This window comes from Hoplias malabaricus, chromosome 16, assembly GCF_029633855.1.
Source record: "Hoplias malabaricus isolate fHopMal1 chromosome 16, fHopMal1.hap1, whole genome shotgun sequence".
Classification (NCBI taxonomy): Eukaryota; Metazoa; Chordata; class Actinopteri; order Characiformes; family Erythrinidae; genus Hoplias; species Hoplias malabaricus.
This window is the reverse complement of record NC_089815.1, coordinates 23,164,363-23,452,720: the sequence shown is the minus strand read 5'-3', so window position 1 is coordinate 23,452,720 and position 288,358 is coordinate 23,164,363. Positions and strand designations below refer to the sequence as shown.

At 39.8% G+C, this 288,358-nt stretch overlaps 12 protein-coding genes and 1 pseudogene across 19 annotated transcripts; 10 read left to right on the top strand and 3 right to left on the bottom strand.

The window, feature by feature from the left end:
* Positions 1-55,915: 55,915 nt before the first annotated feature.
* On the bottom strand, positions 55,916-164,272 carry ttll7 (tubulin tyrosine ligase-like family, member 7). Of its 7 annotated transcripts, none has more exons than XM_066647460.1 (22): positions 164,102-164,272; positions 153,719-154,041; positions 153,058-153,189; positions 150,744-150,865; positions 147,126-147,193; positions 146,830-146,988; positions 143,442-143,658; positions 143,126-143,290; positions 138,757-138,915; positions 124,639-124,733; positions 121,381-121,528; positions 119,855-119,928; positions 116,976-117,115; positions 114,080-114,162; positions 112,916-113,111; positions 108,306-108,626; positions 106,388-106,518; positions 103,688-103,768; positions 101,099-101,259; positions 98,477-98,653; positions 68,536-68,673; positions 55,916-56,022 (listed from the first exon to the last, which is right to left on the bottom strand). In XM_066647460.1, exons 2-21 carry the CDS (start codon positions 153,741-153,743, stop codon positions 68,538-68,540), a joined length of 2,790 nt encoding a protein of 929 aa, XP_066503557.1. In that variant the 5' UTR covers positions 153,744-154,041; positions 164,102-164,272; the 3' UTR covers positions 55,916-56,022; positions 68,536-68,537. The 7 variants fall into 7 exon arrangements, with proteins under 7 accessions (XP_066503557.1, XP_066503559.1, XP_066503563.1 ...); XM_066647462.1 differs by having other exon boundaries at positions 98,477-98,650; XM_066647466.1 differs by having other exon boundaries at positions 106,388-106,522; positions 108,412-108,626.
* Positions 164,273-165,703: 1,431 nt separating this feature from the next.
* prkacba (protein kinase, cAMP-dependent, catalytic, beta a) lies at positions 165,704-177,853 on the top strand. 2 transcript variants are annotated; one of them, XM_066647242.1, is made up of 10 exons: positions 165,704-166,309; positions 172,717-172,778; positions 172,867-172,995; positions 173,997-174,095; positions 174,218-174,300; positions 174,428-174,554; positions 174,806-174,901; positions 175,001-175,123; positions 175,275-175,439; positions 176,266-177,853. In XM_066647242.1, exons 1-10 carry the CDS (start codon positions 166,264-166,266, stop codon positions 176,389-176,391), a joined length of 1,056 nt encoding a protein of 351 aa, XP_066503339.1. In that variant the 5' UTR covers positions 165,704-166,263; the 3' UTR covers positions 176,392-177,853. The 2 variants fall into 2 exon arrangements, with proteins under 2 accessions (XP_066503339.1, XP_066503338.1); XM_066647241.1 differs by lacking the exon at positions 165,704-166,309 and adding an exon at positions 169,845-170,093.
* A 643-nt stretch (positions 177,854-178,496) lies between these two features.
* Positions 178,497-184,480, top strand: samd13 (sterile alpha motif domain containing 13). Its single transcript, XM_066648039.1, has 6 exons — positions 178,497-178,617; positions 179,497-179,604; positions 180,266-180,322; positions 181,148-181,190; positions 182,226-182,337; positions 183,124-184,480. Exons 3-6 carry the CDS (start codon positions 180,283-180,285, stop codon positions 183,265-183,267), a joined length of 339 nt encoding a protein of 112 aa, XP_066504136.1. The 5' UTR covers positions 178,497-178,617; positions 179,497-179,604; positions 180,266-180,282; the 3' UTR covers positions 183,268-184,480.
* A 1,561-nt stretch (positions 184,481-186,041) lies between these two features.
* Positions 186,042-190,600, bottom strand: uox (urate oxidase). Its single transcript, XM_066647708.1, has 8 exons — positions 190,505-190,600; positions 190,168-190,380; positions 189,211-189,327; positions 189,028-189,106; positions 187,304-187,490; positions 187,094-187,217; positions 186,624-186,707; positions 186,042-186,230 (listed from the first exon to the last, which is right to left on the bottom strand). Exons 1-8 carry the CDS (start codon positions 190,520-190,522, stop codon positions 186,156-186,158), a joined length of 897 nt encoding a protein of 298 aa, XP_066503805.1. The 5' UTR covers positions 190,523-190,600; the 3' UTR covers positions 186,042-186,155.
* Positions 187,706-197,013, top strand: dnase2b (deoxyribonuclease II beta). Its single transcript, XM_066647707.1, has 8 exons — positions 187,706-187,825; positions 189,054-189,167; positions 192,445-192,502; positions 192,614-192,782; positions 194,128-194,206; positions 194,964-195,125; positions 195,468-195,665; positions 196,228-197,013. The coding sequence occupies exons 2-8, from the start codon at positions 189,086-189,088 to the stop codon at positions 196,560-196,562; spliced, it is 1,083 nt and encodes a 360-aa protein (XP_066503804.1). The 5' UTR covers positions 187,706-187,825; positions 189,054-189,085; the 3' UTR covers positions 196,563-197,013.
* A 2,644-nt stretch (positions 197,014-199,657) lies between these two features.
* rpf1 (ribosome production factor 1 homolog) lies at positions 199,658-203,135 on the top strand. Its single transcript, XM_066648091.1, has 9 exons — positions 199,658-199,995; positions 200,991-201,047; positions 201,180-201,260; positions 201,345-201,440; positions 201,715-201,868; positions 202,045-202,127; positions 202,247-202,428; positions 202,649-202,775; positions 202,892-203,135. The coding sequence occupies exons 1-9, from the start codon at positions 199,753-199,755 to the stop codon at positions 202,931-202,933; spliced, it is 1,065 nt and encodes a 354-aa protein (XP_066504188.1). The 5' UTR covers positions 199,658-199,752; the 3' UTR covers positions 202,934-203,135.
* A 1,315-nt stretch (positions 203,136-204,450) lies between these two features.
* spata1 (spermatogenesis associated 1) lies at positions 204,451-209,604 on the top strand. The gene is made up of 14 exons (XM_066648252.1): positions 204,451-204,558; positions 204,978-205,138; positions 205,250-205,960; positions 206,054-206,160; positions 206,525-206,642; positions 206,765-206,818; positions 206,935-207,274; positions 207,557-207,683; positions 208,039-208,093; positions 208,440-208,548; positions 208,625-208,750; positions 208,981-209,159; positions 209,290-209,388; positions 209,476-209,604. The coding sequence occupies exons 3-14, from the start codon at positions 205,922-205,924 to the stop codon at positions 209,602-209,604; spliced, it is 1,482 nt and encodes a 493-aa protein (XP_066504349.1). The 5' UTR covers positions 204,451-204,558; positions 204,978-205,138; positions 205,250-205,921.
* Positions 209,605-209,729: 125 nt separating this feature from the next.
* Positions 209,730-213,313, bottom strand: ctbs (chitobiase, di-N-acetyl-). The gene is made up of 7 exons (XM_066648253.1): positions 213,107-213,313; positions 211,264-211,402; positions 210,954-211,162; positions 210,685-210,856; positions 210,286-210,383; positions 210,022-210,183; positions 209,730-209,927 (listed from the first exon to the last, which is right to left on the bottom strand). Exons 1-7 carry the CDS (start codon positions 213,224-213,226, stop codon positions 209,730-209,732), a joined length of 1,098 nt encoding a protein of 365 aa, XP_066504350.1. The 5' UTR covers positions 213,227-213,313.
* A 4,066-nt stretch (positions 213,314-217,379) lies between these two features.
* Positions 217,380-225,127, top strand: LOC136671896 (vitellogenin-like). Its single transcript, XM_066647773.1, has 27 exons — positions 217,380-217,419; positions 217,549-217,569; positions 217,681-217,832; positions 217,933-218,184; positions 218,274-218,435; positions 218,518-218,666; positions 218,751-218,901; positions 219,036-219,193; positions 219,272-219,437; positions 220,067-220,192; positions 220,499-220,717; positions 220,794-221,011; positions 221,100-221,203; positions 221,288-221,412; positions 221,507-221,608; positions 221,720-221,842; positions 221,957-222,140; positions 222,223-222,325; positions 222,411-222,596; positions 222,742-222,998; positions 223,108-223,376; positions 223,788-223,832; positions 223,924-223,989; positions 224,096-224,299; positions 224,437-224,588; positions 224,679-224,817; positions 224,911-225,127. Exons 1-27 carry the CDS (start codon positions 217,380-217,382, stop codon positions 224,992-224,994), a joined length of 3,957 nt encoding a protein of 1,318 aa, XP_066503870.1. The 3' UTR covers positions 224,995-225,127.
* Positions 225,128-231,937: 6,810 nt separating this feature from the next.
* Positions 231,938-239,072, top strand: LOC136671897 (vitellogenin-like). The gene is made up of 27 exons (XM_066647774.1): positions 231,938-231,986; positions 232,139-232,159; positions 232,235-232,386; positions 232,495-232,746; positions 232,835-232,996; positions 233,124-233,272; positions 233,364-233,514; positions 233,648-233,805; positions 233,884-234,049; positions 234,133-234,258; positions 234,362-234,580; positions 234,660-234,877; positions 234,956-235,053; positions 235,145-235,269; positions 235,361-235,462; positions 235,558-235,689; positions 235,784-235,964; positions 236,055-236,157; positions 236,257-236,442; positions 236,562-236,815; positions 236,903-237,291; positions 237,561-237,605; positions 237,780-237,830; positions 237,917-238,120; positions 238,240-238,391; positions 238,491-238,635; positions 238,724-239,072. Exons 1-27 carry the CDS (start codon positions 231,947-231,949, stop codon positions 238,973-238,975), a joined length of 4,233 nt encoding a protein of 1,410 aa, XP_066503871.1. The 5' UTR covers positions 231,938-231,946; the 3' UTR covers positions 238,976-239,072.
* An 8,087-nt stretch (positions 239,073-247,159) lies between these two features.
* LOC136671387 (vitellogenin-like) lies at positions 247,160-254,138 on the top strand. Its single transcript, XM_066647053.1, has 27 exons — positions 247,160-247,208; positions 247,325-247,345; positions 247,427-247,578; positions 247,688-247,939; positions 248,028-248,189; positions 248,327-248,475; positions 248,566-248,716; positions 248,850-249,007; positions 249,086-249,251; positions 249,335-249,460; positions 249,564-249,782; positions 249,862-250,079; positions 250,158-250,255; positions 250,347-250,471; positions 250,563-250,664; positions 250,760-250,891; positions 250,986-251,166; positions 251,257-251,359; positions 251,448-251,633; positions 251,753-252,006; positions 252,094-252,455; positions 252,725-252,769; positions 252,942-252,992; positions 253,079-253,282; positions 253,402-253,553; positions 253,653-253,797; positions 253,887-254,138. The coding sequence occupies exons 1-27, from the start codon at positions 247,169-247,171 to the stop codon at positions 254,136-254,138; spliced, it is 4,206 nt and encodes a 1,401-aa protein (XP_066503150.1). The 5' UTR covers positions 247,160-247,168.
* A 23,391-nt stretch (positions 254,139-277,529) lies between these two features.
* On the top strand, positions 277,530-284,521 carry LOC136671386 (vitellogenin-like). The gene is made up of 27 exons (XM_066647052.1): positions 277,530-277,578; positions 277,694-277,714; positions 277,794-277,945; positions 278,055-278,306; positions 278,395-278,556; positions 278,668-278,816; positions 278,907-279,057; positions 279,191-279,348; positions 279,425-279,590; positions 279,674-279,799; positions 279,902-280,120; positions 280,200-280,417; positions 280,496-280,593; positions 280,691-280,815; positions 280,907-281,008; positions 281,103-281,234; positions 281,329-281,509; positions 281,600-281,702; positions 281,791-281,976; positions 282,096-282,349; positions 282,437-282,825; positions 283,095-283,139; positions 283,325-283,375; positions 283,462-283,665; positions 283,785-283,936; positions 284,036-284,180; positions 284,270-284,521. Exons 1-27 carry the CDS (start codon positions 277,539-277,541, stop codon positions 284,519-284,521), a joined length of 4,233 nt encoding a protein of 1,410 aa, XP_066503149.1. The 5' UTR covers positions 277,530-277,538.
* Positions 284,522-285,925: 1,404 nt separating this feature from the next.
* On the top strand, positions 285,926-286,808 carry LOC136671385 (vitellogenin-like; annotated as a pseudogene).
* The last annotated feature ends 1,550 nt before the right edge of the window (positions 286,809-288,358 follow it).

Here is a 288,358-nt window from a genome sequence, read left to right as displayed (position 1 = left end):
GATCTTTCCTGCGGGGAACGTTTCAAGCCTCCTGCCCGAGTCTCTTAGTTTATTTGTTTTAATAATGCTGCCCCCTGTAAAAGGCAACCGGAATCAAAAAGGGGGGCTCGTGAAGGTGGAGGAGATTCTCCAGTGCCCTACACACTGCAAATGGTTAATAGATGGATATAATAAGGCCGACTTCTTTGAAGATACTACCAATGCGAACGACTCTAGGGAAAAGACCTCTGCTGCACAGGCACAAGTGATGTAATTCAATTGAAATACTTCGTCTGCTTCAGCCACTCCAAGCCACAGCAGACACGGCTAATTCGTCTTTGCTCGGGAGAAGCCTCTGTTTGACTGATTTCATTGATTTATAAAGGCATTTAAGAAAGTGCTCTAAGCGACCAAACGTATGTGGACACACCTTACAGCTACAGCAGGGTTGGACCTGTCTGACACTCTTCACACAGCTGGAACAGTCCACACACAGATGAGGTTTAGATCACCACGCCCAATGCCAACGTTTAATTAGAAGGCTATAACCTGCACCCAGGCACGGGAAATGGAGCTCTGGAACTCTTCTCTGGAGTGATGGATCTCCATTCATTAGCTTTAGAATGAGTTAGAGTGGTGTTTGTGATCTAACTACCCAATATCAGTAGCCATCAAATCCTCCCAGGGATGTTCCACCATCCAGTGTGAAGCTTTCTCAACAGTGTAGAGGCAGTTTCTGCAGCAATAAAGGTGACAGACTTGACAAACTGTATTATATATGGAATAGTTTTATTTTTTATTTATGAGCATTATTGCATTATTATCAACATGGGTTGTATTAATTCTTTCAAAAGATATAACATGTCACATATATTCCATATATATATAGTATTTTAGATTGAAATACAGTAATAAATAACTACAAATAATCAAAACAAATCGTGATGCCATCATTAAACTGACACCTAGTGGCCTGGATGTACCAAAGACTTTGTGGAAGACCCTCTCTATGCAGCATATGCAATTTAATTCAGTCACAATAATTATAGACAAATTTAATAATAATTTTATTCATATTGTTTGCTAGTATTTGGAAGTAAAATATGTTAATGCTCTGCTATGTTCTAAAAATATCTGTGTAATATTGATGAATAGAGCTGCTGGCCGACTCTTTAGAAATGGCCAGTGGTGCTGCAGGGTAAATAATGAAAAGAAATGCATGGCTGAACACTGTAAATTAGTGTGATAATAAATAAATAAATAAATACATACATACTATACATTATGACATCATTATTGTATGTGGGTGACATGGTAAGGAAACCGCAAAAGCGTTTAATCTCTGCAGGATATGTTTGTATTTGTGTGTGTGTGTGTGTGTGTCTGTGTGTGTGTGTGTGTGTGTGTGTGTGTGTGTGAGAGAGAGAGAGAGCGGTGGAAAGAGATGAGAAAAAGACGCCTCTACATTGTTCATCATGTCAGTGTTTACTGGAGCCATTTTCCCCACATGTTCGGTGGGGGAGAGGTAGAAAACCCACATAATTAATTTGTTTACACTCCCACTCAGAATGGCATGATCCCGGTAACATTATGTGCTTTTGTCCAGGGAATGCTGTGGCATTATAAAAACGTCACATGTATATGTTTGTGGCTGTCTGCCTCCGACTCTGATGTTGGGTCCCTGATGGCCCAACCCCACACACACACACACACAAACTCATACCCACACACACACGCACTCGCACACATACACGAGCAGCCTTTTTCTGCATGGGATCCATATCAAAAAGCATCCTCCGAGAGCCGGGGTCCTTTTTATTTTATTTTCAGGCCCTGGGAAGCGATGGCAGCGGAGGTTTTGGTGAGATCTGCTGACAGCTAGTCCCCCACATGAGAGCGTTTACTGCAGGGAGCTATGGAGAGCTATGGAGAATCAGCTCCATGCCAAGAGACAGCACCGGGCCCAGGATGCACTTACTTTGGTCGTTATGCCAATCCGCCCAGGGACATCTCCATCACAAAGCATGGGCTGGGTATAGAAGCTGTTTGGCTGCTGATAGAGGCCCATATGATGTTAGTTGACACAAACCAGTCTCCTTTTGCCAAGAAGGAATGTCCAACCCTTTATTCACGTCTGGTTTCTGTGTCTCCTCTGAGTGTGGTTTTTGAATTTGGGGGCACCACACCTATCGCTGAACTACCTTTTTTACTGAGTGTTAACATTCAGAAAAGCACAGTCATCAAACAGGCTTTAAGTGAAAGCCATACTATTTCATTTTAATTAAATAAATGTGGAAATACAACCTCGTGTCTATAAATATGAAACTTACAGGGCTTTTTTGGCTTTTAATGGGCTTTTTTTTTCATTTATATCATTTTGAAGCATTTTTATTGTTCCATTAATTGTGAAGTGTTATTTCTGGATTCTACCTCTAGATGAACTTTGGTAGGGGGCTGTTGTGAGGGGCGCTGCACATGGTGAAGGGCTCTGCTGCGGTGTTTGTTTTGTCTCCACAGTGACCCGTCCACAGTGGAAGGAAGACCAATGCTGTAAGAAAAATGCAAGTGCACACTAACGTATTCTCCAGTTCGAGCGAGGCTCAAAGAAACTGTCATCAGGGGGCGGGAACACTAGCTCATTAATTTGCATACTGTCATTGTACTTTGGTACAAACACGTCATCCACGCCTACGGCAGAGCTGAAACTGAAGGGGCGCTGCAGAGGTGAAACTGACCAAAATAAACAAGGTTTTGACAGTTTGTAAATGCAGTTTTAGATTTTTAAGGAAGACGAGTCAGTTTTATTATTACAGCAGAACACAATCAGTTAATGAGGAAAAGGGACAGAGGGTGAAATTACTCAGGAACAAAGAGATAAAACTGCAGGTTTAATGTTTAAATTCTGAGGAAAAATCAAAAGTGACAGAGGTGGAGGAACTGTCTGTTTGTGATAGTTCTTAATTGTTTTCTGATAATGACCACAGCATTAACTATACTGAGATGTCACAGAAGATGGGCAATTGAAATGCACAACACTGCAAACAAGTGACCTTCATTAAGCTCTTGAAAGGGCCTAAGTGAGTGAGAACCAGATAACCAGGCAATATTTAATCTTGGTGAATGGTGATGGTGGGTACTGCTACACTCATGACACACGAAAAAATAACCCCACACCATGCACACAAAGACAACACCCCCCCTCCCCCCAAAATACAGAAGTAAATCCTCCAAGCAACAATCCTGAGAAGCCACACAGCTTGCTGGGAACTGCCCTCATAAGCACTGGCTGGTCCAGGCCCCTCCCTAGTCTGGGTCCACCGCCATATTACTCTTATTTTCAATTTGTAAGTGTTTAAAAAAGTTTTATCAACTTAATTCAAAACATAGCCCTTTTGAAACTTGCCTAACCTAATTTCATATTTGCCACAGCGTGTCAAAAAAGTTTTTAGGAGTCTGTGTCACCACTGATGAAGATAGAAGCTAGGTCCTGAAGAAATGTGATTATATGAACATTTTTCGGTGGTGCATCTTTCAGTTGATTGTGGTAATCCCTGCAATCAGCACGAGGTCTTTGCTGGACATCCGAACCCACAAGACAATAGATAATCAGTCAAGTTTTAGGCAAGTTAATCTCAGCACTATGATTAGGGCAGTTAATAATCAGCTGAATATTCCTGCATCAGTTGCTAAGATCAGTCCGGCGAGCGGTCAGCTGGCGGGAGGGAATTCCATTTCTCTGGGCCGGGAGTGTGTGTTGATTTGTCGTCGGCGTTCCTGAGCGAGTCTTCCTCCTTGGGGCTGATGGGAAATGATGTGTTCTCTGTGGGGGACGGAAGCTCCTCCCGGCCGAGCGCCATCCATCACCAGCGTGACTCTGAACGTTAACTTTTTTATCAATCGCTCTGTCTCCAGCATGTCTGCTGTCCACAGTCTTCCAGCTGCCCTTTTTATTTAGCGGCTCTTAGCCCAACCTCACTGCGGTAATGGAGAAGCAGTGAGCAGAGCTAAAAAAGAGTGAGAGAGAGCGAGAGAGAAAGAGAGAGAGAGAGAAATATTAATGCAACCACAGGAGATGAAAGTGGTAATTTGTCATATATCTGTGATGTATAATCATTAGATTCTAGAGGCCACTCCTTCACTTTTGGCCGCACTGGGCTTTAATCCTCATGAAAGATGTTTTTGTAGTTGTTTGTCTGTCTTGTGCCACTGCCATCTTTGACTCAAACACTGAGCACTTCCTTTGAATATCATGATGTTTTATAAGTCATTAATAAACTGTTACACGTGTTACACATGATGCCAGGAGTTAGGAACCCCCCCCCCCCCATGCCCCCACCTCTAATATTGTAACCAAATAATAACTAATTTTGATTATAATTCCAAGGACATCAAACCGGACTAAAACTGGTTTTACTGATATAATAATTGTTACTTCATTAATGAAGGTGTCTAATTTAATAATAATAATACTAATAATAGTACAGCTTTAATACAATTTGATTACCTTTCTTGTGTGTTTTGTTCAAGTCGACCCCTCCAAAACAAAGCAGTACTTTAATAAAAGTCCCCCTAGATCAGAACATCTCTCAAATTTGATAATTCAAAATATTTGTGATAAAATAAATGACATAAAAACATTTATTTTAAACACTCCAATGACTTTAACAAGAAAACAATTATGAAATGATTCATAGTCAGAGGTGCTCAAAGCAAAACTTCAGTCAGCTCAGCTTCAACATTATTGTACTGTTTTACAGCACAGTACAGTATATTAGAGTACAGTAGATTAGCGTACAGTAGATTAGAGTACAGTAGATTACACTATATTAGAGTACAATATATTACAGTATATTAGAGTACAGTCTATTACAGTACAGTAGATTGCAGTCTATTACAGTACAGTATATTAGTGTACAGTAGATTACAGTCTATTACAGTACAGTAGATTAGAGTACAGTAGATTACAGTATATTAGAGTACAGTAGAGTGCAATTGCTCAGAATAGAACACATAACTGTGCAAGATGCAGTGTGAATGTACATTCAAAGGAACTACAGATGTCTTAGGTGAATATTTACCATATATTTTTATATATTTTATTACCATATATATTTACCAACATAACATTTATTCCAACTTTATGTGCATCTTAACCTAACCCAGTCTTATCCTCACCTTTAAAAATATCTAATCCACAAAATAAATATAAAAAAATAAGGGGTCGGTGGCTGTACGGAGTCAATGTAACTTAAGAAACATAATTTCAATGAATAAATGTGTCCCTCTCTCACCAAAGGTGCTGAAGACTAAGTGCCACATCAGTGAAAGTTAAAGCCCTTTGTTTCTGGAAGTGCAGTTCAATGAGCCCAGCCTACAATCATAGAGAAAAAAGAATGAATCCAATAAAAATCTTACCAGACATGCCCATCCTTCTGCAGCTGACACTGAAAACTAAGAAGAAGACCAGGTAGATGCCCAGAGTTTTGTTGTTATTGCATGAAGCATAGACCGACCATATTCTTGTTGATTCCAGGAGGGTTTTTTCCTGCTTGTTTTCCACTCCATGTAAAACTAGCAGACGACATGTTTAAATCAACTCTGGTCCATCTGCTGCTTTTTGGACTTCTCGTCCTTTCTCGTTAGCGACCTTGTTTCATTAGGGTGGTTTTTTTTTATTAGGCGCAGGGTCTTCATGGCTTGGCTGCTTGTGCACCACCTGTCCCCTCTCTGTCTCCCTTAAAAATGAAGGAATTTGAATGTGAAAGCAGCCTTAGGGCCATCAGCAACAGGATTAATATTTATGTATCAGCCCCCTGGGTGCCATAACAGCTAATACATTTGCCATTTATCACGTCCTTTGGGGAACGTTCTGTTTGGGCCTTAATTACAGAGCATTACAACTGCGCTTATTGTCAACTCGCACACGCAGTGAAGGATTCTGAAAGTTTTGGGGGGTTCTTTAGGGACATTATTGCTTCTGTTCAATACAAAGACATTTATAAATAAATAATATGACTATATCCTTCTGTCTCTCTCTCTTTCTCTCTCTCTCTCTCTCATATATATATATATATAAGATATATGTAACATTGTTTTGTAAATATGGAATCTATGTTTTCAATAATTTCAAAGCTTTTAATAATAGAATTATCATTAATAATTTTATGGCATATTACTCTTATTACATTGTTGCGTCAAAAACAAAAATTGTCATTGATAAAATCTGAAAATATTACCTGTCAAAATGTCATGAAAACAAACCAACAGAAATGATCCAGCTACATATCTAGTTAATATATATTAAATATTTATAATATATACAATGTTTAATATTAATAACTGCTAAGATAAAAGAGACATGTCTGTATAGTTAACAATTATGATATACAAGCTTTCCATCTTCAGCTTCATACATATATTTTATCACTTTTGTATTAAACCTTTTATTTTCCCTTTTTTAACTTCACAGGGACAGAAAAATACCTAATGTAAGTTAATAATACTATATATAAATATATTGTACAAACTAATGAGTGACAGGGTTTTCCACGATCTGTGGATATTTGTGAAGCCTGATCTCAGTTCACACTCTCGTTGGCTCTCCACTGTGTGTGAGCAACAGTCTAAAACATGCAGTGTCATCCTCTCTGGCAACCGGCAACGCTAGTGTTAGTGGAGAGCACCACAAAGGAAACAATGGAAATTGCCTTCAGTAATCATGGAGAGAAAATGGAAAGAAACCTGAAATAGGCGTGAAATAAGAAGCTTATTGACATATTGAAAACATGTGCAAAATTTAATAAAGGAAATAGACAGCAAGCCGTGTTCTGAAGCCAAACCCAAACCCAATAAATCTGTGATAATGACTTAATAATCAGGTATTTTTTTCATTCATTTATAGTTTTCTGGGCCTTTGGCAAAAGAAGACGAGCCACTGGCAAATCTTGGCCTTCAGCTTGTTTTGGCTTGAATTAATAAAAACATATTTAAAGGCAAAAAAAAAAAAAAATCTAATAAATAAATTGTCAAGGCATTTGCACATTATTTAGTGGATCTGGATCCTACCAACCCACCAAATGTAAAATAGGGAACATGGTATAAAATGAACCATTCTCATTTTGTGCTACTTCTGACACAGAGTACAGAGACTTTAGAATTGTCCCAGCTTCTATAAGAGCACTAAGGTCCTGCCCCAGATGGGATTCGAACCCCAGTCTACCGTATGGAAGGTACACATTATCATCATGTCAGTGGTTGAAAGGCGTATGTAGGTGTTGTGCATATGAATGAACACCTGCAGTAAAGTGTTACCATCTATTTTCTTTTTCTTCTTTTTTTCCCCCATATACTGTAAATGCCTTCATAGATTAAAGCTTGTGAGTAATGACACACCCCGAGCAGTATAAGCCCCCCAGCTCCTTCCATTCTTGGGATTTCTTTCAAAATAAACACTAGTTAACATTTAAACAGAGCTTGAGGACCACATTAGGACACTGGCCAACTGGACCAACAGCCCGGACACAATGGGGTTACTGTCTGCAGCTAACGCTAACAACACAGCCTCCGAAACAAATCTGTCCACATCTTTGAACATAATTACCCAGAGTTCAGCATTCCTGCAGGCTGCAACAGAAAAGAGAAATATGAGAGAGAGGCAGAGAGAGAGAGAGCGAGAGAGAGAGAGTGCAAGTTCTTCATAAAGCTAGATAAATGCATGTATCTGGCAGATGCAGCGCTGAATCCTGTTACAGTGTGTTATAAAGTTTACACACTTCATTTACTACTCCACTTTTTGTTTTGAACTGTGAACAATGGTTCTCCAAAATACTGTTAACCTTTATTTCCTGTGTGTAAAGAGCTTTGAGCAGCTACATGTACGAAAAGTGCTCTATAAATACTGTTTTTTATTATATTATTTATTATATACAGTTATAAACTGACTGAACGATTTCTCAAAACTAGATTTCAGGGATTCTGTTAAAATGCGACCCCCCCACCACCCCAGACTGTAAAAGCTCTGACAGTAATAATGCATGTGCTCCACTATAAACTGTGTGTGTGTGTGTGTGTGTGTGTGTATGTGTGTGTGTGTGTGTGTGTATACAAGTTTTCACTTACAATATGGCCACCAAAATGTTTTTACGCAACCACACTGTGGGAATTTGTCTTCCTTGTGGGCAGTACAAGCTTGTAGAAGACATGTAAGGTTAGGGTTAGGCATGCAGAATTTACGGTTAAGTTTAGGGTAATTCTCCATGAAATGAATATAATTCAGTGTCCTCACAATGCATGGAACCAAACTCTTTATGAGTGTGTGTGTTTTCCTGGACGTGGACTTGTTTTCCTTGGCATGGTCACTCTTTCTGCTGTATCCTGAAGAGGTCTGCAGTTAATCTGAGAGCTCTGAGTGGATATACAGACGCTCATCAGACGGGAGGGAGGTGTAAAACACGAGGTGAAGGCAGGGTCATTAAGAGCAGTGATCAAACATGTCGGACATGACCCCGTCTTCCCACCCAGCATCCCACACCCCCCACACACTCACCCATCCCCCTCCTAGCTCAGCAATATGGGCACTTTCACTAGACCATTTAAACAATGCAGTGTCACTGCTGGGCTGAGAAAAGTCCGTCAACCAAAAATATGCAGCCTATAGTGTCCTGTGTCCACTGCTGAAGGACTAGAGGATGACCAACACACACTGTGAAGCAACAGGTACTGTCTCTGACTATACATCTACAAGGTGGACCAGCGTGGTAGGTGTTTCTAACAGAGTTGATAATGCGTGGACCCTGTTTAAAACTCCAACAGCACTGCTGTGTCTGATCCACTCACAAAAGCTCAAGACACACTAATGCTACTTCCATTTATCTCGTAATGGAAAGATATCACACCGAAGCTGACCATGTTTCAGTTCAATGTTCATAAAAAAGCCTACGCCCTATAGGTTTTTATTGTTAGTTTGTTCCTGGTTAGCACTGTTAGCAATACCAGATGATAAAAACACATTTTATGATATTTTAGGCATCCAAACATCACAGAAACACATCCACATGCAGCAGATGGACAGTACTGTGTGTGCGACTGATTTAATGAGACATACTTCGATAGAAACGCTAATAAGTGTGTGACACCACTGCTTATACACATTGTGGATGTGAGGGGTCATTCATGTTGAAGTCAGAGTTCAAATGGAATGCAGCATAACACACCATCATAAGTCAATGTCACTGCACCGCTGAGAATGATCCACCAGGCAAATCATAGCTGCTCAGTGGTGGTCCTATAGTGGTCCTAACTAGCATGAAAAGGGGCTAGCAAAGTGTGTAGAGCTTCAGATGAATTACTGCCTGTAATTGCAGACCTACAGAGTGCTCCTGTACAGTCAGTGGAGCTGATCAAACGGGCAATGAGTGCAGAAACAAGGAGGTCAGTTTGTTGTTGGTCTGACCTGTGTATATCATCTGAATATTTTAACAGAGTAAATATAACCTGACTTGCGCTGGACTACTTCTTTTTTTCATGCTTTGGAAATGGGTTGTATTGACTGATTGTCCTAATGATGCTCCTCCGGGAGACTCAAGCACAGTTAAAAGGTGGACACTTTTACAACCGGCTCCATGTGTTTTTCCTTTCTTTCTTTTTTTTTTTTTAGGTTCATTAAAATAACACAGGGCCTTGCTTGAGCTGGAGAACAAGAGGAAACCGTAATTTGTCAAAGTTTTAGCTCCTCTGTGTCATTAATTTCCATACAGTCCAACACTCCCTAATGATTTATGTGCGCCTCAAAAAAGGCGCACCCGAGGTTATAAATGATTGCATCCTTCGGGAAGAATGAGCAAAATGCTTTGAATAAAAGCTGATATTATCACCCAGAAGATAAGCAGGCAGGGGCTGAGGAATTGAAGATGATACACAAATGCCATGTGCGGGCTGACGCTGCCAAAATGTGTGGACGAGATGCTGATTGGACGCAGAAAAACAAAACATCTGGCGTCTATTAAATCTAAGTAGGGTTTGATTGTTTTAAATCTCGGCTACGGTATGCATAATGCTAAGCAGAAACACGCGTGCATAATGTAGTGCAGATAGAAACAAGTCCAGACTTAAAAAATACAAAAAAAAAAAAAAAAAAAAAAAAATTAATACATCTCTGGTTTCTGCGGATGAAACCATGGCAGCGCTGGATTCTCTGCTTCATTAATCGCAAAACTGCTCCGATTAACTCTCGGCGTCCAGTGGAGATTGCGAAGCTGAAATCTTAGCCGTGGCATCCATGGGCTCCATATTTGACCGTGTTCCCAATCTCTCAGTGTACCATCCGAGAGCCTGTCTGCTGTTCTTCTTCATCTGTTCTGTGTGAAGACACTGAGGCGAGTGTGAAATATCACACACTCCTGAACACACTCAGGAACTCAAGTATGATGCGGCAGCTCCTTTCAGACACGGCTTTTCAAACAAGACACTTATAGCTATAGTCGGAGGATGGACAGATCAAAGCCGTCGCTGGAAAGGGATTTTCAGGGCCATTTTTATTTCTCTGCTTTTCTGCCAGTGCATTACTCGCTGTACAACGATTTCATCTCGGCTGAAAATGGCACACTTCGTTATTACTATTATTATTTCATACTCCTATCATTTAGCAGTGGTTATTAAGGCCTACAGCAGCCTGGCTAACAAGCTTTACGTTCTGTCCACCACAGCAAGCGTCCAGTCCCAGAGACTCGCTTTCAAACTGTCAGCACGAGGCATAGATAATGAAGTGCTCTGTACTCTGTGGTAGCTGGGTGATGTAATTTTTCGGAGCTGGATCTATGGTGTCTTTATGTCTTTTATGGGGCTAATTCACTCACTCTTTCTGAAAGTTTATGTTTCAGGGTTTATTTCTCGGGTAGACCATTAATCTCAGTCTAAATCGTGGGTTCCACAAACATTGTATCTTTTGGAGGCCAAAGTCCAATATTTGTGGTGGATCAAGGGCCAAAAAAGTAAGGTAGGCAGTTACAAATCAATTTTTTACTTTTTTTTTTTTGTGTTACTAAAATGCTAGAAAAATGGAAAAATAAGAACGTAAGTGGTCATATATCATAAAAAATCATTGCTCTCTCAGTGGGTGGGGTTTGGGTTATTTTCTGGCAGGCCATAACCTGCTCATGTACCAGTCTTTAGGCAGCCCTGGTCTAAACTTCAGAGTTTTTGGCTGCTAACCTGCTTGGGTCAAATCCCTTCATGCAATCAGTGAGGCAGAAGTTGATGTGGACAAAACTGTGAATCATTTTTCATTGCTTTCTCACTAAATGCATTCAGTGATCACATTTCCCATAATCCATGAACTCTTTTCTCATTCCTGCTCCACCACCTGCAAAACACTATCTGCAGCTCATTTAAAAAAAATATGAACACACTGTTCTCAATTCTGTTTAAAACACATTCAGAGTAAAACGATGGTGAACATGGTGCAATTCAGAAGAAATCGTATCAAAATACATAGAAATATAAATAAAAAAAGAGACTATTGATAACAAAATGAAATAACAATCATTCCAAACACAGCTGACTGTAATTTCAGCAGGAAGCTCACCAAGGTGTCCATTTTTTAACAGAAAAAGGCAGTGGTTACAGGATAATATTTAAAAACATGACTCAAAAAAGACAAGTGAAAGAAGACTGGCAGGAAGAAAAATGAGATTGGGACCAAGCGTGCTGGTCTCTGACCACAAATAAAGACCACAATTACTGACTAGTTGTAAACCAATCTCATTCAAATGTGCACCCAAATCCACAGCGTTCACAGCTGCTTTTTTTTGGCTTCTATATTTTATTTTTTATAAGTAGATCACTTGGAGATATACGGAAACTGCCATATTTCTAAGTCACTGTTCAATAAATTCAATCATTCAAATTTAGATATAAAGCTTCATCATTAACCTATTGCTTCCTGTTGATTTGTAGGTCACTGTGATATGAGTGAAGGTGTCTGCTGTCTGAATGAGAGTTATAACCAGTCTAATGGTGGAGTGAGATTACTCTCAGCCATATGCTTAATGTTGCGGTGGTCTGGGTGAGTTTTGGAGGTGAGAAGCTGTTTGGCTGTGATGCATTTTTGCAGTGCATACTGTGTGAAGAGTTATATTCATGATAGTGATCAACAAAAACAACTGCAATTAGTTCTTATGGAGAAGTAGAGGTGTTGTGTTGTAATAAATGGTATCAGTATCAGGCTTATTGCAGCAGGAAAGTTTTGTCAGATATTTATACCACATTTGTATTGATAACAGTTGATAGTCAAGGTTTTATATTGGTTTTATACAGCAGAAAAAAAGCTGGTCCTGTCCTTTTTTTTTTTTTAAAGATATAGCGAATCATTTCAAACCCAAATGTCATTGTTGACTTTAGACTGGGGTTTTTAGTTTTTTCTCTGTTCAATATGATAACAGCCTCATCTTGAATGAGTGAATTTTACTGCTCTGCAGCACTTCCAAGTTGGCCACTAGGTGTGTGGACCCTATAAAGACTGTAATAGTTTCTAACTGCTAAAGGAGGACCACTTATGCTGCTGCTAATGAGAAAAACCTTTCTACAGGCGCAAAAGACAGACCTCAAGTGGAAAGTCAGGACTATTAGAACTGGCAGAATGCTAGATTTGTAGACAAAAAAACAACAACAAAAAACCCCCATCAGATATTACACAGAGATCATGCACACTTTCCACAAAGTGAGAAGAATGGCTTAGGCCATCTTTCCTGTCCATCTACAGTGGTGTTAGCCAACAGTGAGTGTCTGCCAGCTCACGTACACAGAATTGGGCAGTCAGCCCTCATTGCCCTGAGGCACTGCATGTGCAGTAGTTTGAAAAGATGAGGTGGAGCATCACCAGTCTTGGAGAAAGCACATGCTTACCTTCCAACTCCCAGACCGCTTGGTGCCATTCAACAGAGGTGATTCCGACAGCTGCTGGGACCTGGGCATGTTTATATGTAAGTTAGGTTTAGTTCTGAATTGTAATATCAGTATAAACTGGACTGTCGCTGTTTACATTTTCTACTCTGTGTTGTGTGAGTGGCTGTAAAGTTACAGTCCTGATAACTGGGTCGATCATTCATGCAGCAATAGACGGACAATGGTCGGTAACAGTCAGCCTACAAAATGTTTCTAAAATGCCTAATGGGTTTGGCTCCAAGGTACAGTGGATGTATTTATTACACTGGCAGTTCAGTGCAGCTATGTGTGTGCAAACCTGCTGGGCAGAGCATCAGCTGTTAATATAATGGGATTCCTGCACCTGTACGGCTAAACTTTGTAAATGTTCTCTTGCCTTAAATCATTTGTGAGGTCTCTCCAGCTCAATGAAGCACAGAAGCCTTCGGTAATATCAAGGCTGCTTTTCATAGCAACACACAAATGGGAAAAGTGAGCTTTGAGAGGTTTTCTCTCGAAGAAAAAGGTCACAGAATAATCTCTTCTTTCAGCACACCTCTGGGTTGAGCCACCTCTCTCGGGCCATGAGAATCCTCGCGCATGAAACTGAGTCAAATAAATTCTCCCGCCGCGTCCCCTGCATTGAAAGTTAATTAGGCTCACTGTCCTCTTTTCTGCTCCCAGAGTCGCTCCGATGACTCGTGATCCCCATCTGTTTTCATTCGGTGTCGGTGTCGAGCCCTGACACCCGGGCTAAACCTCAGGTGAAAAAGCGCGTATATTTGTTGTGGTGGCAAAGTTGAGGTGGACTGTGCGAGATCATCATAAAAAGCTATTCTGAATGTGCATTCCCAACACTTTTAATTTAGCAGCCTGTTTGTACATTGAGCCGTGTGTGGGGAAGAGCTATAGAATTTGCTCTTGGATCAATGACCCTACCACGGAAACAACCTTGCCCCCAACTATAGTACACCCATAGCGTCTGTGGGTTGTAGAGGCTGTATATTCATACGGTGTACGTTTGCAGGCAGGTCTGAAGGCATGACACTTGCCTCAAATTGCCAGCATCAGAAAGTTGTCACAAGGAAGATCTGGTATTTCTATGAGGACACGAAAAACTGACAGGAACTGTTCGACTTTTGCAGTGTACACAGAGAGCAGCTTCATAGTCAACATTAATAAACAGATGCTCTTTGGTCCTGTGGATCCTGTGGGAAAGCTCACCTCCCAGGCGGCAAGAAAAAAAAAAAAAAAAAAAAAAGGCTTGTTCTTTCTCCCAGTCATTTTCCTATTGCTGTGCTGCTCTGAATAGAAAGTGTGCTATGTCTACAACAAATGTGGCAAACACAAAAAGCGCACAAAAAAATGATGAAAGGAAGCAGTTTTATAAACAGATTCAGCAAGTTCATCATTTTTTAGACCAAAGTGTGGCTCCCGACAGCCGCCATCACTTAATCTATTTGGTACACACCACAGTGGGTGACATATTCACCCATTACACAGGCAGCTCTCCGAGTGGGAGTACGGGGGGTATAATGTAGTAGGCTTCCCTGTGAACTCTGCTAAATTTCGACCTTTCATCCCTGTTGGTGACATGTGATTAACTAGAACACAAGCTTTCTTCACAACCACAATCCCTAGTCAGCATGGGCAATACATTTTCTTTGTCTTGTTCTTCTTCTTCCCTCTGCAGCCTCTAGCACCCACAAACAGCCGAGCTGAGGTCAGATCAGACGTCTTAACAATGCTAACAGGCTCAGCTCGAGTCAAACAAGGTATACTGCTTTTGTTGTGGTATTCTGTGGGTTGTTGTCGATCATATAGGGGAAAAAATGTTTGATTATTTCATGCAATGCATTTCAGCTGCAATGAGAATAAAGTGCAATGTGGTTCAAAACTTTGTAGGGTCAGTTTTAGGGTTGATGGCAAATGGAATATTTCCGTAAGGTAACAACAGCTTGACTGGGCACTAAATAGTCCCCAATCATGGGAAACACTTATGCCACGCCTAGTTTGGATTACGTATGCTGTAGTGTGGTTACAGAGAAATGACCTTGAAAAAAATCAGACATAGAGAATGTCTCACCTGCTGTTGAGTCTAGGCTTTTATTATGTTCCTCTGTTAATGAATAATTATATTTTTGGGCGAAAGGCATTAATCCTCTTTTATCATCATCGAAAATACATTTAAATAACCAGCTTCAGTTATTACACACATTTCATGCAAAATTTTCCCAGAATACAGGGCTTAAGTGTAGTACATTGAGAAGCTTAATAGGCCCAGAATTGATCCTTGGGGAACACCAGTAAGGTTCTGCTGCTTTAGTTGAAGCAACTTGCGAGGCAGGATCTGAAGCATGAAAAACCCAGTTTCTGATCCCCGTGTCAGACAGTGTTGAAATCAGCATCTGATCCGTTTCACTGTATCAAACGCAGTTGACAGGTCAAGCGAAATGAGAAGCGGAGCCATGGTTTTTCTCTCTGAGACCCACTGGGGACCCTCTGTGAATTGAGCCGTCTTCTTATAATTGAAATTTGAGTAAGTAGCATCCACAAAAGTTTGGTTTCACAACCATAGCCCAGCCTCGAGAATAATCATCTCATTAGCAATCATCTCATTTGTTTTGGAAATTATTTGTAATTTTTGGGTTTTAGCTTCGTATTCATCTAGCATCAGTTCAGAGACACAAAGTGTCTATAAAATAAATAATGTGTAAAGTTATCTTTTAATTGCTTTTTTGTGGCATTCTACAGCTCCACAAAGCCTGAGAAAAGAGAAGGACCAAGGTCAAAAACAAATTAATTATATTCTCCAATCAAAGAGCAGGAAATGCTTTGTAAAAGCATATTTGAAATTGTTGTAGGCGTGAAGCTTCAGGAAGGCATCTTATCGGAAGAGCATAACTAACTGCTTAGGGATCGAAGTAAATATGAGCTTCTTTAAGGAACAAATGTGAGGGAAACACTTTCTTAAGTTCACCCTCCAGAAAAAAAACAACAACCAGCAATTGCAATGACAGAAGAAGCAGGTGTGAACTTATATTTTATTCATTCATTCATTCATTCATCTTCTTTAATCACTTCATCATGATAAAAGTTGTCAGAATCATTGGACACCAGTGAGGAACACACCTTGCACACTTCAGAATAGACAATCCGCCTAAAAACGTCTGTTAATTGACTGTGAGAGGAATACGGAGCACCCAGAGGAAACCCACGCAGACACAGAGAGAACACAGCAAAATCCTCAGACAGGGAACCAAGATAATGATTGAACCTGGAGTTATGTAGGAGCAGCAGTCCCCGCAGTGTCACTATGCCACTCATACAAATGTTAATTCAAGAAATGTTGGGACAGTAAAAACAGAAAAGAGTGATTAATAGATTGTTTTATTACAATATCTGATTTATTTTTGCTTATAACCTGTTTCTCTAGTCATTTTAAGTGGAAGTCAATGTAAACAAGAGCAAAGAGACACTGGTCAGACCTAGTTTTGCTGGACCACCATTAGCCATATGGCCATTGTCACAGAAGTGTTTCTGGTTTTTCAAAAACAGGAAAGCCCAAAATACATACCCTTGTCATTGGAAGGACTGGAGAAACTTTGGTGCCTCATATCAATGTCTTTGTTTGCCTGTGGTTTTTATTATGTGAGTGTGTTGTACAGAAAATATGGAGGGGTGGACTAATAAACGCAGAAATGAAAAAAATGAACACAAATTTATGTTCATAATATATAACACTGGCATCAGTGTTTTTCTTATTCATTTTATTTAAAAATAAATACTAGATCACCCACCACCAAAGAACAAAGAAGACCAAAAAAATTTGTTGATTTTAAGAATGTTACATTATTTTTACATTATTTACTCAATGTAACAGGCATGAGGTTTAATGAGGCTGTGCACAGCTTTATGAAGTTTTATAAACACACTAACACCACAAAATGTCTCCCCACCATTTCCCTTAACAATTTTTCAGGCAACAACACACGCTTACGCGAAATAAGACAAATTCAGCAGTCCTCCTCTGTCTGTGAGATATAATACATATGTAAATGTTGCCGACTTCCAAGCCATCCTGCTGAGCTTGTGAACTAACACAGAGCCAAACACAGCCCCAGAAACACACACAAATGAAGTGTGTTCATGTTTTATTCCCTATTATTTATTTATATGAAACTTTGTAAATTACCCCGTCCAGCTCCACTGAGCGATACGGCTGTGTGTGAGGCTCTGAGCTCTTTTTTGAGTTACTGAACCTCAACAGAACCACAGACAAAGCCACGGTTCATGCTGAAGAACCTACTGTTCTTTGGTTCCAGCTGGAAACAAATATTTTCTGGTTCACAAACCAGTTTTTTGTCAGTGGAAACGCACCGAATGGTTCCAAATTTAGTTCACAAACTGGATCCTTTTCCTTGCTGGTGGAAAAGCGCTATGTAAACTATGGCTGAACTAACAACAGGCGATGCAGTAGCGGTAGCGCCACCTTGTGAAATATGGCCGAACTAACAGCAGATTGTGAAATAATGTTCCTACTTGCCCATTCCTACTTCAACATTAGGAGTCAGTCACTCAGTCAGTAAGCGAAAACGCCTCTTCTAGACAAGCCCAGAAGGCGGTCTGGCAAAAAAAAAAAAATATTCTCAGTCCAAGATCAGTAACTTTTAGAATTTATAAAAGCACTGAGAAAAGAATACCACTGTGTTCCATCACCTTCCCTAAACAACACTTAATAAAAGTTTTAAAACTGAAGACAACATTGTTCCAGTTTTGAAGGTTTCTTGCCATTGTGCATTTCGTATGACTTCAGCTGCACTGCTGTCCTTTGTTTTTGTGTTTTGCTCCTTGAAATACAGAGATTTCCTCAGGGCAACCAAAGCTCAGAGAATCATTACCTATACAAGCACTGGTCAGCCTTAACATTACCACCAGCTCTTTTTCTACAATCACTGTCCTTGTAGAATTAGTTCATAAATTAATGTGTACATCCACAAAGGACAAACTAAAATGTATACACGTCATATAAACCCTGAGAATGATCTTTTAAGGAGTACCCACACTAGGCCCAGGAAACCTTTGACCCCCCAAAGTCCAGTTCGTTTGTGTGAGTGCTCTGAATCAAGCCCAGGCCCACCTCTTCAGTCTAATCTCCTCAGTCAGTTCAGTTGGACCCGGGCATTTAACGTGAATGTGATCTCAATGCTTTGAAACTCACTGGCGCTGTTTAAGTGCCTTTATACAAAATAAAAGCCATAGTCTGATGATGTAAACGTGCTTGGGTTTGGAACGTTGCGGGAGCCTGGGAGGGGGGGTCATCCATGACACTATGCACAGTAGAGAAAGAAAATCTAACCCCCGTAACCACTTACTCCACATAAACTGATGAGGTATGCAATGCTCCCTTTATTCCCTATATTTTATATCCCTATATTTAAGTTTCGATTTAACTTTGTACACAAAAGAGCATTGGTTTTTTGATGCGTTAGGTAGTGATTCTAGTCTAAAACTGTCTCTGCAACTCAGTGGGAATGTGGTGCTGGGCGCATTGAATGTAATAATACTCAATATTGTTCATTAGATCTTTGCACGGGCCCTTTTTTCACTCTTCTTCCAGAGTGGCATTGGTAGGATTTAGTTTGAAACAAAACTTCTCGACCATGTGTTTGGAATCAACACTGATATTTTTCTGTCCAAATTGTAGGGTACAGCAGTTTTAAATTCTGCTGAAAACTGCTGTCCATCTCCACATCTCCCATCAGCTTGTGTTTTCTCCTGACAACCCACTGGGTCCTGTATTTTTGCCTGATGCTACTCTGGAGAAGAACAGCCTTATTGATCTGTGGCTTCGGCTAAAATAAATATATAAATGGGGCGATGAGTGTGAGGAGAGAAAGAAAGAATGAGAGAGAAAGAGAGAGAGAGACAGAGAGAGAGAGAGAGAGAGAAAGAGAGAAAGAAAGAGAGAGAGAGAAAGAGAGAGAGATGCCTGGAGTCAGAAACTCCTGCCCTTGACAATAACGCAAAGAAGGAGAAGCAACAGAAGAGTGAGAACGAGAAGTAAGAAAGAGGGAGAAGGAGGAGAGAGAGAGAGAGAGAGAGAGAGAGAGAGAGAGAGAGAGAGAGAGAGAGAGAGAGAGGAGGGGAAGGGTTCTGCATTGTTGATCCAGAATGACAGTGATAGACAGCGGCTGAAGGGAAGCTGATAGCCGCTGCTTTAAAGGACGGACGTGACTGCTGCTGATCTCAGGTCAGTGGACTGTGACTGAGAGTCTGCTGAAGTAAAAAAAAAAAAAAAAAAAAGCAGCCTGAGTGGTCACACCATGCTGGACCGAGCTGAAACTTTTCTTTACACCAAGAGGAATGGGCCAACCTTGGCTGGACTCTTCCATTTACTTGCTGTGTTGGTCAGTGTAATGGGGAACTCCACTGCTGTATATGCAGAAATACATCAGTTATTTATTCTAGGTTTACTGAGCATATACACACACACTTATACACACGTGGCATAACAATCAGCCGTAAAATGAAGATCATCTCTGTTTTTTCACACTCATTGTCATTGTTCACTCATTGTTTTATAAGCTCCTCTGACCATTAACAGTACACTGTTGTTCTACAAATGCAGACTGTAGTCCATCTGTTGCTCTGCATACTTTTGTTTCACCCTGTTCTATAATGGTCAGGATCCCTACAGGACCACCACAGAGAAGGTATGATTTAGGTGGTGGATCATTCTCATTGACGTTCTAGTGGTGTGTTAGTGTGTGTTGTGCTGGTACGTGTGGATCAGGCACAGCAGTGCTCCTGGAGTTTTCAAACACCTCAGTATAGTCCGCCAACAAGCAACAACCTATGGGCGGTGTCCAGTGTCCACTTATTAAGGTTAGTGGCAAAATGGACAAGAGTGTGGAAACAATGAGGTGGTTTTAATGTTATGGCTGATGGTGTTATTATATATACATGCCATTATTTATTTATTTATTTTTCAATATGCAATATCTGTTACTTATTTTAGCTTGGAATATAAACATGAGGAAGCATCAGGAGAACATTTCACTTGACCATAGGGTATGTGGGAGTGGGGGGGTGATTCTGCATAGAGCTGGATCTCCCCCCACATCACTAGTGTTGTCTTTTTCACGGCTTTTCTTTCCGTTTGTTTATTTATGGTTTTTTTCTCTCGCTCACTCTCTCTCTCACTAACATTTAGCTTTTTTCCCCCGAGGCTAGCTGGGAAACTGAAATGTTCCAGTGTGTGTCTGCAGGTTGGGCACATAATGTTAAACAAATGCCATGCGGCTGTGTGAGCAGAAGCAGCGTGAGGAATACAGGTGTGTGCTGCACATCAGGCCCCAGTGACACGCTGTCAGCTCTCAGCTCAAATTACAAACACCTCGCCGTACGCCAGCAGAGATCCAGCGCTAGCCAGCCCTCAGCCGCTCACTCGCACCTCCAGCTGAGGGGTGCAACCCTCTATTACAGCCCTTCGCTGCCGTCACCTTCTCTCTCTTCAGTTACAGCGGCCTGCCGTATCATCTCTGCTAATGAGTGGCTTTATACAGGGGCCTGGCTTTACTGAGAGTTTCTCTGGTCGAAGGTGTTTGTGAACACCGCTCGTTCTCACTCTGTTGGGTAGAGCTTTGTCAAAACTGGAGCCAAGTGTCAGCCATAAAGTAAGCTCTCTCTACATGGTCAACCGAGAAGTCCATCAAGATGAAGTTTGGATGCCTCCATTCAAATGGTGCACATTGTCATTGTTTTTTATGTTTCATGTTGAAGAATTTCAAAGGTGGTGCTATTTTTCTGCAAATAGTAGATGTGCTGTGAGTGAGAAAAACAAAGTTTGTCTCCAGATGTTCTAATTGATCATATGAATCTGTTAAAGGGGACATTTCATATTATGAAAAACTCACTTTTTGCATGCGTTTGTATATCCAGTTGATTCTCTACTGCTCCTATAAACACTCCAAGTGCGAAAAAACTCATGCATCCATTTTCTGTGAGTCAGTTAAAAGATTTTGGTGTCAGGAATCACATGCTTCTAGCAGCCATTTGAATGGCTCCCTTGTTATGATGTCACAATAGGGGAATTTGCATAGAACCACCCTGGCACCAACCCTCATCTGCATAAACATGGGATGGGTGGGGCATAGCCAGCAACAGCTTATTTGCATAAATGTGACAGAGCCCTTAAACGGCTCATTCTGAAAGGGACTAAAACTGGCAAGAATAGAGGTGGTAAGATGTGAGAGTGATTTTGTACAAAGAACTTCATGAACATGTTTTGTGTGGCCCACAGGCCTATTCTAACTTGTTTAAAAAGAGGTATAATATGTCCCCTTTAATTCAACAGTACACAAGCACACTCAAATGGCGTATTTATTAACCACCATGCTGAAAAATCCAGCAAAAGACCAGTTTTAGCTGATAGCTGCTTTTAGATGTCTTAAGCTGGTCTTTGATGGTCAAGGTGGTTGAAAGGCTAGTCATTTAGGCAAAACGTACCCTATACTGGTAAACTAGCTGGTTAACCAGCTCTTGACCAGCATAGCGTATGTTGCATTTGATGTATGTTGGTCATGTTTGGTGGTGCTTGCCATGTTGCTGGTCATTCTGGTCAACTAGCCTGGCCATGGGAGTCAACCAGCATGGTCCAGCTTGGACATACTCTAGTCTAGTTTGGTCAGGTTGATCATGCTTTTAGTCCATCTAAACCATCAAATTTAAATAAAAACATACCCTAAGCTGATTAAGATTTAAGCTGGTCAACCAGCTAAACCAGCACGACTAGCTTGAGCTGGTCATGTTTTTTTTTTCAGCTGGGCAGTAAAACTAGGTGTTGGATGATAACCTGAGATAATACTGGACTGCAATTAGGAGAGGTCTGGAAAGGGTTAAATCAACACATTCCACCGAACATCATTGCTTAATTTAATAATATTATTTAATTTATGCTAATATAAGGGTAAGGACTGGTGCCCCCTTCAGGGTGTGATGCCCAATGATTCCAGGTAGTCTCTGGACCCACCGCGACCCTGAACTGGATAAGCGCTTACAGATAATGAATGAATGAATGAATAATATAAAGTTGTATTATAATTTTAATATATATATATATATATATATATATATATATATATATATATCCATCCATCCATTATCTGTAACCGCTTATCCAATTTAGGGTCGCGGGGGGTCCAGAGCCTACCTGGAATCATCGGGCGCAAGGCGGGAATACACCCTGGAGGGGACGCCAGTCCTTCACAGGGCAACACAGACACACACGGACACTTTTGAGTCGCCAATCCACCTGCAACGTGTGTTTTTGGACTGTGGGAGGAAACCGGAGCACCCGGAGGAAACCCACGCGGACACGGGGAGAACACACCAACTCCTCACAGACAGTCACCCGGAGCTGGAATCGAACCCACAACCTCCAGGCCCCTGGAGCTGTGTGACTGCGACACTACCTGCTGCACCACCGTGCCGCCATATATATATATATATATATATATATATATATATTATACTTTATTTATTTATTTATTATTTTTAGCAAATAAACTCTTACTGCTCAGATAACTGCTCAGGTGCCTAAAACCTTTGCAGTGTAGCATATCCAGTAGCAGAGTGGTTATCTATCCAGTGATGCAACCAGTACAAATCCAGTGAATTTATTGGCATCAATCTAGTTGTGCAGGTGTTACATTTCATTGCTGTTAAAATATAAAAATATATATTTTTTTAATTTCCATTTTTAATTTACTACATCAGTACAGTTATGTGATGAGTATAAGTCCAGTGATGAGATATCAGTCCAGTGATGTGATGAGTATAAGTCCAGTGATCAGTATCAGTCCAGTGATGTGATGAGTATCAGTCCAGTAATGAGATGAGTATAGGTCCAGTAATGTGATGAGTATCAGTCCAGTAATGAGATGAGTATAGGTCCAGTAATGTGATGAGTATCAGTCCAGTAATGAGATGAGTATAGGTCCAGTAATGTGATGAGTATCAGTCCAGTAATGAGATGAGTATAGGTCCAGTTGTGATGAGTATAAGTCCAGTGATGTGACCACTTCAACGTACACCACCCCTGTGACAACAGCACCTTTCGTTCTGGGAATATCAGCAGTGGTGCGGCAGGCAGCAGCAGCAGCATTTGGCTGAGTCTGATGACTGAACCAAATTAGAGGCGTCTATACGAGTTCTGCTGCTGGCAGGGAGGAGAACTAATGTATGCTGTGTTCTGAGTGTTATGACACCGGCTTGTTGTGGCTGCATTGAATCACTTGTGTTCTCCCCACGGCATTCTCTTTTGTTTGCATTCTACAGAGCTGTAGGTAAAGCTGTAGTAACAGTGACTGTGTAGTAGCTGTTCCCTACGTCTCATTCTGAGATTACCCAGCTTGGAAAAGAAAATAGCCAGCGCAAATTGGTTTATGACTAATGTCCTAAACCAAATAAATAACAATGAGCAGCGCCCAGGTCCGACACAAAGCTGGAATCACTACAACCTCCTGTGTGTCATTAAAATACTTTCCTTATCTGAGCTCCAGGTCTGTGACTCGGAGGACGCCTGTGTCTTTTGCTCATGATTTGGCCGAGGAATGGGACTTGTCCAAGCCGACAAATTGCCCAGCCCCACAAGCCATTCATTCCTGCCGTTCAGTGCGGCAAAGCAGCCATTAGTCACACTTGGCCCACGCTCATTCCTCTCATAATTCAATTACGTACAAGTTAGGGTCTTTTTCATCTGCCTAATCGGCTGACTGTACGAGCCAGTGCTGTTTGTCTGTTTTTTTTCATATATTGGTTTTGTATGAACTATGTTTTGAGAGCGAGGGCTGTGAGTGTAAAGGGTTATAGCGCTTGAGCAAAAACAGTTCTGGGATTCTTAACGAAACATCTCTGACATGTTTTGTCAAAATACCACAAGGATCAAACACCACAGTAGCATTCTCCCTCGCCTATTCCTTTAAAAGAGATTGAGCCACAGCTCAGGCCCGCGCGAGAGCCCAGCAGCGATGAGCATTTTAGCATTTAGTCATTTTCACTCAGTTGTCTTTCTTCTCTTTTCTAATTGTCTGTGTATTTATACATTGATCATATTTCTCCACACTCGCTTTGACCCCCCCCCCATGCATTTACATAAGATTCAACACAGAATCAGAAAATCACATACTGACATAGTGGTTTATTTCAAAGTTTGTGAATTGCTAGGTCGCCCAGATCGCCAAATTAATAGGCACACATACTAAAAAATCTTTTATTTTTCATACTGTGTAATTACAAAATATAGATGTAGCTAGAGATACGTGTAACAGCAGTGTACACAGCTGATATTGTGATATTAATGGTTGGGAATATCATGGCTGTGAAGCGTGAACGTCTATATTCCACTCATGAAGTGCAGCGGCGGCTAAATTAGGCCACGGCGGGCAGTGTGTATTTGATATAATAATATTCAAAGGAATTACCAACATGTGTAAAATAGCGGGACGGAGGGATCCTGATCTGAATTGTTATTCTTTCGTCTCATCTGCTGACTTGCCACAGACTAATTAATTCAAGAGTAGATGTCCCCAAAGGCTGCAATTAATGATAAACTTATTAGACATGATGGTGCCCAAGAGCTGTGGATTCCATCCTGATTCTGCCGCTCCTGGTGCTCTTCCTTACCCAGCTGTCAGCTCACATGTGTCAGAAAGTGGAGCACGCGAGTGTGTGTGCGGTGTGTGTGAGTGGTGTGTGAGTGGTGTGTGAGGGTGTGTGCGTGCGGCGTCCCTCCAGGGAGCGCCTCCCAACACTTGCTTATGATATTGGCTCCTTTTGATTATTTTGTCACCGGAAAGCCTTGACTGAAGCGAGTTACAGGCTACGCGCCAGTTTGGAGTCTTAATTCAATATAGGCCAAGTGAAAAAAATCTCCCTGAGAAAATGAGCTCGAAAGCACCCGCCGCTTTTAAAAATTCATGGGAGAAAAATATGGCGCCTCAAAAGTTTGCGTACTGCATGTTTATCTTGAGTAAAAAAGAATAGCTGTAATGTGAAGAGAGTTTATATGGCATTGGTTTCCTAGGCGAGTGCAAAGCGCTCTGCAAATGCCTTTCTCCCAATCAATGGAGGCAATGCTGGGCTCTTTTAGTATTTTTAAACTTGTCGTCTCTTGAGGTAAACCTACACCGAGGAAGCCTTCAGCTTTTTTCCCTTTTCCTGCTTCAAAACTCTTACCAGTTCTGGCTGGAACATTTCAGAAAACCTCGCGTGGAATTTTCCAAAGCTCTGAAAGGTCTGATCCTACAGAGCTGTTAATGGATTGCCACAAGACATATGACAGATCCGCACAGATCCGCATTGCTGCCAGCGAGCCAGGCGCACCAATGACTGCTGACTTCCTAACCTCCATTAGACGTCTTTAATGTGCTGCAGCATTAAGAGGAAACGTGGGCTCTTGGGAAAAGGGCCTTGCGTGTTACTTAAACGGCTCCGTCATATGTACAGTGCACAGAACACGTATTGTCTTTTCAAGTTTATTACAAATGGAGAGAGAAGTTTAAAGCCCCTGGTATGAGCTGCAAAACAGTGCTTCATCCTGTATTTATATATATTTATATATCTGAACATTTGAATGAACCAATAGAAATGCTCACCTCCACTGAATAATTAAGAGTTAAATATTTTTAATCGCACAGTGACCACATGAAATTTCTGTAATGACTATGTAGTAAATGTTAGCAACACATGGCACAGCAGTGTAATTACAGGACATGTGTGCACTGAGATGGTTTACAGTACGCTGTAAATAGCAGATAGCAGCAGTAGCTGATGTGTAACAACTTGGGGTATCAAAGTTAACTAAAAAACAGGTGCAGTGTCCCAGTACTGGCGCTGTAACAGGTTGTGTGCGTGTGTGTGACTCTGCTTGCACACACTGGAGAGCACTGGGTCCTGAGATGTTTTATTGTTCTTACACAATGAATATATAATGTATGTCAGTTGTAATAATTCCACTGAAAAATGATGTAACTTTGTTTGTTGTGTTCAATAGGAATTTGTAGTTTTATATTATTATTGTCTAATGAAATCAATTCCAGTGCAGTCTGGAAGCAAAAGACTTGTTCATGTGAGAGTGGGGGGGTCAAAAATATTGTCACACACACACATACACACACACACAGTAAATCTAAAGGAGAACAAAGGGAACAGTATTCCTAAGTGTCCTGTCTGAGTTGTATTTTAGGGGAACTGTTCCATGTATTGGTGATGTTCTGCTCCAGTAATAAATCCATTCTGATGAAGCTTGTTGTGTCTGCTCTTACGTCTTAAAAGAAATGCACTTTTAAACAGGAACATCTGGGCTTTAGAGTTAAATATGAGCAAATGAATCTTATGATTTAAAATGTGATTGATAGTGATGTACTGCACAAATGAAGGGGATTAATCGTGTTTAGTTCCTGTACGTGTGGAAAGTGCAGTCAATCCATATACACATTTGTATTTAATAAGCTGCACTACTGTAATCCAGATGTGAATCGACAGTAGTGACATTCTTACTACATGTATTGTAAATGTGTTACAACACAGACAATTCATATTAAGTGGTAGTGAACAACATGTTGCATTTATGCTGGGCGTATTACCTCTTCATTCTTCATTTTCTGCTTTTCCGTCCTGGGAGAAGGACAGTGTAATATTTAAACGAGTCACATTCCGAAAAGCTGTACATATATTTCTAAGAGTTTTGTTTTTAGAAAAGAATAACATTGGAATTCTAATGGAAACTACTATTACTTCTCTAGTTAAGGTGGAATTAGTCATATTATAACATATTCATATTTTTCTAGGTGTAAACCCCACCCTCAGTGATGTATATCTCCAAATATGTTTGGGATAGAAACCCATTAAACACTGGTGTTTTACTATTTGGTCTGTATTATTAAATACCTCCCTATGCATTGGTTTAATATGCTCTGATGCTGTGTGTGTGTGTGTGTGTGTGTGAGAGAGAGAGAGAGAGAGAGAGAGAGGTAAAGAATGAAAAAAAGATAAAAGTAGCTTTGATCAAGCACAGCCACCACCCCCTATCTATCCATTAGCTGCAAGTATCCTCACGAGAGAAGTAAAGGACGAACCGTCCCCCCAGACCCTCACCCTGAGAAGAAGAAGAAGAAGAAGAAGCGAAGAAGGGAGAGAGAGAGAGAGAGAGAGAGAGTGAGAGAGACCAAAGGCGGCCCAGTTGGTCAGCTTGTGAGGACCTGCCCCCACAGTTGAAAAGAGATGGGCGCCCGTGTTGAATCACAGCACTCTGACGATTTCAGCATCTACAGGAGCTTTCATGTTGTCCAGCATGTCCCCGGTCCTGATGCTGGAGGCCCCTCTCCTGCATATCATCACAGTCGCAACAAATTCTCATATTATTAGAGAAGGAAGGCGTGAAGTTGTGAAGGTTAATGTAGGTAGAATGCGATTAAATAAGGTGTGTATTTGGTCTGGGCGGCACGGTGGTGCAGCAGGTAGTGTCGCAGTCACACAGCTCCAGGGACCTCGAGGTTGTGGGTTCGATTCCCGCTCCGGGTGACTGTCTGTGAGGAGTTGGTATGTTCTCCCTGTGTCCGCGTGGGTTTCCTCCGGGTGCTCCTCCCACAGTCCAAAAACACACGTTGGTAGGTGGATTGGCGACTCAAAAGTGTCCGTAGGTGTGAGTGAATGTGTGTGTGTCTGTGTTGCCCTGTGAAGGACTGGGGCCCCCTCCAGGGTGTATTCCCGCCTTGCGCCCAATGATTCCAGGTAGGCTCTGGACCCACCGCAATCCTGAATTGGATAAGCGCTTACAGATAATGAATGAATGAATGAATTAATGTATTTGGTCTGTGCACAATATTTGTGATATTTACACAATGCAAAAGGCAGCTGGAGTTTACCATGGTGCACAGAAACATACACAGGGTCTAAACTGTCTGTTAGATAATATTGAAGAATTGGTGAGTGTAATGTTAGGTGTCTTATGGCATGTTTCCACTGCATGGTACCTACTCTGCTCGACTCTACTCTCTTTCTAGTCCCTGGTACCTTGAAGGTTTCCCACTACAATAACTCCCCACTGAATTGTAAGCAGGTAAAGTCACAAAACATACCTCACGAGAACCACAAGCTTTGGAAGCCACAACAGCAGCAGCAGTAACATTAATCGCTGTTTACTCATCATGTATTCACATGTTGTTGTTGTTGTGTTTTGGGACTGAACACAGCTCCATGCATGAGTTCAGACAGATCAGTAGAGTTTATTCATTCCTTGATGCACTGTCCCGCTCTCACTGGATTCCTTCATCAGACGCTGAACCAAGGAGAGTTTCAACCTCTTCAAAAGACCACAGCGTAACTTTACAAGCTGCCGTTCTCATTTCATTGTGACTGACAAGTCTCTCTGACCAATCAGTGCACGGTTTACATCACATGGTTTAGTCCCTAATCAGTTTGTTTGGATCCATGAGCGAGCAGGAACTAAAAAAATACCCGGTTCCAGGTACCAGATCCACACAAAAAAAGCAGAGTAGAGCCGAGTGGAGTAGGCACGTTGCAGTGGAAAAGAGCCATTAGTGTTGTAGAGTAGTGTGGTTACCCGAGTCGGGAGTCAAACCCCTGTCCAGAAATGCGTTAAGGACAACAATGACTTACTTTACCTTCAACTAATCCATGAATGAAACGTTCCTGAAGCTGACATGGATGTTTTAAAGGAGGGACAATGAAACCGGAGCCTGTTAAATGTAGCTAACGCTCACTGGCATACTACACAGTCACAGTGACTCACGTGGAGAGATGAGAATGCAGAGGACACATTTCACTCTGTGTTTCATGCTGAAGGAATTAGCGAATCCATCTTATTTGGCTGGTTAGTTTAGTGAGCGCCAGGCGATGCTCTGAGAGTATGTCAGCAGTGGGACGCTGGACAGTGTGAGTGAGACAGCGCCGTGTGTGTGTATCTGTGTTCATGGGTGTATTGACAGGGGGTTGGGGAGGGGGGGTTCTCAGCTGGCCCGGCTCCAGCCCTGGGCCTATCTGCACACTTCAGCAGCCTGAGCCCAGCTGTGGAGCCCGGCTCTAATGTGGAGTCATTAGTGCTGCCATTGTCTGCCTGGAGTCACTTCTCAAATTAGAGCAACAACAACGCCACACGCTGGAGTTTTATTTCTTGCCCTCCCTCCCCTTCCCCCCTTTGTGGATGTTGACTCAATTATTCCGTAGGCCGTTGTTCCGAGCCTTTCGGCTTGATGGAACATGTGGTGGACACGCTGGGCTGGCCAGGACATGATGAAAGGCTGTCTGTGAAAAACAAAACAAGAACCAAACAAGCGAGGAATAAAGAAAGGAGGGGATCGTTGTTGTTTGGTTATGAAGTTGAGATTGTGATGTGGTGGTCGTGTGTTGAGGATCATTTGCCACGTGTGCGGTTGCGATGTGGTTGTGTGCTGTTGCTCGCGGCAACACCGTCTCCCCCACTACCTCCACCAAGGTTCAGATGGACGTTCAGTCTTGGGCCTCATTTACGTCCGAAAGAGCGATTCCTGCAATCAGGAGGCAACTTCCAGCCGCGTACGGATGCCACACAGTCCTTCCCCGTCCAAATGAAGACGGCGCCTGCTGGAGAAAATCCTGACTTGTCAGTGTAATTTCCATCCCATGGGCTTTGTGTCTTTTTCCTGTGCTTCTTTTTTTATTTTTTAATCTTGTCAAATCACTGTTGCTCGCCCTCAATTCACCAAGGTCCACTTCTTTTATTTTTTCCCCGACGTCTCGTCCTCGTCAGCTCCGATGCTGAGACAGCCCCCCCACCCCCCACCCGACCCCCCGTAACAAAACATTATTCAAATGTTCCGTCTTATTAATTTTAAGTGATTTGAAATTCATCAGAGGCCTCGTTTTTTCTTTGTTTTCTCTTCTCGCTCTCTGCCTTCTCTCGGCGTCCAAATAACGCTTTGACACCAGCAAACAGCGCAAGAGAGCGCTGTCAAAACAAGCAAAGTAGCAAGATCAGCACAAGCAGGAGAACTTAAAATACGCTCCCAGCAATTCAGCTGCTTTAAAACTCAGCATAAATGATGGCTCTGGATATCCACGCAAGGACACACACACACTCACACACTCACTTTCACACCTACATTAATGACGTGTGGCTCATTCTCCAGGGCCTGCTGATGATATGACTCTTCCACACCGACACTGTGCAGAAGAATTAATAAAAGATGCAGACGCCTCAAATCTGTCATTGTTTTTAAAGAGTCATCAACTCTTATTTGGGCCCAAATACATCATAAATATTCATTTAATTATAGACTTTGATTTTGAACGACAGAATAAAAGTCAGTGATGAACCCATCTGATGAACGTTACTTTAGTGTTTCCTCTTAGTCTATGTCTAGAACATCGCTGTTGCCACAAAATGGTTTTAAATTTGTCTTTTTACAGGATTTCAATGTTTCTGTCGCTCGGGGACAATGTGCTGGAATCTCATGATGAATAGCGCAACAAAAAGAGTCCAAGAGGACTCCCCGGGAACTCCCACTGAAAGTTATAACCAGTTTTCTCTCAGCTGTAGAGTTACTGTTTCAGAGAAATAAGGACTTTCTCCCATGGGAAGTAACAATGAGAACATTTATAACTGGTTATAACATATTACAGCATGATATATGTGGATTGTAACATGTTAACATTTGCGTAAAAGCATAAAAATAAAAATTCTAAAGCCTGCTCACTGGTGTCACTTGAAAATGTTAAACCTTACCGTCTCTAACCACCTCCACTCTTCCTGCCACTGTTTAATTTGGGGGTCAACTTTTACTGCCATTTTATTTATTTATACTATTATTTTCAGTTACTGTTTAATTCATTTATTATCTTTTATTTGTGCCATTCAACTCACCCATTCTATCATTTTAATTTGTTTAAATTATTTTTTTACACTTATGTACTTAATTATTTTTTTTTTCATGTTTGTTCTGTATCTTGTTTCATAATGTAAGAGCTGCTTAATTTCCCATTCTATATTTGATGTATTTGATTGTCTATACTGTAAATGAGTATAAATATTGAATATAACAAAACACAAACCATGAAATACCACAATAAATAAAAAGATTTAACATTTGCAGATGCCAAATTTACACCCAGTTAAATCCAAAGTTGTATTCTTATATTCTCAAATTAAGGTGCTATTACTGATGATATAGATGCATTACAAATGAGTATTAAATGTGTTATAGGCACAGAACATTCACAGAATTCCATTCCTGACATGGATGTCATGAGGCCGTGCTTCTGCGTTCCTCCTTCAGTTAATGGCAGTGTGTAAATTGTTGGCAGGTGTAAGAGGGAGGAGACGTTTGCCCGCGAGCATCGCCGGCCTAAAAACCATGCCACCGCGCTCTAAAGACACAATAATCATGGGATTTGATTGCCTGTCCCTCAACCTCAATAATTGATGACTCCAATATTTACTCCATTACCTGTGTGTTGTAAACATTCATTACAGCGCTCGCGTCGGAGAGAGGTGAGCGGCGGCGAGTGGGGAGGACCCCCGGCCTGGAGGGAGCACCTGTCAGTTTGACTAATGACACAAATGAAAAAATATCTCATAATTACTTTAGAAAAAGGTACAGTTTCTCTGTCCTCCCCCCACCCCCCCTCCCCTTATCTGAGCAATATGCATTTTAAAAGTTTCTCTGGCTTTATTACATTTGGCCCTTTCCAGGGCCCCTGTGCATCCAGGCTTTACAGTCGGAGCAAGTTCTCGAATTTCAAATCAGATTTCTACTCACTACACGGCAGGCCAAAGTAATCCGATTTTCAACCTTATTGTATTTCTATTGACATTACCATTGTTGTTATTTGTAACGTGTAAATATTAGCAGAAGAAGACGCTCGGCCTCGCTCAGGCTTTTCCAGGAAAGGGGGGTGGGTGCTTGGTTTATTTATTTATTTCGGCAGGTTTCACAGATTCCTTTCTCCAATGATTGCAATCTAATGTATTCCATTATCAAGAGGTGCCGGCTGAGTACAAAACATATGATTAATTTGGTTTGGTTTCCAAAGTGGAGCGGCGAGCAGCGAGCTGGGGTCTTAATCAAATCTGCATGCGCTCTTCAGGCTTATCTGCCCTACTGAGTCGTTTCAGGTTCAAAGAAATGGCAGAAAAACAATGCAAGGGCGCTTCTGTAAGTCCACTTATAAACATTTGGACAAAATGATCAGGAAAACATTAGCTAGAGAAACTGTGTATTCCCAACAGTAACGGCTCTGTCTTCCAGTCAAAACAACCATAAACACATAAGAAAATTATTACGATTTTTTTTCATAAATCATAATTCTCTAAAAATTAGCCCCAAAACCCTTGCACTACACCTTTCAGATTGTTCTGTGTTCCTTAAATAATTTGCAATTCGCTGTTTTCTGTCTGTGATGTTATTTTAATGAGTGCATATGGATTCAACCATGATGCTGCATTTAGGGAAAGCTGAATTTTCTGAGTTGTTGGCATGTCAATAATAAAACATCATGGAGCCATAACAACACAGAGAAGGGAACCTGCAATGAGCAGACATCAATGGGTACTTTTCAGACTTGCTTTCAGTATTTTAAGTCATTTCTGCCTGTCTTAAAGCTTGGTTGCATTTCACTGAACCTAGAGCACTGACTTTTACAGAAACAACACCTGTGGATAGGATCTGAGGCAAGAGTGGAGATCTGATTTCCTACTGTCTCTCAGATGTGAGAGAATGGAGAGTGCTGGTGGTTTGCCAGGTCTTGTCAGGTACTGGGCATTCAGCTCAAATCAGCCATCTGTAAAATCTCTAAGATACAGTAGGGATCAGATTTCAGTCATTCATTCATTGTCTGTAACCACTTATCCAGTGGGTCCGGAGCCCTCCTTGAGTTGCCAATCCATCTACCAATGTGCCTTTTTGGAGCACCAGGAGGAAACCCATGTGGACACGGGGAGAACACACCAAACTCCTCACAGACAGTCACCCGGAGCAGGACATGAACCCACAACCTCCAGGTTCCTGGAGCTGTGTGACTGCGACACTACCTGCTGCACCGCCGTGCCACCCCAGGGATCAGATTACACCGTGGGTATTTTGAAGAGGTTCAAACTCTCCTTAGATCAGAGCTGTTTTCAGCCCTAAAAAACACAACAACTCATGAATACACGGTGAATAAACAGTGATTATCATTACCACAGCCGTTGTTGTGGATTGCAAAGCCTGTAGTTTCCATTAGAGATGGTGCTTTTCAATGTCACCAACTACATTTTAGGGCGTGGAAGTAGAAAAGCTGCCAGGGATCAAGGACCAAAAAGCAGAGTACAGTCAAGTAGAGTAGGTACCATACAGTGGAAAAGCACCGGTGGTGTCAGATTTAATTTTATTGTGGAGCATTTTTGTTGATCCAATCTTTAAACTGTAAACAGCAGCTGATGGGACTGAATGATGGTAAATTCATTGCATTATTCCTTACATTCATCACTGTATAGTGCACAACTATAGGGTGGTATTTGTAAAGGTAGTGAACAATTTCCAATACTACATTACTATGAGTTTAGCTCATTACTGTGTGATCATGATAGAAAAGGCTTTGAGGACCCGTAAATATATCTTTCATAATGTGCTACTAACATTTGCACCCTATGATACGATATGATATGTTCTCACTGGTGGTCTTTGTTGCTGTAGGAGGAGGAGAAGGCTGGAGATGTTGGCTCTGGTGGTGAAACTCAGCATATAGACGTAGCTGAGAAGGACATGAGGGCGACAGCTCTGCGAAAGTGAAAGAGACGGAGGGGAAAACGGAGGCGTATCACTGTGCTGAGACACAATGGTGATATTAGGAGTGAGAATGGAGTCCCAAAGGAGGTCGAGGAGGGGAGCTGAAGGCATAATGCATTCTACAGGCGTGAAAAAAAAAGAGAGAAAGAAAGTTTCAGGGATTTTTTTTTTCAAATAAAAAGAGTGCATCTGTTCCCCTGCTCTAGTTGGAAAGCATTCCAGATGATTAGTGCAATCAAATCCCGTCCTCAGACGCGGCTTTCCCTCATTGCTTTTGCGCGAGGAATAATATAGGATATTTGTGTTTTATAGAAGGAGACCGTTTATCACGTCCATTTTTCATGCTGTCAAGTTAATTACCAGAGAGAGGAATACGATTACACACACACACACTCTCTCTCTCTCTCTCTCTCTCTCATACACACACACACACACACACACATGCACACTTTCTCACACAGACAAGAGGAGCACTCACACACACACAAACGCACACACACACACACACACAAAAGCCCACCCCTGTGGACACCCAAACTAAATTGTTAGCCCTGGAGCAGAAATCTTGGCACTGTTTAGTTGTGGAGAAGCGACTGCAACTCTGTACGTCCCGCAAGGAATAACAATTGCAAGGTCAGACATCTTTTCTTTTTCTATGTTTCATATTTCATACACACTTCTCGCCTCCAGAGAGAGAGAGAAACAAAACAATGTGACATGGTTTTACCTTCTCTCCTTTTCCTTTCGCACTTGTTCATTCCATTTGGGCTCCAGCAAGTGCACGGGCGCCAAAACTGCTCTTTTACCTACAGCTAAAGAAGATGGTGCCCTCATTTGTTTATGTTGTTTTGTGATGTAGGGGAAAGGCTTGGGGGAGGTGGAATGAAGCCCAAGCTGGTGGTGAATATTATAGAATGAGTGACAGAGAGAGTGACAGAGAGAGAGAGAGAGAGAGAGAGAAACACTATGGGGACCCTGACAGAAATCATTCAATTTTAAGCTAAAGACATGGTAAAGTTAGGGTCAAGTTAGGATTTGGCAAAATACAACAATTGCCCCATCAAACCCCATGAGGACTTTGTAGTTAGAACAAGTAAGGGCTAGGGTTAGTATGAGGGTGAGGGTGAGGATGGGGTTAAGGTAAGGGTTATGGAAATAGTAGTTAGGCTTAAAGATAGGGTATGTCTCTAGAAAATTACTTTAAGTCTTTTGTACATTAATGACTTAAAGTATCACTAGGTAAGATTTGGTATTTTACCTCCTTGGCTCCCCCTACATTAATTCACTTTTACAGCACTTCCCTGGTTTCCTACCCTCTTCCAAATGTTAGATAAAGCAGTTACTGAAGTGCTGAGCCCAGTGCAGCATCAACAGGGGCCCTATTCTCCTTATTACAGGTCATTGGAGCATTACAATGACTTTGAAACTGTAATTTTAAGGTCAAATAGTGTACCTTTAAATTAATGTAAGGAATAAGTTTTTAAGGTTAGAATTGGATTTAACCATAAAAAACCTTAGATTACTATTGGTCTGTTCACAGTTGCAGTATAGCTGTATGTAGGCCGTATGTTAGCAGCGGTATTTAGCAGAATGTTAGTTTATTGTAAGCAGTTTGTAGCAGTATGTTAACCATAGGCTATGTAGCAGTATGCTAATGGGGTATAAGCAGTTTGTAGCAGAATGTTAATTGTATGTAGTGCTGTGTAGCAGTATGTATGTAGCTGGACAGCACCATGAAATAAATGGGCCGCTCTGGACCAGCTGCACATGAGCTCAAGGTCACCATGCTCTGTTCCAAGTGTGGGCTAGAGAGGTCTATCACTATTGTATATGTTGAGCATGAAGCTTTCTTATGAAGTGGACAGATTCTATAAATATCAGACTTCAGAAGAAATGTTGATGAGGAGGTAAGCTTTTGGTCATGTAGCGAATGCAACAGGACGTGAACGTGAGCCTTCTTCCGTTCCTTTCTCTCTCTTCCTCCTCATCACAGCAGGTGAGCCTCCTGTCTGCTCCCTGCGTTTGATGTGAAGTAGAGCAAAGAGTTAGAGGAGGAGGAGGAGGAGGAGGAGAAAAGAGGAATTAACAAAGCCTTTCCAGATCTTTCTGCAGTTGTTCTGCCATGTCACAAATCTTCCCTATCATCAAGCACATTAGCTAACATCACACAGTTCCTGCTATGGAGCGTGAGTGAGAAAAAAGGCCATCTTATAAAGCAGGCAACCCTGACGAAATGCTGAGACGAAATTGTGCTTTTTCTGCCATCTCGGTCACTGACGTATGCAGAGTTTGCTGCTGTTTGAAGTGCTTCTTGTCATATCAGGAATGTATGGAATAATATCGAGACAGCACTCATAGACACAGTTACAACACTGCAAGCAGCACGAGCAGAAAGTCAGACAGATAGGAGGTGGGCGCATTAGAAAGAAATCAACATTGGACTAAACATTTAACCAGTGCTGAGCTACAGGGTTCTGCGATATGCCAATATTTTAAAGTATTGTGATTAATTCTACCTCAGTTTGCTATTGTAGACTACTGAATACATCTGGACCAGTATAGTCGTATCTTACGATACCATTAGAAATACCCAACTTCAGCAATAATAATAATAAAATAAGAAAAAAATAAGATCATTTTCTAATTTATTAGTAGCTCAATTCAGGTTCCCAACACTGGATTGGCTGGCACCTGTTAAGGGAGACTATATGTAAACACTTTATATATATATATTCTTCAAATAATTAAGAAAAAACTGAATTACAAATAGTTAAAATAGTAAAATAAAAACAGAGAATAATAAATAACAACAATAACAACAAAAAAGTAAATATTATATTAAGGGCATGAATAGTTTAGCTTCTGCCTACTTGTCTAAAATTTAAAAGTGTGCTAGCCAATGACAGGTGCAGATAAGACTGCTGTCTCAACAAAACCTCTCGTTTCCATTTTTTTCACCATATTATTATTTCTTCTCATTATGTATTTCTATTTTTATATATTCATTTATTTTGGATGACTGTTTTGGGCCCTTGTTTATGCATTCAGCCTTTTCCAACTGATTAAGCTTCAAGAAAAAAGCTAATATCAGGTGTTTACCATATGTTGTTTTATTTTTGATAATCTTTATTCAGCTATATTAAGAAATAATAATAATAATTCACAGAATATTACCATATTAAAAATAATACTAATTGTGAAGCATTATTTTTGGATTTTCTTAAGTGGCTTTATAGCTTATGATATCAAGCTTTCATTTAGACATTATCAAACTGAATGGGTTTCTCTAATAGAAAAAAAAAGAAATGATAATTTTAAAGGGATTAGTTGCTTGGCCTTATGCCTTTCATACTGAAATATATCAGTAACTGGCTCACTGAGCTAAAGCTGTATTAGCACGATGCCCATTCTGCTTCTCTGAATTAGCTCTATTCCGGCTCTGGTGTGGGCGGGGCTGGGATCACGTGACTTAACCGTTGAAAAGGCAGCTCATGGATGCTGTTGTGATAGCAGTGTTGTGGCAGGAGTTGAGAGACTTCACCAGCGCGGAAAGGCCTCTTGTGTTCGGATCTCAGTGACCGTATTTGCTATGTTGCTGCTTTTCTTCATCACCTCAAGGACAGTAAGTTTATAAGGTCTGGGAAAAGTGTGTGTGTGGGTGTTTGAAAAGTCTCTGTTCTTCAGACTGAAGTGGGTGGACTGTGACTCAGCTGATGGTCCGTCTACCTTTTGAATTCAGGTTTAATCAACGTTCACTTGACAGTTTCAATATGTATGAAGGAAATTAAAGGATAATTGGCACTACCATTAAAAAAAATCTGTTGACTCTAAAGCTGCTGTAAAGTCTTTCTGTATTGAAATATCAGCCCACGTTTAGTCAAATTAAATATATTCTGATATGAATTACATGAATAATATTAATTTTTAAATGCCTGGAATTGCTTCAATTAGTCTTTTTAATGACAGCGAGTGCTGTGCAAAAGGTCACAGAAAACATGTAATTTCTGATTAAAATGTGCATTTTTTTCAGTAACATATATATATTTTAAAAAGACCCAGTGTCTTCATTTAATATGACATTTTTTTAGAATTTGGAATGTCCACGTTTTTCTAATAATCATTTAATTTTTAATCCAATTAATCAATTTCAACTTTTTTAAAATTACTTTCCAAACTTTCATGATTCAGGCTTTTCAAGCACCAAGTAATGCCAAACACACACAGCCTTAATTCACACATATTTTACAACCTGATTAGTCCCAGGATCCAATGTTTACAAAATATACAGCAGCTTTCCTAACTTTAACCTTAGCCCTAAACCCTTGAGTTATTTATTTATTTTTTAAGCCATGCTTGTGTCTAAAGTTTCCTCACAACAGTTTACAGCACTGTTTCTGTTCTAGTACATAACAGACAACTACTGTGGATTTAGTGACAGCACCACCAAAGGACATAAGATCAGTTGGTGACTGTAAAATATGAATCATAATAAATCATAATGTAGAAATGATAGTGTCTGGGCTTGTATATGAATTTATGGAGATCTTGTAGACACCTTGATTGATTTGCACATTTTCATTTCTCAGTAACAGCTTGTCAGCTACACATTCAGACCCCCAGACTTGAGTATTTTTCTCATTGTGGAGAACAGACAAACACCTGTGGATTTGTTTTTGGAAGCATGAGTCAGACATGACAAATTTGTAGTCATAAACTGATCATTTGTAAATGTTGTGTTTGGCATTGTCTTTATTCGTAATGATATTTTAAATCTATTAAACTTGAAATATTCTTTTATATAAGGAAAACTTTGACATTTTGTAGTCAGTGCAGACATGTGTACCAATTATATTTGTTGGTCATAGTATGAAACAGCATATAAAAAAAAAAGTAGCTCATGATTCATAAATAATTCAAGAGGTCCATGGTTTGTGACAACAGTGGCCTTCACTCACATTAATTAAGCGCCTATTGAATCAAGGTTCTTTCTGTGGTGGGTGACATTTGCCAAAACCTACAGCAGGACAAAATGACTCTGTCGTTCTTGCGCACGGCATTAAATATCGTCAGATACACCTTCAATTACCTTTGTTATTAGACATTTCTGAATAGTAAATGTTGACAGAATGAGCTCAAATATCTTCCACTGCCATGTCTCTAACAAGATACAAACCTGCAGAGAAACCTCTTCTGAAAATGGCTAAAGGTACCTTTACTTTGGCCCATTTGCAAATCACAGTTGAGTCATTCAAAATATTTTTCTTAGGACAAACTTCATTAGCCTCAGACTGAGTTAAAGCCGCTGTGAGACTGCTGATACATGCCACAGCTGCCCAAGGCCGAGCTAAGAGTTTACTAGCTCCAAGCATAGTAAACATGCATATGGAATTGCTACAACGTTGCCAAACTTAGAACTAGCCTTGCCAAATTCAATGCTTTCTGACGGGAGTTTAAGGCCCCTATAGTGCAGAATAAAGTAAACATTTAATTCCACTGTCAGAGATTTTTAAAATAATGGGTCCATGTGATCTTCAGCGGCAAATAAATAGGTTCTTTAGTTATGGTTTCTTGATGGTAACTGATACTTGTTTTAATTACAAATTTTATGGTCAACCAGGATGTCAGGAGTCCCATTTTTCTATATGTAAATCTTTTTTTTCTGAACTAGTGTTTTGAAAAGTCACCTGTTGCCCTTTTCCTACGCATTAACTTACATCAGCTTTCCTCAGAAATATCTCCTAATAAAGAGCTATTCAACTTTCTACCAACACCAAATTAGGAACCTGACCGTCATGGTGAAGCTACAGGTCTCAGTAGCCACAGGTCTCAGTAGAAAGCTGAGCTAAGAAGGCCTTGCACGAGGTGGCATCGCTCTGACGGTCAGCTGGACGCGCTATTAACACATCGTGATCTCTTTCACACCAGCCTGTGACAAACTTCCTGCACTTTGGTTTTAAAGTGAGGAAATGGTGTGTGACAGACGGCGACGCAGAGGCCAGGGCGCTATAATTATCTGGACCAAGCTCTGGGATTGTGGTGACACACACAGCTACACACTGGAGTAGCAATATCAATCATAGCAAAGCTGCTATGTGTCACCTAACGGCACACGGAGTGGGGCTTCCAGGCCACGGCAGCATCATGCTAAGGCTTTCCTCCTGTCAAATACACTGCCTGCTTAATTCATGCTTAGTCAACTTCACTCCATGTCACCACAGTAAGGTTAGCCCATGCTAACAACATCTACAGCTGGCGCTAAGAGGTTAACAACATTAACAACGTGCTAGCGCCCTTATAGGCTGCTGCTGATAAGGCTAATGCAGTTGATTGAAACGTCCTGTCATAATTGAATCTGCTATTCATGTTCTTATTACGTCTCTGGCAATTTAACCTTGATAGCCTTAAAGACATGTTCTCTTAATTATCCTCAGCTCCAGTCGCTCCACACAGCGCTGGAAGTCTTTTAATATGCGGAGGGGCTCCTCTGCCATTTCCATTGACCTACATAAATACACCTGCCACAGAAGTATGACGAGGGGGAAAAGGGAGAGAAAAGTTCAGAGCGTGTGCATATCAATGAGGAGTGGAATTATGTATTATTAACACATGATGCATGGCTTTGCCACAGCAACACGGTTTTTTGACAATGTCAGTCTGACACTGTCAATCTCGGCCCTTCCTCGGAGAATCAATTAGGAGATAAACAGCACCATGTCTTTGGCTACGGGAGTCGGCACAAACCCTCCCTTGAATTTCCTGGGGCAAGGTAAATTGACAATAGAGCGCTGTCCATTAGGGATGGAAGGAAGGAAAATGGTGTGTGTGTGTGTGTGTGTATATATGCTGTCCAGTACCTGCAGCAGCTCAAAGAGTCCATCAACAGTGGACTACGGAGGCATGATAATTTTAGTAATGGGATGCTGCGGTGTTCCACTGCTTCAGTATGAATTGCCTGGCCTCTACTGACCCCGGTGCGTTTACGTGTGTAATACAAATCTGTCAAAATGGAAACATAATCATTATCTAAAGGTTGTTATGCATATATACTGATATGTGTGTATGTATGTTAGCATTCATCCATAACATTCAAGCCATCTCCTTGGTTTTACAACCATTTTCCATTTTATCAGCTCCACTGACTGATGCAGGTGCACATTTATAGTTCTGGAGTCCACCTTGTAGAGCCGGGTCAGGTCATCTGTTGCAGCACTGATTGTGTTAGTCATCTTCTTGTCCTTCATTAGTGCCCACAGGACAACACCTACAAGAAGATGTGGATATAGCTGGATATTTTTGGTTCGCAGGCGAGGAGTGGCACACGGGTTTAAAAATTCTAGCAGCACTGCTGTGTCTGATCCACATTATTTTTTAACCATATTCATTATAATACATTTTTCAAATACTGTCCAAAATATTAAATATAAAGACAGACATGGAGATACAAGGTTTTGTACTAAATGCTATGATATGCATGTTATGTTTTCTCATTGAGTATGTTCTTTATATACTATTTATACGTAGTATTTTTATATAGTGGTGCTACCCATCCAAAGAAAAATTAAAATTCATGATGCGTATTGTGTATCTTGAAAATGTCATGAAGCCCACCTCGAATATCCAGCACAGTACCAGGTAAGGATTTCTATATTTGCCAAGGTATATGTATCGTTCCACTCTGCAGCAGTGCCAATGATCCGTCTTTTCTCTCAGTCCCTTGTTCATAACAGGCAGTCTTCCTGCGTTATCTTTAATGAGAGAGTTAATGTTGGAGACCTGGTGCTTTTCACTGGATCACTTCACTCTCCGTCCAGCCTTGGTTTTAATAGACAAAAAGAAAGGAAAAAAGTGACTTTTAATGAGCACTGAGCTATTATTTTCCCTTGTTATCTTGTAATTAGCATACATTAATTTGCAGAAGCACATATTCCGATATATATGTGTATATTTGATCGCAGCTTTTAAACAGTTCGCTATCAAACACAGGCGGCAAAGACACTTGAGGGAAAAAGACAGATGAGAAACAAATCCACTTCCATAGGAGAAACTCCTCATTTACAATGGTAATAAGAGACATCAGAAAGAAAGAGTTATCTGTAATGAAATGAGTGGCACTATAGATAAATAACCACAGTCCACCCAAAGACAAGAGGTACCAAGAGGTCTGGAGTATAATGACATGAAGCGGTGTACAGCAGCTATCTTCATCAGCGCAGGCACAGGTGCTTCACCTCAATTACAAAGTCTTAACAAACTTGGCCCTAATGGGCCGCTAAAGAGTTTACTGTTGCGCTGATGTCAAATGTTCCTCGGAGAGTCGGAGCGGAGAAAATACACGCCTCCATTAGCAATTCTAACTCTTTCAAAGTTAAATTCAGAGACAAAGTATTAACACAGTTGCTTAATACCATTATCCAAATCCCCACTTTAACCTTCAAAAGTCCAGATTATCACTTTCATTTAGCTATTTTTCAACAGCCAAACCAACTCTACTGCCATTCAGTCCCTCCACAGAAGTGTTGAGTGGAATAATGGTATATGGAATTCCAGGACAGTGCTATTCACAGGACATACAATAAACATTTACAAAAATCTGTAAAAAAAAAAAATACTATACAAACTCTACATCAAAAACCTATAAAACCCTCTAAAATCACTAACTAAATACCTATAAAAACACTATATAAATTTGTAAAATCTATACAAAAACCTGTACAAACATTATATAAAAGCATATAAAAACACTATTAAAACACTAAACAAAACCTAATACACTATACAAAATCTAAGCCACTTCTAAATATAAATTTATATAACACTGTAGAAAAACCACTATAAACACTGATATTATACAAATAATTATTCAATATCAGAAAAACACCATGTAAAATGTATACACCACTATACAAATCTATACAAACACTATTCAAAATATATATAAAGTTAACTGAAAAATATATCAAAACACTACGCAATTCAAATAAAATCCTAAACAAACAGTATTAAAATCTCTATACAAACACTAAACTAATAACTCCACAAACACTGTATGAAACCTATACAAATCTACATCACAACGCCCACACAAATCCTCTTCTTCCAGTGTCAGAAAATACAAAACCTGCCAAAAATGTTCCTTTCAGCAACATGAGGCTAAACACATAACTATATCTTTCAATAATCTAGATTTTTAACAGTCTTCATGAGATTATTTAAATATATTACTACAGGATTATACCGTGGTCTTCACATTTCATGGCAGTAACTGCAGCTTTTAAAGGGTTACGCATGCACTGAATGTAACTGAAAGTAAGGAATAGATGTGCTCGGTGTCAGATGGAAGTCGCCATGTTGGATTTGGTTTTTTCGCTTAAGGACGACTGCTTTCTTCCTCCGTATGATGTGAAATAAATACTGACCGCCTGCATTTGGAAACCGCAGAGAGTGAAGTGTACAGACGGAAGGTTGTGAGCCCAACAATGACGTCAGATACCCTTTCCCACCTTGTCTGTTTCTGTAAAGGAAAGCCGGGCGCTCATTGTGGAGACCGGTGGGACCTGTTCGAACACTTTAGCAACAGCTGTCACATGGTGAAGCGCTAGTTTTGGGTGCAGGGGCTTGAATGTCTGGCAGTGTAGGGGCTATTCTGGTGGAGATTTGATGGGTGGTCACACGGCAGGACCCAAGTTGGTCTTGACACCCAGGAGCTTTATTGTGCTCTTCTGGCCCCCTGCTCATCTCCTTTATCCCCCTGAATGCAGATTCCCTAGGCAGCCGCGCTGGGCGAGCGGCTCTCGGCGCGGTGCGGGAGGCGGGCATTGTGGCGTTGTCACCCGCGGACGGCCGCTCTCAGCATGGTCAGCGCTCAGCAATGACAGGGGAATCAGACCCCATGAAGAGGGATTACTCCCCGAGGTATTGTCCGTGCCACAATGCTAGAGTTGGGCGCCTGCTATCTCCTCAAAGCCTGCACGTTTCATTCCAATTCCCCCTGACAGCGACGCCTGGACCTGTCTTATTGTTTTCCGCTCGGCTAGAAAACAGGGCCCCAGCTGAGACTGCTATTAAAGCTGTGTATGCACACGGGAAGCGTCCTCCGGCGCTCTTTTCTACCCTCGTTACCTCCTGCCTGCTCCACTACCGGTGCTGAGGTTTGCCTGAATGTTACTGTGTCATTTAGCTCCTGTGCTCTGGCCATACAATGATCTCACAAGTAGCACTGACATTTAATGGAATATACACATCATTACATTCGGTCTTACACTTTTCGTGTGCACTCTTAGCAAAACAAATTACTTTTATGACATTGGGCAGATGCTCTTAACCAGAGCCACTTACAGATGTTTTGGTACCCATGCAACACAGAAAGTCTGTTGTACAGTTGAGAGTCTTGCCCGAGGACTCTTATTGGTATAATGTGGCTGTCCAGTCTGATCTGGGATTCAAACACTGCATGGAGCGCAGCTGTTACCCACTACCCTACACCAGCTGCTATGGGTTCTATAGAGCAGACACTAAAATGGTTTACTTAAGAGAGTGGTCCAGTACAGAACCAGTGTTCATTTTGTTAACAAAAACGGTGATGAAATATGTTCGTTGGCGCCTTATTTTTATCAACAAACCTAGATGAGAGGAAAATAAAAATATTCATTTGAAATAATTTGCACTATTCGTCAACAAATAAAAACTAAATGAAGATGTGAAAAATGACCCATTATTTTTGATTTGGAAGCAACAGAATATGCAAGGAAATAAAAACATTGTCTATTTGCTGTTGTCAGGGAAACGAGCGCAACCAATCCGACCAATCCGGAGTCAACCCCCAATGAATCGATTCTTCATGCAACTGGGAGGCAAAATGTTAATGGTAAATACAATCCAAGAAGTATTTGAGAGGAAAAAAAGCCATATTCTTTCATAATTTATGATTTGGAGTTTTTAGCTGTAATAATTTTTAGATATTGGAAAATTAGTAATAAATAGTAAAACATTTACAAAATGCATGTCTAATTATTATTATTATTATTATTATTATTATTATTATATAAAGGAATCAAACTAAAAACTAAAAGTAAATTTAAAATGAACAAAAATTAAACGATTAAAAAAAGACTACATTTAATACACATTTTAGCCAATAGACTAAGATTAAATCTATATTTAAGAAAACTGCAAAAACCATGCAGAGGTAATTAGTAGCTAGTTATATTAGATGGATTAACATTGTACATATTTTATCATTAATAGAATTTTTTAAATGCTAATTTTAGATATTTTAAAGACACAGGACAAAAATGTGTGGGGCAGCTGCACATGAGCTTACATTCTCTTTGCTAAGTGACAAGACCATACCTGATCTCACTGCTGTTCCATCAAATCCTCACAGAAATGTTCCCAGAAGAGTAAGAACTGATACTGAGAAGTGTGGCATGAGTAAGTGAGATCTTGCTGAAACTTGGCAGACAGTGTACATATGTCCATATTTATAAATGTACGTGGTCTTAGCCAGCCTCAGGAACCCCTAGGTGGTCCATATTGTCGATCTATCTCTCTAAACACTCAGAAGGGAACTGAACATTTTTCTATGACTTCACTCTAAAGACCATTTCTACAGTCTGTTAAACTCGTCAGGTAGAAAACTGCAGTAAATGTAGAAAACTTTTAAGTGTTTTCCCAGACAATGTGTTGATTTATTTTCACTCAGAAAATCAACTAAACTAGCCATGAACACACGGCTTTTTTTTTAAATCTTTTATTAACCCACTCAACCTAGAAGAAGCATTTGTCAGATTCTCTGCACATTTTCATCTGCCCTACATCACTACATCCCTCCCATTGCACACTGCAGCAGTAATGTTATGACTTCTCGGTAAAATAAAAGCCTTTCAGGACAATATTTATCATATCAGATGATGGACAGCAGCGAGGTTAGCCATGTTTAGCTGAAATCCTCGTTCAGGTTCAGAGGAAGAGGTTCGTCTGCAGAGAGACGCACTTCTAATTCAGTAATTACACCAGCTCCGCCAAAGTCCACCCAGTCCTGATGAGAGAGTAAACAGTGACTTCACCGAGAAGAGAACACATCTGTTTCATTGTGGACTGAGACGTGGCTTGTTTCATTTCCAATAAATCATGTTTGTCCAGCCATTTTTCCAGGGTTTGCAGCCAAAAGATGATCAAAAGAAATGTACATATATTTAATCCAGGGTATTTTTAATCGGCTGTGTTTGGTCAGGTTGGTCTTTTCCCTGCAGCTCTCACATTTCAGGGCATTCATTAATCAATATTTGGCTGAAAATGCAGCAGAAATGGTTACATTATAAAGCACTTAAAGAAAAAATGTTATTTATTTTATTCATTTTATTTTATTAATGTTGCCTGTGGGTTAGGTATGGTATCAGACACCACGGAGGCCAATGTGGACTGGGGTTAAGAGGTTAGTTGAGTGAAAGGAAGGTGAAGGGACCTTGGAGAGGATGGTTCTGTGACACCAGACCTCACTGTTGTGTCATAAGTGTAATTCAGTAAAACACAGGCGAAATGTGGTGTGTACCTGATGACCTGTGAAGAGTGTGCGAGGTCATGGGTGTTTAAGGATATCAGGATATGGCTGAAGGAAGTGGGAGGGGCAGGATATTAGTTTTTTTATTTTTTATTCTCATTTCTAAAGTTTGTCGCCAGTTAGGTTTTTTTAAGCAGCAAAATTTCAGACCATTCGTAAATCCATATTTGCTTTAATCTGTAGCAGAAATGTTTACATTATTATGTGTTTATGAAAAAAAAATACATGATATAATCAGTGAAATTTGATAATTACATTTTTTTTAATGTAGAAATGTAGAACTCAAAGTTCCTGATGTAGAAATTTTAGGTGTTTTTTTTTTGGACATTTTATTAAGTATTTGAAGCACTTTTATATATTTTTTATATATAGAAGGTTTAAAAAAACAGGTTTTTATTTGTTTGTTTATTTAATTTTTCCATATGACACTAAATTCAGTGGCAATTTTTTGCTGTACATCTTTTACAATTTGTTTTGGTGAAGAATGCTTTTAATTATTTCATTATTTAATTACATGAAATTATTTTTTTAATTGGTAGCAATATAATGATTATTTAAAGTATATTTTTTATATTTATTATTTTCCTTTTTTTATATTTATATTTATTTTTTTTAAATTGTTTGTGATTATTCAAAATAATTCCTGGATTCAACATCAAATAGGAAAATAAAATACTGAAATTCGAAACGGAAATTAAAAATGATAAATGTTGGCGTTAGTTAAGAGTTCTGTTCCTCAGAGCTGTGTTTTTCAGATCTCTAATGATGTGAGATGCGATGAAGTGGAGTGGAGAATGTTTGATGATGAAAGAGGATGAAGGTGCTGGGAGTCTCCTCCTCTTCCTCAGAGCTCAGCTCACTTTACTGCCACCTTTTATTACAAACAGCTCTGTAATTCCAACACAACAGCCACACCTTCTCCAGCTCCTACGTCTCCTAACGTGCTGCTGCAGAGCCAGGCCAGCTCTCCTCAGAAGCTCTGACATCACACAACACAGCAGGAATATGAACAGATGACAATAACCTGTGAAAAATGAGGCGGCCCAAGATTCAATATGAGAGACGGAAACCCCAAATATATATTCCCTATATATCTGTCAGTATGCATTGTTTAATGTATTTTTTATGTTTGTTATTTGCGGTTTGTTGTTTTACGATTATGAGCTAAACATTCAGCTCTGAGCCTCGAAAACAACCATCTCGCAATCTGAGCTTTAGTTTTCCTTTGTTCTGATGAGCACAAATCAAGCGTTTCTCCGGGTGGGCAGGGTACGACACACCACAAACACTTTCGTTTATTATTTTTATTTTGGAAAATGAGCTGCAACAAACGAATGCTTTGGAAATGCTGCTACAACACCCACCCAAAGTACTGGATGTATCCATTTAATTACTGTGATAAAACCTCCAATTAATACTCATTTAAATAGGTGAGTAATTTTCCATTTCAAAATTGGAAATGCTAATTCTGCCAATTATTTTACAGTACTGGACATATGCCAGAGAGCACAGGTTTATTTATTTCATTTCCAGACAAAGTGGATTTTAAGCACAGACTGTTTTCAATGTCAGAAAAAAAGGTAATAAAACAACAAAAAAAACAAAAAACATTTTTTTGTTTAATATTTAATGTCTCTACATTTTGCCTTAGTTTCCACTCAGAACAGTTGCTTTCAAAATTCCTAAAATATTTATAGGGATATTTTTCAGTGCTCAAGGTTCATTTTCTGCCTCTCTCACTCCAATTAATCTCAGTCCCAATCCCAAATGAAGACACAAGTACATAATTCCATATTTGGGGTCTGTAGAAATATTCTTTTGTATCTATTTCTTTTTCTGAGTAAGAGCTTCTTGTCAGATCCACAGAGTTGAGCTGCTTTTTTTTTTTTACAGTGACTGTTGAAAGATGATTAGAAATATCTGTGATATTAGATCCACTGGGGTTCAGTTCCTCACTCGGGCAACCACTGTACTCAAGGATCCCTCGTGCTACTTTCACAGCCATCTGTAAAATGATTATCCTGGAAGTCACTGGATAAGAGTGTCTTACAAATAGTTTTGAAAAAAAAAAACGGAACACATGACAAAATGCAGACAGCGGTGGACATAGCGGGCAGTTGTGTGGGTGTAATTTAATTCCTATCAGAGATCCATTCTCAGCACACACTTTCTGTAAGACTCTTCCTGATAGAAAACTCTGTTCTGTTCAGAGGTGTGAGTTTGGGAGAGGTATCGCGGCACTGCCTACGTGAGACAGTTTTTTGGCTAGAGGATATCTCTCTCTCGCTCTCTCTCTCTCTAATGACAAGCTGCTGGTGAGATGTGATGAGACAGCGTGAGACCACTCAGTGGAGATGGATGTGAGATATTAAGCTGGTGTCCCTGCTGCTCCTGGCTCACCTTCCTTCATCTTTGTGTTTCGGGTTCCAGCGTGCAGAGCTCATGCTAAAACAGCTCCACACTTCAGCTGAGAGTAACTGGCTTCTGCCTTTATCCTGCACTGCTGGACACTGCCTTTCCCCATTAGACAACGTCCATTTGTAGAGCTTTAAAGCTGCAAAACTGACCCTTCTTCCTAAAACACTTTCTGACCACTGCTGCTTTACAATCACTTTACACACAAAACTGCAAAGTGGATTTGGCTCTTAAGGGTACACTGTGTGTCCAAAAGGAAAAGAAAAAAATTAAAAATCATGGGTTCACGCTTGCAGTAATTCTTCTGAAATCATGGAGAGGTTTGTCCTCCAGGGCTACATTAATTTTTACAGGATTTGATTGCACTCAGCCATGAGAAGATTTCTGCGTGAAGCCTGAGGCAAGGTGGCAGGATACTTGCGCAGAGCAGCTTGTACTGGGGTTTGAAGAAACTCATGGGTAGAAAAGACGGGTAAAAACAGGCAGTGGCTCAAACTTGGCTTATTCAAATCAACAACTGAAAAACAAGGAAATGTGGAAAATACAAAGCTAAGAGTTTGGTTTAACTGCAGAGACTCTGCCAAAACTACAGGAACTGAGTAAGTGAATGAGATAAACATCAGGGGCATGAGGGGATGAGTGGGTGGAGCCAGGGATAAGTCAATTAATTAGTACAATGTGTACAAATTAGAGACTGTTACTCATAGATGTACACCTGAGTATTTGATACATACTAAGAGTAAAAAATAGCCATTAATCTGCCCATAAATTTAACAGTAAGCATAACCCTAGACCTACATATCTCACCAAATGATCCCCAGTATTCCTAAACTGTGCACAAATGAGAAGGGTACATCTGGAATTTGAAAAAGCAGCTTCCAAACTTACCAAAAACTAACAAAGCTCAACATAACTCTAACTGTAGCTCTTCTTCAGGTATATCACAGACAGTTTGCGTGGATGTAGTAAAACAGCGCCACCAGTGGAAGGAATCATAAAATAGCTATGAAACATACCAAATTATAAAAGAGTTACGAGTACCAGGGCTGCTCCTTTTCATTGTGTATGTACCCATTTTTGGAGCTCTTGTTGGTAACATCCAACTTCAGAATCTATGTCTGAAAGAGAGCATTGTGTGATGTGTCGGCCATTTTGTAGTGCTCAAATTCTCAATGACATATAAATGTATATAAATATAAAGCACAGAAATATGTCGTTTAGAAACAATGTTACAAACTGCATTGCCCAATATATCCCAGAATTCAGTGCAGCTGGTGAATTACCAAGATTTGTTTATGTGACAGAAAGAACACCCGGCACATTTTTATGAAGTACCTGTGTTTAATGTAGTGTCAGTCGTTCCAGTCATAAATAATTGACTCTCAGTTTCGAAGGGTTAAAGCTGAACCAACTACCACTTCCTGCAAAGCTGTGTGTGTACAGCAGGCCTCTCCGTCAGGGCACTGCTTTTTCATTATATTCCTCATAAAATTCTATTAATCGTGAGCCATTTTGGCCTCGAATAAGTTTATAGACACATAAAGTTTAGTGGGACTGCAGCCAAGTACAAACTATGAATTGAGGGTCAATTTGGAAACGGTCAGCTTTAAAACCAGCTGTCATCAGATCATTAAAGTAGCTTTATGTGACTCGACCTATACAATGTGTTGGCCATTTTGATATTGAGGCAAAACAAGACAGGGACCTCTAGCCTGAATTTGTTTCTCGCTTAGCTGGACATAACATCTGAGACAGTTATTGGTAGCTAAACATGTCTGCTAGCTTATACTGATGTATTAAAATGTCATCATTTTCTGACCTCGCCGCTGCTGTTTGGACTGCATCTCCGGCAGTGGTTTATTATATCTTTCACCCTTCATTTGCATTTCTGTGACTGGAGGCTAAACAGGATATGACTAAGCCTGTGTTGTTTAGCTGCAGCGAGGATCAGTTGTACATGTCAGAAAAATTGTTCTTCAGTTGCTTCCACAGCTGCTGGGCATCAGTGTGGAACAGAGAGCAGAAAGCAGGTGGCAGACAATTAGAGAGTGTGTGGTAAGGTGGAGATAATGAAGACGTACAGGGGAATGAAGGACTAATGCTATCTCCTCTGTTGTGGCCTTTAATGGGAGATTCCACCTGCACTTTCTGGGGGAATGTAGTGGGCTGCTATTTCTCTGAAATGACTGACAATAATACAACAGCCCCCCCACAGTTCCCCTTTCACCAATTCAGTCTTGAGGAAAAGCAAGCCTGCTACTCAAAGCCAGATACCAGTGGACCTAATGTCCAAGGGTACAGGACTCAATGTCCAGGGCCAAAGAGGGGAATGCTGACACATCAGCTGACAAATGGATTTGGACTAAAGTCGTTGTACATTGATTTACATTAAGAAATAATTATACATAGATTAGCCATAACATTAAAACCTTGTTTAAAAACGTATTGGCCATTTTTTTATCAGCTCAGCTGATCACTTAGGTGCATCGTGTATTTCTACAATTACAGCCCGTCATCCCACTATTGCTCTGCATACTGTTTATCATGGTTTTCAGTGGTCAGGATGCCTAAAACACCCCCGCAGTGTAGTTCATCCTCAGTACTGCAGAGACACTGTTGTGGTGGTGGTGTGCTAGTGTGTGTTTGACCATTACGAGTGGATCAGACACAGCAGTGCTACTGGAGTTTTGAAACACTCAATTGTATCCACACCTGACCCTTGAAGAACACTGCACTGTAACGGATGAACTAGTCTGTAAACGTAGAACTACAAATCGCACCCATATGGTCAGTGGAAAGGGTAGAGAGTGTAGAAACAAGGAGGTCATTTCAATGCTTCAACTGCTCTGTGTGTTTTTCCTATTCTGGTGATACAAGGTTTTTAAATAAACAATAAACAGCGCTAATTAATATTTAGTAATTAATAACAAGGTGGACAATCAACCCAGTTGTACATCAGGACTAGCCTCACTGACACTGTCACATGACTCCACTGCTGCAGCAGTTAAGGTGGAATGGTGAAACTGAATAAGTGACTGGTGAATGGGCTGCTAATGTAGTCTAAGGTTCACGGAACTATGGAAGGTTTGAAGGGTAAAGAAGGAAAAAATGCTTCAACAGCATTTAAAAAAACGGCCCATTAATTAAATTAGTGGTGTTAATGAAATTAGTGGAGTTAATAATATATTACGTTACCTCATTAATAACATGTTCATTCTCACACCATTAGTTTTAGGTTATTATCATTTGTTAAGTGGTGTGTGTGATAGTTCTGCAGTCTTTGTGAGGTTGTGGACCATAACTCCAACACCCAGAGGCAGTAGAGGAACTTAATCTAGCTCCAAATGCTACCGTGCTAGCAAAACAGTCATTAAAAAATCTGGAAAATAACCTCCTTAAAACCAGTTTAAATGCATTCAGATAATTCGGCAGTAGTTAACCCAGAAGAGCTCTAAAACAGATGTTGCATGAAATGCCACATCGAGGATCCGTGATCTGTTTTTAAGTGTTTTTTCTTTTTTTTCTCTCTCTCTCTCATCCCCCCTCGAAGGTTCCTTTAGCTTTAGCTGCGGCCTCTTCTCCTGGAGAAGCATCACGGCCAATTTAGAGCCAAAGCTCCGTGTTTTTCCTCCTAATTGCGATGACATAGCTTTAGAGCCCCTTTTATCACGAGGGGAAAAAACAATAAGCAGCAGATCCGGCGCTGTCGGAGCTGAGGAGCCTCCTTCGCCTCTGTCAGCTTCATCACAGCTTCTCCAGCCGCACTGTGGGACACAGAACATAGGGCCATGCCATGAGACGCCCCGGGTTAAATGAGCAGCGTTGTTGACTTTTCTGTTTAAAAATGAGGTAACACACTGGGGTCCAAACTACAAAAATAAATAAATATATATATATATATATATATATATATAACTTTCCTCGCCTTGTGGGTGGGCTTCAGACGCACATAGAGACCCTGAACTGGATCAGAGGTTACAGGTAATGAATGAATGAATGTTATCTTGTATTTTACATATTAAAACTGCAGTGGCAAAACTTTGCAGAGGCCACGTTATTTCTCAGTAGTGTTCAACTCTTCAAGTAGACAGTAATAAAGCGTGTTCTCTGTACACTGTCACTGGGGGCGGACCCTCAAAGATACATCTTTGGTGTCTTTAGCTGGAGAACAGAACTGTACTGTATTCGCAGGAATGTTAATTAATGATTTGCATTGACTCCTCGTTCACGCTCTTGACTCCAGGCTTTTCTGTTTAAAAAATAAGTTCATGAAAAAACAAAAATGTGCACCGGTCCCCTGGGAAAGAAAAGGGAAAACTTCTTTAACTCATGAGTCGTGCTCGGGTCAGTGTTTACTGAAACATCAACACTGATGAAAACTTTGTTTCTTTTTTTAATTATTAATTTATTTATATTTTACATATTTATGTTTTTTTAGGTAATAAATATTAATATATTATAAACCTAATATTAGGTAGTAAATATTAACACAAATGACATAGGAAGTCATGTATAATATAATTTACTTTGGACAAATAAATGTACAGAAATGTTTTGGGGTCATATATTAATAATAATTAATCATTAAAAAAACAAACAAAAAAAAACATAACATAAAAATGTATATTTCTTAAAACTTCTAATCAAGTGAAAATAAAAAAATACGTTCCAAAACTGTGCTTTTAAAATGACGTCACAAAATATTTCACACGGTGGTGAATGTTCCTGTACAGTGCCAAATGTCGTGGCAGTACACAGGTCGTTTATGGGCTGTCACACGCTACATGAAGACAACCACGACTGGGTGTACCCAAACTTTTGCCCCCCACTGAACCCCACCTCCGTTCTGTCTGGGCAGCTGAGGGCCTGCGGCTGCGAGGCCATGGGTCAGCAGTGTGCATGCGCTCGCTCTCCTGTGTGTGCTCTGCTCCCCCTGGTCGTTTAAAGTAAACTGAGAAGAGGCCCCTGAGGTGATTAGTTCATTAGCGCAGGAGCCGCCGTCGCAGCCTGCTGGAGACTCGTGAGAGAGGCACACGCGCGAGAGGTTAACATGAAAGAGGCGCACAAGAGAGACGCACGCGAGACAGCCACAAGCTAGAAAGGCACAGGCGAGAGAGGCAAGCGTGCTCCTTCTCCTGCTCAAAGCTGATTGGATGATCGCTCAACCTCTGCTTTTTGTTGTGGCTGCTTGTTTGTGTGTGTTTATCAAAGACTGGAGAGGAACAACAACAGCAACAACATCAACAAAACAAAACCAGCAACAAATCACTGAGGGTCAAAGAGAAAAGAGGGTGGCGTTAAGCAAGCTCCACCAGCTCCAGCAACTCCTTCTCCAGAGCTCATTATTTATGCTTTGATTAAAATCTGGAGAGGCTCAACTTCACCCAGCTGCAGACCCGGCCTGGAGATTGGACTTTGCTGAGTGATGGTCGAATTCACAGAGTGTAAGGGCGTGTGTGTGTGTGTGTTGGGGGGGGGCTAGTAACATCTGTAATCCAGAAGGAACAAAGTAAAGCATCACACACATCACAGGTAGCACCACATGAACACTCATCCTACAGCAAAGTACAGCCTCCTACTGAAGGCATACTGTAGTCCTATTACAATACTACAAAAAGAAATCCACCTTAAAACATGCTGGCCTATGTAACATTTAGGAAAACCATATTAGGATAAAGTATGGGCACTACAAGGGTCATAAAAATCCAATTAAAGACAAAAACCCTGTCGGTCAGTAGTCGTGTCTATAGTAAAGTCTCATCCCAAAAATATAAGCAATATTTCTCAAAGCAAAAATCCTCCCCGGCGCCCTGTCATTCCGGCTATTTTCTGTTTCTGATGAAGGTCTGAGTGGGCCGCAGTGCCTCGGCTTATTCTTTGAATGTTTGCACTTTCCCAAGTGTTAATAAAGGCTTTTTATATTTCCATAAATCACAAGGTTGGACGCACGGATCACATTAATAACTCCTCAAGAGGAACCCTCTCCGTTCATTTAGACTTTTTAGTTGGACACAGTCAGCACTGAGTGTGAGACACACTTAAAAAAGTTTGGATCTAACTTAAGGCCCCTCTCAGAGCTCATTAACCCTTCAGAGGTGTTTGGGTGTGCGGGCCCCAAACATCAAAAGAGAAAAAAAAACCCTCATCTGATCAAACTTTTTTCAAGATTGATCTTAGTGTAATCACAGAAATACAGCTAGGTTTTGAACTGCACTGATGCTGTAGTGTTGTAATAAACGCTGAATGTGTATGAAAGTGAACGAGGGTTGAACTAACGTTCAAGAAGCATAAAATGACAGAGACAAAGGAAGAGGGCTTATGCACGTACAGAGAAAGGAGATACATGTGATCACACGTGGAGCACATGGTGAGACAAGAACAAGACAATGTACAAGACCAGGACAGAGAGACTCAAACTCTGCTGATTTATTTACTTTTTATTAATGAGTAACCTTCCTTTTCCACATAAACAGCAAAATGTATTCAAACTCCAGAAACACAGCCTGAATCTGAGGGTGGGAACTACAACAGACCAAACTGGTTTTGAATGAGCTCAAAGTGCTGGTTATTTCTGGACTAGTACCTGAATTCCATCTAATCCTACTCTAATAGCCGTGCTTCTATCTGACTTCACTTGAACTTTATGTACATCAGTATGTTCTAGAGCCTGGTTTCTCAACCACTGGACCGTGAGCAAAGCGCTGGCCCCTCTGGTGGTCCTTGGGCCAACACTGAGGAGCAGCAAGCGGTCCATACTGAGATGATTAACTTTGTAATAAACTTTCTCGAATAAAGAATAGACTTAATAAGAATGTAATATGCTTTCAGAGGTTCAGCAGCGGTAACGCAGGCGCTGCCCCAGCTCTGCACAGAGCAGTGTGGTCAATTTGCAGCTTAAACTCTCCTAAAAAGCACATGCTTTATTTTCCTGTGGGCCTTCGTGGGGTCTAGTGATAAATACGAGGGCCCCGAGGTGGATGGGGCTGACGACTCCTGTACTGGAGGAGAGTGGGAGTCGTTCTTTATTGTTATAAAGCACCTCTCTGTGCGAAATAGATAACGTTCTCTGGCTGTCAAAAGCGGAGACGCTATCGTCATAGCTCTGCTGGACATCACTTCCAAATGACCAGCGTATCAATCATGAGGAAGTCCCCTGACGGAGCACCACTGGACGGCCCTCCGTCTCGGCAGGACCGCACTAGATCTGCAATCATGTCTCGGGCCAAAGTCCATCTGTTCCCCATTAATGCGGTAATTCCAGCCTAGCTTGATTCCCCCTGTTTGGCTGATCTCCATCTCGCCCCGACTCCAAACCCAGCAGACCTCCACAGAGAGAGAGAGAGAGAGAGAGAGAGAGCAGAAAGAAAGAAACAGAGGATAGAGACATAAGGAAAATGAGTAGAAAGGAAGATTGAGAAACAGAGCGACAGAAATAGAATGAGCAGTAGGGAGAGAGAGTGAAAGAGACAGATTTAAGGGTAAGAGAGAGATGGAGAGACAGAAAATGACAGAGAGAGAGAGAGAGAGTGAACAACTACTGTCTGTGTATTTGCTGCCTCGCCATACTCGGTTCTGATTGGAGCTGGGGTCTTGACTAAGGCATCACTGTTGTCACGGCGATCATCGCCTGAGCGTACGGCGTGTCTTAAGCCTGTTCCCCATGTTTTTTAAGCTAATGATGGAATCAGCAGGCGCAATAAAAAACCATATTGCAGAGCTTCTGAATGTGACTCTAGGTGACTATGAGAGCGGCTGAAAGTTATTATGCTTTTGATCACCTGCAGTGAAGGGGGCACAGTGTGGATAGTTAAGACACAGCACGACACGCCGTGTTTGTTGTTATTATTTTCCTCATTTTTTTAAATCCCACCCCGACCTGATTTATGGCGTGATAAGGTGAACTTTTTTTCCCGTCGTTGTTGTTGTTGTGGAAGGATAATTTCAGCACAGTTCGCCGCTCTCGGACTGCAGACCAAGTCAGTCTCAAGGCCTGTTTCTTTATTGCTTCCTCTCGCTGCGGAGTTCATGAGTTGTGGCGGCTGCTTCTCGGCCAGCGGTGGGTCTCATATGTTTTCCACATTCTTTTTCGTTTCTTTTTTTTTCAAATGTGGTCTCTGCTCAAATGGAATTAAAGCGAGTTGCTCAAATCATCCTGTCATTGGTCTCGACAGGCCTGGCCTACGTAATGAAAAAATCATTCAAACATGGGCAGCAGCACCACACAACCATCATTACAGGTTAAGATATGTTGGGGATGTATATATAAATACGGACCGGGTAAAGTCTTTCCACTTTTTCCCTTAACGCAGGACTTACAGTTTTAACACTGAGAAGTTGATGTTTAGGGCGGCACAGTGGTGCAGTAGGTAGTGTCGCTGTCACACAGCTCCAGGGTCCTGGGTTTGTGGGTTTGAGTACCACTCCGGGTGACTGTCAATGAGGAGTTTGGTGTGTTCTCCCTGAGTCCAGTGTCAACTTTTAAAGTCATGGGCACCTTGTTTGTTATGAAAATTTATAGATGAACTAATAGACTCTCATATTTAAGTGTCATTAATATGTCTTTTAGCACTGTACATGCTACATTGCAGTCTCTGTGGGTTTCAGGATGTGTTTTCATCATATGTAACTTAAGACGTGTGTGAAATGGCACCCTACTCCCTATTCCATATGTTACGCAGCACACAGCGCACTATTATAGGGAACTGTATTCAAGAGGGTACTGAGTTGAGCCTTGTAGTGGTTACTGGTGGTATTACTCTATGAGGTGACCAAAAAATAAAAACTGTCCAATGGTATGTGACATTGTGAAGTCAGTTTCCTCATTGTGTGTACACTGCAGTGTGTCAAATATCTCCCAATTTACCCATTAAACAAGTCTCCTTAGATGTTACAGCAACAACTGCCCTCCCTGAGAAGTCTGGCAGGAGCCACCACTTTTTAAAAATATATATTTTTTTTACCCTATGGAATATTACCAAAGGAAACAAAGTTGCACATTGTTGTTGATGGCTGCACCTCGGTCGAGTACTGTGTACTAGAAGTATGTGTTATAAGTGAGACTCTCAGTTATACCTCTGCTATAACTGTTGAGTAACGTTTCCCTGGCTTCAGGATTTCCAAAATTCTGAAAACATGCGTTTGCCCTGAACCACAGCAGGAGGCCCATTGTTTCTCAGGTTCGTAGAGGAGGTCTGAAAACAGTTCCCATGGATTTCCCTGCTCTGCCTTCATCACCATGCCTTTCACACTCCTACACTGCTGTAGTAGGAATGAAATTACTGGAGCTGGCCATGTTTACTGTTTTGTCATTATTTCATCTGTTTCTTTTATTTCATCTGTTGGACATGGACCGTGACCACCTGACAGTCTGTCTGTATAATTGAAATGACCTTTTACAGGAGTTTTGGGATTGCCTGATTGCTATTCCCTCAGCAAATTCCACTCATGTCCCGATCTCCTCCGACATGACAGAACAGAGATTGACGGTGTTTTTAAGTTGTTAATTCCAGGAGACACTCAGCTTTTTTACTGTTTCCATTCCCTGACAGGATGCAGTCGAGGATGGTGTGGATGGCGGGTCCGTGGCCTGCATACAGACTGCGTAGAAACCTGAAGAATCAACTCAGCGTCTGTGTAATTAGACACAATACATCTGATGAGAAGATGCAGGGCTTTGATTGGCGCTCTGAGGAGAGGAGGAATGTGATATATCTGATCTAGCCGAGCTAATTAGGTTATTCTCTTCCTGTAATGGCCATTTTGATACAGGAGAACTGGCGTGTCCTCCACCTAAAATGTCAGGACGGAGGCAGAAGCCAAGCTTTTATTTGAATTAGTGTAACATTAGATGTTACACGCAAAACTAGACCTTCATTAGTGAGCCGACATGCAAATACTTTCAATTAGTCTCGAAAGGGAAGCTATACAAAGCCGGCGCGCAACTTTAACTCTTTCCCTGAAGCATGAAAAGGACTGTGATTATTTATTCATATCATTAATCACTTATAGGGTCCTGTGCAAAAGTTTGGACACCCTCCGGTCAAGTGGCATGTGTTGCCAGTGTTTTTGAAGAGAACAGAAGTGAACATATCCTCTCTGGAGAACACAAGTGAACTGAGATTCGTCAGCTGTTTACTCAGCTTTTTCTTCTTATTATTTTTTAAATTATTAATAATATTTAGCATTTCCAGTGTCTCACAAACATTATCATCATCAAATGTAATTTAACATGGCAAGACGACCCAAGCATATTATTACAGTCATTCAAAATATTTTGTTTAATATCAGCAGCTCACTTGTCAGCTTTGTGCTCTGTGTGTATTTAAATGTGTGGTATCTAGAGAACATCTTCGCTTATTTCCAACTGAATCAACAAAAAAAAAGTCATCTGGCTCCTAAACTTCCTCACGCGGTGGTATTTTCTGGTTGGTATGAATAAGACAGGTTTACTGTATATGGTTAATGACTGTAATTAGAGAGAGACTCATAACGAGGCTGCACTGACCACTGCTGTTTGCAGTGGGATTCTTTTGGTGGGCTGTTACAGTGAGTACGGCGCTGAAACGATGTCAGGGAAAAATCCTGTAAATAATGCTTGCTTGTTGTAAATTGCCGGTTTAAACAGTCGACGCAGCATCTGCTTCATTTGAACCGAACTGGAATGGAGCCGAGCTCGGCGGCGTTCTCACGATAATGATTGCACCGCTCCGACTGGCAACTGAAAACAACGAGTTTTCTGCAAGTCCAAACAGTCCAGAAATCCGCTGCTTCGTCATAATGAGGCTGAGCTGACCGCTAACGAGGCCCTGCCTTTCTCAGTCACTCATTGATCTTACATATGGAACAAGTTTTCACGCAGGACAAACAAACACACACACATGAACATGAACATGAACATGAGAAAAATATCCCCGAAGCATCCCACCCAGCTATCAGGCTGAGGATGGCATTATCAGGCAGAGGATAACTACAGCGCAGCAGCCGGCAGCGTCTAAACAAACTCGCAGCGAAAAGCCTGAAGTAATTAAGCATCGGCAAAACAACAGCGAATGTCAGCAGCAGAATGATTACCTTATTAAAGGCAGGGGATCAGACGTGGCTAATGGACAGTTGGCAAGGTTCAGGACCTCCCTTTAATGACCATTGCTGCTCTCTAACAGCATCCTGTTGATACCAATTAAAAGGCGCGAGAAGCAAAAACACCTGCTTTAATTTCACAAAATCAAGCTTCGCTGATCAGGCTGCACTTTGGCTTCATTGTTATCTCTGTTTAGTTTGTTTGTTTACACTGTTCAGTAGTTAGTTAGATACACGATTGTCCAAAAGTTTGATACCTTCTACTGTCTATAGAGCTCGCGGGATTGCCAAAGCAACAGGTAAAACAATGTATATTATATTTTAAAAATTCAGCAAACCCATGACAGCAGAAGACTCTAAAAACTCTAAAATGTTTGAATACAGTTTCTTTAACAGTGAAATATTGTAAATAATTATATATCAGCTAAAACACTAATATCTGTACTCAATAATAACATGATTCCAAAGTAAAATACATGTGCGCTGTGTTTATTACAGAAATAGTCAATAATATTATACAATACAACAACACATTCATTTTTACTTTTTTTATTTGTAATCAAAAACTAATTACTCGCGCGTGGCTGTGAAAAGCTGCTTTGTTGCGGTTCTTCAGAAGACATTTTCTTCAAACTATTGCTTCACGCTACAAAATCTTGCTCGTTCAAAATATCTGCACGCAGGCACAGAATTGTGGCAGTTTCTCAAAATAATTGTGGCTGCACAACAGATGCTTATTCACAGTATGGCTAAGTCTCAATCCTTTCTCGCATCACAGTATTTACATTCTAATTGGTTTCTTTCTTTTCAGTAATATGGGTGTTTTACAGTGTATATATATTTCACATTACTATATTGTAAACAAAGCTGTTATTGAATATAAAATGTATGGTACACAGCAGTATCATATCCACTGCCACGGTATGTTTACTGTGAAATTCTGGCAACAACAGCTGCCAGTATTTTACAGTAAACTTTACACGTATACACAATCAAATCCTCACAGCATTAAGCATTACTACAACATCTCCCCATTCTCAAAGCCTTCTCAAAAGAGCAGAAGTGGTTCCTGAAGCAAAGCGAGACAATCTATTCATTAATACTCTTGACTTCAGAAGAAATGCTGAGTGTTTACAAGCTCTGGCCATGAAGTGCCGTGAGTTAGTGGCTGTGTAGGTAAATAGAGCTATACATGATGAATTAGTGACTATGTTAAGTAAGTCATCCACAGTGCTGTAATGTGAAATGGTCTCTTCTAGAGACACTTGCCGGTGATGGGAACCAGACGTTCCCAAGTGTTTAATGCCTCCAGGAAAGGTATTGTATGAAAAGGTTAGGAACACATGGCCCGATGCCTGAGACGCTGTTTTACAGCAGTTCTGAGATTACGTTTCAGCCAAAAACATCATTTTTAAAATCCATTCATACTAGAGTGGTATGCAGGGTGTTGTAAGGTAACACAGTCCCTCAAGCAACAGGAGATCCAAAAATTACAACTTATATGTTGAAAAGGAGCAGGCGGGATATTTCTAACACTGGCGTGGTGTGATTTGTGATGATACAATCACTATGTGATCTCCCTTCCACGGGTGGCACTGTTTTACTACATCCTAGAAAACTCTCCCCTGGTTGGACGGTTAGGGTTAGAGTTAGGCAGGGTAAGGATATGGTTAGGGGTAGGGTTAGCCTTAGGATTAGGGGCAATTTAAGTATAAGATTTAGGGGTAAGGGTCGAGTAAGGGTTATTTTTTAGGGGCAGTGTTAAGGCTGATTTTTTTACTCTGGGTACGTGTCAGAAAATATCATATGCATCCGCAAAGGGTGAAGTATATTTTATAAACACTATACATACACTGAAAGTGGTTTTTTAGACACGTGTAATGTGCTTTTGGATGTCTTACCCTTTTTCCATTAATAATTATGCACCTTTGGCCATTTTATTTCAGCCTCCCTCGGCTAAAATGCCTACACCGATGTCATCTTTTTACTGGTTTACTCATTTACGTGCAAGAAGAGCAGCATCTGCATTGTTATCAAGATATTATCCATTTTATTACTCAGTATCCAATAGTAAAGAAAATCAGTGGCTGGTTCCTGACACAGAGTTAAAACTCCACCTGTCTGGGCTGATTATTCAGTTTTACTCTGCTCTGCCTCTCTCTGACTGAGTAATCTCCTGGAGCTCAGCTCGGGAAATGTCCCAATAAAGCACTCCTGCCTCATGCGTTTCCAGTGAGCAGAATGTCTTTAGTGGCGTGAGCGAAAGGCTACTGTTTTGGGCCGTAACCCTGGACAAGACACGGCTTTGTGCTGTGAGTAATGTGGGGGTGGGTTGGGGTTTGAATGCATCAGTGGCTTGGGGACTTGGGTAATATCTGAAATGAGGGAAGACGTGTCTGCTGAAGTTGAATCAAAATGAAGGTAAAGCTCCTGTTGCCTGACGCCGCTCTCTGGGGCAGTTTTTGTGCCCCCTGTTATTTGCGGCAAATGAGAAAGAGATGTAGTCGCTCCCCCACTGTGACTGAGTGGCTGCAGGGATGAGGAATAATCCCAGAGTCTCTCCGACAGGTCACATGATATCACTTAGCCAAAATACCCAAGCCGCCACAACACGCTACAATTCACTCAGCGTTTGTTGCCCCTTGTGAAATGGAGGCCATTTTGTGTGACGCTGTGGGGACCTTTCTGTCTGTGTTTGTTTGGACTGACTTTGTTTTTTTTTTGTTTTTTTTCAGATTTTTATCAATGCGTTCCTCTAATTCTCGTGTTGTTTCCATTTGCTGATTATGTGCGAGCGCTGAAAGCAGGACAGCACTGGTTTTTTTTCAGCTTGAAATTGAAAAAAGCTGTTGATGTTCAGTCTCTCATACCTCTGCGCTCGCTTTGTATGAAGAGCCACATTCGAGAGTAAATGAAGCAATCGAATCCTTCCCACCATCACTATCCCCATCCCCAGCACTCCACTCTACTGCTTTTACATCAGCTTTGCTATACACCACTGTTGAAAAGTTTGGGATCACTGTTTTACATTATGTCAGGCCAATTTAGTGGCAGTAGCAGGTAGAAAGAGATTTTATAAAGATGCTACCACTCTATAACTTCATAGCTTTCAACTCAGCAAAACAGCTGCACTGCACTTTCTTGTGTATTTCCTCTGTCTTTCATTCTGTCTGTCTGCCTCTATATCTACCCCCATATATCTTTTTATACATCTCCAGATGTTTTGAACATCTGGCTGCCTCAAAATTTCAAGTTAAACGAACGTCTAACACTAGCTTCGACCGAGCGAATGAGACACTCTTGTTCCGACGACTTACTATTAGATCATTTATGGCACACTTGTATTTACATATGAACTACAGTAATCCATCTGTAGTAGTGAATATATCATCAGTAGTTGGTTTATAAAAGTATTATTAATGTGTTATAACAGACAATGAGTATAAAGTGGGAGTTAATAACTCAGTTTTGAATCTAAATGGTTCCCCAGCACTGCTTTGCGCAGTTTCAGTGAATAATGCGCAGGACCAAGTCTCCTGAAGCTGTGCTTTATTTTCTCTCTTCCTCTCTCTCTCTCTCTTTTTATCTAGGCCCTTATGGAATTGTTATTAGTGGGGTGTCAGAGGTGGCTGGGGCTGGAGTGTGTGATTGGAGCACAAAGGTGTGTGACCCCTTTGGCGAGCTGGCTGTGCAGCATACTGAGTGTGTTTGTTCTGGGGGCTTGGGGCTGCGTTGCCTGACCCTCCGTGCACACCCTGAGGCCAAGAGGAACCCCCTCTCCTCCTCCCCTCCTCCCCAGACCCCAACCCCCTCCAACCCCTTGCTCCCCAACTCAAAGGTAGCTGATTCCTTCTCAATTCCCCCTTCCACTTCTCCTGGATCTTCTGCCTCTGATGGACTTCCAGAGCGGTTTTGCATCTCCGGACGTGAAGCTAGCCGCGCTGACACTTCTCATAAGACGAGAAAAGTAATGAAGAAGAGCGTCTCACTCCTGTGCGTGCGCCGGAGGAGTGTAACCCGATCGTCCAGAGGCTCCCTACACATGTATATGAAAGACAGAAAGGGGAGTCCCCCCACCCAACCCCACAGCCCCCCAGAGTCGGCCTCAAAGCTGACCGCTATTCCTACTTGGTATGTGCCAGGTTGTTTCCTCTTATAAGCACTACAAGGTCAGAGCAATTTCCCAAAGTCAGAGCCCAGGGTCGACAACACACTTCCCTCTCATATCATTTTCAGATGGCAAGAAAACAAGCCGTGGCTGTTTGGAAATTATTGGCGGAGGAGGACGGGGAGGTATTAGAATTTGTTTGCGGTCTGCAGATGGTTTTCTCAGAGTGTGGGGAATGCGAATGCTTCTGCACGAAGCTCTATAGTTGGCAGCTTATGGCTGAGATTGTAGTTCACAGTCTATGATTTGCCTTCATTTATTCCTGAGTCTGTATGGTTTTATGGCACAGTATTTTCAAAGGCGCTCATTCAGGAGGGTGCATCGGCTGTCCATAAAACTAACAGAAACGGCTTTATAGGTTGTGAACTGTGGGAAGCCCTCGGGGCTTTCAAGGCCTTCTGAAAGGCCTCAAGATTTCTGTGAAATAACATAGTTTTTGTTCAATTTATTTGTAGAGACATGAAGCTTGTTGTAGTTAAACTCAGCAAATACTGTGGTCACTTTATCACTTCATTCCTAAGGAAATTATCCAGTGAGAAATGTTACACGGGATTGTTTTTTTCTTTGTGGTATCTGGGCAGATACAGCCGAGCACACGCTCCCACTGGTGAGGCAGGAATTAGTATATTATCAAGGGGATTTTGAACCGAAGGCCTGTCTCGTTTAGACACGGTGGGACGTCGAGGGTATGCGTACATGGTCTCTAGTGTAGTTCAAGCATCTGCCACCCAGAGACCTTGTGGAATGCTCAGACCTAGTTTGCAATAATTTAGGGTGCTCATTGTTGGTTTCAGGGGCTTTTATTTTGCCACACGTCTGGTCTTCAGTCAGAAATACATGCATAAATTCATATAATGTGTCTTTTGCCAGATAAGAGTGCCCCACATTCTGGCTGTGAAAAGGTCCTCATTGGCTTTGTGTTTTGTGTCTTTGTTGCTGCACGTTGAAGCATTGTCCATTGAATTTATTCTACATTTCCTGGACAGTGCTCATGATGTTTCTTCAATGCTTATTTCCCTCTTATGCTCTCCTCTCGGTTCTCGCGCTTTAACAATGCCAAAAAATTCACTTTGGGTTTCACAATGTTTTTGATTCTGATTTTTAGTCTTATGGAGCACTAAGCCTAAGTATAGAAACCACTCAGTTCACCCAGTACAGACTAACTCTTTAGACGCCCTGATCTGATTCACAAGATGATTTTCTCAGGGAAAGTAAGTCAACAATGGTCTACAGGGGACAAACTTAAATATGACGATTACTAATACGAATGTTACCCCTGAATTTCTATGTGTTTCTCAAGTTTAAGTTCTCAATTAGCATAGTGCTAATTTTTACACCGAGTGGAAATGCCATCTGCAGGTACTAAGTTTACTTATTAATTTAATTATTTTTATACGTAGTGTAAATAGTGTTGTGTTTTTTTACACTTATTATATGGTGTAAGTAGCATCTGCCTTTAGAATAACAGAAGTGAATAAAACAGGAAATAAAATCTGACGACTGATATCGCCCAAAAATGAACCATAAATGCAGCTAGTTCTATCAAAACATTTAATCCACTGTAATAATACAGTGCTCAATTATTGTATTAACTACTCTACTTAAATAAAATAAACCTGTTTTGTTATTGGTTATTGGTTCACAATTTTCATTGGCTCATAGCCAAAAGATTTGTATAAATGAGGTCACACCTCATGCAAATGACATGCTAATGAGGCACTGTCTGGTGTTTGATTCCACGCACTGAAGCTGATTCATCAACTGCACTCAAATGTTTGCCAGCTTCCACGAAAGTTTTTTGAATCAGTAGATGAATCTTTTGTATATTAGATAGATAGATAGATAGATACATAGATAGATAGATAGATAGATAGATAGATAGATACTTTATTGATCCCCAGGGGAAATTCAAATCTGTACTTGTTTCTATGCAGCTTTGCTGAATAAAGCCAGTGCAGCTGTGTCCAGTGGTGTCCGAATTTCATCTAATTACTTACCAAGTGCACTTTCTATTAATCTGAAGAACTGTGACTAAGTAAGTGTCCTTATTGCCATGTTTTACAATGACATATTAGCATCATCTGCAGCTAATTGACTGTTTTCACTGGGACGGAATATATTTATTGGCAGCCATATTAGCTCCACAATTTAGGGCCGAGTCTGACCGCTGTGATTTATTAGCTGAAGGTGCTCATCCAAAGCTGCCATGAGCAATGTCAAGAGACTTCATTTGGAGGATTACCGTGCTAATAAGTAGTCTGATCCCTTAGTTCTTATCTCTCTTTTGGAATGCAAAGTCTAGTTGAGGCTTTGCACATATTTCTGCAGACCAGGATATAATTAACAGATTATGATAGAAGGAGGAAAAAAAATCCCCTCGGGTCAATCCAGCTCGGGCCCTCCAGCTTAGCAACCCTTAGGCATGCCAGCTTTGGGGTGAACTCAATAGGTTTATTGGAATTTGCAAGTAATTTGGGCTAAATCTTAAGGTGCCAAAACTGCCACTGGAGTGTGGGTTGTGGGTATGACATTGTGATGTCAGCATCACCGCTGGATTCTACTTCACATGACGTCAGCAATCTCCTGCGCTTCGTCGAGATAAAACTTCAGCAGACGCTCGTGTGACCCACGCATGCTTTCAAAGACAAGATGGAAACATCCTAAATGACTTTTAAATTATTACTTTAGCACCATTTGAAGGCTTCAGCAGAAAGTGTTTGCCATGCTCTGCAATTAGCCACGGCGAGTTTCCGAGGAGGTGCATGCATTTATGAGGCTTTGTAACACTCTATAAAATTAGACTGACAAAGCACTCCAGCCCTGGTGAGAAGCAGGATAGAGAGGTGACATGAGATGTGTATTAGTTTATGAAGCTCATACAATGCATTTACAATACACTATTATTACAATGTAATTACAGAAGGCTAATCACTAAATTATTTTGTACTGAATATTCAATTCAGTCAAGTTATTAGAAAGTACTGAAATGCAATTATGCATTTAGTTACATAGAGACTTTCTGAGGTCAAGGAATTAAAAAAAAAACAACAAACACAAACAGCAATGATAAGTTCTGTTTTGCAAACACTACAAATGTTAATGTAATTTAAGAAAAAACATATTCTCTGAATATGATTCAGTTATGACTGTACTTCCCTTTAACTCAGCGAAGAGGGAGGGATGTAATTATGTTTATAGATTGAAAGTTGTGAATCTGAGTGTTTCCTGTGCAAAAAGTGAGAAATATCTAAAGGAAATTACAAGCATACTTCATATTTATATTCTCAGCTTAAGGAATTCATGGTTTTAATCAAAGATCATTTTTAAAAAATGATAAGGTTAGATTTTAGAGGCCGAACCCACTGGAGAACCCCCCAAATAATGTTCTAAACATTTTGGGAAGTGAGACGTGCAAGTGTGAAGCACCTTTTAAAGAGACATATAACCAAGTGTTTTTTTTTTTTAATTTTCTAAAACTGTACGTCCACTCGGAGAGCCGTTCAGGAAACTGTTCTGAAGAGTGCAGTTACGCAGGCTGAGCTTAAAGATGAATAACTGAACCGCTGGGACTTCTGAAGAACCTCAGACAAAGTTGAGTTCTGGACATTGAGCGGCTTTGGTGTGTTTTTTCAGTGCTGTGTGTGTGTGTGTGTGTGCTGCGAGAGCTGGAATGTAGAGTTGCAGCGAGGTTGGAGGTTTTGTTGACAGGGAGATGGAGGTGGCAGATGGCTGTGAGACCAGCTCAAGGTCATCTGGACTCATCACTGTCTAAGAACTGGATTTGAAACCCAACACTCCTCCACTCTTCGCACCCATCTACCTCTCCCTCTCTCACTCTATTTTCACTCTCCCTCCCTCTCCTATCCTCTCTCTCTCTCATTCTGCAGTATTTTCCTTCACTCTGTCTCTATTTCCTCTCTGTTCTTTCTTTCTCATTCTCTTTAATGTTTCTCTTTTCTACTTTCATACTGTTTCTCTTTTACACTTCTTCTCCCTTACCTTTGCTCTCTCCATAACTTGTTCTTCTACTCTCCACCTCTCTATCCGTCTTCTCTCTCTCTCTCTCTTTATTCCACTCATTTTGTTGTTGACTGGTAATCTAGGTCAGATACAAGCAGCTGTATGGACCCCCAAGCCTCTCTTTAAAACTCTCTCTCTCTCTCTCTCTCTGAATATTGCGTTTAGCTGAAACGTGCTGGACGGCTGTAGAGGAATGTTTAAGACGGATTGTATTAACGACCTCTCAAATGCGTCTGCCGGGTTTAATAGTAAATCCCATTCATGCTAATGCACAACACTCATATCCATATTCATATACCCTCTATTGTGCTGTCTTACAGTCCTGAGAGAGAAACGACACAGATGGACAGACAGACACGCAGACAGAGATGAGAGAGTGGGAGAGAAGTGAGAAGGGAATAATAAAATGAGAGTGTTAGAGAAAGAGGGAGGGAGAGAGAGACAATGAGAGAGAGAGAGAGAGTGTGAAAGCAGGAGGAAGACTGCAAAATCATGGAAAGATAAAAGGTAGGAGGATAGAGAGAGAGAGAGAGAGAGAGAATAATCATCCTCATCATCATCCCCATCCTCACCTTCATTCACCTCCTTCTTTAAACACATCCTCATCCTCATCCTCGTGCTTGTCCTCATCCCCATCCTTATCTTCCTCAAATATATCTTCATTCTCATCTTCATCCACACACTCTCCACTGGGAAAATCTGAGAACAGACTGAGACCACCTGAGACCAGAGAAGGCACTCATCAAACAGCAGAATTCAAGCAAAACAATGTTATTGTTGTCATTACTAGTATAGTATATCAAGTAATAATAATAATATGAATAATAATAATGCAAACACAGAAAATAGCTTTTCTTAGCGTGTCTAATAAATGAAGAGTTGCTGGAGATAAACCTCACGGTTCAGTGCTGTATTTCTCTCTAAACACTCATTTTTCAAGTGCATTTTAAGGAATAATAAATTACAAATTGGGCTTATTCAATAATAAGGCACCATTTTTTAAAAACTATAAACATATGCAGTGATTATATTTAATACGCATAATTCCATTCATTTTAAATTGGGATTTTTAACAGCTCTCTGCATGCTTTTGTTTCTTGCTGTTGTTGATTATATTTTATTTGTTTTTTTCTTTGTTTGTTCCTTGTTCAATTCCTTGGCGACCCACTGTCCTCACTAAATCCTTATTAATGCTTTCCATATGCGTCATAAAAATCATAGGAACAGCAACATCAGCTTTGGTCAAGGATCCTGAGCGGTCAGCGATGCTATCTAACAGTTCCGAGTACAGAGTCGGGCATCAAAAAGAAAAAAAAAATGAATCTGAAAGAACTTAAAAAACATCTCTCAAATCTTCCATCTATAAACACAGTTTCAGAAAAGAAAGTATTTAAGCAAAAGCCACATTTATTGCCTCGTATAGAAATATGCGCCGCCGCAACAGAACGCATCTGGAAGCATTTAGCCGCACGCTTTCTTCTTCTGGTGTTGAACATGTTCTGTGAAAATTCAGAAAAAGTCCCTTTTCATGTGTTTTTTGGAAGCGCAGCTGGATTTAGAACACCACACTGGACAATAAAAGTGTGGATGGCTTTAATTTGTTATAATTTTAGAGCCCACAGGCCTTGTTTAATTCTGATTCACCAGAGTTTGGAATCTCATTGTTCTTATTCCCCGAAATTAAGACGTGCTGGATGCTCATATTCACACACAAACACACACACACACACACACATATATATGTATATATTTTTAATACATTGTAATTGTAACCTATTGATACTCAAAGTCCTGTGTGTGTTTATGAATGACATTGACGTTATGGAGCTAAATCTATTTATAAACGCCTGAAATCCATATTCAGGTATTTTCCTGTGAACAGTTACAACGGACTGATGCTGATAGGCCATGTCTGGTTTAGGGCAAACACATATTCAGCTTTTCTATTAATTCATATATGGAACAGTATAAATAATACATACTGAATTTACACTGCCTGATGACCTCATGATCGCATTTGGCTAAAGCACATAACCCTAAACCTAACCCTAAAATAACCCTGACCATAATCCTAATTTAATTTTACCTGAACTCATTTTGGGAGCTATTTATTAATACATAGGCCTTCTTTTATCCGGCCGCACTGGCAGCAGAGCCCAGCATAAAATCCCATTGTTCATAACCAACCAAATGAAAAAGCAGGAGGCGGTGGTTATTGATTTAATCTTTCAACACAATGATCTTTTGAGGAGCTTCAGAGTTCCAGCTCAGAGAAGTGACTTTCTGCGAGTTTGCCACAACTTCCAGCAGCAGCTATTAATACGTCTTCCTGGAAGGATGGCAGAAAGTTTTCAGACGAGTCATTGTTGTGGGCTGGAGCGGAGCTGGAGTCAGAGCAGAGCTGGGGCTGGGGCATGCCCTGGCAAAGACACCATTTTGTCTCCCTGTGTATTCAGGGACTTATTCTTGAAAGTAGAGTGACACCTAAAGGCTACAGCCTCTCTCTCCTCTCCACGCCGTGGACTCTACTCAGAGAGTTGGCTGAAGGACGAGCGGATTCACTGAGAAAGTGATGAGGTTTTGTTTTATTTATTTATTTTATTTTTTTTACTGTAGGTCTACTTGATAGTGCTGGTAAGGGGCATCAAATTCCCTCTTAATGACATGCCTCGGGCAGGCCTCGGGAAAGGCGGAACTTTCCTCTCCCGGCAGCTCCTCCTGATTGGCCGCTGGGAATGAGGACTGTGTGTGGATTTCCTCTGGACCCAGCCTCGCTCCTGTCGCCATCGTGGCCAGCATTCGCCATCATAAGGAGAAACATAATGCAGTGTTTCAGTCAGAAAGCCAGTGGCCCGCGGGAGGTTAACATTCCAGGTTAAAGGGAGTTGAAAGGACGGTGTATTAACCGGGCCGTTTGTGTCACTGCTCTTTCTGTGGTGAAAGTGTCTGAAGGGCGGCTCATATTCAGGTATTACGCCTGAGGCAGTGGTAACCTATTGATACTGGGGGTCATGTCAGAGTGGAAAGGGCAGGTATTGACATAAACTGAGCTATGTTCCCCTAATATATCTGGACCATAGCCATAATATTGGAGGTGGTGTGAAAGTGTGAAAGGTGGAGTACAATGTGCTGATGTTCAGCATCTGCATCTGTAACATGGCTGTATTTAAGTGTCTGAAGGGCACAGTGTGTGTGTATATATATATATATATATATATATATATATATATATATATATAATTTATTTATTACATTTTTACAGGAAATAAAAACTCTACTATACCACATGTTAAAATTATAGAACAATAGAAATGCTATCATTTAAAACGACTTTCACAATAATCAAGGTCCATTGACTTCCACAGTTAAGAATGCTTTTGCTATGTCCTGTAAAATTACAGTAGAGTACAAAGATACAGATGAATTATTTTTGTGGCATCTGTTGTAGTAATGTCTAAAGGCTGAAGAGTGAATTACATTACATTCAGGTATTTAACCTTTAAGAGCTGTAACCTATTGATACTGGAGGTCATTTGAGTGTGTAAGTGACAGGTACTGATATATATTGAGCTATTATTCCCCTTTTATATATGGAACATTTGTAATAATCTTGGAGGCAGTATGAGTGTGTGAAAGGTGTGTATAACGTGGTTTTTAAATCCTAGTGTATTATATTTGTGTCACAGTAGAAATCCTTCTCCTTTCGTGCAATAATCATCATAAAAGCAGAAAAAAATCCCCATTTTAACTTTTGTATCTGGTCAATATTCAAGGTCTAAAGGATCCATTATATTGAGATCAATAGAGCATCCCCTTTAAAATATCATCCCCTTTCAAATCATCAAATCATCCCCCTCTCAAACTAAACACTTCTATCTATTCTCTTAAAAAAATCATGGGAAATGGTGCAATAGAAATTGTTCAGAAGAAAGTTCCATTTACTTTAGGTTTAAGGTTTGCAGTGATATTCCTACATGAGTACATTACTATATATATAAATATATAAATAACTGAATTTCTGAAGTCCATTTATCTCCAAATTGTTGCTCCTGGAATTATAATCTTTTTTTTTTTTATAATTATACTTTTTGAATACAAAACAATATTCAATACAAAGACTTAAGAATGGAGCAAAAGAAATTAATTAAAATAAGCTAAAATCCTCAAATTATTTAGAAAAAAAACATTTTATATTAACTTCCATTGTTACTTCTTTTTTGTTTGTTTGGTCTTTTGTTGTTGTTGTTGTTATTGTTGTTTTCTTATTCTGTAAAGAAATACCATATTAAAAAATACCATGCTGGAGATATGAGGGTTTGCCATGAACCTGTGTAACCTGACTGCTCACACTGGGGCCAGATGAGTGTGTAAAAGGTGGTGTACTGTGTGGAGTCTGTTGTCTGTAACATGGCTTGTCCGTGTAACACAGGCATTGTTCATGTCTTTTCCCTTTACCAGTTGCAGTGTGTTGATTTTTCGAGGTCATGTGAGCATCTAAAGGACAGTACGTTTTGAGCTGTTTTCTCTTTCACGTGACCTCAACATGTTTATATTCACGGCCATATTTCCCTCGTTTCCAATTAATTAGAGGGGATATAAAGAAATTAGTTTCATTTTTATATGCAATGGTAAACATCAATGTAAGGATTTTATGTAATGATTCTATTACAGTCATTTTTTCCCCAAGCACTTCTAATTGAACCGTTTGAGATTAAATTTACACACAATGTAAAATGCATTTTCGACTGAAATTATAATACAAAAAATAAAAATATGTATTTTATATTTATGATCATTTATATTAATTTCTGGGGGCAATGATGCTGTGTAAACCTTCTGATGTGGCTTTAAAGTGTGTAAAGACTATAACAGTGATCTATTTTAGTATCTATTTTGTCTGTTGAATGGATTTTATTGTCACTACAGAGCTGCTGGTATTTTCCTCTTTAATATTTGAATACTGATACTGAATGAAGTGGAGGATATGTGACCTTAAATGACATAATATTCATGGCTTGGAAAGTGTAACAGAAGTGTTTATATTGCGGTATATGGATATATTTTTCACAGTAAAAACGTTGGTTTTCCCCCTTTATTTTTCCTAAACTGGTCCTGGACGTGTGGTGTGTGGCTAAAAGACTGCTCCCTACACTGAGGCTGCTTCCTCCTGCCCAGTGAACTCTGCAGTGTAAACTGTGCTGCTGTTCTGTTTTAAACGTGGTGTAATATCTCTGATCTCTGTGTTTTTCGCTCTTTAACCGGTGTAGTAGGACTATTTTTGGGCTGGTGTAGAAGTGCTGCTCCTCCCGTTGCCAGGCAGAGGCTGTTTGATGTGAGTGCGCGCAGACGCACGTGCAGACGCATGCGCAGAGTTCTGAGGCCTCATGCCGGGATTCGCTGTAGCAAAGTTACACCGAACTGTCATCAAGTGTTAATCAGCAGGATTACAGCAACACAACGAAGGGTTCCTGGCTATTAGAGCGTGGTGAAAAAGGTAAACACTGAGAGGACACTCACCAGCCGCCTCTTTCTGACCACCTCGGCTTTCCCTTTGTGTTTTTTAAGCTCGTTTCATCACTTTCAAATCTGCTTCTCTGACACAGAGGCTCCAACAACTGCAGGGCACTCTGAGAAGCTGAGACTGAAAGAGTGAGAGAGAAATGGACCAAAACTGGGAGAGAAACAGAGAAATACAGACAGAAAAACTGAAAGAATTATATTAAAAATGAAAGTCAAAGAGCGAGAAACTGAGAAACAAACAGAAACACAGAGAGAAACGTGGGAAAATCAGAGAAACTGAGGAACAGAGAGAGAAACTGAGTGAGATTGTCTCCACCGTTGACATGGCTCAGGCCTCCACAGAGAAATAGTTACTGTTCCACTCCAGAAACCCACGGTCCGACTGGTACATGCTCCTCCACTGCCCTCAGCATAAAGAGCAATGACACCTTCATGCCCAGCACCATTGGACAAACAAACAAACCACAAACAAAAGGAAGAATTATTTAAGGAATGGATGGGTGCAGACATTTGCATAAAACCATTGTCAACATAATAATACTATTGTAATATTCCCCACTGGGATTGAGACTCTTTTAAAGAAGTCATAGTTCTCTTTCAATGAACTCTGCTCATAGAGCTGGCCTTGTCCACGTCGAGTCAATGGAAAAGGCGATGTTGAATAATTAATCAACCGTGTGAACAACTCGGCAACTGCCAAAAACTTAACCTCTCAGAAGTTTGGGAAATTTCACAGTTGTCCATGAGAAATTCCACTTTGCTGAACTTGGTGCGGGACATTGTGAATATCTGAGCGTAAATCTCCAAGACTGAGGATGTCTGAACCACTTTTATTATCAGTCAGCTGTGGAACTGATCACATAATATACTCCACATACACTGTCCCTGTCATGTCACTCGCCAGCATAAATATTTGAGCATGAACTATGACATTCTCCTGAAATGGCTCTGAGTGTGAAAATGAGGTAGGAGTTGCCTCTAACAGAAAATGGAGCAATGCCTTTTTCCCCCGTTTATTTTAAGACTGGAATAGTGACAATTTCTCAAGAGCAAAAAAGGAGGGAAATGCCTTAAAATGTTTTTTGTCCTGAAATGAAATCCCCAAGGACAGCTCAGATCGTACTAATGAGATCATTTCCATCTTTGATTTCACTTACAGAAGCGCTGGCACTCAGAAGAAAAAAAAAAAAAAAGAATTGTTTGCAAGCACTTTGTTGCTAGTCTCCAGATTGGTAAGTGATGGTTGAGGAGAATGTGAAGTAATTTGCTTGTGCCGGAGCAAAAATTCCTAATCAGCGTTAAGACTGGAGTGGGTCTGTGTCGGCACGAGGAATCAGCTACAAACCGTCTGTGATCCAGCACAGCGTCCAGCATCCAGGTTTCACAGGGGTCTGCTTTCAGTAGAGAAACACACACAGCTCCGCCAGCACTGATATGTGTGTGTGTGTGTGTGTGTGAGAGATGCGAATGAATGTCTGCCCAAGCAATTTAAATGAATATATTTAGAATATATTTGGAGCATCTTTAAGACAAAATATTAAATTTCTTTTAATAAATATTAACTTAATCATTAACTGTGGTTTGATGTGAAAATTAGAGACAGTGTTAGTGATGGGAACCAGATGTCTCTATTTTTTAATAAACCTCAAATCATGCTCTTCGGAAGTGTTATATTGCTCAATGTCCTAGACATTTTTTTTAAATAAAACATTCATGGTGGAAGGATACATTCAGGGTGTTGTAAGGCAACATAGCTCCCAAGAAGAATGTAGAGAGTTTATGATTCTAAAGCATTCATATATAAAATCACCCTTTCATTCATTCATTAACTGTAAGCGCTTATCCAGTTCAGGGTTGCGGTGGGTCCGGAGCCTACCTGGAATCACTGGGTGTAAGGCAGGTACAGAAATAAATAAATAAATAAATAAATAAAACATTAATTTGTATTATTTTTATTTACATACAGTCCCTTTGAGGATTGCATTTATAAATCACCAAAACAGTAAAACAATTCATGTTAACTTTGTTAAAAATGTTACAAATCTGTGAAATATCCCTTTGATTAAATGTTCTGCTTATTTAATCCTCTTTAATCATTATTTTACCTTAAAACTCAAGCTTTTAATTTCAATATATTATTACTTCCTGGCTGCTTTAAATGATTCATTAGCAATTATCAGCCTAACATGTACATTACACAGTTTTACACTGAAGTGTGTAATTTAAGGCAATTTAAAGCTAATGTAATAAGTCTAAAGCCACGCTCTTCTCCAGGCACTGAGAGTGAATTCTACTAAACTGGCATTTTAAAGAAGACCAAGGAAAAGAAAAGAGCGGTGAGGCTTCAGAGCTCATTTGACTGGATTAAAGTCAATTGAAAGTTTTTAAGTGGGCCACGACAGCAGCATTAAGGAGTCTAGACTGGAGGGGGACAGTGGAGCGTCTGTGGAATAAACACAGGATCAATTAATAATGCAATTTTCAGACCTCATCTGGCACGTACCAAATGGCTGCGATATCTACAGCTGTGCACCACACAACATTCTCCGTCTCAAGCCACACTCAACAGCTCTGCTGTTTCAGACAAGCCTCAAGCTGTGTTCATATACAAGAGAGAGAGGAAAGAAGAGCAGGGGGGGGGCACATTTCTGTCTGCTGCATGTGAGGAAACAATATGGTCGGAGTGGAACTGGGAAATGTGATGTGTTACTGTTAACCTGATTAATTACAACACAATCTTACTATGTCGTCTCTAAATCTGGAGTACAACTGCATGGGTCATGAGAAAACAGCATATCTGGCCATAATTAAAATAATATAATAATATAAAAAGTGGATTGGCTGTCAAAGGCTGTCCCATTATGACATCATCGTTTTGTTTATTCCCAGTTGTCTGTGTATTTCCTTCTGTCCTTTAGTCAACTTTTTTGTTTGTTTTGTGATTAACTTTGTATTACTTTTGACAACAAGGGGCTTCTTTATTACTTTTGTTTGGGTTTAATTTATTTAATTATTGATTTAATTGACTTGATAAAAACAAATAAACAACACGTTCTGGTGGATCCTGCTCAGACACATAAAAACATCATGATAAAAATTGTGTATCATGAAAATGTGGAATATCTTTCACCATATCACCCACCCCACCTCTAAATTGGCGGCAGCCCATGCAAACACAAAGCATCTGTCTAGTGCAGCAGGCTGCATACAAACGCTTTGTCTTTCAGCCACTTTTAAAGCTGTCTGTGTTATCTCTTACCAGTCGTAATGTAAACTGCGACTTTACTAAAACAGAGGCCTTCTTAAAGACATGAGCTTGATAATATTCAAAGCAGCAGTGTGTTTACACTGTACACAGCGTCTGTCTTCTGCGAGTCTGGCATATGCTCAGCCGACTACTTACTGCTTTACTGTGCCGCCGCTGCTGCTTTGAGGAGGTGATTGTCTTTGGTTGCGACGTCAAAAATAAAAACTGCATGTGGATTTGATCTGCAAATTAAATCTACATTCCACACAAACAGGCCTCATAAGGAGATTAAAGCTCGGCCTCTGAAAGAAACAGAAAACAACAAAATATCCAAAAAGTTTTGGTATTTCATTTCATCAGCTAAAATGGAAAAGAAATTAGAGGAGGCTGAGACACTGAACACTTTTTCTCCTTTCTCTTTCTATCCTCACTCTCTCTCTCTCTCTCTCTTTTCCTCCCCTTCCCAGTCCGTTTTTGTCTTCACCAGAGTGTTTAAAATTCTGGGCAGGGTGTGTGATTTTCACATCTGCATAAGCTCAAACTGTACATTTCGTCTTGCCAGAGACGCTCTGTGCAGGAAGCACTCTGACTGCCATATGTGTGTGTGTGTGTGTGTGTGTGTTAGGACCACACCAATTTGGAATATATTTTTTTGACCCATTCACATGGCAGAGCTGATGAAAATCCTTTGTCTAATTTTCTATTTGTAAGTTGTTTTCATAAACAAATCCACGCTGGTATTCTTCCGCACCTCCAAGGTTCAGTCTTAAACTTTGTTGAATTTTTGCAAAAAGAAACCCTATGACAAATGTGGACAACTCCTTGTGCTCTTTTCTGAGTAAATACGTCTTGCCATTTACTTTCAGACCCGTGGTGTTGAGTTGTCTTCTCACAGCGGAAGAATGGACACAAATCACCAGTGATTTGAGAGTGGACCAAGAGAGTGGACTCCGGTGGTCTGTGGAAGATGTTTTAAGTGTGGGTTATTGGGTTATCTGATGGGGGCTGGAGATGGCATTTTCTTCAAAACTGTTTTTAAACTATTTTTAAAATTTCTGGAAAGTCTTGTTTATATTTCACCCTTTTCTTCTTAGATATATATATATATATATATATATATATATGCTAGCATGTTTTTTGTGACATTTTTTTTTCTTTTACCAGAAATAGTGTATATTCAGAAAAGGTTAACAGTAGGAGTCAGGACAGCCCTGTCATGCTAAAGTAAGTTAAATGGTGTAATTACAGTCGCTCTGAGCTGTGTGGTGTATAAGGAAGCTGCGTGATCAAGGCTTTGACTAAGCGTAATGCACATTTCGTGCTGGAGCACAGAGAAAAACAGGAATATGTTAATGCATGTTTACCTCATTCACTACAACTCTGTATGAAACAGAGTGTGTGTGTGTGTGTGTGTGTGTGTGTGTGAGTGTGTGTGTAAGAGAGAGAGAGAGAGAGAGAGAGAGCAGGAAAGGAGGAAAGGGAGATTAAGAGGGCTCACTAAGCACTACAGCTTTTGGAGGACATGCAGAGGCAGCAAGGAAAGAAGAGTGAAGGAAGGAGGGGGATAGAGCTAAAGACAGACAGAGAAAGAGAGAGAGAGAGTAGGAGGGAGAAAGGGAGGGGATAAAATATATACATTATTAACTATGGCTTCATCACATGTTCCTCAGTTTCTTAGGGACTTATTATTCCGGGGCGCTTTAATGAATAACAAGAGAGAGAGCGAGAGAGAGAGAGAGAGAGAGAGAGAGAGAGAGGCAGATGAGTGGGTGATTTATAGAGCGAGAGCAGAGACCACCACCATCTGGTCCGCCCCAGTACTACATCAACACACACGCACTTACACACACACACACCCCAACCCCAAAAAATAAAAGCAGCCATTGCTCTCAAGCTTCAGAGCCCACAGCCCTAGCGTTAGCTGCCCCAGTGTTAGCGGCTACGCAGCTACAAGGTCTTGGGCCTGCTGCGGTGCATACAGATCGCCTCTCCTTTTGTCAGAGCTACATGTCAGACATATGACAGTCCGGACCTCAGAGAGAAGAGCCACGTTAGCACCTTCCAGGCCCACATTCCTCCCTTTGCGCCTTTTTTCTTCCTCCCTATGCTTTTCTGTTGGCCCATACCAGTTGCCCTACTTTTTTTTTCTTACGTGATCGGAATAGGCCTCTCATTTATTCCGATTCTATAACGCCGCACCGAGCCTCTCTTCTTTCCCTTTATATTCCTCCACATTCTTTACCGCGGGTCTTCTAAAACCTGCCGTGCTTCGCCTTGACCTGTCACTTTGCACATTCCCTTCTTGGCAGAGTCGGTTATTCCTGTGAGCGAGAGCAGTCTGAGGGCTGTGCGGTTGCTAGCTCCTGTGTCCTTGCCTTTCAGGGCTAGCCACAGCCTCGGTCTTCAGGGGGAGTTGATGCAATATCAGAGGTTGTCAGGTCCATTTACGGGACAGAATGATTTGTGCTCCAGCTCTGTTCCCCCCTCTTTCATTTCTAGGAGGAGAGCAATAGGTAGTGAATGGGGAGCCAAAGGGGAGGCTCCAAACACAATGGTGGTTTTAGCCATTCCCTGCTATTCTCTTTATCATACTCAGTAGGGTCCTAAGATGTCTTGCTCAGACCATCCACAGCAAATAAAAACAGGATTTCTCCCTGTTCGGGTCCCATGCCTGCCGAAAGGCCTAATGCTGAATTAATTGAACTGAATAATGCTGCTCCAACAATTGAAGTGCGATGTTTGATCTTGTAACCAGTTTTGCGGGCGCTTATAAATTGCTGTGCTCCTCGACCACAATGTGAAGATTAATTTGAGAATTTGTTCCACCGTCAATATTTTTCAGTAGTCATCTAAAGGAGCGCAGGCTGGTTGCGAAATGGCTACATTCGAGCCTTAGGCTGTTTATGCTTATTGATGGACGTTTTTCCGAACACATGCCACTCTGAAAAATACATATTTTTCCTTTGCTTTAAGGAATTGAGGTAGGATGCCAGTGTTTTTTTTTTTTGTTTTTTTTAAACAAGGATCACACTGTACATTTCTCCTTAATTATTTTGGAAACTCAAGCTCCCTCTTGATGTTTTCTGTCATTTCGGGTCGGTTCGTACTTTGTAACATGAAACCCATTTGCAGTTGTTTTTTAGGCTCTTTGATATTTCCCAAGGATCCTGCCAACTGCTTGCCAAATGTCTCGTGCGCCATTGCATGTCCAATCTCTGGATGACAGCTTAACTATTTCTTGAGCTCCACCGGGGCCTCGAGGGAACGTTAAGGACCAATGTAAGCTGCAGGATTTGGGGACGAACAAGCCCAACACAAACTTTGCTCTAGTGAGCCTGACAAATGTTTATCAACACAGTCTAAGGTTGGGCCCTGCGATAATCTCATACAAAGAAGCCCCGGCGCTCCGCAGCTGATTGAGGGGGTAAGGTGGTATGCGGGGAGGCAGCTGTTTCTCTCTCTTTGTTAAGAGGAAGCTGTGGAAAGGGGGGAAGGCGGTGTGAGTGGTGAGTGGTGGGGGGCAGAGGAAGACGTACACCTGTAACATGTCATTTAGAGTCTGTCATCACAAATCAGACTCATTAATCATGTTTAGAAAACCATTAATCTCATTCCTGAGTCTGAGAGCAACTGCTGGAAAAGCCCAGAGAAAGCCCTGCTTTTCTTCAGGAGGGTTATTTAACTTAAAGGCAATGGTTATGATTTTAATCCAATACACTTTTTTGTAAAATTCAGAGAATGTTTCCTCACCATTAGCGATCTCTCCAGTCTGTTTGTGGAAAAAAAGGCCTGGTGCTTATACACAGCCCTGGCTCAGTAAATGGGTAACACTGATTTATATTCACAGTTAGTTACATTACTTAAGGTGGAAGTGACTCCAAATTCAGGTGACTGCTAATTGCAAGAAAAAATGTAATCCTCAAACGCGAAAAAGCTACCGTCAGTTACTTATTCAGAGGTACCATTCAATCTTTAATGATGAGGAGCTTTTAAATGAACACAAACGAGAGGGGTGACTTTGTTTTACTGTGAGAACAGTAGGTTGCCGTCTACCTTGCTTTTAAGTGGTCAATTCTGACCTTAAATCTGAATTATTACACTGTTTTTTAACTGTCTTCCACTGTGTGTAAAATGGCTCCCTATTCAATATTCCCTAAGTTACTCACTATACAGCGCATTATTATAGAGGGTAGTGAAGGACTTTGGATACTACCTCAGGCAGGTTTTTGCCAAACAGCACAGGGCACAGTTTCCAACACAGTGTACGTTACTTTTTAATACGTTCTGGTGCTGTCAGATTGTCCTGTGAACGTGACTTTTAATCTTGAAGAATTTGGAGCCTCGTCTTGAGGGCCACATCACAGCCATAGACATTAAAATCACTTGTGTTAAATGAACACTTACAGTGTACACTGAAGACTGGCATAACTACGTAGTGTACCTCAGAGAGCTCTTTAACACCGTAGGCGTTATATTAACTCAGGTAATTTTGCTATGTACTAGCAATGAAAGACAAGCACTTTGCTATTGCTGGGAGGCATTTCTATATTTTATCACATGCCATCACGGCCTATCCCGATATTTCACAGCAGTGATCCTAGATAAAATCTCTTCCCCAAAGGATTATTATTTAGCAATCTACAACCAATTCTATTGGCATTTTGGACATACCTGTTCAGAAGGACAAATGAAGCCATGGTTCAAGCAGGATGCCGGTAAATACACGGCAATGAAACAGTCAGAAGCATTCAAGTCAGTGTTTGTACACTGTGCTATCTCACTCACTGATCTTCAGTTGGCTTTATTACCCCTGGCAACTAATGAAGTTAGTTCTTGCACTCCTTCACTTTATTGTCTCTTCCCTTTGCGAATGTGGGGCCAGCTAAAAGGAGTGAGTAATATTGCTCTGGCTGGGTAAATATTTCCCTTCATAATTCAAACCTTATCTCACACCACTCCCGTAACACAGTAATCTCTGCTCCGCGGTTCAGGAGGAAAACAGAAGGGTCCTGTCCCTGAAGTAATAAAACCATGTTCCGGGTGGTTCTCTACATGTCACTGTTTGTCCCGCGGTATCGAATGAACAATGAAATCCCCTTAAAAGCCAGCCAGCGGACGGCTGTAAACCTCTTTGATATCTAAAAAACTAGCCCGGCTGATGGTATCCCTATCCTCACACATTCACAGGCTTTGCTGGCCTCTTGAAACGTGTACGCTGAAATCCAGAGCTCATATCTGCGCCTGGTGAACCAATGTTCCCTAAGCTCTTGAAGACGTTGGTGGCCCACTTTTCTCCCAGGCTGAAGGAGAACTTAAATGGAATAACAAATATCCCAGTATGGATCCCTCCACACATCGGGCCGCCGTGACCCTTCTCAGGACCCTCGAAGGAAGCAGGAAGTCGGCATAAGGGGAGTTGGCCCTCAGCACTCAGGTGACCAGGAAATGCCTGGCCAGTGTTTGTGACCATCTGTCCACCGTGGCGGAGCTGAGTAACAACAGAGCAGCCGGGCCACATAATGAGCACTGTGTTCAGCTCATTTGGTTTGAGATTTTTTGGCAGTCCAGGCCCCTGATTTCTCTGGAAAAGCTGTCAAATGGGATATATCAATCAAAAAAGGAGAGAAATAGTGCGAGCATGTAATTACAGCTCGCTCCTTGTTGCCATGGCCTTGGTAAATGTTAAGTTGAAAAGCATGTTTGCTTTTAAGTGTCAGCCGTAGAACAATTCAGAGGCAGTGTTTCATTTTAGACAATAATTACCTAGCAACATGGAAGTGAGGAATGTATTTCTCTCATGTTCACGGCACTCTGCTTTTCCAAGTTGGAAGTAAAGATTAGGAAACAGTTTCGGCATGACGCTAACAGAAAACAGTCAGCTGCTCTTGGCCTTGGAGCGCATGCGGCTATGTGTATAATGAATTACCTAATGAGCTGACCTTGAGCGGTAGAAGCTTTTGGAGTTCTGCACGTGGCTCTGGAGTGCAGCATTTAGCAGATTAAGTTAATGGCCATTATGTGCACAAGCACTTGATTTTGCGGGATATAAAAAAATCGTCCGCCATTGTCCCGCGACTACAGTTAAAAAACGACGTGCCCGCTGTCCTTAACATCAAGACCACTGCAGTCCTTTTGATCTGTGGATGGGAAAAGGGCAAAGCCAATACTCTTTCATTAAACAGTGCTTCAGCCGCTGCTGGTTGATGGCTTGAACAATTCGCTAAGCCTAGTGAAAACAATCCATGCGCAGACCAGCCGGCCCCTGGAGGTTAATGAGAAGAGTAGGGGTGGGTGGGGTAGAGGAGGCAGGGTGGGCTTGCAGCTGGGACGTTCTCAGGTTCTCATTGACTTCGTCCTGCACTTCACAGCGGACTTTCTTCTCTCTCTTCTGCTTTCTCTCGCTCCGTCCCTCTGTGTGGGGTGTAGCAGCCCATGACCTGTCCACATCCCCAGCGCTCTCGCTGTGGGACATCTCGAGGTCGGACACAGCTGACCGCATCTCCAAACACCCTGTCTACAGGGGAGCTGTTTGTTTTACCGGATTTGTAGGAGGCTGAGCACAAGTCAAATAGGGTCAAGGGAATATGAGTCAATTTCTGCACTGAGCCCCGCCACGCAGAACATCTGGACACAGGCACCGTCGGATCAAACCATTTGTTTACATTAATACAGAATAAGCGGGATGTACATACCATTTAACACAAGGCCTTTAGTGCAGTGCTCTGTTGTAAAATGTGTGATATTAACAGAGTACTTCCCTCTGGTTTTAGATGGCGGATGATATCAGTCTTCGTTTTTGCCCCACGGGAGCATTAGGTTTTTATAGCATTTCTAGACAGCGACGGCAGATGTGGGCAGCTGTTCTTGAAAAGGTCCCTTCCAAAAAAAATGGTCTTCCTGGTGTTGTAATCAGGATTTAAAAATCCTCTCTCCTTGCCTTAATCAGACCCTGGGCTATTTTTACCCACCCCAGGGGCCCTTGAGCCGTTTCTCTTTGATTGCAAAGGAAGGTGTGCTTACCTCTCAAACCGGCCGATATCCTTTCCAAAGCCCAGGCCGAGCTGAACTAACCTTTACCCCAGCTGTGGAAAAATCACTAAATATCACGCCTGATTGAATGTTAGAGATGTAATAAATATTAAACAGGATGGTATTTTCCATTCTATCCTGCAATGGGTAAATTAACACAGAAGCAGGTCGGCGGATTTGTGTTCATCTTAATGTCTATGACCCACTATGCCGCTAAATCTTAGCACAAGTAAGAGTCTTACTCGGCAAGAACTGGTGTGTAAAACATCTTGGTGTGTAAATCACAAACTTCCGCCAGAAAGCTTTCGATCGTTTCAGGTTATTTTGAAAGTCCCTGTTTTACGGTGTTGGCTTAATTGATATGGCAGACTATCTGACCATACAGCTGGAGACAGAGGGGCATAAAAGATGGCTGCCCGGGTGCTTAGATCCAGACAGACTTGCTTTCATGTGAGCAGGCGGGAGGCCACCTGACTGTCTCAGAATTGTGGCAGCCCAGAGTCTATCTGCCAGGGGGACTAGTGAATGCTTGACCGTCTGTTCGTCTCCCATCTCCTTATACACACACACAGCCAGAGTCTGAGAGTCAGGAACTCTTATTTCTTCTTCTTTTCTGTTGCTTAGGTTTGACACTCCCCCGGGCCCATGACTCAACCCAGACAAGATTTTGGACTGGAGTCAGCGAGAGACGTTTGTATTTTTTAACCACTCCAGCGCTAGGAATATTTGTCCTCTGCTGGGATTTACTCTGAAGAAGGATGAGATCAATTAAACATCAGTAGATTCTTTTAAAAATAATTTCCTCAACTCGAGCAAACCATCCCCCCAATCCCTGCTCAGCCACTGAGCACTTGATTTGCGTTAGAGATGTGAGACCCCTTCAACATTTATGTCAATGCATGGCTGAATGAACTTCATGGCTTCACACAACAAATGATATGCATGGATTAAATGATTCTTTTTTTTTCCAGCGGTTTGTCTTTTGCAGCCTCGGTGTTTGGAGTCGTTTTCATCATGATCTCTCTGATGATTCTCCATCAAGGACAAGACTGTATCTGAGAGACATGTCAGCACCGTATAAAAGAGAGGAGGTAGCTTATGAAGAAAAAAGCTGAGATGGCTTTCATTGATGAATCGTCCCGCACAATTACCATCAAAAAAAAAGTGTTGGTGTCTCTCATTTCACCACAGAAAAAGCAGCTCTGAAGCAGTCACTTGTGCTGTGTTTACATTTAAATCATTGGGAAATAAAATGGAATCCATAGAAGCGAGACAAAGCTTTGCTAGCATATCCCCGACCGCGCTATTACTGATTGGTTTAACATCTACAGTTGAAAGATATAAACACTTCACGTTCTGTAGAAATGCTTAAAATCCAAATTCAAAAAAAGGTCCCTCTGAGAGACCTGACCAATAAAACCCAAAATAGTAGAATACCCTCATAAAGTAACGCAATGCCATGGGACTGCATATCTCTTATTGCTAATGACAATGTTGCGAGAAATATGGGCCCTGAAAATGTTAAGTGAACGTTAGCAAAGGTTGCAGGGAAAGAGTAATGTCCCCCTGTGGAAACATGAAAACATGTTTAGATGTCCTCTCCAGCAGACTTAAAGCTTCTCAGCGTAATTCCATCAGCATCAAGTATTTCTGCAGAGCTCTGAATACAGCCTTAGTCTTATGGTGAAACCGCAAGTGTCAAGGGACGAGGTTTTCCTCCGGCTTTGTGTCCAAACCCATTTTTGAACTCATATTGTACACTAAGGGGGTCCCGACGGAACCAAGCCTTCACAGCCTATCAAACCAACTAGCGTTAGCTACCTAGGATTAATAGAAAGGAGATGGACTTTGTAATAGAGGAATATGTCAAATGCGAACTACCATCAATTTAACAACATTTGAAGCGAGAGTGCGCAAGAATCCGAGCAGAAACAAGTGAACAGTTGTGACAAAGTTTACTACGTAAACCAGACGTTTTTTGCCTCCATTTCTTGTGTTTGAATGCAGCCAGAAATTAAATTAAGATTGAAAACCTTCCTGAGGGGCGCAGTATTTCAGTCCAACTTTGCCAAGCCTGTGGCTGAAAGGAAGTGAAGAAGAGAATAGTGGTCTGGGGGCATGTAGAGGGAAACCATTCGCACTCCTCAGGCAACTCTCTCCTTGACGACTCATTTTAAATCCTCCTGCCTCTGACTCATCAAATGGTAAAAGATAACAGACAGCTGTATTTACCAAACTGATTTCATGCCACATTACTGCACTACTCCTGTCATCAGAAAACTCTGGATATATTTGCCCCACCACAGCACTAACATTCCCACTTCTGGGGACACCGTCTCTGTGTGTCTGCCATACAACTTTGCATAACTAAAGATATGAGGTGTTCATAACTCTTTGTCCGCACACGAGAGCTGCTGTTATAACAGACAGAGCAGGTTTGAACGTAGAGCTGGGAAATCCACCCAAACCAAACCCGGATTATGACTTTTTTTTTTTTACGTTAAAACTTTTTAAGTAAACAGCCAGGATTTATGTTCAGGTAGATTTTTATGTGCTAAGCTACACATACATTAGGTAATAGCTAAACGCTGAACACTCCTAACATGCCTCCTTGTGGTCCAGCTTGTCAAAGGACCTCTGTTCTCCGGTGAAATGAGGTCACACCCACACACCTGTTAAACCAAGTCACATTTCCAAGCTCTTGAATCTCGGCTTGGCACTGTTGAACTACTGCCCAAAAAGCCTCAAATCTTCTGTCTCTGACAGCCTCTGAGCCCAGCTTAACCTATATTTCTGACTTCCAGTAGAGGCTGGCCAGATTAAGCGATTGGCGCGAGATCCAAAAGACAACTGTGGCACCGGTCAGTACCAAAGGGTGACCTAAGGTTAAAGGACAGAATAAAAATCAGAAAGCCACATCGATTGCAGACTGTCCCAGTTTATGTTTAATACATTTTCCTCGCGTGCTTGAGTTCTTACTTCCCATACTACATGAAAACATCAAACCGGATTAGAAGCGGCTGTACTACTCCAAAAGGTATTTGAGTCACGTCTGGGCTAAAAGATATTAACAACAAAAGAAAAGAAAAAACAGTAAAAAGGCAGAGAAATCACTGTGTTTTGATAATGGTTTTGTTTGGGTTTGGATGCTGAAGATAATCTTAGCTGCTCTTTGTTCTTTGCTTTCAACTATAGTGAAATTGCAAGCAAGAGCCATGTCAGTACACTTAAGGTTGGGATATAAGAAGCTGGAGATTCGGATCATTGTAAAACTGGTCTTGGTTTGGTTTGGTAAGATAGCAAAGTCTGGGGATGATTCAGAGCTTCTGACCCAAGCTGATATTGCTAGCACATTGTTGACCTTCCAACAGAGTCAACATGTCAGATATGAGGGTAAAGGGTCATGCTGGGGAATGAGGTCCAGCCACAGAGCAGAGGTATAAACAGTGGTTAAATATGGTTCGTTTATGATTCAACCTCGCCCTTCGTACGGCACTGACCTTGCGATCCCACTCGCGTTCTTTAGATCCAGAGAACAGCCTGACAGCCCCCATTGCATGTGTAAGGTGAACAGAAGAAAGCAGGCGAGCTGCTGTGAATGACCGGTCAGCTTAGAAGAAGTGTTTGGACTCCAGCATCCTACAGCTTGGAAAAAGAAGCGAAAAACATCTGGAGTTGATTTCCATTAGTGAGACCAATACAATACCAGTTTTGTATTTGAAAAACTAAATAAATTCCCCATAGTTCTCTCTCACCCGTTGAACAGGCTGACATGAAACTTTCCAGAGCAGGCACTGGTCTGTGTTCAACATGAGTTATAATCATAATAACTATCAAAATAATTAACCCACAGTTAATTGCACTCAAAAGCAGAGAGCTACATGAAACAGACTAAGCTAATGAGTAGTCAGAGGAGCAAGTTTTTCGAAGCTCAGAGTCTAATCTTGCTTCTGCTTTGAACTTTTATATATTAGGTGTACAAATAAGTTTTAAAGCGGTTTTTGTGTGATGTATAATTGTGAGTCAAAATTCTCATTCTCATGCTCTTTTGTCATTTTATGGTCACTTGTATAGTTGTAAAAATGACAATTAAAACAATATGTTCACAACTAATTTAAACCCTAACTCGCACATACTTTAGGATACAATGTTTTCCCCAAAATCAGAACAAATAGATGCACTTTTTCCTGAATGAATGCAGCAAAGAATAAATTCTTCACGCTTGCCATTTTCAAACGACTTAATTTTTAGGTTATTTTACGATGAATGAAATGACAATTGTCATTTTTAATACTATGTCACAGTATACAATATATATATTAACATAAAATGGCAACAGAGCAGACATTTTGAACTTTGATTTGCAAATATACATCACTCCAAAGACTGACATTTTGGTGCAATTTTTTTTGTGTGTGCTTTTATTATTTATACACCTTTTATTTATTTGTACACCTAATATTTACAGACATTTCTAAAATTCATAAATACAGCATTCAGTTGAAAGGACAAAAACGTGTTGACACCAACGAATTAAATATTTTTACCATGTCGACAAGCATCCAAATGGCTTGGCGGGATTGTTTTGCATCTTTAATAATTGAGTACTCCAGATCCCAACCTGTCCCAGGCCTCTGGAGGTTAACCGATCATTGGGAGGTTGGGGGAGCCCTCAAACCAAGGCTATTTGTGATCTTCAGATCAATACTTGCAGGAGGGTCAACGTCAACAAGAGAGGAAACAAGCCAAATTCCAACATTCTCTTGGCAGCCAAAAAAAATGCCCACTGTCAGGTGAAGTGGAGTAGTTGGTCAATGGGTCAATCCATTTCCATTTAAGGAAGCATCCTTCAAGTTGATGCACGAGCCAAAGGTAAGCGTGCGAAATTACACACCCCAAAACACCTAGCACTTCTAATTAACAGAGCTGGGCGAAGGTAAGCTCTGAGTATGCTGGCATTCGGTGTTGAAGAGCGGGAGAGACAGGGTCTGTCTGGTGTCTGAGTGAGGAGACAGCTGTTTCTGTAGTCCCTGAGCTCAGCAGTAGACTAATGGGCAGAGCAGCCCTCTCTCATGTCTCCGAGCCTGGCTGGAGGGGATGTATTGATAATCTCCACAAGGATATCTCAATCCCCATAAGAACTCCCAGACCAGTCCCCCGGGAGTTGTTGGGCTTTCTAGTCTGACATTGTCACGCAGCTGAGAAGGAAGAGGGCTCCTTGCCTTTTTGAGTGAGGCCCGAGTTGTGGCGAGAGAGAGAGAGAGAGGGAGAGAGAGAGAGAGAGAGAGAGAGAGAGAGAGAGAGAGAGAGAGAGAGGGGAAGTGAGGGTTGCTGCTCTGTGGGTCCGAGCCCCAGCGCCGTCAGAAGTGCTAATTTGGCCCAGAGACGGAGCTTGCGATTTCGTGATTCTTCTTGTTACAGGGCAAAGGCAGGCAGGCTCAATCTTTAAACTATCACTTTTATCGAAGGCACTGTACATGAAGGTAGCTATTTCAGTGGCTGCATTGTCTCTGCGTACTCAGGAGAGGGTCTTTGGATGTCAGCGGTTCAGTGGCTGGAGCTCCATGCTGCCTGTCACCCTGCTTCTGGAACAAAGGGCTGATGGCTCTTTGTGAGCTGCAACCCAGGGCACAGCGGCCCGTTCATGAGTGGGAATATTACAGCGTCGCGGATCACAGGGCCAACACAGAGCACATTCGCTTACAATGCCCTCATGGATCTTATTCAGATAGAATCTGCACATCGCCAGATCCAGACGAGCGAGGTTAGGGGTCACCGCCACTCCTACCCTGAGAATGTGTTCGTGCTTTCAAAGCCGTGCAATTCTTTCAAAGCTGGTAAACAAAGTACAAGAGTGTGGAACTGTGCTCTGGGGCTGTATGCTGTGCATCTTTGCATAAAACATATTTGTATATGCATCTACATTTACAATGTATTGAAGACAGACTCAAGGTCTTTGAGGTTGTGGATCTCAAAAGTCAAAACAAGGCCATCCTGACAGCAGGAAATCAACAGCTCTTCACTGAACGGAATTCAAAAGAGTAGATCGCTGGTTACGTCAGTATTAACAGCACTAAGTTTTTCTGTGATAAACATCTGATGTCTTTTATTTGGTGATTTGCTTATTGTAATCAGACAGCGGGAAAAAAAAGACTGCTTTATTAGCATGTGGACTGATCCTCACATCTGGTTCATTCTAACTAGCAATGACACATCCTGTCGCTCACCTGTCCCACATGTGGCAGACTGTGCGAAAGCGAAGACTAGGGACCTACATGCTAATATCTCTCACACTCGGAAAGTGGTATTTGGTCAGAGAAGTGACTCTAATGCCATACTGAATGGGTCTTGGTTTAATTTTATTGATTACATTTCTGCACAAGAAACTGAAGCATTTTAATACACTTTAATAAATCAGTGAGACCCCATGACTATGCCAAGTTACAAAGATGGGAAAATCAAGAGGGAAAAATAGGAATCTGAACACTTGTAACAGATCTTGCTTGAAATACAACACAATCCCTTTATGCTACGGCTTTGTCAGCCATGTATTTCTTCCTGTGAGGGTTTCACATAATCTGAGCACAATAGCCTTCATTTAGGTGCTCGTCTTAAAGGCAACGTAGACGATTCTAGAGAACTACTGCTGTAACAGCAACACAAACTCCCCATTATTTTGTTTAAGGTGGAACAGCATATTTGAGTATGAAACACACTGTAGCTTGTTCGTCGTCAAACTTGCCTGTAAGTATTTTATTCACAGTTTGAATTACCACAGAAGCGCATTTGTAACTCGAGCTGTTTAGTTTTGTAGCACTTTCAGTCTGCGTTTACTTTCATGCAAAGTTAGCTAAGGTCTCTCAAATTTGGAATAGGTTCCACCTTAAGTAATGCTTCAGAAACAACACAAAATAAGTCAATATTACCCACCTATGGACCAGGAATAGGGCAACATCCTCATCTCCTTTCATGTTCAGAGGTCTCTCCATCCTCCAGATGCTGATGATCGAGGCAGACAGTGAACGCTGAGCCAGTCTGGACCAAGACACTTTCTTTGTTTACCATTTCCCGTGACAGGGCTGTGTACAAACACTAGACTGTTTTCAAGTAAAGAGCTAACAAATGTGAGGAAACATTCTCTTAATTGTATTTAAAAAAGTGTTCTGAATTAAAATTGTGAACATCAACTTTAACTAAAATAATTTAGTCAATAAATCCATATTTTTAAAGCAAAAAAGGGGCAGGTAAGTGTTGTTACTCTTAGATTTATCCCAGATATATAGGCTTTTAATGATGGTAAGAGAACTGGAAAAGAAAAGTAGTATTATGCAATCCCCAGAGGGCAAATATGAAGGATAAATTCTACATTTTATCAGTTTATGTGGACGTCTCCCATCAGAGGCAGAGGACAGGGTTGCTTTAATGCCTTAGCTGACAGCTGTATAGAAGTGTGGCTAGAGATGCTGAAAGCGTCTGCTTCCGTTAATGCCATGTGAAGGATGTTATTTTCGAACAGAAGCACACTTCATGCACGCACGCAGAATCGTCTTTCATGGCAATAATGCAAAGTCGCTGGAAACACTGCATATATAGGGGCTAGGGTAGATGCTGGAGTACCTAAAGGCTTCAAAAACAATCCAGGCCTGACTCGAACATGTTCTGTGTTTACTTCTTTTAAATAAAAGTCAGACATCACGAAGAAGCCTGTTTAAATCAGGGCACTGATGGTTTATTTTGACAGCCCCTGATTAAAGCCTCTTGATTCCTTTCCTTTCGAAAGGGAGGATTAAGACAAATAGGTTCTTTGAGAGCAGCCATCCCTTTGGCTTCTTTCAGAGTGAGTCAAAGACGTTATCGCAGTAAGACAGAACTTGATGCCCATGGAGTTAGCCTGGAATCGTAAGTGGGTCAACTGTGGGGACCTATGTAGATGCCCCAAAGTGACCGCCACAGGTGAAACCGGCCCCAGTGTCCACTAGCTGACCATGCTGTGTGACAAGGATTTAACGGCGAAGGGCAGGGGTTAGCCCTCAAGTTTCGGAGAGCACTAGTTTGGAAGGCACTAGCTTTGTTTGAGGAGGAATTTCAAGGTCATGCTCTACACCTCCACACTTGACAGATAGTAGAAGGGTGGGAGGGAAGAGTGGGGGGGGCAGAGACAAAAGGAAGCTGGCTGGCAGCCTGAAATGGAGAGAGGGAGTGTAAATAAGGGATAGGATCACCTCTATTCCCCTGGCCTTGGGTCAGGACAAGACACGACAAGGTTACCAAGGTTACGGCTCCGAGTCTCGCTTGAGACAGACTGGAATGACATGGAGTGTCACTTCTGTACAGGTCGAGTCGTGTGCCTGTCTCTGTGTGTGTGTTATTCATAGAGTCTCGAGACACCTCATGTTAAAACAACCTCAGAAGGAAGCCCCTTAGAAGGAAGAGCAAAAGACGCAAAGTCAAGTCATTCAGTTCAGTGGTCAGAAAAAAGACAGTGATGGCTTAATGACAAAAACTGATGCAATATATAGAAGCAGCAGGGATGTTTTGAGTCTTTTATTGCTATTAAACTTAAAAACCATTACCCAGAATTAAAATCCAGGCAAAGAAAAATAATATTTGGCATTGTGAGATGACACTAAAGAAGAGACAATGGTTTCTTAGCGTAGAGTTATCACCATATTCATTAGGGGGGAAAAAACAAACACAAAAAAATAAATAAATAAAAATAACCTGTGAACACTGTTTCGGTGGCCGCAGATTAGCATTTACAGGAACACATTCTACCTGAACATGAACTACCGGGAGCTTCCTCCAATTACAACTCTAAAACTATCTACTGTCATACAGAGCATTCTAAGTCATCATTAACATATTACTGGTTGTGCTTAGTGTTGGCACGCCATGGTCTGCACTGGCACTTGCAAGTGGGCTGCAAAAATAAGGGGAAACAGCTGCTAAAACACAATACGGCAGTTTGGTTTCTTCTGTTTAGATGCAAACCAAAGCTTTGTTAGTACTTTCAAGACTTTCACTTCCATACTTTTAAACGTAAGCCTCTGTAATATATATATATAAATAAAAAAAATTACTATACACAATAATTAAAGAACAGAAGTGACGATATGTTTAAATCTTAAATTAGTAGTGTATGTAAACTGAAACACATTTAAATAAAATAAATAGAACTGTATAAATAAATTCAAGTATTTCTGATGTGCAGTCATTTCCTCTTTGTCAGCTGACAGCGCACAAGTTTAAAGGACTGAATCTAAGCATGCACAAACCAAGGCTATCAGCCGCAGTGCTGCAGGACTGAAGGTGCCTGACTGCAGGGATGCATATCAAACACAACATTCACTGAGGTTAGGATTGGCTCATTATTACATGGCTAAACAGCCAACTTGTGGAATAACAAAGCTTTACTCTCTCTTCAGAAAAAAATTATGTTGCCAGGAGACACCAAAACATGGAGCGTTTGGCCTTCCAGAAAGAGCAAAGCGACAAAATGCCATGTCTTCTGAAGAAAACTGCAAACTATAAAACTATAATAATAAAGTGACAATAAACCAAAGCTGCAAAACATTTTAGGAAAATAAACGGCACCAGTGTTTGCAAATATCATCAGCTTGCAGTGAAAACAGAAAAAAAAACAGCATTTCAGGTTGGCTTTCATTGACAAATGGCATACGCACTAATCCCATTCCGTCTAAATTTTTCGCTGAAGCATTCACTTATTTATTCATGGAATTATTTTGCAGTCCTGGACACAAAGCCCGGAAATGGTGAACTGGTATTTTACAGTATCAGTAAGGGCGATCACTGTACAGCAGAGAGCTATTTTACAGCAGATCCACGAGGGACGAACCGAGCTGGAGGGAGAGAGACTGCCTAATCGTCTGCATCTGATGCGCCAACAAACGCAATCTAACGGGGTGGACTGGCAAATCCCTTTTCATATGCTTCCAGAGTTAGCGTGGCCCCCGGAGGGGAGGAGGAGGAGGAGGAGGAGGAGGAGGAGGGGGTGGTTGCCTGCGGAGGGAGGGATCCAGTCCCCTTTTCCTCCTCAGGAGGCAGCGAAGAGGTCCGGCAGAGCATCAGAAGTGGCCCACGCGGGTGGTGAAGAGGCTGCGAGAGCGCGGCGCGGCGGAGGCCACGCTCCGGCCAAAGCTGGAGGAAGGCCACTTGATGATGAACTGGGAGGTCACTGGCAGCAGATACCTGCACAGACGGAGATGGGGAAGAGGGACAGGGGGTTTGGATGGGAGATCGCAGGAGGGGGCAGGATTAGAGCCACAAAGGTCGTGCAAAGAGATCAGGCAGCATTAACCCGGCCTTGCAACCTGACACACAAAACAAACCCAAGCAAGCCACCCACCCAGCCGGCCCACTGCTTCTCGCAACTACCCCTTCAGCCTCATACGGTCCAACATTAGTTAGGACACCCTCCCACCTCTACCAACCTGCTGCAGCCACTCCACCCCCTCCCTTTCTTGTATACTATGTCTGTTTTTAATGATGAGTGACACTTTGCATTTTCACTTGAGCAGCTCAACAAGGCCTTGCTTTGACAGATGGGTGAAGGAAGCTGTTTAAAGTAGACACTGCTTAAATCTATCAGCAGGATGTCCGAGAGTGGATACAGGCCTGAGATAATTAGGGCCTGGAATGAAGACAAGGAGGTTAACCATTTGAGAAAACGGATGACCCACATAAGGTAATTGTAGGATATTCAGATCACAATACGGTTTACTAATGAGGACGTTTAAAGAGTTTATTCATTAGCTGCCAGCTAGATACGACAGTACCGCGCTCTAAACAAACGACCTGTTCTTGCTACAGAAATTGACCTGAAAAAAAAACGAGATCTTTCTGAACGAACTAACTGTAAAATAGCCCTTGGGTTTGTGGGCGTGACATGGTGCTTGTGACAGTCTTCCTTGTACAATATCCCCAGGACAAATTAGCCGTGCTGCTTCTTCTAAGTATACTAAAAAAGATTTGCTCTGAGGGTTTCTCCTGCAATGCTGCCGTACCCAGGAGACTTGTGAAAAGTCAAATTAACTTCATTTAGTTCCTGAAGAATGTCCTTGAAACTGCTCAAGTGTACCGCTGGTACTTGTCAAGCGGATATCTTAGAATGTAGATTAACTACCCACTGTACATTCAACCCGTTCTCACCAGAATGCAGTAATGAAAGGAGAGGGGAAAAAAGTCCATTTTTTTTCCTCCTTGCATGTTCTTATGCAACTGAAATGCTACAGCATTGTGAAAATACCAACATATGAGCCATAGCCAGCTCTCAACCTTCATACGTAAGCATACATATTCATCTCCAAACTTCTCCACATCGAATCTTCTATCGCCGTTTTTATTAAAGCTTTGGAAATCAGCGTCCACTATGTTTTTTCTTCTTTTTTTGGCACTTTTATTGGCAAACCTTGGACAGGCTTGTTCTGAGGGATCAATATTGGGTTGAGGTGTTCCTCATTACCATATTTCCCACTATACACTGCTCAGTTTGGTCAACAAAAGCAAATGTCACAGGAATATGAAATTCAAATATGAACATATATGGAGAAGGGTGCCTCTCCTTCTAAATAATTCACTAAGGAAGTTTTGTCCATACGAGGAAGCCTGTAAAGAGGCTCCATCACTCAGGGTCCAATCAGGCTTCAGGCAATATTTAATTGGACCTCTGTACCGCTTCCACCAGGTCTTTAGCTTTTGATCATTGAGAAGTTCTTAGAAAAAGCTGCCAGCGCAAAGCCCCCTGAGAGCCAGCAGCTGTCTAACTGCGGTTCCTTTCGAGAATGTGTGGGCCTTACTAATTATACACAATCACTGGGAGATCTGCACACATCTCCAGTCAGTTTGCATGTTCAAAGTATACATTCAATAACCCAACTGCCATGCTGTGCCGTAAAACGTCTGGAGGAAATTGGGCCTGTCCCTCCTTGATGCAACAGCGGTGTTCCTTCGCAAAGTAGCATGAGGTTCCTCATCCATTTAAAAAGTTTATTTCACTAAGCAGGAACTTTATTGCATTAGTACACGGGGTTAAATTTATTGACCACAAGAGCCAGCATAATCTAGAACTGTTGGAACATCCTTCCGTCCAGGGTAACATCTCAGATTCTGGAAGTTTGGTACATTCCCTGTTTAAAAAACACATTTGAACGAATTACTTATTAATTATTTATTTAATAATTAGCTTGCTCCGAATTTGAAAATTTATTTTCACCCTGCGCTGAACTGTGGCCTTCCAGAACTGAGGCTACTTTTCCTTCTTTGTTCTAAATAATTTTAGCTGGTGGAAACCAGCTTTTACATCCTGTGTTCTTTCAGAAAATGTTCTGACTCACCAGAGAGAGAGAGAGAGAGAGAGAGAGAGAGAGAGAGAGAGAGAGAGAGAGAGAGAGAGAAAGAGAGAGAGAGAGAGAGAGAGAGAGAGAAAGAGAGAGAGAGAGAGAGATAGAGTGCTCGAGAGAGAGTGTCACTGGTACCCTGATGGCTCTCGACCCCGTGCCTCTCCACTGGCCGAGAGTGGCGGGTGGAGGTGGATGGAGGACATGCAGTGTATAGGTGCAGGTAGGGGGGCCAGACACATGCCAGAGAGGAGGATGAGTGGCTGTCAAAGAGGAGGGGGGTCACCAGCAATATGGTGCCTCTCTCCTACTCAGACATCATTTTCCTAACGAGGTAAAGCATACGCCAGCTGATTGAAAAGTCTAATCTGTCATCCCCCTGCTCCGTTCTGCCACTGAGTCGGCAATGAGGCATGTCCCGGGAAAGATGTGGAAGTGAATGTCATGCACCATGCAGTGAAACTGTTGTGATTCACCGTGACAAATGAGTGGGTTCTTGTTGCTGTGGTAAGTGGAAGGGAGATGGGGAAAATGGCTGGCTGGCGTCCTTGGAAACGGCATTATTTATTTTATTTCATTTTATTATTTTATTATTTTCTGTCAGCGTACCCTCCAGGACGCCATGTTCAGAGACAACGAGCAAAAGTAGCAAGCAGGTGCGCGAGGGTGGGTGGCTACAGTCTGGACAGACTGGAGACATGGGAGAGAGAGGGGATTAATCCAAAATTGAGAGGAGAAAAGACCTGCTTCAAGGAGCGAGAGGGTAGAAGAGGAGGGGGTCGAGCCTCGAGAAGAGACCGGTCCAGCAGCCAAGGGAGCGCTTCACCGACGGATCCGGAAGTCAGAGTAGAGAGACAGGGTCATAGTTTAATGGAGGAGGAGGAGGAGGAGGAAAAACAACTACTTTGAGCCCTGCCCACACAAAACTTCAAAATGTTTATGCCAAATGGGAATGTGGATTTGTCAAGATGCTGACCGTCTTTCAGCCATAAGGGAGTAGCAAATCAGTTTTAGTACTTGAAGCACTGATAGCCCTTTTCCACCAATGTGGATCTGGTTCTGTTTCCACCATCATAAATTGGTTCCCGTTCTGAGCTAGAACCAAAGAATTGTAGGTTCTTTAGCATGAACCATGACCTCCATGGTCTTGTCAAGCTAAAGAAGCTCCAGAAAGTGCACAGAGCCTTAAATAAAGTATCGTTCAGTGGAGCTGGACGGGGTCTCCTACTGAGTGGTAAATTGTCCTTGACCAGACTCAGTAGGACGACTCCAAATTCTGCACCATTTACATGTGCAGCGTATATAACTCGTATATGAACTGACTCCACAGTAAACAGTGGATAAACCATGACTCTGTTTTGAATCTACCTGTTTATCCGTGGCTATAGCAATGCTGGAACTGAGCAACAGTGCTTAACCCCCACTCCTCACTGATGACCTGATCTTGGCTCCCATTAAAACGGGTGGAAATGCCAAACTCTGAATAGAACCAGTTAAAGAACCAGAATTATTTTGGTGGAAAATGGCTATGAGACATTGAGACATTAGGGCTAAACATGTTTTAAAAAAGGCTAATGCTTTTAGGATTAAGAAATCTGTATTTTAAATGTGGCATATTTACGTAATACAGGTATAAAATTAATTTTTATATATTTACTGTGCATTTATTTTCAAAGCATATAAAACAAAGTGGATAGTGTGGGCAGGGCCTTGGTGTAGACTTGAGTAAAGTACACTGTACCAAAAGTACAAGCTGGAATGCCCCTGAGTGCTTAAGAAATATATGTATTTAATAATACCTGTTTCAGGCAACACTCCAGATACTTCAAGTAATCCAGATTGCTTCTAGATTACACCTCAAATCTGTATTAATCATAGGGCTGTTATAGGCAGATGATGCTGAAATTGCATGCAATTGTCTCATTCTATTGGAATGAAACAAATGATATGATCCTCAAAAATTGCCTCCTCAGCATTATGCTCCACCAAGCAACTACAATATCCCATTTCTATATTAAAACTAAATATGTGTTTTCGCGTGCTGGGTCTACAGAATATTCTGCAGTTATGAATCATGGCTAGCAGCTCCTGCACAAGCTCTTAGGATCATTTAGCTCTGGTTCATCCCTTTTAAAATTGAATTAAGTCTGGCCTCAGGGGGGCTACTAACCTATGCAATAATCTGAGGGTCATTCTTTCCTGTCCGCAGCTTCCCCTGTGTGTCCAAAAGTCAAATATGCCCCTAACCAGCACCCTCCCGCTGAACTATGAGATAGAGCTCTGATGTTCAGGGAGCCGGAGGTGGAATAGAAGGAGCGGAGGAGTGTGGAGGAAGGTGGGGTCGGGGGGTGGGGGTGTTACCTGGTGTCGTCCCACTCAGGGCTGAGGCCAGTTAGTGAGCCTCTCGAATCAGCCACAAACTTGTAGACCACCAGCAGACAGTCACGGCAAAGCTGCACCAAGCGCTGGCAGCACTGCAGCTCCAGCGTAGTCACCACCTCACTGCTCTTGCTGAAGATACTCTCCCAGGATGACCTGCTACAGACCCAGAAAAGGAACATGCTGATATGGAATGGGCCATATTCAATACCTTTCTTTTACTAAATATTACAATTATTTAAAATATTGTTAAGAAATATACTGTGAAATATAAGTTTATCCACATTTCATTTTTGTGTTTAAATTTGACCCTCTGGGTTATAGCTAATATTAACTTCAATAATTCGATAAGATTATTTTCATATTATTAGCCTAGGCTAAATATGAACCTGACCATTAAAAACAACCCTCCCAGCTAATGATTATATGTACATATCATATACAGTCATACGCCATACATACGTTTGGAGACACCTGTAAAAATTAGATAATTTTCATTTAATTTTTTAAAAACAACACTTACTATCATTTCAGTGTGACCAAGGGAACTTAAATAATCTGAACGAGGTCATTCATTAATGTGCCCATAGTTGTGACACTATGACACCACGATTAATTCAAGATCCTATAAATAGACTGTATGAAAGAACTCTTTTAGAAGCTTTAACAGTGTTTACATAGTGCATCAAACTTATATTTAAAAAAGAATTTCATATTTCCATCAATCAGACCCTTTAATGCAGGAATTAAGACACTTGCAAAGGGGATTCTGTCGGCTCCCTAGGTCTTCCGTCTCACCGGGTGCCCAGGCGACTGTCAGAAAATTTTAAGGGTCTAGTCCTGAATGAAAGGGAAAACATTGTGCTAAAATAAAGTCTTTTCTTTTCAAAGTCATTGGACAGCAGCGGAGACTGTGTTTGATTGTGGAGATGAAGGAATATAATGGCTGGGGATCTGAGGGTACATTACAGGCGAGGAGGCCTTCACAATGCCCCCCTGCCGAGCTTTCCTTCGAGCTCGGGCTGCCCACGGACCTCCTTCTCGCGCCGGGCCCTGATTAAACGGCAGCAGCATGGGGTGCTTAGCACCATCACTAATCCCCTAGCGCCACATACACTCTCATCAAGTTGAAATAAACCTGGGCGGTAACACATCTCTATGTCTGTCAATTACACATATGAGTGGGCTGTACAAAAAAACCTTGTGGACCCCCTGCACTGCCCGGAAAGGAAATAAATAGAGGATAAAAGTGCTCGCAGCTTCATCAGCGCTGATATAAAAGTGTATTTTCAGCAGGTAGCTCTGGGAGGTGCTGCAATTACAATACATGTGACTTTGATGTGTGCCTGTGTGTTAGTAAGAGGATTGTAGAAATTGACCATTTTACAACACAGTTATGAAATACACACATGCAAAATTGAAACTATACTCAGAAGAGGTTAGAGTAGAGGTGAAGAAACTAGGCTAATCCAACCAAGAGTTTTTACCTTGACATTTGGCGCCTAGCACTTGAAAAACCTTTTATAACTCGAAATTATATGGAAATATTCAAGAGTGTGTTTATATGTGTACACTACGATTTTTTTTGTCATACTGGCCATGACCATTTCTACTTGGCAGTGGTCTTTTTTCATTGTCCCTGACCTTAGTGACCACAGTGGGAAAACTTTTAAAAGAGATACTGTACAAAGCAGCAAACACCTCAAGTTAAAGGAGGTTATATCTGACTTCAGTGAATAATTTTTCTTCATATATTTTTGCTCATGAATTGCTGTGTTTTTTTTTTTCAGATCTGACACACAATAAAACAAAACGTATATAATATATACTCAATATTTTGTCAATATGATCACCAAGAAAAAACAGAACTACCCAATTACCTCCTTTTAGACAAATCTATGAAATTAATCTTAATAAACCTTAAAAGTGCAGATATCTTTTGCATTTTTAAATATTTTAGGAACGTTACACCTGAATTGTGAACCTTTATAGGAACATTTCAGACCATGGTTTAGTCTCCCTTTACATCAGAACAGTTTGTTATATATTTGTTATCACTTGCTATAGTAATAATTACTGCTATTACCCTTAACATAGTTCTATAATAACTCAGTTTCTCAGAATTAACTCAGAATTCAGTTTCTTACTGAATCCTTTGCCTTGAGGTTTGATCTGTATTTTTATAAAAAAACAAAAACAAAAAAAAACCCCACTCTGAATGTAAATTGTATAACTTCAGCTTGCTCTGTCACTGCGAGATCATTTACGAATCAGTTTCTATTGTGTTTATATTCATTCATTCATTGTCTGTAACCACTTATCCAGTTCAGAGTCGCGGTGGGTCCGGAGCCCACCCGAAATCACTGGGCACAAGGCAGGAACACACCCTGGATGGGGGCAGTTTTTATATTATAAACTATTTTCCAAAAATTTGTTTAAAAATAAACCATAAGAAAACATAATCCCCATACATGGAAGACAACTGGTCGTACATTATTGACAGTAGTGTTTAAAAAAATTTGAAGTTATAACAAATGATTACAAATGATGATTCAAAACTTTTGAATTGCAGTGTATAATAAAAAAGGAAGAAGAGTTCATTACCCAGAGCTGCAGAAACAGTTCCACAAGCCCTGACCATGACTCCAGAGGAGGCGATTGAAGACACGGCCGAAAAGGCGATAGAGGCGTAAACTGTCGACGTCGGGCTCTCTCCAGATCCTCTGCAGCACCGAGCGGACGTTAGTGCGGACGATGTCCAGGACCTTCACATGGGACGCACATGGAGATGAGCATTACACAACTAGAATAATGTTTACCTTGTACTTAAGCTCAAAGTACTTTAAAATGGTTTTTTACCAGAAGGAAAACATTAATATTCATTAATGTAATAAGCCTGCAATTAGTCCCTTAGGTAATATTGACATAATTTAAAGGCAGCTGGTGATTTCAAGAAATAAAGAGGCAAAGAAACTGAGCTGTCAAGAGTAGCTATGACAGTGACATTAAAAACTGAATTGAGAGTACATTTTTTAACATGATTCTTTTTTTCTCTCCCTTTCTGTGCTTACAAGCCAGGTCTAATGAAGATAGAAGGTCTGTAGTGACTGGGAGATTGAGCCAGAGACCTACTGCGGTGGTTAGGAAGCAAAAAGTGTTGGCTGGAAACAGAAAGGCTGAAAGGAGAGCGGTAATTGCTTGCGAACGTCAGTCTCAGGCAAAACTGAGTCAAAAGTTCTTGCAGGTTGAAGGACCCGAGCACCTTTTCTCCAGATAGTGGCTTGCTCGAGCCTCAGAATCCTCACTGCTGATTGGTGACTGTCTGTCATGTGACACACCAGATTTAATGGCCTTGTGTGGGATGGCACAAACTCTTCTCACAATGATTTCCTCAAGCTTCAGCTGATAATCAGCTTGTGAGACACGACAATGCCTGACAGTCAGTTGAGCTTTATTATATCATTGCCATGCTGGTCCCACAGAACAGCTTCCACCGAGAAGGTACCTGAGACCCAATTCGTGCAAATGGCACAGCAGGCTACCAAGTGAACAATTCCCGTCTACTCAGTGCCAACTTGCTAAGCCAGGCTGCTCTGCCAATGGCGAATGCATCTTTAGCTTTTTCAGTCTTACGCCCAGATGTATAAGTCATGATGGGTTTTATTATCCGTAGCATATTGTACGGAACACAAGAAACTCAAAAAGAATGCGCTGCCTTTCAAAAAGCGGTACTGTAAAGCACCACCGCCAAGCATCTGAAACACATTTCCAGGATTCCACAAGTTCTACCACAAACCGAAAACTCCACAAACCACAGCTAAAGCTGTATCATTTTCAAGTTGCTGGCATAATGTGCGCAAGAAGAAAACTAGTGTAACAAATCCTGGATCTCAAGGCTTTAGTGGGCTTTGTGAAGGAGACATCTAGCCAAGATAAGCGCTGATATCCTCTGCATGCTTCATAAACCACACACAAGTTAATGGAACAACAGCCGTCCTGTCTTCAGCTAAATAACACCAATCAAATTCACGTTTACCAACAAACTGCGACTTCATTACGTGTGACACATCAAGGTAGATTAAGTTTGCTATACATTCAGAAAAGACAGAATAGACCTTATACATTCCATCTAATCAAGCAGCAAGTTGTGAAAAGCCAGTATCTGCGTCAGTGATGTAATACCATGAAAGGTGAGGGCAGTTGTTACTTGGCAACATAGATGCAAATGTCTCACTACAATATCTGTTTTATCATTTCTCTGTCTCTAAATTTGATCGTACAAAATAAGTGTAGTATTTATTCAGAACTTAACAATGCTTAGCTGTGTTGGCAGTAAGACCTAGTGCCCAGGAATCATACTGAAAATGACAGCAAAAGAAGCCCTGCTCATATAAATAACTTTATTTAGTTGTTTTAAATGAAAATGTAAACATGGCAAAAAAATGATGGGTTTATGCATGGAAAAAAAGATGCTGGAAAAAAAAAATTCTGTTTTTTGGAGAAAATCCACACTCCCTGTCCATGTGCCGTAAATGGAGTCAGAGCCGTAAGTCAGGCTTTCTGACATTACTCTACTCTGATGTAACACTGCTGCACTGCTGATATAACAGTTCTAAATCATTGAGCAATATTTTCTTTTCACATTTTGACCTCATTATACATTTAGAAATAGCTCTCATGCAGATCTCAAGTTTCTGTTCAGTCAGACTTATAAAAATAAAAAAAATAGTGCTCAATATTCTGGAATGTAGAGGGATATGAGGAGACAGTGAGAGTCACTGTGCCCTCCTGATTTTTCAATTATGCTCTACCTCAGCCTTGTTCAACCGTAGACATATTCATAAAGTATAGTACTTGTAAGAGTGGTTATATATGTAAATTAATTAATGTAGTGTTTTGATTTCATATCCAACTGGACACATTCCACAATCACTTGATTTCTTGTTGAAAATTCTCTGTAGATAAATTCAAAATTTTGCTCTACTCAGTATTAAATGTATTTATTTTACTGCCTGTCCAGTGAGCAGGATCTATTTAAAAGTAAATTAACAGATGACTAAAATAATCCTGCACATGATAGAACGCTCATAACCGTAGTTATTATAAATATAAATAATATTTCTAAATAAATCTTAAATGATTATTTGCTTTAAAAATTCAACCTTGCAAATTATACTGTGCAAATTACTGTACCTTTCTTTGTTTGGTAGCATCTAATTTCACCAGCCAGTAAGAAGCCACTTTTGGTTTGTGAAACTTCCAGTTGTTCAAAATCTGTAGGAGAGAAAAATCAACAACAACAACACTGTGTTCATTTGGTGCTACAATGATCAAATCTCTATTATTTTCATTTATTCAAGTTTTCAGTGTCAGAAAAAAAGCATGAAACACATTTAACAAAAAAAAAGACATACAATTCCTAAACAGCTAAATATAATAAGAAATATCATTATTTTGAGAGTCCATCCCAAAGAAGTCAGTTGGGGTACTGTCCATATCTCAGAAATTCCAATTAAAAATGTATCTAGTGATAGTAGTCTATACAATTTATTCAAAAATGTCTTCTTATCCAAGTTGAGTTTTAGTCTGTTTCCTTCAGTCAGTCATGCCTTATTGACAACTAACAATCCTTTCAGACCCACAGTGCTGTGTTTTCTTCAGATTTGAGGAAAGTTGAGCCTGATTTTGCCTCAGAGATAAAATATGAATTATCTGTGACATTTTTGATAGTGCAGAAAATCTTACCATCTTTTACACAGCTTCTTCCATTTCCTGCATTTCTTGAACTTCAGTTTTAGAACCTCATTTTTTGGGTGGAAAGATGTAATGTCCAAAGAATTTTTGGCATAATATGGCAGGATAATGAGCAAAAACGAAGAGGTGATATATTAAATATTGACAGATTTGATCAAATATTGGAGGCTTTTGTGTAAATGTTCAGTTAATGTAAGTGTCCTACTAGTGCTGAGAACAGCCATTTGACTGGTATTTAATAAACAATGGGGTGGGTGCAGGGTCTTGAACTTTGGAACAATATTGTATATGAGAGTACACTAAGGACATGTTTTTTTTCCCTTCTGCAAGTCGATTCCAAAGACAATCCAAAGTCCTTTTTCATTTTTTTTTTTTTCAAAGTTTTTTTCATCATTTCAGATACTTTAAGTTTGGCATCTGACTGCGCAGCAAAATCAATGCCTCTGCACCACACATACATAATCAAAAACCTGGCATAATCAAAGCGACCATGTTAAAGGCCTTAACCAGCAGCATGTTTCACAAAGGAAGCTATGATACATGACCTTCCAAGACCACGCTTTACCTAAAAGAAAATAATAAATACAATAGAGCAGCAGTATTTTTTTTCCTCTTTCGTGCTGTACATCTGTAAAGAAGGACCTTGAATTAAAACAGAAGATCCACTCAGGCTTTACTGCCTTCTTTATTCATTTTTAAATAGGTCACGGATCGATCTGAATGTTTGAATACATTGAGATTATTATAAATAAAAAAAATCTGATTCTGAGCAGGCATTGTTTTTTTTTTTTGCTATTATTCTTGCTCTCCCATCGGCACAACATGGACTGGCGTTCCTTATATGGAATATTCCTTTTACGGTGTTCACTGGACTTGCAAATAAAAACGAATCTCTGACTTGTTACTACACAGAGGAAATGAACCAAAGGCATGTTTGGAATGAAGGATGACGGCGGAGCGCTCAGGCATTGATACGGTCGTAATCATTAGATTCATCTTCTTGGATAAATCATTAATAATTAATTTAGACCTACAACTGCTCCATACAAAGCAGGAGGCCGTAAATTACACTGATGCACACAGATTTCGAAATTAGTGTTCCAATTTCTAACTTGGAGAGTTTTGTAAATGAAAGGAATAGATTTCCTTTTCAAAATAATTTTGTTAAGAAATGAGAACCCTTCTCTTCTGGAATGGATTTGTTTTGGTTTCTTGTTACGTGAGATGCACCATAAAATCAGAACTGCAGAATTTCTGTTAAATGTCTCCCTTTTGAACTGCAAGTAATAACATGATATTGGAAAGGGTCTCAAACAGGTGCTGCTGCCCAGCTGTGTTTCCGCGGCAACAGCTAATAGCTCTCATTAACCATACAGGTGGACGGCTAATGACGCCATGTACAATGAGAGACAGTACTAACAGTGTGCGCGCCGTCCTCCACAAATGAGCAGAGGGAGTGAGGGGAGCAGGCAGAGAGCCAGCCGGAGGGGGTGTAGAGAGCCTGGGGGAGAACAAGGCCGGAATCCCACCTCCTTCCTCTAGAGCACTGACAAGAGAGGCTCACTAACTCTGTGCTCTCATAGCGATGCAGAACCTGCACTCACTCATACAGAGAATTTCACCTCGCTCAGAGTGGTGCAGAAACGATCCCCGCTCACAGCTCCACAGAAACTCACCTCACACAACGGCAGCTCACTCAAAGCCGCACAGAAACACACCTTGATCCGAACTGCTGGCTGAACAATACTCCTAATCACAGTGTTGTTGATTTGTTGTTGAGATCTCTCCCTTCGCACAACTGGTCTGCACAAAAATGGCCTTAGCTCTTTAGTTCCACCATGGTTTGAAGTATACTGACAGCTTAAGCTCACCTCGCTCAGAATGCACACCAAAGACCATGGTATACTCCTTGTGGAGACTATGTGCACCTGGCTTTGGCAAACAGCACAACACAACTGCACAGAAAAAGAACAAAAGCAGACTCACACATCGCAGTGGAATGAACTCCACACAGTCTGTGATTGGTTTGTGCAAAAGAGACGTATACTATGCAGCTGAAGAGAAACCGCTGCCACTTTCCGAGTTTGCGAGTTTGGCTTCACAAACTTTCACTGAAAGTATACCAAGACCTTGACTCACCTCGTTCAGGACGGCCTCGGCTTCCTCCTCGCTCTTCCCTGGGAATCGGATCCTCATCTCCCCCAGCGCCGCTAGGGTCTGCCGCGTCAGCTCCGCCTCCTGGTCCTTACTCCTCACATTCAGCAGGGACTCTCCCTGCCGCACGCAAGCACACAAACACAAACACACACAAGGCAAAACAACGCAATGAAGATGAATTAGCGAGCGCTGTCTTTTCCCTTCCGTCATCAGCTTTTCCTTCCTCCTGCTCTCTGTAGGCCCGGCTGGCTGCGGAGCTCAGCGAGGCGAGGATGAGGCGTCCGCAATTAGAGCCGCACGCCTGCATCACTGGCGGGGAGCGGCTATCGCTCAGCCGTGGCCCCAGGAGCCGCATGGGCTCCGAGTGGCCCGCTGCGTGAGAAGAGCCCAGGTGACTGGAGGTTGCCTCAGTGTGTCACAACTGTCAGGCTGGTAGACAGAGTGTGAAAGTGCTAGTGCTGCTCTGACTGTGGGACATCTTAACCCTTGGCAAAAAGAGTGCTTAAAGACAGGAGCACCACTGGGCTGAGCAGGGGGCAGAGAGTTTTGGGGGGCAAGTCAGAGTAGCATGACGAAACGGGAGTGTGCCCCGGTGTGCGTGTGAAGAGCAAGTTTAACTCGTTGGTGAGTTTGAGAATGGTCTTGTGGGCATTAACAGTAAAAATGATCGAAAATTACATGTGCAAACTGTATTGTGTATACGATCAAAATACCAAACTAAGAGTAGACTCTGGGGACCATGTGCCCATGTGTTTATGACTGATCTGAGAAATGTGTTGGAGTCAATTGTTCAAAATGTTGTTTCGCCACGTTATGATTTAGTTGCATAAAGTTGAGAAATTCTCAGCTCAATGTGACGCTTGTTGCCCCGTCACTGTGTTGCTTGGTGCCAAAACACATCTCTACAAATTGCCTGCTTCCACAGAGAATTGACTGTCACTCTGTCGCCTGGTAATGTGACTAAAGGCTCATTTATGCTCAGTGTTAAATACCGATACGGATACGCATGAAGCCTTCTGTCTGTACTCTACACTCATTTGATATGTATTTGTCCATACGATTTTTTACAGACACAGACGAAATGGAGCCTTACCACTGAAAAGCCGACTGGTAAAATACATACATAAATGTTTTAGCTCTTAACATTTGGCTAGTGGGACAGTCCTGGCTAAAGGTGACTAGTTTAACAGTGGTGTACAGTAGTACTGAAGGTATTAGGATTGTTTGTTGTTGTTATTTTCCACTATAAGGGCATTTTCACTCAAACTGTACACATTGTATACCTCGGTTACATATGGACTATAGGACTATCCTACGTCTTGTCATCATCAGCTACGTGGTCTACATCGTCCATACGTATTATTTGTGGCTCAGATCAAAATATATCTTATGTAACAAAGATATATCAAACACATACATTGCTTATTTTTCCAATGCTTATCCTACTTATTTAGCAGGTCCGTTTTTTGCATTTTCAGTTCCAACTTAAATGTAACTGGTCAAAAATTCCAAACTATCCCAAAAAGTGTTCAGACTGCACATAAACCAGATCTTGGTTCACTTTGATCCAGACTGAGACCAGCTCTTTTGGTCGGATCCAGGTTTGGTTTTGGACCATGTTCCATACATGCTAGTCTAGTCCAAACACAGCATGTGTGAAAGCACCCTGAAATACATCTGTACTACAGACCATCTCATGTTTCACAGTGGTGACATTAACAGGGAGTAATTGTGTGTAAAACAGCTTTAATAAAAAATGATGTAGCTGATAATGGTTCATTAATTATGCACCAACTGAAAAAATGATCTTTCAGATTGGAAGGAACACCTCTATATTTGACCTTGAGTGTGTGACTGTCGTCATACAGAACGTGGAGCTCTGTGGGTGTGTAGGTTACACTTGCCATGTTGGAGTGGATGGTGCCCAGACTGCTGCTGTGGGGCACTCTGTGGGCAGAGCTGTTGCGGCTGAGTGAGTGTGAGCGTAGGGCTGTGTGGGGACGAACCGGTGGTGTGGGTGGAGCTGAAGCTGCCGCCTGGACCACTGCCACACTGCCACTGCCCTTTAGTACTGAACCCCTCTCGCTGGTGGGTGACTGGGCGGTCAGAGAGGAAATGGATCGTGGACAGGAGACAGAGCGGCGAATGAGTCCTGAAAGAGCTGGAGAGGATGCAGAGCCTGACCTCACAGGCTTGGGTGAAGGCTTCCAATGCACACGACCTAGTGGACGAAACGCAAACACACAAATATAATTAATGTCAGAATTAGTAAACATTATAACATAACTGCAGAAGCATCACAAATACCCTGAACAAAATTTGTATATAGCTATATCAGTGGTTCTTAACTTGGGGGCTCCTCCCTTGGGGCGCTCTATGTGGTCCCAAGGGGGTTGCGAGAGTGGTTCTAGTGCCTCCCCAGAGCAGCCGGAGATGAAGAAGTTGTTTGATGCCAAGATGTACATGATTAGTTGCCCTGTGTAGACCCACCAATCAATCATCATTCCACATTAATCCCACTATTTACACACATTTCTATAGCAGCAAGAGACTGCTATAAATCAAAGTAAAATGAAACTCATGCTCTCTATTCAATGAACACAGAAGGGATTGTGTGTATCATTCTGCACTGGCTGCATTTAATAATTCATACAAGTCATGGGAGATTTATTCAGGAAAATGTTTCTAAATTGGTAGCTTTTGGCTGATTTGCTGCAGAGCCTCACTAAACAAGTGTAAAATGGCCAGTTGTTGACCAGTGTACAGATAAATAAAAAAGTATCACTGTTGCTGTAGACATACAATAGCGGATTTCAGCAGTATGACATTTTATGAAGCGAGTTAACGGGTCACGAATTGGCTGTTACCCTAAAATATGGTGGCGGTATTAAAAATGGTAACAACCCCTGCAACAGATGTTCGGACATTACTGTGAGGATTTGATAGCATTAAGCTGCAAGAGAATTAGATCAGGTGCGGATGCTGGATAATTCATTCCAGATAACAAACAACACTTCAGCTTATCCCTAAAGTATTTGTTGGTGCTTTAATACCCCAGAGAAATGAGCTGCACATTTATGCTCCGCTAGCCAACCCTTGATATTGGTCATGCTGACCTGAGGCTCACATTTAGAGTAAGTCTTGCATTAAATATTATTTTAAAGAGTAACTCCACCCCTAATTCAAATTTGATAAAATACCTAAAAATGGGAGGGGCAGTTTGTGTGGATATACTTCCCCGCTCTAGGCTCGTAAGCTTCCCATATTTATGAGCGCTGCATGGAATGGGCATCCAGGGGGTGGTAACATTGGTCAACTGATTTGCAAAATCAGGAATTTGGGATTATATCAGATTTGTAGCAGAGGGGGCGCTGCAGAGGCAGCCTGACAACAATTTTGTTACTGTAAGAATTTGGAAAATTATGTTCAAGTTTGGTTTATTTTATTATTACAGAGCAATTCCTTTTAACTGTTAATTTAAAAAAAGGTGTTTGGGGTTTAATTTGTTTACGTGTGCACAAGAAAACTGCTCTGAATATCCCCAGAAATAAATGGCAGGCATCCATGAGATGAAATACTGTTAATAGGGACAATATACCATGATATGGCATGATGTCAGGAGAAATCCTAACAAAGCGCAACAATCAGTTTATGCTGTATATTTCTGCTATGTTGTCAAGATTTACAGCATGTTGGAATGTTTTCTGGTACCCTGTCAGTGGATCTAGGCTCTAATCCTCCAAAAGTACACACCTGAGCTTATAAACAACACTATTCAAAAAAGTGCTGTTTATACTCTCAAATATATATAATAAATATCAGGTTGAGCTACATATGCTCTTAGAAATATTGTCAGAAAACTCTTAAAGCAGTGGCATTGCAGCCTGATCAACCTTTTGTTCGTGCATGGGTGTTATCCACTACTCCATCCGATCCAGCAATAAAGTATTTGACCTAAATAACTGAGCTTGGAGGGGGATGACTGCGCTCTCAGACACAGACACATAGGTTCGGAGAGGCCTAGATTGCTGCGTAAATGAAGTGTGGCATCAGAAATCCTCTTCTCCGACAAACTGACAAAGAGCATCGACTGTGGCTTTCATTAATCACAAAAGCATGTGTGGTTCTTACTGGCCTGGGCTAACTCTGTCGCTGCAGTTCAGGATTAGAGAAGCAGTGGCTCTTGCCCACACACACAAACACTGAGAACGCTGAAGCGTTGAACGACCTCCAGCTTGTCTGCCGGCCAGCAGGCCTCGCTGCTCCGCCCGTGAATCTTGAGGGACGGAAGTTGCCAAATCGCACGCATTATAGGGGCTTAGCTTAGGCCACCCCCAGATGGGCATTGGAGGTGGGAGATTGGGGGGTGAGGGTCAAAGTCACTCCGGCACGACTCACGCTCCTGACTCGCTCACCCGTCAAACTTCAGCCAAATCACTGCTTTGTCCTTCGTTCTGGAGCTAATGGAAAAACTGGAGGGTTGGCCGCTTGTTCAAGCAAAAGAAAGAAAAAGAATCTATAAGCAACTCGCTCTGTGTGACACTTTAATACATGACACATGGAGCGAGTGCAAGACCTAGAGAGAGAGAGAGAAAGAGAGCGATACAGGCCTATGCTGTATTTTTTGTGGACTCTGAGGAATGCAGAAGTTTCAAACCTTTCTACCTGAGGAAAAAAAGAAGTCACGGTTTTCCAAAGGTTTGTTTTGTCCAGTTTTCAAGGTAAGCCAAAAGCCCTTCCCTGAAGATCTCCCTGAACTGCACTTCGCCCAAGCTGAAACCCCACTCTCCTTTAGACTAGTGGACTGAAACACATCAAAAAAGCTCATTAAGGCTACTGTGTATGGGAGCCCAGAGAGCTCTCAAGCTATCACCCGCTACCGCCGGCCAGTCAAATTAAGAGCCACTGCACTGCGCCATCAGATCCTGTGACCCTAATTAAAAAAGATAGATTTTGCCTGTTTCATGTATTAATTAGGTAAACAAACGCATTACACTAGATTTACATCTGTAATTTAAGGTTTAGCTGGGCAGCTGACGCCACTGGATTGCACAATTGCACCTACAGTTGGTCTGCCCACGGAGCGGCTTATGAGTGTATGTGACAATGGCAGAAGTTTGTTGAAGTAATTAAGGACCTCTTGCAGTCATCTGGAAAGCATCAAGGGAAAGATCTCTGTTCGAGAACTGTGATATAAAAGAAAGAGGAAAACAGAGGAATGGTCCGGCAGCCTTGGGGAGTATTGCAAATGGCCCCCACTGAGCACTTGAGGTGGGCGTGGTAATTCAAATACCAACCTTCCTATGTAACAACCTTGTCTTAGTTCTTGTTTATTTGATCAGGTTTTTTAATAAGGCATGTGTTTGGAATAAAAAGAGAAGAGTATATTTTTACTGACGTTGCTGTGAATGTCTCGCGTTAATCTAAATGGTCACATCTACGTGGAGTTATTGCTGAAATGTTTAGTGTACATTAAGCAGCATGATTTTAGGATTAATCACATGCACCGTAAATATAAATTTATTTCTCATTGGCATTTTTGTATGCACTAAAATGTGCAAATCGATATATAATAATACTTTTAATTTTTAAAATTAAAACTCAAAATATTAATGATTAATTTTTAAATATTAAAATATTCATTCATACATTTTCCATGACCACTTAATAAGCCTTGGATTAAGGGGTTAACTGGAGAATTAAAGTACTTAATTCTCCCCGTAAATGCCTTGTTTCGCTGCTAAAGTGAAACCCGGATTCATTTGCAAATAATTCATATTTTTCACAGTGAGTGATTTTTGTTTGTTTGTTTCTTAAGCATAATATTTATCACAAGCTTAAGCAAGCCAGAAACAACCCTCCATTTATTTAATTTTAAGCAATTATTCAACATGCAGTAAACAAGACAAATGCATAATACGACTGAAAATTAAACAGAAGCCTTAACAACTACATCAAATTGTTCAGTGTTCAGTAAAACCTCAATTTTTTGCAAAATTCCAATTATCAGAAAGGGCTTTGTGAAAGATCCACATCCTTTCAGACCCATTTCAGACCCAATGTATTCAAAGCAACCATCTGAAGAAACCCTGAACAAACCCTACTCCATGCCTCCAGCCAGGTCTTTATGTCCTTGAACTCCAATGTTGAAAAAACACCTGTTTTTCACCTTTTTCATCTTGACACAAACCTCCTTCCTTAAGCAGGTGGATTATCTTGCAAGTAATCTTCTCAGAAACATTTGAAAAATTAATAATTTGTATCCAATGGCTGCCTTGACAGGTCATAAAATAAATGGAGGGTGGTCTCTGACTTTAATTAACAACCGTAATTTCTTTCTCTAATGCACACTTTCCATTCTATGAGAGGAAATCTCTTTCATTTGGGAACAGTTTATGTTTTCAACAGCATAAAAAAAGCTAGAAAATGATGTAAAACTGTTATCCCGACAGTGTTTGGCACTACTCCACTGCACCCATTTCCTTCACAGGCCTGGAGAGGAAGACTTACTGGAGCGCTCCGAAGATTTCTGCTTGTTCTCTCCCACCTCTAGGGAGACCTTCTTCTCCTGGAGGTCGTTGGCGCTCTCCTCTTCCTCGTCGGCATCCGAGCCCGAGGTGCTGCTGCCGTCACAGCTGCCCGAGGTGTCCTCATAGTCTCGGTGCCTCCTGGGCACCTGGGTGCTCTCAGGCATGGAGGACAAGGCCTACAGACAGACAGACAAGCCAGAGATGTCCGAGGGGGAAAAGATGATGTTAGACAATGTCAGCGTTTGCGTTCATACCGCCTTCAACCCCACTCCAATTAGCGTTTGTCATCTGCACCGGGTAAAGGTGACGAGGGAGTGAGAGGGAATGTGGGGGGGAGGGTTAGGTAGAAAAGCATGGATCAGGGGAGGGGAAGGAGGGAAGATGGGATTGTGACACAGCCCTGGGTCTGTGTGTCACTGACAAGTGCAATGTTGACTCGGCTATGATTAATGTCACGACAGAGACATGTTAATACAGTCTAAAATAACCTGTCGCAGATAGTGCCTTCACATGTTCAGAAAACACTAAAAAAAAAAAAGACTGGCTGGAGAGAGAAAAGAAAGTTAACTACACTAAAATCCTCCCCCATGCTCAGGAAGGAGAGCACCGTCAGCATTAATAAAGTATTCACGCCAGTTATTCAACAGCTAATTTAGCTCACATTTTCTCTTACAACATTAACACTTAAGAAGCAATCAAGAGCGCAGGTTTAAACAAACCAATTAGAGGAAGCGAGAAGGAGTTGGAGGCAAAGAGGAATGAAGGAGATGTAGTCAAATATCTCCCTCCGTCCTCCCATGATCACACTACTCTCCGTGGCAGCTCTGAGTGAGACTGCTTAAGACCCAATCCCGCAGTATTTAAATTGCTTCATTTCTGCCCTGTCTGATTTTTCCAGATGGCCCATAATGCACCCCTGGGAGACTGTCTATCCATCAGAGCACTCAGCCCCGTGCGTCGAAAGGTCGTCGAGAAAAAAAAAAAAGAGGAAAAGACACTCAAGGTAGTCAGAAGTGACAGGTGCAAATTAATTTCAACCGAAGCCAATTGTGTTAGAAAGAATAGTTAGCCTTGTGGGCTTAATGTGGGTGAAAAGGCAGCGCATGCCCCTCAGGCTGGGAATTAGGCCAAGACTGAGCCTTACCTTCGGCCCTCTCTGTCTGGACGTCTTCCCCATCAACTTCTCATCGTCCAGCTCACACTGCTCCAGCAGGTCCAGGATGTCCTCTTCCTGCAGAGATATAAACACAGATGTGTTTTGATTTACCCTCTGAGTGACTCTGACGTGTGACACTGCTGTAGCAATCCCACTTCTTCCGTTTTCATTATCATTTCCTCTCTTGTAACTTTTTAAAACAAGCAGAAGAATTACATCAATATAAAAATGTTTTCGCAAGCAGCAAAGTAAATGTTTATTTCCTGGAAAGATAATACGTCCTGTACATTTTATTTTTGGTAACTGAAAAAAGTTTAAACCTGTGAATGAACTTAGGTACTTATATATAAATAATTATGTCTAAACATTAAACACTTTAATCTCATGATTTCTTCTCACATCCTTCAAGCGAGGACAGTCCTTGGACAAGCAGGACAGACACTGGAACTAGATGGAAGAGTTATTACGGCTTTAATCTGTGACTAAGAAGGCAAAGGAGCAGACAAAGAGAGCAATTTAAGAGGATTAAAACAGAAAAGGAGTTCAACATGGCAGATCTTTAACCATACAACGGACCGGGGCAGTCAGTGTGACCTTTGAAGGCTACTGACCATTAGCATGAAATAGCCCTTTGTAGTAAAATCTAATTTTGAACATTTTAAAACTAAAATACAAATGTATGGACAAACTTAAAGCCATCAAAACATTACAAACACTGCTTTACCAAATGTTGTAGAGCGATGAAGCTCCATATATATATATATATATATATATATATATATATATATATATATATATATATATATATATTTATATAATTAATAATTAATAATAATAAATAAATTAATAATAATAATATATATAATTTCTACTCAATATATATGTGCCCAGAAAGATAAACAGAACTGTAGATGATTCTGGAATAGCTTAAATATTCAGAAATAATAATAATAATAATAATAATAAATTGAGAAATTGTTCATATTAAAATAGCCATCAGAACACCCTACATTTTATGCGATGTGGTCAAATCTTGATTTTATTTCTATTTAATTTATAGAAATTATTCATTATTTAGTTTTTAATATATTTTTTATTTTTAAAATATTTTAAAACATCGTCTGATGTGTAGCTTGCAGAATTTCAGTCCACACTGAACAGGGTTTTATTGAGTACTAAAAAAAATAAAGCAAGTATTAAGTGATTATAAACTTGGAACTGTTATGTGTTTCACTAAATATGGTGAATCAGTGAGAGATTATATTCACTTTTAAATGCATACTTAGCTTGACTGAACTAATAGAGGAAGCTAATAAAGTGGCGTGCATCTCCTATTTTATGTCTTTGTTTCCTCCTCACATCTCAAAAGAGACTGATCGAACATGGGCCCGACTCTGTGTTGCGACACATTCGTGTCACAGCAGACAATAAAAGCTCTCTGGTGAAGATTTGTCTCCAGCCGTCTCTTCAGTTTCATAATGAGAAATGCTGCATGCTGCTCCGCACGAAACACTATCACAGCGTTAACACCCAGTAAGCTCTCCATTGATCTGTTCTTCTAGCTCAAATAGAGATAAGTGTATTAAATTCCATCTTTTTTGTGCTCATTGCCTCAGTGCATTGTTCCTCAAATCCAGATTAAAAAATGCTGTTCGGGCAACCAGCCGAGGAGAAAGTGGGCTGCTACAATCTCACACAGAGAGCTAACGCTAGTTGTCCTTTTACTGTTTCGAACTATGCTGAGGCTTCATGGACATGGTGGCTGCATCGATTTCTGTTACCGCCTCTTCGCTGAAAGAGCCAAAGCTGATGCCCGCATCTGAATGAGCACAAGCAGGGAAGAAGGTCAGGGGCTAACGTGGCAATGGCACAAGCTCAGCAATCCTGAACCTGGCCCAAACGAGCCAGACCCACACTCTGCAGGATTCACCTTGCATGCTCGACCGGCCACATTTACGCATGGCCCTGTCCTGGAACATTAGCTCTAGGGCGGCGGTGATCTCTCAAACTCCTTTTAAAATAATACTTGACTAAAAACAATCTACTGAAATCTAAAATCCTGGTGAATTTATTATTCATTGGAATTTATTCAACTTAAAAACTTCAAACTATCCATATTAATTCAAGCTAAAGCTCAGTTATTGTTGTGTGTTGTTATGAATGCGCAATCCTGCAATATTTGGCTAATGACACGGTTAATCCTCAAATTGATCAGTAATTTACTCCATTGCTAAAGTAACTGACAGTAACAGCACTAGTTAGCATCTCCTTCCTCATTGAGGATGACCTAGAAGCAGCCAGAGTCGTTTACTGATTTCAAAGATGATTCCAATTCCAACTCAAGTCCTCACTGTTCAGATTCCATCAAATTGCAGTATATGGACAGGACCATCCTTACAGGAGCTTCCTTCAACAATGCAGCACATTTATATGCATGGGCTGACATATTCAGCCTTGAAAATCCTCTTCAAACATCCAGCGGCTTCTGAGAGGGAGCATGGCACAAATGATGAACTCAAGGCGAATAAAGAATGACGACAGCGGCCAGGAACGAATAAAAAACAAGTAACTGAGGTACGTTTCAGAACAAAAAAGGAGGAGTAGAGCGGGGTTCGTAATGTCTTTAAAACCTTGCATTCAGAGTGGACCAGCTAGGCCTTTAGGAGTTAGTCAACAAGGTCATCATAGCAAATACATGGATGGTCTATAACGGTATATTGCAACACTTTGCTTTATTCTCTTTGTATTTGTGGCTCAAGAAAGAATCTAAATGCAGGGAAAGGAGGGATGAGAGAGAGAGAGAGTAGCAGTAGAAAGGACCTGAGAGAGAGAGAGAGAAACTGAGTTTGTTGCTAAGCACGAAAGCCAGCTGAGACTCAGGTACGTGCCTTCATTCGTTTCAGAGGATTATTCATTTCCTTTTGAAGTGAGGCGGCTCGCCCAGCGAGGAACGTCTGAAAAGCAACCGAGAGGAGACCCTCATACTTCTCCAAGAGCAGCTTGTCATCTGGGGGGTAAATACGTCTGTAAGCAGAAAGAGAGAGCAAGAGAGGGAGAAAGAGAGAGAGAGAGAGAGAGAGAGAGAGAGAGAGAAAGACAGAGTAAGTGAGGTAGATTGATCTACATGGCTGCCTAGACTGCTTGCTTTTCATATCAGCTAAACAAATCTCGCTCACTCTTTTCACACCGCCCTCGGTATTAAAGTAATGCACTTTTGTTGATATGTCTATTAGAGCTTGTTGCGGCCTGACTAATGCGCCAGCTCACATGCTGGAAGGGTTTCCATGCCCAAGACTAAACTAACGAGGTTTGATGTTTATGTTCGTCCACGGGGGACTAGCCGAATGTAAACTTCAAATTTTATCTCCATAATATATCTTTAAACGACTTCACGGCTTCTGCCCATGCGTGAAATCAAAACAATGGCGAGACATTAATCTAAATAAACAAAAAAATGGTGGTGGGTGGTGATAAGTAATACCTGCTATATTTACATACTTTCAGCCGGTTCGTGGCGTGCTAACGGAGTGGTTTGATGGCGGACGTTTGCTATGTATCACTTACGCTGGAACATGCTCTTTAGTAAGAAGCTCAGCCAGCCATGGCATAATCAAGGGATCAACTAATGTAAATGTTAAGATCCGAGGATAAATCCCTCAAATCCATTAAGAGCTACATATGTGCATTATGGCCGGACCTATTACCAGAGCATGTGCTTTTGACACTTCCCGACTCGACTTGTACATATGGCATCTGTTTAAATCTCGCTCTGACCCACATATTTCCCCACACTTTTTTCCTTTCCATGTTTCAGCATCTTTTCAGGAGGTGTTTTTATTAGGATAGAGATGTAGGGAATAGCAATTACATCAGCCAGAAAATGACCTATTTAAGTAGCAGCTTCATTTCCCATCATTCCTCTGAGCTCTTTTAAGTGCTTGCATTATTCCGGAGTGACTCGTCACAATTACTCATCGAGCAGTGTGATAAATGCTACAGACGCTAAATGGCTTGGGCTCCTCTTTGAAGCAGGCTCTCCCTACCTGAACTTCATTCCTGTTAAACGGGAAAAGTTAGTTAGGAGATACGTCTAATGAGGGAACCTTAATCAAACCCCAATGTCGCATCTCAGTCTCAGCGACTTCATTAGGCAGCACCAGACGCTTTGGCGTTTGAGTGGAGCAAACACCATACTGGCGTGATAAAAAACCCCAGGGCACACAGTGGTTCACAGGGACTGCTTCCTTTAAAGAGATGTACTTCATTGCTTTCCATGTTTTTGATTTTTATTTTTTCATCTGACATCCAAATTAGGTTTTGTACCAAAAATGTGATTCATTTTTCCATTATGTTATTTTTTGCTTAACACAAAAATGAAAAAAGGACACAATGTAATATTTGGATTTTTGGTAATTCATAATTGCAGCACTGTATTGAATACAGTGAGGCAGAGGAGAGAAAGGGGATGGTTCCTACCCTCTCCCCAAAAGGGGAGATGACTTTGAAGCTGTAATTGTAAGGTAAACATATTACGTAGCTTTCCTTTAAGGGAACACTAGGTAAGATTTGCTATTTTTGCTCCTGGGCTCCCCCTACAGTTGCAAAATGTAATTCACTGTTACAGCACTGCTCTGAAGTTAGGAGCGAGGGGAAGGGAGAGAAGCATTGTCTCTTATCCTCCTCAAGAAGTTACATAGTGCAGTTTCTACCGTGCAGAACAACAGCAGAGGCTCTATTGTCCATATTACATATCAGTGTAATTCCAAGGTAAAAATACTACCTAGTGTTCTTTTAAGGCTCATTCGTTTTATTGTTTTAATAACGTACTGTGATTATACCTTTGGTTAGAGAAAAAGCAAGGAACAGTATATGTGTGTTCCACCAATTCAACTACAGACTGCAGTAACAACACTCCTTACACATCAAAATAATTAGTGGAGTGAACTGGTTATGAATTCACAACAACAGACTATTTTTGCGACTTAGGTCCTATGAATGGTTTTGGAGTGTACAGTACTAAAATTGTGTTATAATGCTCACACAGTACATCAAATTGTTTTGGGAAGCAATGTAGCTTCAGTTTTCCATGATAGAATTTATTTTTTTTGTAGTTCAATTGTAAAGTACCCTTGGGTATGTGAAAGGTGCTAAAGGAGTGTATTATTGTTATTATTATTTTACACAAAAAATATGGCAGGTCAGTTTCTGAATGGTTTTTTACTGTTCACTGAGGTCCATCTCAATGGCTTTTCTCCATTATTTAAAATGGGTAGCTCAATTAGTCAGTTACTACTTTAACCAGCAGCCACATCTGTTTCCATGATCCAGGCCTTTTTAAATAAAGAGCATCAGAGATGAGGTGAAGGCAAACGGCCCCTGACTTATCTTCTGACGCGGGCATCTGCTTATCTGACAGGTGAGTATTAAAAATTGAAGAGCCCTGTTCTCCGAGGCCTCACGTCAGAGAGAGGCTGCTGATGCCTCAGTACAACACTCCTGCAGTGCGTGTATGCGTTGGTGTGTTTTAAGTGTGTATGTGTGTGCATACTGAGGAGTGTGGAATTCAGGCCCTGACCGCTGTCTATTCTCATTTAGAGCATTGCTTGCTTCCTCCTCCTCCTCCTCCTGGCTCGGCCACGCAGCGCTGCTTCTTGCACTGGCGTGTTCCTCCGGGAACGCCCTGCTCCTTACCTGACCCTGTAAATGTAAGTTGAGCCGGGGAGAGGCATCCCTTGGGAGGAGACGCTGCAAGCCTCTTCTTACCTGTAGTTCCCCAGATGACGCTTTTCATGCTCCTCCCGGGAGATCTGCTTACGAACCTGGGCCAGTCGTTCTTTCTGCAAAAAAAACACAGGAAAGGTGAACTGAGGAATCTAAGAAAGATCTGGGGCCTCATTTATAAAACATACACAGGCACAGATTTGATCTAAAAATGATCTAGACCAGCTATTTGCTTTAATTCACACATAAACGATCAATTAATTTGCTTAAATGTGGCATGTCTGTGTAAAATATTAAAATATGAGATACTGGAAAATTTCTGTGAATTCCAGTTCTGAACAACACCTCGGTTTGTAGATACACCACTCCCTCTATCTCACCACAATATTACTGAATGGGACTCTGTCAGTTTTCTACCATCCTGGCAAAGCTTAGCAATACGCTAATCATGTGCAGCTGCTTCGGTACATGTCATTTCATAATTTTCTGTGACAATATATACACAAAATGGTTGCCCATTAATGTATCTGAATTCATTAAGCATATACAAAGCTTTAAACTAGGTTGGACTCCATTTTGAAGGTGTAAGCTAACAAAGCTAACGACGCTAACAAAGCTAATGATGGATATTTGTTGATAATATTTAATGGTTAATATAATAACGCTAATAACTCTCTAAAGAGCTCTAAAATGACTGTACACAAAAATGTTTAAGGAGCTTAAAGGCTGTAAAATTGGCAGAAAAATGAGAAAAGATCAATGTGGGTTTCAAGTTAACAAATGAATGCCAGTGTACAATTCCTGAGTACTGTGCCCTTATGAATTGCTTCCGTGTGAAAGAAGAGAATCATAAGAAGAAAGTTCGAATGAAATTCACGCATGTTTTCCAAATGAAGCTAGCTCCACTGTTTTTCCAGGGTGGAGGCACTGTTCAGAGAGGCCCGCTCCAGCTACCGACAAATGACTCGTTAGACCATTAGAGGCACCTTAATGAAGTCGGAGAGTTAGAGAGCGAACAAAGCCGCATGCAAAAATGGCCTCTCCCTTACACTTGTTAATACGGGAAGCCAATTCATAATTCATATGGATTTAACTCCCACTTTCCCATTTTAATACATCAAAAACTGTAATTGTGAAAAGGTCAGCTGGTCAATTTGCAGTGGACCAGCGGGGTGCCTCCAATTATAGTCACTGATCTCTGCTAAACACTAGAACATGCTCGCTCACTCAACCCCAATCCCACGCTTTCACCCTCTTATGTGCTTCTCGCCTTGCCCTTTGAAAATACCACCTACCTGCAGCAATTTTACATTCATTCATCACTTGATACAATAAAGCTTGACCAGAAGACCAATCAAGAGACAGACCAGAGCGCAGCGCACCACCTCGCCGACCTGCCACTTAAAACTTTGAAACGTGTCGCCCCCGTAATTTTTGAACATGAATAATTAAATATCGCATTGTCGCCCTGAAGTGCCAACATGGCGTTACACTTGTGCCTCGAAAGAACTTCTGGACAAAGTTTCCACAAGGGAAAAGTGGAGGGGAGGAAAAAAATTGAGTCCCACCAGCTCCTCTTTCCTCCGCTCCAACGTGAGGCGCTGCTTCTCCCAATCGGAGGAGCCGGCCGAGAGCTTCTTCATGGAGCCCTGTCCATACAGGCGCCGCTGGGCTTCAGCCTTCTGCTGAGCCAGGTTCCGTCGCTTATCACTCGCTCTGTGTTGAGAAAAAGGAACTGTATCAGTGAAGGTGTAAATCTCATGGCAATCTCTGACAACGACTGAACTTAAAATTATTTTTCTTCATTTCATGTTTATGGCAAAGTTAAAAAATATTTGTACTAATAATAATACACTGACCACACACGTTACATGATGAACAATTTACACAACAGAGATCAACAGAAAACAACTTTGTTTTTGTTTTTTGGAGAGGAGTGGATATTTCTTTAAAAGAAAATCTATGAATATAATGATTTATTATTATTTATAATTTTAATAATGAATAAGTTCTACGCAAATCACAGTCCACAAGCTAAACATGTTTCAGTGTCATAAAAAACAACAACAACAGGAATCATATATTTAAAACTAATTTCCCAAAGGTGAACAGAAAAAAATTCTGCAAAAAACAAGAGGTGTGGGAACTGAGATGAGATTTTATAGACCCATGAATCTGAATTTTAATTTGCAATCGCTTGGATCAGGAGAAGCAGGGCATGCGGCTTCCAAAACTTCAACTAGGTGTTGAAAAATAGTGCTAGGAATGTCAAATTTGAAAGCAAGTCTCCTGAATGTGAATGGGCGATATGGAGAACAAAAATAAAATAATATTTATATGTCGACACTGTGTCATTTCCTCTCCTATATTTTGTGTTTTTTACTGATGCTGAACATTGACTTGTGTTTAATCACTGTTACAACCAAATATCAAACTGATCCAAGGATGCTCTCTGACTTTTCCACAGTAATCCCAAACCCAGTGCATTTTTCCCAATGCCCCGCCCCCTAATGAATCATGCTGCATCCTTATACATAATAAAATAAGGAAAAGTAATGCAAGAGAAGCCAGGAATACAAAGCTTGCCCAGCTCAGCAGATTCTCGTATGGCTTTAGCTGGAAAGCAGCCAGGAATGTTTTATATATATATATATATTTCATCACTCACTGGCCCTTTAAATTTGCTGTGCTGAGGCTGCCTAGGGTCACTGGGTGTCCTGAATTCTGGAGGACTGGTCTCATTTTTTTCGCCATACAGGCCTTCATGCTTTCGGGTTTCCTTTATAACCGTGACACTGTGAGAAAGGACCAAGAGAGCCGGTGTGTTACAGCTTTCCAGCACTCGGGAGGACATGCTAACTTTCCAGAATGGAGGAAACAGGAAGCGATAGGTCACTGAGTCACTGAGAATATAGCGCCTGTTTAATGGTGCCCTGTGCTGCCTGTCAGGTGGGATCAGGTCTCAGGCTGGAGGTCCGCAGAGCTCAGCTAAACATCTGGACAGACTGGGAGAAATTCAATGTGACAACAGGATCACAATACATCTTTATACGTTTACGCCTGAAACACGATCCACCGAGCCGCCGTGCATTCGCCTACTCCTGTGTCCTGATGTAGTGCCGCTGTTACTCTGCTGGACTATATTTAGCCAGGTGGAGGACGGTCCGAGCTTGGAGGTCAGGTCTGAGATGATCAATCAGCACTGCTCTGTGTACTGCCTGGGGACCACTGTCCGTGCGCACACAAACACAGGAGTGGCTACAAATCCACACATAAGCACTTATGGCACACAAACCTATATATAATGCGCACTATATCAAGAGATGAATGAATGTATACACTAAGCCTGTCGCCTCTAAGTCGACAAGTCCTCTAATCAGCAGCGGCTTTCTTGGTCTAATAAGAATTAATGTCCCAGACTTACGGCACTGAACTATTTCATGTTCATCTTATGTTTATTTATTTATGTTTATCTGTTTATATATCTCCCAATAGCTATTTAGACCACGTAGCTAGTAGCTTTGACTATCAAGGGCACATATCACAAAAGCTACATTACTCATTTTATAATAGTTTCATGAAATATGTACAGATCAGTCCCTATAAGGGGAATAGGCTAAACAAAGTTTCCAAATGATGCCACTGACTTGAGATAAATGATTATTTTTTCGCCTTTATATATATATCCTCTATTATACCCTCCTTTTCTCAGGTAGCCCTTGTTACTTGCCAGGCTGCCACCGTAAATAAGAATATGTTCTTAATGACTTGCCTGGTTAAAAGAAAGTTTAAAAACAAAATAATACTAAGGTTTTTAATTCTCTGTTCGAAGCAACACATTTTCAGCACTGTATCATTCATGTAAGACCCAGTAAGTAGGATTTTACAGACCAATGAGCCTAAATGTGCGATTGTGATTAATTGGATAGAGGCTGAAGAAGCAACAAATTCATAAGCTTTACTTCTGAGGTGTGGAGAAATCTTCCTGCAGATTTCTTTGAAATTCTGAAAGCAAGTTTTACCAAAAGGAAAGTGGTGATAGAGGCAAAATACAGAATGACAATGAAAAACTAAAAAAGTTTATACATAGTTGTTGAAGCTTCTGAAATTTTTCTGTTAACCCTCTGGGCTCTAAGCGCATTGTATTTTTTCCTTACCCTCATAAATTTACTTATATGTACCTGATAATATGAGTAATCTGATAATAATCAGAATCTCAGCTCTCTCTCTGTAACAAGGCCATATTTAATCTAGAGCATTGTGAAAAGAGATCACTTCCCCCTAAAGCTGAAGAGCTGAAGTTATTTGGTCCTAAAGGTGAAACATAAATAACTTGTTTGGACTGTAACCTACAGATACTAATTTAAACTCACATATAAAAACACTTAGACACGCGAGCAAGCTGAAAAACCCACACACAGGTGAAGGAACACAATCTTGCAGGAAACTTCCGAAACGCATGCACCAAAAGTCAAACTTCATGGGACTAAGTGGGCCTAGGGAGCACTGAGCTGAGAGCACTATTTACCTTCTATTACCAATTCTAACACATAATAAACAAGCATACACAAGTGCCGTCAACTGAGTGTGTCCAAAAATGCTCTCTCGCAGGCTCTACCGCCTGAAATAACGAGGGGCGCTCCAGCACATCAAAGGCTCTATAGTTTTCAAGGCTGAAATCAAGTGGATCGATGAGACCTAAAACATTCAGAAGCCTTGAACATCCAGAGGTTGAACGTGTGCTTTTTGTTTAACTTCCTCCTCTCTCTCTCTAACGGCAATGCTGAGAGAGGAGCTTCTGGGCAGAGAGCAGCTTCACAGCTTACCTGATGTTCAGCAGTTTCAGGGCGTTGAGCAAGACCCCCTTCTTCACATCATAATCAATCTTCTGATCGGTTCCGAAACTTGGAGCTCGGTTGATCTGGAATTAAACATGAGAGTGTGGATTATAGTTTTTCTTTCTTCTTTTTCTTTTTTTTTTGGGTGGAGGTGTTTTATGTGCCTTTTATTTTCCAACCCCCCCAATGCATTTTATTGTTTTTTTTATCATAATCTTCTATTATGTAAATGCATTTAAAAGAATATTTGATGGAAGCTTTTTTTCTGCTGAGTGATTATTTTTATTATTTTTTATATTATTTTTGATTAGGCACAGCTAAATTTAGTGTCCATGATGTCAGGTCACATCATGTCACAAAAACGACTACATTTAGTCAGATCATTGGTGGTATCACTAAACACCGCTCTGAAGCTGGGTGGTTAAAACTGCCATGGTAATGCCACCATTGGTCATTCTGGGATCTGACATGCCCCTCAATTTTGAACAGACAGCAGCTTAAACATTTGGAGCATTTAACTACTATTAAACTGCACTAATGTAAAAATATATAATGACTACAGAACCGGTAAATGCTTAATTCCGTTTCATATCTTTAGTATTAAAAATACTTTTCTATAATTAAAACCATACGGACATGGTTTTAAGGCCTTGATACATACAGTGCAAAATAATGTGGATAAATTAGTGCTGAAGTATAGCATAGACAACGTTTCAATTAGTTGAATAAGTTAATAAATTAACTGATTTTGTGATGTCACAAAACCAATATTACAGCACCACCAATCAGAACAGAGCTTAATGACAAGCATTAGACTTAAAAGCACAGTAACAAAACACTGTATAATACTAAAGGATTAGGAAACTACAGTCTGAAAGAACTTGCATGCACACTTGGAAAAAACAGCACAGTGTATCCATCAATAAAGGAAACGCCGAAAGCATGCTAATGCCTTTCTGTGGCCAAAATGGACACAGCAGTGCCATAACTCATCTGATGACAGATTTAAACTTCAAGGGGCTACTGCCAAATTCTCAAACTGGAAAATTAAGACATCAAATACTTTGAACAGTATATAAGTGTAAAATGTGAAAAATGAAGTGAGACTGGTTGAAGCACAATCGCAATAGTTAAGGTATGTATTTAAAATGCATAATGAAACATGCAACTGAATAGAAGTGATGCTGTTACTGAAGAGTACAAATAAACATAACTGCAGATTTCTAGGAGTTAACACCAGAAATGCTTTTTGAAGACAAAAGATCCTTTCACAAACGAGAATGTATTAAAGGAGACACTCTTGTGGGCTGGGGGTGACTTGGGTGGGGGTCAAAGTGACCTTTGACATTTGTCCACTCATACATCCTGTTAGGCTGGGACAAGCTGTCACTTGATAAGATGTTAGCATCTCCTGTCAGACAGCACAGTCTCTCTCTCTCTCTTTCAGTGTCACTTATCCCCGTTTCCTTGCACTCAGCTAAAGTGCCGCCTCCCACTTGCAGTCAGCATCCTCCAACACGGGCCACTGTGGGAGTATTGCCTGGAACTGGGCTGAGTGTCTTCTCTACTGCATGCTTACACTGAAAATGAATCTACTATGTCTGGAGAGTGGATCATGCTTTCTCCTAATGAGAAGAGCCACTGAAGTTCATAACCTCATCGCTCCCCCCCACCTCCACCATCCCTACAGTCCCACTCCACACCCCCCCATCCCCCTGAAAGAGCTCCACAATCTTATAATAATGGCCCCCTTTCTTTTTAGAAGGTAAACAGTTGTCAGGGGCACTGAATTCAGGTATCAAGTGTTATTTGTAACATGCCAAAATCAATCCTTTGCCCTGTCTCTCCAGATGGCCCGAGAGCTGCTCAGTGTAACAAAAGGACCGAAGCAGTGCACTGATTGAATTGCAAGCCATGGAAAAAAAAAGGAAAAAAAAAAATAAAAAAAGAAGCGAGGTCGAATAACAGTAGAAGTGCCACTTCTCGAAGGGCCGCATGCCTCTCAGGCAAAGAGCTAAGACTAAACCATCTGATACGTTCTTCTAGAACCTTCTTCGCAAGTCAGTGCTGATCTGATTTTGTTTTGAAACAACTTCTCCATAAAAAAAAAAAAAACATGTTTACAAGAAAGCAGCTCCAGTATGTGTCGGTGCAGTGAAAACTATTCATAGCCGCAGTGTCCTTTCTCTTTATTCTGCTCAAAACAATCTGCAGCCATGACTGACTCACTGGGTTCTTTGTTTCTCTATCTGTAAGTTCAGCGGAAAAAAACAAAAAAAAACAAAGAACAAAAAAAACACCCAATTTTCAACTTACTCCCAATGTAGTGAAGCATCAATCAGCCAAGCATCGCTGTCCAAAGTTTGCTGACTTTAAAACTGTTTTAAAGCTGCAAGGTTAATGTCACTAACACAAAATGGAGGCTTATTTCCACCACTTAGCCCTGTGCAGACTGTATGTCTAAATCATCACACATTGCCTCAAACCACCTGAGCGGTTATCACTATGTATACAAATGGGAGAATGGTGCGGAGAGAAGGGTTGGCTGACTCAGTTTTCATTTTCTGTCATATATCCCAGGCCCACAACACTTCAAAACAAAATATAACTGCAGAATAAAAACGAACAGCTGAAAACATATTCACTTTCGATGTTCATTCATTCATTGTCTGTAAGCTCTTATCCAGTTCAGGGTCGCGGTGGGTCCGGAGCCTACCCAGAATCACTGGGCACAAGGCAGAAACACACCCTGTAGTGGGCGCCAGTCCTTCACAGGGCAACACACACACACATTCACTCACACCTGTGGACATTTTTGAGTCACCAATCCACCTACCAATGTGTGTTTTTCGGCTGTGGGAGCAAATAGGAGCACCCGGAGGAAACCCATGCGGACACAGGGAGAACACACCAAACTCCTCACAGACAGTCACCTGGAGCGGGACTTGAACCCACAACATCCAGGTCTCAAAATATACTCCTGTACTTAAGTGAAAGTTGAAAACCCCTTAGCTTTAAAAAAGTAAGTTGAATAACCACATAAGTCCTTTATTCAGAATTTATACTTAAAAATTGTAACTAATACATAAGCACTCAACTTAGATTCAACATGGTCCCAACTTAAGTAAAGACTCGCTTATCATTAGCAGAGTAAAAATAACAATTTGCTATACATTTAATTACATTTAACATAAGCACTGCATTGTTGTTGTGTTATTTAGTGTGTGGAGTGTATACAGTAATAAATTAAAAAATACACTACTAGTGGCACAAAACCCTACGTCTCAAAAACGTTAGCTTCACAGTATAAACAAAGCTATTCTAAACATTAAAGGAACTAGGTAGGGTTTTGTATTTTTGCTCCTGGGAACCTCCAACAGAATGTTATTCACTTTTACAGCACTGTCCCAAAATCAAGGGGGTGGAGGTTGTTTCCTACCCTCCTCCAAATGATACATAGTGCAGTATCTGCAGTGCTGAGCCCAGAGCAGCAACAACATAGGCTCTATTCACAGTTTTACAGGTCAGTGAAGCATCACAATGATGTTTACTGTAAATGTGAGGTAACTAGTGTTGCTTTTAATGGAAGTTAATAAAGGAATACATTATTTTGTAAATTTAGATCCATCTTTCTGATCTGTTTATTATGAAATCTAGACATGGTGTAAAAGATGGAGCCTTAAAATTATGTGAAAACCTGCAATATTGAGAAGAAAATGTCACAAGGCAATAAGCTTTCGTTATTTTTTTGTGATGTTAGACTCCATTGCAAACAGTGAAGAAACTCTGGACACTTAGAATAAACTGTGTTAAATGTGTAAAACAATTGTTTTAAGACCACTCAGGAGCCCAGGATTGTGGCACAGGCTCTCATGAGCAGTGCAGAGGCAGACGGGGACATGCAGCTGGAAAAAAAAAAAAAAAAAAAAAAAAAGAGCAGTTCCACTGCCCCCCTCCTCCACCTCAGCCACAGCATCAGAGGCAAAGCCCTCACCGGGCCCTGGGTAAATCTAGCCCTGGCTGGATGTTAATCCCTCTCACAAAGGTGCTTACTGATGTGTGCCTGGCTTAGAAGCGAGCTGTAAGATAATATTTACATCACAACTGAACGCCGGGGGCGAATAATAGGAGGGGCCGGCAACAGTGGGCTAAATCAATGAATTTACTGTACCAGCCGTAACCCTAGCAGCAGTAGTTCTCTCTCCCTCCGTCTCACTCTCTCTCGCTCCCTCTCTCTCTTTCTGGATGCTTTGAGCCATGCAACGTTACCCCTTGCCGAGAAGTTGCCCCGCAGATGGCCCGCCGCACAAAGCAACAAAGAACAGCGCATCAAGTTGGGCGACCCAGGAGTTCCAGAGATTTACCATGTCAGACATGTAATGGCTCCTATTTTAACCCCTTAAACTGTAGGCTTATAATTCACTTATTAATCTTAAGATGCATTATTCGCTGGCTGCTAGGTATTGTTCTCTAACTGCTGCGAAACTAATGCGTAAGTTATGTAGTTTTGAGATCAAGGAATTGAAGGGTAGGGCCCACATACTGATCCGTGGCGCTGAACCCTTTAAACTCCACCATCCATTATTCAGTTAGGAACCTTAAAGTGTATTATTTAGTAGCAGTTTACATTTTGCAGGAACTACTATGAGTACTATTACTCTGAGAGTCTGAAAATTGGGGGTTTTTTTTACATGTAAAACCAGAAATAAACAATAAATATATATTTGAAAATATAAAAGTTACGAAAAATTAAAAAATTAAAAAGATGGAATACATTCGGACAGATTTTCTGCTTTGTTTCTACATCATAATTAAGTGGATTTGTGACACTGACCATGTCAACAAAAGGTGTCCTTTTACTTAAATATAGACATGGACTATATTTCACTCAGACTGCTATGCTGACAACATAATTTAAATAAATAAATAAATAAATAAATAAATACACCAACCAACCAAATATAAGATTAGAACAAAGGCAAAGTGTGACACATTGAAGCATGGATCCACAAAGCAGTTCTTAAATTCTATACCCTAAAAATAATGGTAACCTAGGGGTTCTTTGCAGTGATGCCTTTAAAAACCACGTTGTGTTGCTTTAAGATCCTTTCAGTGGATTTTTTACTTATAGAACCATTAAAGTGAATTAAATGTGTGTGAGAGTTAAGTTCCTTGTCAATATGAATTAATAACTTTTCTGTAACTACACCTTGTTTACACCTTCACTAATGTATTATACAAAAAATTTACTGAATTACAAAAGAGCATTTTTAGTTCAGTTTTATTATCATTATTATTATTATTATTACACAGCAAATATTTTAACTAAGGAACTCCTGTATTTCATAAGGTTGAAGGAAGTAATTAGAACTCAAGTAGGGACCAACACAAAGGGTCAGTACAAGTGGTTCTTATTCTCATTCTTCTTCTTTTTTTTTTTTTTTTTTTAAATAGCTCTAAGACAAAGTGGATAATTCTTTAGCAGGTCCTGAGAGTAGGAATAGAGAGAGAGAGAGAGAGAGAGAGAGAGAGAGAGAGACTGTTTTCCACCAGGCTCATTTTTCACTCCGATTCACAGCTTTGCGTCCATCAGCGTTTGAGGAAGGCCGAGCAGCTCTGGGGTTAATGAACCCCTGTAGCTGCTAAAACCCCACCACTCATTTCCTTGAGGATCTCTGGCAGAGGCCTTACAAGCCATGATCATGTTAGAAAGGCGCAGTATTAAAATGTGGTATTTTTTGCTTACAAATAATATTCAGATTTCAGATGTGGTGATCCAAGAACAATGGAAATATGCCCATGAAAAAAAGTAGCAGAGAAAAAAAAGTAGAATTGAATGTTTTTTTTTCCTATTTTGTTTTAAATAAACTAAACCTTTTAACAACTGCTTTAGGAGTAAGCAATATTGACTCAGTCGTTAGTTTCCACCTCCCCACCTGAATATCTCTGGCTTTGATGCATGAATAACCTGTCAGTGGTCCTGCAGCCAACGGTGAGAGATGAAGCCTCGGTGATTTAATTTCTCTACGCAATTAGTCCCACATGTATCAGCCACTTGGTTTGAGTTTACTTTGATGTACTAGTGGGCTAACGATCTTGATTGCTGCCCTTCAAGCTCAAACGGGCAGGCATTCGACCATTTGCATTATTCTGTTGAGGAAATGTGGAGGGTAAATACTTAACAGAATTTTTCACATGCTGGAAATATCAAGACATTTAAAAATTTTTACATATTCCAAAGAGATCCGTGAGAATTTACTGTACCTTTTTTTTTAGGGGGGGCGGGGTTTGGTTGGGGTGTTGGGACAGATCCAGCTGGTGTTTAAAAGCCATCAGCATGATTAATCTTGCAGTAATATTAGTAGGCTGGACCCTGACCACATGAGAATAAACAAACATTACATTCTCAGGATGCCAAATAAATAAATAAACAAATAATACGCTTGTGGGTACTGCAAGGCCGCCTGCCAATACAGACTGACCGCTGCAATGCAAATCAGAGAGAAGGAGCAGGCACTCACGGCTCCTCTTTCACATCGTTATCAATCACTATTTTGTTCTTTTTGTCGCATTTCGAGCGGTTAATTCTAGAACTGAAACCCAATAGCCATCGTCATGCACTTTAAGGGTCAGAGAGCTAGCCAGCCCACAGCCCTTGAGGTCACCTACTCGGAGAGACTCGCAAGGCATTCCATACACACACACACTGTCAAGGCCAAACACAGACACACACACACACACACTCCTTCTCAGGTTCAGAGAAAAATGGGCAGGCGACTGAGGCAGCTCTTCTGCTGCCTGTTGTGAAGGTGTCTATTTTCTAAGGATGTACAGTAAAAAATGTGATTTATTATTTTTTTAATGGATAAAGGTATGGATAAAGACAGACAGATGAATGGATCGCTGTAATACATTTTTAATAAATCTACCCATTCCCCCTCATGGGAAAGCTAAACACTGCCATCTAGGGTTACCAGAGCCATCAAAATGCAGAAGAGAGAGGTGTACAGATTAATCAAAACCAGAGGAATCAAATGGAGGGGCTTAATGGTAAACGCACTGAGGGGAAGTTAAAGTACAGCAAAAAAGTAAATCTGATAATATGGTGCACTCATTGCATAATTCATGATTACACAGTGACAAATCCCATGCAAGTCAAAAATAAAACTTTGACAGTTTGAAAATTCCGTTTCATGCATGAATTCTTGATGCTCACAAAGCATGCATAACCATATTCACACTGCCTTCAAAAAATGCATGAAACTTTCAGTAGGAGGTCCTCTAAAGTATTTTGTTCATTTTTCACCACGGCCTCCACCTGCTCATACTTTAAAAAAAACGATTAATAAAAATGATAAAATTCATAAATGTATCACACCTTTAAAAAGCATGGACTTAACAAACATTAATAAACAAAACAAAAAAATAATAAATTAGATTTTGAAATTTTTTGAGGAATGCGTTTTAGAAGGGTGTCAGGAAAGAAATCCAGGCTGAGAGCTGCATGTTGCAATACGGGGGAAATGGCCGTCAGGAGGCGGTGGAGACGGCCGGGAGATCAAACACACACGTCTGAGAGCGCCTTTAAATGGGGCTCTGTTTGTGTACACTCTCTGATGCAGATCACTTCCATTCATTCACTCTGCAGCATGAAAAAAGAGCCTGGGCCTGGCTTGTGTCAGCTTTCAAGCAACAAGACGACCAAACTCATCTTGAAATAATCGAGGTGGAAAGATGTTTGGGGGGGGGGGGGGGGTATTAAGAAAGAAAGAATATAGAAAGACAGAGACACAAGAAAAATGATTGTGTTGTAGGGGAGAGACAGAGACAGAGAGAGAGAGAGAGAGAGAGAGAGAGAGGTTAAAGAATGATTAAATAAGACAGAGACGAGCAGAGAGAGGCCGTGAGAGACAGAGCGAAAGAAAGTGGGCAATGGCAAATGCTTCCTACTCACTATAGCTTTGGTGACTGCCACACACCACACCCACACACATCTACACACACATACAAACCCGCCCCCTCCTGCAGGGGGGCGATTAGGCCGCAGCTCCCAATAAACAAAGCCTAATGACTGTGTCTTTCACATATAGCTCAAACACAAGCAGCACACCAGTGTGTGTGTGTTTATGAGTGTGCATGTGTGTGTGTGTGTGTGAGTCAGTGATGTGACTATTTCTTTTATATTTTTGTTCTTTTTCTTCTGCGGGGTAAAGCAGCAGTGCCCCCTGCTCTCTCCTCCTGGCTGGGGGGTGACTGAGAGGGAGGGAGTGAGAGAGGGTGGGTAGGAGGGGTGGAGGGAGGGCCGTCCACTGGCCTGACTCAAAATATGTGTGTGTGGGTGTGTGTTTCCATGTGGTGTCTAAAGAAAACACCACAGCTAACCCTCCTTTTATTGAACACACATCCCCCACAGCAGCCCCCAATAAAGGTCTAATCACTCTACTACTGCCATTTACAGCTTAAAGACGGGGGTTCAGACAAAAATCCAACAATTTTCTAGAGATTCACAAAAATGAAAATGAAATTCAGGACCCAAAGAGCCCAAATTCATACTGAAAAAGGCATACCGTAAAAAAAAAATTCACATAAAAGAGGCCTATTAAAACAATTACTGCATTTAAGCTACGTTATGGTAGAGGATGATTGAATTCCATCATTTTTGTGGCATATTTTGCATGTTGATTCCTCCCTTTCTGAATTTTTCCATCATTTCAAAAACCAACATGGACTTTCCTTACCGCTTCTGCTGTATAATGAGCAGGATACTGTCAGGTGTTATCAGAGCTGTAACGTGAAATGTGAAAATGTGTAATGGAGAAGTTCTTGGCAGTAGCACCTCCTCTTTAAACACAAGCAGAGATTAGAAAGCTGTGCTGTATGTGCTAACAATGAATAAACAGGATGTTTAACAACGATTTCTTCATTTTGTTTACTTTAATATTATGTTTTAAATTAATTGTAGGTTTATTCAGTATTTGGGGGAGGTGTAGGTTCAGAATTTTCAGCTAGCTTTCTGATTTGTTCAATTACATAATTCAGGTCCATTTCTACAATGCAAACTTGCTGCCAAAATGTCTGCCAATACACTGTATAAAACCAGAATATCTTAGCTGTCCAAAGAACAACATGTATCTCCAAATAAAGGTACTTTATATCAGAAGGAATAACCTGCACAGCTTTCAGTGGAGTGTTTCTATTGGTCCATTCATTATGAATCACACACAATGTGAAGGACCACTGTTCTGTTGAAATGATGTAGTAAACTAAAAATCGACGTAAATGAAGATACATTATACAGAATTTGAAGAAGAATATCCCACATCTCTCTGAAGATTAATACTGTCTTAATGGGAATGCATTAAGTTGAATGAATGCTACTGATACTGCACAGTCAATATTAAAGCTGCATCATTACATATTTTCAGATGTTGTTTGGGTCCTTGTCCCACATAGAAGGCTACCAGAGAGCCGATCATTGGTACCTTCGTATGATCAGATTCGCATGACGTGTGGATGAGATTTTAGAGGTGTGTGACCTATATGATTTTCTGCAAACTGCAATTACACATCAATCTCTAGCCATTTCAATATTTAGAATTTTATGTGCATTTTCACTGAAGTATATATCAGCTTTTAGCCATGCAGTGTTTGTCATTGTGAGATTCATCTGTGTGTCAGCTGTATTAGCGAAACATTCTGTAAATAGTGGTTATAATTGGGAAAGTTTATGGTATAAATTACAATTAAAAATACATATTGTGATAGCTACCCGCAGTATAAATACAAATATAACATGGCCGACAAAGCTGGCAACCAACGACAGTCAGGTAATTAATAAACAAAATTGATTTACAGCTTCTATAATGATTCAGAAGTGAATTATTGGTTCTGCAAAATTAACTTAGAGGCCAAAATTCATTAATAATGGAAGGCAGAGTAGGCCTTAAAATATAAACCCAACTCAAGCTCAATAAATATTTATCTGAACCAAACCAAACATGGCATGAAAATTCGGGTCTGGGTAAACATTCATGCTCTACTTTGTTTAATTTCTTTTTTATGTTGTTGTTGAACAGCTGTATTTATATGTGTGTTTGTATGTCGCTACATGTGTGTGGGTGAGTGTAGAATCCACAAACAAGAAGTAAGGCGAGCTTTAATGAGGCCGAACGCGGCGAGTGGTCTGTCGCCCCTATACGGCCTGGCTAAAGAAAGCAACCAGGAGAAATTCATAACCATAATAAACACACTCCCAGCCAGAGTCCACCCTCATGGACGTTTGTTCAGCAAGGCCAGCCTGGACATATATTTCACTCAGGTTTCCTTCCTCTCTCTCTCTCTCTCTGTCTATCTCCCTCTATCTCTCTGTCCTCTTGCCTTTGCATTATTCGTCATGCCAGCTTAACAGCTCCAGTGTGACCAGCTTCTGGAAAGACTTGGGAAAAAAAGATGAGGGGGAGGAAAAATGGAGAGAGAGTGAGAGAGAGAGGAAGGGAGAGAGGGCCCGGGGGGCAATGATATCGGTGTTGCACCACAGCATTTGACTAATGGGTGTTTGTGTCCCTCTGGATTCCTCCTGACCTCTGGAGGGGGCTATCCTTCCTAGCAACAGTAGCCTCTGTCAAATGGGTAGGCATGCAATTAGCAATGCTAACGGTGAGCGCTCACAAAAGCGCCAAACAAACAGCAGCCGACCACTTCTAGTGCAGATCGAGGATGATGTGCTAGAGTGAGGGTTCCTCAAGTTACGTTCAGAGCGTCCCCCACACTCACCCCACCCGCTCTAGCTTGTGTAAATGGCCCAAATGTTTTGAATGTCAAAGGGAGGTGAAAAAGCGGTGTTGAAAACCCAGGGAATTAAGATAAGGATTGCAACAAAAGCTGCCTTTCTCTCTCGGCCATGCCACAATGCTGTCTGTCTGACGAGCTCGAGCCGTGCGCTGGAGCTGTTCCGCCTCCTACCGTGTTTTCCTCGCGCATCTGACGAAGAAAGAGAGAAAGAAAGCAAGCAAAAAAGAAGCGCTAGGAATGATTTTAGCAGGTGTGCGCTTGGAAGCAGCGCTGTAAATATTATAGAATGATTTAAATAGCACTCTCTAGACTGGTTTACATTTTTTCACCCGTCTTTTTGGCCTTGGTTCATGTGCTGCTCTTCTGTAGTTAATTGAGAGGCAGAGGAGGATACACTGTTATGCGGGGGTGTATGTGTGTGTTTTTGTTTTTTTTTCTCATATGCCTGTGCGTGTGTGTGTGTGTGTGTGTGTGTATCAGTGTCTTAGCTACAGAGATACTGCTTATCCTACCAAAAAAAAAAAAAATACATTTCTGCATAATTACCAAATCTAAGGTGGAAAACAACTTTCCAGGAAATACAGTTCATGCAAGCAGGAAAAAAACTACCTCACTTTTATACAATATATCATCTACCTTTCCCATGGAGTGTACATATGTGCATGAAATTGATTTGGGACAAAGTTTCACTCCCTTGTTAGGTTAGCCGGCACCGATGGAGGAGGGGGTGTGGGGTTAGCTTCTCTCTCTGAAGCCGGGCAGGAAAAGGCCTTGCTAACACCATTAGAGGCTGAGGGCTGGGGTTGGCATCAGAGAAGCGGCCTAATCTGTGCTGACACAAATAAGGCAACCCAAGACATTCTGATGTATGCCATTTGTGATTTTGGCACAAAGAAAAATTTAAAATTGTTGGCATTTTTTAAGCAGCATAAAATTATATGTAATTCAAAAATTTTAGTGTTTTTTTAATCTGAGAATAATTGTGATGTTTTGACAGATTGGCCGTAATTATTTCAGAAACCGCTATGTTTTTATTTTTTTAATTTGGAGCAAATATTTTCAATTTGTTGAAGTAATATTTTCTGCCAAATGTGAATTGTGATATTATATCTAAATAAAAACATATAATAATACTACTATTAATAATAATAAGTTATTATTATTATTGTCGTTATTGCATTTTATAACAAATTTTTACACGATAATAATAAAAATAATAATAATAATTATTATTATTATTATAACATCATCCTGAATATTCAAATAAGTCTTCAGATTATTTTATATTTCAGATCAGAAACAATTTCTTATTTTACAGATTTATAAACACTTCTCTATATATTGAATTATTATTAAGAAAGAGCGAAATTTGCAAAAAAATGCCTTAAATTTTATATCAGAGCCATGTCTCAAAGTTACAGTGAGTCCATGTTGCCTCTACTGTGACAGAGTTTGGAAACGTCTCTTGACTAATCACTCAAAATCGGAAATAAATGTTCGCTGCCGTAAATGTAGCGTGAAAGAGAAACAGCTTTTTTTCCCCCTCTGTGCGGAACTTGCGGGGATGTTAATTGATGGGAGTTTGTGGTGGGCTGCTAGTAGCACCGAGGGATCATTATCACTGAAGTGTAACGACTGCATCTACCACTGTTTGCGTTCTTCCCCTCAATTCGTCGAAGGCTCCAAAAAAACCTGCACGGAGACAGCCAGAGAGGTGCGGAGAAACACCACTGTCATTCAGCAGCTGCTGCTTTCACACCCAGGTACAGCCATGACAACTATCACTCCAACCAACAAAGAAAGCAGAGGAGAGCACCAATCCCTGTCCATTTAAACTTTCAAGCTGCTAGAAAGAGAAAGATTTACTCGGAGGGTTTACGCAATGGCAAAAACAAATAATTATCCCAATGGCATTTCACATCCCAGAGTCAATTGGTGGGGAAAGGGAGGGTTGGGGGCTGATGGGGGGTGGAGTTGGAGGGAAAAAAGCTCAGTACTTTGGGTTAAAGGATTTAGGTCATGCTTTAACTGGCTGACATCAGTGTGGGAGAGATGGAAAACCTGACATGGAACTTTGTGGAACAAACGCTCCATAATTTCACCCCCCAGCCGCCCCCCCAACACCTAAAAAAAAAAAAAAGGAAAAGAACAGTTCCAGCAACAGTGGGCCCCAGCCATTGCTGAACCTGCAGTCCTGACCTACATTTGCCTGAGAGTCTGAGAGAGAGAGAGAGAGAGAGAGAGAGAGAGAGAGAGACCTTGCTGTGGAATGTAGCATAAGCAAAAACATGTCCATGTTTACATGATCAGTCAAACTTGAAAACCGTCTTGTATTTACGTTTATCGCCACTGTCGTTTAAACGTCCCTGTTTTGTAACGTGATAGTAACCAGACAGCATTCCTGCCTCTTTCTGATCACCAGCGTCCACTCGCTCAAAACATATGCTTAAAGCTGGACAGGTGGACAAACTCACACATAATCATTATTATGATAAATGACACTGCAGCACACATTTCTGTGTACTGTCAGTAGCTGAGAAACACTGAACTGCATGCATATTAAAAGAGACAGATTTAGACCAATTATACAGAGCCTGTAAACAACATCAACCAGTGTATAGTATCTACATAAACTGCATAGAAACCGGTAGCTGATTGGATGTCAGTCCGTCATGACATCAGCTTGGTTTAATCATTTATTTTTACCAGTTGATGGATTTTTTTTAAAATAGATGACGATCTAAGATTTTATAAAAATAAAAATATAGGTGTATAAATATATTCAGTGTTGTGATATTATAATTTTGTTATTTCACCTATCTTTACACACACTGTTGCTTTATTTCTTCAGCCTCTACTTCTCATGGAAACACACACACACACTCACACACACACACACGAGTGCTGTGTTTCATATTAAACTAAATCTGAAAAAGAAAATAAACAAATAAACAAACAAACCATGAGAGCACTGGTTGGCAAAGTCAAACAGGAATGCTGCGTGTTTGTAAGCTTAAAGACCAAGCCAGATGTCAGAGTCTATTCTCCCTATTCTCTCCATTCATCTATTCAGTTTGACACTGGCTGTGAAATTACTGTTATTGCAGCTTCTTCGAATGTCAACACAAACAATACTAAAGACAAAAAAACAGCTTTTGTTGTTTCTCTTCCAGGAACGAGAAGTCTTTTATGAATTAGCAGATAAACAATAACTGCCATTTTCTTTAACTCTAACTTCACTGGGGACGTATATCGAGCTCAAAGATAAACAATGCAGAAGAGGGATGGAGAGTGTAGTGCGGAACGGGGCTGTACCTCCAGCAGCCAGGGTTTGAGTTTGCGGTCCAGGATGATGTCAAAGCCCAGGACCTCGAAACAGACACTGTCGCTCCCTGGTGGCTGTCCCGGGCGGCACATGCGGTAGGCGTGCAGGACGTGAGGCTCGGCCACAATCAGCGTCTTCACAACCAGCTCCTGCCACACAATGAAAACACGCCCATGTAAAACCATACGGACATTTGCAGACTATAATAAACTTTAAAATGCCTTTATCCTATATTTACGTTGTTTTTCCCCTTTGAGGTCCATTTATATCTTTGCAAATATCAAATTTGTAGACAACAATTATAAAACCGTTCTTCCTCACTCACATAGTAACAGTTTACAGTTACTGTGCCTTTAAAACGTAAGTAAATGAGCTGTTTTCTGATTGGCTCTCCTCCAGTCTTTGAAATTTCAATATGTCTCTGCTAAGGAGTTGCAGCCTGAATATTCTGTATGAAGTAAAATACTGGTGAAATAAACACAGACTGGTTTTGTAGTGTAGTTTTCATAGATGAACCACGGAATGGGAAGTAATGGCTTATATTTTTAACTTTAAATGTTTACTTGAAGTGAAATAATTTCCATGTGCAGTCTGATCCTGGAGAGCTATTGTTGAGATAGTTCTGAGAATATATTGGTCTACAACGTTTTAAACTAGTCGTGCCAAAGAAGATGCTTTAAAGCAAATAATTATTTTAATTAATTTTATTTTTATCAATATTATATAGAAAACCTAAAAAGGTGTGAGATTACTGGAAGTTCCAGAGAGCAAATAAACTGTTTAAATCATCAGTAGAACCCCAGGTCCATCTCTCCAATGGTGTAAGAAATTCTGTAAGCAAGCGCATAGGTTTCTCTACAATTCAGCATTTCACACCGAGGAAAATAAAACTGTAGATTAGCTTTGTTTACAATATAACGACTCAATTATAAAGACCCCGTAAAATCTACAGAATTCTTTGGCATAGTATAGTCAAATCTACAATCTCAAAAAGCAAAACAAAAATGTAACATCCAAACTGGCTCATTTTTTATGAATAATACGGATAAAAATGTGGACACTGCAAACTCTGGTAATTATCAACACAACAATCCAGAAATTAGAGTCCGTATCTCAATAATAAACCCACTTTTAAGCATATCTACACCTCAATGTATAAATTATCATTACAATTTGAAATATCAAATGAACAGCTCTTAAAACAGTATATAAATCTCATTCACTCTGACGAACCACAGTTTATTTATTTTACAATAAGCATTACTTCAATAAAAGGACACTTTTCCCTTCATAGACATCATTTCACAATTAAATCTGAACTGAAAGTTACTGAATGGCACTGTATTGAAATATACGACGACCACTAAGACCCCCTCTTCCCTCGGGAGTAATAATACCTTCTTGTTGAGTGTAGAGATCACTTTCGGCACTAGGCCTGGGGGGGACCCGCTCGGCTACGGTGCCTCTGCTTGTGCACCCACTGAGTAATAGAGCGGCATTAGCGCCTGCGCTGCCTAATGGGACGTGGTCAGCTTAATGTGTTAGGCAGACGAGCCGGTGCAGTAAAGCAGGGAGAGAGCTCCTGCTCTGGGCTCTGGGTTCTCTTATCAGTGCCCAGGCAGACTGGGGCTCTGCTGCAGGGAGCAGACATGAGGCTTGCCTGGAGGATGGAGGCCAGAGAGCAGGGCGTCCTGCAGGGGATCCTAGGGGGGCTTAAAGAGGCCCCAGTCCAACACTGTCAGGTATTGAGAAGCGGGCCAGAACAGGACGTGTGAGCTCCACAGGGAACAGGGAGTAACACAGTGCATGTGTGTGTGTGGTTGAGTGTGCGTGTATTTGTGGGTGTGTGAGCCCAGCATGTGTCCGCCACAGAGATGAATGAGTGAGTTTATGTAGGCCGTGGCCAAGCTGCAGCTTAATAAGTTTTTAGCTATGCAAAATGGAGCCTGACCTGCTTTAACTTATCATTTTCAACAGAAGATAAAAATAAGAATTTACAACACTCTACTTAACCTACTGTGGTAGGCCTGCACAATAAAGAACCTAGACTTGTGAAAAAAGGTCTCAGTCAAGCTGGAGTAATTATTTTGCACTTAGATGACAATACATATTTTAACATCTATCTGCAGACCCCCAGAGGCAACAGTGTTTTTTTAATTGCTGTCGTTAAATTCACTGTACCCCAACCCTCAAGTGTTTAGAAACATATCGGACATATGTCAAATTCAGTGTTTCAGAATGTATGTATTGAAACAAACACGTAGTTATATGTTTAGTTAGTTAGTAAATATATATATATATATACAGATCAACTGACCATACAGTAGCACTTGTAGTTATACAGTTATAGACCAGACTGTAGGCCATCTGTTTCTCTGCATACAATCTTATCCCCATTTCACCCTGTTCAACAATGGTCAGGACCCCCACAGGACCACCATAGAGCAGGTGTGATTTGGGTGGTGTACCATTCTCAGTGCTGCAGTAAGACTGACCTACTGGTTGTGTGTTAGTGTTTGTTGTGCTGGTACGAGTGGATCAGGCACAGCATTGCTGCTGGAATTTTTAAGCCCTCAGTGACAGTGCTGAGCTGAGAATAGTCCACCAAGCAAAAATATCCAGGCAACAGCGTCCTGTATCCACTGATGAAGGGATGACCAACACAAACTAACAGTTACTCTAACAGAGTAACACAGTGAGTGGACAGTGTTTAAATTCACAAACAGCACTGCTGTGTCTGATCCACTCATACCAGCGTAACACTACTACAGTAACACACCACCACCATGTCAGTGTCACTGCAGCGCTGAGAATGATCCACATTATATTATACCTGCTCTGTGGTGGTCCTCTGTGGGTCCCAACCATTAAAGAGCAGGGTTAAGTGGAGATAAGTAAGTATGAGTAAGTATGCAGAGAAACAGGTGAGCTACAGATCTCCTGTATGGCATAGATACATGGTAGGTGTTCCTAATCCAGTGATCGTTCAGTGTGTGCGTGTAGGTGTGTGTGTATATACAGCTGCTGCTCCATAACAAATAGTCTGCCTTATTTTTAATAAAGTTCTTCATGTTTCTTGACTGTATTTGAATATCCTCATTCATTCTGCAATATCAGAATTGCAACGATCAGTATCCAGATCAAAACATCAAACCATGATTACATGTGGTACACTGCAGCCCAACACTGCAGCTATGAAGTCAAACAGGAGGCAGAGCAATGAAAGCTCTATGTTCAATAAAAAGGCAGGGTTGAACCACAGGGCAAAAAAAAGCTGTGGGTTTGGTGTTTACAACCCGCGAGAAAACCTACTTTTCCAGGAGTAAACAAATCCAGAGAAACACAGAGGGAGGATGGACGCTTACACTGTGGATCTGGGATGAAGACCAGGGGTCAGCATGCTTAGGAAGGGAAGGGAAACACAAAATGAGCCAAACTGAGAAAGTGGAGAAAAAACAAACCCAAAAAAAAAAAAGAGCCAGAGGTAGAGGTGTCAACAAACTGACAGGAAACAGAATCCTTCTGAGCTGGAGACACAGGAGAGGGCGAGGGTCAGGAGGAAAGGGCGGAAGGAAGGATGAGGGGATGAGTGAAAAGGCAATGTCTTCGTGGTGGCGGAGGAGAAAAACGGGACAGCAGGATGGTTGTATAATCACAGTAATCGAGAGAGGAGTGTCAGGGAGGTGGAGGACGGTGAAACGACAGAGACAGGTTGAAGCCTCCTCTTTAAGGAAAGAATAGTGCGCTGAGACATAACGGGGAGGAAGAGAAATGTCTGCTGAAGGATGAGCTAGTAAAAACACAGACAAAAATAGAGATGGTGACAGAGGAGAAAAAGAATGACAGCTCAAACTGTAGCCAGAACCGAAAACAGACCAAGGCAAAGTTCCCCCGTGGTAAAGTGGAAAAGTGTGCATTATACTGGTACAATGGGATAATGACCAGATGTTCATGGCAAAAGAATAATAAATTATAATTCTAAGACATGAATCTGCATTTCTCATGATACAAGTTTTAAACATACTGTTCTTAATGAAAATTGGTGGTGTATATTTTTTCTGTAATGTACAGTATATATCGCCACTGTCCTTTGAAAAGCACCTCCATTTTTTGTGGATTTTTAGTTTAGTACATCATCTGAACCCAGGAGCTGTTCTCAGGTTACATGATAACTTCATCATGATTGGACCAATAGAAATGCTACAATATTTGTTGGAATAAAATCTTTTTACACTAACTTCCATTGAAAGTTAAGGTTTCTTCCTTCTCCTGTAAAGCTACTATTTTGAAGATACATGTTTTGATACTGTATATTCACACAGTATGTACATCACAAAACACTGAGTGTTGCAGACTTACAGAAACATCTCCCCAGAATTTGGCGACGTCATAGTCGTTGGTGCGGAGAAACTCTGTGAACCAGCCGATGGATCTCTTACTGCCTTTGTCCACTGTCTCATCCCGCTCAAAGTTCTCATTGTGTTTGTTTACAGAGTAATTTGTCAGATGCATGTACAGCTGATTCTGGAAAAAAGGGCAAAGAAGAACAAATTCAACCAAATAATTTGTATAAAGTCAACGGAATAGATAGAGATAAGGTGGAAAATTCCTTTAACTACAACAGAAGAATTAGCAGTGCTACTAATCTCTACCGTGATATGGTGGGTGTTCTCACCAGATTGGACTCGTTGGGCGTGTGGTACTTCTCCGTGCCCATTCGCACTAGGCCGTCGTTGTACAAGAAGATGCGAAGGGGGTCACACGAAGTGACCAGGATGTAGATCCGCAGATCAAACTTGAAGCCCTCCATCAGAAAGGGCTTGTCCAAGTACTCCTGCACAATAAAGTGTTCCTGCGCCGGGAGTTTCTCGCAATTCCGAATCAACGATATCCTGGGGAGGGAAATTCATAAGATTCAAACGGGGAAGCCATTCCAGAAATCTGCCACATACATATTTAAGAAGCTGTTAGGGTGTGCTGGTACTGAATATGAATCTCTGCACTATAACAGAAGGACTGGGCTTTATTAAGTTGACTGCCTCTGTTGCTGGTCTCTAGACCATGACTAGGCCCAGGTTAATAGGACCAGACGTCTTGGTCCATTTCAACCTCTGCAACCATTTATTTGCTTTGGGGTGCTTGTCGCTGGCACTCAGACTTTATGGTACACAGACGACGCTACGTTTGCCATTGGACGAGCACATGAAGAAGTGAACTGGTGGGTGTTGTTGCAAACAGGGGGCCTTAAAAAAACCTCTTCAGGCAGTAAAATATACTGCCATCAGGCAAAGTTAGCTTAATTGGTTATATACTTTTCCTACTCTGGTTTACATGAGCCTGAAATGTTTAGCCGAGGCTATAACTTTCCGGGTCCGTAGGCACTGAGCCCCTCACAAAGGGGGAAAAGGGTTTGTGAGTTACAGTTCATTTGTTCTGGGACCTATTAGAGTCAGCTATGTCGCTCTCACTGCTCCACACCTTCAACTGATACATCAGAAAGTGGTCATGCGCCTTTCCTTCTTATCAAAATCAAACAAAAACCCTTTTATCAGGCAATGGCTAACTTGATTAAGTAAATAGAATCCTACATTTGTTTTATGTTTTTGTTTTGTTTTTACACAGTGTAAGCTTTGCTTTGAATTTACTCCCCCTGAATGTATCGTTTCACCATGAATAAAAGGTAGCTAACATCACTGTTTCTATATCATTGTCATCTATATTTGACTTCAGTGTACACGTTTATTTGTTAATATAAATCAATGCAAAAGTGAGAGACCACACTTTCAGCATCAGTGAAAAAAAAGAAAACACATGTTTAACTGATAATTACTACATTATAATATCAAATTCAACATATAATATCAATATTGGTTGAAGCCACTTATTGCCTTTATTATGTTTTATTTTCATTCTGTTTGAGAAGCAAAGTTAGTTTCTAAAGTTCAGTCTCAATAATTGGATGAATTTTGTGCTTCTCGCTATTAATTATAAACTTAGATTTCACAGTCTATTAAATCTTACTCCACATACAATTTCAAAGGGCAGATCAAATGTGTTTGGGATAAGAATTAGAATGCAGTGGAAGTAGAGAGTTCAAATTAAATGCTAAAAGATGTAATATTAGAATTAGGGCTGCACACTTTTGTATAATTCACTGGAAATTTAACAAATGGGCACTCTCTGATTTTTGCATATTGCTGTAAAATATCTACATTTGTGATATTTAAAGGACAAACACAGATTGTTTTGTTATTTTTGAATATTTTATCCTTCCAAGCCATTTTGATGTAGAGCTAAATTCCCATGAGCTCCTTCACATATTTAAATATAAAATAATAGGTAAAAAAATAATTAAAAATGAATAAATATTGCAAACACAGCAAAAACAATATTCTATAAAAAAACAGGCATAACACAGCAGTAAAACGTCTCACTTAATTCCAAACACTTCAGGCACACGCGCTTCTTTATTGTTCTGAACAGCAATTCTCCAGCATGAGGAAGCTGGAGCACTCTAGAAAGAACAGATAAATATCTAACCTCTACAGCACATTATTATTATTACACCAAGGAAGAGATGCCTTTCACTGACTTGACTGAGATGTTTCCATCCTTTCCACATGAATAATATATAACACAATTATTGCAAAAAATTAAAAACCTCAAAGACTGATTAAATCAAATATTTATTTCATATGAAAATGATGTACACAACAGCACTGCCTTGTTCACTATAGCTGTAATTTGCACTGTAAACCACTCAATTAAAAATCAGAAATAAAGAATTATTGATCAAAATAAACAACCGTGAGCAGAGCCAGCATAATGACACATTGCTGTTGACTGTATGTTTGCCATTTTCCAGTCTGGCTATGCTCCCCTGAGCTGCACTGCATCCGGACGGGGGGTTAGAGCTGTTTGCGGATGTGGCAGCGAATCATATGACATGATTGATGAGCTCTGATGGAGGGTAATCAAAACCCACTTTGGCCGACTGGTTAATATGGCACCAGTGGGGATCTCTCCTTTAAGCCTTCAACGCTTTGCTTTTGTTTTTTGTTTTAAACATGCCTGAGCTCAGACGCAAACAATAAGTTCATTTAGTTTTCCGACTGGAAAATAAATTACGCAGGAAGATATAACTTCATTTCCCGCGTCATGCTGCGCGTTTTCAAATTTAATTTCCCGCCTCTCCCTCCTCTGAGTGGCTGAGTTAAACTCATCTTCCTTCACTTTCATAATGTGTCGCAATAATTCAACCTCTGATGACTTTTAGTTTTAATAAATACCGGCTTACTGTAGCATACGACCATAAGTAATGTTCATATACCTTAAGGACAACAGAAAAAATAGAAATAAAAAGGCCCCACTCAGCCTCTTTGTACATGTCAATACCCCCATCTGTTGGTATCTAGGTGAAATACAGGACAAAATCTAAATCGGCTATAAAAAATACAAAAGGTTTATAAAGAAATCTGGATTTCTAAATACAATAGTAATATTAAGAATTTTTTTTCCACAACTAGCTACTGTGGTTCTAGATAGCTACTTATCCCATCTTAGAAATGTAAGAGAAAGCTTTGCTTCCCGTACCTGTGTGGACCTCATCTTAGTGTGGCACTAAGGTGTAAACAAGTTGAAATCAAGTCCTCATGCCCACTGTATGAAATAAGTGAGACAGAGAGGCAGACACACACTGAAGAAAAGGAACAATAGTAGTGCCAAATGGAAAGCACAAACTCTATTTGTAAGCTATTTATAGTCACCCCAGGACTCTCAGGTACTATGGGTGACTCTATAATCACTGGCTGGGACCTTGAGGAAGGAACGACCCATCTGAGAATGCGCCCTTGGCGCCGATTTATGGAAGAGGGGTAAAATGAGCTCCAGCATACGAATAGCTTTCGTCTTTCTACTAAACGATGCCATTTAGCCGCAGCTCACACCACATTTCCACAGCAGCTTATGTCAGTCGCCATCTTTCACACCGGGGCCAAAGGGGAATGTAGTCACGCACTGGAAGAGCCATACACTTGCAACTAGCTGCAGGGACAGTGACCTACCCGTGACCCATAGCTCCGTTGGCGGGCTTGACGATGAACGTCTTTTGCTTCCGCTTGCGTTTCAGCTCCTTCACGTAGTTCTGGAACTGAGTGTACTCAGCCGGGAAGATCCAGGTTTTGGGGATGAAGCTGTATTCCTGAGGCTGGTTTTTAATCATCCTGAACAGCAAGAGAGGGGCAAAAAACAGACTCAAACTCCATGTATTCTTCTCAAGACAAATAAGTTCCTAATCAGTTGTTCTGATATTTATGCACAAAGTATAGCTACTTTTGTCCTTAAGGTGAGAAGGACTTACTTGGCCATGTTCCTCGCTAGACAGTCTTTCCGACAGATCTCCCCCATTCCTGGGAAATGGTTAATTCTCTGAGGGAAGACATGAGGAAAATAATAATAGTTAGAGGGCATTTCAAAGTTCACCTCTGAGAAGAGAAAAAAAAGAAAGCACATTAAAGCCAGAAACTTGAAGTGAGACTACTATGTTCTGACATTTATGCCCAATTACAGACTCAAAACAAAAGGTGATTGCAAGACCTTTCTTAACCCTTATTTAGTTTACCACATCATTTTTAATTTAAAACGCAAAAAAAGACGATCAATCTCGACTCCAAGGGCCAAAGTAATTGGTTCTGCATCAGAGCCCCAGCAATTGTAGGTAGTGACAGATGAATGAATTGCTTGAATGCAACGAGGGGGAGAAGAGAAGGGGTATAAAAAGCGGGTTTTTCTGTATTCTTTGAGCAAATGAGGCTGAACAGGGCCGTTAATTAGGCCCGTATGAACTGCAGCTTGACAGCAAACTTTCAGAGCAAATCACAGGAAAGAGGGGGGGAAGAAAAAGCCAAGAATGTGCATTTTAGCGAGTGTGAAAGGAATCCGTGATTATCCGGATGAGACAGCCATAATGAGGACAGGCCGACTGGAAACACTCGGCAGAATGAACACTGAGAGCGCTGCAGTGAAAGAGAAGGATGTCACGAGCACAAAAATCAAACCCAATTGTTTGGAGTATTTTTCTTTCTCCCTATAATCCTATGATATGTGAAATTGAAAAAGGGAATTCTCATTGCCAATGGCAAGCCTGCTGACTGCAGCAGATGCACTGAACTGCTTTGTGATGACCAAACCTAGACCAAAAGTGAAGCAAAAACATTTGTTACTCAAGGAGCGCATGTTTTTAATTAAGACAAATTCAGAATTTCATTCCCATCAAATTGTGAAGTGGGGCTTTCGAGGTAAGCTGAGTCTACACATGAGCTTTGAAGAAGAGTATGATGAGAGAGGCAGGGACTAATTTCATATTCGTATGTCTCTGTATAAAGAATTAAGGTGTAGAGTTACATCTAAGCCAGGTTTAAGGCATTAGGGCAGGGGTCACATAGAGGCTGACCTTGGTCTAAGTCCGGAACCAGGCAGTCTTTTCTGGACCTGGGGCTGTATTCACAAAGCCTGCCTAAGGAAACATTCATGAAGTAACCTAAGAAGAACTAAGACGTTCATATGGATGTTCTTAAAAGCCATTCTCCAAAAATCTTAAAAATTTCTAAAATACTGTCTTAATTTTTTTCTCAAAACACTTCATCTTTTTTTTTCTTCTGAAGGCAATGTGTAATGAAGCCACTCACGTTGCATTTTACAGTTTATAATAAAAGAATCAAACATTATTATCTTTATTCAATTAAATCTGTGCAGCTGGTAGGAAAATAGATGAAAAGAACAATTAAACCAAGTGTTCAAAAATGTAAATAAACAAAAAAAAAAAAAACCAATAACATATCTTTTTAAATAGTAATTGTTCAAAGAATTTTTCTTAAAAGAAAAGTAAAGAAAAAAATTAGATTTTTTTGACCTGATTAAATAACAAACACAGGGCAGGGATCCAGACACCGCTGTTCAGGGGCTAATAAAATAGCCCATGGGACAAAATAAAAGCTCTTTTGTGACACTTTTGAGAAAACATAATTGTGTGCTGTAAATACAGAAACACTATATATAAGGTAACTGCTGAAATAAGAATGTGAGTTCTCGTAACAGTGAAGTCTGTTTACATCCCGCCCTTCAACAAAAAAAAGCCAATTAGCTTTCTGGTAATGGAACAAGTCCTGCCCTCCAGCAAGAAAGAAGAAACCAGCTTGCTGGTTATACCATGAGCAGAGGAGGGTGGAGGTTATTGTGAAGCTAGTGGAAAACCGCTCAAGTCATTAGACACTATTTTAATATGCACATTGTTTTCTATAGCATTAATTTATATTTTATTTAACTTTAAATGGGAAAATAACATTTTATTTATATGTATAGTATTTTTATTTATAATTCTTCAGATTCAGTGTGAAAACTGACAAATATTGGTAAAATATATTAAATTATAACTGTAATTGTAATTGTATTTGACATTAGGTTGTTGTTAACTACATAAAATGTAGATATATCTACTAGGCTACTTCAATATACAGGATATGGCACTGAATATAATGCAATTTAGACATTACAACGTTCCGAACATTGGCTTGAGGGCATTTTCTCTAACTGGACCTTAATGAATTTTAATTAAATACCCCTGCATTAGGGTAATTTTCTCTTACAATATGACTTCTGATGATGGAATTTTGATGAGCAGAGAAGGGTTTAAGGGTGTTAATCGATGACTGGAGGAGGACTTTAAAATAGATAAAACTCTGAAATAATGAAATAAGGAAATTCAATCCAAAGTTTTGGAATTAACCAGTTTGTGTAATTTGTTCTTGTATCTTCTAGATTATGCATTTGAGCTTCACGATCAGAGTAAAGGAAGCATGCTTCCTTTACAATATGCCTGTAAGAATTAATCTGTAATATTAAAACATAAACACAAACAGTAAATGATGCGAAAGCGCAGCTGTGGTCTCTTTCTGTTTTTTTTTGTTTTTCGGCATCGGTGAAAACTTTTTTTATAGTGGCTTTGGTTATGGAATACATGCACTCACAAATGTAATCCAGACCCACCCTGGAATCTTTAAGTGAAAGCAGGAAACACTCAAATCAGTCATTCATACACTCACACTTGTGGACGTTTTCACACAACCAAACCACCTACCAACTTTGTGAGAAGAAACCAGAGCACCCGGAGGAAACCCATGCAGTCACAGGAATAACACACCAAGAAACTATTCACAGACAGACAGTGACCGGAGGTGAGCACCTAGGAGCCCCAAGACCCTGGAGCTGTGCCTAAATTGATGCTTTAAACCAAAGTGGAGAGAAGGCTAATCATTATGACCCAGTTCTGACCCATCTGCAGCTGCATGCTTTCTTCACCACTCAGTGAACACTTGGATAAACTGAGTGCACTGCAGCTCTGAGTTGTCGCATACTTTAGCAGAGAAGTCAGAGAACCATCTCTGATTGTATGGATAAACACTGAATTGTCAAAGGTTTGCAGACACCCACTCACTCAATATTTCTTCTGAAGTCAAGGATGTTGTTCCTTCCTTTGTTACATGAACAGTACCTTTTTCTTCTTTTTCTTTCAACTGTTTCTACAGTTGAATGCCTGAGTCAGTAAAAGCTGCACCTCATAACAGCAGAAATTAACAGAAACAGAAATTTTGCAATTAGTATTTTACCCCAACGTTTTCTTAAGCTTCAATTATCAAACACTATTCTGTGCACCTTTAGTGTGCAGAAATGGAGGAAACTCCAGCCATGAATCATGTGGACCTAATGGAGCTCTGCTCCCAGCTGAGCTGACCCTCAAACACATTTACACACTCATGCACACAGCCTGCTTCCACTTCACTTCAAGTGATACTGCACTTCAGAATCACAGAGGCAACATGCTGCAGGTGAATTTCACATGACCTTCAAGATATCACTGACTTCCTGAACTGACTTTCACTGAAGCCATCTGAAGTTCAGACATGTGTGGACAGAACTGTACCTGGTAGTTCCTGAGCTCAGCGATTTTCTCATGCTGTACAGCAGAGTCATTCCAGATGAGGTTAGCTGTTTCGTCCTCATCTCTGGTTTTATGGAAGGCCAACTCCCCTATCGCAATACGAACTGCAAACAATAAAGAAAAAACGTCTTTACACTATTAAAACATTAGGGATATGTAGTAGGTCATGCCCCTTTCATAAACAAACATTATTTCTTTGTCAGGCTTGAGGGCAGTGGTTAGTAAGGGACAATGAACAATCCCTGAAGAACCTATATGACAATTAAAAAGCCTATCATGACAACCAACATAAACCTATATGGAAATGTACAACAAGTTATTTTCACCAAGTGTCAGTTGTCAGCAGAAATATTCCTTTATGTAAATGCTGAAAACAATAACATATTCCATCATGTACCTGGATGACCCTCCATTATATGAGCAAGTAGTGTGACTGTAGCTGCAAGAGCATTAAATCTCATGGAGGAAATGTTCGAAAGCAGTATTTACCTCCTGTGCACCTGGTGCCACGTAGCCTGCAGAAATGCCTTTTTCAAAGAGATAAATGAATGGCCTATAATGCATTCAAATCCCAATGGTTGCTGAAAGCCTAAGATAGGTGGCGTACAAATTTGGACATTAATCCAGTGACTATTCATTATTAAGCCACTAATGAAATATTCATATGCCCTAACGAAACAGGGTATTAGTTATTTCTCCAATACTCCAAAACATTAAAGATGCTAGAGCTAATGTTGTGTAATCACACTTTTGCTTGATAAAAAAAAATCCTTTCTCGTGTCAACCTCAATTGTTCGTGGCAGTTAAAGTGCTATTTCAAACCAATATTTGCCTCAATTAGCTAATTAGCCCAGGAATGGTAGTGCTAAAACCTGTTTTGGTTGTAATGTGATCTCAGCTGCTGCAATATAAACCTCACTCCGCTGATAAACCTCATTGTGTCATTACCACTTAGACTAAAGCACTTTAAAGTCCAATTAGCGCTACGTCGAGGGACGTGACGGAGTTGATGGGTAACTCTTTGTTTGTTTCTGTGCCGGTATGTTTAAGGAAAGAGCTGTGGCGAGTCCTGTTAAAAGGGCACGAACATGACATGCTAATAACTAACTACTATGATGATAGAAAAGAATGCTTTCATATCCCAGAGCGGACGCGGTGTCCGCTGAATCTTCTGGTATAATTATGCTCACTGAGGCTACACAGAAACACTCTACATGTGCTATGCAATTAACACCAACAGAAAATACCACATGAGGACAGAAAAGTTGTCTAATCCTAAAGCTACATTTTGCACTTGTAAAATTACAGACTGTAGTCTCACTAATACATACTGCAGGCCATCGATTGCTCTGCATACTTTATTAGTCCCTTTCACCCTGCTTTTATTTTGCTCCAGACAGTGACAATATATGTCTGCATTTAAAAGGCTTAAACCCTAAATACAATTGTTATGCTGGTAATAACAATAAAAGAAAACATTTACTATTGAATGCGTTCTCTGTGAATACACCACTCATCAGATTCATCCACTCTACAAAGAGATCGCATGGCAACACATGTTTAATCTTCCACAAACCTTCCTCAATTACAAATCTCACCAGAGAGATCTCTAAAGCCTCGGATCCCCAAAACTTATAGACAAACGCTTTAAATTCAACAAACGAATAAGCCATATTTCACTTTCATGTGCCCTGAGGAAGATGCGTCCTCTTGCAATTAGTGTTAGAACCTTCATAAGTAAAGTGACTTGAGATTACTTAACAACTAAATGAGGTTTAAAGAGATAGGCATGCAGTTTACAAAGGGCTAACTGGTGGGGAATAAGATTCTGTTATTTGTAAATGACATTAGCATCATTGAATCACTGCACCAAGAAACTTCAGAGACCAAACTTTCATAGTTGTGATTTAAAGCAACATTCCCTAGTATTCTTACCTTAAAAGTACAACTTCAAATTCATTGTGATGCTCCACTGATCTGATGTAAGGAGGATAGAGCCTGTGTTGTTGCTACTTCAGGCTCAGTACTGCAGAGACTTCACTATGTAATTTCTGGAGGAGGGTAGGAAACCGACCCTGGAAACTCACCTTGATTTCAGGACAGTGCTGTAAAAAGTTAACTACACTTTGCGAATGAAGGGGGAGCCCAGGAGCCAAAATAACTTTGAAAATTGTGATTTTCCATCAAAATATCACCACATGACATGAGTTTTTGTTGATGTTTTAATTATTGAAAGTGTTTTTACAATAAAAAAAGAATATAATATAATGTTGATAGACAGGCCTAGGTTTCGTACCTATCTCATATTTGGTTCCTGCCACGTTGGCGGTGATGACGCCTTTCTTCTTCTTGGTGCGCACCTTCCTCTTGACACCATTCTGATTGGACAGAGCAGGCGGCACATTCACGGGGGACGTCCTTTGATCCTCTGGAGAAAATCCAGTCACAATATTAGAGAGAGAGAGAGAATACGGGCAAAGTGGTGAGATCACAACTATGATGCCTATGGCTGGCATCATATCTGGAACTAACGTAATGCAAATGACATTTTTGCATTTTGAGAGCAGAGAAAAACAGAAGGCTCCGTTCTGCTGAAGATGACCTTCTGTTATCATTCAGCCTTCGTATGCACTGTCAGGGCTTTGAACTGGTTTTACCCAGTCCTCTCCTGTCTCTGTCTCTCTCTCTCTCTCCTTGCTGTGGTGTACATGAACTAACGATCCATATCAGACCTAGAGAAAAGTGTCAATCTGAGTGGGCAATATGAATATACTGCTACTGTGATAAATTACCCTACAATATGCTTTCGTATTTACGTCTAGTGTGTCAGAAAATGATTGATTTAAAGGGACAATTACAATTTTCCTTATTGTTGCTTTAATTTGTGTAAATGTGCTTCTGTTGTATGCTACTAAAAATATTTGCCAAATGATCCACCCTTTACTGGTCACACTCACCTCCATCATTGGGGAGTGAGGGCATCTCAGGGGCAGGAGGGTCACCACTCTCCTCCACCAAGCCTCTAGGACTGGCCAGCACCACTCAGCACAGGTCTACCTTGTCTGTCCTCTCTGTGTGGAATATTGACCAGCGGGCTGCAGGATCATTGAGCCCTCGTAGTCCGTTTTTCTCCGGCTCGCTCTCTCACTCTCCGCTGGTGGAGGGGAGGGAAGGGAAGGGGGGAAGAGGAGGAAAGAGGGGAGGGGGGTTGGGGCTTTTTCTCCCAGACAGCGTAGCCACAGTGCATTTATAAGGTTGAACAGGGGGATGGATGAGGTGTCTGCTGAGACAGATAGAGAGAGAGAGAAAAAGAGAGAGAGAGAGAGGTTGGTTATGTTTACAGAGGCATGAGAAACTTCAGTACGGATGGGGAGAGTACAGTGGCTGGAATGGTGTTTGATGCACTGCTCCAGCTTTTCTGAAACATATCAGTCAACCTGACATGGCTGGTCTCGCCTGGCCGAACGCCCTCTGACACTGACGCGTGTCTGCCCGACCTGCAGCACTTGACTGAGGATTTCAGCAGTTGTTAAGAGCAGATGACAACTTTCTGTCTTCCGTCTGTCAAATGAAACATTAATGCATCCGCTCTAATGAAGAACTTCGGTTTTGCATTTTTCAAGCAGCGTGGCTGTACGACTGCAATCTGTGTCATAAATTGTGATGGTCTTCTGTGACATTTTGAGGGTTTGTTTGTCATCTTTTATCCTGAGTTTTGGGCCTGGTTTAAAATTTAATTTGAAATATAATTATTTTAGGCTGTTCATCTTCTGAAGGGGCAGCTGTAAAAAAATGCATTGGACAACACTGACCTCTAGTGGTACATTTATGAAATACACAGAAAGGGCCTATTACAAATTAAAGACATAATAATTAGAAAAGAAATTCACACAGTTAAAAGCGGTTAATATGAGAGTATGGTATTTTTATGATTAACTGCATCACAATTCACTTTTCTGAGTATATTCGGGCACCAGACACTCACTTGCTTTTTTACAAAAATATAAACAGACTGTTTAAAAGAAAAAAAACACCATTCATCCAGTCTTTACACACAAATTCCTCCACAAAGTGAGAGGAAAACTCAATCAAATCTCGTCAGATCAAACCAGCAGTGAGAATGGTTCGGCCCAATTAGGTGAAATAGGGGAATGTGTAATTTAGACACAATCCTGTAGCTTTTATTTCATTCCTAAAGCCAAAAAAGCTTTGGATTAGAGTAAGACCACATTCACAGATAAATGTCAAAAGTGGGATAACTAGAGGTACACTGATATAAAAAAATTGCTCTAGCCAATTTGAACACCATTGAAGACAAATATTACAGACCAAAATTTAAAATCTGTGGTCAGAATTACAGAAGATATAAAGCTATATACACACACACAAACACATACACACACATGCGCTGTATTTACAATGACCAAGCATGCTTAACCCTGAAATGCTACATGCTACTTAAATTATAAACCTGGATGTATATGATTTCATTTCATGGACAACAATTAAATAATTACAAACAGTCTTTTTTTCAGTTAAATATATTAGATATTGTAGTTATCCCCCAGCAGGTACACTATTTTTCCATTATACTGTGTAAAACATGTCGTGAATAAAAGAATCTGCTGCTACTGTTCTTTTTAATACTATGTGGCATACTTTTAACGCTGAACCTATCCAAAATGTGCCTCTCTGTAGCATGGGATTTGCTCCATATTTGGTCCAATGCAGTGCTGTAATTAAGGTCAGCTCATATTAAATAACAAGACCCTTATACTGTATAAACATATAGCTGTAACATATTGCAGTGTTATATATTTTAAGTACATTGTCTATGCTTCCAGTAAAGTGTCTTATTGCTGAAGAGTGAAAGTAGTTGCACACTTCTTACACTTCTCCTTTTCTATAATACAATAATCAGGTCATGCTTTATTGCTCTTATCCCCGTTGCAAATATGTCGCCAGGTTGATAATCGGGCCATACAATTACACAGTGAGTGCTTTTTGAAATTTCAATCTAGATCCATACATGACTGAACAGGAGGAAACCAGAGAGGAGGTCACAGGAGGCCTGAGGAGCTGCAGCTCAAGCTCAGCCACCCCCAAGGTGGTGTACTGCTCAACAAGGCGAACACCCCGCCATCTACGGCTTAATCCATTCACTCTGCCATCCCATTAACTCTGTGTGCGCCTGCTATCTGCAGAGCTCTCTCTCTCTCTCTCTCTCTCTCACACACACACACACACACACACACTCTCTCTCTCCCTCTCTCTCTCTCACTCTCTCTCTCTCTCTCTCTCTCTCTCTCTCTCTCTCCCCCCTCAGTGCCCCCTCAGCCAATCTCACTCTGCCCATTCAGCAAGAAAGCCTTTCAAATTTAGGCTATGTCATTCCCCCAGAGGGACCTGAGCTGTCTGACAGATATTCAATAATGTACTTTCTATAATGATGCACCCATGCTCAATTGATTAAAAAAAAAAAAAGAAGTAGTATGTCACAGAGCATTAAACTTGTCCACAAATACCTAAGCCATTCTCAAGTGGACTAGTTCTCTATTTACAGAGTTATAATCTATTCTTCCTTGTTTATGCTTTCTCTATAAAAAAAAAAAAACAGAGACATATGACACAGTGGTGACTGATAACTGACTGTAAGAAACTACACACATCATTTTCAGATAAATTGTGACATTCTGTGAAGAAATTAAAGGAGAATTAAATACATTTTTACAATTCTTATTTTCCTGAACCTTTATTTAACTTACCAAATGCAAAGAAAAGATTTCCAATGTTTTCACTCCCCAACTTGTGTAAATATAAACAAATTTGATGTCTTCAACACATTCCAAATAAGTTGACAAGGGCCAAATAAGAATAGAAGTGCATAGGTTATTCGAACGTTTCTGAAGTATAAAAGTATAAGCAGGTGAATATAAAATGTATAAAAGTAGTTTTCACTGAAGGCTGAGTCTTTGAAAGAAAAATAAGTCATTGCTCATAAACTTGTTAAATATTCATTCATTCATTCATTATCTGTAAGCGCTTATCCAGTTCAGGGTCATGGTGGGTCCAGAGCCTACCTGGAATCATTGGGCGCAAGGCAGGAATACACCCTGGAGGGGGCGCCAGTCCTTCACAGGGCAACACAGACACACACGGACACTTTTGAGTCACCAATCCACCTACCAACGTGTGTTTTTGGACTGTGGGAGGAAACCGGAGCACCCGGAGGAAACCCACACAGACACGGGGAGAACACACCAACTCCTCACAGACAGTCACCCGGAGTGGGAATCAAACCCACAACCTCCAGGCCCCTGGAGCTTCAGGCCCCTGCTGCGCCACTGTGCCACCCTTGTTAAATATTGTTAAGTAGTATTGTTAAATAGATAAAAAGAAAAAAAAAAAACATTTTTCAATGAAAGATTGCACTTAATATTGTGAAAAGATTCAGGAAATCTCTGGAAATAAAAGTCCATGTACATTAAGGCCAGACACCAATGCTGAATGATCGTGACCTCCAAGGTCCTCTCGGATATTTAAAGAACTGTAGAAATGTGTGCTGTGGTCAGAGAAGTCAATGTTTCAGCTTGTTTTCCGTGATAATGACAAAAATGTACAACCCACACATGGGTGACTTGAGTAAGTGTCCATTATTACGGCCTGTTAACTAACAAATCACAGATTAATGTTTTTACTAACATTTACAAAATGTCCTAACTTTACTGGAAATAGGGTTTGCACATAACAGCTGACTGCTCATAGATGTGGATTTTAATCTAATGGTAGATACAGGATTATCACTTGCAGACTAATTACGGTTTATAAAAGAAAAGCTGAATGTGATTGAAATTAATTTATTAAATGAATAATCTTTTTAAAACAATAGTATTTGTAATTACTTTTCAATTGTGCAAGGTAAAATAAAGGTATCCAGTACTTGAGAAGAGAGATACCGTAACTGAAAGCCTACTAAATAAATTAAATAAAAATAGCCAAAAGATTGTAGTGAGATATAATACAAAAGAGCCAGTGATCAAACAAAGCCAACACTGGTTCAAACGGAAACAACACTCTCTAATGGTTCTGACCATTCACATCTCTACTGCACTAAAGATACCACGTGTTGTTTAAGCACCAGAGGGAGTGCTATAACGTGAGATATTGGCTGTACACCAGTACCAGTGTCTCACGTTATAGCGCCAACCTCGAGTGTATTATTGCGATTATACCACAGTTCATTATCGCCGTTTTAATATTAGGTTTTAAGATAAAAAAAAAGTTAAAGACAATGAAAATGATTCTTCCGCGAGGAAAAATTGTTCCATTCCATCACACATTCCAAACAAGGTTATATTATTCAGAGCTGCCCTCTGTCTAAATCAGGACAGAAGCAAACATTAACACATCAAGTCACTAAAATGTCATGGTTTAACCATTGTTTACTAAACAATGCTGATTTCTCTCTAAGTTAAAAGTGAGTATTTGGAGCATCGCTCCAAAAAAGACGCACCTCAATTCGAGTTAAACACAATCACAGAAACCACATAAATGTAGCAATTTACTTCTATTTATTTCCGATTTTCTTTTGTTTACAAATCAGAAAGCAGATAATGATCCACTATACCATAACTCTCTAATTTAGGGTACTTTAAGGTGCGCAAACAGAAAATGAACCGGTTCCTCATTGGGTGAAAAAGTCCAGGTACAGTCTTGTAAGAGCAGGCGTCGTTGCTAGGTTACATGTATTTTTCAGAGTGATACCTGAAGAGCTTCGGTCAGAGTGCCATTATCATGTAATATTGGCACTCCTGTAACATCTCTCAGCCAATCACAACGCAGTTTCGGAACTAACAATGGCATAATAGATGATATATATCAGACATGCAGATTCAGCTGGACACGTGAGCGCGACAGTGCAAATGCAGGTGTTTCTCTGAGCTACTGATCTGAGAGCAGTTGGACTAAACTATGGACCAACACAAAAGAATCATATAAGGCACTCAGTGAGTGATCCACAAAGAGCTCAGTGTAAAAGTGGCTCTGACACACAGATACTGAATAACTAACCCGTTAAAAAACAGATCGGCCCTTAGAATAAAGACAAAGCGACACTGTCATACTGATCCTGTAACGTCACACAGAATAATAGCCATGATGACAAACAAGCAACTTATTTGGGTGGGGGTTGTGCCTCAGTAGTAATCTAGAACAGCTGACCCTAACTCATTTAGCCAGAGAACGAATGTCTTCTGTTATTATGATTTAATTACAACAACTGCTATTTTCATACAAATATTTACTCAAATACATTCTACATTTTGTCACTGCCGATACCAAGCACTACCTAGGTCTCTTCCAGTCACACAATGCTACAAAGGGGCTAGCAGAGTCACTTCTGCACTCTTTGGCTGAGGCATCACTAGGAATCAAATTCACAATCTTTCAATAACAGAGCCAACCCCTAGAAAGTTACTCAGCACCTGGGGCCCACAACAACTGCTATTCTGTTACATCTGAATTACCAATAGCAAACAAATACTGATCTGAAGGGGTTTCAAGGTACATAGAGAACAAGTGTGTGTGGACTGAATGTTGAGTGTTGATTGTAAAGCGTCCTTGGGTTTCTAGAAAGGTGCTATATAAGCATAAGTTAAATAATGTTTAATCCATAAACTTATAATACAGTATTTTGTCCATGTAATATACAGTAGTGCATCAAAGAGCCATAGGAACACACATTAATAATTCACTCCTAGGTATAAATAATTTAGAGGTGACGCTGCTCCTGTGATTTCTTACATACTTGTATTTTATGAACTAATTTGCACAAAATGCTGCTCGAATCAGCCCTACAAAGTGATGCATGGTGTAAACATGACAGTTTTGACTAGATGTGCTGAAGTTACCAAGATAGTTTAATTACAAAAATTCTAAAAAAATAAAAAATAAAAAAAAAAAAAAACAGAAAAAAATGCAAGGGTAAGTTTCATTTTTGAATATATGAATATCCAAAAAAAAAAAAAAGAATAATGATGCTGTGAGTAACCTATACCATTCTAATCTGCTTTCCTCTCTTAGTATCAGAAGGGCGATTAACACCTAGCATTAACACACAGTTTAGACTGGATCATAAGCAGACAACAAAGAGTACTAGCGTGAATGTTGTTGAGTGTGTCGGAGACATCTAAGCACTACCACTAAAGAGTTTACCGCCCTTTAGGGTTCACACTAAAATGACATATGGCCATGTGTCTCGGACCACTAAAACTCCCTTGGAAGTTTATTTAGAGACACATACGGCCATATAACATTTTAGTGTGAACTATAAACAGTGCATGATACATTCCTAAGAGCACTAAAGCACCACTTTCAAATCATGCAGCTGCACAGCTTCTTTCATCCACCTTCCTTTAAACTAAAGTCTGTAGAAGACATTGTTGACAATGAGCAAAACAAGAGAGACTTTAGAAATTGAGCACAGTGGCCAACTTTTAAGTATGAAAGGAGTGACCACTGGAAACACATTCTAGATGCATGGAAATACTGGTGTTGATCAGGTGAGATTATTTAGATATCGCCTCTTCTTTAGTTTTCCACCCAGTGACCCCACTTCCAACCCACCAATGTATCTATGTTCTAAGTAGTACAAAAAAACTGTAAAGTATGATGTACATTATTTAAAAAAATTTTTTAGCACAAGTGCATTCTGCGCCTGAGAAAACCTGTTTAGGTCACAGAGCCTGGCAGATATCTCTTTGTGTTCATCTTAGAACACATGGCAGTTTCTGGTAAGTAATCTGTGCCTAATATTGTATAGATAAAAAAACTAAATAATAGGTAAAATGCTAAAACAAGGCTGTCCCTTTTTACAAAATGTAGGTTTTGCTGCTTATTAGAAGCATACAAACACATTGTTGATTATGGAACTGATTATTTAAATTCTAACATGTAAAAATAGCATAGTTTAGCATAGCAAACTCTTATTAAACACTGCTGTCCACCATAATTTCAAATGCAAGACTGAGACATGGCTCCAGAAAGATTCTGGTTTTATTGTAGTTCACAAACTTATGTTGTTTATCTTCAATGTTGACTAACACTTTTCAATTCTTTATTCATTTAATCAGTGTTCTAGAAGGAAATTACTTATTATACACTCTGAAATATGTATTGCTGCTCACTACACTATCACAGCTATATACTAACTACATCATATACTATACAGTAATAAAAAAATATTACATGATAAGTGGAATATACCAAATAAATACTTATTATACTTATTGCAATATTTTTGAGAATCTACACAGAAAATGAACAAGAAGCAGTAGTTGACACTGGACACTGATATTTAAATTACATGCGCATAGTGTCTGTGTGTCTAAAATAAACTCTGGAACATACGGCCTTGGCCACATTAAACTCTAAATAAAGTGAGATATAACTAAATAAAGTGGTATAGAACATAGCAATACAAAAACAAACTGCTGGGTGTAGTTTAATCAGTCTACCATCAACTTAAAATGAAAGGAGGAACAAGATACACAGGACATGAAATAGAAAATATGAAATGTTTTTTTTCACTTGTGGTAGTGTGGTATTTTATTGGTTTGTAGTCAGTTATATTAACCACTACTACTCACGGCACTGCTTTATGAAAAAACATGATCTGAGTGATCTAGTGTTACTGACACATAAACAAATTACCACAATGTGTTGAATGATTGTTAATGAAGCATTTAGCTAATTCGTTTACCTATCAAATAAGAAAATACAGGAGTTATCACTGAATGGCTTTCTCACCGTATCTCATTCATCTTTGGTGTATGTTCTGTTAGGGATCACTGTTTGTTATTTATCAGATGAAGGCTAATAGGATATGAATTACACATGTATAACATATTGGCTCTAATCTACTAAGAGTTGTCAGATTAGCAATTCAGCCAATGAGTGGCTTTAGTGGAATGACCCAGTAAGAGGATTTATTGAGACCATTACCTTACATCTTTACGGTTCTACAGAGGTACAGCCTTCAACAAGATGATTAAGTATTTCTAAACATCTACACAAAGTTAGAAAGAAGTGCATAACCTTGAGAAATCACACAATGGTCTCAGAAATACATACATTATCTCGAATTTCATGTTGTTGGTTTTAAATCGTTTTCACTTTACTATGGTGACTTTATCAATCTCTCCAATGACAGATTAGAAAATGTGCTAATAAGAAAGCAAAACACAGTAATATAAGATATGTACTATTCTGCCTCACTGTTGTTCTGAAATATTTGGCCTTAATGCCATAAAGCCGGGAGACATCAGCCATTTACAGAATTATAACAGAGTTTACAGAACCTTTCATTAAAAAAACTAATGTGAAAGTATTAAAGGTTTAGGCTCTGAGCTGCAATTATCTCACTTTCACGCTTAAGGCACAGCATGCAGCATTAAGTCCTTAATATTTAATTTAACTTCAAAATATTAGACTTCAAAACAACAGTAAATAAACACATTCGCATTTAGGACTGATCAATGAAGCAAGTCTGTTAACTGTGTACAGTTCAGATTGTCTAATTCAGACTACTTGATAGAAGTCTTAGGTTTCCAAGGGTACATTTGTAGAAATGCACAATAGTACTGAAGTCATTAGACAGATGTTAACCAACATTTTAAACCAAAGTTGTATACATGATTAAATGATAATTTATAGAGAAAATGTAGGTGACACAGTATCTGAGTTCATTTATGTTACTGCATTTATAACCAAATGGAAATAGATATTACACATTTATATGTCTGTCATGCTAATCCAGTAGGATGCAGTCCCAATTTCAACGTTCTGTAAATGTCTATGTGCCATGAAAAACATTGGACATTTGTAATCATCCCTTAGGAGCTTATCAGCACATCATTACTTTACAATCAAAATGCAGTGTTAACATGTACACCATGTACAAGTTCAATCAAATCTGTACAAGGGAGTACCAAGTGCACTGAGCTAATGGTCATTATTGGCCAGCTGTATATCAGAATAGACTCCCACTGTTCGAAAAGGAATTTCAACAGTTCTTCTAAAATTCAGTAATTTTATTTTTAAAAAATGAAAATTCATACAGAATGTTCTGATAAAAAACAGTGCAAAGAAAAACAACTCACAGACTCAGATTACTTTACATTAGTGGTCTTAAGAACCAGTCACAATTTCCAAAAAGCAAAAATACCCATATTTTTACAAATCAAAAACTATGGTACTTTCAGGATTACTAATCCTTACAACCTCGCCATTATGTGTGAATTGTAACTAGGTCTGAGAAATGAGTAATCTTTATAAATCCACAGTTTGTATGTATGCAATTTTCAAATCATAACAACTGTAATTTTAATTACTGCCTACAAAACTTGAACTTTTAAATATAATGGCATTAGACCCGTACAAAGCAACAAAGCACTGTGCTATGTTCATAACAACAACAACTCAAAATAAAAGACTTCTGGGTTCTTCTTAATTATTTAAACAGGGCTGGACCCTAATTTATAGAAATCACTGATATGTAAATATGGGCCAGAAAAATCACCCACTAATCGTACACATCAGCAGTGAACACCTCTGACACCTCATTCCTAACACCACCGTTTGTAAAAAAGAATAACTGAAGCATTTTTAAAGCAGACCACTGTAAATGGTGCTATATCCCTAGTGACCATCCCTGCATTCGTAGGCCTATATAAGGGTTTCAATCAGGTCCTCAGCCATAAAACAGGCCGTAAGCATATGGATTCACAGATTACACCTCCGACGGCCTGCTCTTATTATGGCTTGCAGTTGTGGTATCCACAGAGTAATCTAGTCTAACAATTTTGAATGGACCCATTGACGCTTATTAATGTCATTACAAGGAGACACCTTAAGACCACCCCTCAGTCCAGGAAAGCATCATATGTGTGTGTCCATGGCCCAGATTCATACTGCGGATTTAACGTTACAATTCAAATATACAAAGTCGCAAAGGTAAACATTGTGCTTTTAAACCTGAGAATTCACAAGTATCTCTCCGAGAGAGAGAGAGAAGGAGACAATGCAATTTAGCCAGTGTCTGTGCTAACGTTAGCTCGCATACTGTTTGGATTCAGCATCTTTCTCCACTGATTTAGCTCGGCTGGCACCCTATTCGACCTTCCACCTTAAATGGTGCAGCTGTTCCACTGTGTGTACATGTAACTGAACGCAACGGCTGCACCATTTAAGGTGGAGCGGAATATTCGAATAAGAAGCTAACTTCAGGTCCGTGCAATCATTAATGTATCGTAAACGTTAACGTCGCGGGCTCTCAACATTACCTGAACACTTGCTCCAGTCTTTCTTACTCTTTCTCTTTCGCGCTCTCTCCCTTTGTTGCTTTCCTGCCTCCTTTTCTTTCTTTTCCCTCGCTGAATATGCCCTGTTTTGCTGACAAAGCTGGCTGTATTGCCTTGAGTTGACAATATTATAGCCACTGAGTGTAAATGGACCTGTCCGGTGCTGTGTAGTCAACACAAGTGTATACAGTGAGGCGGCGGACTGAATCATTCCTAAACAAGGGGGGCCTGTATGTTAGCCAGGCCACATCAAATTCTCTCTCTAAGAAAACACATAGGTATAATCATTTTTATTTTTTCGTTTAGACTTTTTAGCATTATTCAGAACGACTTTGTATCATTCCTTTTCTTTTCTAAAATAACAATATTAAATAGTTATTCAATACCTCCCCTATATTAATGCTAATGGTAGGTTCCTGAACAGTCTTAGCAACATATGATAAACTGATATTACCTATGCAGCGTGGCCTGTGTTACAGCAATTAGCTGTGTTTAAATATGAGCCTGTTTCAAACATAACTATATTTATTTATCCATGACACATGAATGAATGAATGAATGAATGAATGAATGAACCTGTCCACTAATATATCTTTCTGGACAGTATTTTTGCATGGTTTTGCTTGATTATATTGGCAGCATAATGCACCTGGTGTAAGACGAATTGTTCTGTTGTAAATGTTTGTGTATGTATCCAGATATTCAGACTCTTCTTCTAATTATTAGGGATTAAACAATACATTGTATTTTACTTCAGCAGGTGAAGCTGAAACCCATCTAATGACACCAGCGAGTGTTGACAGACAGCTAAAACACAGTTGTTTCTAAAGTCACAAAAATATTTATCTAAAAGCAGTCTGTTTTTGTTGTTGTTTTTTGCTTTTACCTTGCTGCATTTGAAACAATAGCAATGTTTACATACTAGGCTAAAATGTTATTTAAAAATGTGAAGGAAGGCTTTCATTTTGAAACTTTTTTTGTACAATTAAAGAATCCTGTAAGTGAGCAGTTCTTTTCAGTTGTTAAGTTTGCACTTTAGATTTATTATTATTTTTTTTTTACCTTTTGTTATTTCTTCAAAGAACTCACAATACATTTAAATCTCACTGGTGTGAAAGGGAATTAACACTTGCAAAGGTTAAGTGAAGTTTTGATAAATGTTATATAGAGTCTTTCATTCAAAGCCTTCACCTTGTTATTTTATTGTCTCTAATGTAATCTTATTAGATATAAAGTGGAATAGTACACTAATATGAGCTGCAAATTCTGTTCTTGCCAAATTTCTTAAGCTGAAGCTAGGAGCCCAGTCATTTCCAGCTCTCCTAAGAAGCACAATAGACACATTAAGCAACAGTGTTGCAGACCTTTTTTTAAGGATCTATGAAGTGATTTGTGTTCGTAAGCTATTCCTCGCTTAAAGATTCACACATATCTGGGAAGAAAATGTACTTAAAAAATTAATCTTCGTTATAAAACTAAATAAGACATTTATCTCATGAACGTATGGCTATGGTGCTGGAGAATGTTTGCTCTTGATATAAAAGCGGATGTAAAAACCAGTGAATTCGAGCTGCAGGTTGTTCCCTGTCTCATCCGCGGCACGGCGCCGTGCAGGGAGCGGGGCGCTGGGCTCGGGACGCTGGACTCGGTGATGTGCGGTAACGCCATGTCCGGTCGGTGGTCGGGATTTGTTTGTTTTTATTTTTGCTAACAGCGGGTTGAGTCTGTCAGCGCCGGCAGAGACACAATCACACTACAGTAATGTGTTCATAAATAGATGCCAGCAGTAGGTGATATATTCGCGAGCTGGTGAACAGAGCGAGAATGTTGGTGTGTGTATGAGACGGCGCTGAGAGTGTTCAGGGAGGCTGATTAAAGCCCAAGATCCATTAGCCTTAGCCCGACGGTGTTGTGGACCGGTGACAGCTCACTAGCTCGCTATTAGAGACGCGATTGATGCGAGCTGTAAGTCGAGCTAACGTTAAAAACCCCGCTAGATAGCCAGCCAGCCAGCCGTCCGCTCTGGAGGCGAGGACCACCGCCTGCTAGCTGGCTAAAGTCCCCTCTTTAACCTCCAGTAATCGCAGTCACTGTATCCGTCTGCTGTTCTCTAAACTCACATCTGTTTTCGTGTCTTCCTCACAATGGGAAACGCCGCCGCGGCCAAGAAAGGCAACGAGTTAGAGAGCGGTGAGTATTTTAGTGAGCAAATTAAAATGACAGAGGGCTATAAGAAGTTTATTAGCTTGGTAGCTTATACTGTTTTATCTTGTATGTTGTATTGAAGTGGAGGATGCCAGTTGGTAAACGCTGAGTTAGTTAGCACTGAGCAGCTAAACGTGCACTGCTCCCATTCAGCTCAGCTAACGGTAACGTCCCCAACATTAGCTTGTTCACTGTCCACCTAACGTTTCCACACTCTCTCACACTACAAACAGAAGGTCAACATTCAGCGTCTGTTAGGAGACTAGATAACGGACTCACACTTACAACTAACGTTTATATTGTAAATTGAAAATATTTCTCTTAACCCCAGAAAGATATGAACAAGTCAGCACACACAACAGATACAATCTTATTCTTAATCTCTGAAGATAATTTCAGTGGTGTCAGTTGAGTGCACAGTATTTACAGCAAAAGGAAAAGTTTGCAGTTACATTTGGTGTTTAAAATAAGCATTTAAAGATTTTTACCAATAAGTTCTACTTATGATGAAATCATCAATATACAATACCTCCAAATCTTTAACACCTCTTAATTTTAAAGGTTCAACCATAAAAACTATGCCTAACTCTATGCCAAAACTAGACATGTATAAAGCTCTAATCATTGGGCTGTAGTGGTGGAAATGTTCTCACAAATTTATTGAGTTCCATCCAGTTCCTTTTGGGGTCATCCAACCTAATTAAAGCTCTGTAGACTGCCCACATCTTGCAGGGCTTGTCATGGTCCTGCCACATCCATAAACTTCTCAAGGCTGTCTGACGGTTTCTTCACCACCTTGAGTGCTTCAGAGGCTGTAAGCCACCCTCCATGGTGTTAGAGCAGCCTGAGAGGAAGCCTCACAGTATGGTTTGGAAACCAAGCAGCTCTTCAGAGGTTGGTGCAGTCAGTTAAGTGCATGATCCAAAAAGAGCTCCCTTACCTGCAGTTAATCAACAGGTGCTACAGCAAAAGCCAGGATCACAGTGAAAGGCTTCAGTTCTCCTAACAGTGGACTCTTCTCTCTGTCACGGTTAGAAAGATGCTTCCGCTTCCTGAATGCCAACTCTGAGGGAATGAGGAGGAATTTCTTCCTTCAGGCCTTGAACCAGAATAACAACTAGGAATATATATATATATATATATATATATATATATATATATATATATTATTATGTATTCTGATTTACACCGCAACATATTAAATGATCCAACATTGAGAACTTCAGTAAAGCAGAAACTGTTACTTTAAAAAGCATACAAACTACCTGTTAATACCCTAGATTTAGATACATTTTTGATGAGATGATGTCCAGATACCTTTGGCCGTAGTGTATTATCTTTTTAAAAATCTGTAGTTTATATATTTGTCAAATATCCATCAGCTTTTGATAAACACAAGACTAGGTAATGCTAGTTTTGCAGGACTACAATCAGCTGCAAATCATAGGTCACAAAAGTGGCACTGATATTTCAGTAATGGGGAGGCAGTCAGCCATGTGGGTCCAGCATATTCAATCCTCTAATTTGAAAGTATTTGAGAGTAATATATAATTCCAGCTATAATAGCATGTGTTTTGAAAACTGGTAGAAAATATCATAATTATTATATATAATTTACCATTTCATGTGACCCTTCCTAATTAAGGATACAAGGCTTGGAATAGGGCAGAAAAGGTACTTAAACAGAATATTAAAAACCTGCTCATTTTTAGGTGTACTGTGCACCATTTAGGTGCAGAGACCATTGTGTTGAGCACTTTGTAGTGGGTAGAGAGTCTTTTGAGATGAAGCCAGAAGAAGACAAAAACATTTTATTTATTTATTTATTTATTTTTACTGTTAGCTTTTCTCACACTGGGGGTAAACACTGGTTAAACTCATCAGCAAATACTAAAGTGTGTTTTAAAAGACACAGTATTGGCTGTGTTTGAAATTCATGCTGTTTATTGTGGGAAGACAAAAAAAAACTGATATTAATAAGAAATAAAAATTGCGCTCAGTCAGTTAATTTAACTCTTCTTATCTTTTGCAATTGTAATACATTAAATTCCATGTGGTTTTACAATCTAAAAAAACTATACTACCACAGTAAGCCTTTAGTACACCACACAGTAAGCCTTTACAAATGCCATATTCAATCTACCTTTATATATTTATATAGTTTATTTGTAGTGAATTTCTCCAAAAATTCATTCATTCATTGCCTGTAAGCGCTTACCCAGTTCAGGGTCGCAGTGGGTCCGGAGCTTACCTAGAATCATTGGGTACAAGACAGGAACACACCCTGGAGGGGGTACCAGTCTTTCACAGGGTGATACACGCTCACACCTATGGACAATTTTGGAAACCCACATGGACAGGGGGAGAACACACCAAACTCCTCACAGACAGTCACCCGGAGCGTGACTCAAACCCACAACCTCCAGGCCCCTGGAGCTGTGTGACTGCAACACAGAAATAGTCCATTCAAAACATTTCAGGACACATCACAATGCAGAAAGTGTCAGTAGCAGTATTGAGCAGTAACGCGAGTGAGTTAGCTAATTATAGAACATACCACTAGTTTAATAATTGGTGTGGTTCAAACATTCATATATGAGCCATCCGATTCAGGTTTTGATGACGAGGCTTCACAACAGATTTTGTTCCACACTGTAAGTCTCTGAAGTTGCAAAGAGGCTGAAAGCACAGCAACGCAGTCACTTAATAGAGGTAGGTGATGTAAGCGTAAATAGTTGTGATTCATTCTTTGGTAGACCTCATGTTAGGTAAGTCAAATTTCATCCCACCCAAATAAAATTCAACACATGCGTGTTTCAACAAAGTACCTCAACTTTGTTAACCAATCCCAAATTTTTAAAACGTGTTTCGGGAATCAAATTCAAATCGGGCAAATATGTTTCTTAAAATATATTTTTAAAAAGTCTTAGTTTTAACCTTTGAAATTTAGTTTTTTTTTTTCAGTTAAATGTAAAGTTTAAATTATTTACACATGATTACGTTCTGTTTTTATTTACATTTTGTACAGTGTCCCAGCTTCTTTGCAAATGGGATGTACAAGGTATATTTGAATGTGAAAGCTCTAAGCAGTCTGACTGTTAAGCATATAATGTTCTTCTGCTTGCGTTTTTATGTTCTCTTTCTCCAAGAGCTATTTCTGGTTTATTGACTTCTGTCACTAATGTCAGCTCAGCATTTTGGCTTTTGACCAGAACACAGTCACATGGAAGATATAGGTTCATCTGTCCTGTTCTAAGAAATCTGCATTGTTCTGCTAATTCAGTTTTTTAGTGTTTGTCTTGTTTAAATGACAGTTTAGTTCCAGTACTCACAAGATACTATTTGAACTGTTACATAAACAGAGTGCAAAACTCCTGTCCCACAGTTTCAGTGCAGCTATTAAAGCTGGTTATCTTTAACAGGAAGTGTAACTAGCTCTGTATGTGGTGAGACAAAGCAGTAGTGCACTAAGCCAAGGCAAGCATCACAAACAGGAAGTGTCTATCATTCATCAGGACCTCGAAACCTATAGCTCAAGCAAATCGTGTTTACCAGTTGGCTGTAGAGCAGCTTAGTGCTAGAATGCAACAACCAATGGCTCAGGCAAGGGAACAAAACTTTGCCCAGTCTGGTGGCACCAACTCTGCTCTCCAAAGATTGGATACATTGGCTAGTCGCTTTTTTAAGTATCGGAAGGGAAACCAGGATAAATCACAGGAGAGTGATGGGCCACACATCTCAGAGTACACCCTTGTGTGGGATGGAGCAAGTAAGTCAGAGCAGTTTTGGCACTTGAAGTTTTCTGAAAAGCAAAGAATCTGATGTAGCTACAAACAGCCCTCAGAATGAATCAGCAGTAATACCTTGCCAAAGATATGTTTTTTTTTTATATTTATTTACTGCTATTATCTTTGGAGGCGGTACAAAGCACATTTTATAAGGTTACATGAAGGGAAATATGGCTCAATAAAGCTACTTCCTTAGTTAAACATGGGTTCTACTATGCACAGAAAAGGGAAACGAGTAAAGCGCAATGGGTTTATGCTTCCAAGTAATATTTTTTGTTTACTACATGTCTGGGTTTTTTGATAAGTAAATAATTTAATAATAAAAAGTTATCTTTGAAAAGATCTAATATGTACATTGGGTTCATTTCTACTGTAAATAGAAATACAAATGCGTATAACCTTGGACTGTGCTGGACAAATGGTAATTGTATTTTTTTGCTTAGACTGGGTTTATCCTGCATGGTAATCATTTTATTTCTTTGTTTTATCTGTTTGCTCTCCTGTTTACCCTCCGCATACCTTGAACGCTTTCTTTTGACATCTTATGAGATCACATGCAGGCAAACAAATTCAAGCACTGTGGATAACTCAATGCATATTTCTGTCGAAGCTGATGTTTGCGGTTATTGCTGTGGTATAAGTGCACCAACAGGAAGACTCCTTTTTCCTTCTTGTGCTGTCACCAACCATTACAGTTATCAGCAATGGAGTTCTGGGTTTGTTATATAGAAAGGAGTTAGGCTAAAGAAAAGGTTTATTAAGCGGTCAGCTGTATGGCTGCACAACAAGAACAAAATAGTTTTGTGGATCTGACTACAAAATGTCCTTTTAAAAATAACGTATGTCTTACTATATACCAAAACCGATGAACAGGAAGAGGTGTGGTTAAAGTTTGACACACAAGTTTGTTTTGCTAAGTATAACGTTTCTCAGATTATTCGAATGCCTTGATTCATCTGAACGCAGTTATCTGGACATGTGATTGTGTGCTTAACATCAAAGCATAAACTCATGTGTCTGGTTTGTTAAAAGTAGTATCTGATAGTTTAGATGTAAAATATACATATACAAATATATAAATGTAAAGTTTAATTATAGAAATGTATTTTTTTTTCTCTGTGATTCTTTGGAACACTAGAAACCTTGCCAAGCTTTTCAGAAAATACTTAATTATTTCTTTCCCTTCTCTTTTCAAATATGTGGGTGAATGTTCTGCACACCTTGGTGAACTTAGAAGCTTTTGGTATGCTCATGTTCTTAAGTGGCCCGCTGTCTCAGAGAATGTGAGAGCTATAATCACACACCTTTGAATATACAGGAAGCTTTAGATTGTACACTTCTAAAATAATAGCTGTTCAAAGACAATCGCTGCATGTACTCTACCAACCTTAACCAACTCTTGAGATAAATATGATTCCAGCATATATTTATTTTATTTGCTGGTGTTAAACTTTAGTGAGTCTTTTTCATGTGCTTCCACAGCAACCTGTCAGCACTGTAGAGAACGTAATTTACCAACAGAGTAAATAACAGTGTAAACTCTTATATTCAGACTTGCGCCAAAATCCTGAGCATTACATCCAGGTCTGTCCCTAAAATTCTGTAACAGAGTTCAGTTAAATTCTAAAAATATTATTTGGGTTTTTGTCAGATTTCTTTGCGAGGCATTTGTTTATTGGTGAACACCAGCAATGTGCTGAATAAATATCAGTGATTTCGGATGATGTCTGTGGTGGTTAGCACTACAAATACTTTGTGAGTACTGTGAAATTGGACATGTTAAAAATCCCTGCAACGAAACTCAAGATTCTAACTGATTTCGTATAACATAAATCTAAAGAATCAAGCTATTTAACATGCGGAATGGGCCTTTCCAGATAAGATCAAGCTTCATGTGAAAGGGTGAGCTAATTGCTTATTCATAAATCAGCAAGTACTGGAAAAAAAAGTAAAGGTGCAGAGTTACTTTTAAGGTATTGGCGGGGATTTTTTGTTTTGGGGATGGGATGGGACTTTAACACAGTTACTTCTGTGTTTCTCTGTGAATACAGAGAGTATTCTAGTAAATTGCTGCTGAAACAACAGCAGGAAATCAGTTGCTCCTATTAACACAAATATATTTTCTCAGTCCATTAAATTTCTTAGTAGTCCATAATTTCATCAGCTCAAAGTTCTCATTCTTTTATTGGCGTACTTACCAGAGAATAGAAATAAGATTTCATTTTTGGTTTGTATGTTTCCAGTGAAGGTTAAGTCGTGTCTCTTGCAATCTCTTTGACAATGGGCAGTCATGTTTGATGTGTTGGAACAGCTCTGCATGTGTTGTGGTTTGTGTCTGCATTACGTTTGCATGTGCAACATAGAATCTCTACTGTAATGTTCTATAACGCATCCAATATTAAAGTGCCTCAATTGGATCTTGTTTTGTATATTATTTACTGAATGCATTATTTGTTTTATGCATATGGGTTTTTTCGTTAATGCTGTTCAGTGAAACCAAGTATTGTTTGCCTAATATAGCTCTTAGACATTGCATGCTTTTTATACATTTACAACATAGTAAAATCAGCTTTTGCTAACTGTGTTTTAATATTTTGTCTTTAGTGAAAGAATTTTTAGCCAAAGCCAAAGAGGATTTCTTGAGAAAATGGGAGTGTCCTCCACAGGTAAAGATTGAACGTGCACCTTTTACTTTTGTTTAAAACTTTGCATTTAATCTTCTAGTGTTTAAACTCTTTTCTCTGATATCTGCAGAGCACGACATGCCTTGATGACTTTGAGAGACTGAAAACTCTTGGTACAGGCTCTTTTGGAAGAGTTATGTTAGTGAAACATAGAGCTACACAGCAATACTATGCTATGAAGATCTTGGACAAACAAAAAGTGAGTACGTGCCCAGGAGCAGCTTAACCGGTAGAGTTTGTCATAGCTAATTGAAGAATCTCATTGTCAACTTGTCGCGGAAATGGAAACTTGGTATCGTACGTGTAAAACCTCAGAAAGTACACCTACACCTTGTTTGTATTACTCTCTACGTAAGGCCCAGTTCAGTCTAGAACATAACCTCCAAAACTTGTTTACTCTATCACTAGCCTAAAAAGAAGTAGGGGCTGATATTATAATTAGTGTTCCCTCTACTACATTGCAGTTATATCATTATGCAGTGTAACAACAATAAATTAAATGGCCATCAAATTATAGGTACTTTTTAAAAATCATATTCATTCACGTATTTAAAAACATATAGATTTAATTAATTGAAGTAAGAATTTAATATTTTTGGGTGGGGTGTTGCGGCAGGTGTTCCCAGACAGGGATTAAGTTTAGTCCTAGATTATATCTTAATTGCAGTGGAAAATCACAATTCAAAATTCTGTGGTGTCCAGGACTAGGTTAAATCCCTGTCTGGTGAAACCATCCCTTAATTTTCGTAATGTTCAGAGTAAGAAGTAAGGCTGGTTTGTAGACATGGATTAATCATATTCCTGGACTTAACTGCAAATGCAATGTTGAATCACTGTGAAAATGGGATATGATTAGACTTAATATGGGTTTGGTAAACTAGCATGCTGTGTATTCCATAAAGAATATGCCAAATGCTGTATGTAATTCAAACCCTGATATACAGAAACTGGATTTACAGTGTAATTCATTGGAGGCTGAATGCTACATTAGTATGTTTTTTTAGAATTTAGTGAAAAGCTTCTTGCCTGTTCCAGATTTATCTTTATTTTTTAACACTTCTATAAGTAACATTAATAATTTTGCCTTTAACATAAAGTTATTATATTATGACTGCTCAGATTTGTAGGGGGTTTATTAGTGTCTTAAATGAAAATGGTGTGCTTGAAGTTTGATTGCAATCTTCTTTTGCTTTTTTTAAGGTGGTGAAGCTGAAACAGATAGAACACACATTAAATGAGAAGAGAATATTGCAGGCGGTCTCTTTTCCTTTCCTTGTCAAATTGGAATATGCTTTTAAGGTTTGAGAGTATTTAAAAATGCTGTCCTCTAATTTTAATCATTTAAGGACGTAGTTATGAATGCAGTTTTCTCAGTATGTGTTTCCATAAAAGCTTCTTTAACTTGTATTCTGGCACTGCAGGATAACTCAAACCTGTATATGGTTATGGAGTATGTCCCTGGTGGAGAGATGTTTTCACATCTTAGACGAATTGGAAGATTCAGGTGAAGAATACAATTTATTTATTTATTTATTTTTACCAGTGAGATAAATCCATTCATTGGCCTGATCTCTCAAAATTCTTTTTAAATGAACAAAACTGATTCATGCTCTTAATCATTCAACCCCTAGTGAGCACCATGCAAGGTTCTACGCAGCTCAGATTGTACTCACATTTGAGTACCTCCACTCTCTAGACCTCATCTACAGGGACCTGAAGCCTGAAAATCTTCTCATTGATCAACACGGATACATCCAGGTATGACATTCACGTGCAACGTTAGTTGTTGTTAGTCAGTTATAATTCACTAAACCAAGATTTATGATTCAGTAATTTATCTTAAAATGTATTATTACTGACTAAAATGAATGATTTGGTAACTACTCTGAAACTAAACTTGTGTGTGTAAATTAATAATCATTTATTTATTATGAGAGTTAAATTCTGTGGGGTATCTTAGTGTTGTTGTGTTTTTTTTTTTCCTTTTTTTAAAACTGTGATTGTTTTAGGTCACTGATTTTGGCTTTGCAAAAAGAGTAAAAGGCAGAACCTGGACGTTGTGTGGGACTCCCGAGTACCTGGCTCCAGAGATTATCCTTAGCAAGGTTGAGTAAATAACCCATCCCCCGATCCACATTTTTATATCCATAATTCTTTCAGTTGCAGGTTATATAATAGACATTATGTGCTTGGTTTGTTTGTAGGGCTACAATAAGGCTGTTGATTGGTGGGCCCTTGGTGTTCTTATCTATGAAATGGCAGCTGGCTACCCACCCTTTTTCGCTGACCAGCCAATCCAGATTTATGAGAAAATTGTATCTGGCAAGGTAAACAGTTGTATGGTGTTGTGATATGCTTCAGATTATCTAGCAGATAACAGTTCAGGAACTACTTGGTTTTTGTTCTCAAAAACATCTTTCAATACAATTTAAAATATTTAAATATGAAATTACTCAAAAATGTGTCTTTTGGCCACAGGTACGATTCCCCTCTCACTTCAGTTCAGACCTAAAGGACCTACTGAGGAATCTTCTTCAGGTTGACCTCACGAAGCGCTTTGGTAATTTAAAGAATGGAGTCAATGACATTAAAAACCACAAGTGGTTTTCTACGACGGATTGGATAGCCATTTACGAGAGGAAGGTATGACATCATGTAAATTAAATGTAAAGTCCACTGCAGTGATTTTTTGTAGTCTTTTTGTAAAGTTTTTTTCTTATGAATGTTTTTTGTCTTTCATTCATTTCCTGTCTCTAATCACATGACATCAATGACTATGTGTCCATCCAGTGGGTTTTTTTGTAAGAAATGTTGCAACTTTTCAAAATGTTTGCTATTGTAGGCTTTGGAAACAGACAATCTAATATTTTAATTTATACTGGAAAATATTTTCTGAAATAATAATACTGCAATTATATAAACATAATCCCTTTATTAGCCAAAAGTAAACAATTTGCAGCAGATGCTGGAATGGCTACAGCAGTACAGAACATGAATTTATTAATGAAAGCCAGTGGCAACGGCATGGTGGTGCAGCAGGTAGTGTCACAGTCACACAGCTCAGGTTCAGTTCCCACTTTGGGTGACTGTCTGTTGGTGTGAGTTGGTGTGGTGTGAGTTGGTGTGTTCTCCCTGTGTCCGCGTGGGTTTCCTCCGGGTGCTCCAGTTTCCTCCCAAAAGTCCGAAAACACACGTTGGTAGGTGGATTGGCGACTCAAAAGTGTCCGTAGGTGTGAGTGTGTTGCCCTGTGAAGGACTCCAGGGTGTATTCCCGCCTTGCGCCCAATGATTCCAGGTAGGCACTGGACCGCGACCCTGAACTGCATAAGAGGTTACAGATGATGAATGAATAAATGAATAATGAAAGCCAAAACATCAACATTCCAAGTCTGTTACATGGGAAAAAAAAGCTACTGGGCATCAGAAATCACATTTTACACACGTTTTTTATCACATTGTTCATTTTCAGGTGGAGGCACCCATCATACCAAAGTGCAAAGGGCCAGGTGACACAAGCAACTTTGACGATTATGAAGAGGAGGAGATCCGGATCTCAGACACAGAAAAGTGTGCAAAGGAATTCTCTGAGTTTTAGTGGAGGAGGGCTCTCATAGGGCTCTTATATTTTGGAATTGTTTCCTTTATTTTGCACTCCTTCGAAGGTGAGAGTGAAGCTATGACCATCGTATGTGTTTATACTGTTTCACATTTCTTCATTCCATGAGGCTGGGAGAGATTCATGAGTGCCATGTTTCTCTGTGTGCAGTATGCACTAAAGCATAGGCACGAGGTGCAGTTTCTCTTTTGGGCAACACAACGCACCAGACCACACTTGTAGTCTTTTTGTCTTTCTGTTTCAAGATCTATCAACAGTTTCCATAATGATGTGTTCTTCCTGTTATTACTATAATTTTTTTAAAAATATTTATGAAAAGGGAAGAGGCCAGTTACTCTTATTTGTTGTGAAGAAAATGTTTTCTTTTAGTCTGTGAAGATGCACTTTTTTTTTTTAAAGATTGGTGCTGCTTGTTCTTGCCAGCAACATCTTTTGTCTGTTACGTGTAAATTCAGTTTTTAAGCTTCACACTGTCTGTTATGTATGCCAACTTTAAGCCCCCTCTGAGTGAGTGTGTGTGAATGTGTGAAGAATAAAAACTGTTGAAAGCATGAATGTTTTTTCTTTTTCCTTTTATTTTTAAAGAAAGAATCATCAGATAACAACAAAATATCAGCTAGAGCACACATGGCAAACCCCCAACTGCTAGACCAATACATATCTGGAAAAGGTTATATCACACATGTAGGTTTTAGCACACTGTGCTTTGGTATTTTGTTGATTAATTACTTAGAAATTTATTTCCAGTAAAAGATTAATACACCAGCATGAAAATGACAGGCTGTCCTTCTGTGAAGCTGTGTCATCTGGTTTAAGCGCTACAGCTTAACCCATTGTTTTGATTCTGAAAAAATCTTCTCCCTTTTGTCACCGTACACTATGAGCTATATTAACCTGTTCAACCAAAATTCCTTTGGAACTAGTTTGTAAAGCAAAATGGTACTTACACTGGCATTCACATCCAGCACAAACACAGCGTTTTGCTGACTGGACCATCAGCCTTCTGGCTGCATTTCATAGGTTTGTTTTATTTACTGATTTTATTTCTAAAAGAGATTATAAATGTAATGTTCTATTTGTTGAACAGAACTAACTGGCACTTTTAAAAAGAAAAAAGTGTCACTTAAGGTTCGTACATTTTTAGCTGAAGGCAGTGTTTTTATTATTATTATGATGATTATTATTATTTATTGCATTGGAATGGTTAGCACTCAACACTCCCAAAAATAATATTTAAAATATTATTTAGTTATTTCACTTGTCAGTGTGGGCTATAGTATGCAATGTTTATGTGTTACTTTGTATGATAATTTGCACAATGTTGTTTAGAAAGCTGCCCCCTTCCCTGTATTATTACATGTATTTTTAAGGGACGTGTACACCTCTTCACTGTAGCATATTTTATGTATCAAATGAAATGTCACTGTATCAAATAAAAAAGAAATGCTTTGTATGTCATGTTATTTATTTGTATTATTATCTTCTACCTCTGTTTTTCTAGATTGGCACATATCCTCTGCAGAAGTCATGCACATTTCACAAGTATCTATATTCTTTAATTTATTTAACAAATAAATCTCCTGTGGAATGGAGTTACCTATAATTGGAATAAAGTTACCTAAGACACATTTTCCATCAACTGAGATGTAAATGGTGCTTTGGTTTTGTAGTAAGCCTCTGAAATGTGTAGCCAGTGCTGTTGTATTCTGATTTAGATGGGCCATCTTAGAGACAGCAGATCAAAGAGCCAGTTTTTTGCACAAATTTGTGCAAATAAATAATAAGTGTCTCTGAAAGAAAATGAAAGGAGGTAATTTTAATGATTTAGCAGAGAGTATAAAGACCAAATATACTGATAGTTATTAGTTGGCTATAAGTTAACCTTCCAAAATACGAATATTGGAAGGTAATGGTTTCTCTAGGAAGATGAAAGGAGATTAAATCGTCGAACAACTTTATTTCTCACGTTAATTACTCATCGATTTAACAATATTACAATGATTGTGCTACAACGGCTGTCTACAGAAAAACTACAGCTCCCGGCATACCATGCGCGTGTGCGCGCTGATTGGCCGAGGAGGCTGCGTGCGTAGGAGGATTTTGCCGGAAGGAAAGTGGGATTGTGTCAAATTTAGCAGAGCTGAGAAAAAAAGCGACAGCTCGTTTTCTTATTGATCTCCGCCGAATATCCTCTCCATTAAACAGGTATGTGTTTCTGCGGCGGTGCTCTGTGTTTCTGTTTGAAGGAGAGTGTTTTTAAGTGTAGAGGCGAGGAAGGAGCTTAGTGGAGTTTAATTAGCTGCTGGTACTGTTGGACCAAGGCAGGCAGTATTAAAGCTGAGTGTAGCATAGCTCGCTAACAGCGTTATTCCTGTGACATATATTTTTTTATTTAATGGAATTTTATTTTTCTATGGGTTATTTTCTAACAGTGAGAAATTGTAAAAGTTGTTTTGGTTGAACACGTGGGGGTTATTACTAAACTATAAACAGATATATTTTAGATTCTAGAGCACCCTGTCTAGAAATATAAGAGTTTCATTGTCTTAAGTCTTTATCTGTCTGCGGTCTTTTCAACAAAACCACCAGCTCCACAAGTTAGAAGCGACAGGCAAAGTAGTTGTGCATGAATAAAGTGTATTTCCTTAGTTCTAAACAATATGCAACTCTACTAGAGAAACATAATGCATCATTCAGGATGTTAATTGTTAAGTTTATTAAAATACTTTAATACAATTCCCCCACCCCCTCAAAGTGCTTCAAACAAACCTGGGGAAACCTTTTATTCTAGGAGACCTAGTTAATGTACTGTAATATATACAAAACTTTTTTTACACACTGACACTCCTCTCAGCCACTCTTAATCATTTCTCAGCTTTCCTTCCTAAGGGGGGATACGTATTACTGAGAGGTGTATAAAGCATGACACATTCTGTTCTGTTCTTGTAGGATTTTGCTGTTTTTTTTACATGTCTTTGATGGAAACCTTTTTTTCATGAAACAACGTGGAACTTTAAGCCTTAGTTTGTCAGGTTACTATGCCCAGTGTAACATATACAAAAAAAACGTTTAATTTCCTCACAGGGACGTATCAGGAAGAAATAGAGAACAATGCCACTGATGAGGAGTGCATACCATGAGACTTGAGCTGAGTACATCAAATGAAACATTGTATTCATCTGTGACAAACAGGTAGGCACTCTATGTAGTTTTTAAATGGTTAGCACCTTGTTAATTTTTTGTCTTTTAACGTTCGAAGAGTGTGGTGAGGCTCCATATACTTTCCTTCACAGAGGTCAATCAGTGTCTGTGCAGTTTAATATTTAATGTTTTAGTTTGTATGCAGTCAGTAAAGTACACCAGGCAATGCTTTCAGTAAAGTTTTCAAAAACTGCGTAATTTAAGTAAAATGTAAGCAGAGTTGCTCAGAGTGGTTTAACATTAAACAAATTATTATAGAGAAGTCTGTCAAGTCAAAATAGTGAGACGGTGAGTCAATTGTTGTTGACAGTGTTTTCAAAAGGTTGTCCAAATGTTTTATATAATGTTTGACCTGAAAAATATGTTTAAATACCAAAAAAATTTGCATATGTTTTAAAGCAGTGCTAGCAGGATACTGTAAGGGTCTCCAAAGAAAATAGCTTTCTGACAATTTACTATTATCAATATTACATATACATAGATAGTACATTATGATGCTATATTTGTAATGATATCACCAGCTTAATTAATTGCATGTCAAACCCCTCTGATTATATCTATAATAATTGATGCAGAAATGTATAAAAGTTTGTGGTATTCGACTATTTTGCATTGATTTGATTGTAGTGTTCATTCCCCCATTTTCTTACAGACTCAAAGACCTGAGAAATGGATGCCCACTCACTTGACCCAGTTGAAAACAATATAAGTAATAACCTAGTCACTATAACACTTTAATAACATATACACTATTATAGTATTTGTATGTATGACTGTATGTATGTAAATGCAGTGTGAACTGAACAAAAATATTCTTAAATGCCAAAGATGTTTAACATGCAGTATCTGTAGAACTCATGTTCTGTATTTTTTTTTTAATTTACATAACCACATTCAGTTAAGGACAACACATTTTTATTTACCTGTAACACAACTGTAGCACACAAGAATAATTGTTTTGGCTTCAGTTGCAGCAGCTTTCTACATTAATTCTTTTTCAAGTGTACAACAACTGCTGATCAAACATGTTGCTAAGCAACTAGATACTGTCTGTGTGTAAAACTGTAGATATGTGTTTAATCGAGTCAAGATATTGAGTAGATCTCCAAGGCCAAAAGCATATCAGCTGCAGAGAAGTTCCTTTCCATCATGTTCAGCGATGTTAGTTTTATTGAAAACTGTATTTTGTATTAATATTTTTTTTCTCTTTTGAGGTATCTGCTAAGTTTCCTTTCTCCATTATGTTAGAATTCATTCTGTGGGGTGTTTACTAATAAAGACCCACTGTACCTATTTCCTGTTCAAACATTTCTAAAGCAAGGTACCAGCCATAGACTAGTGCAAAAAAATTGTGCTTTTGGCCATTGATGGTACTGATTTTGATTTCATGAGCATGTTGTTCCTGGCTTTAATTTGGCCATTAGTAGTTGAGTGAGGAGAGCAGCACATGTCACAGATCCTGAGCCTGGGACAAAGGGACACTGTTAATTTTGAGTCCTGGCAGCTACTTAATGGCCTGTTTGTGTTTTTCCAGCTGTCATGGAAACCAAGGCAAATGGTTCAATGGACACCAAAAGGTATGTAAGTTTTGTTTCTGTCCTTCAAGATAAAAAAAAAAAGCCTTGTGAGAACGCCTTTCCTTTGCCATTTTTGCAGTTTGTTTCGAACTTTGACTTGTGTGAATTATACAGTCTGTATTAATGATTTAAAAATAAACAAAATGGAGAACAGTGTTCTAACAAACCACAGGCTCTTATATTGTGCACACTGTTTAATATACAGAGAATTTTTAATCGCAGTCACACAGCTCCAGGGGCCTGGAGGTTGTGGGTTCGATTCCCGCTCCCGGTGACTGTCTGTGAGGAGTTGGTGTGTTCTCCCCGTGTCCGTGTGGGTTTCCTCCGGGTGCTCCGGTTTCCTCCCACAGTCCAAAAACACATGTTGGTAGGTGGATTGGTGACTCAAAAGTGTCCGTAGGTGTGAGTGAATGTGTGTGTGTCTGTGTTGCCCTGTGAATGACGTGCGCCCCCTCCAGGGTGTATTCCTGCCTTGCGCCCAATGATTCCAGGTAGGCTCTGGACCCACTGCGACCCTGAACTGGATAAGGGTTACAGATAATGAATGAATGATTTAGCTCTGTCACAGTCACACAGCTCCAGAGACCTGGAGGTTGTGGGTTCAAGTCCCACTCCAGGTGACCGTCTGTGAGGAGTTTGGTTTGTTCTCCTTGTGTCCATGTGGGTTTCCACCGGGTGCTTCAGTTGCCTCCCACGGTCCAAAACACATTAGTAGGTGGATTGGCAACTCAAGTGTCCATGTGTGTGTGTGAGAGAGACTGGCACACCTTCCTGACTTGCGCCCAATGATTCCGGGTAGGCTCCAAACCCACCGCGGCCCTGAACTGGATAAGCAGTTACAGATAATGAATGAATAAATGATTTAGCTGTACTCTATTTTGCAATTGGTGCATGGTTTGATGAAGTCTAATAAACATTATGTCCTTTGTGGCGATTTGTCTTGTGTTAACTAGTAACTAAACAGCCCCTACAAAAATATTGATTATTCAGCATTTCCCTGCTCCGTAGATTATTGGATTGTATTTTCTTTCACAGTTCGGTGGAAAATGGGCAGCTTCCGGACCCGGCCCACTGGGCAGTAGCAGATGTTGTCAATTATTTTAAAGCAACTGGATTTGAAGAGCAGGCCAATGCATTCCAAGATCAGGTAACAAATATATCCAAAAATAACAGTAGTTTAAATTACTTTCATTGCCTTTTAGGTTCTGCTATACTGTCAGTTACAAAATTCCATAACACAGTGAATTTACTTTGTCTATCAACAGGCTTGATTCTAGACTTCTTTCCATTTGTTGTACTGTCAATGACTGACAAAAATATATTTAAAAAAATGATAAGGACTTAAAATTTCATTTTTCTTATAATGGAACAACAAATGAGGTATTGATATAAAGTTTAAAATCTGCTTTATTTGTCAGAGTTTCAATGAGCTGTGAGTACAAAAATAGTTATCCAGCACATATAATCCTTGATGAAAAGCATCAAAAACTGTATTAAAGGAACACTATGTAAGATTAGGGTTTTTTGATCCTGGGGCTCCCCCTAGTTTTGTTTATTTTTACAGCACTCTACTGACATCAGTGGGAAGGAGGGCTGTTTTCCTACCCTCCTCCAAAAGTTACATAGTGCAGTTTCTGTAGTTCTGTGGCCAGAGTAGAAACAACACATGCTCTGTTCTCCCTGTTACAGATCAGTGAATCATCACAAAGATTTTGAAACTCTAATTTCAAGGTAAAAAACTACATAGTGTTCCTTTTAAATAGCAGTTCTTGCTTGCTTTTTTACAATATACTGTTCTTCGCTATGGCAGACCTGCATCATTATCTGTGTATTATGATCATTAGATTGAATGTGGGACAAGTGCTTGTTGTTAGTTAGCTCCTTGCATCTTGCTTCACATATATCCTCAACCAAGAACCATTTCCATTTTCAGGAAATCGATGGCAAATCTCTTTTATTAATGACTCGTAATGACGTTCTGACCGGACTCTCAATAAAACTGGGCCCTGCACTGAAGATATACGAATATCATGTGAAGCCCCTTCAGACCCAGCACTTGAAAAGCAATGCCTCATAGCACTGGGGACATGTCAGCCCCCTGAAGACAATCACGCCATGGAACAGCAGGGTCACTGCAGACTGAAACAAGGCCACGTCCTCACCTGCATTTTATGCATTTTTGTGGACAACCAAACAAAGAAACAAAGAAACAAAAAAAATCTAATGTGAATTTTGTCTTTTTCAGTCTGATTTTGTTGTACAGATACATGTTATGTTTGTCTCGTTGAGTTAATGATTTTGAATGGTGTTATGTTTGACATTTGTTTAAAAAAACAATTAGACCCTTTGTGAAATTGTACATATGTTAAAAAAAAATATTGTTTGAAACTTTTTAAAGATTTTAATTGTAAATGTAAAAGGTTTAAGTGTGAATGTGTCTGGCACTAAGATTTTAAACACTATTGTGTAAAATGTTGCTAAGTAAGACTTGCATTACTCCATCGGGTTTTATGGGAAATGAACTCTGCTTCATTGAGCTGTACATATAAAGAGAACGTGACTAAGGGGAGGGGGTGGTAATTTATTTGTTTTTGTTGGTGCTTGTTTCCTTTTTTCTTGAAGGGTATATTTAAGTCATAATAGTTGTATTAAGTTTACTGCACAAACGATCAACTTGAAATGTAACCATCCTACAACTGTGTGCAGTTTTATTAAGGTTTTATTTAAACATACGAAACTAAACGCTCACAAAGCAGTTTAAGTGGTAGCTAAAGTCTGGATCTTAAACAAAACCAGGCTCAATTTTTTTTTATTGTGTGGTTTTGTTATTGTTTTATTTGTTGTTGTTTGGGTTTTTATTATTATTTTTTTTGTGCAACTAGCTTGATTACTCCATGATTAGTCATGCCTAATCAGTCAATGTTTTCTTTTGCCATAAGATTGACACGGATTGTTTCTTTCTGAACAAACGATGCCTGCGTCTGTACATTGTACAGTGATTTGGTTAATGCCAATTATCGACGTTGGACTGGAAAAGGCAGTCATATGTCAGCTCCTAATCAGTGGTCCTTAAGCAGATATGGGGAGGGGGGAGGGGTGTTTAATTGCTCATTTTTGACAAATTTCTTTTCCACAGCATCCTTTTGAGGTCTGTCTTGCAATAGAAGACTGAGATGTATGTCTGAAGTTTGCAATAAATTGTGCTTGAATTTCAAAAATGCGCTGTGAACTGTACATTTGGAAACTCAAGAATTGTTATGATAATATGTTTGACTTACCTGTACATACTTCCTTGCTTAATGTTCTAGTCATAACACAGTGAGTTTCAGTTTTATAAATAGCACCTGAATAGACCTTATGTCCATATGTAGGGAGTGTCATTCAATTTAGTCACTCACCTAAGGATTCAGAAAAAAAATAACAGACCCCTACATATAAAGTTTGTGAAGATGTTTAAAGGAGATAACCAGCTTTCCTTTTCATTTTAAACCCAATGAATAAACATATTTCTATTCTAAGTGTGTATTAAAAAATAATAATTTATAAATAATAGCATATTTAAATCTAGAATGTTGAAACATGATCATTTTTTTAGACACATTATTTCTGAACTTTTGAACAAATACAAAAGTTTGTTTTAAACACACAATATCATTGGTTATGAAGCACATTTTCCCAAACAACTTACTATGAATAAGTAAATACCTACATTAAAAGAAAATGGAAACCTTAGCTTCAATAAGATGTTATTTGTAAATATCCACTGATAAGTAATAACATTAAAACTTGAGTATTACTTTGTAGGTACCATTGGTTCCACGAATAACGGCTCTGAACCTTTGTGGCATGGACTCTGCAGGACATTTTATGGTGCTCTATGGAATCTGGTACCAAGATTTTAGCCGCTGATCCTTTAAAAGCAATGTCTAAGATTGTGGGTAACTGCAGTTTTCTCTGGTTTGTTTACATTCAGAAGCTCTGCATCTTTTAATGTTGTATGTTTGAAGAGAAATCTCAAAGAAACTCTTATTCATTCATTCATTGTCTGAAACCGCATATCCAGTTCAGGGTCACGGTGGGTCCGTAGCCTACCCGGAAAATCTCTTATTCATGTTCCTCAATTTGTTCCTGAAAATATTTAAAAGTGTGTCTTATCCTTATGACCCAATTTAGGACTCCAGGGTTCTCAATAGAGATAGAGAATAGCTGGTCCTCCTTTCATAGAGCATCATGGTGCCATACCTTTCCTGGGTAAATGACGCGTGATTAATCAAATGGGGTCACTTTCTTGCATTGCTCCGTTGTCCAGTTGTGATGCCCACAGTGTATGCAGCTTTTCAGACACAAATATTTGCAACAGTTACAGCAGATTGAGTAACTGTTCTGTGGTTTTACATGAGATCAGCGAGCCTTTGCTGCCCATATACATCAGTAACCCTTGTGTGCCCGTGGTCCTGTTGCTTGTTGACCTGTTGGATCACTTTTGCTAAGTACTAAACAGTTGAATATACCAGGAATGCCCCAGAAGATCTGAGCTTTTGGAGATCTAGCCTTTCATTATGGCCCTTGTCAAAGTTGTTTAAATCCTTACTCTTGCCAATTTTTCCTGCTTCAAACATCACATCAACTTCAAAAGCTCACTCATCACTTGCTAACTGATATATTCCACTCTTTTTCAAATGCCATTGTAACCAGAGAATCAATGTTATTTCATTCTCCTGTCAGTGAATTTATATTGTAGCTGATTACACTCTGTGCAGCCTATTATTGGTTGCAGGCTTTGTATTCAGATCTGCATTGTTACACTGAGAGATTTGATTGATCACTTTTATATTAATTCATCATACTTTATTTCACTCCTTTACATATAAATTCATAGAGTCAGGTAGTTGTGTGTATGTTTCTTTAGAGGTGAAGGATATAATTAAGTCTTAGTTTGTGAATTCTCTGAATATGTGATGAATTCTACAGTCTGGGCCGTGGCTTCCTGCGCACTGTTCCTGTGATATTTCCAGCTGGATTATCAAGAGGTAGAAGAACCTGGATGAAATGAAAAGAAATAGTTTGGAAAATCTTTTAAGGGGAGCTAGTTTATGCCATGTTCATACAGCCATTTTATATTTGCTGCTCATATAACACTGAGATATTTGTTCTCCATATAAACCAATCAGCCAAAACTTTACAGTGACCTTCTTGTTTCTACACTCACTGACCATGTTATCAGCTCCACTGACCCTCTCTGGGCACTTTGTAGTTCTACAATTACAAACATTCATTGAATATGGGATATATAAATTGACTGGAAAAGCATTCTCAGTACTCAAAGAGCAATTCACCCTATGAATGAGATATTGTTAAATATACACTTAAAAATAAAAGCATGAAAAAAGGCTCTTGGGAAAATGACATAAAGAAAGGTTTTTAGACACCAACCTCATCCTTATTGGAGAGTCCCATTTTTGTCATGTCTATTGTAATGTAGTGCTGATTCGGCATCACAATTTCAATCTCCTCGACCTGTGAGATTGGATGCAGGAACATAAAAAGAATGTTGTATTTCTATTTTTGTTGAATATATAGTCTGCCACACAGCTGTATTACAATATGTAGAGTACAGGGAAAAGTCAAGCACATGCTTCATCTGTTTCAGCAGCCAATTTGTAATCTCATTAGACCACTCAGCGATCTTGGAGAAGGTCTTTAACTGTCAGTTGTGTGTTTTTTTATGATAGTTAATGCACTGGCTGTCACTGAACAGTGATTAGGGGAAGGAGTAGTTGAGGGCCATGCTTGCTGTGTTCTCTTTGGACGCTCAGGTGACAAGGGATCAAAGTCACAACCTCTCCAACACTAGAAATTAGACCAAGGTTATTCAAATATTCCAGTCCGTCAATTTGACTGACCTCTGGCACTCTGTCAATAACCAGCACCTGTGTGTCATACAGGGTCTTCTGGACAGAGGGTGAATACTCCCCACGGTCATAGGGTCCAGCAAACTTCTCAATGATGGTCTCCTTCACAGATCTCCTGCAAAAAGCAACATAAAATTTAATCATGTGATAGCTTTACTTTATAGTATTTTTACAAGTGAGATTTTTGAATGCCATGAGTACCATGCGGCGTCAAACGGCACCCCCTGGTGTTTGTTGTAGCGCCACCTAGCATAGACAGACGTACAGAAGAACCTGTCCCTGGCGTCCTGCAGAGTGGTGAAGCGATCTCTCAGGAAGCCCTCAAAACCTGACTGTGTGGTCTTCAGAACTTTCATATCTTTGATTCCACTGTGAATCACTGGAGGCTCTGAAAAGACAAATTAATGCTTAAAGGGACACTAGCCTAAATTGCATATTTAACTATTCCTTCATTTGTTGATGTGTGCATGCCTCCTTGTCTCCTACACAGATTAAAGGCAGATTGAGGAGGGGCCTGGACTTGCTGGAGTTTATAAAGGCTGCTCCCAGCATGCCTTGCGGCCGAGGGCCCTGAGCTCTTTGGGCTCAGTTGTAGTTTACTTTGTGGGCTTGAATGCATGTTTGTGTGGTGTTGTAATGATGTTTGTGTATGTTAGTTGAGAGATGGTTGGTGTGTGACGAGCAGCAGGACTGGGATTATTCACATTCTGCGTTGTGTGTGTGGTAGGGTGACCAGACGTCCTCTTTTACCCAGACATGTCCTCTTTTTTAGACTTTTAGAATTTTACAAACATTTTTTTCTAGAGCTTACACAGATTTCGAGAAGCGTTTCGTTCACAAACTAGTCCCGCCCTCCCCCACTCCGTTTGGTTCGCTTGAGTGAGAAGGGGGCGTGGTGAAGTAGCCTAAAATCTTCTGATTGGACGGTCTGACTGTAGAGCTACCGTTATTGGTCGATAACTTTCTCTGTAAACATTTAATTGGTCAGATTTAAAAAGTCTCATATAAAGTCTGAGTCTTTCCGAAAAAGAGGTTGAGAGGGGTTCATCATTCTGCAAAAAACTGACTAGGGCACCGTATAAAAAAAAAAAGATATGATTTAGTAGCAAAAATCACTGCATGGGATCAGAGACACATCCGAAACACACAGTTCATCGCTGCATCCACAAATGCAATTTAATACTCACAAAAGCAAATAAGAATGCATCTATAAACAGGACCCAGAAACACCACCACCTTCTCTTGGCTTGAGGTCATTTAAAATGGACAGAGATGAAGTGGAAACTTGTCCTGTGGTCCAGCAAATCAAAATTTAGAATTATTTTTTATAAAGCCTGTTATAAGCACACAGTTCACACATTCGTAATGATATGGAGGTGCATTTGTGTACATGGCTATGCGTGAAGCGCCATTAATGCTGAATGATATATACAGGTTTGGAGATTGTAATGCCGTCCAGATCTGGTCTTTTTTTAAATGTAACTGAATGAAGCACTGACAAAAAAAAAAAAAAATCCAAAATAGCTCGGTTGCATTGGGTTAAGGAAAGGCCTTTTTATTTTATCAAAACAATGTCAATCCACATTATGCATGGATTAAAAATGAATTGTATAAACTAAATCTAACCCATTGAATAAAACTGATCTATGAAATAAATTGCTGTAATGTAGACACAAAAATTACAATGGGCAAATAAATGTTTTTTTTTTTTTTATATGAAATGTTAAATTTGTTCTACTGTGAAATGTTTAACACAACCCAGTGTCTCAATTTATTTAGTAATGGGGTTTGTAATTGTTTTTATTTATTTATTTATTTATTTTTAACAACATATAGATATCATTTCACTGTAATCTTTTGCTTTGTCTGTGAATATTGTTTCCTCTCAGTATCCAACTTTCTGCTGTGGACTTGGCTGCACTCACCATTTAGATACTGTTCTACTTCACAGAAACGCCAAGCTTCAGGAGAGAAGATGAAGGCATGGGCATGTTCAGCTCCATTCTGGAAAAACAAATACAAATAATGCTTTCATTCCAGATGCTAAGCCAGTGTTCACACACTGGTGAGTGATATTTATTTTGTATTAATATCTGAGCTGGCAAAACCTTTTCCAGTCTTCTCCAAGGGGCTTCCTCTATGTCCACCTTTGCTCGTGTGACGTGCTTGAATGCAGTCAGGAAATGGTGGCAGATGTCCAGGCCAAAGCCCTCAATGGTTTTGACCTAGTGCAAGATAAGGCCTGGGTAACTCTACACCCTCAGAAATTCTCACAAAGTACACTAGGGGTACGTTATAGGTCATTAAAGGCACACACAGTGTAGATGTACATTTAAAGGTACAACAGTAGTTTTAAAGGCCACTTTTGTTCCCTAAAGATACATTACATTCTCTTGTACAGAAGGAGAGATATTTTCATCCTGAAGATGAAATGGGGCATATATAATATAAATCAACACAATTAAAATTCTACATTTATAATAGATTAATGTACTGTTATGTTCCCTACCTCGCACAGAAATGTACCATTGAGGGTCCCACCTCAGTGACAGTGTCATTTTTTTTAAAAGCACATAAGTGTTTCTGGAAACTATCGTCTAACAATTTGTACCAAATACTGCATCAGTCCACCACTTTAAACACGACATAAAACATACTTAGTGTTATTTTACATTAAAAGCACATCCTTTTTCTCAGCCACATATAGGTATTTTTATAATAACCAGTTGCTCTGCATACGTTTTTTAGCTCCCTTTCACACTATTTTCCCATAGTCACAAATTAGAGACAGAGACAAAAATGTATTAAAAACCCTATTAATCGTTACAATATACAAGTTCTCTAATGCCTGCGCTGAAAAAAAAAGTACTTTTTTATGTCAAAGGCTTGCTTGAATTTATATCACCTACATCCAGAGTTATAATTTGAGTATTAATAGGCTACTCTAAATTTATATCTGCATGTAGATGCTTTTGTTTTATGCAACCCTTTGATGTAAAAAAATGAAGTGAATTCCAAGCTTCCTCTGAGTTTCCTCTACAATATTCTCAGAATGTTGCACATACCCCCTTTATCTTGGCAAGAGCGTGGACTGTGTTCTTAATGGTGTCAGTGGGGATGATGTCTGAGTTGTCTCCAGTCAGGTAGTCCTTGCGGGAGTTTAGCGTCAGTTGGACGTTTGCTTTCATCTCCATTATGTAGTGCTGAGTCCCCTCTCGCTTTATATACATAACCTTCACCAAATTTTTCCCATAACCTGTTCGCACAAACTCCACATTCTGCACAACAGAAATGATTTTGATTAAAATAAGGGTATCGTACAATATTGTTATATCTCTATAAAGACATCGCACATGTTTGAGAAATGGTGAAATATATAGAAGATTAAAATTCAACTCATACCGGGTTTGAAGTAGCCATATTTTTCAAATCAGTTCCCAGAATGTAGAGCTTTTACTCTCTGATTCTTCACCAGGGGAGAGATATGATTTGCCAGAGCATTATATTTGAGTCTGGGTGAGGGGTGGTTTCACCTGCGTATTTTGTGTTATGCAACAGGTACAAGTGGTCAGGTTTGTGTGAAGAGATGAACAAGTCTGAATCATGAATGACTATATTTATGAATGGTAAGGATTATAACTAATGGACAGGATTCTTTGGTGGTGCAGAAGCTTCAACAAGGTTTTTTCAGTGCCACTTGTAATTGTAATTTTTTTCTCACTGCCACTTGTAAACGCTAGGATAAATATTAATGTTTAAAAAGAAAGGCAACAAATGTTTTCTTAACTTTTAATGCACATTAATGTAGAGAGAGTATATTCCAAGTCCATCCATCCATCCATCCATCCATTATCTGTAACCGCTTATCCAATTTAGGGTCGCGGGGGGTCCAGAGCCTACCTGGAATCATTGGGCGCAAGGCGGGAATACACCCTAGAGGGGACGCCAGTCCTTCACAGGGCAACACACACACTCACACCTACGAACATTTTCAAGTCACCAATCCACCTGCAACGTGTGTTTTTGGACTGTGGGAGGAAACCGGAGCACCCGGAGGAAACCCACGCGGACACGGGGAGAACACACCAACTCCTCACAGACAGTCACCCGGAGCGGGAATCGAACCCACAACCTCCAGGCCCCTGGAGTACACAATGTAATGGAATGCTGCTTTATATAAATGATTTAGAATAAAAACTAACACTGAGATAAATGGGATTTTTGGACAGTTTTGGAAATGTGTCAGTTATATTAATTATTACTATATTAAACATCAAACTCCTTGAAAAGTGCCAAGAAAACAATATGAGAGCTAAGTAGTTACAACAACAACTGAAATGTGGACCTTTTGTGCACCACTGGATCTTGCACTGTGCTCCATGATTGTACCAAATGTAGCCCTGCGGACAGCGACATATATATGTACACTGGCATAAAAAGGTTGGCACACCACTGACTGTAGACCACTGCTGGTCCCCTATCGGATCACTCTGATTACTGTCCTGTACAGGATCTAACTCATTTAAAAATGTTTAATCTCCTCAAACAGATTTTAAATTTACAGAGACTTTTAACAAACTAATACAAATATTACCAACAACTATAAGAGATATGCGTATGCCTGATATAAAATGATTATGCTGAAAATGTTGGCACTGTGCTGGATTAAAGTTATTTACTAATTTCATTTATGAAGAATAACAAAAATCCTAATGAAGGAACAATCAATAAATTGGATTGTGAATGGAAAAGTGCTAAAATATGACATTTTGTCTAAAATTCTGTTTAATCACCGGTGGTCCCCCCAGAAAACTTAAAATGTCAGTGGACCTCCAACTTCGCCCTCAATGGACCAACCGTGGTCCGCTGTAGCCTTGTTATTAGGGACTGTGTCATGTGTAGCACTGAATAGCACCATCTTCTGGTGCAGTTACTAAACATATCCATTGATTAGCATTTCTCAAACAAAATGAAATAATTTAATATGCTTTCATCCAGGTTTAGCAATATAAGCACATGTTGCTGTATCATTTAAAAGGCACCAGTAGAAGTCTCTGTAGAGCTGAAGAAACTTCCTTTTTTAATAATTATAGCTGCCATGATGGGAGTCATAAGACAAAGGACCCCAACTTCCTCTTTCACACATATACACAAACACACACACACACATACACAGCTGCATGTAGATATTTTCCATTTGTCAAGTCATGGGGAAAGCCTAGAACCCTTGTCAACATGCTAGTTTTTTTTGACTCAATAGTCATATACAGTCTTGACTGACGGAGGAGAAATGTTTTGTTTCTGGTGTTTCTGCTCCATTTTGCTTCATGTTTTCCCCTCAGGCTCCTGGTGTGAGGCAAACCTATCCTGCTTAAATGAAGAAGGAAAGTCTGTGGACTGGTAGAGGAACTTTTATCTTGTTCAGCTGTGCTGTACTGAGATGTTTTTCTAAGTTTCGACATACTACAGCTGTATGTAATTATTGTTGACATTTTCTCTATATAATACCAGGTTCATTATGTACAAGCTCCCCAAATATAAGAAGAGAGAGGTGGGAAGTGGAGTTGATTATTTGTATCTGGACTCTTCAAAGCTAAACTGGCGCTTGAGCAGATATATGGTGAACACTAGTGAAGGGGCAATGGGAAGAACACTAAACCAGTTTTACCACGGATATGAGGTATGACCACCTCTGCTGTTTGTGTTTCTGGTGCTTAAGTATTTAAAGAAGTACTTCAGTAAAAACATATATATATATATATATATATATATATATATATATATATATATATATATATATATATATATATATATATATGACTATCACAAACCAAGTAACGTTAGTTTTAGACATAATCTATATATCATAGCCTAGTCTACTTTAAACATGGTCAAAACTTTTGCATTAACCTACAGTTGGGCAAAAAACTTTTAGACTAATCCTGTTGTATAATATAGTGTTGCAAATTTTGCAACACAGAATGCTACAGTTGTATACACTCTGCGTGATCCTGCTGTACCTCTAATGTCCAGCATCTGTGGGGAATATCATACAGTGTAATGCTTACCCAGGGGGAAAGAAATATCAAAATTCAGTATACGGTTTCTAATTAATATGTATGTATTTGTATTACCAGATACCCACTGTAAAGTTGAAATATTATAAACTGTTCCATTTTAATCCAAGGAGCATCTGTGGTTACACATAAATACCATTAGGTGAATGATGTTTGCTGTCTGTTTGCTAAGCTGTCAAACTAAAAAGAAAACATTTCTTAGCTATTCAACTTTTAGGATTAAGTCTGATATTCATTCATTCATTATCTGTAAACACTTATCTAGTTGAGGGTCGTAGGGGGTCCGGAGCCTACCCAGAATCATTGGGCGCAAAGCAGGAATCCACCCTGGAGGGGGCGCCAGTCCCTCACAGGGCGACACACACTCACACACTCACACCTAAGGACACTTTTTGAGTCGGCACCTACCAAAATGTGTTTTTGGATCGTGGGAAGAAACCCATGTGGACACCAAACTCCTCACAGACAATCACCTAGAGTGGGACTTGAACCCACAACCTCCAGGTCCCTGGAGCTATGTGACCGTGCTGCCCTAAGTCTGAGAACAATTATTTTAAAAAGAACTTGTAAAGTTACTTTACAGTAGAAGGAAGAAAAGCTTTTGACTGGTTTGTTTCTGATGTAATTTTTGCCCGGTGTAAATGGCAGATATGTTCCATTTATGTAGATGTAAGTAAATAAATAAAAATACTAAAAATTACTTAAAATATAATATTTTATTACTACAGCAGTGATATAGAAATTATATATTTTGCTGAATCACCAGATGCATAGAGGCCTATATTTCTTACATTACCTCCCAGTTAAACCAGTGTTTTTTTTATGATATATTAAAGTTAGTGTGCTTCTGTTGCAGCCATTGTGTATTGCTTTCTTCTGTGCTTTATATTTGAACATATATATTCCATTTGTTCCATTTTAAAATGCAATGATAATTTTTTTTAAAAGTCGACCCATTTGGCGTATATGCTCTACAATGATGCTCCTCCAGTGCTGAAGTACCAGAGTAATTATGGACACGCAAAAGGTACATTTGCAATATTTTGTGTTCTTTCAAACAACAAATAACCGTGCACAAGCTGAACAATATTTTGTTTGCTTTATTCAGTATTTCTATAAAGTTTTGAGCTTTATTCATGTGAGAGTGAACAGTTATTCAATGGAAAATGATCTATGAGCTATCTGTAGCATTAGAAGAAATATGGTCAAGTGCAAAGGGCACCACTGATAACTGATACATTCTGTTGACTGAGCATCGATTTCACCCTTTGTTTTTTTTTCAACGTATCAGATAAAGTTCTGGTGCAGAGGGCCCTCTAGTAACGAAGAAGCTGGCTGTTGAATGTTTCCCTCAGATTATATTTCTATTTAGCATACACAGAGGTGGTGAGAGTAGCCTGAATCCATCCTCCTGTAAAAGTAGCATTATGACTCTAGATGGAGATGGACTCCAAAGAATGAAAATCCACTGCTGCACAGCCCTGTGCTGGGTGGCTTTATATTCTTCTAGTCCATATTTAGCACTGAGCCTGGTGACCTTACGTTTCTGTACAGCTGCTCCAAAGCATCCCATGTATGTTATGCTTATGGTTTTCTATGAAGATTTTGTAAGCTGGATGTGCACAACTGAACATATGCGTCAGCAATGAGTGCAGCTTAAAACAGCAATTCAACTATTAAAAAGGTTGATTACAAATTTTGGAAATATATGATACTAAGGAATAATTCAACTGAATAAGTGGCTTTATTATATTTATTAATATGTACATCTGTTTGTTTTATAGGGGCACTGCTGTTTGACCATTCTCAAGGATTCTGGATATCACATAGCATTCCTCACTTTCCTCCCTTCCCCGAAAAGGGCTTTGGTTTCCCTTCCACTGGAAAACTCTTTGGACAGATAGTTCTCTGTACCACTTACAGCTACATACAGTTCCAAAAAATATGTAAGCTAAAAACACCAACACACTACAAAGGCAAAGTAATATCAATGTTCTTATTTTGATGCACATTATAATCATTCCTGGATGACAGACTGAAGTTCAGCAGCATTACCCAAGCACTTTTTTGGTTAATAATAGTGTAAAAATGTTTTAAGATGTAAATAGTTGAAAGTTGAAAGCTATGTGCAATTATATTTCCAAAGCAATTTGGGTTTATTCCATATGTATTTCATAATTCTGCCTTTCAATCAATTATCATTAATGCTACTAATCACTGGTTTGTGTCTGTGATGGTGGATGAAGTTCATGCTTGTCCACTGAATATGAGTTTCTCATTTCTAACAGCACAGCAGCTGGCATACATCAATCCCCACGCATATAACTGCTCAGTGCCAGCAATATTTCATGCAGACATGGAAATGATGGTACAGATCTGCACTGGCAAAACCCCCACTGTAGTCCCCAGGAGAAAGCTGGAGGAGCTGGAGACAGTCCATGGAGAAATTTTCCTTAGTTTTGCTAAATCACACAACTATGTTGATGGTAAGAGCATTTTAGTGTTCTGTCGTGTGCTCAGGCAATTCAAAAACACAGGACTGACATTTTTTTGGGCCGTTACAGGCCCCTGTTGACTTTTGGTCCTGTCAAAGCACTCTCCTGTTCTTGAGTAACTGTTGACTTTGCTTGGGTAACAGAAAAACATACACAATTCCATGTTTTTGCACACTTCCATGCTTTCGCCTGTGTAATGTTTTTCATACCAGACCCAAACATGTGCACCATGTCCACATTTATTAAATATATTTCATCAACATGGTTATGTGTTAGGTAATAAATGTCCATGTAAAATGGCCAAAGGGTATAAACAAACAAACAAAAAAATCCTGGAGTTAAAAATATTACAAAATTATATAGAGAAAACGAGGTTTCTAAGAACAATGCAAGAAATTCTAGAACAAACAAACCTGCAACAATAAAACAGTGATGAGATCAGATTCATCAGATTCAGATCTTTGTGAATGATTTTTGCTACTTTTGTCAGATCTGACTAGAATGTCTGCATGTTTTGTATAATTAAAATCATCATGTGTGTGTTGACCTTCAGACATTTACACTGGCTGGATAGCACAGACATTGTGGACTGACCTGCTGGTGGAATCATGGCAACGAGAAGCCCACAAGCTCCCCTCCAACTGCTCCCTTCCTTACCATGTGAACAACATCAAGAGGATCAGGCTACTGGAAAATGTCATTTTCAGCTCCTATGAAGACCACTCTAAGTGGTGTGTCTCCCTGGAATACAGAGGACAGTGGACTTGTTTGGGGGACCTGAACAGAGAGAGTAGTCAGGCGTTTAGAGGTGGCGGCCTCCTCTGTGCTCAAAATCCAGTCATCTACAAAGCCTTCCGCCAGGCTGTGGACTGGTATGAAACCTGTTAGAAGTAGTTTTACTGTCATTTTCAGAGGTTGCTGTAGTCCTCTGAAAGTGAAATGACAGGCTACGTTAAGAAGGTTTTAAGGAATCAGTTCCGTAATGTGAGGTGAATGTGAACATTATATTAACAGTTCATTACACACTTACAACCAAATGTGACAAAGAGCGTGCTGTGTACTAGAAGACCTCATTCTCTAAATAAACTTTCAGAGGAATGTTCTTCATTAAAACAAACATATAGAAGTTTGTTTAATGTTGAATTTTGATGCCTACAGGATGCCAAAGTGATATACTAACAAAACCATGTCCAAGCCAAGAACCATTGTAAAAAAGAGAGGATGTTATAAACATTACAATACTTTCCGGAAATCGCAGTTTCACTGTAAAATCGGCAAGACAAGTCTTTTTTATTCAGTGCAGCCTAGTAGCTTAATAATCAAAGGTTCTCTAATTAAAGTTGTGGAGAGTAAACTAATTCCTCATTAAATATATATATTTTTACTAGATTTTATTGAAATGTTTTTACTTTTGACTCTTTCTTCATTCACTCCTCACCAAACATTTGTTATACAGGTCCAGAGTCAGTGCTAACTTTTGTTTGCCATAGTTTGCTGCAGTCAGGAACAGGAAATACAGGAGGACAGAAGCAAAAGTCCAGCCATGTAGTGTTCAAATATATAGCACAGAAATACTCATTAGTACTGGTGAAGTCTATTTTATCACTAATAACACAGGTAGCAACTCACACTCATGCGTTTTGAACCCACTTAGACCATTTTTAATACATGTGGGCCCCTCTAACCCCCTACAATTTGTAGCTGCAATATGTTGGCAAGTGGCGCAATGACACAGCAACAAGCAACAAAATAGCCCCGAGACTCTCTGTAAAATATGATGCAAAAACGTGAAAAAAAATATAACCTGACCAGTCACAGAGATGCACTATCTAATGTCTGCAAGCTAAAATATCCACATAATAAAAACATGGGGGATCATGAGCTATGTGCATTAGCGTTAGAGTTACAGTTAGCAGGGTATTATACACATATTAGATTTTTAGCTTCTACATTATATCCAGCAGTGTTCATGCATTTCTGAGAGGACCTGCAGTATTAATACTGCTTTCAAGTGGTGTTGGTTTTTGTCAGTTTTCCACCAGGAAACACCAGATTAATACCCTCTGAGGTCATAAATGTTGAAATATGGGCTGTGTCTGAAACGCAATATAATATGCTGTCTACTGAAGAAGTCTTCTGAGGGAGGAAGTTAGACAACAAGTCATGTTTAAATCAAGAGTTTGTATAAAACACTTGATTCATATTCATGTCCATACTTCTCATCCATACTCCTGCTTAAGGCTTTATACTAAATATCCATTTTTAGTATTTTCCCATATTTTTCCTCTCAGTGATAAGCAGTAAGCTAATGTGCATATTGTTTACTTCACTTGATGGCAGTCATCTGTCAGTATCCTGGCCACGTTGTGACGTATCCCTGCCTTGAAATGTCTCTCAAGAGCGATTCGTTTACCATTACCTTCATGTCTAAATGCTGCCTTCTAAGGAACTGACTAATAAAACAGCAAAAAGGCTTGGCCACAGGAATGGAGCTGCCCAGAGTTAGCAGGCCACGCTGAGAGTATGGAGCTGTATTAGGGTCAAAAGTTTTATTCATTTGAAAAAAATTTTTGAAACTGGAAGTTCAAATCTTGAAATTGAACTTTGAAAAATACAACAATTTAGTACACAAACGTTTAAATAGACTTTTGATTCAATTATTTAATAATTTGTAATATCAAACCCCAAGGAACAACCCCAAAAAAGAACATAATTGGATTTAGGTTCAATTTAATGGCAAGGACAGCAGAAAGGGCTTCACAAACACCTCCCCAAAATTCTTGTATTAGGACAGACCCAGAAATGGGAGGAAGATGCAAATGGAAAATCTCAAAAAGTCTCAAAATGGCAGAAATTGCTCTTTTCTTAGTTGGATTAAATGACATCAGTTCGTCAATTATATTATTGTCTGGTTTATCTGGGAACCCTGAAATGGATCGTGAGACATAATGACTAACTTGTAGGTACCTAAAAAAATGCAAAGTGGGGAGGTTAATTTTCGAAGACAACTGTGTGAAAGAGGCAATCTTGTCTTCAACAAAAAGATCTATAAAGTACTTCAGGCCTTTTTTGAACCAGACATTAAAAGTGGTGTCTTGCATCGACGGGGGAAAAACCATTTGATGCTAGTGAATTAAAAAGGGTTATATTTCAAAGGCCAAAATATTTCCTAAATTGTGAATAGATTCTAATAGAGTTGTTAACTACTGGGTTAGTGATTGTCTAACCCATTTTGATATTACCTGCTGGAGGACACAAGGTGATCGCCTTTTCAACTTTGCTGGCGTGCCGTCTGATCCTTCTGGGGAGGAAGCACATTTCCCCACCCTCAGAAACACACTGGGTTAGGGATGTGTTAGCTACTTTAAAACTGGAAAATCAGATGTGCAATGAGAGGCTCAGAAAGGAAATTATATCAGACTTGGAAATCCTTCCTTCTTTTCTTTAATCAACCCTCAACACAGGTTCAGTAATAGGGTTTTTTCTTTTCTTTTCTATCTATACTGACCGATCTGGTTTTATCCATCAGTATATACTGTTCTACACCCTTTGATTAGTACTTCACGACAGCGAGGACTGGGTTGGTTCATTATTAGGGGGTAGAGTTTTTTTTCTTTTGTATTTTTGATATATATATATATATTCTTCTCTCGTGGACATTTCTTGTACATTTATGTCTTTGTAAAAAGTTTTTATAATATACAATTTTCAATAAATATATCAAACACTATTTAATAATTTGAATAAATGATTTATTTTCATTTTTTACTTTCCTATATATTTTGATATTTGAAGTCTTATATTTTTTTAGTTGCAGATTTTATGTTTTCATATTCAGATTATATTTTTCTTTTGAACCTAATAGCCCTCTATGAGAGGGCCTCCCGCTTTGGCGCCGTAAACCTTTAGTACACTTGAGCGGAGCACTCGGAGCAGCGCTAATCCTCCGCACCGCGAGGGGGCGCGAGCACCAAAACACGAGCAGAAACCCGCCTGAAGTTCCGTCAGAAAGGCTTCTCACGCTAATACACACACGTGAATCGCGTCGAGAAGCACAGGCACAACAGAGAACTACAACATGGATTTCGTCGAGGTTCCAGTCTCTGAAGATGGACCTAGCAAGAAGAGCAAAGTAAAAAAACAGAAGAAGAAGGTAAAGCGGACGGAGGAACCGGAGGGAACCGGTCCGGAGCCTGAAACGGCTGAGAACCCGGGTTCTTCCTCAGAGGTTTTACTACCCCCGAGCTTCAGCCTCAAAGACATCAAAAACAAACAGCGGCGACAGCTAATGTTTATGAAACTGAAGCAGGAGAAACGCAAGGTAAGATTAATGTTAATGTATCTTCACAGAGACACAGCGTTCCAGTAGGAGAGTAGGAGCTTAGGGTGAAATGTGTGGCCAGAAATGTGTGGACAGTTGCTAATGAATCACTTCTGAAGTTTAGACTATTAATAAGGAGTTTGCGCACTCTCTCCCCGTATTAACGTAATCCAAACCTCTGTGAATGCTTTGGAAAATATCTGTGAGAACATGAGCAATGAGCAATCAGCCTGAGAATATTAGCCTAGAGGGGTCAGGTCAGTGCTGAGTGATTTTTCCTGAATCACAAGCATCACTCCAACTTCCAAAAGAAGCGAATCGGATCCAGTGCTGATGGGCTTTATACTAGGGCTAAAATATAAACCCTCTTTCAATTTAAATATGGATTTAAAATATTGCACTGAAGTATTTAAATCCCAAGGCAGTTATGATACCAGCCCATGTTATTAAAAACGACGGTTTAACACGTTTTAAACCCTCTAAACCCATTTAAAAATTTTAGCTTCTGTGTAACAGGGTTTAGACCAATCAGAGGCAACCAAAACCCTGCGCTGTGAACATGACAACAACCAAAAACAATTTCCAGTCTGAGGCTCTACTTCCAGCATTCAAAGTTAAAGCCAGGTGATATTGGTATTCTTTGATATGAAACAACGTCTGGGCCTTAATTTATAAAAGAAAAAGTGCATTTATTATCACAACCACCATATTAGACAGAAAACTTGCAATTTAATATCTTTCACACTAGGTGACAGTGTGCATTGAGTGTGGTTACTTTAAGCTTATGTGCTCATGCTACAGGAATCCTGGCTTTGCTGAAAACCCATAATGGGCACATATATACACTATTGTTCTGCTGCATTTGATTGAACTACTTAGCATTGAACTAATTAACAAAATACTATTCAGTAAATTGTTTTTGCTGTTTTCGTCTTCTGCTTCTAATTGTGTTGGTAAACAATATAAATACTCCAACTTCCCCCACCCCACTGTAGCAAAAACTGGAAATGAGAAAGAAGAGAAGAAAAGAACGAGAAGCGCTTGGTGACCAGGTATGTATAATTTAACCTTTTGTCTATCATATTGGTGCCTTCCGTTTATAGATGCTGTACTTTTGTAGCCACTGACTTGTCCCAAACAATTCATTTTCCTGTGCCATTGCTCTGCGCTTGTGACTTGTACAGGCACCACCAAAAGAAGTTCCAAAGACGATTGAAAATCAGAGGGTATATGACGAGACGACAGTAGACCCAGAGGATGAAGAGGTATGAAGACATTTCCAGAGATTATCGTAAAAATGGACCTGGTTCTTTTTCCTTGTTGCTAACTATATTATGTTTTAAATACAGGTGGCTTATGATGAAGGCACAGACGAGTTCTCAGCTTACTTTAACAAACTGATAAACCCAAAAGTACTCATCACCACATCAGACAGACCAAGAGGAGTAAGCTGATGGTTTTGCATTGTTTAATTATCTGGGTGCAGGGGAAACTCAGTTAAAACTTTGGAGTGAATTAAACATATAATTATTTATTAATACAAGGTCATTGCAATTCATGAAATTTTTTTTTCAGCTGTGTGGTGTATTTCTAAGTAATGTGTGTAAATGAATGGTGGATTTTTGCACAAAAAAACATTTTTATTTTGTAAACAGAAGCAATATTGAAATGTTAAGTGTGTAAAATTGTGGTAAAATCATTATCCTTCTGTGTTCACAGAGAACAGTGCGGTTTTGTGAGCAGTTAGCAACAGTAATACCAAACGCACATGTGTACTACAGAAGAGGTCTGGCCTTGAAGAAGATCATCCCTCAGTGTATATCACGAGATTTTACATACCTCATGGTTATTAATGAGGACAGAAAAGTGCCCAGTATCCTTCACTTGGAAATTTTAAGCTTTTTCAGTTATATATGTATGTATGTGTGTTTGTGTGTGTGTGTATGCGTATGTTTATAGTTTTATATTAAACTGTGGTCACATGGTAGTGAACTTTGTGAAAGGACACATGACAGTGATAGTAGTGTCCCTTAACCCAGACTCTTAAAGATGGTATGGTTCTCTGTCACCTTCCTGATGGACCGACTGCACATTTTAAAGTCAGCAGCGTTCGACTTCGTAAAGAGATGAAGGTATGTCTCAGTTCATTCATTACTTTCATCTTTCTTAGGATTTGTGATAACGTATTATACATTTTTTTAGATGTATTATAATTTGCTTTTGTTTGGATTCTCTTCATCTTACCGTGAAGAGAAGAGGAAAAGATCCGACAGAACACTACCCAGAGGTCATTCTTAACAACTTCACCACTAGACTGGGCCACAACATCGGCCGCCTGTTTGCTGCACTTTTTCCACACGATCCACATTTTGTTGGTCGCCAGGTCGCCACTTTCCACAACCAGAGAGACTTCGTTTTTTTCAGGTTTCACAGGTATTGTAGACACTGATTTATTACATGGTGTAAAGAAAAAAGACCTTCATATTTTTCACCACTGTTATTTTGATCATAAAAATGTTAGAGGTAAAGTGATGAATAGCCTTTTTTTTGTGTGTGTGTGTGTGTTGGGGCAAATATGTATTTAACCAGTTGAATAATTATTGAGCATTTCATCGATAAATATATAACTGCATCTGTAAAATGTCTTCCCTAGGTATATCTTTAAGAATGAAAAGAAAGTGGGCATTCAGGAACTAGGACCCCGTTTCACTCTGAAGTTGCGGTCCTTGCAGAAAGGGACATTTGATTCAAAGTTTGGGGAGTATGAATGGGTTCATAAGGTGAGTTCAGAAGTCGTCATCTGTAAGGGTTTTTAAGGTTTTCTGAAGTTTTCTAAGGTTTTTTGAAACATGCAGGTATTAGATTGATTTATTAATCACTACTTTTTGTCTTTCAGCGTCATGAAATGGACTCCAACAGAAGAAAGTTCCATCTTTGAGTATATTTGGAGGAAAAAGAGATAACCATGAAAATGTCAACATTTTAAGGATATTTAAATGTTTTTTTATTACTGTAAACAAAACATTTTTTTTTGTTTCAGAATATCAGTTATTCTGCAGAAGGCTCTCTGAGAGCCTGAATGTTTAATCTGTCACAGGAAACTGATAGCTGTAAGGACGGCTGTAAAGTAAATGTATATTAAAATATGATATACCTACAGTGTGCTGATTCTTTTTTTGGGTCAAACACATTTGTATTTGTGTTTAGAGACATGTAATTATTTGTCTGCTTTTTAATTGGGCTGTGTTTTAATGTTTCTTGAGGGCATAACTTTGTGTCATTGACTAATCGTGGAGTAGTGCTAGAGCTGGGGTGTAGCTATGGGAAGGGTCCGGACCAAGACCCACTCACTCAGCCATAGTTATTTCCCCAGTATGCAAGTTTAAACTCATGGGAGCACACTTTATGGTGAGAGATTAGTCTCAAAATACTTTACAAATGCGTAAATGTTAATCCACAAATAAAACACAAGTCATATATGTTTCACTTTTCACAAATGAACACATCCCAATCTGTGTCTCACAGTCCGCAGTTTGTACCAATACCCTTACATTCATAAAAACATGTTTTTGGTTTTCATAGATATATCACTATTGTATGCGAAAATAAATACATTTGTTTAAATTTACATTGCAAATATTTGTAAAGTCGAAGTCTCGAATTTAAAATTTATTTGTAAATTGTTGAATCTGCTTGTGGATCAAGTCACTCACGTGTTTTCCGTGACGTGCATTTGTTCATTTCCTCTCGCGGGTTTTTGGATTTTGAGACTTTCCTCTCGCATTTCACCCGCTCCAAATACAAATACAGCCTGATCCACAAATGTGGCCAGCAGGCGAACAACCACCGCTAGGTGTCACTGTTGTTTTAGGACGTGGGGGCCAACTTAAATGGAGAAGCATTTGCGCAGCATTTCAAATGGAAGTTCAAACAAAACCCCCCAAAGCCGCCGAATTCAGCTTCATATCACAGACAGTTAGGAGGGGGATCACTGTGGGACGCTTTTGAAGGTGCCCTAAATTTAATGACGTTAAAATCCAGCGGAACTTCCCTAATTTCGCTGCAGACTAGGTTTGTCAAATAAAATAGGTTAAAATCATCCCGTATTTGGACTAAAACCGTGTTGCTTATTGGACTATTATGTTTCGTAATTTTGAGATTGGGTTGTCAAAACGGGTGATTTGTTTCAGACAGATGCTCTTCCTCAGCCGGAGAGAGGGGCAGATACCCCACGGCTACGAAACAGAATATGCGCTTCTCATTGGTCATAACTTTTATGTAGCCAATCAGCAGCCAGATTTAGCTGTCTATCATTTACTGCAGCAGCCAATGGAGTCATAGTCCCGCCTTCAGGGGGTCGTTTCGCTGCGGCCCTTAGAGAAACAGGTCAGTTCTGAGACACTGGGGAAAACAACAGTGACACCTAGCGGTGGTTGTTCGCCTGCTGGCCACATTTGTGGATCAGGCTGCATTTGTATTTGGAGCGGGTGAAATGCGAGAGGAAAGTCTCAAAATCCAAAAACCCGCGAGAGGAAATGAACAAATGCACGTCACGGAAAACACGTAAGTGACTTGATCCACAAACGCAGATTCAACAATTTCCAGTAAATTTTAAATTCGAGACTTCGACTCTACAAATGTTTGCAATGTAAATTTAAACAAATGTATTTATTTTCGCATAAATTGGTGATATATCTATGAAAACCAAAAACGTATTTATGAATGTGACTGTATTTGTGCAAACTGCGGACTGTGAGACACAGATTGGGATGGATTGAATAGTGAAACATATTTGTGACTTTGTTATTTGTGGATTTACATTTACGCATTTGTAAAGTATTTTGAGACTACTCTCTCTCTCTCCTTAACTCCTTCCTGGCTGTTTTTGTGCATGGTTCTGCGTGTTGAAAGTTCAAGAGCTTGAGTTGTCACTGCTTTTTTTTTTATTTTTTTTTTGTGAACCCCCACCCACTTTTGCAAAGTCACACCCAACGGTCAACGTCTGGCAGTGCCGCTGCACTAAAGAAAATGTTCCATTGTCCTGGTTTAAAAGTCACCATGGGGAATTGGCAGTGCTCTCCTAGTGTTTGTGGGTTTCCTCCAAGTGCTCTTGTTGCCTCACACAATCCAAAAACAAATGTTGGTAAGTTGTATCGGCTGTTTTATTGTCCACCAGTGTGAATGACTGAGACATTAGCTTTAGAGTGTGGTGCGCTTTAATGAACTGTGCCTAATGATTCTATGTACGTTCCAGACCCAGTGTGACCCTGAACAAGATGAAGCAACTACAGAAAATGAATAATAAGTCATTTAAAATCATTTGAAATTAATTAAACGGGCCAAATCAATGGAACTATTTCAGTTATTCAAAGAGAACTTAATATTTTAGACACTTTACAGCTACAGTTAAAACAGAACCAGATTGTTGTTGTGTAGGAGGTCTAACAATTTACAATCAAATAACATTTAAGAAAATTTATTTGCATTCACTATTAGTTTTATATGTTGCTGCTGTGTTCTATTTTAGATGTTTCTTGGTGTAAAAATAATGAACCAAACAAGTACAAAACTACCCATAATACACCACAAAGTAATAATTAGATTAATCTATTATGCCAAAAATATACAGTAATGTTCTTGAGTAGATGTTAAGCATTTTCAAATAATAATTAATATTTTTAAAATATTTCACATTTGTACTGAAGATTGTTTAAGCTATTAATCACCTGTCTCTATATCTTTGGAAACGTATGGTCTATTAATATTCCTTGTGAGTTACAGCTGTAGCCTCTGGTTGAGTGCTCAAACACAAGATTGTTACTTAGCATTGCCCCTCACTCCCAACTTTCAGCAGCGAGTCCACACACACACACACACACACACAGAAGACAACGACAGCATTGGTTTTGGGTGAAACACCAGCACAATGAGCTCCTATGCAGGAGAGAGATCTGAAATCCCAGAGGTATTTAATTTGTTTATAGCAAATCCTCAGGAATATTTAAAGGAGCTGAATACTCAACACTTGTTTTACTGTGTGTCTTGGTGCTGGGAGCAGTGTGTGGAGCTTCATGTTCTCTTTGTGCCTGAAGAAGAGTGGAACTCCAGACTGAATAAAGTCTCAGTGGAAGCCATAGACAGCTTCATATCAGCAGGATTCATCAGGTGAGCAGACTGAGGAACAACATTTCACTCACTGTAATCAATTCATGATGTTATCAGTACATTAATGTTCAGATCAAATATATCCTTTTAAAACATTCAAACCACAACAATTAAGATTTTTTTCATAAGACATATCAGTTTAGTCCTCTGGTCAAACAGGGCTGTAAAACTGTCCTTAAAAATGTGAAAATTACATGTAATTATAACATCTATGTAAATCACTCTTTGTAAATTCTGTAAATGTAAAGGTGAATTTCACAGTTACAACAGGTTTGAGATAAGGATTTGGTCTCAAATATATTTGAAGTCTATTAATAACAGTTGTATTTTCAAAATGATTAAATAATTGTGTTTTATAATTCAGGGTGTATCCTGACATGAGTCTGAGGAAAGTCAGAGATGAACTGGGAGTGTTCTTTGGACCAGAGAGGGTCACTGACCACTTCTGCTTTTTAAAATGTATTGGCAGAAGCTTGGCATTGGTAAGTGATCATTGTAAATAGACCCTCATGCTGTAATTTAGGCTCAGACATTCACAGAAAATGTGGAAATAGACATTTCAGATATGGAAGATAATAGTGTAGTAATTGCTCTGATGTTTTAGGTTAAAGCCAGACAAGAAAAAGACCTGAAAGTGAAATCCTTTGCTCCACCGTATGTAAGTATTTTTTATAACTGTGAAAGACATATGAGATGCATTTGCACTGCTATGGCTAACTGTCAAGTTAACTGCCATTAATAATCTTTTCTTTTATTGTCATTCTTCGTGTTCAGTCCCCTTACCCAGAGCTCTATCTGCTGCCGGTGCAAGAACATGGCAGTAGCCTTTGCTCCAGGTCTTTAAGCCCAGACACACTCTTTTACAACACTGACTCTCAGGCAAGCTTCCCTCCTCGAGCGCTTTACGCACCTGGTCAAACAAAAGAGCCTACAAAATTTCCATTAATCAAACATGGGCCCCATCCGTCTGTCCTGAGGGGTGTGGATGATGAGGGAAGCTTCAGTTCTCCAGAGGAAAAGGAGGAAGACTCTGTAGGACATGAAGATTCTCCATGTACTGAGGCTCGTAACATGTCCAGAGGCGTTCAAGAGGAGCTTGGGACAAAACCGTGTGGTGAGACACATGCTGTAAACAAGAAACTAGCACAGTCTGCCTCCAGATGTCCTCAAAGTGTTAGGCTGCTTGAAAAATAAAGAATGACTTTTGTCATGTAATGTAATTTCCATACCCTCTGTATTTTTCCCATTCTGAAAGATACTACGTATTTGTAAAATGAGCATTATGAGATAAGTGGAACAGGAAATCCGGTTTAAATAAGCCATGCATGATTACAAGTAAATAGAAGCAACACAAATTATATAATAGTAATAGATGTTTTATTTTTTGTGATGGCAGAGATGTCTCCCACCACAATGGAAAAACATGAGAAAAAGGCAGGTCACAAAATAAATTTTGCCGGAGATTCAGGAGTGCCAGGGTCACTGGAGAGTCCAGACACTGGGTTGTTATTCTCACAAGAAAGGTAATCTTTTAAAGTCAACGTTCATCCTGTAACGTATTACTGAGTAAAACACAATATCAGAGAGGGCCTTTGATCTAGCGGAGTATTTTTCCAGTGTGTGTGGGAGATGGAGGAGGAAATATGATAATGGTTAATATTTGGAAATAGCAAGCTACTATATGTTCATTTAAGATCAGCAACATAAAGAATCATACTCTGAATACAGTCTGCACAGGGAGAAGTACACTGCTATTTACATCATGTCACAATGTCAACGCGTGCCATTTGAGGTTGATTGTTAAAATTTTGGATTTATTCTGTGCTGATTGCAGCTTGTTAACATCCATTTTTAAGAATTATTTCTCTTTCATTTTAGAAAATCCAAACTGTCTCAGACACTAAAGCTAGCAGCAAATCCACCAAACAACAAGGTAAGTTTGGCTTTTCTAATTATCTCTCATCATTACCTGAGACTTTTTTAAGATGGTGTATTTTGTATGCCATGATACAAAAAAATATCTAACGATACACGCATAACCTACTTGGACTACAATTGTCATTCAAAATCACATTCCTGAGAGCTCTATGTGAATACTTAAAAAGGACTTTGAAATGGGAGGTTTTGAACTGCACAGAGTCTGCTCCTTGTACAGACACTGTGTTATTTAGTGGCTGTCTAAAATGCCATGGCCTGTGGGGGTGCTTCCTTTTCCAGAGCAATGAACATTCATGAAAGGCTTTATGGTAGAAAGACACTGTTTTCTCTTTACATTGCAGGCCCAAGTGGGCAGACCAGAGCCTATAGATCCTGTTGTGTGTGACTCAACTCCTTGCGCCCCTTCCCCGCCTCGACAAATACAAAACCCCCATGCAGCCTTAACAAATAGTAAGATATCGCCACTGTTTCACTGTGAATTTGTGTATTAAAATGTTATATAGTGTAAAGTTTGCTTTCTCTTTAGGAGAAGGGCTGCTGAAGGAGCTAAAGCTAGTCAAAGAGCAAAGACAACAGCTTGAGAGCACAAGGCAAGAGCTTCTGAGGAAGGGCAAAAATCTGATAGCTCTGAATAGACACCGCAGGAACCAAGGTATGCCTTACTTAACATGTGTTAAAGGGTCATTCTAATGAAAAGGGAGGATTTAAGCCTTGTTACATGTGTTGTACACATTTTATTTCTTATAGAGTGGTGCCACAAGAGTTCAGTTTAGTGAAACATTCCAGTTAATGTCTAAAAACAAGAATAAAAATGGTCTGGAATGTCTTAATGTCTTAATTAAACGTAATTGTTTTTATAACCTTCACCTCCAAACTGCCCAGCACGGGACAAATGGAAGAGAAAGTATTTTGACACCAAAAAGGCCACTGCACCATTGGAGGAAGCTTTGAAATGTCTCCGTCAGGAGCTGGAGAAATTTTATGATAAACTGTTTCAACAACTTCAAGCTCGAGATGGAAGAAACAGAGAAAAAAAACAGGCAGGGAAACAAAGTACAAAGGTAAGCGCTTCAGCTAGTTCATTCAGTAAAGTCTTCAGGAGAGGGAGACACACGGCTACTTTATTACCAGTAAAAGGTTCATTTGCATCTGTTGGGGAATGTGTGGTTCATGAATTATTATCATTCACAGAACGACCTCATAATCCAGATTATGACTGAGAGCTGTGAAATAGATAACCTGAAGAAAAATCTAGATGATGCAAAAATGAAACTTGCCACAGAAATAAAGGTATGTACCTCATCAATATTTATTATATTTAAAAATATTTTGAATCTAAATTCATGTAATTTTTGCTCTGATTTCTTTGATTTCAAGCTTAGGAAGCAGGCAGCCACAGAACTTCAAGCTCTGAAAGCAGAACTGATGCAGAAGAAGTCTCAGTGCTCATACAATGGCTCAAATTTAGGCCTGGGATCACAGCTTAGTACACACAAACGAGCTTAACCCTTTACTGCACTGTGTTACCATACAAAAGTTTGACAGAATCTGATTTTTATAAAACATTCTTCTGGAGTATAAAAGGTTTATTGTATTTGGTTGTAGAGAGTGTACTTTGAAACAAACACAGACTATTTCTGTTGGTTTGGTACAAGGGCGTTCCACATATCAGCACTTTGTTGCTTGGCGACAGGGTCATTGCTGTAGTCAAGGAGATTTCCATTCCACATACCAATCCCTCTCAAACCCTTTTCTCCTACATAAGCAGCCTTCAGCGAGATACTCTCTGGGTCATCGTACCACACCTGATGGATCTTCCCATCTTTGTCCTGTAAAGTTCAATTGAGAAACATGTTGTAAATTCCAAACATCACCTGAACTCTAAGTAGATTTTTTTAAGATTAAATTGTGGAGGCAACGTACCTTGTAATTATAGTAAGGAGCTTGCTGGATCTCATCCCATAGTCTCCCAGATGTGGAGCTGTTGATTTGTTTCATCATAATGCTGTAAGGTATTTGCTTTCCAGAAGCATCACTGCAAGGAGCCCCTCTGAAAGGCACTTTAGGAATTGTGCAAACCCCCTCCTATAATAGAGCAATGGTCATGAAAGTATTATGCAACTTATACTGTGATTCGTACACGAGTCAGTCTACTAAGCAGACCGTCATATTAATTATTTGATGTACCTGTGAGAAGTTTAAGCACACATAGTCATAGCCGTACCATGGAACTCCCATCACTAGTTTCTTTGGATCAATTTTCATCTCTATGTACTGATCATATGCTGCAGAAGGAACCATTTTACAGATGTTACGCAGTATAAACTTCACTGTTAATATTAAAGATGATCAAAACTTCTCCATGAAATCATAGCTACAACTCCTCTTTTCTGTGTAACCTGTAAGCCTTAAATTGAAATAATAAAAGGTAATTTCTGTTCTCACAACTTGTGCTCCTTTGACTTCTCTGATCACCCCATTGCCCCATAGATATTCAGGTAAGTTAAGAGATACATATTAAAACATTACTGTAATTAAATCATTAGGTAGAAATGTAACCAATGGGTTCCTTGCCATTGCACTTACCTGCTAATGTCTGATTGAAAGGTGAGTTTGCCATAGCAATGCAGTCCCCCCAGATCTGACTCTGTTCATCATAGGACATTACAAAAAGGAGGTCGCAGGCATCTGCAATCGCTGTGTAGTCATAGCAGCGCTTATCAATGCACTTGGGTGACCAAGCCACATCAAATGACACCTATGATTTAATATCAGCAAGAAGAAGAACTGAGTTTAATTTCAAGTTATTAACAACCTGATCTGACAAGTATTTCACACTTTAATCAGCAATTTACCTGAGAGCCTGGAATTTCTTTGTGGAACATATCTGTGGTCTCCTTCACAAGAGCTGTCAAAGCAGAGTACTCAGGTGAGGACTTATCTACAGCCTGCTCAATGTCAATGTTTATGCCGTCCATAAACTGGCTCTTAGCCAAATTGACCTTTTCCTTTATCCAAGTGGTTCTGTTAGTTTCATCCACCATATCCGGGAGGGGCACATCACCTGGGAAGCATCATGAAATTTGGTTATATAAACCAGTTGCTGTAATCCCCTTTTTTTGCAGGTTATCTTTCAGATTTTGAATGTATATTTAAGAGCGCTACCTTTTAAAACAAGACGTGCTCCTTTAGAATGAGCATAACACATAAGTTCAGCGTCATACTTCCCAAAGGCAGCCACTGTCGTAACCTTTGACCAGTCATAGGATTTCCATGCTTTCCCCCCAACATCAAACACAAAAACCTGAGGAGGCAGAGACCACTTAATGACAGACGGTTGTTAAAAGTACAAAATGCATAATGTACAGATCTGTCCACTGAAAGATGTAAGAGAGTAGGGCTGTGCCATATCATAGCATTCGCGATAATATCGTCAACATTTTTAAAACTATATAAAAAAAATCAATATCGTGATAATTGTGATATTCTGACTTAGTGACTCAGCACAGCAACGATTCTGTATTTTGTTATTTACTGTGATGTTTTAAGCTTACTTTGTGTATAAATGTTTACATTTGCTGTTTATATGCACACAATTTTCTGCACATTGGTTGTGTGAAAGATTTATATGCTACATTATTGTTTTATACAAAATCAGAATCTTGGTAAGTTACAGTTTACAAAATAAGCAAATGTTTACAGTTTTTTTTTAATGTTTGTTTCATTTGTAGTACAATAAAACATTTTAATAAATACAGCCATGTAATACTATAGCTATATATTAAATATATTTAATTTACTATAAGTAATATTAGTATGGGCGGCACGGTGGCGCAGCAGGTAGCGTCGCAGTCACGCAGCTCCAGGGACTTGGAGGTTGTGGGTTCGATTCCTGCTCCGGGTGACTGTCTGTGAGGAGTTGGTGTGTTCTCCCCGTGGGTTCCCTCCCACAGTCCAAAAACACATGTTGGTAGGTGGATTGGTGACTCAAACAGTGTGTGTGTGTGTGTGTGTGTGTGTGTATTGCCCTGTGAAGGACTGGCGCCCCCTCCAGGGTGTATTCCCGCCTTGCGCCCAATGATTCCAGGTAGGCTCTGGACCCACCGCGACCCTGAACTGGATAAGGGTTACAGATAATGAATGAATGAATAATATTAGTATAACATTGATTTAGTTTCAATAGTGTGTTTTTGAAATGAATAAAAATACTTTTCATTGTTTTTCTTATAGAATACCGTTATCGCCAAAACACCCTGAAATACCATGATATTATTTTAGGGCCGTATTGCTCGCCCCTATATGAGAGACTTTCAGGCTCTTTTCAAATTCTACAGTGTCCACAGTGTGTGAGAGAAGGAGAGAGGAACTTTTTTCATTGTCATTGCTCAACATAAAATGTTGCCTCTGCATTTAACCTGTGGCACGAACACACATATTAATGCACTAGGGGCAGTGTACACACAAACACATGGAGTGCTGGGCAGCCATCCCATTGCCCAGAGAAGATATGTGGTTTAGGTGTAATGCTCAAGGGAATGACAATCCCCCACAGTACCAATTTACCTGCCAGTCGATGGAACAAATGGGCCACAGGACACAGCTGCTCTAAAATAAGTTTAAACTCCACCTGAAAAGCTGACAGATTGGGAAACAAGTGACAACAAGTTTGTTTTAACCACTCCAAATGTCAGCCAAGAACTTTTGGATGTAGCAAAAATCTAAATGTACAAGGTTCAAAAAAACTTGTCCACCTTGAGAAGTCCTACTTCACGGAATATAGCTACAACCTCCCAGGAGTCATTTGCACAGGACCACCCTAGCTGCGCGTGTCATGTGATTTACAGTCTATTCAGTTTCACGTTTTGTTGTAGTTAATTTAATTTCCCAGAGACCTGTATTTACTGAAACGGTCGTTTAAAACTTTAAATAAGTATAAACGATGTAGACATCATTAGGTAAACAGAAGCGCGCGCTACAAGAAACAGATCTGATCAGTGTACGCGCTCACCTCTAGCTCACGCTCGTGCTGCACGGGCTGGCAGAGCTGCTCCTCTGCGCACGGGCACGCGGGCACGGACCCCGCCGCCGACAAACACGCAGAAAGAACGATCAACAGGAGGAGGAACATCGCGGGCTTAACCTCAATAACCGCTCACAGTAAACCGTCCATCACGAGACTAATCACGCTTCGTGTAAACTTCCTCAGTATGGCGCGCGAGAGGGACAACTCAGACCGAAGCTTGAAGGGGAATTCCACCGTAGTTTCAAATTTTAGATTTTTACTGCAATTCCCACTGAGTATATTTAATATAAAATCGTTACAAAAATGTTGTCTGATGCCCAGGTCATTGTTTTGCCGAGTTATACGTTTCTGGTATAAATTGTGTTTGTATAGGTACTATGCAGGTCGGGGAAAAATAATTTTAGTAAAGTTACGATGTAGGTAACTTTAGCTCGGTAAGGTTAGGTTTATATTGGACATTCAGCGGATATTCGGGTTGCACCCCTCCCTCTGCTCACAAGCAACGTCCTAAACTTAATTTTCTTAATCGTCGAGGATCAGAGAACAAACTACAGTTATTATATATTTACCAAAATACCACATCTTTCCATTTCGCGGAGTAATTTTACTGAAAATAGCCGGAATGGCTGCAGCGGGCGCTCAGGACGCTAAGGGACCGTCAGCAAAGTGCAGAACCTATTTAAAAACGTAAACCATGAACATAGAAGAGCAGCGAGCTAGTGATATTTACAAAGACTCAAAACATAACGTACAACAAACGGGAGGTACACACCTATATCCAACCTTAACAACCTAATCAATATTTTATTTATACATAAGAATATTTAGTTTTAAGCAATGTACACATTGTAAACATATACATGTAGTGCATTTATAGCAAAAAACGGTTACTGTGAAGCATCCATATTACTTATTAATAATTAAAAAAAAAATTGTGGTTTCAGTATTTAAAAAAACCGAAGGTTGTACTGTTTCTTCAGATATGTTTCTGTACTTTACAAGTGATTTCATATCATATGGAACTATTACATTAGTTAATTCATTCATTTATTATCTCTATCTGCTTATCCAATTCAGGGTCGCGGGGGTCCAGAGCCTACCTGGAATCATTGGGTGCAAGGCGGGAATACACCCTGGAGGGGGCGCCAGTCCTTCACAGGGCAATATTACATTAGTGATTTGTTTAAATTAAAATTAATTTAAAATTTAACAGAAATGTATTTTAAAATAAAGGTAAAATGTAAAGGTTGTAGTATGTATGTCAGATGTATCTCTGTATACTACAACTGATTTTAGATCTGTATATCATACGGATGTCTCACAGTAGCTATTTGTAACTTTAAAAAATGTATGAAAAATTTAGCTAAGATATATTTTAAAAATCTAATTTCAGTTTTAGATCCATATATTATACGAATGTCTCGCAGTAGTGATTTGTAACTTTAAAAAATTGATCAAAATTTAGCAAAAACATATTTAAAAAAACTAAAGGTTGTAGTATGTTGGCTAGACATGTCTCTGTAGATTACAACCAGTTTTAGATCTATATATTATATGGATGTCTCACAGTAGTGATTTGTAACTTTAAAAAATTAATCAAAATTTAACAAAGACATATTTTAAAAAACTAAAGGTTGTAGTATGTTGGTCAGTTGTGTCTCTATAGACTACAACCAGTTTTAGATCCATATATCATACGGATGTCTCACAGTAGCAATTTGCAATATTACAAAATAAATAAAAATTTAACAAAGACATATTTTTATAAACTGAAGACTAGTATGTTGGTCAGATGTGTCCCTGCAGACTACAATGTGGTATTTTGATAAAGTAAATCTCTGTGAACCACAATTAAAAAATATATATTAATAAGTTATATGGATGCTTCACAGTAACCGTTTATTTGCTATAAATGCACTACATGTATATGTTTAAAATGTGTACATTGCTTAAAGCTAAATATTCATATGTATAAATACATATTGATTAGGTTAAGGTTGGATATAGGTGTGTACCTCCCGTTTGTTGTACGTTATGTTTTGAGTCTTTGTAAATATCACTAGCTCGCTGCTCTTCTATTGTGCATGGTTTACGTTTTTAAATAGGTTCTGCACTTTGCCGACGGTCCCTTAGCGTCCTGAGCGCCCGCTGCAGCCATTCCGGCTATTTTCAGTAAAATTACTCCGCGAAATTAAAAGATGTGGTATTTTGGCAAAATATAATAACTGTAGTTTGTTCTCTGATCCTCGAAGATTAAGAAAATGAAGTTTCAGAGATTTTAGGACGTTGCTTGTGAGCAGTGGGAGGGGCGCAACCGGAATATCTGCTGAATATCCAAAATAAACCTAACTTTACCGACCTGGTAACTTTAAGGTCCCCTTCTGTCATGGTTTAAAGTCCTAAAACAATAATCTCTGTTCGTCTGTTCAAGAAACATAAAACATTATACCTTTAAAGTGATTTAGATGTACTTCTATAAATGTGTCTTCGCTGCAGCTGTTTGTCAGGATAGGTTCTTTAAATTTATGATTTCAGAAACCTTAGCTCTCTGATCTAGCCCATTTGAGACTACTTGATCAATCTTCTAACACATAACACTTCAGTGGGAAACCACAGCAAAATGTCCAAATGTATCCCTCCTTGTTACTTTAAGGAGCACTGCATATACACATCTTATCTCCTTTAAAACACTGGCCATAGAACTGAAGGATTCAAATTGATAAACATTAAAGCATTTATTAATCCTATATAAATTTTAATTTATAAATTAAAATCAGCATTTTCCTACAGTAAAGTATTTCTGTTGTTTATATACATATATGCAGGTGATGTATTGTCAAGTCTGCTTTGGTTAGCTTTTAAGATACTGATCTGACAAAAAGTATGAGATACACTTGGAAAAAGCATAGCACATCATTAAAAAAGCAACTGCCATCGTAGTCAGAAAGATTTGATAGCACCCTATACAGTGTAAATAAATATATAACATGATCAACAGTTTTCATCTTTTAATATAAAACGTACAGTACACATGATAACTGCCATTTAGCAATCTGTTGAATACACAAACAACCATTTGTTTGTCCAGAGAACAGACCATTGGTAAAGGTCAGGTCACTTTATTCTAGGTCATAGAAGCTTGAACATTTTAAAAGTAAAAAAAATACAACAGAAACACAATGCAAATTTTATTATTGGCATTAACAATAAAGACACTTCCTTGGTTCTACACTCTGTCCATGTGATCAGCTTCACTCAATATGTTTATGATTTTATATATATATATATATATATATATATGCAGGTGATGCGGTTTAGGTTTTTTGGAAATATTGACCAGTTTGCTTTGGATTGCTTTTAAGAGGCTACTCATCTGTGACAAAAATTATGAGATACACATGGAAATAGCATAGCGCATCATTAAAAAACCACTGCCATCATAGTCAAATAGGTTTGACTGAATCTATACAGTATATATAAACATATAATATGATCAACTGTTTTCATCTTTTCACCGTGACCCTGAAATGGAAAAGCGGAAAAGAAAATATATGTATGTATGTATGTTTTCATCTTTTAATATATAATGTACAGTAGACATAACTACTATTTGGAAATGTATTTAATACACAAACAACCATTTTCAGCCCAGAGAACAGACCATTGGTAAGGTTCAAGGTCAAATGAGTAAGACAAACACAATGCAAATTACATTATTAGCCTTAATATTAAAGACACTTCTTTGGATGTACAGTCTGCCTGTGTGATCAGCCTCACTTCCTATGTTGGTGCACTTTGCAGATTGTTACTGTTACAGACTGTAATTTTTGTTATAGTCTATCTGCATAACTTGTCAGCCATTTTTACCCTGTTTGTCAGTGTTCAGGATCTTTTGCTTACAGATTCCACTGGAATATGTTTCAAACATTGTAATTCATATAAAATGGCAACTTCTTATTGAACAAAGTAAAGTGACAAATCACTTGTACACTGGAATTATTACAAATGACACGTATTGTGTGTAATTAATCTGCCTTGCTGAATGCTCACTTATTCCACATTTCGGGAACAACTGGCTTACTCCATGGAGATCAAGTTAACCTGACCTACAATTGATTGATATCAGAGCCAATCAGTTTCAGTCTCATGAACATCAGAGTACATATGCATATTAAGTTAATTATTTATAGTACTTAGTCAGAAAAAAAAATGCAATAAAAAGGCTGACTCTCAGTGAATTCACCACAAAACACCAGTCATGAGAGCTGTTGTGCTTGCACTGACTGTGGCCCTAGTGGGTAAGTCATTATGTTAATTTAATTGAATAATTAAATGTTTTAGTAAAAAAAAACAATACAATTATTAACAGTGTTACCATTGCAGAACATAAAAGAACAATTGATAATGTAAGTTTTTTTTCCTATTAGCAAGTCATCAGATCAACCTTGGTAAGTTATAAATGTAAAGATTCTTTAGTAGTAGATGCTAGTAATTTACAGATATGTCAGAAGCTCACTAAAAATGTATATATATATTTTAAATGTGACCTTTTTTTTCAGTTCCAGAGTTCACTGCTGGTAAGACCTTTGTATACAAGTATGAGGGTCTACTCTTGGGCGGTCTGCCTCAGGAGGGTCTGGGCAAGGCTGGCATAAAAGTTAGCAGCAAGGTTCTCATCAGGGTCGAGGCACAGAATACCTTCCTTCTGAAGGTAAAGAAATGACAGATGAAGAAACTTTTTTTAGCACAGAAACATTGATAATGTGTGGTTTTCATTAAAGGAATCAAACCTGTGATGATTTTGCTTTTAGCTCATGGATCCTCAGATCTTTCAGTGCACCGGCATCTGGCCCCAGGATCCTTGTGTTCCTGCTTCTAAACTCACTGCAGCACTAAACTCTCAGCTTGCAATTCCCATTAAATTTGAGTATTCTAAAGGTGTGGTGGGGAGGGTATTTGCCCCTGCTGGAGTCTCTGCTACTGTTCTGAACCTGCACAGAGGCATCCTCAACATCTTTCAGCTGAACCTGAAGAGCACCCAGAATGTCTATGAGCTGCATGAGGTAAGAGAATAAACAAAGCCATTATTTGATATCTATTCCACTTTACATTAAATTCTCTCAGTTTAGCTCACTTCCCTTAATCTTCTAAGGCTGGACATCATGGAGTCTGCAAGACCCACTACATGATCAGTGAGGATGAAAAAACTCGTCAGATTGCTGTGACAAAGTCAAAAGACGTGACCGACTGCCATGAGAGAGTGATCAAGGATATTGGTTTGGCTTACACTGAGACGTGTGATGAGTGTCAGAAGGTGAGATCAAAGAAAGTCAAAAGTTTGAGGAGTAAACAAAATAAAATTGTTGTAATATCTTCTATACCTGATTTAATTACAGAGGCGTCAGAGTTTGACTGGAACAGCAACCTACAGCTACATCATGAAGCCAACTGCTGCAGGAGTACTGATCTCTAAGGCTACAGTTGAAGAGCTCCATCAGTTCTCACTGTTCAACACCATCACTGGAGCTGCCCAAATGAAGGCCATGTATGATTTTGTGGTATTGTTATAGTGCTACAATATTCCAAGTAATAAGTAAAAGAATTTCTAAAAGATTATTTTTTATTTCAGTCAAACTTTGGCACTCTTGGAGGTGCAGAACACCCCCATACCTTCTGTCAGTTCACGTTATTTGGCTCGTGGATCCCTGAAGTATGAGTTTGCCACAGAGATTCTCCAAACTCCCATTCATCTTCTGAAGATCAGTAACACAGAAGCCCAGGTATTATCATGCATTTCAAAAACTTTAATGTGTTTTCCTCATGCACGGATTTAAAGTTTAAAGCTAACATTTTAGAAGTGACATTTTTTCCCTATAAATAGATGGCTTCAGGAATTTCACATACTGTGTTTTAGATTTCACAAGTCTTGCAGCATCTGGCTTCAAACAATGTCGCCATGGCCCAGGAGGAAGCTCCACTGAAGTTTATTCAGCTTGTTCAGCTTATGCGTGTAGCTACCTTTGAGAGTATTCGGACCATTTGGGACCAGCATAAGACCAAACCTGCTTACAGGTAAAAATCTCCTATATGTCTTTAGAAATCGATAACACACTGCCATTTCTACTTTTCTAAAAACTGTAATTCTGGCAGACGATGGATTCTGGACACAATCCCTGTGGTGGGAACAACAGCATCAGTCCGTTTCCTTAAGGAAAAGTTCCACGCTGATGAGTTTGCCATCCCTGAATTTACTCAAGCCCTTCTGGTTGGTTTGCACCTGGCCACCGCTAATCCAGACACTATAAAGATCACTGCTGTGAGTACATACATTTAATAATAAGAATTATATTAATACATTGTGTATATTTTCACGCCCTCGTCCTGTCTGGTCTGTTTTCCCCGCCATGTGCTCTCTCAGCACATGGCTCTGTTTGGTATTGTCTTTTTCTCCGCCTTTGTTCCACCTCCTTGTCCGTGATCCTCGTTATCTGTTTCAGGTGTGTCTTGTCTGTTCGTGTATTTAAGTTCCCTGGTGTCCCTTGCTTGTATCGGTCATTTGTTCTCGTTTTGTCTCCTACTTCTAGTCATGTCGTTATGTTATAAATTCTTAGTCATGTTGTTTCCTCGCTACGCGTTTGCCCTCGAGTCCGTTTGTGTTTGTTTTGTTATATTTTCTTGTAAATAAAAGTCTGTGTTGTAGCGTGTGCGTCTGCCTCCCTCAGTCCGACATATATATAGAGGGGGATATTTAAAAGCACAAAAAACACTTAAAATTATTAATACACAGAACATAATACATCAATAGAAAAACAAGGAAGCCATCTCCGTCACTGTGAAGGGCATAGTATCAGTGAAGGCAATAGATCATACTCTCCAAACAGACACTTGACCAATAATTGTTTTGTTTTGTAAAGGATAGGCTGGAATAATGTTATTTTTTAACAGAGTCTGGCACTCAGCCCGAAAGTCAAGGCAGTTCCAGTTGTGCGTGATATGATCATGCTTGCTTATGGCTCCATGGTTGCCAGATACTGTGCTGAAGTTCCCACTTGCTCTGCTGATCTCCTGAAGGTAACATGGTCTCCTATTTTTAACACATTTTTGAAACACCTGTCCAAAAATAGATTAGACTTCTGTTCTCTATAATCTTAAAGTATCTAGAATGATATATTTTCAACAGGTTTCAAAAGCTACTTTCAAAAGTCTTGCTTGTTTTCAGGCAGAAATAAAAGGAGCAGATATGGTTTTAGATAGAAGATCATTCATTTTAATATGTTTACTGTAATAATTTTAAACTTGTAATAATACTATACGTAATAAGGAGTGCCTGCTAGCATAAATATTTCATAAACTCTTACTTTTAACTTCTGTCATCAGCCTGTCCATGATCTTGCTGCTGAAGCTATTTCCAAAGCTGAAATTCCTGAAATCACTCTATCCCTGAAAGTTCTGGGCAATGCGGGTCACCCTGCTAGCCTTAAACCTATTATGAAACTCCTGCCTAGATTTGGATCTGCTGCTGCAACCATGCCTGCAAGAATCCAAGTTGATGCCATCTTTGCCCTCAGGAACATTGTCAAGAGAGAGCCAAAATTAGTAAGTATGAAATGACTGGGAATAAATTTCTATGTATTTTTTTTAAGAAGAAAAATCATATAATTGTTCTGTTTAGGTCCAGCCAGTTGTACTGCAGCTTCTAATGGATAAGACTCTACATCCTGAAGTGCGCATGGCTGCCTGTATTGTACTGTTTGAGACCAAGCCTTCACCAGCTGTTATGTCCACTCTTGCTAGAACTTTGGACAAAGAACCCAACATGCATGTTGTCAGCTTTGCTTACTCTCACATTAAATCTCTGACCAGAAGTATGGCCCCCGATTATACAGATGTGTAAGAATATTTTAATTTTGTATTCTTCCAAATATTGATCATTTTAATGCAAACCCTAAAGGCAGAACAACTGTTTTGTCTGTTACAGGGCTGCAGCAGCTAACGTTGCCTTAAGAATTTTGAGTCACAAATTGGACAGACCGAGATGTCCAGTTTTTTATAGCACAGCCTTCCACATGGACTTGTATTTGTGTATGTTTCAATACGTTTTTAGAAGATATGTAAAATTCCTGAAGCAATTATTTTAGTCACAGATTGGTTTCTTCTCCTTTAAAGCTCCTCTCATGGCTGGTGCTGCTGGCACTGCTTTCATCATCAATGATGCTGCTAACATTTTTCCTAGAGCTTTTGTGACAAAGGCACGTGCTTACCTGGCAGGAGCTGCTGCTGATATTGTAGAGGTAAGAATATTCCCTTTGGAGGGGGTTATTCCTTTAGACCATGAGATTTAATTACTTCTGCTGGAATTTCCATTTATTACTGAATCTCTTTTAGGTTGGTTTCAGATCTGAGGGTCTCCAGGAAGTTCTAGGGAGAGCCTCTGCCACAGAAGAGAAAGTTGATTACATTACCAATATAAAGCGCAACATTAAAGTAGTAAGATATAAACATTGCAACCATTGTACTATATTCCTAATTTTAATCAATTCTAATAAGGTTTATGCGGTTTATATCTAACGCGTATAATTTTCTTTTTTATGCTGCAAGCTCATGGCCTGGAAAGCAATGCCAGCTGATCGGCCACTTGCATCCATCTATGTCAAACTCTTTGGACAGGAAATTGCTTTTGCCAACATTGACAAAAAGTTAATTGACAACATCGTTGAGCAGGTCGTGCAGGTATTTCGTTGATTCATTCACCCGGTAGAAGAATACTGCATCTGTTTTAACCAGTAACTTAATGAAAAATCACATATTAAATCACAAAATATACATTCCCTAAAGGTTCCTAGACCACATGCACATGAACTGCTAAAGGAGGCTGTTAAGGCCCTGCAGAAGGGTATTGCTTTCCAATATCACAAGGCATTGTTGGCAGCTGAGGTACGGCGTATCATCCCCACTGGTGTTGGTGTACCCATGGAGCTTGGTTTTTACACTGCTGTTGTTGCAACAGCCACCGTTGATGGTAATTTCTTCACCTGAACATACTAGTATTATCTGTATTTGTAAACATTTGCTCTATTACATTATTCACTTCATCTTCTTAGCCAAGGCTGCTATCACACCTCCTCTGCCTGAGCGCCCAGAGACTACCACTGCTGATCAGCTGATGAAGACTGATATTCAGTTGCAAGCTGAGGCCAGACCAAGGTACTTTTTTTTTTTCATATATATAGATTGCCTGACCTAACCATGCAGTCTGGGAAATTACATGACTGAATTATATTTTCTTCAGTGTTGCCATGCAGACCTTTGCAGTGATTGGAGTGAACAATGCCTTGATTCAGGCTAGTGTAATGGCCAGAGGAAAGATCCACGCTATCACACCAGGAAAAGTGACTGCAAGAGCTGACCTGCCAAGAGGCAACTTCAAAGTGCAGGTCCTTCCCACTGCAGCACATGATCACATTGCTGATGTCAGGTAATCTAAAGATCTATTTAAATAGATGATAAAAATAAAATCAATATATTTAAAAGTCAAAAAAAGGAAACATCAACAACTGCATAACCATAAGCAGACAGAAATGTTTGTAGAATGAGCAAATCACTGCATTTTCCTCCAACAGCTTTGACACCCTTGCTGTAGCCAGAAATATTGAAGATCTACCCGCTGAGAGAGTAGCATCCCTGGCACCTGCACCACCTTCTGGTGCTGAGCACACATGGATACCTGCCTCATTTCAAAAGTCCCTGTGTGGTGTTGCCCCCTACCTTAAAATCAAGGGATGCCTCAAAGTTGCCTCACAAAATGCTGGCTTCATGGGATACAATCCTCTTTATTACATTGTTGGACAGCACTCAGCTCGTCTTTCAGTGGAAAGAGGTAAATTCTTAGGTCACCAGGTTTCACAACAGGTTTTATTTTGTTTATATATATATATATATATATATATATATATATAATATGAAATATACTGTGACTTATTTTTTAGGTGATAGTCCTTCCTTCGAAGGGATGGAGCTTGAACTTCACGTTGGTCCTAAGGCAGCTGAAAAACTTGTTAAAGAAGCCAACGTACATGGAGATGAAGATGAAAAAGACCACTTTGTCCTGATGAAACTGAGGGAAATCCTGGGGGCTGGACAGAGTAAGATGAACTCATCGAGGAGCTCCAGCAGCTCAAGCAGCTCCAATTCCTCTGTCAGCAGCAGTCAGAGCACAAGCAGCTCCTCAAGCTCCTCCAGTGTGCCCGTGTCTAAGGTAGCCTAAGTCTTAAGCATATAGTTATATTTAGGTATTGAACATGATTGTTGTTAAAGAGAGTCCTTTCCCCAGTAAATTACATGAGGAATGTTGGTAAATTTTTAAAGTACCATCCACCAAGTTACCAAGGAATGTAGCAGAGAACTTCCATTTCAGAAGCCCCCTGAACATCAAACAGTAAAAATATCAGAGAAACATAATTAATCCATTGAATATATGCACAAATATAATTCTATATTAATAACATGAATAATTATAAATGTTTTTTCCTGTTTCTTATGCTGTGTTTTGTTGTGCTATATTGCCATTTTGAACTTGTATGAGCATAAGTCTATTTTGAAGTGTATCAGTTATGTTTGTTCATTAACATCACCACAATTATTGTCTGAGTTATTTTATATTTTTTAGGCTACCAACATTTATGGACAATTCCGGAAATACCATGAAGATCAGGTAACTCCCAAAAATGTCTTCACCTTGATTTTTGTTTTAAGTTAATGTTGCTTATTGTCTTCAGGGTTATGGGTTTCTGTTTGTGTTGCAGTACTTGACCTCACAGGGAATGTCAAAGGCTGTCAGTTCTTCTAGAAGTGATGTAATCAAAAACCAGGTAAAGAACAGTCCTTTGTTTTATTTTAAATGTAATGAATACAAATAGAAAACAGACATGTCTCCATTTAAATTTGAAATGTCAAAGTCCCTGTTAATACTTTCAGGCTAAACTATTGGAAGATGCAGTCCCACCTGTTTTTGCCGTCATTGCTCGTGTTTTAAGGAGTGACCGCAGGCTGGGATACCAGTTGGCTGTTTATGTAGATAAGTCCACATCAAGAGCCCAGATTGTGATTTCCTCCATTACTGATAATGACAAATGGAAGATGTGTGCTGATGCTGTCTTGCCAAGCTGGTATAAAGCTGGTGTAAGTCTCCCCTTCTATATGGACTTTCTAAACTCTCCTCCTGAATTCTGATAATCTCTGTAGGTATATATGCTGTAGGTAAGAGATGAAAGTATTGTTTGAGTATTGTTGACACTAAGCATAGACTCTCCTATTAGGCTCACGTTTCTTGGGGTAAAGAGTGCCAGGATTACTCTGCAACTCTCAAGGCAGAGACTGGTTTACATGGATCAAACCCTGCTCTACGTATTAAAGGGGAATGGACCAGACTCCCTAGACTTCTAACCACTGCTAATAGCTATGCCAAATGGTACGCTACATATTGCAAATATGTCAGGACAGAAAATCAGGGGTATCAAAATTAATTATGACGAAAGTATTTTCTTTCCTCTACCAACAGGGCATCAAAATACATCTCAGCTGTAGCTCAATTGGCCGGCATTTCTGTTGACAATGTTGATAACAGTGAGCGACAGATTGACCTAACCCTGGCCATACAAGATCAAAGATCCATAAATGTCATTATGAGATCTCCAAAGGTGAGGAATATTAAAATTGTGCTATTGTTTGGGTTGATTTGTTAATACGTTTCATTAACAACTTAACATGTTTATGTTTACACTCAATTCTAGATGACACTCTCAAAGATGGCTGTGCCTCTTTCTATCGTTCTGCCCGATGGAAACATTCACGTTCTCCAGAATTTGGACATTTAAGGCACCTTTCAGACATTGGATATTCCTGCCAAATGAAGCCATTAATGCCATTAAGGAGAGACTCCAGAATGGATCTGAACAAAGAAAGCAAAGAGTGATATTCTCACAAAACTGATCAATCATCCTCTTTAAGAAGTACACCATTTATGCCATAATTCACATTTCAGTTTGCTGTATAGTATTCAGGCCTGAAATTGACACACTACTTATCAAATAAATAACTAACATAAATAAATGGCAAGCATTCTAAAACAAATTGTTTTTTGTAACATATCTATTTTTTTGCGAAAATGTTTCAAAAAGCATCTGATGATATAGTTTAGCCTTCCTTTTATTTGTCAAATACATTTGTCGATATAAAAAATGTTAATGTTTTTTATCAAATGTTTAATTTAAGCAAACTTCTAGATCATGACATATTTTCCTAAAGGAAACTTTATCTAAAAGGCGATAATTGCTGAGAATATTACAGAAATTTCACATTTTACTGAGATGAAAATATAAAGAAAACAAGGTCAAATGCTGTTGTTGTAGTAAGTAAAATATTTAACCAGCTTTTCTAAATACATATAACAAAGCAAAGATTTTTGGACACAATAATTGCATGAATCTTGAACATTTTCCATTACACAGCAGCTGTGATTGTATATTTGTCTTAGAAGAAACCAGAACGATTATGTTTAAATCACTCTCATGGTTTTGTAAGGAATCCCTCTGGACCTTGCTATATAGATTTAAACATGTCCCTTTTCAATCGCTCAGTAATTTACATGGCAGCACAAAACCAGCCTACATAAAATTATTTCAGTAGACATAAAAAATACATATTAAACACCTAAATAATTTGTCTTCAGTTACAAACCAATAGAGGGTCACATTCTGTTCATTAGGTACCATTATTTCACTTCTCCTGGAAAAGAGGCCCAGATATTTTGAGCCCTGATATTATTTTTTAAGAATATTGGAGGTTGTGGGTTCGATTCCAGCTCCGGGTGACTGTCTGTGAGGAGTTGGTGTGTTCTCCCCGTGTCCGCATGGGTTTCCTCCGGGTGCTCCGGTTTCCTCCCACAGTCCAAAAACACACGTTGCAGGTGGATTGGCGACTTGAAAGTGTCCGTAGGTGTGAGTGTGTGAGTGAATGCGTGTGTGTCTGTGTTGCCCTGTGAAGGACTGGCGTCCCCTCCAGGGTGTATTCCCGCCTTGCGCCTGATGATTCCAGGTAGGCTCTGGACCCCCCGCGACCCTAAATTGGATAAGCGGTTACAGATAATGGATGGATGGATGGTTGTTGCTGTTATTTTTACATATTACAAACCAGATTCCAAAAAAGTTCGGACATTAAACAAATTGTGAATAAAAACTGAATGCAATGATGTGGAGGTGCCAACATCTAATAATTTATTCAGAATAGAACACAAATCACAGATCAAAAGTTTAAATTGAGAATGTATCATTTTAAGGGAAAAATATGTTGTTTCAAAATTTCATGGTGTCTACAAATCCCAAAACAGTTGGGACAAGGCCATTTTTTACCACTGTGTGGCATCCCCCCTTCTTCTTACAACACTCAACAGATGTCTGGGGACAGAGGAGACCAGTTTCTCAAGTTTAGAAATAGGAATGCTCTCCCATTCATGTCTAATACAGGCCTCTAACTGTTCAATCGTCTTGGGCCTTCTTTGTCGCACCTTCCTCTTTATGATGCGCCAAATGTTCTCTATAGGTGAAAGATCTGGACTGCAGGCTGGCCATTTCAGTACCCGGATCCTTCTCCTACGTAGCCATGATGTTGTGATTGCTGCAGAATGTGGTCTCTGCATTAATGGTGCCTTTCCAGACATGCAAGCTGCCCATGCCACAAGCACTCATGCAACCCCATACCATCAGTGATGCAGGCTTCTGAACGGAGCGTTGATAACAACTTGGGTTATCCTTTTCCTCTCTGGTCCGGATGACATGGCAGTGTTAATATACCGGATATATACCGGATAATATACAGGATAAAATACCCAAAGGAAACATCCCAGTGTTCCATAAAGAACTTCAAATCGTGACTCATCTGACCACAGAACAGTCTTCCATTTTGCCACACTTCATTTTAAAAGACCCCTGACCCAGTGCAAACATCTGAGCCTGTGGAGCTTGCTTAGAAATGGCTTCCTCTTTGCACTGTAGAGTTTCAGCTGGCAACAGCGGATGGCACGGTGGATTGTGTTCACTGACAAAGCTTTCTGGAAGTATTCCTGAGCCCATTCTGTTGTTTCCTTGACAGTGGCATTCCTGTTTGAGGTGCAGTGACATTTAAAGGCCCGAAGATCACGAGCATCCAGTAGAGTTTTACGGCATTGACCCTTACGCACAGCAATTGTTCCAGATTCTCTGAATCTTTTGATGATGTTATGCACGGTTGATGATGATAACTTAAAAGTCTTTGCTATTTTACGCTGGGTAACACCATTCTGGTATTGCTGCACTATCTTTCTGCGCAACAATGGTGGAATTGGTGATCCTCTTACCATCTTGGCTTCAGAGAGACACTGACACTCTGAGAAGCTCCTTTTATACCCAATCATGTTGTTAATTGCCCTAATCAGTGTTAATTGGTCTTCCAGCTGTTCGTTATATGCTCAATTTGCTTTTTCCAGCCACTTATTGCTACTTGTCCCACTTTTTGGGAAAAAAAACATATTTTTCCTTTAAAATGTTACATTTACTCAGATTAAACTTTTGATCTATCATCTATGTTCTAGTACGAATAAAATATTGACATTTGCCATCTCCACATCATTGCATTCAGTTTTTATTCATAATTTGTTTAGTGTCTAAACTTTTTTGGAATCCGGTTTGTAATATGTAAAAATAACAGCAACAACAATATTCTTAAAAAATAATATCAGGGCTCAAAATATCTGGGCCTCTTTTCCAGGAGAAGTGAAATAATGGTACCTAATGAACAGAATGTGACCCTCTATTGGTTTGCAACTGAAGACAAATTATTTAGGTGTTTAATATGTATTTTTTATGTCTACCGAAATAATTTTATGTAGGCTGGTTTTGTGCTGCCATGTAAATTACTGAGCGATTGAAAAGGGACATGTTTAAATCTATATAGCAAGGTCCAGAGGGATTCCTTACAAAACCATGAGAGTGATTTAAACATAATTGTTCTGGTTTCTTCTAAGACAAATATACAATCACAGCTGCTGTGTAATGGAAAATGTTCAAGATTCATGCAATTATTGTGTCCAAAAATCTTTGCTTTGTTATATGTATTTAGAAAAGCTGGTTAAATATTTTACTTACTACAACAACAGCATTTTTCTCTAGTCTTTGTATTTTCTTTGTTAAATCATATTGTCATGTCAGCTGTATATCAGTAGATGAAAAGCAAAGAACAACTTGTATGCTTTTAATGTAAAAAAAAAAGAAAATAGAACTAAAACAAAGAATCCCCACCCAAAATACACAAATAATTAAATAAAACTATTAAAAACATGCATGTGATATTTTAAAGCCCCTGTCTACACTTTTCCACATTTCTTCTTACTAGCTATGAAAAAAATGAGTATAAAATAAAATGTGTTTTTCTTCTGTTGGACTTTGTTAGTCAAGACTAATTTTGGCTTAACTAACATCAGGTCTGCAAAAGAACCAGTCAGAGCTAGTCTAAGTTGGCAGTAGTTTGGAATTTTGGATCATTTAACTATTAAACTGCAGTTATTATATCATATATTGACTATAACAAATGCTTATTACGTAACATATTTTTAAGATCAAAATTAGGGCTGGGCAATTAATCAAAAATGCATTGAAATTGACATTCAGTACTTCTAATCAACATAATCTTGTCTATAACAATTATATAGATTATTTTTATTCTGTTATGTCCCCACTGTTTGTTCATGTACTGCCCCTTTAAAACCATACTATCAAGCTGTAGTCATGTGATTCTGCCCCTAGCTGTCACATGGAAACAACCTAAATGCAGAGGCCGGCCAAGTAACAAGAGCAGCTGGTGCCAAAGAAAAACATTAAGACAAGATATTGAATAATTAAGAATAATTAAGACAACAATTAACCCAACATTGAACAAAAAGAAGTCAAGTGTAAATGCTGAGAAAAAAGGTTTCAGCAACCAAAGCCTAATCACACACCAAATATGAACATTGCTCAGAGAACAAGAGAGGAACAAGCTCCCACCAACATTAGAGAATAAAAATTCCAATTTAATACTGGATCATATTAACTGTACAATCCTCATCAGTGAAATATGAGGGTCAAAAATACAAAAACAAAATAATTGTTCATCAGTCGTAATCGTGGTAAAATGTCAAATTAATATTGATATTGATTTGTGCTCATATTGCCCAGCACTAATCAAAATGCATTTTTATGTTTCAAAGAGTGGACAGGGTCTGCTTGCAGCTATGTGTTTGTTTGTTCTTGTTTCCTCTAGTTAATGTGTGTGTGTGTGTGTTTACCGTAATGGATGAGTTAAATGCAGAGGCAAAATTTTTGTACTTCATGCCATGACAAAAGCAGGTTTGTGGGTTTTATTTATTTGCATTATCCGGCGTCATGGGCCAGAAATTGTGCAGCTGTGAAGGAGTAATCAAAACAGCTGAAAAGCTGAAAGGCCTAGTCAGTGGTTGTGGATAAGGAGAGCACAGATTACTTGGGGAAATGCACAGTAGAGGTGCAACTGTGGTTGTTGGTGTTGTAACACATACAGTTCAAATGGAACTGGTGACACTGAGCAAGCATTAACAGTACCACTGGGGCTAGGTACAGCCTTAGTCACCTGGGAGGCCAATGTGAATTTACGGTTGTTAATGATAAAGGGTAAGGACTGTAACTCTGGATTGGGCATAGGATATTTTACGACTCATCCCATGTATGATTATTATTTTTAAAAATGCAATTATTATTATTATTATTATTATTATTATTATTATTATTATTATTATACATTTGAGCAGTCCAAATAGAAGACCATTTGGCATGCCCACATAAATCCTCACTCTAGGCAGCACAGTGTGGTTTTACATGTGGATGGAGCAACATGTGAAATGCAGGGTGATTGAGCAGCCCTGAATCATTTTCATAGAAGGGGGATGAAATAATGGCTTTGCTAGAAACATTTATTACTCATCTGTTGAAATAGAAGACCAAGAAATACACAAAAAAGTACCTCAGAGCAACTTTCAACTGACAAATAGGCCAAAATTGAACTCAAATCGTAAAACCTTAGGTTGCTTCATTCCTTATGAACATTCAATTTTGTATTTCAAATTTTTGTTGGCTTTATTGGTATGGAAGCGAATTGAGCTTTTTCATTAGCAGGAGGTAGGATGCATAACTCATTACGTCTTCGTGCCATATCCACTTTCAGCAATTGTGCATGTGGTGTAAGTATGTAAAAACGTGTAACAATTACTATTTATTATTAAACTACTTACATAAATGTAAACGACAAAATCTTGTAGGCTACAGCTTTAACATTTCATCTGTTTTTAGTTCAGGTGGGCTCTTTTCCATATTTTCTCCTAAATGCAGTTGTCTTTTCTTTTGTTTGGAGTCAGTGTCTTTTCTCTTTAGCTCACTTTTCATATATATATATATATATATATTTTTTTTTTTTTTTTTGCCAGACTGCAAGCAATTAACTAAACAAATAAGCCCATTAAACTCTTTAAATATGTATTGTTTAATAATTATATTACTGTTAAGGGAATATGGCTGTATATATTTCTTTGGGGTAAAAATATAAGTTCTTAAAGGACATAGCCATAAAGTAGTTAAATAAATTACTATTTTTATCAATATTACAGAAAATAAGCAGCATTATTTTTCCGCTCAAATCGTTTATTCAAGTTTTTAAAATTAATTAATACATTTATTTCAAGGCATCTTTTTTGTTCTTTTCATATTAAGATGTTCACTGAATGTAACAAAAGTGCCATTTGGCAAAGTAAACAAAAAAGTCCAGAGAACAGTCATGTTGATAATGTCACTTTATCCTAGGTCATGACATAAACAGGGTTATCTCTTATTTTACTTATCCATTCATTTATTAGTTGCAAGGCCTATGTTAATAGTGATTTAAACTGATTATACACATATTTGTCATATTGTTTGTAGGATTTTAGTAATGATTTTAGAGTGCTGCAAAATAAATTTTACAATACATGTAAACAAATATGAGCTGTTTTTTATTCATTTTTTAGAAGGAATATGGTATATGTCAACAGCATTTATAGTTTACATGGTTTACATATTATAAAGTATGTGTTTCACCACAATGTGTATTAAAAGGTTTTATCAATATTGATAACTTGTTATCTCAGAAACAATTTATATTAATATATATTTAACAATTTATATTTTAATATAATATATTAGTCCCATTGTAATGATTTATTTCATGTGTAAAATTATATATATATATATATATATATATTATCATTTACCCACTTGGAAAATATGGGACAATTGGATTAATTTATATTTTGTTGAAATTCCATGGGAAAATAATAATGTTCTACTGAGAGACAATATATATATATATATATATATATATATATATATATATATATATATATATATATTTTTTTTTTTTCTTTTTTTCTCTTCCAAATATTGTTTTGATTCATATATTTAGTGTAACATTTTTTATATGTATCATCAAAATATTGACATTATCAATCAAATGGATTAAATAATAAAAATACATTTCAATATCTTGTGCAACTTAGATGTGGACACTGGATTTTCCTCAATATGATAAAAGTTCATGCTATCCTGACCTAAACATGGAGCCAATCACATTTATCCAAGAATATCAGATAAAGTATCTAAAAGTTAATTATTCATTTTGAAATGACTGTTTAGTCAGCGAAAAGGTTTCAATAAAAAGGCAGATTCTCAGTGGATTCATCACAAACCACCAGCCATGAGAGCTGTTGTGCTTGCCCTGACTGTGGCCCTAGTGGGTAAGATCTGGATTTATTACAATAATTTCATTATTTAGAAAAAGTCTGTACAATTGTCAGGTAAGCTTTTGATAAAATGAATGTTAAAAAACTAGTGCTGATAATGAAATATTATTTTTATTTATTTATTTATTTATTTTTATTTCTTTTAGCAAGTCATCAGATCAACCTTGGTAAGAAATATTTTAATATATTAGAACACATTGTTATAATTTAGATTTGCTTATTCAAGAAATTTTTTTTTTCAGTTCCAGAGTTCACTGCTGGTAAGACCTTTGTATACAAGTATGAGGGTCTACTCTTGGGCGGCCTGCCTCAGGAGGGTCTGGGCAAGGCTGGCATAAAAGTCAGCAGCAAAGTTCTCATCAGGGCCGAGGCACAGAATACCTTCCTTCTGAAGGTAAAGAGATTGTTTGAAAGATGAAAAAAATATATATAGGTAGAGCATACAAACATTGGTGTGTGGTTTTTACTAAAGAAGTCAAACCTGTGATGATTTTGCCTTTAGCTCATGGATCCTCAGCTCTATCAGTGCACCGGCATCTGGCCCCAGGATCCTTGTGTTCCTGCTTCTAAACTCACTGCAGCAATAAAGGCTCAGCTTGCAATTCCCATCAAATTTGAATATTCTAATGGTGTGGTGGGGAAGGTACTTGCCACTGCTGGAGTCTCTGCTACTGTTCTGAACCTGCACAGAGGCATCCTCAACATCTTTCAGCTGAACCTGAAGAACACCCAGAATGTCTATGAGCTGCATGAGGTAAGTGATTAAACAGAGCCACTATCTGATATCTATACTGATTTCTGTCATATTCAGTCAGTTTAGCTAATATCTTTAATTTTCTAAGGCTGGACCTCATGGAGTCTGCAAGACCCACTACACGATCAGAGAGGATGAAAAGACCCGGCAGATTACTGTGACAAAGTCTAAAGACTTGAACAACTGCAATGAGAGAGTGATCAAGGATATTGGTTTGGCTTACGCTGAGACGTGTGCAGAGTGTCAGGAGGTGAGATCAAGTGTTCTTAATGAGTAGAGAATATATATATATATATGTGTGTATGTGTATGTGTGTGTGTGTGTGTGTGTGTTTGTGTGTGAAAACCTTCTGTAATTGATCATCCTGCTCATCACAGAGGCGTCAGAGTTTGACTGGAACAGCAACCTACAGCTACATCATGAAGCCAACTGCTGCAGGAGCACTGATCTCTGAGGCTACAGTTGAAGAGCTCCATCAGTTCTCACTGTTCAACACTATCACTGGAGCTGCCCAAATGAAGGCCAAGTATGTTGTACCCTCTGATATTTTAAAGACTGTTCCAACGATCAAGCAATAATGAACAGAACTTCAGTACAGAACGGCTTTCTCATTTCAGGCAAACTTTGAACCTACTGGAGGTGCAGAACACCCCTCTCTCTCCCGTCAGTGCTCAGTATATGGCCCGCGGATCCCTGAAGTACGAGTTTGCCACTGAGATTCTCCAAACTCCCATTCAGCTTGTGAAGATCAACAATGCTGAAGCCCAGGTACTATTTATTACTTTCCTCTGACAATTAAATCTTTCTAGTCAAAACATTATAGTGAGAAAAAAGCTTTACTTTTTAAGTTCAAGTGCTTGCACTATCAAGTTGAACTGAAGTATTCTTTTTCCTCTTTCAGATTGTAGAGGTTCTGCAAAATTTGGCCACAAACAACATGGCCATGGCCCATCAGGACGCTCCACTGAAATTTATTCAGCTTGTTCAGCTTATGCGTGTAGCTACTTTTGAGTGTATTCAGAACATTTGGAATCAGCACAAGACCAAACCTGTCTACAGGTAACATTCTTCTGAATATTTTTATGAAATGACAAACCCCTGTGGTCCTATTTTCCTAAAAAACTGTGAATCTGGCAGACGATGGATTCTGGACACAATCCCTGTTGTGGGAACACCAGCATCTGTGCGGTTCCTTAAAGAAAAGTTCCAGGCTGATGAGTTTGCCATTCCTGAATTGACTCAGGCCCTTCTGGTTGGTTTGCACCTGGCCACCGCTAATCCAGACACTATTCATCAAACAGCTGTAAGTATTTTATTTTACACCTGTACTGTTGCAGTGCAGAAGTTTGTATATAGCTTTCTAAAAATTTGTCCTCTATTGAACAGAGTCTGGCAACGCACCCCAAAATCAAGGCCATGCCTGTTCTGCGTGAGGTGATCATGCTTTCCTATGGTTCCATGATTGCCAGACACTGTGCTCAAGATCCTGCCTGTTCTGCTGATCTGCTGAAGGTGAAATTTCTGCTCATATATTTATTTCAGGTCTGATCTACAGGTTTTGCCTGCAGAGGATTACATAGGTTTGTAAATTTGGCTTTTCCACTTCTGTCATCAGCCTATCCATGATCTTGCTGCTGAGGCCATTTCCAGAGCTGAAATTCCCGAAATCACCCTGGCTCTGAAAGTTCTGGGCAATGCGGGTCACCCTGCTAGTCTTAAATCTATCATGAAGCTCCTGCCTGGATTTGGATCTGCTGCTGCATCCATGCCTGTGAGAGTGCAAGTTGATGCCATCTTGGCCCTCAGGAACATTGCCAAGAGAGAGCCAAAATTAGTAAGTATGAGGTGATGATATTTTTCTTTTCTGATTCAATTTTGTTCAAGCAGGTAAAACACTGTATTTCCCTCTTTAGGTTCAACCAGTGGCACTACAGCTTTTCATGGATAAGACTCTTCATCCTGAAGTGCGTATGGTTGCATGCATTGCACTGTTTGAGACCAAGCCTTCAGTGGCTCTCATGACCACTATTGCTAATGCTGTGGACAAAGAGGCAGACAAGCATGTTGCCAGTTTTACTTACTCTTACATCAAGTCTCTGACCAAAAGCATGGCCCCTGATTTGAAGGATGTGTAAGAAAACTTTCCTTTTGTAAATAAAAACATGATGCTGTAATGCTGGAGCCACAAGTGACCCTGTTAATGTTACAGGGCTGCTGCAGCTAACGTTGCCATGAGAATCTTATGCCCCAAGATGGACAGACTGAACTATCGTTTCAGCACTGCTTACCAGCTGGACCTTTACTTGTGTAAGTGTTAACAATAAATTCAACTTCTTAAAACGTGTAAAACTCTGAAATATAGTAATGCTAATTATGTTGTTTTTTATTCTCTATAAAGCTCCTCTCATGGCTGGTGCTGCTGGTACTGCTTTCATCATCAATGATGCTGCCACCATCTTGCCCAGAGCTGTTCTTGCAAAAGCACGTGCTTATTTGGCTGGAGCTGCTGCTGATGTTCTTGAGGTATTCATTTCTGGGACCACCAATGATTTCATTTAGAACATATGAACTTGTGGTCTACTGAAAATGCCAATTATTTAATTTTGTCATCCAGGTTGGAATCAGAACTGACGGACTTCAAGACGCTGTACGAAAATCTCATCCAGCAGATCAGAATGCTGATCGCATTACCAGGATAAAGCACACAATGCAAGCAGTAAGCAATAAAAACTGTGTCCAATTTTGTTTTAGTAGGGTAATTGTTTTATAACACATTTAATATATCTGCATTCATTTTTGTTTGTGTTCAAGATTAAGGACTGGAAATCAATGTCAGCCAAACAGCCACTGGGTTCTGTCTATGTCAAACTCCTTGGACAAGAAATTGCTTTTGCCAACATTGACAAATCCTTCATTGACTACATTATTCAGCAGACAGCACAGGTATTTCATTGATGTAATTGTGCATCAAAATAATCGTATATTTGTTTAAATAACTGCATGTAAAATATGATCATATATAATGTCCACCTTCTAGGTCACAAGATCATATGCACGTGAACTAAAAGAGATTGTTAAGTCCTTGCAGACGGGGATTGCCTTCCAATACGCCAAGCCTATCCTGGCAGCTGAGCTGCGCCGTATCATTCCCACAACTGTCGGTGTGCCCATGGAGCTTGATTTCTACACTGCTGCTGTCGCTGCTGCATCTGTTAATGGTAAAGTTTTCACATGAGAACACCCTCCAATCATTCAATAGGATCATTTTAGACATGTATGTGAATGTTATATTTTTTTCACTTTATTAGTCAAGGCCACCATCACACCTTCTCTGCCTGAGCAACTAGAGACTGCGAGTCTCGATCAACTGATGAAGACTGATTTCCAGCTGCAAGCTGAGGCCAGACCAAGGTGTCCTTTCAAAGATGATTTTAAATTATTAATGTGATCATTAAGTTTATATAAATTACATAAAGTTATGTAAATGTATGGACCTGGTTTTGTTTCTAGTGTTTCCATGCAGTCCTTTGCTGTGATTGGAGTGAATACTGCTTTGATTCAGGCTGCTGTAATGACCAGAGGAAAGATCCGTGCTGTTGCCCCAGCAAAACTGGCAGTTAGAGCTGATTTGCCCAAAGGTCACTTTAAGGTGGAGGCTCTGCCTACTTCAACCCCTGATCATGTTGCTGATTTCAGGTAATGGAAGGAAATGCATTAATCCCTCAACATGTAAACATAATTTAATAGAGTTAGTGCAATAGAAGGCAAACTGTGTATGTTCAGTAATTAGTTATATTTGTCTATATTTCTTCCAGCTTAGAGACCGTTGCTGTAGCCAGAAATATTGAGGATCTCCCCAATGAGAAAGTGGTGTCCCTGGTACCTGCACAACCCTCCCAATCAGAGTCTTGGCTACCTACTTCAATTCAGAAGACCTTTTGTGGTAGAGTTCCTTACCTTTCCTTCAAGGGATGTGCTGACATCTCTTCACGCAATGCTGGTTTCATGGGATACAATCCTTTTTACAGTTTTATTGGACAGCACTCAGCTCGTATTTCAGTGGCAAGAGGTAAGTTCTGAAGTCATTAGGTTTGACAGGAGGTTTACACTGTTATCTGAAATGAGTTTGAGTAATACACTGTAATGTATGTTTCAGGTGATGGTCCTACACTGGAAAGACTGGAGTTAGAGGTTGACATTGGTCCCAGTGCAGCTCAGAAGCTTGTTAAAGAAGTCAGCGTTTTAAAATCTGAAACCCAAGAAGAAAACTTTGTCCTGATGAAACTGAGAGAAATCCTGGATTCTGGAACGACGGGTAGGAAGTCCCACTCACGAGGCTCACGCAGCTCAAGCAGTTCAAGCAAATCAAGCAGCTCTAGCAGCTCCAGCAACTCAACCAGCTCAAGCAGCTCAAAAAACTCACCCAGCTCAAGCAGTTCTAGCAGCTCAAGCAACTCAACCAGCTCAAGCAGCTCTGCTTCCTCTTCCAGTAGCAGTCAGAGTTCCAGAAGGTCCTCAGGCCGTTCCAGTACTCGCAGACATAAGGTAGTTCTTCAGTGTATGACTATGATCATCATTTACAACTACATTAGCTAAAGTTCATGTAGATTTAGTTGACATTTTTTGTTCCATAGTCACAATAAAAGGGGAAAGTATCCAATGAATGAATATTGTTTATAGCCAGATAAGGCAATAAAACGTTGGCATGCTTTAACTACTGCAACTACAGGCAGAAACATTTGCAGTATGCAAAATGTTCATTATTCCTAATTTACCATGAAATGGACTAATGAGACATGTTTGTTTTGTTCTAGGTTACTGATACATATGGTAACTTCCGACAATTCCATAAGGATCAGGTTACACCTAAATTTTTATTTTGTTTTATTTTTGATAATATATTAAAATATAAACCTAAACATGAATGAAATACAGATTCATTCATTTGATTAGATTTTGAAAGATTGACTGTCTTTTTTACTTCAAGACAAATATGGAGGTTTATGTTTTTGTTTCAGTACATGACCTCACAGAGAACGTCAAAATCTGGCAGTTCATCCAGCATTGAGAATCTTAAAAACAAAGTAAGAAAATCTGCTGAATCATGTACCAGAACCAGCCCAGTAACATTTCATAAATCAACGATCACGGTACATGTTTCTCCTTTCAGGCTAAGTTCCTTGGAAATGCTATTCCACCTGAATTTGCCATCGTGGCTCGTGCTGTGAGAAGTGACCGTAGTTTGGGATACCTGATTGCTGGGTACTTGGATAGATCCACTGCAAGATCCCAGATTGTGATTTCCTCCATTGCTGATCAGGGCAAATGGAAGATGTGTGCTGATGGTGTCCTGTCAAGCAAGCATAAATTGAGCGTAAGTCTGGTCTTCTGCAGAAGTTTCTGAGAGAATGCCCTACTTTCATTTATGTTGATTATCATTCAGAATGATACAAAGATTTGCACTAAGCTCTCACTCTCTAACTGTTCTATTAGGCCGAGGTTTCTTGGGGTAAAGAGTGCCAGGAATATAACGTGACTATAAAGGCTAAAGCTGGAGTCCATGATTCAAACCCTGCTCTCCGTGTTGAAGTGGAGTGGGACAGACTTCCTAAACTTCTTTACCTTGTGACCAGCTATGTTAAATGGTATAGATGAAACATCAAAATAACAAATCACACCGAGTGTTTCTGATTAATACAAAATGATTACTTTTCATAATTCCTGGCATGTCCTTCTACCAACAGGGTATCTGAATACATCCCAACTTACAGAGCATCTCAAAAAACTGGATTGTCTATTGAGAGAACTGATAACAACAAGAGGGAAGTTGCTGTAATTGTGGCCCTTCCAACTCAGAGGTCTCTTAACATCATTGTGAGCGCTCCAAAGGTGAGGATTAATTTATCCAGAAGCTGTAGATAATTTAATATTTTTAATGCTCAACTAACAGCATTTATCATTTTTATTTTACCACTAGATGACGCTGACACAGATGGATGTGCAGCTACCTGTTGCTCTGCCCATTGAAAAAGACGGACGTATTCCTGCTCTCCAGAATGTGGATATTCAAAGCACCATCAAGAAACTGGATTCAGACATTCGTGCTAGGAACAGGAATGCTGCCATGGAAACTCTGCAGAAATTAATGCAGCAGCTGCAGAAAGTAGGCGAGAACGTGCTGGACGAAATGGAGGCTGCAGAACGACGTTCTTCCAGCTCTGGAAATTAGCAACATTCTTCAAGGAAGACAGCATTTATGCCACAACTAAGAATTCTGACATCCATGCATTTGTGGAGATGGCTGAATGCTATACTGACCTTAAACTATCTCATTTAATTACTGTGAAATACATCAAGTATATTAATAAAGAAATCCCAAGCATGCAAACATCTCTCTTGTGCGCGTTTTAATTTTACTGAGTTATAAATAACACTTACAATCAGATTTTTTCCAAATATTCTAAAAGTATATAAATAATTTAAAATAAATGTATGAAAGTACATTTGATCAAGAAAATATTTTTAAAATAAAACAGAGCAATAAAAATCTGGAATGAGAAGGAGAAAACAGGATTTATACAAATGAGTTTCCAGTGTAAACAAAACTCATAATATAAATTCAGGACATGTGTCCCTTTAAAGGCTGACAAAGTGCACACAGATAATGCTTTATTAGAAATTTAAAAAACAGTGTCAGAAAACACAAGAACCAAGAGGAATGCAGGAAACAAACTACACAGTGACAAGACATCACAATGAGATATACAGGGTAGTATTAATACTAATATAGTACTCAACATATATTTTAAAACACAGAAGCACTGCAGTCTGTGGTTTTGTCTGACGTTTACTACAATTATCTTGAAATACATTTTTTATGATTACATCAAATACATGACTACATGATAAAATCCATATATCGCTCATAATACACACTGGACCGTATTATTAGTACTCTAGCGGTTATAACCCCAGCAACCGACACAGAAAAGCACTTAATACAAGAATTGATGTCTAAACTGAGCTCATCCGGCTAAAGTTAACAGGCATTAGCACTCGCCCTCATTCATCAATAACTAGGGTTTCCACATCTGAGTAGTGGAAAACCAGGACACAGCCTACATAACAACCAATCCAAAGAGAGCATCCATCCGCTACAGGACACCAGGCACATGTAGGTGCGGGGAAGAGAACAGTGATGTGCCAGCAGAATATATGTTTATTTAAAGATGAATGAATATGTGAATGGAAATGTGTTTTCACTATAAACCGGGACAATAGGTGTCCCCAGAAGGATGATTAATTTTGCGGGACAAACAGTAAAGAAAGAGTACAATCCCAGGAAAACCAGGACATGTGACCACACTATCAGTAACACTTTCCTCAACAAAGCTTGTGTGCCACCAACACAAAGTGTAATTCTAGTCATTTAATCCACACAGCAACTAACAGAAAAGTACTTATTACCAATATTGATGATGTCTGAGGTGAAAATGTGAGCTAATATGGCTAAAATTAGCAGCCACAAACCCTGACTCACTGCACAGTAACTCTCAAAATACTGATTAGAACACTTTCATCAACAAAACTTATCACTAACTAATCAAGCAACACACAAAAAAGGGCAACATCTACTTACTACTCCAAATTGTGTTCTCATTTCTGTTTCAGCTCACCCTACTGTGGAAATTTAGCAGTATCGGGTACCACTGTAAATTACAGCCTGCTAATTGCTGGGTAAGTACAGAGTAAGCACTTGTTAATTAAGCTGTAAGATAAAATAAGTACTGAGTAAGTAAAGGGTATGATACTAGAAATAAGTGTATTTTAGAGATATATGTGTAATATATTCCTGAAACTTTTCCCAGCAAGAAAAGTGCTATTTCTGTTGGAATTTAATAACATTTTCATGAATAAAAAGAATCAATGTCATAATCAGGTGGTCCTTTGCAAATATTTAAGGTTAAGCTTTTATAGGTTTATTTTTTAATTATGATTAACTTAAGGATTATATGCTTGCCTATTGCCTACAAACTCAGTTGTACTCGGACAGGAGATAGGAGATAATCATTTCAACTTTGTTGAATAAAACAAAAAGTAATTATTGAACTGAGTAATATCTTTACCATATGAAAGAGTACAATGTAATATGCATTAAAAGCTACAAACAGTTACTTGTCCCACATATTCCATCACCACCGTCAGACATTTATAAAAAGCAATACAATCTGGCAACTACAAGGTCAACTACATCACTGAGCACCCCATTTTTAAACCTTCAGGCCTTCTACATGTTTCAAGATTACACAAGCTCCCAAAGTTTGCTATTTTCTCTTAAACTTGTTCATATTTTTCAACACTGCTACTGTCACAACCATAACATTTCAGCATTGTCTCTTTTGTATGAAAAATATTAGATTAGATTATGAAATAAATGCACAATTTTTAAGAAGACATCTAAAGCAGCTAGCAACAGAGGGGAAACAAGATGGCTAATGTGAACAACTCATGCATATCATGAGAAAGAGTAGTTTTTTGTCACCATGGTCAGATGTCACCACTGTCAAGTTTTCTGTCTGACGCTGGTGACATAGAGTCTGGTGGCAAAACCCTCCAAATGATCCTCAGAAGAGGCTAGAATATAATTGTTCATCACAATAAATACCAGTATGACCTGTAATGTTTCATTAACCACTTTTATATATTTATTTATATAATTCCCTCTATATTTCTTAAATATCGTTCAACCTATGGGATGAGGTGTGATTTACTTCCCTCTCAATTCACTATTATGCCATTTTTATTTGGTTGATGTCAGTTGGGATGCACATAGTGCACCAACTACCTTTTTACATAGCACATAGTATACAATATCCCTGTAGGCTATGCATCTCCAATGACTAAAGCCAATGACTAAAGCTCCAATGATTAAAGCCATTACACTCAACTTTGACTTTTTGTATGTTAGAATGTTGTGGCTAGGCAGCAGCTATCTGTAGAGGAGAGAAGGAGAGGAAAGAGCAGAAGCAGCGAAGTGATCTTCTTCCTACTGGTAATAATTTTACATTTTACTGTGTTTATATGATATTTGATGATATGGGGACGATTGATCCTTTAATAATAATATTGCTTAATTGTACCTTATATTCCTTGAAAAATGTTTATCACAGTGCTCAGGATTGTTATTTTTTTGGACCAAATTGTTTTTAAATACATTTGTTAAGCATGAAGACTTTGACTTGAGTGGTATGAAGGGGTACACGTCAAACTGTATAAAAAATGAACAAAAGTGAATATTCAACATTTAACACCATATATGTGTACTAAGATAATGCCAGATAATGATTTAAAAACTCTAAATACATATTAGATCCAATAAATAAAAAATAATTAGCTTCTTATTGTGTCTGGCAGTGTTGACAAAAACAAAGTATAACTGGAAAAACATGTATTTTATGAAAACATTACCATATAAGCAGGTTGCACCGGTACATTGCTGAACAGCCAAGACTTTAGTTTATAATGATATACCTTCAGATTTTGAAATTTAATTAATTTTTCATTTTCAAAATTAAAACTGATCTTATCCACGTTCTCAATCAGTGATTGGTATCTTACAAACATTAAAGACAATGAATGAATGATTGTGCATCTCTTAAAGAATGCCCTTAAGTGCCACTGAGAGATGCGTTACAGGGAAGGCCGGGAATCTGATCCTGAAAGGAGGAGGCAATACCTACAACAAAAGTAGCTAATTCCTTAAAACATCTGTAACTGTATTTACATAGTAAAAAGCACAGTCCACTTCAAAACATTCCAAAACATTTGAAAATACATAATGTGTTTTGAAATAATACAGAATATTTGGTGTTGGGTAAACCTCATTGTGTTTTTGCCTTAGGTACCCCATTTATCAGCCATAAATGGAACCTTCAAGATACATGACTTGATCAAATTAAATACCGCAACCTCTTGTAACCCCTTTAATGGCTTTTTTTTACTAAGTTTTAAAAATATTTATTCATTGTTTATACTAATAATTCATTATCTGTTATTTGTCCACCATGTTATTATTTCCTCTCTATATATGGAATAGTAGTGTCCCAGTCACAAAGCTCCAGGGGCCTGGAGGTTGTGGGTTCGATTCCCGCTCCGGGTGACTGTCTGTGAGGAGTTGGTGTGTTCTCCCCGTGTCCGCGTGGGTTGAATGTGGATTGGCAACTCAAAAGTGTCCGTAGGTGTGAGTGTGTGAGTGAATTTGTGTGTGTCTGTGTTGCCCTGTGAAGGATTAGTGCCCCCTCTAGGGTGTATTCCCACCTTGCGCCCAATGATTCCAGGTAGGCTCTGGACCCACCACAACCCTGAATTGGATAAGCAGTTACAGATAATACAGATGAATGAATATAATTGCACATTGCACCAGTAAGAGCAGAGTGTGAAGGTTCTGTTAGCAGGGTAAGAGCACAGTTTTGCTCAAAACATTGCAATGTACTCAACATTATGGGTGACATACCAGAGTTCAAAAGAGAACAAATTGTTGGTGCAAGTCTTGCTGGCGCATCTGTGACCAATACAGCAAGTTTTTGTGATGTATCAAGAGCCACGGTATCCAGAGTAATGTCAGCATACCACCAAGAAGAACAAAACACATCCAACAGGATTAACTGTGGATGCAAGAGGAAGCTGTCTGAAAGGGATGTTCGGGTGCTAACCCGGATTGTATTCAAAGAACATAAAACCACGGCTGCCCAAATCACAGCAGAATTAGCTGTGCACCTCAACTCTCCTGTTTCCACCAGAACTGTCCGTCGGGAGCTCCACAGGGTCAATATACACGGCCGGGCTGCTATAGCCAAACCTTTGGTCACTCATGCCAATGCCAAACATTGGTTTCAATGGTGCAAGGAGCGCAAATCTTGGGCTGCGGACAATATGAAACATGTACTGTTCTCTGAAGAGTCCACCTTTACTGTTTTCCCCACATCCGGGAGAGTTACGGTGTGGAGAAGCCCCAAAGAAGCGTACCACCCAGACAGTTGCATGCCCAGAGTGAAGCATGGTGGTGGATCAGTGATGGTTTGGGCTGCCATATCATGGCATTCCCTTGGCCCAATACTTGTGCTAGATGGGCGCATCACTGCCAAGGACTACCGAGCCATTCTGGAGGACCATGTGCATCCAATGGTTCAAACATTGTGTCCTGAAGGCGGTGCCGTGTATCAGGATGACAATGCACCAATACACACAGCAAGACTGGTGAAAGATTGGTTTGATGAACATGAAAGTGAAGTTGAACATCTCCCATGGCCTGCACAGTCACCAGATCTGGAGCGAGTCAGGAAACGTTTTCCTCCACCAGCATCACGTAGTGACCTGGCCACTATCCTGCAAGAAGAATGGCTTAAAATGACCACTGTGCAGGACTTGTATATGTCATTCCCAAGAGGAATTGACTCTGTATTGGTCGCAAATGTAGGCCCTACACCATACTAATTAAATATTGTGGTCTAAAACCAGGTGTTTCAGTTTCATTGTCCAACCCCTGTATATATATATATACACATATATATAACTATAATTTAGTTAAAATAGTACAAATAATTCATATTTTACTTGTAACCTTTTTCATTAACAGGAGTCCAAAGCATGCATCCTTCAAATTAATCAAAATACTTATAGAATTAATTTTTACCTAAAATTGAAGTCATGTGCTGGTGAGAATTCAGACACATGATTTAAAATATCTGTTTTAAATATATACAATAAATGAAAAAATAATTTCAAAGTTAAAAAGGGACATGTATATGTCCATAACAGGGAGGACACAGATACTTCAAAAAATGTTTAAATAAATGACCAAAATTAGTTTTAAAAAGTTTAACATGTCCCTTTCATAATAAAACATGAAAAAAATAAAAATAAAAAAAAATGTTTAATTTCCAAAATGTTTTCAGATCCACCGAATCCCAGGAATGACCCTATTTTGTACAGTCTCTAATCATAACTTCTTGCTCTCTCTGGCATATAATGTCCGTACTGGGAATACCGAGCTACATTCTTCTTGTAGCAAGGAGATTTATGCCATAAAGCATTACACCTGTCTCACAAGAGTCCTCTGCCCTGTGATTCAGAAGTTGCTTAGTCCAGTAAACCAGCAGAGGACCAGGCGTAGCAGCCACAAAGGCTCCATTCTCCCTATTATAGCTCCATGGAACAACACAATCTTAGAAGCTGCAATTCTATGGGAAATATGCTACATAGTGTTCAATCACAAAGCTAACACTTAAAATGTTCATGTTCAATGTAACACTTAAAATGTTCTAACAGTTTTGACCAACATGTGGCAGCTACTTTTCAGTTATCTCTCAAGGCTTAATTTAAAGACAAGGAAAAATTCTTATGAGCTAGGTGCTACAAATTAGCATGCACAACCTGACTGATCTGGACAGTGCAGCAAAGACGCTTTATATTCAAGAGTGAGAAACTTTAAACACATATATAAACATAATCTAGCCTTTTCTCACTACAGTTTTAAACAACTGGACTACCTGCTAAATGTGTTTATTTACAGCTGTATAGATCAGTGTTGAGGTAGTTGTTAGGGTTAGGGTTTTTTGTTTAAAGAAAGCATGACAAATAATGATATGGGACACACATGATGATCAACCAAGTGTACACAGTTATGATCTTCAGTGCATATCGGGCAGGGCAGCAAATATGTGGCCACAATGGAGCAGTAGTATAACTGCCACTATAAAGACACAAGTCAGTTGGCCATATAATACAGCCGCCAGAGACAGATTGTTCAGCTGTTTTTTACATATATATTCTGAGTGAATCCTAAGAGTGTGCTTTAAAGAAATGTCAGTCAATCTCCAGTTAAGAACAAGTTTAAATGCCCAGTTATTACAGGATCCTATCAGTTGACTGACATCCTGGACAATGTAAGCATAAAATTTTAAATTTACTTAAATTAATTTATTTTACCTTTCATCAATAATAATAAGTCATTTACTGTCTTCACATTTTATTCCAAGCTGGTACAACAGACACAAAACTTACCATTGGGCAAGACACTGAATTATACAAACACAGAACTATTTGCAAAATCCAGAGAACAGTGGTGAGGTTCATGTCACATTACCCAGGTCATTGCGTAAGCCAGGTCATATGTTCTCTCACGTTTCAGGTTTTAATGACTGTTTGTACTTTGCTGTATGTTTCTTGTAAATTCATGGTGATTCAATAAGGCTGCAATGTGCTGGCTTATAAAATATCACATTTTTAATGTTTGCAATGTGTGCAGTCTGAGTTATTTATGAGATGCTTATTTAAATAAAAAGCAATATATAATTCTAATAATCAATAATTTAATTATTTAATAAACTACATTTCACTCTGTGTTTACACAGCTGTATTAAATTATATAATAACCATGAGAATAATCAAAATAATTATGTTTTTCTTTGTTTTTTCCAAAAACATCAGCTCTACACACTACTTTCATTCTCTCAAACAGCTTGAAAGGTATTAGCAAGAGGAGTTTCCACATTCTGAAATTCTGTTGGCTTCTTAAAGATGGCCTGCGACTCAGAATGTCTTAAGAAAATCTTATGCTCAGTCAGGTATAACATATATTTTGACCAGTACTTTATATGCTTAACACCAATAGAACACAATCTCATCTTTCATAAGCTAAAAATAATAACGCATCCACTGCTCCGTATATATTGTATCTTGAGTGTACATCAGTAACTGCACTGAAAGTATCCCTTATTCATATTTTTGCATTTGTACTATTTTAAAATTCACATTCAATGGATATTTTTATGATTTCTTTAAAATGATATTGATTTCAGACTAAACATAAAAAGCACGAAGAACCTTTGTGCTGCTGTAGAGCATTGCAAGTCCTTAATACATTTAGATATAGTTTCTAAAATATAATACATTATACTCCTTAGAACAGTTCCAGTCCATATTAATTACAAATGAATTTTGGATTTTCAAAGGCACATTACTATGAAAAAAAAGACTTACGATAATAAAATGACAAACCCTAAATGAAACATCCACAACAATGTATAATTAAAAGAAGCACTAATGTGATATGATACATATATAATTTGTTTAAAGGTAATTATGAAAACCTAAAAAATACATGTATATTTTCTGTTCAAATTTTGAATCAGTAAAGTCAAAAGGTCAGTAGAAAATGTGGACATTGATTTTGGTGTAACATGATAGACCGGGTTAACCTGACATGAAATCGATTGTTTTGCCAGTTAGTCGGCCAACTGGATGTCTAATCAGGCATAGTCTGACATATTAGTTAATAATTCATATTAAGGTGACAGTTGAGTCAGCAAAAAGTTTTCAATAAAAGGTGGATTCTCAGTGAATTCATCACAAACCACCAGCCATGAGAGCTGTTGTGCTTGCCCTGACTGTGGCCTTAGTGGGTAAGTCAAGATATGAGTTTTCTAAAGATGTTTTATTTTTTCTGGAAAAAAAAAAGATTGATGCAAAAATGAGGAATATAAAACATAACCTGTTTTTTATTCCATGTTTCATTTAGCAAGTCATCAGATCAACCTTGGTAAGTTATTTAAGAATATGTGTACAATGAAATGACTAAGAAATTTTACTGAGAAATATTTACTGTAATTTCTTTTTTCAGTTCCAGAGTTCACTGCTGGTAAGACCTTTGTATACAAGTATGAGGGTCTACTCTTGGGCGGCCTGCCTCAGGAGGGTCTGGGCAAGGCTGGCATAAAAGTCAGCAGCAAGGTTCTCATCAGGGCCGAGGCACAGAATACCTTCCTTCTGAAGGTAAAAAGATTGTATGACAGATTAAAAAAATACATCGGTAGAGCATAAAAACATTGATAATGTGTGGTTTTCTCTTAAGGAATCAAACCTGTGATTATTTTGCCTTTAGCTCATGGATCCTCAGCTCTATCAGTGCACCGGCATCTGGCCCCAGGATCCTTGTGTTCCTGCTTCTAAACTCACTGCAGCACTAAACGCTCAGCTTGCAATTCCCATCAAATTTGAATATTCCAATGGTGTGGTGGGGAAGGTATTTGCCCCTGCTGGAGTCTCTGCTACTGTTCTGAACCTGCACAGAGGCATCCTCAACATCTTTCAGCTGAACCTGAAGAACACCCAGAATGTCTATGAGCTGCATGAGGTAAGTGATTAAACAGAGCCGCTATCTGATATCTATACTGATTTATGTCATATTCAGTCAGTTTAGCTAATATCTTTAATCTTCTAAGGCTGGACCTCATGGAGTCTGCAAGACCCACTACACAATCAGAGAGGATGAAAAGACCCGGAAGATTACTGTGACAAAGTCTAAAGACTTGAACAACTGCCATGAGAGAGTGATCAAGGATATTGGTTTGGCTTACGCTGAGACGTGTGCAGAGTGTCAGGAGGTGAGATCAAATCAAATGTTCTATCTATATATATATATATATATATATATATATGTGTGTGTGTGTGTGTGTGTGTGTGTGTATGTGTGTGTGTGTGTGTGAAAACCTTCTGTAATTGATCATCCTGCTCATCACAGAGGCGTCAGAGTTTGACTGGAACAGCAACCTACAGCTACATCATGAAGCCAACTGCTGCAGGAGCACTGATCTCTGAGGCTACAGTTGAAGAACTCCATCAGTTCTCACTGTTCAACACTATCACTGGAGCTGCCCAAATGAAGGCCAAGTATGTTGTGCCCTCTGATATTTTAAAGAGTGTTCCAACGATCAAGCAATAATGAACAGAACAGTAATGAAAACGGCTTTCTCATTTCAGGCAAACTTTGAACCTACTGGAGGTGCAGAACACCCCCCTCTCTCCCGTCAGTGCTCAGTATATGGCCCGTGGATCCCTGAAGTACGAGTTTGCCACTGAGATTCTCCAAACTCCCATTCAGCTTGTGAAGATCAACAATGCTGAAGCCCAGGTACTATTTATTCCTTTCCTCTGACAATTAAATCTTTCTAGTCAAAACATTATAGTGAGAAAAAAGCTTTACTTTTTAAGTTCAAGTGCTTGCACTATCGAGTTGAACTGAAGTATTCTTTTTCCTCTTTCAGATTGTAGAGGTTCTGCAAAATTTGGCCACAAACAACATGGCCATGGCCCATCAGGACGCTCCACTGAAATTTATTCAGCTTGTTCAGCTTATGCGTGTAGCTACTTTTGAGTGTATTCAGAACATTTGGAATCAGCACAAGACCAAACCTGTCTACAGGTAACATTCTTCTGAATATTTTTATGAAATAACAAACCCCTGTGGTCCTATTTTCCTAAAAAACTGTGAATCTGGCAGACGATGGATTCTGGACACAATCCCTGTTGTGGGAACACCAGCATCTGTGCGGTTCCTTAAAGAAAAGTTCCAGGCTGATGAGTTTGCCATTCCTGAATTGACTCAGGCCCTTCTGGTTGGTTTGCACCTGGCCACCGCTAATCCAGACACTATTCATCAAACAGCTGTAAGTATTTTATTTTACACCTGTACTGTTGCAGTGCAGAAGCTTGTATATAGCTTTCTAAATATTTGTCCTGTGTTGAACAGAGTCTGGCAACGCACCCCAAAATCAAGGCCATGCCAGTTCTGCGTGAGGTGATCATGCTTTCCTATGGTTCCATGATTGCCAGACACTGTGCTCAAGATCCTGCCTGTTCTGCTGATCTGCTGAAGGTGAAATGTCTGCTCATATATTTATTTCAGGTCTGATCTACAGGTTTTGCCTGCAGAGGATTACATAGGTTTGTAAATTTTGCTTTTCCACTTCTGTCATCAGCCTATCCATGATCTTGCTGCTGAGGCCATTTCCAGAGCTGAAATTCCCGAAATCACCCTGGCTCTGAAAGTTCTGGGCAATGCGGGTCACCCTGCTAGTCTTAAGCCTGTCATGAAGCTCCTGCCTGGATTTGGATCTGCTGCTGCATCCATGCCTGTGAGAGTGCAAGTTGATGCCATCTTGGCCCTCAGGAGCATTGCCAAGAGAGAGCCAAAATTAGTAAGTATGAGGTGATGATATTTTTCTTTTCTGATTCAATTTTGTTCAAGCAGGTAAAACACTGTATTTCCCTCTTTAGGTTCAACCAGTGGCACTACAGCTTTTCATGGATAAGACTCTTCATCCTGAAGTGCGTATGGTTGCATGCATTGCACTGTTTGAGACCAAGCCTTCAGTGGCTCTCATGACCACTATTGCTAATGCTGTGGACAAAGAGGCAGACAAGCATGTTGCCAGTTTTACTTACTCTTACATCAAGTCTCTGACCAAAAGCATGGCCCCTGATTTGAAGGATGTGTAAGAAAACTTTCCTTTTGTAAATAAAAACATGATGCTGTAATGCTGGAGCCACAAGTGACCCTGTTATTGTTACAGGGCTGCTGCAGCTAACGTTGCCATGAGAATCTTATGCCCCAAGATGGACAGACTGAACTATCGTTTCAGCACTGCTTACCAGCTGGACCTTTACTTGTGTAAGTGTTAACAATAAATTAAACTTCTTAAAACGTGTAAAACTCTGAAATATAGTAATGCTAATTATGTTGTTTTTTATTCTCTATAAAGCTCCTCTCATGGCTGGTGCTGCTGGTACTGCTTTCATCATCAATGATGCTGCCACCATCTTGCCCAGAGCTGTTCTTGCAAAAGCACGTGCTTATTTGGCTGGAGCTGCTGCTGATGTTCTTGAGGTATTCATTTCTGGGACCACCAATGATTTCATTTAGAAGATATGAACTTGTGTTCTACTGAAAATGCCAATTATTTAATTTTGTCATCCAGGTTGGAATCAGAACTGACGGTCTTCAAGACGCTGTACGAAAATCTCATCCAGCAGATCAGAATGCTGATCGCATTACCAGGATAAAGCGCACAATGCAAGCAGTAAGCAATAAAAACTGTGTCCAATTTTGTTTTAGTAGGGTAATTGTTTTATAACACATTTAATATATCTGCATTCATTTTTGTTTGTGTTCAAGATTAAGGACTGGAAATCAATGTCAGCCAAACAGCCACTGGGTTCTGTCTATGTCAAACTCCTTGGACAAGAAATAGCTTTTGCCAACATTGACAAATCCTTTGTTGACTACATTATTCAGCAGACAGCACAGGTATTTCATTGATGTAATCCTGCATCAAAATAATCCTATATTTGTTTAAATAACTGCATGTAAAATATGATCATATATAATGTCCACCTTCTAGGTCACAAGATCATATGCACGTGAACTGAAAGAGATTGTTAAGTCCTTGCAGACGGGGATTGCCTTCCAATACGCCAAGCCTATCCTGGCAGCTGAGCTGCGCCGTATCATTCCCACAACTGTCGGTGTGCCCATGGAGCTTGATTTCTACACTGCTGCTGTCGCTGCTGCATCTGTTAATGGTAAAGTTTTCACATGAGAACACCCACCAATCATTCAATAGGATCATTTTAGACATGTATGTGAATGTTATATTTTTTTCAATTTATTAGTCAAGGCCACCATCACACCTTCTCTGCCTGAGCAACTAGAGACTACCAGTCTCGATCACCTGATGAAGACTGATTTCAAGCTGCAAGCTGAGGCCAGACCAAGGTGTCCTTTCAAAGATGATTTTAAATTATTAATGTGATCATTAAATGGACAAATTTATGTAAATGTATGGACCTGGTTTTGTTTCTAGTGTTTCCATGCAGTCCTTTGCTGTGATTGGAGTGAATACTGCTTTGATTCAGGCTGCTGTAATGACCAGAGGAAAGATCCATGCTGTTGCACCAGCAAAACTGGCAGTTAGAGCTGATTTACCCAAAGGTCACTTTAAGGTGGAGGCTCTGCCTACTTCAGCCCCTGATCATGTTGCTGATTTCAGGTAATGGAAGGAAATGCATTAATCCCTCAACATGTAAACATGATTTAATAGAGTTAGTGCAATAGAAGACAAACTGTGCATGTTCAGTAATTAGTTATATTTGTCTATATTTCTTCCAGCTTAGAGAGCGTTGCTGTAGCCAGAAATATTGAGGATCTCCCCAATGAGAAAGTGGTGTCCCTGGTACCTGCACAACCCTCCCAATCGGAGTCTTGGCTACCTACTTCAATTCAGAAGACCTTTTGTGGTAGAGTTCCTTACCTTTCCTTCAAGGGATGTGCTGACATCTCTTCACGCAATGCTGGTTTCATGGGATACAATCCTTTTTACAGTTTTATTGGACAGCACTCAGCTCGTATTTCAGTGGCAAGAGGTAAGTTCTGAAGTCATTAGGTTTGACAGGAGGTTTACACTGTTATCTGAAATGAGTTTGAGTAATACACTGTAATGTATGTTTCAGGTGATGGTCCTACACTGGAAAGACTGGAGTTAGAGGTTGACATTGGTCCTAGTGCAGCTCAGAAGCTAGTTAAAGAAGTCAGTGTTTTAAAATCTGAAACCCAAGAAGAAAACTTTGTCCTGATGAAACTGAGAGAAATCCTGGATTCTGGAACGACGGGTAGGAAGTCCCACTCACGAGGCTCACGCAGCTCAAGCAGTTCAAGCAAATCAAGCAGCTCTAGCAGCTCCAGCAACTCAACCAGCTCAAGCAGCTCAAAAAACTCACCCAGCTCAAGCAGTTCTAGCAGCTCTGCTTCCTCTTCCAGTAGCAGTCAGAGTTCCAGAAGGTCCTCAGGCCGTTCCAGTACTCGCAGACATAAGGTAGTTCTTCAGAGTATGACTATGATCATCATTTACAACTACATTAGCTAAAGTTCATGTAGATATAGTTGACATTTTTTGTTCCATAGTCACAATAAAAGGGGAAAATATCCAATGAATTAATATTTTTTATAGCCAGATAAGGCAATAAAACATTGGCATGCTTTAACTACTGCAACTACAGGCAGAAACATTTGCAGTATGCAAAATGTTCATTATTCCTAATTTACCATGAAATGCACTAATGAGACATGTTTGTTTTGTTCTAGGTTACTGATACATATGGTAACTTCCGACAATTCCATAAGGACCAGGTTACACCTAAATTTTTATTTTGTTTTATTTTTGATAATATATTAAAATATAAACCTAAACATGAATGAAATACAGATTCATTCAGTTGATTAGATGGTTTATTTGATTGTCTTTTCTACTTCAAGACAAATATGGAGGTTTATGTTTTTGTTTCAGTACATGACCTCACAGAGAACGTCAAAATCTGGCAGTTCATCCAGCATTGAGAATCTTAAAAACAAAGTAAGAAAATCTGCTGAATCATGTACCAGAACCAGCCCAGTAACATTTCATAAATCAACGATCACGGTACATGTTTCTCCTTTCAGGCTAAGTTCCTTGGAGATGCTATTCCACCTGAATTTGCCATCGTGGCTCGTGCTGTGAGAAGTGACCGTAGTTTGGGATACCTGATTTCTGGGTACTTGGATAGATCCACTGCAAGATCACAGATTGTGATTTCCTCCATTGCTGATCAGGGCAAATGGAAGATGTGTGCTGATGGTGTCCTGTCAAGCAAGCATAAATTGAGCGTAAGTCTGGTCTTCTAAAGAAGTTTCTGAGAGACTGCCCTGCTTTTATTTATGTTGATTATCATTCAGAATGATACAAAGATTTGCACTAAGCTCTCACTCTCTAACTGTTCTATTAGGCCGAGGTTTCTTGGGGTAAAGAGTGCCAGGAATATAACGTGACTATAAAGGCTAAAGCTGGAGTCCATGATTCAAACCCTGCTCTCCGTGTTGAAGTGGAGTGGGACAGACTTCCTAAACTTCTTTACCTTGTGACCAGCTATGTTAAATGGTATAGATGGAACATCAAAATAACAAATCACACAGAGTGTTTCTGATTAATACAAAATGATTATTTTTTATAATTCCTGGCATGTCCTTCTACCAACAGGGTATCTGAATACATCCCAACTTACAGAGCATCTCAAAAAACTGGATTGTCTATTGAGAGAACTGATAACAACAAGAGAGAAGTTGCTGTAATTGTGGCCCTTCCAACTCAGAGGTCTCTTAACATCATTGTGAGCGCTCCAAAGGTGAGGATTAATTTATCCAGAAGCTGTGGATAATTTAATATTTTTTATCACGCAACTAACAGCATTTATCATTTATATTTTACCACTAGATGACCCTGACACAGATGGATGTGCAGCTACCTGTTTCTCTGCCCATTGAAAAAGACGGACGTATTCCTGCTCTCCAGAATGTGGATATTCAAAGCACCATCAAGAAACTGGATTCAGACATTCGTGCTAGGAACAGGAATGCTGCCATGGAAACTCTGCAGAAATTAATGCAGCAGCTGCAGAAAGTAGGCGAGAACGTGCTGGACGAAATGGAGGCTGCAGAACGACATTCTTCCAGCTCTGGAAATTAGCAACATCCTTCAAGGAAGACAGCATTCATGCCACAACTGAGAACTCTGACATCCATGCATTTGTGGAGATGGCTGAATTCTATACTGACCTTAAACTAACTCATTTAATTGCAGTGAAATACATCAAGTATATTAATAAAGAAATCCCAAGCATGCAAACATCTCTCTTGTGTGTGTTTTAATTTTACTGAGTTATAAATAGTTTAATCCACACAGCAACTAACAGAAAAGTACTTATTACCAAAATTGATGTTTGACGTGGAAATGTGAGCTAATATGGCTAAAGTTAGCAGCCACAAATCCTGGCTCACTGCACAGTAACTCTCAAAATACTGATTAGAACACTTCCATCAACAAAACTTATCACTAACTAACCAAGCAACACATGAAAAAAGGGCAACATCTACTTACTACTCCAACTTGAGTTCTCTTGTCTGTTTCAGCTCACCCTACTGTGGAACTTAGTACAGTATTGGGTACCACTGTAAATTACAGCCTGAACGTTATCCCAGTGTGATGGAATATTATGACAGAAATAAGAAAGCTGAGTCTCTGAGTCAAATAAAATAAAAGAGCAATTTATTAACTTGAGAGAGTGTGCTGCGCGCAACACTGTTTTCACCTCTCTACTGACTGTTTTTTGATTAGCGTCTCTTATACCTGGAAATCCCTTTGAAGTAAACCATCTGTTTGCTATTTTACATTTCAATCACCTTTCAATGTATCCTGTTCCCATAACTCCAAGTCTCCCACCATTTGTGTTCCACTCTCTCCTATATTTCTAACACCTTTCCAGACGTGCCCTGTGCATCCCCCTCTACCCCTTTGGTCTCAGTTATCTCCCCTCTGTGGTCTGGAGACAAAGGGAGTTGATTGAACGGAATGTGTCGATATGTTATTTGAAACACACACACACACACACACAAGTCTGCTGTCTCACACAGAGAATTAGGTATAAAACTATTTCAGTTTACACAAGCATGTGTGGTCATTGCTGATTAAAATATCTCATTCATTGATTATGAATTATTTCTATAAACAAATTTCCATCACATTTCCCTCCTTAGAGTCTTAACCAAACATTTTTACAGATTATCTTCATCAAACAAATGTTCCAGCCCCAAGTCTTTATCTACTTCTTCAGGTTTAGAGTCCTTTATGATCTGCAGACAAAATTTCAACAATACAATTGCACAGCAATGGTCCGCAGCAAAGCAAAAAACCAGCAGTGTGAGAATAGGTAAAATCATGAAGAATATGCTACATAAACTAGTGAACATAGAGCCCCAAACCCCAGGCCATGAACTAACCCCCTGCTCTCCATCCCTGTGTTGGGCGGCCACAGTACGCATTTGGCGCAGAACCGTGCTGTGTTACCTTCCAGGGCATCGTTAGGAGGAATTTAAGTACAGCAATATATACCAATCATGCTACAGACTCCTCCTTCCTTTGCCAAGAGTAAATCGAGTGCCATACGTCCTGTGTGGTCATTAACCTTAATGCTGTTAGTTCAGATATTATTCCTTCTAGTCCTTTAATGGTTTGGTTCACGAATATAGCCAGCTTATAATGGACCCTGTTAAGATCCTTGCGTAAGGCTCCCACTCCATACATTGGGAATAATATTTCAGCAAATCATTCACCTTCAGTAGTTAGTTTGTGTTCATCTGGCACAATTAAGTCATGTAATGAGTCACGTCGGGTGCGGAGGCGGGGGGTGTATGGAATACAGTGTTATGTGTGCACTCAAACTTACTAAAGCGCAGCAACCCCGCTGTAATTTCGGCAGATATAACAATAATCTATGGCCACAATACAAATCAGGTATCCAAATGGGTCTGTCCCATGTAAAAGTGTTTAAGAATCTCTCACCAGGTTCACTGTGCTGTTGCATTGACTAGGCTCTAAAACCCTTTGCCAGTAGTCTGATTATTTGCTAGTCTGGTACAGTTTTCACCCCCACCCTCCAATTCGATGCACTTGTTTTGTGTTTCTGAATCTGTGTCAGTGTTTTTTTTTCTCTGTCAAAGCGTCTGAAACAAATTGGGAAAACCCTGGTGTCGGTTATTCTGAGCTGAACATCAGCTTCTGGCTGTCCTTGCTTCCCTCTAAGAAAAGCCTCAGCATTCCTATGAACACAACTGAGCCAAGTTTCGTTCAATGTGTCATATGTGTATATCATCTGTGCATATTTCTAGAACAAACGGGTAAGCTGCAGCGTGTGGTATCAGAGCACAGGCATAACAAGTATTATTTACACCTGATGTATGGGCTGTGAAGTTGGCATACTGCAAAAAACATTCTTCCCTGGATATCTGAAGTACACCTCATCAGAGCCACTAAAGTCATGTTTAGTGGTTAAAATACATAATGTCCCTATGATGGCCAGCAGACAGCCCAGTCCTATGGCCATCATTACTAGTCCTTTGGGCTTGACCATTATTATCACTCTTAAGTTGTTGTTTCTTCAGGTGAGGTTGGAGCCTTCTTGCAGTGAGTATGATGTACCCACGTCCCTCGTCCTGCCACTTTCATGGCCGTGAAGGTCACTAGGATCACCTGGTCTGGTCCAGTCCACTTGGGTTGGGTCTACTTCGTCTGTGGAGGTCCCGTATCAGCACCAAGTCACCTGGCTTGTGGTCGTGGAAGGGCTGGTCGGCTGGTTGCGGCAGCACTGCTTTCACCTGCTTAGATATGGGCAGAAACGTCTTGAGACCCAATATGTTGTGAGAGAGTGGGTCAAGCAACTGATTATCAAGTGGAGGTGGACCTAACCTCATATTGGTAGGCCTGCCAAACACTATCTCAAAGGCACTAAGACCAGTTATTTTCTGTGGTCTGGTTCTGCTTTGCCAGAGGACCAGAGGGAGGCATTTAACCCATTTACTGAACATGCATACACAGGCCAGGAGAAACCACTTCCCTTCTGCTGGTGGTAGCTCCACAAAATCAATCTTGGCTCTGTCACTGAGGGGTGACCTACAAGTTGTTGCAACAGGGGTTGTGTGTGCCTGTGTGTGTTTTGTGCACACATGAGGCATGCTGAACAAAATTTTGTAGAGAGTCCTGGTGCATACTAATGTCTAGCTGGTGTATGTCTAGCTATCATATTTATCATTCCCTCCTTTGCTCATGTGATATCTCCCATGAGCAATAGCAATTAACACATTCATGTATGTTTTTTTTGGGAGACATGTTCTGTTCCTTGCAGTGTGTACCCATACATTATTTTGCTTAATGCACCCTGATTTTGTATATATATCTACACATAGGATAGAAGCATTTTTATATTTTTCTCTAATAAATACTTTGCATGGTCTATCAATAAAATCCCCTTTATTTATTATTTTTTATCATTAGTTTCTATAATATTATCTGATCTGCAGATTTATAGCAATTATGTGTTCAGACAGTTAACTTTGAGAAGAAGAGAGTACTTCCCTTTTCACTGTGTCAGTGGGTCCCATCTCAGCACGTCCTGCCTCTCTGCCACACATCACTTCTCGCAGTGTGCTGTTTCTGGCTTTTCTTCCTCCTGAGCATATTGCTCCGGACAGTCTCTGACAAAATGTCCCTGTTTGCCACAGTTGTAGCACCAATTCACCCATATACCTCTCTGAAACATGTTTGGCTGGGAAGCTGGCCCATTGCCTGCAAATCCTCTTCCTCTGCTTTGCCCTCAAGGTGTAGATATGTAATTTGAAACACACACACACATAAGTCTGCTGTCTCACACAGAGAATTAGGAATAAAACAATTTCAGTTTACACAAGCATGCATGGTCATTGCTGATTAAAATATCTCTATTGATTATGAATTATTTCTATAAACAAAGTTCCATCACACCAGTAAAAAAGTGCTATTTCTGTTGGAATTTAATAACATTTTCATGAATAAAAAGAATCAATGTTATAATCAGGAGGTCCTTAAATATTTAAGGTTAAGCTTTTATAGGTTTATTTTTAATTTTGATTAAATTAAGGATTATATGCTTGCCTATTGCCTACAAACTCAGTTGTCCTCGGACAGGAGATAGGAGATTGTCACATCCTGGCACTTTCTTGTTTGTTTTCCCTTTCTATGTGGCTCTCTCTTTGTTGTTTTCCTATCCCTGCACATGGCTTTGTTTATGTTCATTCTCCGCCTTTGTCCCGCCTATGTTCCGCCTTCTTTTCTCATCGTTATCCGTGTCAGGTGTGTCTAGTTTGTTCTGTTATTTAAGCCCTCTTCCCTCACTTCCTGTCATCGGTCATTTTGTTTGTTTGTTTGTTTTCGTTGTCGTTTGTTTCTGGTTTCTCGTTCCTCGTTCGCTCTCTTATTCCTTTCATGACCCTCTAGTTTTTTTGTATTTTGTAGCGTTTGTTTCTCTAGCTTGTTTTCTCGTTTCTCGTGCCTCGTTCTGTCTCCTGCCTGTTTCACGCCCCAGTCTTGTAGTTTTGTTTCCTGCTCGTTAATGTTATCTCGTGGTTCTCTTCAAGTTTGTTTCGTTCTGTTATCTCTTCATTATTAAACTCTCTGTGTTGTAGCAAGTGTGTCCGCCTCCCGTAAATCTACTCCTCACGTCCCCCGCGTGACAGAGATAAACATTTCAACTTTGTTGAAAAAACTAAAAGTAATTATTTAATTGAATAAGAGTACACTGTAATATGCATTAAAAGCTACAGTTACTTTTTTTTGTGGTTGCTCAAAATGTGTGCCACTTATTCATGACCACCATCAAATATTTATAAAAAGCGATACAATTTGGCAACTACAAAGTCAACTACATCACTGAGCACCCCATTTTTAAACCTTGAGTCCCTGCATGTTTCATGATCACTCAAGCTCCTGAAGTTTGCTATTTTCTCTTAAGCTGCTTTGAGGAACGGAGAGGGCAGGCACTAACATATGGTATTAAGAGTCTATTGAGGTAGATGGGAGCAGAACCAGTGAATACTCTAAAGGCCATCATTAGTGATTTAAATTTGATGCGAGCAGCTAAGGGTAGCCAATGCAGCTCAACTAACAGGGTTGTGACATGTGCTCTTTTGGACTGGTTGAAAACCAGGTGTGCTGCAGCATTCTGGATCATCTGTAGCAGTCTCACAGCAGAGGCCAGCAGACATGTCAGGAGGGTGTTGCAATAGTCAAGACAGGAGATTACTAACGTCTGAATGAAGAGATGTGTTGCATGTTGAGTTAGGTATGGCCTAATCTTCCTTATGTTGAATAGGGAGAAGCGGCACGATCGAGCTACAGCGGTAACGTGATCTGCGAAGGTCAGCTGGTCATCAACCATGCTGACCCAGGTTTCTTACAAGCTTGGTGGGAGCCACTGATAGGGACTCTAGCTTGATGCTGATGTTGTGGAGAATAGCTTGCTTGGCTAGTGTTAGGGGCGATGGGTGCGGACTGACGGAGGGCGGACGCAAACGCTTAGAACACAGACTTTATTCACAGGGAATTAACAAAACAAACACAACATGACTTGAACAGGAAGCGAGCATGAAACGGGCGTGAAACGAGCAAGAGAAACGAGACAAACAATACGAAGAAGCATACGAAGAACAGAGCTAACGAAACGAGGAACAAAGAACAACTCGAACGCAACACGTAACAAGGTACAAGGTACAAGAAACTAGGAACAATGAACGACACCAGGAAGTGAGGGAAGGGGACTTAAATACGATAACAAACGAGAAACACCTGAAACGGATCACAAGGGAAAAGACGAGGAGGCGGAACAAAGGCGGGGCATGAACATAAACAAAACCATGTGCTGAGAAAGGAAAACAGACTAAACAAGACGAGGGCATGACAGATGCCCCCTCCTGAACGCGCAACTCCCGGGGCGCGTAAACAAGACCCCCCAGAAGCTGGCGCAGGAGGGAGCACGGAAAACAAGAGACTAAGACAAGGAACCGTGGGGCTGGAGACAAGAAACTAGACTTTGGACAAAACAGAAGTCTGACAAAGGGGAGAAACCCGTGAAGAATCTAGAAACAGAGACACGAAAGAACTAAAGACGGGTGGCAAAGCACTGAAACGAAGAGAATGGACTGGAGACAGAACTTGAGCGGGGACAGAGGACTGAATTAACAGGGGATGGGACCTGGGACTGGAAAGGACTACACTGAAGGGGAGTGTTTACATGAGACTGGACGGGGTGCTTAACACTGGAAGGGAACAAGGATGGGACATGAGACAGGACAGAGGGTTGCAAAGGGGACTGGACAGGAGACGGGACAGGTAACTGGGACTGGACATGAGGCAGGACAGAGGGTTGAAACGGGGACAGAGACAGAACAGGAGCAGAGACATGGGACTGAAACATAGACTGGACTGAGTGCTGGGAATGGACAGGATCAAAGACTGGTGACGAAACAGGGGACATAACTGGGGACAGGACAGAACCAGAGACAGGAGATTGGACTGGGGTTGGGTGCTGGGAACGGACAGGAGCAAAGACTGGTGACGAAACAGGGGACATAACTGGGGACAGGACAGAACCAGAGACAGGAGATTGGACAGGACTTGGCAGGGGAACAGGGGCCAGAACGTTTACAGGGACAGAGACGAACACCATGACAGGGTCAGGAATCAAAACCGACGCAGACAAGGGTACAGGGACAAGCACAGAGACAGGAACTAGGACAGGGACAGACAGGGGAACCAAAATAACATGGGGGTGCCCAGGACTGGCGAATGTCTGTGGGGCAGTCTGAGGAACCAGCCTGGGCACAGTTCTGGGGATCGGCCCCGAAGTCCTTGGGGCCGTCCTACGGGGATGACCGGGAGCAGCCCTACCCACAGTCTCGGGGGCAGAAACGGCCGTAGCCACAGTCTCGGGGGCAGAAACGGCCGTAGAAGCCGCCTTCTCTGGGGCTGGAGCGACTGGCTGCGCCGCTTTCACGAGCAGAGGAGCGGCTGGCTGCGCCGCTTTCACGAGCAGAGGAGCGGCTGGCTGCGCCGCTTTAACGAGCAGAGGAGCGGCTGGCTGCGCCGCTTTCACGAGCAGAGGAGAGGCTGGCTGCGCCGCTCTCATGAAGAGAGGAGCGGCCGAGGGAGCCGTGCTCACGGAGACCTCCAGACGCGCCATGAGGCTTGTAAGCCTCTCTTGGAGGTCAGGAGGGAGTGCAGAGAGGTGCTTGGGAGCTGGAACCTTTGCAGCGACGCCGTCCACGGAGGCAGAGGAACCTGCAGCGACGCCGTCCACGGAGGCAGGCGGAACTGCGACGACATCCACGGAGGCAGGCGGAACTGCGACGTCATCCACGGAGGCAGAAGAAGCTGCGACGTCGTCCACGGAGGCAGAAGGATGTGCGACGACGTTCACGGAGGCAGAGGAATCTGCGACGTCGTCCACTGAGGCAGAAGAGGCGGGCGTCGCTCTTACGAAGACAGGAGCGGCCGTAGGCGCCGCGCTCACGAAGACAGGAGCTGAGATTTCCACCGAGGCAGGGGCTCGTGCTGCTCGCCGAGCACGAGTTGTAGATTTAGCGGGTTTAGGGGTACTGATGGGCGCACTCTCGAGGGACTTCTTTGACCGTAGTTTCCCCGGAGATGCGCCCCTGTTAGCCTCATCTCCCATGTCCAGTGATTTGAGGCTAACAGCCCCAACCCTCAACCCCCCCAACCAAAAATTTCCCCGGACCTGAGGGGGTAATCCTCGAGAACAGAACTGGAGAATCTCTTAGTAAACAGTTCAAAAAATTTCTCTACATTAATGTCCTGGGTTCTCTCCTTAATTACGGCTTCAGCCCACCGTAACGCTAAGGAGAGATCTCATGAACATTATCTTTATAAAGTCAGGAGGAGGAGGACAGGTTAAATATTCAAAATAGTTTTTACATTGGAATATAAAACCTTTGTAGCTGGCACCTCCTTCAAATTCTGCTGGGACGCCCAGATATGACTGCAAGATAGCAGGTTGATCACCCACCCTTGCAGCTAGTAAATCTTCTGCCACCTTCATGGCTTTATCCGGTGTTTTGTCCGTGTTAGCTGCGTCCTGATAAGGGTCGTTCATTCTGTTAAGGGCGATGGGTGCGGACTGACGGAGGGCGGACGCAAACGCTTAGAACACAGACTTTATTCACAGGGAGTTAACAAAACAAACACAACACGACTTGAACAGGAAGCGAGCATGAAACGGGCGTGAAACTAGCAAGAGAAACGAGACAAACAATACGAAGAAGCATACGAAGAACAGAGCTAACGAAACGAGGAACAAAGAACAACTCGAACGCAACACGTAACAAGGTACAAGGTACAAGAAACTAGGAACAATGAACGACACCAGGAAGTGAGGGAAGGGGACTTAAATACGATAACAAACGAGAAACACCTGAAACGGATCACAAGGGAAAAGACGAGGAGGCGGAACAAAGGCGGGGCATGAACATAAACAAAACCATGTGCTGAGAAAGGAAAACAGACTAAACGAGACGAGGGCGTGACAGCTAGGAGGACCAGCAGTTCAGTTTTGGATAAATTCAATTGGAGGTGATGTTCCTTCATCCATGTAGATATGTCAGAGAGACAGTCAGAGATTTGAGTTGCCACTGAAGTGTCACCTGGAGGAAAGTACAAATAGAGCTGTGTGTCATCTGCATGGCAGTGATAGGAGAAGCCGTGAGAATGTATGATTGAGCCTAGAGAGGTGGTATACAAGGCAAAGAGGAGGGGACCCATCACTGAGCCTTGGGGCACACCTGTGGTGAGGTGGTGTCGCGCTGATGTTTGTCCAAGCCATGACACATTAAAGGATCGTCCAGTGAGATAAGACTCAAACCAGGAGAGTGCATTGTTCTTGAAGCCCATGTCAGTAAGTTTGTTTAGTAAGATGTGGTGGTTGACCGTATCAAATCCTGCTGATAGGTCAAGCACAATGAGAACTGAGGACTGACCTGTCGCTTTGGCATCTTTAAGAGCTTCCATTACTGACAGAAGTGCAGTTTCCGTCGAGCGGCCACTCTTGAAGCCGGATTGATTAGAGTCAAGAAGGTTATATTGGGAGAGGAATTTGTTGCCAGCTTAAAGACAGCTCTTTCAATGATTTTAGACAGGAAGGGGAGGAGAGAGACTGGTCTGTAGTTCTCTACTATAGAAGGAGCAAGAGAAAGTTTTTTGAGTAGAGGTATTACCTGAGCTTGCTTGAAGGTGTTTGGAAATTTTCCCGAGAACTGAAAAGAATTGACTACATGAGTGGCTGCGGACACAATGGACGGAGCTATGGTTTGCAGTAGGGTAGTAGGAATGGGATCAAGTGGACAGGTTGTAGGACGGCCGCCTCTAAGAAAATTTGATACCTCGTCTTCTGTGAGAGGAGTGAAAGAAGGGAAGGAAGCAGTAGGTTTAGAAGGATTCGAAGGGAGAGCTGGAGGCTGTGAACAAGGGTCAGAAAACCGGCTGCTAATTGCAGCAACTTTGCTGGTCAAGAAGTCAGCAAATGCATCAGCAGTGAGGTTGGATGCAGGGGGTGGAGGTGGAGGGTTCTGTAGAGACTTGAAGGTTGAAAACAGCTTCCGGGTGTCAGTAGTGTTGTTTATTTTGTCTTGGTAGAATTTCTTTTTTGCAGAGGTGACGTTTGATGAGAAGGCTGAGGGCAGCGATTGCAGTTGTGTCAGGTGTGATGGGTCTTTTGTTTTTTGCCATCTCCTCTCAGCAGCTCTGAGGTTAGTTTGCATTGATCAAAGGGAGTCAGTAAGCCATGGGTGGGGCTGCATGGATCTCGCAGGTATCTGGTAGTCAGAGGGCACAGACGATCCAAGCAGGAGCTCAGTGTTGTGCAGAGTGACTCTGTGGCGTCATTGACCTCAAGAGATGAGAAGGTGCTGGTAATCGAAGGAGCTGTACGAGATCAAATGATCCTCAGCAAAATGACAAAATTATCCTCAGCAGAGGCTAGAATATAATTGTTCATCACAATAAATACCAATATGACCGGTAATGTTTCAGTAACCACTTTTATATATTTATTTATGTAATTCCCTCTATATTTCTTACATATCGTTCAACCTAGGGGATGAGGTGTGCCTTACTTCCCTCTCAATTCACTATTATGTAATGTTTATTTGGCTTATGTCATTTGGGATGCACATATTGCACCAACTACCTTTCTACATAGCACATAGTATGCAATATCCCCTGTAGGCATCTCCAATGACTAAAGCCAATGACCAAAGCTCCAATGACTAAAGCCAATGATTAAATCTCAAATGATTAAAGCCATTACACTCAACTTTGACTTTATGCATGTTAGAAAGTTCTGGCTAGGCAGCAGCTATCTGTGGAGGAAAGGAGAATAAACAGCAGAAGCAGAGAAGTTATTTTATTCCTATTGGTAATGATTTTACATTTTACTGTTTATTTGATATTTGATGATATGGGGATGGTTCCTTTAATAATAATATTGCTTAATTGTACCTTATATTCCCTGAAAAATGTTTATCACAGTGCTCATGTCAGAGTGCTCAGAGTTCATGTCAGTATAAAAAATGGACAAAAGTGAATATTCAACATTTAACACCATATGTGTGTCTAAATATATATTAGATCCAATAAATAACAAATAATTAGCTTCTTATTGTGTCTGGCAGTGTTGACAAAAACAAAGTATATAACTGGAAAAACATGTATTTTATGAAAACATTACCATATAAGGAGGTTGCACCGGTACATTGCTGAACAGCCAAGACTTTAGTCTATAATGATATACCTTCAGATTTTGAAATTTAACTAATTTTTCATTTTCAAAATTAAAACTGGTCTTATCCACATTCTCAATCAGTGATTGGTATCTTACCAACATTACAGACAATGAATGAATGATTGTGCATCTCTTAAAGAATGCCCTTAAGTGCCACTGAGAGATGCGTTACAGGGAAGGCCGGGAATCTGATCCTGAAAGGAGGAGGCAATACCTACAACAAAAGTAGCTAATTGCTTAAAACACCTGTAACTGTATTTAAATAGCAAAAAGCACAGTCCACTCCAAAACATTTGAAAATACACGTGTTTTGAAATATTACAGAATATTTGGTGTTGGGTAAACCTCATTGTGTTTTTGCCTTAGGTACCCCATTTATCAGCCATAAATGGAACCTTCAAGATACATGAGTTGATCAAATTAAGTACAGCAACCTCTTGTAACCCCTTTAATGGCTGTTTTTACTAAGTGTTAAAAATCTTTATTATTCATTCGTTCATTCATTATCTGTAACTGCTTGTTCGAAAAAGATTTTAATCGCATTGGCTGTGTTTAATTACTGGTTTTTTCATGATGAAATGTAAAGACACATTGTTCATGCTGTACTCCAACCATGTATTGGAAAAGCGGTTACAGATAATAAATGAATGAATGAATTGTTCATGTTGTGCCTTATACTGGGCCATTTTGACTTTTACTTTCCATTTCTTTACTTTTATTATATATTTTCATCAATACATGAGCTCTTACAAATCTATCCCATTGACAATTTCTATGTGAAAAATTTATGAATAAAGTTTTAAAACAACATTTGATCACATAATTTATTGTCTATTTGTCCACCCTGTTATATCCACCCTGTTCAAGCTATGTTCACCACATATATATATATATATATATATATATATATATATATATATATATATATATATATATATTACCTAAAAGTGAAGTTGATGTTCTGGTAAGAATTCAGACAAATGATTTAAAATATCTTGTTTTAAAAATATACAGTAAATGAAAAAATCACTTCAAAGTTAAAATGGGACATGCTATGCGTATAGTGAGAGACAGAGAGCTAGCAACTTTGCAGCTGTGTGTGAATGTGAGACGGAGCTGTATTTTGAGTGATTGAATGAGCGTTTCTTCCTGTGTGAGTGAGTGGTTTTGCGGCATTGTTTGTTTCAAGAAAGTGTGTTAATGAATGAGTTTTTGCACTGAGTGTAAAACTTTACTTTCACAACTGTTCTCTACTCTCTGCAGGTCTATGGTGTGGACAGGGTAGTTGGGGCACCCTACACAAACACTCATGTTAGGAAGCTCTTTGTATATGCACACTAGGCTAGGGGTGGGTGCCACTTAATGTATGTTGGGCAAGTTTAGTTTAGATTGGTCAATGAGAGTATAGTTTATCATACTTTTATTGTTTACTTTTCTTTGGCACCGTCCTCCGTCCACCCATCTTTAAATGATGGTTCTATTTCCACAGAATTAAACTTTTTGAAACTAATTTTGGTCAAACTCAGGGATATATTATATATATATATATATATATATATATATATATATATATATATATATATATATATATATATATATATATATACACACATATATATATATACACATACACATATATGGCCCAGGATGTCCTCACTGTTATGGTGTTATGTTCCTCCCTGTATTACTAGGGGTAAAGGAGGAGTAACATTAGAGCATATAACCAGATGTAAATAACAGAAGTGCACAAAAAAATAATTTAGTCGATAATCAACCATTTACTTTATTTAGAAAGCAGGATAACAAAACAAAAAGGCAACTCAATATTTACAACAAGGAACAAGGTGTTGACATGCAACATGAAGAGGCACAACAGACATACAGAGATTGTGTACTTATTAACATGTCCCTTTCATAATAAAACATGAAAAAATAATAAAAACAATGTTTAATTTCCAAAACGTTTTGAGATCCACCGAATCCCAGGAATGACCCTATTTTGTACAGTCTCTAATCATAACTCCTTGCTCTCTCTGACATATAATGTCCGTACTGGGAATACTGAGCTACATTCTTCTTGTAGCAAGGAGATTTATGCCATAAAGCATTACGCCTGTCTCACAAGAGTCCTTTGCCCAGTGATTCAGAAGTTGCTTAATCCAGTAAACCAGCAGAGGACCAGGTGTAGCAGCCACAAAGGCTCCATTCTCCCTATTATAGCTCCATGGAACATCACAATTTTAGAAGCTGCAATTCTATGGGAAATATGCTACATAGTGTTCAGTCAAAAAGCTAACACTTAAAATGTTCATGTTCAATGTAACACTTAAAATGTTCTAACAGCTTTGACCAACATGTGGCAGATATTTTTCAGTTATCTCTCAAGGCTTAATTTAAACACAAGGGAAAAATTCTTATGAGTTAGGTGCTACAAATTAGCATGCACAACCTGCCTGATCTGGACAATGCATGCGCAGACCACACATGCAGCTTAGCAGCAAAGAAGCTTTATATTCAAGAGTGAGAAACTTTTAACACATATGAACCTAATCTACCCTTTTCTCACTGTCTTTTACAGTTTTAAACAACTGGACTACCTGCTAAATGTGTTTATTTACAACTGTATAGATCAGTGTTGAGGGAGGGTTAGGGTTAGGGTTTTCTGTTTAAAGAAAGCATGACAAATAATGATATGAGACACACATGACAATCAACCAAGTGTACACAGGTATTGTTGTGCATATCGGGCAGGGCAGCAAATCTGTGGCCATATAATACAGCCACCAGAGACAGATTGTTCAGCTGTTTTTTACATATATATTCTGAGTGAATCCTAAGAGTGTGCTTTAAAGAAATGTCAGTCAATCTCCATTTAAGAACAAGTTTAAATGCCCAGTTATTACAGGACCCTATCAGTTGTTGACTGACATCCAGGACAATGTAAGTATAAAATTTTAAATTTACTTAAATTAATTTATTTTACCTTTCATCAATAATAAATAGTCATTTGCTGTCTTCACATTTTATTCCAAGCTTGTACAACAGACAGAAAACTTACCATTGGGCAAGACACTGAATTAAACAAACACAGAACTATTTGCAAAATTCAGAGAACAGTGGTGAGGTTCATGTCACATTACCCAGGTCATTGTGTAAGCCAGCTCATATGTTCTCTCACTTTTCATGTCTTAATGACTGTAGTGATAATAGTTATGCACACATTGCGGTGGCATAAGTGCTACATAGCGAAGTCAGTGATAATTAATTGTTGTTTTATTAATATTTAATTATTTAATTCATTTTGCTAAGCTCCATGTTTGGGAGCCATTAAATAATATGTAGTGTCTTTACCTGTCTAATTTTAGCTTAGACGAGTAGGTTATCATTTTAGATGACTTTACATATTATATAGCAGAATTAGCTAGAATTATCATTAATGCATAATGCTGATTGACCACACAGAGCATTGTCACACTGAGTGCACACACAAACAAATAACCAAGGATTGGTTTTTATCACACAACTGATTTATTAAGTGTAATATCAAACAATGAATATTGATTATACATTCATATAATGAAATGGATTACAGCGATACATGAGGGAACAGGGAGATTAATATATGAGGGAATTTCTCTATGATAATTACCCTAAATTCTAGAAAGGCTACGTTTATCCCAGCAAGTATTCAGCACCAATCCTGAGCAATAAAAAAATGAGACCATGTGACCTTATGTATCCGTGGAGATGGACTGGACATAGCTGGGATCATGTCGCTGACGCGCTGTGCTTTCAGGCGAGGGCTTTGCCGTGGGCCTTGTAGCGTTGCAGTTGTGGGCGTTCATTTTCTCCCTCTTTTCAGAGACACGGCGACCTCTATGTCGGAGCTGGTGGCGTTCTGAAGGTCTCTGTGGGGATTCTCCATCATCGCTGATCTGCCGCCTTGTGGGAGACACGTCCCTGTCGGTCTCTCCTGGGCAAGTTTCTCCTCGTCTCAGCTAATTACTAAGAATTCTGATTTAACATAACTAGTGGGCATATGCCTGTTAGGCATTGAATGTGAGCATTGTCACTTTAGATAACTGGAAAAAAACAAAGAAAAATAAGTTTTCCAGAAGAAAAAATTTCCTTTAAAAACCGTAATGCAGGCGGCACGGTGGCGCAGCAGGTAGTGTCGCAGTCACACAGCTCCAGGGGCCTGGAGGTTGTGGGTTCCAGTCCCGCTCCGGGTGACTGTCTGTGAGGAGTTGATGTGTTTTCCCCGTGTCTGCATGAGTTTCCTCCGGGTGCTCCAGTTTCCTCCCACAGTCCAAAAACACACGTTGGTAGGTGGATTGGCGACTCAAAAGCGTCCGTAGGTGTGAGTGAATGTGTGTGTGTGTGTGTTGCCCTGTGAAGGACTGGCGCGCCCTCCAGGGTGTATTCCCGCCTTGCGCCCAATGATTCCAGGTAGGCTCTGGACCCACAGCGACCCTGAATTGGATAAGCGGTTACAGATAATGAATAAATGAATGAAACCGTACTGTGTGCTGACTGCATCACCCCACTTTTGAATAGTTTGTTGTGGCTTAATGAAGTAGCTGTGCATAGCAACGGACAGCGAAACATGCAGTTAGAATGCAATACAATACTTAGAAGTAGAAATTTGAATTTTTACTTCTAGATTGATATACCAAGGATTACTTTATCAGGCGGACGCAACGTAAGTACAGATATAAGTTTGTTTGTTTTTGTTTTTATATAATCGGTTGTGGAAGTTGACGATTAATACCTTTAAAGGTATTCTGGGTGTCCGCTGCTCTTTTATGACTTAACAAGGGTGTTGTTGTTCCCTACAAGTCCCATCGGAAGTTGGTGAGGTTCCATCTGGTTGTGAGGAACCCATTTGAAGGCAGCGCTTTGCTGATCTTTATTCACATTCCTGAACGGAGGATGAATGGTGGGGGAAAGATTTAGGATCCTGTGTGGGTCTGACCCATGTGGCAGGAGCTTATGAGCTTGTTTCTCACTTTTCATGGGCTTTTGGGCCAGTATAATTGAGTTGTACTTTTGCAACTTGTCCCCCCTTTTCAGATTTTCACGGAACACATTTTGGTCATAACCATTTTTGCATCCCCTTTTTGCTCTTTTCCAGTCTCTGCTGGTTGACTGCAAATGTGGCTCTGAGGAGATTTGCAAGCTGTCCCTATCCTGTTGTGTGTTGTATGTATTTTGCTGGACTGTGTGAAGTTTTTACTTTAATCGCTTTTTGTCCTGCACTTGGGAATTGAATGGAATCAAAGTCACATGGGATGTTTTTGTGGTTACCCTGGTTTGTCAGGTCTTTTAAATTATGTCTTTTGCTAGTACGGACCACGCCCTCAGAGGCTGAAACGGGGAGGCAAACTCAGAAGTCTTTTGGGGAAGAGTTTAGGGCGGCTTATGAATGCGTATGAAGCCGGACCCCCCCGTTGGATAAAGTAATATGAAAAAAGGGTGGAGATGGGGTGGAGGTGGGAGCGAGTTTAAAACAGGAGGCTCAGTGGGCTTGATAAAGGCCGAACACGGCTCCGAATATGGGGATCAGCAGGAATGACTCAGCGCGGAGGAGCGAGCTGACGTCGTGAAGCAGTCGAGTCGAGATCCGTCTCCTGAACTGAATGAGGCGAGTTTGTCTGTCGCAGGAATGACGTGAATTTGCAGGGTATATATAGGGCTGAGAGGAGGAGTTTGGGCGTGGTCCTACTCCCAAAATTATGTTATTAGCATAACTTCACTTTGCTAGTACGGATCACGCCCTCAGAGGCTGAAACGGGGAGGCAAACTCAGAAGTCTTTTGGGGAAGAGTTTAGGGCGGCTTATGAATGCGTATGAAGCCGGACCCCCAAAAATTTACAGGAATGCTGGTCATTAAGTGCTACAGAATGGATAGGTTCAGGTACTCTGGTCAAGGGTTTGATTGGTGTCCTGATTGTGTTTAGGTGAAATGAAGGGGTTAGTGAGTCTTTGAATGAACTACCTTTAATTAACTGGTGTATGACTGAGTGTCATGTGAGACGGTAGAGAAAATAGCATGAGTAAGTTGAATGTCCTTTGTTGATTATGATAACGGAAATTCTAGTGTGACTGGTAATTCGAGTATTCAGATGCCGCAGTGGTAAAGAGGTGATGATTGCGAGAAGTGATATAAAGTCGGAGTTGGTCTTAAGATGGACAAGATCATCGCATTGGCAGAAATCAAATTGATCAACTAATAATAGAATTTTTAACGTATCACCAGCTAAATGTCATTTTGCTACGGAGTAACAATAATAGTGACGTTTATCTAGGCCGCCATGCACTGGACATAGTGTTGCTAAGTCCAATTTCTACTTCAGTGTAATTGATGGTGATTGGGTAATAGTGAGGGGTCTGAGGCTGGCAATAATGGGTGAAAAGTGGATTAGTAGCAGCCTTGAAGTCAAGTACTACAGAGGGGCAGTGTTAATAAAGCGAGATATTCTTCGTTGGCAAGTGTGCCCCCTGGTGGTGCCTTTCCAATGGCATAGAGAGAATAGAGAACGGAATGGTGATCTAGAGGGATGACAGATGAGGCCAGTTAAGAAGCCCAAAAAGGTCAGCACCGCAGGAAAGCGAGATAGAAAGGAAGGCATTTTGTCGCACGGGAGAAAACTCTGGAAGAGGAAATCCAAAAAGTGCCGAGGTGCTCAAGCAAGGTGGCAAAGTAGAAAGTTGACTACAAGATAACGAAGGTGCCTAGAGGGTGTTGAAATAACAGGTGCCCTAGGTGGCATCAAGTGTCGGTCCAAGGTAACCTAGGGAGAGAGCATAGGCTGGAATGGTGCGGCCGCAAAGCAATGGGGTCGGGACGAAGGTCTGTGGCATGAGAGAGGAGGGCTGTAAAGGAAGAGGCAGGATGCAGCGAAACCACGAGGGGAAGGGGATTAGGATGAAGGTCCACATCAGGAGAGTGGGTGTGCTGTAAAGGAAGAGGCGGGGTGCGGGACAGATGCAAAGAGGAGGATTAGGACATGGCCTGTAACGGCGCCCGGGAAGATGATGAGCTGGAAAGTCAGGGACTCTGAGTAGTGCAGCCGTAAGAAGTGGGGGATGAAGGTCCACCGAAGCGCCTGAAAACAGAGCAGGAATTAGAAGCTGTAGAGTGTGAGCAGCAAGGCAGCACAGAGGAGGGTCTGGTACGATAGTCCACGGCAGCATCTGAAAAGAGAGTATAAACTGGGAGCCCGAGGTTGGGAGAAGCACATAGCGAGTTTAAAACAGGAGGCTCAGTGGGCTTGATAAAGGCCGAACACGGCTCCGAATATGGGGATCAGCAGGAATGACTCAGCGCGGAGGAGCGAGCTGACGTCGTGAAGCAGTCGAGTCGAGATCCGTCTCCTGAACTGAATGAGGCGAGTTTGTCTGTCGCAGGAATGACGTGAATTTGCAGGGTATATATAGGGCTGAGAGGAGGAGTTTGGGCGTGGTCCTACTCCCAAAATTATGTTATTAGCATAACTTCACTTCTGGAGGCCATTTGGGATCCGAATGGGTGTTAGGAAAAGAGACTGTTATTGTTTGGACAGTCATTTGTTCACTATGAGCTGAGATTCTCTGGCTCATGGCATCCTTTGTCATTGTTGGAGTGTGAAAGGTGTTAATAGTCTCTGTGGACCTGGTGTTTAGGTGACAGGACTGAGCTTCAAGGTGGTGTGAGTGTGAGATGGGCAGAGGTTTGTGAACCTGGGCCCAGATCTTCAAACACTTGAAGTCAATCAGTGGCTCAAGCCTGTTGAAAGGAATAGAATTTAAGGAAAGGAATGTTTTCAATAGGAGACACATATACAGAGTGAACCAGACTTATGGGTCCTATTGTTAAGAGCACTCTTGCCACAGACTTTATTTTGATACCAGTGTATGAATAAGTCACAGCGAAATTTTAAATGCAGTAGCGCAAGTCATACGAAAGGGGGCACCATAAATTGACTTCAGTTGCAATAGCACAGGTCAGCAACAGGGCTCCTGGTGTTTCCAGGGTTGGGTCAGTGGCGACACCTTATTTATTTAACTCCTCCCCCTGGGTTGGATTGACTGGTTTAATTTTAATGGAACCATTTCAGTTCGGCCACTGAAGGGAAAACACACCATTGCCCGTCTTAAAAAAACAGGGACCTTTGTTTGGGCCACTTTAGAGCGAATTCACAATTCACGTTGTTTTACAAATTCAAGGCACGAGATTCTGCGTGCAATTATGAGCCGGGATTCACGGTCTCACTACTTATGGGTTGAATCAACGCTTCTCACAAACAATTCATGTATTTATGAACATATTTTAACAAGCTGTATGCCAGAGGTAGAAATTTTGCCAATCAAAAGCTGGAATTCGCTGACGTTTGGGCGATTCAGCATACACATACACAAAGATTCGCGCGCAGTGATTAATTTAACCTCTCACAGGTCATATGCTTTCTTACATGCGATTGGAGAGTGATGCAGCACAGCTGATAAACCCAGAGTGTTACTTCACAATTAGATGCACAGTGGCAGCCTAATAATTACACAAATGAAATGTTGTTATCATTAAATCATAACTCATAAATCATCGCTCACATTCAAGGCTTAATTTAGAAACAGGTCCTAGTTATGAATTAAAGGGGATTAAAGTGGAAGAAACCAGTTGTGAGACCATTGTCTCTTACACAGGCTGCTCTTATCGCTGAAGCACAAGGCTTGTGCTTAACTTATTGGTGTGTGATTTTCTTGTACAGGAATCATAACTACTGATCAAGATTAATGTTCAAAGCCCCACGATGGGTGCCATAAATTAATATGTAGTGGAAATAGTTATGCACATGTTGTTGTAGCGTGTCAGCAGTATTTGAATTATTTATGCTTAATGATGATTATCACTTATAATAATAATAATAATAATAATAATAATAATAATAATAATTATTATTATTATTACTGAATTTAGATAAAAATATTAATAATTTATCAGAAATTGGGATACAGTTCACGCTAGAGAGTGAGTTTCAGGATTTTCAGACTTTCATGAATAGACTCCACACACAGTATTATTTCAAGCTTTATTAAAAAGCAATTATAATTATTTGACACATAGCATAATTATACAGTCTTAACCATTGGATCAACTGAGGTGAAACCCATCTTCTGGCTTAATAATCAGCTAGGCTCTATGACTTATGACTGATATGTGTTGCTATATGAGGGTAATTATTGTGTAACTTTATCAAGAGACTTGATAAGACATCAGCTTCTGAAAATTATATTTTATGAGTTTACGTGACACAGGTCAATCACTGACGGGTACAGCAGTGCGCAAAGTTATGGAGGAGGGTCCAAGCCTGGCCCTCTCGGGTCCCATGAGGGTTGTTGAGGCTGGGTAGAAGCTCAGCATCTTCCCTTTATGGAGCAGTTCACTCCGAGGCCCCTCAGAGCACTGTGACGCTGTCCTGGTGGTTTACTTCCAGGAGGAAGATGCATCAAAATAAAAGCCCTATGTTTTTCTTAATTTTCAGAAGCGGCGTCTGGAAGTCAGTGTATAAAGCTAATATTCCAGCTATCAACTAATCTCAGAGGCGGTATCTTATTCTAGCCAAAAATAAGTTTTCACCTGCTTTGATCAGCCGTAAGAATGAGGCTGTGATTGGGCAATAATATATTGGGCAAAACAAACAAAAAATAAGTTGAGACCCGCTGACGGAGCTAGTCGAATTATGTCTCTGGCTCAGTCACTGTTTTAAGCTATGCTAACTGACCCAAGGCATCCCTTGTTCATTCGCATGAAGATTGGTCTCTTTCAGAGTCTTCTTGAGAGTCAGCTCCATCAGCTTCAGAGAAGAAAAAATACAAAAAACAAGTGCAAGCGCAAAGCAAAAAGGCGAAAAGCAAAGAGGAAAGAGAGCGCAAAAAGAGAGCGATTCTCAGAGTGGGTTCCGCCTTTCTATGTGGTGCTGTTACATCCATTTGGGAGGTCACCGTTCTCTGATTGGCTACTGGGTTTGAGAAGTGCACGTGACTGTCTCAAGTTCCCCAGAAAAAAAAAAGATTTCCTGGCTCCGGATAAAGCATCATTGAGCTAATACATCATATATATTTGAGCATTAATATCTTGTATATACTTTGAATGCTAATATATTGAGTATACTAGATATTAGAAATTAATTACCATTCTTTTAAATTGAGGAAGAAATCGGTTTTCGTGATAGGACCTGGATTCACGTTACTCGATTCATGTTTAGTGTATATTCACCCGAGAATAGTGTATTGTCACAAGCTTACACAGTAATAATAATACTAATACCTCTGACAATGCAACTGGATTAAAGAAAAAGAAAACATACATTCAAGGTGATTCTCTTTTGGGAGAGAATGAGAGAGAGAGAGAGAGAGAGAGAGAGAGAGAGAGAGAGAGAGAGAGAGAGAGAGAGAGAGAGAGAGAGAGAGAGAGAGAGAATGCTTCTGGTGGCATATGATTTCGCAAATGTCCACTTGGGGGCACTGTTGGTACATGCTGTTCCGGCTGGGTTGAACTCCGATGTCTTTGGAACCGCATTAGTGGTCGGGCAATATGGCGATTTTCCCGATAGGATAAGAATCCGACAGTCCTTAAGAATCCTTAAGCCTGTTGAGCAGGTCCTTGCCAATAAGGAAAGAAATGTTTTCAATAGGAGACACATATACAGGGTGAACCAGACTTATGCGTCCTAATGTTATGAGCACTCTTGCCACAGACTTTATTTCAATACCAGTGTATGAATAAGTCACAATTTGGAGGGAACAGTTCAATCAAAGAGAATGGATGACATCAGAGTGATGTCTGATGCAGTGTCCAAGAGAGCTTCTTGTCTAAGCTTCTTTTCTAGGACTGTGGTCAGGTTTAATTTATGAGCACCCCCCTTTTCTGTTAAATGTCCCAGGGACTGTGATGCAGGTGGATCACCTTGAACAACCGTGACATTAAGAGGAGTCTGATTTTCACCTCCCTTATTAAATTGGTCAGACGTGCAAGTCTGAATTGCAGGGGTTCTTGGAATGTGCTTAGTTTCACCTGAGGTGTCTGAGAAGAGGTCAGCTGTCTGATGCTCCTCTTTACACAGGTGCGAAAAAACTCAATCACTGTTTTAAGCAATACTAACTGACCCAAGGCATCCCTTGTTCATTCGCATGAAGATAGGTCTCTTTCAGAGTCTTCTTGAGAGTCGGCTCCATCAGCTTCAGAGAAGAAAAAAAAAGGAAAGGAAAGTTCTCTGATTGGCTACTGGGTTTGAAAAGTACATGTGACAGTCTCAACTGCCCCAGAAAAAAAAGATTTCCTGGCTCCGGATGAAGTATCTTCAAGCTAATAAATCATATATATTTGAGCATTAATATCTTGTATATACATTCAATGCTAATATATTGAGTATACTGATGCAATTACACCAACTATTCTAGCTATTAGAAATTAATTACCATTCTTTTAAATTGAGGAAGAAATTGGTTTTCGTGATAGGACCCGGATTCACGTTACTTGATTCATGTTTTATGTATATTCACCCGAGAATAGTGTATTGTCACAAGTTTACACGGTAATAATGATACTAATACATCTGACAATGCATAACTGGATTAAAGAAAAAGAAAACATACATTCAAGGTGATTCTCTTTTGGGGGAGAGAGAGAGAGAGAGAGAATGCTTCTGGTAGCATATGATTTCGCAAATGGGTTGGGTTGAACTCCGATGTCTTTGGAACCGCACTATTGGTCGGGCAATATGGCGATTTTCCCGATAGGATAAGAATCCAACAGTCCGACGCTAAGAGGTTATAAAATTCTTTGGGGGGTACTGCGTATATGATCCAGGTCGCAAGGCTCTGGTGAGTGATCTTTGGGCTTAATGGTCATCTGGTCATCATAAAGTTTGAAGAGGACCACTCGGTGTCAGCGTGAGCCTCTCCAGTCTCTCTGGAGAAGGGGGTTTTACAGCTTGTGGGTGTGTGTGCATACACTCTGTGGAATGCCGCATTCCGTTTTCTCCTTTTATATAAAAGAAAATGTCATCTCTACACACTACGTTCAGTCTCTCAAACAGCATTTGTATTATTTTAAAATTCACATTCAATGGAAATTTTGTGATTTCTTTAACATAGTATTAATTTCAGACTAAACATAAAAAGCATACAGAACCTTTGTGCTGCTGTAGAGCATTGCAAGTCCTTAAGTCAAACAAATGTAGTTTCTAAAATATAATACATTATACTCCTTAGAACAGTTCCAGTCCATATTAATTACAAATGAATATTGGATTTTCAAAGGCACATTACTATGAAAAAAAAGACTTAAGATAATAAAATGGCAAACCCTAAATGAAATGTCCACAACAATGTATAATTAAAAGAAGCACTAATGTGATATGATACGTATATAATTTGTTTAAAGGTAATTATGAAAACCTAAAAAATGCATGTATATTTCTTGTTCAAATTTTGGATCAGTAAAGTCAAAAAGTCAGTAGAAAATGTGGACATTGATTTTGGTGTAACATGATAGACCAGGTTAACCTGACATGAAATCGATTGTTTTGCCAGTTAGTCAGCCAAATGGATGTCTAATCAGGCATAGTCTGACATGTTAGTTAATAATTCATATTAAGGTGACAGTTGAGTCAGCAAAAAGGTTTCAATAAAAGGTGGATTCTCAGTGAATTCATCACAAACCACCAGCCATGAGAGCTGTTGTGCTTGCCCTGACTGTGGCCTTAGTGGGTAAGTCAAGATATGAGTTTTCTAAAGATATTTTATTTTTTCTAGAAAAAAAAAGATTGATGCAAAAATGAGGAATATAAAATATAACCTGTTTTTTATTCCATGTTTCATTTAGCAAGTCATCAGATCAACCTTGGTAAGTTATTTAAGAATATGTGTACAATGTAATGACTAAGAAATTTTACTGAGAAATATTTACTGTAATTTTTTTTCAGTTCCAGAGTTCACTGCTGGTAAGACCTTTGTATACAAGTATGAGGGTCTACTCTTGGGCGGTCTGCCTCAGGAGGGTCTGGGCAAGGCTGGCATAAAAGTCAGCAGCAAGGTTCTCATCAGGGCCGAGGCACAGAATACCTTCCTTCTGAAGGTAAAAAGATTGTATGACAGATTAAAAAAATACATCGGTAGAGCATAAAAACATCGATAATATGTGGTTTTCTCTTAAGGAATCAAACGTGTGATTATTTTGCCTTTAGCTCATGGATCCTCAGCTCTATCAGTGCACCGGCATCTGGCCCCAGGATCCTTGTGTTCCTGCTTCTAAACTCACTGCAGCACTAAACGCTCAGCTTGCAATTCCCATCAAATTTGAGTATTCTAATGGTGTGGTGGGGAAGGTATTTGCCCCTGCTGGAGTCTCTGCTACTGTTCTGAATCTGCATAGAGGCATCCTCAACATCTTTCAGCTGAACTTGAAGAACACCCAGAATGTCTATGAGCTGCATGAGGTAAGTGATTAAACAGAGGTGCTACGTGATATCTATACTGATTTCTGTCATATTCTGTCAGTTCAGCTAATATCTTTAATCTTCTAAGTCTGGACCTAATGGTGTCTGCAAGACCCACTACACGATCAGAGAGGATGAAAAGACCCGGCAGATTACTGTGACAAAGTCCAAAGACTTGAACAACTGCCATGAGAGAGTGATCAAGGATATTGGTTTGGCTTACACTGAGACGTGTGCAGAGTGTCAGGAGGTGAGATCAAATCAAATGTTCTCAACAAGTAGAGATTATACATGTAAAAATTATATATGTGTGTGTGCGTGTGAAAAAACCTTCTGTAATTGATCGTCCTGCTCATCACAGAGGCGTCAGAGTTTGACTGGAACAGCAACCTACAGCTACATCATGAAGCCAACTGCTGCAGGAGCACTGATCTCTGAGGCTACAGTTGAAGAGCTCCATCAGTTCTCACTCTTCAACACTATCACTGGAGCTGCCCAAATGAAGGCCAAGTATGTTGTACCCTCTGATATTTTAAAGACTGTTCCAACGATCAAGCAATAATGAACAGAACTGTAATGTAAACGGCTTTCTCATTTCAGGCAAACTTTGAACCTAGTGGAGGTGCAGAACACCCCTCTCTCTCCCGTCAGTGCTCAGTATATGGCCCGCGGATCCCTGAAGTACGAGTTTGCCACTGAGATTCTCCAAACTCCCATTCAGCTTGTGAAGATCAACAATGCTGAAGCCCAGGTACTATTTATTACTTTCCTCTGACAATTAAATCTTTCTAGTCAAAACATTATAGTGAGAAAATATCTTTAATTTTTAAGTTCAAGTGTGTGCACTATCAAATTAAAGTGAAGTATTCCATTTCCTCTTTCAGATTGTAGAGGTTCTGCAACATTTGGCAACAAACAACATGGCCATGGCCCATCAGGACGCTCCACTGAAATTTATTCAGCTTGTTCAGCTTATGCGTGTAGCTACTTTTGAGTGTATTCAGAACATTTGGAATCAGCACAAGACCAAACCTGTCTACAGGTAACATTCTTCTGAATATTTTTATGAAATCACTAATCCAAGTGGTTCTATTTCCTAAAAACTGTGAATCTGACAGACGATGGATTCTGGACACAATCCCTGTTGTGGGAACACCAGCATCTGTGCGGTTCCTTAAGGAAAAGTTCCAAGCTGATGAGTTTGCCATCCCTGAATTGACTCAGGCCCTTCTGGTTGGTTTGCACCTGGCCACCGCTAATCCAGACACTATACATCAAACAGCTGTAAGTACTTAAATTTACATATGAATTGTTGCAGTGCAGAAGCTTTTATATAGCTTTCTAAATATTTGTCCTCTGTTGAACAGAGTCTGGCAACGCTCCCTAAAATCAAGGCCATTCCAGTTCTGCGTGAGGTGATCATGCTTGCCTATGGTTCCATGATTGCCAGACACTGTGCTCAAGATCCTACCTGTTCTGCTGATCTGCTGAAGGTGAAATGTCTGCTCATATGGTTATTTCAGGGCTGATCTACAGGTTTTGCTTGCAGAGGTTACATAGGTTTGTAAATTTGGCTTTTCCACTTCTGTCATCAGCCTATCCATGATCTTGCTATTGAGGCCATTTCCAGAGCTGAAATTTCCGAAATCACCCTGGCTCTGAAAGTTCTGGGCAATGCGGGTCACCCTGCTAGTCTTAAACCTATCATGAAGCTCCTGCCTGGATTTGGATCTGCTGCTGCAGCCATGCCTGTGAGAGTTCACGTTGATGCCATCTTGGCCCTCAGGAACATTGCCAAGAGAGAGCCAAAATTAGTAAGTATGAGGTGATGATATTTTTCTTTTCTGATTCAATTTTGTTCAAGCAGGTAAAACACAGTATTTCCCTCTTTAGGTTCAACCAGTGGCACTACAGCTTTTCATGGATAAGACTCTTCATCCTGAAGTGCGTATGGTTGCATGCATTGCGCTCTTTGAGACCAAGCCTTCAGTGGCTCTAATGACCACTATTGCTAATGCTGTGGACAAAGAGGCAGACAAGCATGTTGCCAGTTTTACTTACTCTTACATCAAGTCTCTGACCAAAAGCATGGCCCCTGATTTGAAGGATGTGTAAGAAAACTTTCCTTTTGTAAATAAAAACATGATGCTGTTATGCTAGAGCCACAAGTGACCCTGTTATTGTTACAGGGCTGCTGCAGCTAACGTTGCCATGAGAATCTTATGCCCCAAGATGGACAGACTGAACTATCGTTTCAGCACTGCTTACCAGCTGGACCTTTACTTGTGTAAGTTTTGACAAGAAATTCAACTTTTTAAAACATGTGTAAAACTCTTGTGTTTATATAGTAATGCTAATTATGTTGTTTTTTATTCTCTATAAAGCTCCTCTCATGGCTGGTGCTGCTGGTACTGCTTTCATCATCAATGATGCTGCCACCATCTTGCCCAGAGCTGTTCTTGCAAAAGCACGTGCTTATTTGGCTGGAGCTGCTGCTGATGTTCTTGAGGTATTCATTTCTGGGACCACCAATGATTTCATTTAGAACATATGAACTTGTGGTCTACTGAAAATGTCAATTATTTAATTTTGTCATCCAGGTTGGAATCAGAACTGACGGTCTTCAAGACGCTGTACGAAAATCTCATCCAGCAGATCAGAATGCTGATCGCATTACCAGGATAAAGCGCACAATGCAAGCAGTAAGCAATAAAAACTGTGTCCAATTTTATTTTAGTAGGATAATTTTTTATAACACATTTAATATATCTGAATTCATTTTTGATTGTATTCAAGATTAAGGACTGGAAATCGATGTCAGCCAAACAGCCACTGGGTTCTGTCTATGTCAAACTCCTTGGACAAGAAATTGCTTTTGCCAACATTGACAAATCCTTCATTGACTACATTATTCAGCAGACAGCACAGGTATTTCATTGATGTAATTGTGCATCAAAATAATCGTATATTTGTTTAAATAACTGCATGTAAAATATGATCATATATAATGTCCACCTTCCAGGTCACAAGATCATATGCACGTGAAATGAAAGAGATTGTTAAGTCCTTGCAGACGGGGATTGCCTTCCAATACACCAAGCCTATCCTGGCAGTTGAGCTGCGCCGTATCATTCCCACAACTGTCGGTGTGCCCATGGAGCTTGATTTCTACACTGCTGCTGTCGCTGCTGCATCTGTTAATGGTAAAGTTTTCACATGAGAACACCCTCCAATCATTCAATAGGATCATTTTAGACATGTATGTGAATGTTATATTTTTTTCAATTTATTAGTCAAGGCCACCATCACACCTTCTCTGCCTGAGCAATTAGAGACTACCAGTCTCGATCAACTGATGAAGACTGATTTCCAGCTGCAAGCTGAGGCCAGACCAAGGTTTCCTTTCAAAGATGCTTTTAAATTATTAATGTGATCATTAAACGGACAAATGTACGTAAATGTATGGATCTGGTTTTGTTTCTAGTGTTTCCATGCAGTCCTTTGCTGTGATTGGAGTGAATACTGCTTTGATTCAGGCTGCTGTAATGACCAGAGGAAAGATCCATGCTGTTGCACCAGCAAAACTGGCAGTTAGAGCTGATTTACCCAAAGGTCACTTTAAAGTGGAGACTCTGCCTACTTCAGCCCCTGATCATGTTGCTGATTTCAGGTAATGGAAGGAAATGCATTAATCATTTAGCATGTAAACCTAATTTAATAGATTTAGTGCAATAGAAGACAAACTGTGTATGTTCAGTAATTAGTTAGATCTGTCTATATTTCTTCCAGCTTAGAGACCCTTGCTGTAGCCAGAAATATTGAGGATCTCCCCAATGAGAAAGTGGTGTCCCTGGTACCTGCACAACCCTCCCAATCTGAGTCTTGGCTACCTACTTCAATTCAGAAGACCTTTTGTGGTAGAGTTCCTTACATTTCCTTCAAGGGATGTGCTGACATCTCTTCACGCAATGCTGGTTTCATGGGATACAATCCTTTTTACAGTTTTATTGGACAGCACACAGCTCGTATTTCAGTGGCAAGAGGTAAGTTCTGAAGTCATTAGGTTTGACAGGAGGTTTACACTGTTATCTGAAATGAGTTTGAGTAATACACTGTTATGTATGTTTCAGGTGATGGTCCTACACTGGAAAGACTGGAGTTAGAGGTTGACATTGGTCCTAGTGCAGCTCAGAAGCTTGTTAAAGAAGTCAGCGTTTTAAAATCTGAAACCCAAGAAGAAAACTTTGTCCTGATGAAACTGAGAGAAATCCTTGATTCTGGAACGACAGGTAGGAAGTCCCACTCACGAGGCTCACGCAGCTCAAGCAGTTCAAGCAAATCAAGCAGCTCTAGCAGCTCAAGCAACTCAACCAGCTCAAGCAGCTCAAAAAACTCACCCAGCTCAAGCAGTTCTAGCAGCTCAAGCAACTCAACCAGCTCAAGCAGCTCTGCTTCCTCTTCCAGTAGCAGTCAGAGTTCCAGAAGGTCCTCAGGCCGTTCCAGTACTCGTAGACATAAGGTAGTTCTTCAGTGTATGACTATGATCATCATTTACAACTACATTAGCTAAGGTTCATGTAGATTTAGTTGATATTTTTTATACCATAGTCACAATAAAAGGGGCAAACATCCAACGAATGAATATTGTTTATAGCCAGATAAGGCAATAAAATGTTGGCATGCTTTAACTACTGCAACTACAGGCAGAAACCTTTGCAGTATGCAGAATGTTCATTATTCTTAATTTACGATAAAATGCACTAATGAGACATGTTTGTTTTGTTCTAGGTTACTGATACATATGGTAACTTCCGACAATTCCATAAGGATCAGGTTACTCCTCAATTATTATTATTATTATTATTATTATTATTATTATTTTAATATATTAAATTATAAACCTAAACATGAATGAAATACAGATTCATCAATTTGATTAGATGGTTTATTAGATTGCCTTTTTTAATTCAAGACAAATATGGAGGTTTATGTTTTTGTTTCAGTACATGACCTCACAGAGAATGTCAAAATCTGGCAGTTCATCCAGCATTGAGAATCTCAAAAACAAAGTAAGAAAATCTGCTGAATTATGTACCAGATCCAGCCCAGTAACATTTCATAAATCAACGATCACGGTACATGTTTCTCCTTTCAGGCTAAGTTCCTTGGAGATGCTATTCCACCTGAATTTGCCATCGTTGCTCGTGCTGTGAGAAGTGACCGTAGTGTGGGATACCTGATTGCTGGGTACTTGGATAAATCCACTGCAAGATCACAGATTGTGATTTCCTCCATTGCTGATAAGGGCAAATGGAAGATGTGTGCTGATGGTGTCCTGTCAAGCAAGCATAAATTGAGTGTAAGTCTGGTCTTCTGCAGAAGTTTCTGAGTGAATGCCCTACTTTCATTTATGCTGATTATCATTCAGAATGATACAAAGATTTGCACTAAGCTCTCACTCTCTAACTGTGCTATTAGGCCGAGGTTTCTTGGGGTAAAGAGTGCCAGGAATATAACGTGACTTTTAAGGCTAAAGCTGGAATCCATGATTCAAACCCTGCTCTCCGTGTTGAAGTGGAGTGGGACAGACTTCCTAGACTTCTTTACCTTGTGACCAGCTATGTTAAATGGTATAGATGGAACATCAAAATAACAAATCACACAGAGTGTTTCTGAATAAGACAAAACGATTATTTTTTATAAATCCTGGCATGTTCTCCTACCAACAGGGTATCTGAATACATCCCAACTTACAGAGCATCTCAAAAAACTGGATTGTCTATTGAGAGAACTGATAACAACAAGAGAGAAGTTGCTGTAATTGTGGCCCTTCCAACTCAGAGGTCTCTTAACATCATTGTGAGCGCTCCAACGGTGAGGAGTAATTTATCCAGAAGCTGTGGATAATTTAATATTTTTTATCACGCAACTAACAGCATTTATCATTTATATTTTACCACTAGATGACCCTGACACAGATGGATGTGCAGCTACCTGTTTCTCTGCCCATTGAAAAAGACGGACGTATTCCTGCTCTCCAGAATGTGGATATTCAAAGCACCATCAAGAAACTGGATTCAGACATTCGTGCTAGGAACAGGAATGCTGCCATGGAAACTCTGCAGAAATTAATGCAGCAGCTGCAGAAAGTAGGCGAGAACGTGCTGGACGAAATGGAGGCTGCAGAACGACGTTCTTCCAGCTCTGGAAATTAGCACCATTCTTCAAGGAAGACAGCATTTATGCCACAACTGAGAATTCTGACATCCATGCATTTGTGGAGATGGCTGAATTCTATACTGACCTTTAACTAACTCATGTAATTGCAGTGAAATACATCAAGTATATTAATAAAGAAATCCCAAGCATGCAAACATCTCTCTTGTGTGTGTTTTAATTTTACTGAGTTATAAATAGTTTAATCCACACAGCAACTAACAGAAAAGTACTTATTACCAAAATTGATGTTTGACGTGGAAATGTGAGCTAATATGGCTAAAGTTAGCAGCCACAAATCCTGGCTCACTGTACAGTAACTCTCAAAATACTGATTAGAACACTTCCATCAACAAAACTTATCACTAACTAACCAAGCAACACATGAAAAAAGGGCAACATCTACTTACTACTCCAACTTGGGTTCTCTTGTCCGTTTCAGCTCACCCTACTGTGGAACTTTGGTATTGGGTACCACTGTAAATTACAGCCTGAACGTTATCCCAGTGTGATGGAAAATTATGACAGAAATAAGAAAGCTGAGTCTCTGAGTCAAATAAATTAAAAGAGCAATTTATTAACTTGAGAGAGGGTGCTGCGAGCAAAACTGTTTTCACAGTTTAGCGTCTCTTATACCTGGAAAGCCCTTTGAAGTTCACCATCTGTTTGCTATTTTACATTTCAATCACCTTTCAATGTATCCTGTTCCCATAACTCCAAGTCTCCCACCATTTGTGTTCCACTCTCTCCTGTATTTCTAACACCTTTCCAGACGTGCCCTGTGCATCCCCCTCTACCCCTTTGGTCTCAGTTATCTCCCCTCTGTGGTCTGGAGACAAGAAATTGCTTTTGCCAAAATTGACAAATCCTTCATTGACTACATTATTCAGCAGACAGCACAGGTATTTCATTAATGTAATCCTGCATCAAAATAATTGTATATTTGTTTAAATAACTGCATGTAAAATATGATCATATATAATGTCCACCTTCTAGGTCACAAGATCATATGCACGTGAACTGAAAGAGATTGTTAAGTCCTTGCAGACGGGGATTGCCTTCCAATACGCAAAGCCTATCCTGGCAGCTGAGCTGCGCCGTATCATTCCCACAACTGTCGGTGTGCCCATGGAGCTTGATTTCTACACTGTGGCTGTCACTGCTGCATCTGTTAATGGTAAAGTTTTCACATGAGAACACCCTCCAATCATTCAATAGGATCATTTTAGACATGTATGTGAATGTTATATTTTTTCACTTTATTAGTCAAGGCCACCAACACACCTTCTCTGCCTGAGCAACTAGAGACTACCAGTCTCGATCAACTGATGAAGACTGATTTCCAGCTGCAAGCTGAGTGAATTTATTTAAATGTATGGACCTGGTTTATTTCCAGTGTTTCCATGCAGTCCTTTGCTGTGACTGGAGTGAATACTGCTTTGATTCAGGCTGCTGTAATGGCCAGAGGTGTTGCACCAGCAAAACTGACAGTTAGAGCTGATTTGCCCAAATGTCACTTTAAGGTGGAGGCTCTGCCTACTTCAGCCCCTGATCATGTTGCTGATTTCAGGTAATGGAAGGAAATGCATTAATCACTCAGCATGTAAACCTGATTTAATAGAGTTAGTGCAATAGAATACAAACTGTGTATGTTCAGTAATTAGTTAAACTTGTTCATATTTCTTCCTGCTTAGAGACCGTTGCTGTAGCCAGAAATATTGAGGATCTCCCCAATGAGAAAGTGGTGTCCCTGGTACCTGCACAACCCTCCCATGCTGGCTACCTACTTCAATTCAGAAGACCTTTTGTGGTAGAGTTCCTTACTTTTCCTTCAAGGGATGTGCTGACATCACTTCACGCAATGCTGGTTTCATGGGATACAATCCTTTTTACAATTTTATTGGACAGCACTCAGCTCGTATTTCAGTGGCAAGAGGTAAGTTCTGAAGTTATCAGGTTTGACAGGAGGTTTACACTGTTATATGAAATGGGTTTGAGTAATACCCTGTAATGTAGGTTTCAGGTGATGGTCCTACACTGTTAAGACTGGAATTTGAGGTTGACATTGGTCCTAATGCAGCTTAGAAGCTTGTTAAAGAAGTCAACGTTTTAAAATCTGAAACCCAAGAAGAAAACTTTGTCCTGATGAAACTGAGAGAAATCCTGGGTTCTGGAACGATGGGTAGGAAGACCCACTCACAAGGTTTACGCAGCTCAAGCAGTTCAAGCAAATCAAGCAGTTCTGAGTTTGAGCTCCGTTTCAGCTCACCCTACTGTGGAACTTAGTACAGTATTGGGTACCACTGTAAATTACAGCCTGAAAGTTTTCCCAGTAAAGAAAGTGCTATTTCTGTTACAATTTAATAACATTTTCATGAATAAAAAGAATCAATGTTATAATCAGGAGGTCCTTAAATATTTAAGGTTAAGCTTTTATAGGTTTATTTTAATTTTGATTAATTTAAGGATTATATGCTTGCCTATTGCCTACAAACTCAGTTGTCCTCGGACAGGAGATAGGAGATAATCATTTCAACTTTGTTGAATAAAACTAAAAGTAATAATTGAATTGAATAATATCTTTACCATATGAAAGAGTGCACTGTAATATGCATTAAAGGCTACAGTTACTTTTTTTGTGGGTGCTCAAAATGTGTCCCACTTATTCATCACCACCATCAGATATTTATAAAAAGCAATACAATCTGGCAACTACAAGGTCAACTACATCACTGAGCACCCCATTTTTAAACCTTGAGCCCTCCTGCTTGTTTCAAGATCACTCAAGCTCCCGACATTTGTTATTTTCTCTTAAACTTGTTCATATTTTTCAATATTGCTACTGTCACAACCATAACATGTCAACACTGTCTCTTTTGTATATAAATATTTGATTAGGTTATGACATAAATGCATACTTTTTAAGAAGACGTCTAAAGCAGCTAGCAACAGAGGGGATGGCATATCATATCAAGAGAAAGAGTAGTTTTTTGTCACCGCAGTCAGATGTCACCACTGTCAAATTTTCTTTCTGACGCTGGTGACAAAACCCTCCAAATATAATTGTTCATCACAATAAATACCAGTATGACCTGTAATGTTTCATTAACCACTTTTATATATTTATTTATGTAATTTGCTCTGTATTTCTTACATATCGTTCAACCTAGGGGATGAGGTGTGCCTTCCTTCCCTCTCAATTCACTATTATGCCATGTTTATTTGGCTTATGTCATTCGGGATCTACATAGTGTACTACCATAGCAACTACCTTTCTACATAGCACATAGTATACAATATCCCCTGTAGGCTATGCATCTCCAATAAATAAAGCCAATGACTAAATCTCAAATGATTAAAGCAATTACATTCTACTTTGACTTTATGCATGTTAGAAAGTTCTGGCTAGGCAGCAGCTATCTGTGGAGGAGAGGAGAAGAAACAGCAGAAGCAGAGAAGTTATCTTATTCCTATTGGTAATAATTTTACTGTGTTTATTTGATATTTGATGATATGGGGACGATTGATCCTTTAATAATAATATTGCTTAATTGTACCTTATATTCCTTGAAAAATGTTTATCACAGTGCTCAGGATTGTTATTTTTTTGGACCAAATTGTTTTTAAATACATTTGTTAAGCATGAAGACTTTGACTTGAGTGGTATGAAGGGGTACACGTCAAACAGTATAAAAAAATGAACAAAAGTGAATATTCAACATTTAACACCATATATGTGTACTAAGATAATGCCAGATAATGATTTAAAAACTCTAAATACATATTAGATTCAATAAATAAAAAATAATTAGCTTCTTATTGTGTCTGGCAGTGTT

What these genes read in the sequence shown, in the direction of transcription:
- ctbs (XM_066648253.1), bottom strand. Translation starts at nt 213,226, where the DNA reads ATGTTCCTCCTCCTGTTGATCGTTCTTTCTGCGTGTTTGTCGGCGGCG. An exon ending in TGTGCTTAAACTTCTCACAG is followed by an intron (nt 210,184 to 210,285) that starts GTACATCAAATA and finishes GCTCTATTATAG; the next exon opens with GAGGGGGTTTGCACAATTCC. An exon ending in CTCCTTACTATAATTACAAG is followed by an intron (nt 209,928 to 210,021) that starts GTACGTTGCCTC and finishes TGAACTTTACAG; the next exon opens with GACAAAGATGGGAAGATCCA.
- dnase2b (XM_066647707.1), top strand. Translation starts at nt 189,086, where the DNA reads ATGGGCATGTTCAGCTCCATTCTGGAAAAACAAATACAAATAATGCTT. An exon ending in AAGCCAGTGTTCACACACTG is followed by an intron (nt 189,168 to 192,444) that starts GTGAGTGATATT and finishes TTTTCCCCTCAG; the next exon opens with GCTCCTGGTGTGAGGCAAAC. An exon ending in GAAGGAAAGTCTGTGGACTG is followed by an intron (nt 192,503 to 192,613) that starts GTAGAGGAACTT and finishes ATATAATACCAG; the next exon opens with GTTCATTATGTACAAGCTCC.
- LOC136671896 (XM_066647773.1), top strand. Translation starts at nt 217,380, where the DNA reads ATGAGAGCTGTTGTGCTTGCACTGACTGTGGCCCTAGTGG. An exon ending in GCCCCCGATTATACAGATGT is followed by an intron (nt 221,012 to 221,099) that starts GTAAGAATATTT and finishes TGTCTGTTACAG; the next exon opens with GGCTGCAGCAGCTAACGTTG. An exon ending in GCTAATAGCTATGCCAAATG is followed by an intron (nt 224,589 to 224,678) that starts GTACGCTACATA and finishes CTCTACCAACAG; the next exon opens with GGCATCAAAATACATCTCAG.
- prkacba (XM_066647241.1), top strand. Translation starts at nt 169,907, where the DNA reads ATGCAACAACCAATGGCTCAGGCAAGGGAACAAAACTTTGCCCAGTCT. An exon ending in AATTGGAATATGCTTTTAAG is followed by an intron (nt 174,096 to 174,217) that starts GTTTGAGAGTAT and finishes CTGGCACTGCAG; the next exon opens with GATAACTCAAACCTGTATAT. An exon ending in CAGAGATTATCCTTAGCAAG is followed by an intron (nt 174,902 to 175,000) that starts GTTGAGTAAATA and finishes GTTTGTTTGTAG; the next exon opens with GGCTACAATAAGGCTGTTGA.
- rpf1 (XM_066648091.1), top strand. Translation starts at nt 199,753, where the DNA reads ATGGATTTCGTCGAGGTTCCAGTCTCTGAAGATGGACCTAGCAAGAAG. An exon ending in TGAAGCAGGAGAAACGCAAG is followed by an intron (nt 199,996 to 200,990) that starts GTAAGATTAATG and finishes ACCCCACTGTAG; the next exon opens with CAAAAACTGGAAATGAGAAA. An exon ending in TGAGGACAGAAAAGTGCCCA is followed by an intron (nt 201,869 to 202,044) that starts GTATCCTTCACT and finishes AGACTCTTAAAG; the next exon opens with ATGGTATGGTTCTCTGTCAC.
- uox (XM_066647708.1), bottom strand. An exon ending in AGTAGAACAGTATCTAAATG is followed by an intron (nt 187,491 to 189,027) that starts GTGAGTGCAGCC and finishes TTGTCTTTTCAG; the next exon opens with AGCCTCCAGTGATTCACAGT. An exon ending in TTATTGACAGAGTGCCAGAG is followed by an intron (nt 186,708 to 187,093) that starts GTCAGTCAAATT and finishes CCAATCTCACAG; the next exon opens with GTCGAGGAGATTGAAATTGT.
- LOC136671387 (XM_066647053.1), top strand. Translation starts at nt 247,169, where the DNA reads ATGAGAGCTGTTGTGCTTGCCCTGACTGTGGCCTTAGTGG. An exon ending in ATGTCTATGAGCTGCATGAG is followed by an intron (nt 247,940 to 248,027) that starts GTAAGTGATTAA and finishes TAATCTTCTAAG; the next exon opens with GCTGGACCTCATGGAGTCTG. An exon ending in TCGTATTTCAGTGGCAAGAG is followed by an intron (nt 252,007 to 252,093) that starts GTAAGTTCTGAA and finishes TGTATGTTTCAG; the next exon opens with GTGATGGTCCTACACTGGAA.
- samd13 (XM_066648039.1), top strand. Translation starts at nt 180,283, where the DNA reads ATGGATGCCCACTCACTTGACCCAGTTGAAAACAATATAA. An exon ending in CCCAGTTGAAAACAATATAA is followed by an intron (nt 180,323 to 181,147) that starts GTAATAACCTAG and finishes GTGTTTTTCCAG; the next exon opens with CTGTCATGGAAACCAAGGCA. An exon ending in GGTTCAATGGACACCAAAAG is followed by an intron (nt 181,191 to 182,225) that starts GTATGTAAGTTT and finishes TTTCTTTCACAG; the next exon opens with TTCGGTGGAAAATGGGCAGC.
- spata1 (XM_066648252.1), top strand. Translation starts at nt 205,922, where the DNA reads ATGAGCTCCTATGCAGGAGAGAGATCTGAAATCCCAGAG. An exon ending in ATATCAGCAGGATTCATCAG is followed by an intron (nt 206,161 to 206,524) that starts GTGAGCAGACTG and finishes TTTATAATTCAG; the next exon opens with GGTGTATCCTGACATGAGTC. An exon ending in AACTTGCCACAGAAATAAAG is followed by an intron (nt 209,389 to 209,475) that starts GTATGTACCTCA and finishes TTTGATTTCAAG; the next exon opens with CTTAGGAAGCAGGCAGCCAC.
- ttll7 (XM_066647460.1), bottom strand. Translation starts at nt 153,743, where the DNA reads ATGCCCTCACTCCCCAATGATGGAG. An exon ending in AATTCTGGGGAGATGTTTCT is followed by an intron (nt 138,916 to 143,125) that starts GTAAGTCTGCAA and finishes ATTGTGTGGCAG; the next exon opens with GAGCTGGTTGTGAAGACGCT. An exon ending in CTGAAACTGCTGAACATCAG is followed by an intron (nt 121,529 to 124,638) that starts GTAAGCTGTGAA and finishes TTCTCAACACAG; the next exon opens with AGCGAGTGATAAGCGACGGA.
- LOC136671386 (XM_066647052.1), top strand. Translation starts at nt 277,539, where the DNA reads ATGAGAGCTGTTGTGCTTGCCCTGACTGTGGCCTTAGTGG. An exon ending in TTGAGAATCTCAAAAACAAA is followed by an intron (nt 283,376 to 283,461) that starts GTAAGAAAATCT and finishes TTCTCCTTTCAG; the next exon opens with GCTAAGTTCCTTGGAGATGC. An exon ending in GTGACCAGCTATGTTAAATG is followed by an intron (nt 283,937 to 284,035) that starts GTATAGATGGAA and finishes TCCTACCAACAG; the next exon opens with GGTATCTGAATACATCCCAA.
- LOC136671897 (XM_066647774.1), top strand. Translation starts at nt 231,947, where the DNA reads ATGAGAGCTGTTGTGCTTGCCCTGACTGTGGCCCTAGTGG. An exon ending in AAGACCAAACCTGTCTACAG is followed by an intron (nt 233,806 to 233,883) that starts GTAACATTCTTC and finishes TGAATCTGGCAG; the next exon opens with ACGATGGATTCTGGACACAA. An exon ending in CAAGCAAGCATAAATTGAGC is followed by an intron (nt 238,121 to 238,239) that starts GTAAGTCTGGTC and finishes CTGTTCTATTAG; the next exon opens with GCCGAGGTTTCTTGGGGTAA.